Genomic DNA, 288,358 nt, shown 5'->3' with positions numbered 1-288,358 from the left:
GGTAAACAAATAATATTACCAGTGATCTTCCTAGAGTTGCTCTTTTCCTCTTAGACTGCTTTCACACTGATCAGTTTTTGTTCCGTCTTTGCCTTGCCAAAAGCAGAAGAAAAATGCATGACCATTAAATCATATGAAGCTCTACACCAGTCAGTTGCGGGTTAATTGTGTTTTTAAAAGTCCTGCATGCCACATTTTTAGTGCATGTCTTGGTAAAAAAAATGCACCTTCAAATGAAATGAATGGAAAGCGCATCAAAAACGAGGTATCAGCAGTTGCGTTTTTGGTGCATTTTTGCAGTCACGTGTCCTTTTTTCAAAGGTACAAAATGCACTGGAAACGCAGTACAAAAACGTGGCAAAAACTTGGCAAAAAAGTACATATGGTCTTAACTAATTTTTGCAATGGTGCAGCGTGAAAGCAGCCTTACCATTCTTTGTTCTGCACTGTTCCTATGTGTGGAGGCAGCTATCTTGGTAGTGGTAGGCATTTTGCATCCTCATGTAAGAGCCTCCAGCAAGGAAAAGAGTGAGCAGCACATTAGTGACATCATAATCAACATTTGTGACATCATAGCCAATCTCAGAATGTATGGTCACCGTGGAGGCTGACTTGTGTTCTGCCTGGGCACAAGGATGATAACTTAACACACTTTCTGTCCTTTTTTTAAATTCCATCAACATCTTTATTATATGAAGGATTCAGATTATTGCAGATGTCTACCGAGAACAAGTTCTCTTTAACACAGACAAACCTGAATATACTTTAATTTTCACTTGTTTAGACACCAAACCTTGAGTACTGTGAACTAGTAGTCCCATGTCCAGAACCAAGATGCTGAAATTGAGTATTTGCAAATTGTAAAATTGGGAATTTTACATATATTTTTCGGGACCATTAGGCACACTCTAGCCATTTAATTCACTTGAGAAAATCCCTCTATATTAATCCATGACATAATTTTACTTTTCTCTGGAGTTTGTAGCTTACTTGATATTAATGATGATGTTATTATTATTATGATTACTATAGGATCATCAATATCAGGGAAAATTATTATTGCCATTGTTGTTTTTACTATCAACAATCCCAGCAATAAAACAGCATAGCTTGTGTTTATTGAGAAATCTGTGGATGAGAGTTATTGCTCATCTGACATTGTAATCTGAACCTGAATTTGATCTCTTTGTCTAAATATGCTGTCAGGCCCAGCTGCAGCCTGCTGTCATAGACTGAGTATGGGTTAATCTTCAAAGGTTCCTACAGTGCAAGGCTGCTCGGATCTGAGGGAGCAATATAATTATACAGAGTAGTGCAGGGCTTGGCGGCATGGATCTCTGACTATTTATCTTCATGTCTTTGTATGAGGCCTTTATTTACCAACACAGGTCCTTTGGGGAACAAAGGACATGCTTCTTTTTGATGTGTATAAAGCACAGGATAAGACTGGGTAAAAGACAGTGTAGCAGACAGCTCCAAGCAGCCTCTCCTCCCCTTCTGCTCTTTGATAATGTCCGAGCCCCTTGATTGTTTGCTCAAACTGGTTATGCTGGCAGATGCTTAGGACATGCCCTGGACAATTTAGCCCTTTTGTTGAGAAGAAAGAATAAAACATATTGGTTGAACAGAATAAAACGTAAAGTATAAATATATATATATATATATATATATATCAATTGTGTATTGAAAGCATTTAATGTGTTAAAAGGCCTCTCAGGGCCTATTCAGGACACCTGGTCATATGACCCTTGCATAGACTGAGGTTGAAACATATGAACACTAAATTCTAGCTGGGTTATTGCAGTGTACTGAATGTTTATTACCTTCAGGGACTGCGTATAATGAAGGCCAAGATTTATATGCACACAGATGCTAAATACACCCACATGCAGATTGTCTACAATCTCTACATTTTGTGGCTGCGGACAGGAGGGGACAGTCCTCCACACATGGTAGACCTGTTACAAAGTAAAGCGGTTTTGGATCGGCACCTATAATTTTATATATTCTCCTACCCAGGTGAATCTAACCAAGACTCCACAGCAGGTCCTTCTAGGGAAGCCGGAGCAAGTTATACAGGATTATGTAAGATGCCTGACTACTTTTAAATTTACAGTTGCCAGAATTTCCATTGCACGGTCTTAGAAATCTCCTATAGTCCCCTTCGACTTTCTAAAGGCCGAATTAAAATTGATCACGGTCGATGAACGTATGGCTGCTATTCTTCATGATAGGATGGGCTATTTCGAGAAAACTTGGGATCCCTGGATAAAATAAAATATCTCTGAGAACCCTCCTAGTAGGGACTGAGGGAAATGTGTAGAGTGACTAGAGGGTGCACATCCTAAATCCTAAATTCTGCTACTTTCCCTTTTTCCCCCTCCCATGCTTATCCCCCCCTTTTTTCTTCTCTTTTCTTCTTCTTATGGTTCTCTAAGATTCAGTTAGCTAATGGCCCTGTGAGAACCCCCCCCCCTTCACCACCACCACCATGGAAGGGGAGTTGGTATGAGTCCGCCGAGCCATACAGGCCGTAGCTGTCCATAACATATGTCCTGATAAACATTATTTTCTTGTTGATTGTAGTAAGGTAGTTTTGTTTATCATCTGTACGTTCCACATGGCTACTAATTTTGTCATTTACTCGAATAACTGATGATTACTTTAGATTGTTGTTTATTGTAACATATTTGTAACCATCATGATTAGCCTTAGTTAGCTGAGAACTGGATGCTATACTTATTTTAATCTCTTTGTAAAATCTTCTTCTTTGACAAAACCAATAAAAAATATTGGAAAAGAAAATCTCTATATTTAAAAGGATCAGATGGTGGAAACTATCTGGGGCACCACTGACCCAAGTTCATAACTGTGCAAAATTGGACTGGCTATCTCCTAAAACAAGTCCTAATATTGGTTCATTGTAGATATTGTATTAGTTAAAACATAAACTAGAAGGCAGTCTAGCCAAAGTAAGAGTGCCCATGGATGGGCAGCTATGGCAGATAGGAAGAAATCTGCTCCTGAATACTTGGAACCTGACAGTAGGGCACACATGGTTCTTTGACATAGAGGAAAAGGCTCGGACACTTGTAAGTGTTAACAAGCATTTTTGACTGCTTGACTTCATTATCACAGTTTAGAGCAGTAGAAAAGGCCCAACTATCACAAGCAATGGATTATGGACATGATGTAATTTTTACTGGTGAATTGTTGATATTTAACACTTTCAGCAGCGCTGTATTCACTTACCTGGTCAAATGTCTTTTTGTTTAAAGATAGAGAGAGATATGAAGTAATATAATAAAACAGGGTGTTCATAGAGGATCAGATAGATTCTTGGTAACATGTACCTTAGGCACCAGGACCCACTGCCATATTCACCTGATAGTGTTGACAGCACATGCAAGCCAAAGAAAAGGACATGGACCATTCTTAGTGAGTTTTATCAAAAAGTTGTAAAATTTCCCTACAGAATATCACAACTCTGATTGGTACTGATGCTCATTATTGCCTCTTAGAACTTGAGAAATGATTCAATAACTGCAAGTGATGCTTGAAATCAGGAACATCATTTGTAATCATCAGGCCATCCTTATTCTTCACGGAATACATTATTTGGGTCTCTGATTCTTTTATTTTAGCCCGACTAGAAACCCCTTTGATTGTACATGACATTATTTCTTTTAGCACAGGTGTTAATTTAAAACTCTTTTATAGACTACTAAGTAAGCATAGTAATATGTTCTCCTTTGAACAACTTTTTCTATATGTAAACTCCTAAGTAAAGTGCCAAAATCCATGAGTTACTCTCATACTTTTGTAACAAGTTCCATGATGAACAGTACATACTGTTCCTCTGAAAACACAATGACTAGTCCAAATGTACTCTTCTTCTCTGCACACAAACTCACCTTTTTGTCCAGACATAAACTAAACTCACATTAGCTAGGTCAGAAATGCTTGTATTGCTTTGCTGGTAAAAAAGGGATCACCTCCAGACTGTTCCTCTTCTTATTAGCCACACTCAAATGTAAGGAGATACAAACATAAGTGTAAGGCTTCATGTACATGAGCAGCTGCTAAACTCGAGTTTAGGAGCTTTTGGCATTTTGTTGCCAAAGTTCCTAAACACAACTCCATAAAAGCTTACGTGTCCATGTACGCATAGGCTTTAAGCAGAGTTTAGGAGCTGCCGTATTTAGTTGAGGTTAAACCTCCCTCTCCTGAAAGCCAAATAATTGGTTTCAGGATAGGAACGTTTTGACTGCCAACAGCGGACAAATGCAAAATGTGGTAAAAACGCGGCAAAATGTGCGTTTTTGCTGTGATATGCATTTCCCAGTGACCGGCAGTCAGAGTAAGCTCATGTACATGAAGCCTAAAAGTGTCCAACTAGTTTATTTTTTAAAAAAATCAATAAAATTGGCTTTTACAAATAAATTGCACTACAGTCTATGCATACAGAAAGACAGCTTAATAGAAAGACTCAATGCAGACTATGAGATGGCCACATCCAGCCATGGACGCTATAGCTCTGCTTCTGAGTTTTGACAATTGTGATGTCAGTATCTGCCTTGCACATTATGTTTTTCTGACTTCCTCAGAGGAATGGAGATTGATGGTGCACCACTCTTTTGACATTTAAGATGTTTACCATTGTCAAGACAACCTTATAATTCCGGAAATCATCACTGAATGATTCTTCCTCCAGTTTTATTAACCCTGCTTGCCTTATTATGCCAAAGCATAATGCTGAAAACAACCTTAAAAAGGTTACTTGCACTGGGAAAACCTCAGGCTCTCCGCCACGTAGATACCCACATATAATAAGTAGAGCAGAAAAACCTGCCACATGTACTCCTCACGAATGCCAACTATGCCTGCCCTTTCTGCCCCCTTCTTCTATTCATAGAAGCTGAACTAAAGCCTACATGAATGAAAAGCACTCTATGAATGGAGGAGGCGAATCTTTCATTCATTCATCCATCCACCATTTATAGAGGACATGGGGCAGGGGGCAAAGAATTTAAACTAGCCACCAGCATAAGGACACTTTGGATTAAATGTAAGTACTATCCCTTGGGCTGATTTTTTAAAATAGAAGTTTAACCTAAACTTATACCATAGGTTTATAGAAGTTGAGAGTGAAAAGACCGGAAGAATTTGGGCAACAGGCAAATCTAAGATCTAACGAAGGGCACCATGGTGGTAAGTGTAAGTTACTAATTATGCCAAATGTAGACCAGTTACAAGAGAAATTAACTAGCTGCCATTGCCAACCTTCATCTGGAAATGCTGGTTGCCTGGCTTCAATACTTACTGAATCACTAACCTGAATTAATATGCAAATCAGACATATCAAAACCAAGGCAAATGGTTTAATTGACACAATTGTTTCATGTCAGTTACTCAAAGTATTAAAGCAAAAGGGTCAGAGTGTCAGCTAGAGAGGTAGCATGTTCAGAGGAGAAGGTCAGTTATGGCCCCCTATGTATTTTTCTCATGCCAGGTTTTCCTTTACTTTCCTAAAGGAACTGTACCGGAACTAATTTGTACAATGTATGGAACGTATTATAGGTACAACCACCACATATTCTCCTCATAACTGAGAAGAGTGTTTTTCCTCAGTATTAAAAAATACAGACAAAAACAATGAAAGGCCCCATGCACATGGCTGTATGGGGACCATACAACACACATAGCCTGGATAATGATATTCTTGGGACACACTGCCACTCTTTACAACCACCCATTGAGATGCATTAGAACGGGTGGCTGTGCATAGTGGTATGCGAGGGTTGCTTAAAAGAGAAGTGGGGACTTTTTTTTCCCCCATTTATACTTACCTAGATGGATGCAGCATCAGTGCGATGCTGCATGTGTCCCCCACCAGCTGGAAGTGTGAGAACTCAGTGATCACATCACTGCTGATCGCTGAGTTTTCACAGCCACTCTGAACAGAGAGCAGTAACTGTCAGTCACTGCTGTCTGCTCTGCCACCTCCCCACGCTCACTGGGGCACTGGACTGTGGAGGGAGCAGCTGGCTCAGGCTTCCAGTTGACTTTGCCGCTCCAGACTCTGGGGTGGATCCTGACATTTTAGTCGGGATCTTTCTCCAGCCTGATCTGTCTCCGGCCTGTCTTTCAGCCCACTGTCAGCTGAAAACGCATCACAGGAGTGCAGAACGAACTGAACTCCTGTGATCCACAGGAGAAGTTCAGCCAAAAGAGCTTTGGCTGTACTTCTTTAAAGCTCTGCATGCCGATGTATGGTCATATGCATATAGAATTTATATCACAAAACAGTACTATACATTCTAACTACATCTCATAATCCTTGCTCCATGCAGGAGGCTTTTTGAGTCTTTGATAATGTCTGAGCAGCTCTGGTTTCTGGTTCCCAGCTTGGTTGTTATCATTAGGGGAAAATGTCCTTTGTCAAATAAAACCTCTAACAGTCAAAATATGACTAGCATCCCACATATGTCCATCAGACAGTTCAAAGGTTTAAGGTCCTCCTTGACTTGTCACTCCCATCATATTGGAACACCTGCTTCAATAACCCAGGTATTCCAACTCTAACTAGAGATGCAGGCTAAAAGTGTACTTCTCTCACATCATGTTTCTTATTAGTATATGCCTTTTATCATGTTACATAGTTAGTCTGGCTGAAAAAAGACAAAAATGTATCCAGTTCAACCATTAAACAAAGAAAAAAATTATAATCCTACACCCACAGTTGATACAGAGGAAGGCAAAAAAACCCAGCAAAGCGTGACCCAATTTGCTCCTGCAGGGAAACAAAATTCCTTCCTGATCCCTCGAGAGGCAATCGGATATTCCCTGGATCAACTTTACCTATAAATGTTAGTATCCAGTTATCCAGGTTGATCTTTAACAGTCTTTGCAACTGATGTTTTCTAGTTACTTTGTGGCTGTTGTATGTCTACAACACGTGTTTTAGTGGGAATGTTTCTGCCATGGAAGAGTTCAGCTTGTGATGCCTGTGTAGTTGCATGTCTAGTTAATGAGCAGACATGTAAAAACTCCACTATTTCAAAGTGAGATTTGCTGTTTGAAGAGCTTCTTTAGGCAAGGTTCACACCAGATGCAGTGGGACTGTGTTATTCGGCTATTCCAGAGCAGTTCCACCACATGACAAGACAAAATACCTTGTCTTCCTATCTGCCCGGTTAACACCACCAAGTTGCAGTGGTGTGTGGGTAGTGTGTGCTAAAAAACTACATGCAGTACTTTTTTGCAGTGCAGCTCAGTGCGAGGTAATCTGCTGCTTCACACTGCTGGCAGTTAATGAGATGTCTGTGTGAAGATGTCATTTAAAAAAGAAAACATCACTGCATTGATCTCAGCCACACTGCCATGCACACCAGCCGCTGCGTTACAATGCAGTGTAATTATGCATATGCCATACTTGGCCAAAGCCTGCAGAAGCTGAAAACCAATGAAGTAGACACTGCTATTCCTGTGATCACTACTTGCTTCTGGGCTCCTTCATGGCTGGCCTGCTGCATTCTGAACACAGGCGGTTGACCACTCTGCTTGGGCACCATTCAGAAGCAATGCTAAGCATTCTCTGATTGGATGAGGTTTAGAATGTGACTTCACTGTTTGCCTCTCCACCTTGTCCAATCAGAGAATATTTTTCATCCATTCAGAAAATGCAAAGCATTCTTTGAATGGTGCCTATGCCAAGCAGAAGATTTCCTGTTTTCGGGATGCAGCAGGTCAACCACTCAGCATAGGATCCGGAAGCAAGTGGATATAACTGGAGTAACGGTGTATACCTTAGTGACTTCCGAGGTGAGCATCGGCCAGGTATGGCATATATATATACTATATACACTGCTCAAAATAATGAAAGGAACATTTTGAAAACACATCAGATCTCAATGGGGAAAAATATCATGCTGGATATCTATACTGAAATGGCCTGGGTAATGTGTTAGGAATGTAAGGATGCCCCATCGTTTGATGGAAATACAAAACGATGTAGCAGGCTAGTCCATTTTGCTAAAATTTCATTTCAACAACTCAAAATGGTACTCAGTAGTTTGTTTGGCCCTCATGTGCTTGTATGTATGGCTGCCAATGTTGGGGCATGCTCCTAATGAGATGATGGATGGTGCCCTGTTGTATTTACTCCCAGATCTGGACCAGAACATCACTGAGCTCCTAGACAGTCTGAGGTGCAAGCTGGTGGTGTAAGATGGACCGAAACATGATATCCCAGAGGTGTTATATTGGATTTAGGTTAGGTGAGTATGGGGGGCTATTCAATGGTATCAATTCCTTCATCCTCCAGGGACTGCCTGCATACTCTTGCCACATGAGACCAGGTATTGTCGTGCACCAGGAGGAACCTAGGATCCACTGCACCAGGAGGAAACCAGGATCCACTGCACCAGCGTAGGATCTGACAATTCTTCCAAGGATTTCATCCAAATATCTAATGGCAGTCAGGGTGCCATTGTCTAGCCTGTAGAGGTCTGTGCGTCCCTCCATGGATATGCCTGAATAGACCATCATTAACCCACCACCAAAATGGTCATGCTGAACGACGTTACAGGCAGCATAATGTTCTCTACAGCTTCTCCAGACCCTTTCACGTCTGTCACATGTGCTCAGGGTGAACCTGCTCTCATGTGTGAAAAGCACAGGGCGCCAGTGGCGGACCTTCCAATTCTGGTGTTCAATGGAAGATGCTAATAGAGCTCTATGGTGCTGGGCAGTGAGCACAGGGCCCACAAGAGGACGTTGGGCCCTCAGGCCACCCTCATGAAGTCTGTTTCTGATTGTTTGGTCAGAGACATTAACACCAGTGGCCTGCTGGAGGTCATTTTGTATGGCTCTGGCAGTGCTCATCCTGTTTCTGCTTGCACAAAGGAGCAGGTACTGGTCCGACTGATGGGTCAAGAACCTTCTATGGCCCTGTCCAGCTCTCATAGAGTAAGTAACTGCCTCTTGGAATCTCCTCCATGCTCTTGAGACTGTGCTGGGAGACACAGCAAACCTTCTGGCAATGGCATGTATTGATGTGCCATTCTGGAGGAGCTGGATTGCCTGTGCAACCTCTGTAGGGTCCAGGTATCACCTCATGCTACCAGTAGTGACACTGACCCTAACCAAATGCAAAACTAGTGAAAAACAGTCAGAAAAGATGAGTAGGGAAAAAATGCCAGTGGCCTCCACCTGTAAAACCACCTGTAAAACCATTCTCATTGTTGCCCATCTAGTGCACCTGCTATTAATTTCATTAACACCAAAGCAGCTAAAACTGATTAACAACCCCCTCTGCCACTTAACTGACCAGATCAATATTCCAGAAGTTTAATTGTCTTTATGGACCTTGCTTTGTGCACTGGTGCACAGTCATGTTGGAACAGGAAGGGGCCATCCCCAAACTCTTCCCACAAAGTTGGGAGCATGAAATTGTCCAAAATGTCTTGGTATGCTGATGCCTTAAGAGTTTCCTTCACCTGGAACTAAGGGGCCAAGCCCAACCCCTGAAAAAACCCCACACCATAATCCCCCCCACCAAAATTTACACTTGGCACAATGCAGTCAGGCAAGCACAATTCTCATGGCAACTGCCAAACTCAGACACGTTCATCGGATTGCCAGACAGAGAAGCATGATTCATCACTCCAGAGAAAATGTCTCCACTGCTCTAGAGTCCAGTGACGGTGTGCTTTACAGCAATGCACCTGACGCTTTGCATTGCACTTAGGGATGTAAGGCTGGGATGCAACTGCTCAACCATGAAGCTCTCTTGAAGGTCACATGAAGTTTGGAGGTCTTTAGCTATTGACTCTGCAGACAGTTGGCGACTTCTGCGCACTGTGCACTTCAGCATGCACTGACCCCGCTCTGTCATTTTACATGGCCTACCACTTTGTGGCAGAGTTGCTGTTGTTCCCATTTGCTTCCACTTTGTTATAATCTCACTAACAATTGACCATAGAATATTTAGTAGCAAGGAAATTTCACAGATGGACTTATTGCACAGGTGGCAACCTATCACGGTACCACAGCTGAATTTATTGAGCTCCTAAGAGCGACCCATTCTTTCACAAATGTATGTAGAAGCAGTCTGCATGCCTAGGTGCTTGATTTTATACACCTGTGGCCAGGGAGGTGACTGGGAGACCTGAATCCAATGATTTGGAGGGCTGTCCCAATACTTCTGGCAATATAGTGTATATATATATATATATATAAATATATATATATATATATATATATATATAAATATATATATATATATATATATATAGTTACAAACTGGAGGCCAATGTAACAATGTATAAATTATCCATACCTGGAATCTTTAAAGTGTTACTAAACCCACAACAGTAAAATCAGTCTGTATATGCAATAAAGCATGCTTGTTATACTCACTGTAGAATCTAAGGGGTTAATCCTCTGCATTGTGTAAAAACACTGTTTGATCCCTACTTCTCTGATCATCCCCTTCTTCCAGTGTCCCCCTCTTATCTCCTGTGGAGTCACTCTGCAAATGCTCAGTTTGAGGTGTATTGCTAGAGAGGTTTTTTTTTCTTGGGAGAGTGCATGTGATCAGCACAGGGCCAATCAGCACTATCTAGACAGCACTATCTATCTGCAGCCTCCTAGAGCAGAACGAAAACTCCTCCTACAAGCTTTAACATATGCTCGGCTGGACACTGATTGAAGTCACAAGACTGCTATATACTGCTGATGCTGAAGGTATTTAGCAGTTTATATTTACTAAAATAATTGCATTTCCATGTTCTGTGTACTGTACTAGTGAGTGCAGGGTCCTGGGTTTAGTAACACTCTAAGGCTTCTGTTGAATCTCTCAATTTCTTCTTTTGCTTGGGGGATAAACTGAGGATTTCCTATGCAAATTTCTCTCTCAGGAAGGATTAAAATTAAAACAAATTGTGGTACTTTGTCAGATATTAGTTCCTTTTGGGTTATTTCCCCGCTGAAGACTGTGGAGAGAAATGTAATTATAGTCGCCAATGTTGTTTCAGACAAATGCAATTTCTGGCCATTTACTGTAATAATCCATTTTTGGTATGACAAATTGGCAGTCCACAGGTGCCTCTGCGAAAGGACCTACAATAGCAATAGCAAGCTTCTTCCAGGTGGAATCAGAAATCTGCACTGGCTGAAGTGGTGGAGGTTGTGTGACAGCAGGTTTGTCATGACTCTGACAAGTAAAGCAACATTTAATGACGTCCCTTGTTAGCAGAAGCAGTAGTAATAGTTACAATGCACAAAAGTTTATTTGGAATAGAAGTGTCATATTTGTCTACACAGTAACCTCTGGGGCAGTAACTTCACAAACCTGTCTAGCAGTAGACACATGGAACATTTATTTCTTCAATGCCGTTTTCTTGAAATTATAGCACCATGCATCTTTTTCAGGAGACACAGCCAGGGCCACAGTTAGGATTCATGGGACCCTGCACAGCCTATCTGACAGCCCTCCTCTTCCCCACTGGGCACACACAGGAGAGGAGACTCATGCAGCTGCGAACTGCGGGTGTGGAAAAATTGCACAGTAGGAGGGGATTAAAATAAAAGCCTATGTACAGAGTACAGGAATAAAAAGTATGCAATGCTGAGAGTGCAGGGATCAAAAGTATGTAATGTACAGACTGAGTGCAGTGGTCAGGAGTGGGTGAAATACAGAGTGGCAAATGTACAAACTGCAGGGAGCAGCAGGGGGTATCAAACAAAGTGCAGTTGTCAGAAGTAAATAACGTACAGAGTACAGGGGTCAGGAGTGGGAAACAGAGAGAGTATGTGGATCAGGAGTGAGTAATGCATAGAGTACAGGGGTCAGGAGCTGGAAACAGAGAGAATGTGGATCAGGAGTGAGTAACGTACAGAGTACAGGGGTCAGGAGCCGGAAACAGAGAGAGTATGTGGATCAGGAGTGAGTAACGTACAGAGTACAGGGGTCAGGAGTTGGAAACAGAGAGAGTAAGTGGATCAGGAGTGAATAACTTACAGTCCGCAGACCTCAGGACTGGGTAACATACAGAGTGTTGCAATGCTCTGCAGGCTCCATTGAAAAAAACTGATTAAATGCATACTTTTTTTTAAATAATGTTGGTGCATTTATTATATTTTTTTGCAAAATGTGGAATTAATTTTACAGCCAGAGCTTTACAGTCCAGTCCAGTCCAGTGGTCAGGAGTTTGTGGGTGTAGTTTCCCAAACAGTGTTCAGAGGTCAGAATTGCTTAAAGTGGAACTGTAGTTGCCTGGCACTTGCCATAATGTACAGAATCTACAGAAAGTGCAGACCCACTTGCCTGTTTACTTTCCTCCAGCAATGACAGGCGTTAGCTGTGCCTTGCTGTCCCTTGTCACACCTATATCTTTTTCACCACTTCTTCCAGGTTTCACATCACTCATTGTATGGCACATATGCCAGAAGCATTGTGCACTAATTAAATCTTGCTAGAGGAGAGGGGGGCTCATTTTTTTTTTAGCAGAAACATAGAAACTATCTCCCCTTAATGTTTTAAAGATCAATTACAGTTTCACTTTAACACATTACACAGAATTCTAGTAGTTGTACAAACATCTCCCCCACTCCCCTCAACCCCAACCAACAAGCACAATTTTCTCTATCAAAAATATACCCATCAAAGCAAATATTTCCTCTCTCCCCAAGCAAAAATCTCTGCCACTAACCCCCCTACATCAAGCAAATATCATTGCCAAAATTAAACCCTGCACTTCTGTCAACCAAGTTTCCAAGACAAAACTCTCCCCTCCAATCAAAAATCCCCCCCCCACCAAGAAAAAACTCCTCTCCCAAACCAAACCCAACCTTATCTCAGGCAACCTCTCAAAGCACAATTTCCTTCTCTAGCCCCTAGGCAATACACCCCAAAAACATTCTCCCTCCTATAAGCAATGCCTCCCACCCCACTCAAAAGCAAAAATCTCCCCAATCTCCAAAATCCCCTTTCCCCCAGCAAAAATTCCACCCCAAAGAAACCCCCTTTCCCTAGCAACATTTTTTCTAAATTAAATATTTATAACATGTACTTATATAGCGCCATCAATTTTACACAGCACTTCACATATATATTGCACATTTACGTCAGTCTCTGCCCTGAAGGAGTTTACAATCCATGGTCCCTAACTCATCAAACATATATCCTGTCCCAGCAAAAATATCCCCCCCTTAGCAACCCCAACTTCCCCACAGCAAACTACCTCCCTTCCCCGAAAATATCCCCTAAAAGCAAACCCCAGTCTCTACACACTGTACAAACGTATATAAATCCTGCACAATACTGTTAGTAACAAATCTCTTAAGCAATCCCCATCATCAAAAATATCACACTCAACCTCCCCCCCACAAAGATTCCTATCCCTGAAGCAAACCTCCTTTCGCTTAATCAAGCCCCCTTCCCTTTTTCCAACCTCTCAGTAAACTCCCCCCAATAAAAATACCCCCTATTTTATTAAGCAACTCCCAGCAAATAGCTTCCCATTGACAAGAAATTATTCCATGCAGGATTTCTCAACCCCCCATCTCCCTCCTCCAGCATACTATCTGTACCTCCTTTCTAGGTCTCCTCTTGGCTGTGTCATATGACAAGTCGGGGCCAAGGAGAAGTCTTATTCTTCACTTGGCTCTGCACAGAATTGCCACAGTATTTGAGGTCTGTTTGCAGAAGCTCTTGCAGTGTTAGGATCTGGGGGCACTCCGCAGAAGATGCAGGGCTGCTGAACCTATAGGTAGAGCCTGGTACAGGAGGACTGGCTATAACCTGCTGGTAGAGCTGTGCAGCTCTTCTTTGCAGTTTAGGAGAATCTCTTGCTGTACCCTTGTATTGGGCCTGAATATGTGCCAGAATATATATGAAACTACATTTACTTAGGTAAAAATAAGTTCTTGAATGCAGCGAGAGCTGCATCATAAGAGTCATCTGCTACTGGTAGAGTAATGAAAATACATGGTCCTTCCTCTCCCGGGCAGTGAATAAGTAAAGCTTTCTTTCTAGTCATAGGTAAGTCCTCCTAAATGGCAGCAAATATGTGATTTTCATCCTAACAAAAACAGTAAAATGCATTGCAGGCTCACTAGGGAGTGGAAGAAAAGATGCACACTGCTGTAGAGGTAGAAGAGAAATCCTTGTAGCCAGTCTTGCTGTGTCTTGTAGTCTGGGAGTTATTAGAGAGTTATTTATTACCAAGTTCAGGCATCCATAATACACATGCAGGCTTTTGAGTCTCCCATAACAGGAACAGGACTGGAGCTAAGATGCACAGAGAATAAAAAATAATATACACTCACCGGCCATTTTATCATGTACATCTTATTAGTACAAAGTTGGACTGCCTTTTGCCTTCAGAACTGCCTTAACCATTTCAGGTCCAGACACTTTCACCCCCTTCCAGTCCAGGCCAATTTTCAGCTTTCAGTGCTATCACACTTTGAATGACAATTGCGCGGTCATGCAACACTGTACCCATATGAGTATTAAGCATTTTTTTGAGACAGATAAATCTTTATTTTGGTGGTATTTATTCACCACTGCGATTTTTATTTTCTTTTGCTATATAAATGAGAAAGACCAAAAATTTTGAAAAATGTTTTTCTTATAAAATTTTGCAAGTAAATAATCTTTCCTCATAAATCTTGGCCAAAATGTATTCATCTATCTTTTTAGTAAAAAAAAAATAACCCAAATTAGTTTATAAGCAAAAATTATAATTTAAATTTTTTGTTTTACATTTTTATTTTATTTTTATATTATTATTCATGGTTTTTTTTTGCATACTGTCACCCTAGCAGTACAGTGTCACCATGGTGACACTGTACTACTTGTGGGGGGTGATAAAGATTTTTTTCTCTTTTTTTACACTGATTGCTTTTATACCCATAAAGGCTATAAAAGCAATAATTTCTCCTTCTCTCTGGCTGCATTCTTGCAGCCATTGAGAAATACTGTGCAAGTTGTGATTGGTCACAGCTTGTCACATGGTACAAGGCTGTTGTGAATAGCCTTGTACCATGTGACCTCTGTGATCATTCACAGATTTCACAAGTAGTAAGCAATGATGTCAGGAAGTGACATCTTGTTTACTACTATTCATGTGATCACTGATTGGCCAATCAGTGATCACATGAATCGGGACAAACACAGAGGTCCCATACAGCGATCTGTGCCACGTGCTCCCAGGGCAATGGATGCTGGGGGACATTTAGAAACGTCCACCCGCATCGGCAGCGCTCTCATCCGTCAGTTTATTGGCAATGAGCTGGATCGGAAGAGGTTAATTCTTCATGGCATAGATTCAACAACGTGTTGGAAACATTCCTCAGAGATTTTATTCCATATTGTCAAGAGTTAATGTTGATCTCTACCCATTCTTCTCTGTCCTCTGACATCAACAAGGCATTTTCATCCACACAACTGCCGCTCACTGGATATTTTCTCTGTTTTGAACCATTCTCTGTAAACCCTAGAGATGGTTGTGTGTGAAAATCCCATCAGATCAGCAGTTTTTGAAATACTCAGACCAGCCTGCCTGCCACCAACAACCATGTCACATTCAAAGTCACTTAAATCCCCTTCCTTCCTCATTCTGATGCTCGGTTTGAACTTCAGCAAGTTGTCTTCACCACGTCTAGATGCCTAAATGCATTGAGTTGCTGCCATGTGATTGGATGATTAGCAATCTGTGTTACCAAGCAATTGAACAGGTGTACCTAATAAAGTGGTCGGTGAGTATATACAGTGACCCCAGCTATTTGGAGGAATACGGACCCAACCATAAGAATGCATGAGGCATTCTGAGGGTTTCGAAGGAATGGGTTGAAGGTATGAATTCTACTATGCGGGTGATACTAATGAGGGAGGAAAGAAGCAATAAATGACAACTTTAGTAAAAGTTCGGTTGTGCTACGGCAGGGGTGTCAAACTCAGTTTCATCAGAATCATGGTTGCCCTCAAAGAGCTGGCTGTATCTGTAAGACTATGTATGTAGAGTTCAGAAGTGTGCTATGTACTGAGTGCAGAGTTAAGAGGTGCGCTTGGTACAGAATACAGGGTTGAGGAGTGTGCTACATACAGAGTGCAGGGTTCAGCTCTCTCTCAAAGGCTGTCCACATCTCACTTCCAACCCTCCTCTGCAGCTCTGATCTCTGTACCATTCTCCCCATCCCCCACCTCAGCACGACTCCTTCTACAGCACTCATCTCTCCATATCTCCTCCCCTTTCACCTTATCCCCAAAAGCTTCCTCAAATCTCACCTACCCGACCCAGCTCTAGTACCTCCTGGCAGTGTAGGCAGCTCTGCCTCTTTCTCTTACTTTCAGGTAGATCATTGGTTGGCATCTGCCTCTGCTGTGCCCTGCTGTGAGTGTGTGCAGCGTAGGCAGGGATCTGTGAGAGCTGTGAGCTGCTGGGAGGAAAGCTGTTCTTGGAAAAACAGAAGGCTTCTGTGTTTACAACTGACAAATTTCAGCTGAAAAAAAGCCATGGGTGTAAGTAATGCTGGATTTATAAGGGGGCAAAAGGGGCAACCTTCTATACAGAAATACAGGTGTACCTCGGTTTACGAATGCCTTGGTTAACGTAATTTTCGGTTTACGAATGAAAAACCATTGAAAATAATGCCTCGGTTTACAAATTTTTTTCGCAATACGAACGGAATAATTGGTTTTCAATGCATTTACAAATTTTGTTATAATCATGTTCCTGAACAGTACTATGCCTTTAAAGTGCACTTTATAAAGAGTTTTGAACAGATATGAGTTTTTTTCGACTTTTTTCTGACCTCCGGAACGAATTAATTGGTTTTCAATGCATTTATGAATTTTTTTTAATCATGTCCCTTTATGCCTTTAACTTTAACAAAGAGTTTTGAACAGATAAAACTTTTTTGACTTTTTTCTGACCTCCGGAATGGATTAATTGGTTTTCAATGCATTTACAAAATAATTTTTAATCATGTCCCTGTATAGTATTTAAGCCTTTAAAGTGCACTTTATAAAGAGTTTTGAGCAGAAAAAATACTTTGTTTTTACTTTTTTCTAACCTCCGGAATGGATTAATTGGTTTTCAATGCATTCCTATGGGAAACCGCATTTCGGTTTACATATTTTGCGCAATACGAAAAATCCTGCAGAACTAATTAAATTCGTAAACCGAGGTACGCCTGTAATATATATATAAACTAATAGAAAAAAAAATAATTATAAAATAAAATATATAATAATAATAAATCACTTTCTTTTATTAAATGTGTCTTGGGAATTAATATTTTGTCTGCCATCATCTGTAAAAGATTTTAATCTGGACTGGTACAGTATATTGTATCGCTTTTAAAAACAAATTTTGGCGGCTCAAGCAAATTACACATACAGCAATTATGCTAGGGAATGTATCCAATGGCTGCATATGTGTGTGAATCATTCTGACCTCAGAATGATGTTGTGTCATCCATTTTGAAAATGTGTTACTGTCATTGAGACTGTACACCAACTCTATCTATGAGGGGCCCCTGAAACTGAAGTGTCCAAGCCCCCCAAGGTCTAAAACTGGCCCTAGATGTGAGGGCCACACTAAATGGCCTAGTGGGCTGGATGGGACCCATGGGCCTTGTGTTTGATACATGTATCCTAAGACATTTGTAAATAACCTGTTCTATTTGTTCATACTCTAGAAAATCAAGGTATACAGTATGTGTACTTGAGTGAACGTTGATAGCTACATCATGGAACTAAATAATGTGGTTGGAATAGTAGACTTAAAGAGAAAGGATAGCTCATTTGGTAAACAATTTTGGTTCTGTTATCAGCTGGACATGAATTGGTGTACAGAACCTTCCCCTCCAGAAATGGGTTTTTCTGCTGTTTCTGTTCTTGCTGGAAAGATTTTTCCTACACAGTACTACCAAATTAGATGATCACTGTTGCTAGGACAAGAAGTAGGGTAAATCCTCTCCCTTTTTTCTCATTCCTAAATCTTTCAAATCCATACCTATTTTACCCTTGTAGAATATTAAACCATCCAGTGCTGGGATTGGAGCCAAAACCTGGTCTTTGGTTCAAAAACATGCATTGAAACTAACTGATTAGTCCATATTCCACTGATGCTGCAATGTTTATAGAAAAAGTGGAATAGGAGTTTTATGGTTAGGTAGATTGTTCTTAGGAAAGTTTCTGAAGAGTGAAGGTCACACTGACCACTTACCCATAAAGCTGTACAGTAATACTAACTTTAATGGAAGGGAAGCCTGGACCTGAGCCAAACTACTGCTGCTTTTAAGAGAGATTGGAGGAGGATTCTGGAAATTAGAGACTTGAGACGCCACTTTAGAGGTAGAGAAGGTGTGGGTCTGTAATCATGGAAAAGGATAATGGGACATTTCACAAGATATATGCCGACAAGACAAATACAGGTTCTTCAACTGCTTCTAGCTACAGTCTCTGCCTTATTAGACAGAAAAGTAGTAAAGACATACACAAGTGTACATTTGGTTGTTTTTTAGAGCAGTCAGTTTTCCAGTAAAATCTGAACTATCATTATTGTTTTCAGACATGATTTATATAGCGCCAACAGGTTCCACAGCACTTTACAACAAGAGGGTAGACAGGACAGCTACAATACAATTCAATTGCAGCACTACCCGTCAAAAACCATAATAATGCTAAACTGTGTGAGTATGTAAAAGCCATTCAAAATAGTAAATCATACTTGAAAAACAGATCACATAAAAAAAATCATAGAAAGCACAAACATTTTTGTATATAGTATATCTTTCTAAACAGTGCTCTTAAGTGCATAACGTTCATGCAAATATAAACCAGTGTTTAAAAATCCACAAATGTATCCTTCAACTGTGTATTAGTCCCTATCCTCATAAACTGTGCTCTTCCACCAAAATCTTCCAAATCTTGTGTGTAGTGCAATATTAAATTCACCACCTCCAAAAATGACACCATATGCAAACATACAGTATTATGCACTCAGATAATTATAACTTACAACTACAAGTAAGTCACTAAAGGTATCAGAATAGCTCAACCTCCAATTGCCTTCCAGACCTCCAGCCTTCCAGATCCTTCAAGTGATCTCTCTCTGCTCCTATCTCCTCCATTCACTCATTGACTATAAGCAGGAAAGGAGTACCATAGTGTAGTAATCTTTATTAAAATTCAATTAAAATCATCCTCTCAAGTGGGCACTTACATTCATTACATTATGCCAACATAAAACATGGTAATGATTACCACCGATACACAACATCCAAGATGGCACTTGGTTCCTCTGACTTCCTGTGACGTTGGGGGAAATGACATCACAATGTGAAACCCCGACCATGCAATGAAGGCAGATTATGGCTGCTGGGAGAAGCTGGCAGGGTGCTGTACATAGTTTCCTGAAAACATCACAGGACCCTGCCTCAATAGTTGTCTCAAAGGCCCTTAGCCCTGATGTACGCAATGGATGGTTGTTGAGATGAATTATGCAAATATCAAAATGCCTTGATGGGAAGATACATTCTTGGAAAGGCTGCATCTACATGTGATGCTGAGCCTCCATGATTAAAAGAAGTGAATCCAGGAAGAGTAAGCCTGAAGAGGAAAGGGCTAGGTCAGGCATCACTAAATGGCAGACTGAGGTCTAGACCCAGACTGAGTAACAGTCCATGCCACTTGGCAGCCTGGGTCTCCTGTCCCTCCCACCCACCTAGCAGCCCACTTGCCTGCCGCCACCACTGCCATTTTCACAGTAGGGCAGGAGATCCAGCAGGTCTGCATTGAAGTTGAGACTTTTCAAGGTACTTAGCACATAATTTGTTGTTAGGACATACGGCAGTCATCCATTTGTTAATATGAAAAGTTGAGCAGCTCCCACCCTCAGTCTAGATGTGCCATACCTCCCGCCCTCTGCCCTGTTGTGAAAGGTTGGACATTGAAGGGTAGGAAGCTGTGATTTGAAGGGGGGACTTTGATGTAAGGTGGGAAAATGTAATGTAAGGGGGAGAGGCATTGATATGAAGGGAGGTCTATAATGTATTTTTGGTGGGGGAGGTACTGTGATATAAAGGGGACAGTGATGTAAGGGGGTTGGGACTGTGATATGAAGGAGACTGTGGTGTAAGGGGGTGGGGGCTGTGATGTGAAGGGAGGACTGAGTATATTAATGTAAAAGGGGGGCTGTGATGTAAAGGGGGAGTTGTAATGTAAACGGGGCTGTGCGGTAAAAGGGGGGCTAAGGATACTGATGTTCACTGATTGGCTTGTTTACACTTGTGCAGAGACCTGCATCAGAGACTCAGGTGTCTTCAAGGCTACAGAGAAAACAATTGTTTTCTATGTGCTGGTTCACACTACAATGGAACTGGGTGTTGAGCAGTGTGGAAAAATGAAAACATTCACACAGCTATACAGTGAGGGGGGGGGGGGGCTGTGTTGTGAAGGGGTAGGGGGTTCCGATGTGAAGGATCTGAGTCATAACATAAGATTTAGACCTTTGATGGAAGAAAATTTTACCAAGCAGATCATCCAGCTAGATGATGCTGGTAGTCCTGTCAGAAAATGAGGTGAGCTGTATCCAACTTGCTTCAGCTTATAATGCACCCTGTCGAAACCTCACAGTGTACAGTAAAATCAGAGGAGGTAAGTTCAGCTGTTGTTCCCAGTATTGGCAGTGCTTGGCTGCTCTCCTGTAGGGCTGAGTTGGGTTTGATCTGTCAGTCCCAGCCCAATCAGTTGCAACCAGGACACCCTCCTCCCCATAGCTGCACATAAAAAAATGACTAGGGGTGGACTGACCATTTGGAAACTCGGGCAGTGCCCAGGGTCAATAGGGAGCCCCATGAGATGCCCCTGGTACCTTTTTCATAGGCTTTTTTGAGTTTGGGCAAGGACACAGGGGCCCCATGATCCCCTATTGCCCGAGGGCCCCATGAGTTGTCAGTCCACCCCTGCAAATGACATCATTGACCTAATATGGTCAAAAGGCCATATTAGGTCAATGGCATTGTGGCTAAAATTAGGCATTTTAGGCCAAATGCCCCAGCCGCAGCTGACGCTGACAGCTTCCTTCTAGGTTCGTACTGAGCTCAAACTCATCCCCTCTCATTCCTACTCTCCTGCTATTCCTCTCAATATGTCTATCATGCAGTGTGCTTTTCCATGTAGAGATGTAAACAGAGCTATGATTGTCAAGGACTTAGACACAATCTACACTCTTTATCAGACTCCAGACCCTTCTAACATAACATTCTTCGTGAATTAAATACAGATCCTGAGCTCTTGAAGTCTACTTTATGTCTCTAAGCTTTTTATTTTTGTCTGCTCTGAATACAAAATGGGTCCACTCACACAACAGTGGGAAGAAAATAATCTCCTGGCCTCCTCTTCTTGAGTCAGGATTGTTTGTTCCTTTCACTTGATCATATTTACTTTCCTGGACATTGCACATTCCAGGATCAGCTTGTTATACTCGGAATAAGTGGCCTCTCTGTTGATTAAGGAATGTGCTCCCATTTAGACAAAATGTCCTCTGGCTAACTCTGTATTACAGCTTCAGCAAGCATTACCTATTCATATTTAGCCCCAGTTCTCACACAGCTGGTTTGATACAGATGTCCCTGGGAGCAAGTATGTGTGTATTAGAAATTTCAGCTCTTTAATAACAGCCAAGGTACCGCACATCTAGCTATGCATGATGCAACATTCAGCCAGCGGCAAACATTACCAGCAGTAGTATGTTTAAATATAATTAGGGAAGGTGAGTTTGGAAAAAATCAGAGTAGCAGCTTTGAGTTTTTCGCTAAAGATGTTATACAAGTTTGCAGATGGCATCCTATTAAAACAAAACCCCATGTTCAGTCGTGACTCTTTCAGAAGACTACACCTATCACAACATTAGATTATTTCATTAAAGCAAATATTAAAAAATAATAATATATACCAGTAATTCAATTCAATTCAATTTAAAGATATTTATTTTTCTTAAAATAGCCAATAAAGCTGGCATAAGTACCTGAATCTGACTTAAAGTGCTACTAAACCCACAACAGTAAAATCTGTCTGTAGATGCAGTAAAGCATGCTTGTTATACTCACTGTGGAACCTAATGGGTTAATCTTCTGCATTGTGTAAAAAGGCTGTTTGATCCTGACTTCTCTGATCCTTCCCTTTTTCCAGTGCCTCCCTCTTATCTCCTGATAAGACATATTGTGTGGAGTCACTCTGCACATGCGCAGTTTGGTGTTAATTCCTAGAGAGGTTTACTTTCTTGGGAGAGTGCATGTGATCAGCACAGGGCCAATCAGCACTGTCCAGACAGAGGTCAGGGGTTCTGCATCCAATTAGAGCAGAATGAAAACTCCTTTTACAAGCTTTAACATGTGCTCTGCTGGACACTGATATAAGTCATAAGACTGCTCTAACTGCTGATGAGAAAAGGTATTTGGCAGTTTATATTTACTAAAATAATTGCACTTTCATGTTCTGTGTACTGTGGGAGACCAGATATAATGAATGCAGGGTCTTGGGTTTAGTAAGACTTTAAAGTGGACCTTCACCCTTTCTAAGTACTGTGAATAGTTCTCCTCCTCCCTTTCCTGTAAAACAATCAGATATCGATTTTCCCCCCCCAAAAATACCTTTTCAGTGGGTCCTGAACTTCCAGCTTTTATTACCTAGGGAAGAATAATGTCACCCCTATATCAGGAGGCTTCAGGGAAAACCCAAGCACACTGCAAATGTGCCTCACAATCTCAGGCATATTCATATGTGCAGTAGTGAATCATCAGGGGGCTGGACAGGACTGTCTTAAGGTATGGGCACCGCTAGGCACTGGCCAGGGGCTGCAGGTGCATAGGGGCCCTATGGTAACCTTTCATTGCATCATGCTTGCAAACTGTCCCGGATTTTCTGGGACAGTTACACTTCTTACTAAGCTGTCCTGGGATTGCCAAGGCAGCATCCCAGAACCTGTACTGTGCCCTCCTGATCCCAGTATTGCTCCCTTCTGACTCCCCCTACTGTGCCCTTCTGTCTCCCTCCCCCTGTGCTGTGCCCTTTGAGTTGATTAGTTTTTGATTTATGGCATATTTTCTTATTGTTTCAAATCAATTTGATTGCAAGTACTGATAAATATATGTTTAACTCTATCCACTATATATACTTTAATTCTTGAAAGTAGGTGTGTAAATTGGGAAAGGCTGGTAGGGGCCCCAGAGCGTTACTTTGTCCAGGGGCCCATGATGCTATTAAGATGGCCCTGGTGCTGGATGCAATAATCTAGGAGAGACACTTGCCCCCTGATGACGTCAGTATAAAAGAGGTTTCACCAGACAACGATGGATTTGTTGAGCATGGGAGAGTGTTTTTTAGGACTAGTGGTACAGAAAAAACCTAAATGGGAGACAAAGTTCCTCCCTATGTAGATGTATAGCCACATTTCTTTTTTGTTTTAGATAGCGTAGTGAAATATTAAAACTCCTCTCAGGTGGATTTATTTGCTATCTGTGTCCCGCTGGATAAAGTTTCACTTCACTTTCTCTCATGGACATACATCAGGATATGAGAGGAAATCATCCCAAAGGGAGAGGTATTTCTGTGTTGGTCACAAGAACAGGTGCCCACTGGATGATTTACCCCCACTCTAAAAATATGGATTTCCTCGAACTTTCTAACTTTTTGTCTCACTGACAATGGTCACTAGAAGAAACAAAGGGATGAACGTGCTCAGCAGGAACACAGACAAAAGTAAAAACTTGACAAAGGGTCTAAGTCTTCTCCCTAATAATGAACTTTGGGTTGACAGATAGTTTCGACCCAAACTCTAGATGTTCAAAGTTAACCAAACAGAACTAAATTGCCAGATTTTGCCTGTCCGCACAAAATACTGGCTGCTGCTGTGATTAATTTCTTGGTAGCATCACTACCTCCCAAAATGTCAGCTTCCCAATCCGCACCCAGTAAACAAGCCAGTGGGTAAATTGGGTGGCATCACTAGTCATAGCTATATTTGGTCAATGTCATCAGCCAACATCCTGGCTAGACTGTTGATGTTCAATTGCTGGCTGGGTAGCTGTCAATCACTGTGAAAGTCTGGCGGAAGAGGATTTTCACGTTTTGTGTCATTGTTCATTGTGATTGACGATGGATCTACATCACTGGATGACATGATTGCTGATAAATTTACAGCGTAGGTCTTTTTTATTTTTTAATAAAGGACTTTGTCACATTGTGGAATATATACATTTTCCTTTTTTTTGTGAATGAGTAACATGGGGAAATACCTTTTTTTTAATGTATTTTACAAACTCAGAAACATCAAACCTAAGCTATAGGGTTGATTTAATGAATGGAGAAAGACTTATACAAATCCTACTGTCAGGTACTGCTTCACACAATTAAGAGGAATCTTTTTTTATTTTTACCCTTAATCTGATTATGGTTTTCCAGTAAACACAGAAAAAGCTTGTTCCTTGTATTAATTCACTCAGCTAGGACTCATGTGCAGAGACCCTTTATTTGCACTTGTAAACCATTAGAGTCAAATTTTGTTTCAAGAAAGGAGCTCAGTATGCACAGCAATTAGGAGTCATGGAAACCTGTTGTGGAAATACCAAAGTGTGCATGGCTTAAAGACTTTAAGGAGGACTGCAAAAGCTAGTTGCCTAGACCTATACCCATTGGCCTCCATCCTTTGAGTCAAAGACATAGAACAAGCATGCAGATAAAGACTTCTGACTTCACTCTGACTTTCTTGATCTTAAAACTTGCTTCAGATCAGTGATTCATATAGTAAGTGGGTGAGCATAATGGCTAAGCAACTAGTTTTCAGAATTGGATCAGCAGTAGTAGCCCCTCTCTTTCTCTCAGGAAATGTTCCCATAAACCAGGGTTTCTCAACTCCAGTCCTCATGGACCCCCAACAGGTCATGTTTTCAGGATTTCCCTCAGATGAAACAGCTGTGGTAATTACTAAGGCAGTGAAACTGATCAAATCACCTGTGCAAAATAATGGAAATCCTGAAAACATGACCTGTTGGGGGTCCATGAGGACTGGAGTTGAGAAACACTGCCATAAACCAAAAAGAAAACCTTTATTAAATTGCAGATATAAAAATTTTTTAGATGTGACTGCTGCATTAGTTTTTTTTTAAGCTCTATTTCTTTTATGTTTACCCAGTGATTCTATCAGTAGGTCTACTAGTTTTCAATAGAACAATCTGTCCTGCAGATATAGCAGTTGGAGGGTGAGACAAAAGCATTTGCCACTGACAGGGGTACGTACAATAATTAACTTTTGTTTATGTATGTAAAACCTTTATCCCAAAAGGAACACACCTGTTGCTGTAACTTCTTAAAAAGTGTTAGCTTGAATTTGGTTTCAATTCCTTAGTACAGGGGCGGGCAACTGTGGCCCTCCAGCTGTTGTAGAACTACAAGTCCCATGAGGCATTGCAAAACTGGCAGTAACAAGCATGACTCCCAAAGGCAGAGGCATGATGGGACTTGTAGTTCACCAACAGCTGGAGGGCCACAGTTGCCCACCCCTGCCTTAGTATATAAAGTGCATTTAACACTCCCCCTAGACCAGTGGTTCTTAACTTCTTTGGAGGTACTGAACCCCACCAGTTTCATATGCGCATTCACCGAACCCTTCTTAATTGGAAAAATAAAATATGATTTTTAAAATTCAAAACATAGGTATATATTTATACATAGGTGCACAAAATGAACAAAACCATTAAGAACAAAGAACAAAACCATTAAAACATGATTTTCACACAAAAACAAAATAATGAATATTTACCGCAAATCAGTGTGACTTCTGCTGTTGTCTTTCAGAGGCCAGTTCAGAAATGCGCGGCATTACCTTGGCAAGTGCTACTCTCATGTCATTTTCGCAACAAAGTCTGTTCCTTTTCTTCGTCTTTATGTCCAGCATCCTCGAAAAGGATTGCTCGCAAAGATATGTTGTAACAAACGGTATGAAAATTCATCCCCCATAGTAATTCATCCCCCATATAGTAATTCATCCCCCATATAGTAATTCATCCCCCATATAGTAATTCATCCCCCATAGTAATTCATCCCCCATATAGTAATTCATCCCCCATATAGTAATTCATCCCCCATAGTAATTCATCCCTCATAGTAATTCATCCCCCATATAGTAATTCATCCCCCATATAGTAATTCATCCCCCCTATAGTAATTCCTTCCCCATATAGAAATTCATCCCCCAGATAGTAATTCATCCCCCATAGTAATTCATCCCCCATATAGTAATTCATCCCCCATAGTAATACATCCCCCATATAGTAATTCATCCCCCATATAGTAATTCATCCCCCATATAGTAATTCATCCCCCATATAGTAATACATCCCCCATATAGTAATTCATCCCCCATATAATAATTCATCCCCCATATAGTAATTCATCCCCCATAGTAATACATCCCCCATATAGTAATTCATCCCCCCTATAGTAATTCATCCCCCCTATAGTAATTCATCCCCCATATAGTAATACATCCCCCCTATAGTAATACATCCCCCATATAGTAATTCATCCCCCATATAGTAATTCATCCCCCCTATAGTAATTCATTCCCCATATTAATTCATCCCCCATATTAAGTCCCCAAGTCCCCCCTGTGTCAATTCACTTACCTTTGCTCCGCGCGTTCCTCTCGCTGTATTCCCGCGCCGTTCCGGTCTTCAGGGCGGACTGTGAGAGGAGCCTAGCTCCTCTCACGTTCGTCACGCTGCCCCGCCTACACACATCCTGACAGCCAATCACTGGCTATCAGGATGTGAGTGGCAGCGAGACTGGCCAATCATTGCATTTGAGTCCCTGCCGCCCGAGAGGAGGGAGGGGAGCGGGCGCCCGGCACACAAGAGCCGCGGCTTGCCGACCACTGGGCATGTCATCACAAATCATATGAGTCGGGTGTGGGTCACCTCCGCCGAACCCCCGAGACTGACTCACCGAACCCCTGGGGTTCGATCGAACCCAGGTTAAGAACCACTGCCCTAGACTTACAGTGCTGCTGTCCAAAGGTGTACCAGAGTGTAGGCATTCTAATTCAGGAGATGTGTTGATGGCAAGACCACCAGGTGATAATAGAAGGGAAACGAATGCAGCCACCACATGACTGACAAACTGCATTAAATTATGTTTTTGTTTTGGTTTTAATAACACTTTAAAATGGAAAAGCCCATGTAATCCCTTCTATTTAGAGCTTGTTTTCACATTAGAGCACTCTTTCTAAAAATTGCATGAAGCCATCTGAAGTGACCAAAAGAAAGAAGACGTAACAAAGCTTTGACTCATTTATTTGTGTGTTTGTGTAAATCTCAGGTTTTGAACATAGTAAATACCAACCTTATTTCAAAAGAACAGCTAAGGAAATCCTGGAAAATGTAAAAAGGACTTGAGAACTTCAGTTAAAGGCTATACAGGAATATAAAAAATATTCAGATGCAATATTTTATATTTTATTAACAAAAAAAATATTTTTAAATTCTAATATTTAGTGATAATCATTAAAAAGATAAATATAATATATACAAAACAACGTGAATTATACAAGCTGATCACCAAATATTTGGTTAAAGTGCAACTTCACTCTCTCAATCAACATTGACTATTTTTAATCTTTATGCTGCTAGAATTAGTAAATAGTTAGGAAATTATATCATATTTATTTGTTTTAAACTGTTTTTTTCCCCTCAGTTACTTCCTCGTTTCTATGTCTAGGTGAATGATGTTATACATTCCAGGAGTCTTCAGGAAGGGTTTTCTCAGCAAAACACACCCTTCTGCCTGTATGCCTGAGCTACGGGCAGATGGATTCCTGGAACCAAATGTTACACGAATCATCTGTCCTTACTTAAGACGGCCACGACCAGAAATGCTAGGGGGTGTTTTTCAAAGTGATTTCTCTGCAAAATAAAGCATGGGGACATAAAAGGATGGGGGAGTTTGCTTTGAATATTAAAAATGTATTAAACTGTGTTTTTGGTTTGTGGTGCTCACATGCAGTGTAGGTCCACTTTAAGTAGTGTACATGTAATTGTACTTTTTTGGTTCTATGTTCTTCTTTTCATTCTATGATTTCTTCCAGGTGGAGAAAAGGGAAGGTGAGAGTCAACAGCTAAAAAAGGGCCAGTTTGAATGAATGAAAGATATTTTAGCCTTGGACCTCACAGTGGTAATGTGCTGGCAGCAATATAAATCATTAGAGATTTTGAACCACAGGATTGGAAAACATTGATCACATATAGGATTGTAATTTTGTGGATCGAGCCTTGTTATTCCCAAAAAGGACTGTATTAACTATAAACCATTTGTTGGCCTGTGCCAAGGGCATTAGTGTTAAAGGAGCAGCATCAAAATACATCACAATGTTGACAATTTGCATTTATTTTGATACTATAGAGCAGGGGTCTCCAAACTTTCTAAGCCAAGGGCTAGTTTACTGTCCTTCAGGCTTTGTTGGGGGCCAGATTGTGGCCAGTGGGTTTAGAAAATGATGCCCCAGCATCAGTGGGCATAAACAATGCCCCAAAATTGGTTTTAATAGAAGGAATAGTAAAAACACATACAAGAGGGCGCAGACTCCTCGTGCATTACTTTCATAAACTTTATTCAAATGCCAAGAGGCAAAAACATACTCACAAACACATGAAAACAGCAGGCATATATGAAAAAAGGCCCGTCTCATCTCGGAGCCGTCTGGCAGGAAACTAATGCATTTCAGGAGTAAAGCTCCCTTCCTTAGAGCTGAACCTGACAGGTGGCCTGTTTGCCCTTAAATGACCAGGGGACACCTTAGCCCTCCCCTCCAAGCATGGGTCGGTGGGCGGGTACGCCCTTATGAGTCTGGGATTCAGGACACCATGGCATGCATAGAACATAAAGAATAAAAAACAAGATAAATATATGTGACCATATATGATATAATATGATAAAATAAATAAATTATATGCCAATAATATATATGTATGTACCCAAATGATAGCTAAATCTATATATACAGTGTATATATATATATATATATATATATATATGTATATATATATATATATATGTCAAAGATACTGTCAGGGTCCGCCGCGGCGTCTCGTCCGGCGCATGCGCAGTCTCGGCGGCTCGCGCCGGGATACGGGCACTAGGTCCTGGCCGACCGCGGCTGAGGGAGACTCGGGCATGCGCAGTAGGCGCCGCAAGTACACGCTCGCCGGCCAATGACAGCGCAGGGCACGGTATTTAAAGATGCCCTGCGCTGTCGCAAATCGCCGCAAGGTCTGATCCTGTTACCTGAGTTCCTGTACCCCTGTGAGTGTGTTATTTTGACCTGGATTGCCCTGACTACGCTGCCTTCTCCTGCTTTTGACCCGGATTGCTCTGACTACGTTGCCTTCTCCTGTCCTGACCCCCGGCTTGTTTGACCTCTCTGCGGACAGACCTTTCCTATACTGACCCTGCGTGTGACCTGACTATTCTTTACCTGCCAATTCTGTACCTCGCTGCCCCACGGTGACAACTGGCTAGTTTGACTACGATGCGTCCATCCATCCATCCATCCATCCTGCCTGGGCCTGCCGGCCTCCTCACATCTGGCTCTCCTCCTGTATCCATCCCCGGAGGTTCCCTCTGCCACGGGTGGGATTGCTCGGAGGTCGTGACCTGGTCCTGGTCTGCTTCAAGTCCATCCCCACCATCAGGGGCCCTGGTGAACACGCAGACCGGGACTTAGACTCCACGCTCTGGGTATTCCTGTCCAGTGGGCTGCCAGAGGCACCACCTGGCGGATCCATAACAGTACCTTGCGGCCCTGCATTGATTACTGTCAACCGATCTGAATAGGATCACGATAAAAAATCGCTATCCGTTACCCCTGGTTCCCGAACTCCTCCAGAGATTAAAATCTGCGGTGGTTTTTACTAAGTTAGATTTGCGGGGGGCCTACAATCTGGTTCGTATCAGGGAAGGTGACGAATGGAAAACGGCTTTTCGAACGCGATTCGGTCACTTCGAATATTTGGTTATGCCTTTCGGGCTCTGCAACGCCCCGGCCACCTTCCAGCATTTTATTAATGATGTCTTTCGTGATTTACTTGATGTTTTCATGGTCGTCTATTTGGGCGACATCTTAATTTTCTCCTCCTCACTCGAGGTTCATCGGAATCATGTGGTGAGGGTGTTGGAACACTTACGCCAACATGGGCTGTATGCTAAGGCTGACAAATGCTGTTTCGAACAGCATAGTATCACGTTCCTGGGACTGGTCATCTCTCCCGCGGGGGTCGCAATGGACCCTCAGAAAGTCACGGCAATTTTAGATTGGCCGATACCCGCAGATAAGAAGGGCGTACAGCGTTTTATCGGGTTTTCGAACTTCTACAGAAAATTTATCAGAAACTTCTCTGGTCTGGTCTCCCCAATCACGCAAATGACGAAACAGGGGACCCGCTTTAAGTGGACTCCTGACGCACAAGCTGCCTTTGAGACTCTCAAAAGACTATTCACCTCCGCTCCTATTCTCAGCCACCCTGATTCATCTCTACCATATGTCTTGGAAGTGGATGCCTCCGAAAACGCGGTAGGAGCGGTTCTGTCCCAAAGGAAAGGTACCAAGGAGCTCCTGCATCCTGTAGCATTCTTTTCTAGAAAACTGACACCTGCAGAACGAAATTACGACATTGGAGATCGGGAGCTCCTGGCTATAAAGACCACTCTAGAAGAATGGAGGTATCTGCTAGAAGGAGCCACACACCCAATCCTAATATTTACCGACCACAAGAACCTCGAGTACTTGAGAACAGCAAGACGACTGAGACCTCGCCTGGCGAGATGGGCACTCTTCTTTTCCCGATTTTCTTTTCATATCACTTACCGACCTGGCTCTAAGAACACAAAACCAGACGCCCTGTCTCGCATGTTTGAAGACCCCGAAGACACGCCAAAACCAGACACGATATTGCCCTCTGGGAATTTTCTCGTTCTTCAGACGGAGTTGCGCTCCAAGCTTCTTGACGCATCCGTGGGGATGCCAGCTCCGCCTGAGACGTCCCTCCAGAGCCGCAAGGGTTTGTTTTGGAAGGAAGGACGGATCGTAGTACCGGAAGGAGTCCGAACTTTGGTCCTGGGCCACTGCCATGACCATCTGATGGCGGGCCATTTCGGAATAACGAAAACTCTGGAGCTACTGCAGTGCTCGTTTTGGTGGCCAAACATGATCAAAGACTGCAAGCTCTACGTCCAGACTTGTGCTACCTGCCAAAGAAATAAACCCTCCAGAAACAAGGCTTGGGGATTGTTGCGCCCTTTGCCAATACCCAATCGGGCCTGGCAAATGATTGCCATGGACTTTATTGTTGAACTCCCACCATCTCAAGGCTACACAGCAATATTTGTGATCGTGGATCGCTTTTCTAAGATGGCCCACTTCGTACCTCTAAAGAATACGCCATCAGCGCAAGAAACTGCACAGATCTTCATAAAAGAAGTGGTAAGGTTACATGGGGTTCCCGAAGATATTATGTCTGATCGTGGGGTCCAGTTCACGTCAAGATTTTGGAAGGCTTTGTGTGAGGCATTGGGAATCAAATTGTCACCTTCGTCCGCTTACCATCCCCAGACAAACGGGCAGACGGAAAGGACCAACCAAACATTGGAGCAGTACCTAAGATGTTACACCTACCTACAGGACGACTGGCTGACGCTGTTACCGTCAGCAGAATTTGCGTATAACAACTCGAACCACTCAGCTACGGGGCAATCCCCGTTTTTTGCTAATTACGGATTTCATCCTACATTTCTTCCCGATCTGACGCCCGAAAGTACAGTACCTGCATCTCAAAGTACTTTGAATTTTTTTTCTGTCAATAACAAGGCACTTCAGGAAGCCATTGCAAAAGCCCAGGAAGTTAACAAAAGGGCTTTTGATAAGAAGAGAAGGGGGGAGCTGTTGCTACAACCTGTGAATCAGGTTTGGCTGGCAACAACCAACTTGAAGATAATAAGTGAACAGTGCAGCGCTCTAAAAAACTACAATTCAATATAAAAAACTACAATTCAATAAAAAATGACAATAGTGATATAAATAAAAAATTAGTGCCAACCCATATTAAAAATAAGAAATTAGGTGCAAAACCATGACCATAAAAATAATGTGCCCACCATTCAGTATGATATTTGACACTCCAAACATCATCCAATTAAAAACTTTAACAGTGCTCACACAGTGCCACAAAAATAAATAAACATAATATATGTAACAAAAAAACAATTCCTATTAGTGTAATACCAAACAGATCATGCGATGTGCAGCAGTGATATAAATCAGCATATATATCACCAAAATGAATCAACATAAATATAAACAATATTATGAACAATGTCCTTTAGGTGAAAAATAAAGCAAATCATGCGATGTGCAACAGTGATAATGGATGAAAAAACGTGACTGTGCAAAAATCCTCTTTCGTTAATGGCTAGATTGCCTCCTCACCTCCTCCTACTGACCCCTAAGGGCCAACAGGCTTGCAGGATCACCCTGGATCCTTAGTATGTAATGACCAGCAGCTTCCTTCCTTCCCTGGAGCTCCTTTGCAGGGTTCCAAATACCCTTATTCAGTCAGGGCGGTCCTGAAGAGTAATAGCTCACCAATCCAGTGAGCCAAAAAAACTCTCTAAGTGCAGTATTGAGTCAACTTCATTTATTAAATATAGAGTAAAAAGGTTTAACACTCACATTGCAGTCAAACTTCCCTCCTCACTAATGTGTGGGTGTACTGCATGCGAGTGGGACCTCTCGGGTATAGCAAGGTGGCGTCTCACGCCGGAAGTGCGTCACCACGCACCGGAACTACGGACTCGCGTACCTACGCGTTACGTCACCGTCTACTCGTGACTTCATCTGGGGTGACCCAGATGAAGTCACGAGTAGACGGTGACATAACGCGTAGGTACGCGAGTCCGTAGTTCCGGTGCGTGGTGACGCACTTCCGGCGTGAGACGCCACCTTGCTATACCCGAGAGGTCCCACTCGCATGCAGTACACCCACACATTAGTGAGGAGGGAAGTTTGACTGCAATGTGAGTGTTAAACCTTTTTACTCTATATTTAATAAATGAAGTTGACTCAATACTGCACTTAGAGAGTTTTTTTGGCTCACTGGATTGGTGAGCTATTACTCTTCAGGACCGCCCTGACTGAATAAGGGTATTTGGAACCCTGCAAAGGAGCTCCAGGGAAGGAAGGAAGCTGCTGGCCATTACATACTAAGGATCCAGGGTGATCCTGCAAGCCTGTTGGCCCTTAGGGGTCAGTAGGAGGAGGTGAGGAGGCAATCTAGCCATTAACGAAAGAGGATTTTTGCACAGTCACGTTTTTTCATCCATTATCACTGTTGCACATCGCATGATTTGCTTTATTTTTCACCTAAAGGACATTGTTCATAATATTGTTTATATTTATGTTGATTCATTTTGGTGATATATATGCTGATTTATATCACTGCTGCACATCGCATGATCTGTTTGGTATTACACTAATAGGAATTGTTTTTTTGTTACATATATTATGTTTATTTATTTTTGTGGCACTGTGTGAGCACTGTTAAAGTTTTTAATTGGATGATGTTTGGAGTGTCAAATATCATACTGAATGGTGGGCACATTATTTTTATGGTCATGGTTTTGCACCTAATTTCTTATTTTTAATATGGGTTGGCACAAATTTTTTATTTATATCACTATTGTCATTTTTTATTGAATTGTAGTTTTTTATATTGAATTGTAGTTTTTTAGAGCGCTGCACTGTTCACTTATTATTCATTGACACTGTTATTTGGTATCAGTTTTTGAGTGCTGGCAGCTTAAGGAATAGGTTTAGGAGTTCCATTTTTAAAGCGCAGGAGGATTTTGATTATTTGCAACCAACTTGAAGATGCTGTGCCCATCGAGGAAACTGGGACTGAAGTTTATTGGCCCGTTTCGGATTAAGCGAGTAATCAACAAGGTGGCTTATGAACTCGAGCTTCCGGAAACCTTCAAGATTCACCCGGTGTTCCATGTGTCACTTCTGAAGCCAGCCAGACCAGATCCCTTTCCGGATCGAGAATCCAGACTAGAGATGAGCGAATCGAACATGACGAAGTGGAATTCGTTCCGAAGATTTGGAAAAATTCTATTCGCGACGAATCCGAAGATTAGCAAACTTCGGATGCACGAATCGAATTTTCCCAAAAATGGCGGCGACATGTGTGGCGACAGGAGAAAATGGACAGAGAAGATGGGGCGGGGATCTCTGGGAAGGCGCGCAGACAAGGCGCGCTGACCCATAATGCATTCATGAGTCATGAATCATGACATGTGATCGCATTACCCAATCAGCAGCCAGCCAGCCAGCACTGTGTAATGGTGGAGCTATAAATCGCGGCCATCTTAGAATTCTCCATTAGTCTCCGGTCATTCAAGAGAGACAGACCTCTGAGTATTGAGGGACAGAGTTAGGGCCACAGAGACTTTAGGGCCACAGAATCGTTACTCAGGGACACAGAATTGTTACTCAGGGACACAGAATCGTTACTCAGGGACACAGAATCGTTACTCAGGGACACAGAATGGTTACTTAGGGCCACAGCTATCAAAGAATCGAAAATTTAAAGTGACATACACCATTTTTTTTTTTGGTGGCTGTCGTGCACAGTTGGTGCTGCAGTTTGCCGATTGTGCTAAATAAACTGACTTTCTGCTTCACAACCACTATTGTACGTTCAAAGAGTTAGATCCATTTACACGCCGGGTGGCGGTAATATTTTTTGGGTGATTAGTGCATTCCAGTGACATAAACGTACAGTTTCCAGCCAACGGCAAGCTGCAATTGACCGATTGTGTACAATAAACTGACTTTCTGCTTCACAACCACTATTGTACGTTCAAAGAGTTAGATCCATTTACACGCCGGGTGGCGGTAATATTTTTTGGGTGATTAGTGCATTCCAGTGACATAAACGTACAGTTTCCAGCCAACGGCAAGCTGCAATTGACCGATTGTGCTAAATAAACTGACTTTCTGCTTCACAACCAATATTGTACGTTCAAAGAGTTAAATCCATATACACGCCGGGTGGCGGTAATATTTTTTGGGTGATTAGTGCATTCCAGTGACATAAACGTACAGTTTCCAGCCAACGGCAAGCTGCAATTGACCGATTGTGCTAAATAAACTGACTTTCTGCTTCACAACCACTATTGTATGTTCAAAGAGTTAGATCCATTTACACGCCGGGTGGCGGTAATATTTTTTGGGTGATTAGTGCATTCCAGTGACATAAACGTACAGTTTCCAGCCAACGGCAAGCTGCAATTGACCGATTGTGCTAAATAAACTGACTTTCTGCTTCACAACCACTATTGTACATTCAAAGAGTTAAATCCATTTACACGCCGGCTGGCGGTAATATTTTTTGGGTGATTAGTGCATTCCAGTGACAGAAACGTACAGTTTCCAGCCAACGGCAAGCTGCAATTGACCGATTGTGCTAAATAAACTGACTTTCTGCTTCACAACCACTATTGTACGTTCAAAGAGTTAAATCCATATACACGCCGGGTGGCGGTAATATTTTTTGGGTGATTAGTGCATTCCAGTGACATAAACGTACAGTTTCCAGCCAACGGCAAGCTGAAATTGACCGATTGTGCTAAATAAACTGACTTTCTGCTTCACAACCACTATTGTACGTTCAAAGAGTTAGATCCATTTACACGCCGGGTGGCGGTAATATTTTTTGGGTGATTAGTGCATTCCAGTGACATAAACGTACAGTTTCCAGCCAACGGCAAGCTGCAATTGACCGATTGTGCTAAATAAACTGACTTTCTGCTTCACAACCACTATTGTACATTCAAAGAGTTAAATCCATTTACACGCCGGCTGGCGGTAATATTTTTTGGGTGATTAGTGCATTCCAGTGACAGAAACGTACAGTTTCCAGCCAACGGCAAGCTGCAATTGACCGATTGTGTACAATAAACTGACTTTCTGCTTCACAACCGCTATTGTACGTTCAAAGAGTTAGATCCATTTACACGCCGGGTGGCGGTAATATTTTTTGGGTGATTAGTGCATTCCAGTGACATAAACGTACAGTTTCCAGCCAACGGCAAGCTGCAATTGACCGATTGTGCTAAATAAACTGACTTTCTGCTTCACAACCACTATTGTACGTTCAAAGAGTTAGATCCATTTACACGCCGGGTGGCGGTAATATTTTTTGGGTGATTAGTGCATTCCAGTGACATAAACGTACAGTTTCCAGCCAACGGCAAGCTGCAATTGACCGATTGTGCTAAATAAACTGACTTTCTGCTTCACAACCACTATTGTACGTTCAAAGAGTTAAATCCATATACACGCCGGGTGGCGGTAATATTTTTTGGGTGATTAGTGCATTCCAGTGACATAAACGTACAGTTTCCAGCCAACGGCAAGCTGCAATTGACCGATTGTGTACAATAAACTGACTTTCTGCTTCACAACCACTATTGTACGTTCAAAGAGTTAAATCCATATACACGCCGGGTGGCGGTAATATTTTTTGGGTGATTAGTGCATTCCAGTGACATAAACGTACAGTTTCCAGCCAACGGCAAGCTGCAATTGACCGATTGTGCTAAATAAACTGACTTTCTGCTTCACAACCACTATTGTACGTTCAAAGAGTTAAATCCATATACACACCGGGTGGCGGTAATATTTTTTGGGTGATTAGTGCATTCCAGTGACATAAACGTACAGTTTCCAGCCAACGACAAGCTGCAATTGACCGATTGTGCTAAATAAACTGACTTTCTGCTTCACAACCACTATTGTACGTTCAAAGAGTTAGATCCATTTACACGCCGGCTGGCGGTAATATTTTTTGGGTGATTAGTGCATTCCAGTGACAGAAACGTACAGTTTCCAGCCAACGGCAAGCTGCAATTGACCGATTGTGTACAATAAACTGACTTTCTGCTTCACAACCACCATTGTACGTTCAAAGAGTTAGATCCATTTACACGCCGGGTGGCGGTAATATTTTTTGGGTGATTAGTGCATTCCAGTGACATAAACGTACAGTTTCCAGCCAACGGCAAGCTGCAATTGACCGATTGTGCTAAATAAACTGACTTTCTGCTTCACAACCACTATTGTACGTTCAAAGAGTTAAATCCGGTTTTATTTTTGGGGTGCTTATTGAATTAAAGAGTATGTCAGACAACATGCAGAGGAGTGGCAGAGGAGGCAATGTTTCAGGAACGAGCAGACGTGGCAGCAGAGGAAGGGGTCGAGGCAGCACTAGTCTCAGCCAGAGGCCAGTGCTCCCGATGTCATCCAGCGGTCGTGTCTCCACCGACAACCCTGCCATCATCGATTGGTTGACTCGGTCGTCTTCCTCTTCCCAGGTCACCTCTGACACCTACAGCCAACGGTCGGTGGGTACGTCAGACACAACCGTTAGTTGGCATGGCCCGGGAGCAAGCCCACTGAAATCACGTGTCCTCGACCTGCCCCTGTCCTTTGGTGTTCCCTCACCAAGCGAAGTATCGCATGCTGTGGGCTCAGCCCCACTGTACAGTGAGGAAGAGCTAACAGAGGGCGGTCAGGAACGGGGGGAGACATCCGCCTCTTCAGCAGCCAGGCGAAGAAGTACTGGCGAGGAGAGTGGCTCGGTAGTCGGTCTAGAGACAGGTCTGTCTCCTGACCCACACGCAGCCGAGGGGGCTAGTAGTGACGCAGAGACCCTAATTGATGATGATGAGGCTGATCGCACTAGGCAGCCTCGTCGTCATCAGGCTATTGCTTCCGCATCATCAGGAGAAGAGGGTGCCAGCTTGCCAGCGAGCAAAACAGTCGGTGGGTTGCCCAGGAGGCAGCAGGGTCGCAGCAGTGTCAGTGGAGCCAAACGGCCATGGAGTAGAGCACCAGCTCCACTGCAGCCTACCACCACGGCCAGTAGTGGTGCCGGTGTGCACGGAGGAAGTAGCAGTCAGCCAGTGAGGAGTAGCGGGGGCAAAGTTTCCTACTCGGCGGTGTGGCAATTTTTCGTCAAGCCGCCCGAGGAAGTAAACGTAGCCGTATGTCGACTATGTGGCCAGAAAGTCAAGCGTGGCCAGGGGGCCAATGTTGGGACTACAGCGTTGCGTCAGCATATGCAGCGTCGCCATTCGGTGGCCTGGGAAAACCGTGATAAAGATACGGCGGTTCTGCCTGCCCCAGCCCCCGCTCCATCACCCGCTCCGTTACTTGCTCCGTCACCCGACGTCAATCTCCCTCTATCAGCCAGTCAAGGCTCCAACACCTCTGCTGAGGGGAGTTGTCGCTCGTTGGCATCTTCCGCTCGTTCAGATGCTCCTTCTCCTGCTACTCCTCTTCACGGATTCCGTCAGCAGTCTTTCTTGGAATCCGTTTCCAAGAGACAACAGTTTGCGAGCACGCACCCGACGGTGCAGAAGCTGAACGTCCTCCTGTCCAAGTTGCTGGTGCTGCAGTCCCTCCCTTTCCAAGTGGTGGACTCAGCACCTTTCCGAGAAATGATGGCTTGTGCCGAGCCGCGGTGGAGAGTGCCAAGCTGGCATTTCTTCGCCAAAAAGGCAGTGCCAGCCCTGCATTCACATGTAGAAGAGATGGTGGGCCAGTCTTTGAGCATGTCGGTCTCTGCCAAAGTGCACGGCAGCGCCGACGTGTGGAGCTGTAACTACGGTCAGGGACAGTACATGTCATTTACGGCCCACTGGGTGAACGTGGTGCCGGCACAGCCGCACCAGCAACTTGGACAGGTTACGCCGCTTTTGCCTCCACGTTTGCACGTCCTTGGTCCAGCAAAGATGTCCGCCTCTACCACCTCTTCTTCCGCCGTGTCCTCAGCCGCCACCCCCGTGCCAAGTCCCATTACCCGACCGGCATATCACATGTGCAGGGCACAACGGTGTCACGCTGTGCTGCACCTGGTATGCCTTGGCGAACGTAGTCACACAGGGGAGGAACTTCTGAGTGTAATGAACAGAGAAATCGACAGATGGCTGTCTCCGCGCAAACTGAAAATCGGAACCATGTTGACCGACAACGGAAAGAACATGGTGTCTGCTCTGCGTCAAGGAAAGTTGTGCCATGCGCCATGCATGGCTCACGTGTTCAATCTGGTTGTCAAGCGGTTCCTAAAATCCACCATCCCACTGCAAGACATCCTTAAAATGTCATGTAAACTTTGCATGCATTTCAGCCATTCCTACACCGCAAAGCACACCCTCCTTGAGCTGCAGCGGCAGAACGGAATTCCACAGCATCGCCTGATCTGCGACGTTGCAACAAGGTGGAATTCAACCCTACATATGTTAGACCGCCTTTACGAACAGCGAAAGGCCATCACCGATTTCCTGATGTTACAAGCGGATAAAGGTACTCCTCTGTGTAACTTAGATGTCAGCCATTGGCAGCTCAAGCGTGACACCTGCCGCTTGTTCAGGCCCTTTGAGGAGGCCACGCTATTCGTGAGTCAGCAGGACTATGGGATGAACGACGTCATTCCTCTGTTGCACGTCCTGGAACAAATGCTGTTAACAATGGCTGGTCAGGGTGCGGTAGACGTGGCGCACAGATCTCAACGCCACATGACCCCTGTGGGGGCAGGACAGGAAGAAGAGGAGGAGGTAGAGGAGGACATTGGTGCTCAGGAATTATTGAGTGAAATGGGTGGTTTTTCCACTCAGCGGACAGGAGTGGAGGAGCAGGAGCATCTGGTAGAGGAGGAGGAGGAGGAGACAGAGGACCCAGACGCACCGTGGCAGTATGCTGTGGAGATGGAGGCAGGGAGTCCCTCGCATTCCTTGGCACAAATGGCCCATAGCATGCTCGGTTGCTTGCGTAGCGACAGCCGAATAATAACCATCAGACAGAGGGATGACTTTTGGCTGTCCACCTTGTTGGACCCTCGCTACCGTTCAAAAATGGTGGCCTTTTTCACACCTGCTGAGAGGGAGGCCAAATTAAAGTACTATAAAAACCACCTATGTAGTCATGCAGTATATAGCCCTATCGGCCACTTTCTGGCATCCAGTTGCTGTAGCCCCCATCACCACACTGTGCCACGGGCCCCTGTACCGCCTTCTCATACTGCTGCCAGATCCATCCTCTGCCATGTGCGTCTTTGTCGTCTGCTCACGCTGCTGGGTTCCAGTTTTAAACCTAGGCCTGTGTATGGCTTCCGAATACTGCTGCCTCCACCGCCACCCTGCGCCATGTGCCTCTGTCGTCCGCTCACGCTGCTGACGGCTTCCGCTTTTTAACCGAGGCCTGTGTTTGGCTTCCGAATACTGCTGCATCCACCGCCACCCTGCGCCATGTGTCTCTGTCGTCTGCTCACGCTGCTGACGGCTTCCGCTTTTTAACCGAGGCCTGTGTTTGGCTTCCGAATACTGCTGCATCCACCGCCACCCTGCTCCATGTGTCTCTGTCGTCTGCTCACGCTGCTGACGGCTTCCGCTTTTTAACCTAGGCCTGTGTATGGCTTCCGAATACTGCTGCCTCCACCGCCACCCTGCGCCATGTGCCTCTGTCGTCTGCTCACGCTGCTGACGGCTTCCGCTTTTTAACAGAGGCCTGTGTTTGGCTTCCGAATACTGCTGCATCCACCGCCACCCTGCGCCATGTGTCTCTGTCGTCTGCTCACGCTGCTGACGGCTTCCGCTTTTTAACCTAGGCCTGTGTATGGCTTCCGAATACTGCTGCCTCCACCGCCACCCTGCGCCATGTGCCTCTGTCGTCTGCTCACGCTGCTGACGGCTTCCGCTTTTTAACCGAGGCCTGTGTTTGGCTTCCGAATACTGCTGCATCCACCGCCACCCTGCGCCATGTGTCTCTGTCGTCTGCTCACGCTGCTGACGGCTTCCGCTTTTTAACCAAGGCCTGTGTATGGCTTCCGAATACTGCTGCCTCCACCGCCACCCTGCGCCATGTGCCACTTTCTGGTCTCCTTACACTGTTGGTGGGTTCCATTTTGTGATAGGGTGCTGTATGGCCTTCCATTGCTGCTGCCTCCACCGCCACCCTGCGCCATGTGCCTCTGTCGTCTGCTCACGCTGCTGACGGCTTCCGCTTTTTAACCGAGGCCTGTGTTTGGCTTCCGAATACTGCTGCATCCACCGCCACCCTGCGCCATGTGTCTCTGTCGTCTGCTCACGCTGCTGACGGCTCCCGCTTTTTAACCGAGGCCTGTGTTTGGCTTCCGAATACTGCTGCATCCACCGCCACCCTGCGCCATGTGTCTCTGTCGTCTGCTCACGCTGCTGACGGCTTCCGCTTTTTAACAGAGGCCTGTGTATGGCTTCCGAATACTGCTGCCTCCACCGCCACCCTGCGCCATGTGCCTCTGTCGTCTGCTCACGCTGCTGACGGCTTCCGCTTTTTAACCGAGGCCTGTGTTTGGCTTCCGAATACTGCTGCATCCACCGCCACCCTGCGCCATGTGTCTCTGTCGTCTGCTCACGCTGCTGACGGCTTCCGCTTTTTAACCGAGGCCTGTGTTTGGCTTCCGAATACTGCTGCCTCCACCGCCACCCTGCGCCATGTGTCTCTGTCGTCTGCTCACGCTGCTGACGGCTTCCGCTTTTTAACCTAGGCCTGTGTATGGCTTCCGAATACTGCTGCCTCCACCGCCACCCTGCGCCATTTGCCTCTGTCGTCTGCTCACGCTGCTGACGGCTTCCGCTTTTTAACCAAGGCCTGTGTTTGGCTTCCGAATACTGCTGCATCCACCGCCACCCTGCGCCATGTGTCTCTGTCGTCTGCTCACGCTGCTGACGGCTTCCGCTTTTTAACCTAGGCCTGTGTATGGCTTCCGAATACTGCTGCCTCCACCGCCACCCTGCGCCATGTGTCTCTGTCGTCTGCTCACGCTGCTGACGGCTTCCGCTTTTTAACCTAGGCCTGTGTATGGCTTCCGAATACTGCTGCCTCCACCGCCACCCTGCGCCATGTGCCTCTGTCGTCTGCTCACGCTGCTGACGGCTTCCGCTTTTTAACCGAGGCCTGTGTTTGGCTTCCAAATACTGCTGCATCCACCGCCACCCTGCGCCATGTGTCTCTGTCGTCTGCTCACGCTGCTGACGGCTTCCGCTTTTTAACCTAGGCCTGTGTATGGCTTCCGAATACTGCTGCCTCCACCGCCACCCTGCGCCATGTGCCACTTTCTGGTCTCCTTACACTGTTGGTGGGTTCCATTTTGTGATAGGGTGCTGTATGGCCTTCCATTGCTGCTGCCTCCACCGCCACCCTGCGCCATGTGCCTCTGTCGTCTGCTCACGCTGCTGACGGCTTCCGCTTTTTAACCGAGGCCTGTGTTTGGCTTCCGAATACTGCTGCATCCACCGCCACCCTGCGCCATGTGTCTCTGTCGTCTGCTCACGCTGCTGACGGCTCCCGCTTTTTAACCGAGGCCTGTGTTTGGCTTCCGAATACTGCTGCATCCACCGCCACCCTGCGCCATGTGTCTCTGTCGTCTGCTCACGCTGCTGACGGCTTCCGCTTTTTAACCGAGGCCTGTGTTTGGCTTCCGAATACTGCTGCCTCCACCGCCACCCTGCGCCATGTGTCTCTGTCGTCTGCTCACGCTGCTGACGGCTTCCGCTTTTTAACCTAGGCCTGTGTATGGCTTCCGAATACTGCTGCCTCCACCGCCACCCTGCGCCATTTGCCTCTGTCGTCTGCTCACGCTGCTGACGGCTTCCGCTTTTTAACCAAGGCCTGTGTTTGGCTTCCGAATACTGCTGCATCCACCGCCACCCTGCGCCATGTGTCTCTGTCGTCTGCTCACGCTGCTGACGGCTTCCGCTTTTTAACCTAGGCCTGTGTATGGCTTCCGAATACTGCTGCCTCCACCGCCACCCTGCGCCATGTGCCTCTGTCGTCTGCTCACGCTGCTGACGGCTTCCGCTTTTTAACCGAGGCCTGTCTTTGGCTTCCGAATACTGCTGCCTCCACCGCCACCCTGCGCCATGTGTCTCTGTCGTCTGCTCACGCTGCTGACGGCTTCCGCTTTTTAACCTAGGACTGTGTATGGCTTCCGAATACTGCTGCATCCACCGCCACCCTGCGCCACGTGCCTCTGTCGTCTGCTCACGCTGCTGACGGCTTCCGCTTTTTAACCTAGGACTGTGTATGGCTTCCGAATACTGCTGCCTCCACCGCCACCCTGCGCCATGTGTCTCTGTCGTCTGCTCACGCTGCTGACGGCTTCCGCTTTTTAACCTAGGACTGTGTATGGCTTCCGAATACTGCTGCATCCACCGCCACCCTGCGCCACGTGCCTCTGTCGTCTGCTCACGCTGCTGACGGCTTCCGCTTTTTAACCGAGGCCTGTGTTTGGCTTCCGAATACTGCTGCATCCACCGCCACCCTGCGCCATGTGTCTCTGTCGTCTGCTCACGCTGCTGACGGCTTCCGCTTTTTAACCTAGGCCTGTGTATGGCTTCCGAATACTGCTGCCTCCACCGCCACCCTGCGCCATGTGCCACTTTCAGGTCTCCTTACACTGTTGGTGGGTTCCATTTTGTGATAGGGTGCTGTATGGCCTTCCATTGCTGCTGCCTCCACCGCCACCCTGCGCCATGTGCCTCTGTCGTCTGCTCACGCTGCTGACGGCTTCCGCTTTTTAACCGAGGCCTGTGTTTGGCTTCCGAATACTGCGGCATCCACCGCCACCCTGCGCCATGTGTCTCTGTCGTCTGCTCACGCTGCTGATGGCTTCCACTTTTTAACCTAGGCCTGTGTATGGCTTCCGAATACTGCTGCCTCCACCGCCACCCTGCGCCATGTGCCTCTGTCGTCTGCTCACGCTGCTGACGGCTTCCGCTTTTTAACCGAGGCCTGTGTTTGGCTTTCGAATACTGCTGCATCCACCGCCACCCTGCGCCATGTGTCTCTGTCGTCTGCTCATGCTGCTGACGGCTTCCGCTTTTTAACCTAGGCCTGTGTATGGCTTTTCCGAATACTGCTGCCTCCACCGCCACCCTGCGCCATGTGCCTCTGTCGTCTGCTCACGCTGCTGACGGCTTCCGCTTTTTAACCGAGGCCTGTGTTTGGCTTCCGAATACTGCTGCATCCACCGCCACCCTGCGCCATGTGTCTCTGTCGTCTGCTCACGCTGCTGACGGCTTCCTCTTTTTAACCTAGGCCTGTGTATGGCTTCCGAATACTGCTGCCTCCACCGCCACCCTGCGCCATGTGCCACTTTCTGGTCTCCTTACACTGTTGGTGGGTTCCATTTTGTGATAGGGTGCTGTATGGCCTTCCATTGCTGCTGCCTCCACCGCCACCCTGCGCCATGTGCCTCTGTCGTCTGCTCACGCTGCTGACGGCTTCCGCTTTTTAACCGAGGCCTGTGTTTGGCTTCCGAATACTGCTGCATCCACCGCCACCCTGCGCCATGTGTCTCTGTCGTCTGCTCACGCTGCTGACGGCTCCCGCTTTTTAACCGAGGCCTGTGTTTGGCTTCCGAATACTGCTGCATCCACCGCCACCCTGCGCCATGTGTCTCTGTCGTCTGCTCACGCTGCTGACGGCTTCCGCTTTTTAACAGAGGCCTGTGTATGGCTTCCGAATACTGCTGCCTCCACCGCCACCCTGCGCCATGTGCCTCTGTCGTCTGCTCACGCTGCTGACGGCTTCCGCTTTTTAACCGAGGCCTGTGTTTGGCTTCCGAATACTGCTGCATCCACCGCCACCCTGCGCCATGTGTCTCTGTCGTCTGCTCACGCTGCTGACGGCTTCCGCTTTTTAACCGAGGCCTGTGTTTGGCTTCCGAATACTGCTGCCTCCACCGCCACCCTGCGCCATGTGTCTCTGTCGTCTGCTCACGCTGCTGACGGCTTCCGCTTTTTAACCTAGGCCTGTGTATGGCTTCCGAATACTGCTGCCTCCACCGCCACCCTGCGCCATTTGCCTCTGTCGTCTGCTCACGCTGCTGACGGCTTCCGCTTTTTAACCAAGGCCTGTGTTTGGCTTCCGAATACTGCTGCATCCACCACCACCCTGCGCCATGTGTCTCTGTCGTCTGCTCACGCTGCTGACGGCTTCCGCTTTTTAACCTAGGCCTGTGTATGGCTTCCGAATACTGCTGCCTCCACCGCCACCCTGCGCCATGTGCCTCTGTCGTCTGCTCACGCTGCTGACGGCTTCCGCTTTTTAACCGAGGCCTGTGTTTGGCTTCCGAATACTGCTGCCTCCACCGCCACCCTGCGCCATGTGTCTCTGTCGTCTGCTCACGCTGCTGACGGCTTCCGCTTTTTAACCTAGGACTGTGTATGGCTTCCGAATACTGCTGCATCCACCGCCACCCTGCGCCACGTGCCTCTGTCGTCTGCTCATGCTGCTGACGGCTTCCGCTTTTTAACCGAGGCCTGTGTTTGGCTTCCGAATACTGCTGCATCCACCGCCACCCTGCGCCATGTGTCTCTGTCGTCTGCTCACGCTGCTGACGGCTTCCGCTTTTTAACCTAGGCCTGTGTATGGCTTCCGAATACTGCTGCCTCCACCGCCACCCTGCGCCATGTGCCACTTTCAGGTCTCCTTACACTGTTGGTGGGTTCCATTTTGTGATAGGGTGCTGTATGGCCTTCCATTGCTGCTGCCTCCACCGCCACCCTGCGCCATGTGCCTCTGTCGTCTGCTCACGCTGCTGACGGCTTCCGCTTTTTAACCGAGGCCTGTGTTTGGCTTCCGAATACTGCGGCATCCACCGCCACCCTGCGCCATGTGTCTCTGTCGTCTGCTCACGCTGCTGACGGCTTCCACTTTTTAACCTAGGCCTGTGTATGGCTTCCGAATACTGCTGCCTCCACCGCCACCCTGCGCCATGTGCCTCTGTCGTCTGCTCACGCTGCTGACGGCTTCCGCTTTTTAACCGAGGCCTGTGTTTGGCTTTCGAATACTGCTGCATCCACCGCCACCCTGCGCCATGTGTCTCTGTCGTCTGCTCACGCTGCTGACGGCTTCCGCTTTTTAACCTAGGCCTGTGTATGGCTTTTCCGAATACTGCTGCCTCCACCGCCACCCTGCGCCATGTGCCTCTGTCATCTGCTCACGCTGCTGACGGCTTCCGCTTTTTAACCGAGGCCTGTGTTTGGCTTCCGAATACTGCTGCATCCACCGCCACCCTGCGCCATGTGTCTCTGTCGTCTGCTCACGCTGCTGACGGCTTCCGCTTTTTAACCTAGGCCTGTGTATGGCTTCCGAATACTGCTGCCTCCACCGCCACCCTGCGCCATGTGCCTCTGTCATCTGCTCACGCTGCTGACGGCTTCCGCTTTTTAACCGAGGCCTGTGTATGGCTTCCGAATACTGCTGCCTCCACCGCCACCCTGCGCCATGTGCCACTTTCAGGTCTCCTTACACTGTTGGTGGGTTCCATTTTGTGATAGGGTGCTGTATGGCCTTCCATTGCTGCTGCCTCCACCGCCACCCTGCGCCATGTGCCTCTGTTGTCTGCTCACGCTGCTGACGGCTTCCGCTTTTTAACCGAGGCCTGTGTTTGGCTTCCGAATACTGCTGCATCCACCGCCACCCTGCGCCATGTGTCTCTGTCGTCTGCTCACGCTGCTGACGGCTTCCGCTTTTTAACCGAGGCCTGTGTATGGCTTCCGAATACTGCTGCATCCACCGCCACCCTGCGCCATGTGTCTCTGTCGTCTGCTCACGCTGCTGACGGCTTCCGCTTTTTAACCTAGGCCTGTGTATGGCTTCCGAATACTGCTGCCTCCACCGCCACCCTGCGCCATGTGCCTCTGTCGTCTGCTCACGCTGCTGACGGCTTTCGCTTTTTAACCGAGGCCTGTGTTTGGCTTGCGAATACTGCTGCATCCACCGCCACCCTGCGCCATGTGTCTCTGTCGTCTGCTCACGCTGCTGACGGCTTCCGCTTTTTAACCTAGGCCTGTGTATGGCTTCCGAATACTGCTGCCTCCACCGCCACCCTGCGCCATGTGCATCTGTCGTCTGCTCACACTGCTGACGGCTTCCGCTTTTTAACCGAGGCCTGTGTTTGGCTTCCGAATACTGCTGCATCCACCGCCACCCTGCGCCATGTATCTCTGTCGTCTGCTCACGCTGCTGACGGCTTCCGCTTTTTAACCTAGGCCTGTGTTTGGCTTCCGAATACTGCTGCATCCACCGCCACCCTGCGCCATGTGCCTCTGTCGTCTGCTCATGCTGCTGACGGCTTCCGCTTTTTAACCGAGGCCTGTGTATGGCTTCCGAATACTGCTGCCTCCACCGCCACCCTGCGCCATGTGCCACTTTCAGGTCTCCTTACACTGTTGGTGGGTTCCATTTTGTGATAGGGTGCTGTATGGCCTTCCATTGCTGCTGCCTCCACCGCCACCCTGCGCCATGTGCCTCTGTCGTCTGCTCACGCTGCTGACGGCTTCCGCTTTTTAACCGAGGCCTGTGTTTGGCTTCCGAATACTGCTGCATCCACCGCCACCCTGCGCCATGTGTCTCTGTCGTCTGCTCACGCTGCTGACGGCTTCCGCTTTTTAACCGAGGCCTGTGTATGGCTTCCGAATACTGCTGCATCCACCGCCACCCTGCGCCATGTGTCTCTGTCGTCTGCTCACGCTGCTGACGGCTTCCGCTTTTTAACCTAGGCCTGTGTATGGCTTCCGAATACTGCTGCCTCCACCGCCACCCTGCGCCATGTGCCTCTGTTGTCTGCTCACGCTGCTGACGGCTTTCACTTTTTAACCGAGGCCTGTGTTTGGCTTGCGAATACTGCTGCATCCACCGCCACCCTGCGCCATGTGTCTCTGTCGTCTGCTCACGCTGCTGACGGCTTCCGCTTTTTAACCGAGGCCTGTGTTTGGCTTCCGAATACTGCTGCATCCACCGCCACCCTGCGCCATGTGTCTCTGTCGTCTGCTCACGCTGCTGACGGCTTCCGCTTTTTAACCTAGGCCTGTGTATGGCTTCCGAATACTGCTGCCTCCACCGCCACCCTGCGCCATGTGCATCTGTCGTCTGCTCACGCTGCTGACGGCTTCCGCTTTTTAACCGAGGCCTGTGTTTGGCTTCCGAATACTGCTGCATCCACCGCCACCCTGCGCCATGTATCTCTGTCGTCTGCTCACGCTGCTGACGGCTTCCGCTTTTTAACCTAGGCCTGTGTTTGGCTTCCGAATACTGCTGCATCCACCGCCACCCTGCGCCATGTGTCTTTGTCGTCTGCTCACGCTGCTGACGGCTTCCGCTTTTTAACCTAGGCCTGTGTATGGCTTCCGAATACTGCTGCATCCACCGCCACCCTGCGCCATGTGTCTCTGTCGTCTGCTCACGCTGCTGACGGCTTCCGCTTTTTAACCTAGGCCTGTGTATGGCTTCCGAATACTGCTGCCTCCACCGCCACCCTGCGCCATGTGCCACTTTCAGGTCTCCTTACACTGTTGGTGGGTTCCATTTTGTGATAGGGTGCTGTATGGCCTTCCATTGCTGCTGCCTCCACCGCCACCCTGCGCCATGTGTCTCTGTCGTCTGCTCACGCTGCTGACGGCTTCCGCTTTTTAACCGAGGCCTGTGTTTGGCTTCCGAATACTGCTGCCTCCACCGCCACCCTGCGCCATGTGCATCTGTCGTCTGCTCACGCTGCTGACGGCTTCCGCTTTTTAACCTAGGCTTGTGTATGGCTTCCGAATACTGCTGCCTCCACCGCCACCCTGCGCCATGTGCATCTGTCGTCTGCTCACGCTGCTGACGGCTTCCGCTTTTTAACCGAGGCCTGTGTTTGGCTTCCGAATACTGCTGCATCCACCGCCACCCTGCGCCATGTATCTCTGTCGTCTGCTCACGCTGCTGACGGCTTCCGCTTTTTAACCTAGGCCTGTGTTTGGCTTCCGAATACTGCTGCATCCACCGCCACCCTGCGCCATGTGCCTCTGTCGTCTGCTCACGCTGCTGACGGCTTCCGCTTTTTAACCGAGGCCTGTGTTTGGCTTCCGAATACTGCTGCATCCACCGCCACCCTACGCCATGTGTCTTTGTCGTCTGCTCACGCTGCTGACGGCTTCCGCTTTTTAACAGAGGCCTGTGTATGGCTTCCGAATACTGCTGCCTCCACCGCCACCCTGCGCCATGTGCCACTTTCAGGTCTCCTTACACTGTTGGTGGGTTCCATTTTGTGATAGGGTGCTGTATGGCCTTCCATTGCTGCTGCCTCCACCGCCACCCTGCGCCATGTGCCTCTGTCGTCTGCTCACGCTGCTGACGGCTTCCGCTTTTTAACCGAGGCCTGTGTTTGGCTTCCGAATACTGCTGCATCCACCGCCACCCTGCGCCATGTGTCTCTGTCGTCTGCTCACGCTGCTGACGGCTTCCGCTTTTTAACCGAGGCCTGTGTATGGCTTCCGAATACTGCTGCATCCACCGCCACCCTGCGCCATGTGTCTCTGTCGTCTGCTCACGCTGCTGACGGCTTCCGCTTTTTAACCTAGGCCTGTGTATGGCTTCCGAATACTGCTGCCTCCACCGCCACCCTGCGCCATGTGCCTCTGTCGTCTGCTCACGCTGCTGACGGCTTTCACTTTTTAACCGAGGCCTGTGTTTGGCTTGCGAATACTGCTGCATCCACCGCCACCCTGCGCCATGTGTCTCTGTCGTCTGCTCAAGCTGCTGACGGCTTCCGCTTTTTAACCGAGGCCTGTGTTTGGCTTCCGAATACTGCTGCATCCACCGCCACCCTGCGCCATGTGTCTCTGTCGTCTGCTCACGCTGCTGACGGCTTCCGCTTTTTAACCTAGGCCTGTGTATGGCTTCCGAATACTGCTGCCTCCACCGCCACCCTGCGCCATGTGCATCTGTCGTCTGCTCACGCTGCTGACGGCTTCCGCTTTTTAACCGAGGCCTGTGTTTGGCTTCCGAATACTGCTGCATCCACCGCCACCCTGCGCCATGTATCTCTGTCGTCTGCTCACGCTGCTGACGGCTTCCGCTTTTTAACCTAGGCCTGTGTTTGGCTTCCGAATACTGCTGCATCCACCGCCACCCTGCGCCATGTGCCTCTGTCGTCTGCTCACGCTGCTGACGGCTTCCGCTTTTTAACCGAGGCCTGTGTTTGGCTTCCGAATACTGCTGCATCCACCGCCACCCTACGCCATGTGTCTTTGTCGTCTGCTCACGCTGCTGACGGCTTCCGCTTTTTAACCTAGGCCTGTGTATGGCTTCCGAATACTGCTGCATCCACCGCCACCCTGCGCCATGTGTCTCTGTCGTCTGCTCACGCTGCTGACGGCTTCCGCTTTTTAACCTAGGCCTGTGTATGGCTTCCGAATACTGCTGCCTCCACCGCCACCCTGAGCCATGTGCCACTTTCAGGTCTCCTTACACTGTTGGTGGGTTCCATTTTGTGATAGGGTGCTGTATGGCCTTCCATTGCTGCTGCCTCCACCGCCACCCTGCGCCATGTGTCTCTGTCGTCTGCTCACGCTGCTGACGGCTTCCGCTTTTTAACCGAGGCCTGTGTTTGGCTTCCGAATACTGCTGCCTCCACCGCCACCCTGCGCCATGTGCATCTGTCGTCTGCTCACGCTGCTGACGGCTTCCGCTTTTTAACCTAGGCCTGTGTATGGCTTCCGAATACTGCTGCCTCCACTGCCACCCTGCGCCATGTGCATCTGTCGTCTGCTCACGCTGCTGACGGCTTCCGCTTTTTAACCGAGGCCTGTGTTTGGCTTCCGAATACTGCTGCATCCACCGCCACCCTGCGCCATGTATCTCTGTCGTCTGCTCACGCTGCTGACGGCTTCCGCTTTTTAACCTAGGCCTGTGTTTGGCTTCCGAATACTGCTGCATCCACCGCCACCCTGCGCCATGTGCCTCTGTCGTCTGCTCACGCTGCTGACGGCTTCCGCTTTTTAACCGAGGCCTGTGTTTGGCTTCCGAATACTGCTGCATCCACCGCCACCCTACGCCATGTGTCTTTGTCGTCTGCTCACGCTGCTGACGGCTTCCGCTTTTTAACCTAGGCCTGTGTACGGCTTCCGAATACTGCTGCATCCACCGCCACCCTGCGCCATGTGTCTCTGTCGTATGCTCACGCTGCTGACGGCTTCCGCTTTTTAACCTAGGCCTGTGTATGGCTTCCGAATACTGCTGCCTCCACCGCCACCCTGCGCCATGTGCCACTTTCAGGTCTCCTTACACTGTTGGTGGGTTCCATTTTGTGATAGGGTGCTGTATGGCCTTCCATTGCTGCTGCCTCCACCGCCACCCTGCGCCATGTGCCTCTGTCGTCTGCTCACGCTGCTGACGGCTTCCGCTTTTTAACCGAGGCCTGTGTTTGGCTTCCGAATACTGCGGCATCCACCGCCACCCTGCGCCATGTGTCTCTGTCGTCTGCTCACGCTGCTGACGGCTTCCGCTTTTTAACCTAGGCCTGTGTATGGCTTCCGAATACTGCTGCCTCCACCGCCACCCTGCGCCATGTGCCTCTGTCGTCTGCTCACGCTGCTGACGGCTTCCGCTTTTTAACCGAGGCCTGTGTTTGGCTTCCGAATACTGCGGCATCCACCGCCACCCTGCGCCATGTGTCTCTGTCGTCTGCTCACGCTGCTGACGGCTTCCGCTTTTTAACCTAGGCCTGTGTATGGCTTCCGAATACTGCTGCCTCCACCGCCACCCTGCGCCATGTGCCTCTGTCGTCTGCTCACGCTGCTGACGGCTTCCGCTTTTTAACCGAGGCCTGTGTTTGGCTTCCGAATACTGCTGCATCCACCGCCACCCTGCGCCATGTGTCTCTGTCGTCTGCTCACGCTGCTGACGGCTTCCGCTTTTTAACCTAGGCCTGTGTATGGCTTCCGAATACTGCTGCCTCCACCGCCACCCTGCGCCATGTGTCTCTGTCGTCTGCTCACGCTGCTGACGGCTTCCGCTTTTTAACCGAGGCCTGTGTATGGCTTCCGAATACTGCTGCCTCCACCGCCACCCTGCGCCATGTGCCACTTTCAGGTCTCCTTACACTGTTGGTGGGTTCCATTTTGTGATAGGGTGCTGTATGGCCTTCCATTGCTGCTGCCTCCACCGACACCCTGCGCCATGTGCCTCTGTCGTCTGCTCACGCTGCTGACGGCTTCCGCTTTTTAACCGAGGCCTGTGTTTGGCTTCCGAATACTGCTGCATCCACCGCCACCCTGCGCCATGTGTCTCTGTCGTCTGCTCACGCTGCTGACGGCTTCCGCTTTTTAACCGAGGCCTGTGTATGGCTTCCGAATACTGCTGCATCCACCGCCACCCTGCGCCATGTGTCTCTGTCGTCTGCTCACGCTGCTGACGGCTTCCGCTTTTTAACCTAGGCCTGTGTATGGCTTCCGAATACTGCTGCCTCCACCGCCACCCTGCGCCATGTGCCTCTGTCGTCTGCTCACGCTGCTGACGGCTTTCGCTTTTTAACCGAGGCCTGTGTTTGGCTTGCGAATACTGCTGCATCCACCGCCACCCTGCGCCATGTGTCTCTGTCGTCTGCTCACGCTGCTGATGGCTTCCGCTTTTTAACCTAGGCCTGTGTATGGCCTTCAATTGAAGCTGCTTCTGCTCCGCCACTCTGCCATTGGACTCTTGATAGTCGTCTCCCCACGCTGCTGCTGGGGGGACTTTTTAACATAGGCCTCTGTATGGCCTTCAATTTTAGCTGCTTACGCTCCGCCACTCTGCCATGGGCCCCTGTACCGCCTCCTCATGCTGCTGCCAGGCCCGTAATCTGCCATGGGCCCCCGTACCGACTCCTCATGCTGCTCCCTGGCCCGTAATCTGTCATGGGCCCCTGTACCGCCTCCTCATGCTGCTGCCAGGTCCAGAGTGTGTCATGGGTCCCTGTACGGCCTCCCATTGCTGCTGTCTCCATCGCCACACTCTGTCATGTGCCACTTTCTGGTCTCCTCACACTGCTGGTGGGTTCCATTTTGTCATAGGGTGCTGTATGGCCTCCCATTGCTGCTGCCTCCACCGCCACACTGTGGCTCCACACTCTGGTTTTGGCCCCGTGACTGCCCAAATGAGTGAAGTGTGCGGTGATTCTAAGATCGACGGCACTCATCTGCATGTCATAACTGACTGACAGTATTATTTCTCTTCCCCAGCAGACTCCAAGGGCATTTAAATTAAAGGTACAGTTTTCTGCACTAATATAAAGGCTCTCTGAAGCCTAGAAACACCCTTTTTATAAGTTAAATTCGCAGCGAATATATTCGGCTCGAAGCAAATTTTTTCCGTGAATTCGGCGAATCAGCCGAACCGAATTTTTGAATAATTCGCTCATCTCTAATCCAGACCTCCAGAGGCAGTCACCATTGGCGAGCAAGAAGAGTTCGAAGTAGAAGCAATCCTCAATTGCAGAAAGAGGGGGGGCCAGACGCAGTTTCTGGTCAAATGGAAAGGTTATGGTCCTGAGGAAAACTCATGGGAACCTGTTCAAGATATTCATGCTCCCAGGCTCATCCGAGAGTTTTTTCGTGACCACCCGCGGTGGAGAGATCAGTGGGGCTCCTGGAGGGTGCCCATAAGGGGGGGGGGCAATGTCAGGGTCTGCTGCGGCGTCTCGTCCGGCGCATGCGCAGTCTCGGCGGCTCGCGCCGGTATACGGGCACTAGGTCCTGGCTGGCCGCGGCTGAGGGAGACTCGCGCATGCGCAGTAGGCACCGCAAGTACACACTGGGCGGCCAATGACAGCGCAGGGCACGGTATTTAAAGATGCCCTGCGCTGTCACAAATCGCCGCAAGGTCTGATCCTGTTACCTGAGTTCCTGTACCCCTGTGAGTGTGTTATTTTGACCTGGATTGCCCTGACTACGCTGCCTTCTCCTGCTTTTGACCCGGATTGCTCTGACTATGTTGCCTTCTCCTGTCCTGACCCCCGGCTTGTTTGAACTCTCTGCGGACTGACCTTTCCTATACTGACCCTGCGTGTGACCTGACTATTCTTTGCCTGCCGATTCTGTACCTCGCTGCCCCACGGTGACAACTGGCTAGTTTGACTACGATGCGTCCATCCATCCATCCATCCATCCTGCCTGGGCCTGCCGGCCTCCTCACATCTGGCTCTCCTCCTGTATCCATCCCCAGAGGTTCCCTCTGCCAGGGGTGGGATTGCTCGGAGGTCGTGACCTGGTCCTGGTCTGCTTCAAGTCCATCCCCACCATCAGGGGCCCTGATGAACACGCAGACCGGGACTTAGACTCCACGCTCTGGGTATTCCTGTCCAGTGGGCTGCCAGAGGCACCACCTGGCGGATCCATAACAGATACTATATATTAAACATTATAGGCAGAGTCAACACATGTTTGGTGAATGTATTTCTCTCTTTGGATAGACACCCCTCCCAACTTCCACTTACCACTGATGTAAACCTCCCATGTTGATGAAGAAGATGATACTGGGAATGTGTGCTGGGTATTGTCTGCTGGAACGCACATCTAGTTGATGAACAGCATGGTCCGGAGTGGGTGGAACACAAACTCCGGAAACCGGAACCAGGACTGTGTCAGCAGAAAGGGCGGGGCTTCAGGGCACAGGGGAGAAGCGCCGCCTGTATGCAAAGTAAAGGTCTGCAATGGGCTGAAGGGCACAGGGGAAAAGTGCCACCCGTATGCAAAGTGAAGCCCTGCAATGGGCTGAGGGGCAGACCTAATACAGCCCTACCCAGGGCTGCTGTTAGAAACCACGGGGCCCCATAAAGCCAACCTGACAGGGCCCTGCCAACAAAAAAGCACAGTTTACTATGCTTCAGTTATGAATGAACGCAGCGAGTGATTAGTAGCGATCACTCACTGTGTTCATTCAGGAAAAGAAGGGCTGGTAACTATGACATTTATTGGACCCTTCCCCCACTCTCCATCCTGAAGGATGTGTGTTTGCAGCTGCCAGTGGAAAGGAGAGATGGGAAAGCACTGCGGGGGCACACAGGGGGGCCTGGGCAGCGGGGGGAAATGTATGGTGCACAGGGGAGGAGGGGGGGGGGCAATTACTGGAGCCGATCCCCTGTATGGCTCTGTCTGCAGCAGGTAAAAGCCAGCGGGAAGTGGAAGGGAAGAAGCCAGCTTTCAGCTGCTGCAGAGAGAGCCACACAGGGGATCGGTTCCAGTAATTGCCCCTGCTGTGCTGATCACCCTCCCTGCCCACATCTGATTCATCCAGCTGCCTGGGCCCCTCTGCTGGCCTGGGCCCCGTACAGGAGGATTGTTGGTACTGCCTTATCCATGGCCCTGTCCCTACCACTTGATAAAGTGCATTTGGCAACCAAGAGGCTGGCGTCCATTGTTAGTATCAATGGGAAGAATATTGCCCCATAGATGGTGTCAGTGGGAGGCATGGTGTCCCATCATTAATGTCAGTTAGTGGAATAGTGCCATGAACCAGCAAACACAAATGCTCCTGCGCTTGGGGATGGACTCGATGCAGGCTACAACCACATTAAGAATGTCCTGGAACATGCACACCTTGCTGCCCTCAAATGGACCGGGGGAATCCAAATATACTGAATGAGGAAAGAACAAAGAGAGGGCGCACAGGCCTAGTGCATTACCATAAAAAATGTTTAATAAGAAATAAAGTAGGTGTTGTACTCACAAACGAGAATAAAGTCAAGGCACATCATAAAAGAACAGCTGGGCCAACACCGCGCTGAGTAACAGTCCACAATAGGGAGTGTAGACATCCAATAGGCTGACGCGTTTCGAGGACTTGCCTCTTCCTCAGAGCCCCGGCCTTGTGCCTTGACTTTATTCTCGTTTGTGAGTACAACATCTACTTTATTTCTTATTAAACATTTTTTATGGTAATGCACTAGGCCTGTGCGTCCTCTCTTTGTTCTTTCCTCATTCAGTGGAATAGTGTCCCAAGGGCCAGATAAAGGCAAGCAAAGGGCCACATCAGGCCCCTAGGCTGCAGTTTGGGGACTACTGCTATAGAGGGATCAGTAAAGAGCTTGTAACATGGGTCACAGGGGTACAATGTAGACATCTCTTTTTCTGCAACCTCACAGTTGGTGAGCTGCAAAGTCCAGTGCTATATTTGCATAACAATTAAACCAGCATGCTACTTTCAGTGTTCCATTTATACAATTCGTTAGAATTGTTTGATATCAAAATGAGTGCAGCCACTGGCAAAAAGAGGCATCCTTATTCACTTGAGGGGCTGTCAGGGCACTAAGATGGGTCCTGGGCAGCTTCTGTTGTTACCTTATTTTTAGTTATGATACATAGATATTAGCCTTGGAATGACCACTATCATACACATCCATATCAAGGATTATATAAAATGACAAGAAATATGAGTATTAGTACTTTTGGGTGCCACTTTAATGAGAATCCCACATCCATTTCTTTCAAATGGTAAAGACCAGCCTTTCACTTCATATATATATAAAAAAAACCATTAAAACATATCTTACAAACTTGTGCGCACTTGTTTGAGTATTAAACATTAGACAACTCACTTCCACATGAATGCTTGCCCTCTTACCCCACCAGTAAGTTACTTATAATTATCTATTTTACAGAGACCCTTCCTTTTCTGTTTCTGATAGTTGAATCGTCTGATAGAGTAGGGGCTAGATTTAACACATTTCACAGCACACATATAATACTGCTTTTTAAAGAAGTGTGGGAGCTAAATACATATACAATATGAAGTAAATTGTGCCAGGATGCACCTTGATTGCCCCACAAACCAACAGGGACCTGGAAGGTATATCAAACAGAGGTGGACCCTCAGTGCCAATCAGCTGCATTGATACCAACTGTATAATTATAACCTTTTTAGTTATGGCTTGCACCGTTATTTTGTTATGGGGTCATCACAGCTTTCATACACGGGTTACTTGATACTTTTAAGTCATTCTCCAACACTGTATTAGCAATGGTGCTCATTTTTCATTTTGAGAGACTAACGCAGCATTGTATGAAAAGCATACATTTTTCAAATACATGCAACTTGTAGAACTATCCAATCATCCTCATCTAATATCCTACTAACACAAATCACCAGCAAAGTATATCAATAATCTTAATTTTTGTCCACTATATAAAAATGTTTCTTTGATTTCTCCCGTGCATATTCCCTAGGATGTTTTCCTACCTGTGATTTAAAGGAGATCTGTACTGAGAGAAATATGTATGTTGCCATTGTTGACTTCTCTCTCTGAAATGCTAGTTGCTGGATCTTATGCACATCCATTGGCTTGAATACTTTTTAAATATGTGACGCAGAAGAAATATGCAAATCAGAAGTTCTGACTTGTGGCATGATTGTTTTGATCAGTACTTCAAAAACTTTTGAAGCTAGAAACAGCCAGTAGCATTTTTAAAAGCAGGTCAGCAATTGCAGCCTTCATATTTCACCCAAAGCAGTCTTGAGCTACACAGGCAATTAAATATTTTTTTTAATGGAAGAGTAAACCTTGTTTACAGATATCTCATACACATCACATTGATTTCGGTATGCTGCTAAGAGATGAATGCCAACAAGTAGTTAAATCTGTCAGTAGGAAAGTATCAGCCCATGTAGCCCCTAGCTCTTTAAAGTGGTTTTAAAACTTTACATATACCCAGTGAATTGATTAGCTTTAGGTGACACAGAGAAATGATACAAATCCTCCTACATAAGTTGTACATGTTTATCTGCAAACGAGAGTTATATTTGGTGCACTATATGGAAATCAGTCCAAGATACAGTATGTCTAAAGAGTATTAAAGACTGGTACACATGGGGAATGTCTATAATGATCTAGGTGGTTCAGGTGCTTGACCCAGTGGCTGCCGCTTGTAGATAGAGCTAGAAGGGACTCTGCAATAGATAAGGAAGAGAGAGGAGCAGTGCCTTCTGAGTGAAGCATAAAAGCACAGACTTTATTAATCAACAAATTGGCAACTCACAAAGTTAGAAGATAAAAGGCTCATTGAGTCCAAAACACTGCTGTGAAATACTGGTCTGGTCCCACTGTATCTGCTGTGATGGATCCCAGTAGTCCTCAGCTGTGCTGGTGGCTTCCAGCACTCCTGCATGGTCTGGCCATGGCTTGATGAAGGAGCACGCATGCATACCATTCTCACCACTTCCTCTTCCAGTGCTGATGGCACTTTCACCTTCCCAAGGGACCTGGACCATTCAGGAAGTGCTGGGAGCCACCAGCACAGCCAAGGGCTACTAAGATCCATCACAGCGAGACTAGACTGGCAGTAGACAGCGCTGTTTTGGACTTCATGAGCCTTTTATCTTCTACCTTTCTGAGTTGCCAATTTGTTGATTAATAAAGTCTGTGCTTTTACTGTATGCTACACTCAGAAGGAGCTCCTTCTCTCTTTATCTTTTACACGTTTATCTGCAACCACCTCTTCTCTAAATTTGTTTAAAGTCCAGAGGCATGGAAGAGGGATCTGATATCACCCACCGCACAGCATACAACAGGGAGCTGAGTGTATCTGAGACCTGAGTGGAGGAAGGGAGACCCCTCTCTATGCAATCTCATAGGGAAACATGCATAATTGAGGCTGTCAATCACAGGCTGTGTGCTGAAGCTCCCCTGCCCTGTCCCCTTTGATCCTTTGGAGTCTGCACAGCCTTTCAGAAGTGACTCATGCAGATAGCAGAGGAACCAGACTGCCAACAGAAATCACAAGTATACATTATAGAAGGATATGCCTGTTCATTTTTCATGTCAGAGGTACACAACTACTTTAATCTACATATTAATGGCCTTATATATGATGGCGCAGTAATCAGATAGGAAAGGGATACCTGTTGCATGCCAGCAAGTGACTTAAAAGTATGCATGGCTGACTATTTATGCATTGGTTGCAATCATGCTTTTTGAAGTGGATAAAGTCCATTTATAATGTTGAGCTACAAAGGGTTAGGTTATCAGTTTGGGTTTATACTTAAATTTTTACTGACCAAAATGACCTGCAACTCTTACATCTATGAGTAAATATAAATCTCAGGGGCTGTTAATGTTTGACTTGAGAAGTGCATGATCGGACAGCAATGGATAAGTCGGTATTTCTTAAGTTACTTACCAGTGTAGGACTTCATGGCTCAGTGGGTCAACAAACACATCTGAGCTTTTCATCTCTGAGCAGCCATCGCTTTGCTTAGTTTGATAGAGCATTAACTCTTTGACTGGCAATTGTTGCTTTCCCAGCTGCCTAAAAGTTGACATATAGTCTATACTTCTTGTGCCTAAATCTCAACTGAGCTACATAAAACATAGCTGCATAGGAATGAGAAGAAGGACCATGCAGAGCTTCATTATTATAGTCAGCTGATAATATTGTAGGATATTGCTGTTTTGAACTGGAATTTGAAATGCTTTTGTGGTTGCATGGTATTTGGCTGCAATATACAACATGAGGCTCACAGGACTCAAGTGGGCTTGTTAATGTATATCTGTGTCATGTTTTAATTAGATGTAAGTTGTGTGACTAATTCCAAAAATGTTGCTCACCAGTAATGAAGTTGGTTTCTGCACTTCAGGATCCTATTCAGTCTGTGATGTTTTAAGCACTTTACACACAAACACACACACACATGCACTTTTGTTTATCAGCTTTCATATTTGCATTTGAAATACTTGTAAAGATAAAGCAGACACCTTTTCACCTCTTTTACATAGAAATCTCTATATAAATATAAGTATCCAAGTGCCCTCTACTAATAATAACAATATTTATTCTACTGAATATTCCTAATATACTGCTGCTCACAAATGTAATACGCTGTAAGAGATATGTATGTATAACAATATAGTATAAAATACTAGCACAAGGTGACAATATAAAATGGTCATATTTCTGTGACGTTGAATTATTATTGAATATCCACAATAAAGAATTGAATTAAACCTGTACAGAATAATATGAATGATATCACCTAAGTGATGCTTACAGCATGCTTTTTTCGGTGTCACTAACTCAGAAAGAATTAAAGTCAGTGGCAGACAAGCAACCACAGTTTAGCAGTTTGTCAAAAAAAACCTGCCTTTTTTTCTCGTAAATATTTCCTTTTAAAGATAAGCCCACCTTTCTGACCATGGAAACATGTTCACTGTCCCCCTCCCCCAAACTGCCCCTACATACAGAATTATTTTCCTTATATGCTTTTGTCATTTTTTTTACTTTGGTGTGGTTGAGCAAGGCTCTGCCTACAAAACCACATCATTCATACACAGGGATTTGTGAATGAAAAACTATTATCTATGAGACTTGCCACCGGAGTACAAGCGTAAAGACATCATAACACTTGTAATCTATTAATACTACCTTTAGGAAAGAGAGAAAAAATAAAGTTCTCAATGGAGCACAAGTATGATAACGTCACTGCAATTGAAGAAAGAGAGAAAGAAAGGAAGGGAGAGAGAAAGAGAGAGAGAAAGAAACAGGAAGAAAGTTAGTTCTCAACAGAGCACAAGTGCAATAAAGTCACCACAATGGAAGAAAGAGAAAGAAACAGTGAAAGAGAGAAAAAGGGGGGGGGGGAGAGAGAGGGAGAGAGAGAGAAAGAGAGAGAGAGAGAGAGAGAGAGAGAGAGAGAGAGAGAGAGAGAGAGAGATCTTAATGGAGCACAAGTGTAATAAAGTAATCACAATGAAAGAAAGAGAGAAAGAAAGAGTAAGCAAGAGAGGGAGAGAGAGAGAGAGAGAGAGAGAGGGAGAGAGGGAGAGTTCTCAATGGTATACAAGTGTGATAATGTTACCGCAATTGAAGAAAGAGAAAAAGAAATGGAAAAAAGAGAGAAAGGAAGAGAAAAAGAGAGAGAAAGAAAGGGAAAGAAAGTTCTCAATGGAGCACAAGTGTGATAAAGTCACCACAACGGAAGAAAGAGAGAAAGAAAGAGCTAAAGAGAGAAAAAAGAGAGAAAAGAAAGAAAGCGAGAAAGAGAGCGAGAGAAAGACAGTTAGTTCTCAATGGAGCACAAGTGTGATAAAGACACCACAATGGAAAAAAGAGAGAAAGAAAGAGCGAAAGAGAGAAAAAAGAGAGAAAGAAAGCAAGAAAGAGAGAGAGAAAGAAAGTTAGTTCTCAACGGTGCACAAGTGTGATAAAGCACCACAATGGAAGAAAGAAAGAAAGAGAGAGAAAGAGAGAAAGAAAAAGAGAAAGAAAGAAAGAAAAAGAAGGAGAGAGAGAGAAAGAAAGTTAGTTCTCAATGGAGCACAAATGTGATGATGTCATTGCAAATGAAGAAAGAGAGTAAGAAACAGAAAAAAGAGAGAAGGGGGGGGGAGAGAGAGAGAGAGAGGGAGGGAGAGAGAGATAATTAGTTCTTAATGAGGCACAAGTGTGATAATGTCTGCAACTGGAGAGAGCGAGAGAAAGAGAGAGAGAAAGAGAGAAAGAAAGAAAGAGAGAGGAAGAAAGTTAGTTCTCAATGGAGCACAAATGTGATGATGTCATTGCAAATGAAGAGAGTAAGAAAGAGAAAACAAGAGAGAAGGAGAGAGAGAGAGAGAGAGAGAGAGAGAGAGAGAGAGAGAGAGAGAGAGAGAGAGTTAGTTCTCAATGGGGCACAGGTGTGATAATGTCTGCAACTGGAGAGAGCGAGAGAGAAAGAGAGAAAGAGAAAGAAAGAAAGAAAGAAAGAAAGAAAGAAAGAAAGAGATATTTAACTTTGTAAATGCATTTGCTCTGTAATCCTATTAATGAAATTCCTGGTTTGAAATGTGTTGATAAGTGAAAGATACATTCCATCCATGTACCTGAGACACTTGCACTAAGGACACACTCAGGTGCACAGCATGCTTGTGGCTCCACCTATGTTAGTAATATATTCTTTGTAAGAGCAGAGTCATTTACAGTGGGAAATTCCTTCACCTGGGGAGGGCTGGGCAAAAGATGAAAAGATCCTGAAGAGGAGAAAATGACTGGGAATGAACTCATTTGAATGTCTGGATATCTGGCTTCTCCCTGAACACTCACCTGCTCATCCCTCACACATACACAAGCTCACCTGCTGTGTCGTGAGCAAACAGCTGGCTCTGCTGCTTCTTTTACATGAGTTTGTGAACTGTTGACTTCTGAGAAAAGGAGGCTCAGACATGATATAAAAGACACTATGACTTATTTGAAATTCAGGTGGAAATGGTGGAATCGTCTGTAAATACCCATTAGCATTGCAGAGTCTTTTATACAGGATGACCAGAGACAGTGATATTTCTCAATGACCATGAGGACTTGGTGCTATTTCTTATCAAAGTGTGGGTTTAACTCACAGAAAGCAGGTTTGTAAATACTGTACATGGACCGCATGTTTAAAGTCCACTGATGTCTGCCATTCTTCTGGTCTGTGTTTGGACTATCTTGAACTGGACAACGTTGGGCCTGACCATTGGTGTGAAATCATGGACACCTTGCACAGGTAAGTAAAACTCTGACTATAGTTAGGGCAATGGACTCTCAAGCTTATGCTCTTTTACTGTTCTTGTGTTAACCTTTGACATATGTAATTGTCAATTATTTTACAGATTCCTAGCATTGCCTTTATCTGAATATAATAGTTATTTATAGGTTCTAGGTTATAGGCTAGGTGACTGATAATAACCACTTTGTAGCTGCTAAAAGCATTTCTTGCAATAAAATATGAAATGGTACATTTTATAAAAAAGACGTAGATTATCAAGTAAATGTTTTATGCATGGAGAAAAAAAAAAGGTAAATTGTGGTTATTAAAGAGTCTTTAACATTTGTGTTTATTGTTTTGGACAGGGTAGGGAATTGGTAAAATCCCCGTCTTTTTTGCCAACTGTGCTCTATTAGAGGGAAAAACTCTCCAAAGCGAGGTAAATGCCTTCTTAAAAACTTGTCCCCACTGGATGGTTTCCCTTCTATTGCAGTTCTGGTGACAACTCAAAATCTAGGATTTTTGCCCACTTTTAGTCCTGATGACAGTGGTCATGAGGAGATTATATATATATTTCCTTAAGCTGGCTATACATGTTTTTTTTTTTCATTCAGCCCACTGGCTGAACCAATTCCCCATCCATACATTTGAGGCATATGGGGGGATCCTCCCTGCTGTGCTACTGTATTAAGACAACAGTGGAGTCTCCCCTGCTGTCAGAATATGCAAATTAATACTGTTGCCATTGAACTGCTTTTATCCAACAGGGTGGCTGAACATAATTGGAATTGTGCATCAACTTCTATTGAACTGCAGCAGCCACACATGGATTGAAATTCGGATGCTCCCTGCTGGACCAGATGAATTTTGATCCATCTATGGTCACCTCTAGTGGGGACACAGACAGCAATAAAAACCTGGCAAAGGATGTGACCCATCACTACTCTATCCAGACTGAAAAAAACATCTCTGGCTTTAGATACACTTTCATGTAAAATTTGGATTTTTCAAAAGGTATTCTATTTTGCTAAAACAAAGAAAAAATAATTTTTAAGCAGCTATATAGTGCATATAGTTTCTATCTTAGAAATTATACCAATGTGTTAAATTATTCAAATGTTTTATTTTCAGAGTATTTATATCAAGAATGATATTGTATATAGAATGTGGAGTTAACTCCTGTTAGTACATGTATCAAAGTCATAAAGGACTGGCTAGTAAAATTGAACTCCAGCCATACCTTTATTCATGCACAGTTGTATGTCTGAACCCAAAAACAAAAAAATTATATATAACAGCTTACAAGTCCTTATATGTTGGGGCTGTATTTGTTTTTCTTTTCAGGCGGAATTAATTTTATAGTAGTACAGATAAAAACCTGCCAGAAATCCAGTGTCATTGTAATGCCCTGTGCGCTTACTTGAAGCTCATACAATGTTATCAACCTTATCTGCTATCTTCTTTGAACCATAGAGCACCCATTTCCTTAAGATGGAGATGAGGAGAAGTGGAGGTGCTTATAGTCCAAATCAGAAAAACAGCCTAGGGTGACAACACTGATTCTTGATAAAGTGCAGTAAGTGAGTATTGTCACTGCAGGACAGGAATTGTGTTGCTGGTAGTATCACAAGGTGAAAATAAAAGGGAAAACTAAGCAATGGAGACAAATTCAGCCACAACATGTAAGGACTGGAAAGTCAGTATATTACATTTTTGTAGGTTTAGATATTCTTTTATATACCTTCCTCACTTTGCCTTAAAAGGTTCTTTGAAAAAAAATAAAAAAAAGCATATACTGTATATATACTGTATATTAATTATGGGATACTAAATAAAGGGGACATAAATAATGGGTTATCTTCCTGACAGGGAGATATCTTCTGAGAATTGAAGAAGTGGTTCAGAGAAGCTATAAAAACGTGTTCAACACTACATTACAAGTCCAGTTGATTATGACTAACTAATTTAAATGTCCACCACCGTATTGATGCTCCAAATACCAACCTCTAGCAGCTGAAAAAACACAAACACCCCCTGGCATCAAAGTTCAATAAAAATCCAACTGTCCAGCACCTCAGCAATACATTAACTGTCAAAGGTGAGTACTCTCATGCCACTCACTTCCCAGACTCTTACCGGATTTTCTGACCCACATGTATCAAAATGAATGGAATAAAGCTTTACAACATATACACACACACACACGTGAGTACAATATCACAATTTCAAAATAACGGCACTATATAAGTTTCTATTTATTTTTTGGGGGATGTATACAGGATGAGATGAAGATTTTTGTGGAAACACTAAAGTTAAAGCACTTTTGGAAGGAACAGAGGACACAGAGATAGCGGGGTTGTAAAGCTTTATTAGACCCATTTTGGTACATGTGGGTCAGAAAATCTGAGGCAGTGAGTGGCAAGAGGTTACTCACCTTAGACAGTTAGCGTATTCCTGAGACACTGGACAGTTGGATTTTTAATGTGACTAACTGATAGCGAAACAAAGGGCCTTTCTAACTTAAAAAAAACTGGTGTGTATAACTTGCGAGCCAAACAAAAACCTTATGGATTGCTAACATTAACACATAACTTCAACTGTACAATTTTACCATAAATCTACAAATGTTGTGCTCCTAATTATCAAAATATCAAGTGTATATTGTGTGACTTCAATTAAATCTAAATTATCAAATTAATGTAAACATATATAAATACATAAAATGAACGTGATAAAAATCAAAAAAGAAAAGTCAAAAAAGATGATAGTCTCATTATTCAAATAATACTCCAATATTGGTGATGAAGTGATCAAAACATATTATAGTGACTTTCCGTGAATCCTTCAATCAATTTAGATGTACGCTCACCTCCTTCTATGCCTAATGGATAGGCTTAATGCGCTTTTGGTTCACATATCCTGGAACCTGCTAGATTTGCTGCAGTATAGGATGGATGTTGGCTACTTCTTGCGGACACCACAATGCTTTACCCTTTTAATTAACGTTGGATATCCCTGCGGGGATTTCTCCCTCCTTCAACTGCTCAAAGATCCACTGCTCACTCCTCCTTAAATGTTCCTCAGTGTCAAAGGAAAAAATTAAGACATAGTGCTTTATCCTTTAAAAAGACTTTCCTTTATTCCACCACTCTCAATCAATGCACTCACATTTGATATAACAAAAAAACACTTTGATTGTGTTAAGCCTGTATGAACCGCCAGCATATGTACTTGCCATCTGCTCTCTCTGGTGCCGAGTGACGTCGTAGCCCCACCCCTACGCGTTACGCCATGGGTCACGTGGCTTCATCAAGGGGTTGTGATAATTTTGCCAACCACCCACTACTTTGTTTATGGCCACTCTAGAAGCTAGTATTAACAAAAAACAGTGCTGTTACATCTTGCCATCCTCTGCACTGTGGAACTTGAGGAGCAGAGGGCACACATACAGGAACTTTATACACTATATTGCCAAAAGTATTGGGACGCCCCTCCAAATTATTGGATTCAGGTGTTCCAATCACCTCCATGGCTACAGGTGTATAAAATCAAGCACCTAGGCATGCAGACTGCTTCTACAAATATTTGTGAAAGAATGGGTCGTTCTCAGGAGCTCAGTGAATTCAAATGTGGTACCGTGATAGGTTGCCACTTGTACAGTAAGTCCGTGCGTGAAATTTCCTTGCTACTACATATTCCACGGTCAACTGTTAGTGGTATCATATCAAAGTGGAAGCAACTGGGAACAACAGCAACTCAGCCATGAAGTGGTAGGCCATGTAAAATGACAGAGCGGGGTCAGCGCATGCTGAAGTGCACAGTGCGCAGAAGTCACCAACTGTCTGCAGAGTCAATAGCTAAAGACCTCCAAACTTCGTGTGGCCTTCAGAACAGCACAACAGTACATAGAGAGCTTCATGGAAAGGGTTTCCACGGCTGAGCAGCTGCATCCAAGCCTTACATCACAACGCAGTGCAACGTAAAGTGTTGGATGCAGTGGTGTTTACACACCACTGGACTCTAGAGCAGTCGAGACGTGTTCTCTGGAGTGATGAATCACGCTTCTCTGTCTAGCAGTCTGATGGAAGTTTCTGGGTTTGGCTGTTGCCAGGAGAACAGTACTTGCCTGACTGCGTTGTGCCAAGTGTAAAGTTTGGTGGAGGGGGATTATGGTTTGGGGTTGTTTGTCAGGGGTTGGGTTTGGCCCCTTAGTTCTAGTGAATGGAACTCTTAAGGCGTCAGCATACCAAGACATTTTGGACAATTTTATGCTCCCAACTTTATGGGAACAGTTAGGGGATGGCCCCTTCCCATTCCAACATGACTTCGCACCAGTGCACAAAGCAAGGTCCATAAAGACATGGCTGATCGAGGTTGGGGTGGAGGGACTTGACTGGCCTGCACAGAGTCCTGACCTAAACCAGATAGAACATCTTTGGGATGAATTAGAGGGGAGACTGCAAGCCAGACCTTCTCATCCGACATCAGTGCCTGACCTCAAAAATGCACTTCTAGAAGAATGGTCAAACATTCCCATAGACACACTCCTAAACCTTGTGGATAGCCTTTCCAGAAGAGTTGAAGCTGTTATAGCTGCAAAGTTGGACCAACTCAATGTTGAACCCTATGGACTAAGACTGGGATGTCATTAAAGTTCATGTGCATGTAAAAGGAAGGCATCCCAATACTTTTGCAATATAGTGTACATATAAATATGAATCAGAAATGGTGTAAATCTAGTTCCTATAGGATTTTATTGCTACTTTCCTGCCTAATCTTACAATAATTATTACTTAAAAAGGTCACTGAAGGTGGACTGTATATCCCAAATGTCTTCCTTTAGGTAAGATATATAATCAGAAGGATTTGGTAAGTGCAGTTGAGGTCAGAGTAGCTTTTTCCCTTCAATGGTGAAAAAAAAAGTACAGTTAGATTAATTAATATTATAATATCAACAATAGGTGAAGGCCAAAATATCCATTTTGTTTGCCTATTATTTTCCTAATGGTATATTTACTTAATTCTTTTGATTAAAGATAATCTTCACATTGTAAACAAAAAAATTAAAAGTCAGCAGCTAAAAATACTGTAGCTGCTGAATTTTAAAAAACACACTTACCTGTTCCAGAATCCAGCAATATTCTCACCCACCCTGACTCTTTGCCAGTCTTCAGCTCCAGGAGTTGGCATCTTAACTGTGGGCAGCCAACTGTGACTCCTTGCAGCTGCACAGCTAGCTGCCCACTGAGCATGCGTGAGCTGCACTGCTCCCCATGAATAATCCTGCAGTCTCCTGGGACCTGTGAAGTGTCACAAGAGGCTGCGCGGGAAGAAGGGGGGGAAAACTTCTGCTCAGATTGCCACAGCAGCCAGAATTCACACTCTCTAACTTCTATTCCCCTTCTTCTCATAACCAGCCCCCCTTCTAATGTAAATTCTGGAACACCTGCTCAGAATGTAACATGCTCATCTCTGTCCATGATCTTTTATTCTCTGACTCATTTAACCTACTTACTTTTAACCCGGCTTTAGGAATCTGATTCTGCTTCTCCAGCTGCCCTCTCTCATGGTGACCTCCATTATACTCACTAACTCAGATCCAGTGGATGAAAGGCAGGTGGAACTGGAATCCTTTCCACATAAAGCACGTTTCACGTTCTTCCCTCACCCCCCTTTTCTGCCTCTGAGGATTGCTGTGCTCTATTGGCCTCCTGGACCAATATAAATCTTCCTTGATGAATTCTCTGTCTGGGTACCCTACTTTCTCTTCTCTAAAATACCCACTAGCATTCTTGGCAATCTTATCTTCCCTGTTATGTTAACATTTTCGCTACCTGTCAACTCTTTAGCGTAACCTTCTTTTTTTTACATAAGACAATAGATACAAACTTTTACTTACTCTAATAGAAACTCTCTTGACCTTGTATTCTCCTACCTCTGCACTCACTGCAATCTATCCAACAGTTCTTTTCTTCTCTATGACCCCTATCCCTCCAACCAGCAAACAGTTATTCATAGAAATGCTTGCACTTTAACCCTTCTCTTGTCTACTCTGCAACAGACTACCTCTATAACAAAATCTAACACCTGTCCTGTCCTAACCTGGCTGCTTCTGTCTATGAGAGATTGCTCTTATCCTACATGGACAAATTTGCTCTCCTTGGCAAAACAGATGACACCAAAAGTCTCAAAAGATATAGCCCTATTCTAGAGTAAATGTGGCGTAAAACATAATCCCAAAAAATTTTCAACCTGTAACAAATACCTTCAAAAATACAAATCAGGCCTCCATACTGCTAAACAGATCTATTTAATCACTTTCATTAACACTCTGTTATCCAGTCCTCCTCATTTCTTTCCTACTTTTAACTCTCTGTTTTGTCCTCCACTGCCTTCACCCACTAACTTACTCACTGTTCAGGAGATTGCCAATCATTTCAAAAGCAAATAAAATGCTTTTGAAATTGAAGCAAATTGTGATGAGATGTCTACTGTCGCCCCACCTAATATGCCATGTCTTCCACCACTTTCAATAATTTCCTCTTTTGACCCTATTACCACAGAAGAGGTTGCACCTAACCACCTCCCCTAGATCCCATGCCCTCACAACTACCAAGGTCACATTCTTGCTCTTCTCTACACTCTCTAACTCCCATTTTTAGTTTCTCTCTCTGCTGGAATCTTCCCAACCGTCTAAAACATGCAGTGGCCACCCCCATACTCCATACCTCACTGGACCCCACCAGTGTGACAAATGTACTACTCAGTTTCTTGTTCCTGCCTACCAAACTTCTAGAACACATAGTTATCAACTATCTAAACTACCACCTCAAGCCAATGGTCCCTACTCTGTACTCTTACTTTTAGACTAATCTGCTGTCTTTTATACAGTTAAACGCCTCAAAAATGTACTCCCTTTGCTTTTGAGACTCTCACTGCACTTTCACTGTTATCTACAAATCTACCTCCTCTTCTTCTTCCTCTTTCTGTGGGGGTTCCTCAGGACTCTGTCCTTTTTCTTTAGGGGGTCTCTAAAGACTGTTCTCAGACTCCATTTATTCTCTATCTACACCTCCCTGCCACAGCTTCCCATACCATCTCTATGCAGGTAAAACCCAAATATATCTCTCTACTTCCCTGGTCATCCAGTCAGTTTCCTTGAATATCACTAAATCATTAAATGATATATCAGTATGGATGTCACACCACCTCAAACTCAATCTTTTCAAAATTGAGCTTAGAATATTACCTCCGTCTATGCCCCTTCTCCTGACTTTTCCATCATGTTCAATGGCACTATCACTCCCTCCACTGAAGCAAGGGTACTAGGTCTGACCTTTCATTTTGGCCCCACATCCAATCGATGTCCAAATCTTGATGCCAATGCAAAAAAAGCTACCAATTCACATGCTTGTTATATTTCACCTCAACAATTGCTTTTTCTGCAGGCTATATCCATTTTAATATGTCGTGTATGCTTTTGCCAGACTCATCAACCTTAGCAATCATTCGGTGTCCGCCATCCCCTCCAATGGCTACCAATAGCCCAAGAAATAAAACTAGAAATACTAGCAACATACAAATCCATCCACAACTCTGCCCTGAGTGATATCACCAACCTCATCTCAAAATATCAGCTAAACTGTTCTCTTTGCTCCTCCCAAAACTTCATGCTCTCTAGCTCCCTCACCACCTCCTCTTATGTTCACCTCAAGAACATCTCCAGAGCCTATTTCATGCCTTGGAACTCCCTACCCTAATCTGTCTGCTCATCTTCTACTCTGTCCACCTTTAGGCAATCAAAACTCATTGCTTCAGGGAGGCCTATCCCACCTCCTTCTAATATATTGTACTTTTATCTTCTTCATCAGCTCATTATTGTTTCATTTGACCATCTAAGATTGTAAACTGTCATGAGCAGGGCTCTCTGAATCCTCTGTATCGAATCATATTCTAACTGTGCTGTCTTCCTTTAATTTGTAAAGCACTATGTACTGGTTCTATTTAAATCCTGTATAATAATATTAGACATATCATGGGTGTCAAATTACTGTGGCTGAAAGCTGACAAAGCCAGTCCTGAAAAATATCAGGCTATTTCAGTTACTTTCAACCAGTTTCCTTTTGAAAAACTGCTATAATAGCCTGCAAGCAATACTTTCTATTGAAACTATGAAACTATTGCTGTTGTGTTCCCTTTATCTCTTTGGTCATTGCTATTGTTGACAGTTAATTGAAGATTTTTGGAATTATCTAGTGCTGGTCATATACTATTCAATATGATTGTAAGATCTTCCTCAACTACCATAAACTATGTGATGCAGTTGCATGCCTGATCAGATACAAACTAATTGGATTAGTATAAAAGAAGTTGTGAGCGCTATGAGAACAAAGAAAGCAGCCACAGCATCAAACTGGATACCAAAGAACCTTACAGACCATATAACATAAAAGATGCGGCGCTATAGTAAAAATGTCCAAAATATCAATATGGCGGTTAAGTGATTAATGTGATCATAAAAATTATATCACAAGCAAAGTGACATGCGGTGCAAAACCAGTCCTTGTGACAGTAATATTTCTTCAAAGTGCTCCTTCCATGCAGTAAACGTGAAAAGGATAAGGCTGTGCACTCACCAGATGCACAGTGTAACTGCGCATTTAGAGATATATTATCTCCACTAGATCCACAAGTAGCTTCAAGAGGTCAGGTCAGGCCAGATATTCCTCCACCCGCTGGATGTTGCTAGAAATCCACAGTCTCTCTCTTAGGTGGCTCTATAGGTGATGAGTGACTCACCAAGGGCCACAAAGAAAGAAGACCAATAGCATATTACCGTTTTAAAAGATGTTTATTTCATATGCAGTATGGTATAGGTGAGGAAAACAAACAATCACTGACCATGAGGTGAATGGAAAGATGGCAGCCGGGACCTCCGTGGTGCCGGCGGCAAAACAATAGTGACGCTGTAGCTCCTACGCTGACGCGTTTCGTGCTAACCGCACATCATCAAAGGGGATAAGCTTCAGCGTCTGCTCCTGACTGTATCCATTAAATAACGTAAATGGCGCATGCGCATTACGAACGCGCCATTTTCCATAGGAGATATGTCTCCATATCGGGCGCCATTTTGCCGGAGACCAACCTGATCTCACATGCGCGGGCGCCATTTTTAAGACCACAGTTATGTGTCACTAAATCACCAGGGAAACCGAATATATAAATGTAAAATATTATAAATCCAGGTGAGCAGTGTCAGGACTTAATCCATAATAAAGCCCACGCCTAAGAATGGGATTGACAAATGCCGTCAAAACGGACCACTGCGCATGTGCAGGATAATGCTGGGATATATATAGAAAACTGATGATTCCTTACTCAAATATAAAATCATGATAAAATCCGGTGATACCAGTGACACACACATTACAATAAGACAAATGCAATCCAAACATGGATATAAATAAATTCATGAATGTAAATAAAAACGATAATATCTGTAAAACACATATTGTAATGCATATAATCATATACATATATTGTCCCTAAATTTTTTAATACAAAATACCACCCGCAATACATTAAATATCATAAAAACACACAAATCTTAAAACTCTAAAAATCGCAATGACCCAAAACCACATAGTATATATATTTATATATATATATATATATATACTCTATGTATATGCATAAAAAATTGATTAAACCACTTGGGGCAAATATATAAAAAAGGCACAGAGATAGAATGTAAGGACATATAGGTCCATAAAAATTTGTACATGGAAACCGATAAAGGTAAAATTAGGGAATAAAACCTGAAATCAAAACCGTAATTCAGAAGTTTCAACTGTTGTCTATAAAGCAGTTGATATCTGCTTTATAGACAACAGTTGAAACTTCTGAATTACGGTTTTGATTTCAGGTTTTATTCCCTAATTTTACCTTTATCGGTTTCCATGTACAAATTTTTATGGACCTATATGTCCTTACATTCTATCTCTGTGCCTTTTTTATATATTTGCCCCAAGTGGTTTAATCAATTTTTTATGCATATACATAGAGTATATATATATATATATATATATATATAAATATATATACTATGTGGTTTTGGGTCATTGCGATTTTTAGAGTTTTAAGATTTGTGTGCTTTTATGATATTTAATGTATTGCGGTGGTATTTTGTATTAAAAAATTTAGGGACAATATATGTATATGATTATATGCATTACAATATGTGTTTTACAGATATTATCGTTTTTATTTACATTCATGAATTTATTTATATCCATGTTTGGATTGCATTTGTCTTATTGTAATGTGTGTGTCACTGGTATCACCGGATTTTATCATGATTTTATATTTGAGTAAGGAATCATCAGTTTTCTATATATATCCCAGCATTATCCTGCACATGCGCAGTGGTCCGTTTTGACGGCATTTGTCAATCCCATTCTTAGGCGTGGGCTTTATTATGGATTAAGTCCTGACACTGCTCACCTGGATTTATAATATTTTACATTTATATATTCGGTTTCCCTGGTGATTTAGTGACACATAACTGTGGTCTTAAAAATGGCGCCCGCGCATGTGAGATCAGGTTGGTCTCCGGCAAAATGGCGCCCGATATGGAGACATATCTCCTATGGAAAATGGCGCGTTCGTAATGCGCATGCGCCATTTACGTTATTTAATGGATACAGTCAGGAGCAGACGCTGAAGCTTATCCCCTTTGATGATGTGCGGTTAGCACGAAACGCGTCAGCGTAGGAGCTACAGCGTCACTATTGTTTTGCCGCCGGCACCACGGAGGTCCTGGCGGCCATCTTTCCATTCACCTCATGGTCAGTGATTGTTTGTTTTCCTCACCTATACCATACTGCATATGAAATAAACATCTTTTAAAACGGTATTATGCTATTGGTCTTCTTTCTTTGTGGCCCTTGGTGAGTCACTCATCACCTATAGAGCCACCTAAGAGAGAGACCGTGGATTTCTAGCAACATCCAGCGGGTGGAGGAATATCTGGCCTGACCTGACCTCTTGAAGCTACTTGTGGATCTAGTGGAGATAATATATCTCTAAATGCGCAGTTACACTGTGCATCTGGTGAGTGCACAGCCTTATCCTTTTTACGTTTACTGCATGGAAGCAGCACTCTGAAGAAATATTACTGTCACAAGGACTGAAACTAATTGGATTGTTTAGGTTTGTCTTTGTGTTACATAATTTAGTAAATGCAATTGTGGCGCTACCCCCCAATGGAGCTACTAATAGTTTTCGGGTCCTTTGCTCTTTCTCTGGCCCTAGATGGATTCCACTCCTGCTGACACCACCCAAATACTCTGGCTGAGGTTTCCCAGCAGTCACACAATAAGGGTACACGCCACCTGTGATAAAATTAACAGGTTGTATTGACAAAACTAGAATGGTAAGGAAATACAGCAGTTTAAAGATTCAAGAAGTTGAACATAATGAGAAAACACAATGACAACACAGTGCAGTTAGCTTAGATACTCCTTTAACCACTTCAATATCAGACACTTTTGCCCCCTTCCTGCCCAGGCCAATTTTCAACTTACTGCACTATATGAGCACTTTCTTCTCTGGCTCATTTATTTTGAGCCCCTAAGGTGGATCCTTTTAAGTGCTTAACATTGTAAGAGTGGAATGGATCCTTCCGGTTGATCCAGAGAGTGCGAGTGGAGAAGAGGCTGTGGGCAGAAGTTTTTTTCCAGATGTACCCTGTTTGGCCTTAGATGGATGATGACCAGGAGTGGTCTTGATTACTCAAAAGCACTATAATTTGCGCTATCTGGTTAGTGCAACAGCCGTGAACACAGCCGGTGACAGATCACACCACTGTGCGGCCCCGCAGCCACGTGAGTGGCTCGTTTTGACAGGACGTCCTATGAAGCCCAATCACAACGAGGAGTGTCCCACCCAGCCGTCAATCTGCTATAGGCCGGGAGGGAAAATGTTAAAGCAAGATCTCTCATGTCCTGCAGGACTGAGAGCATAAACGATAGCTCACTGACTGAGAGGATAACAAAAGAACGACAGGCTAGCTCACTTGAGGGCTCTCAGTCAGGGGAGTCTAGGCTTAGGCCTGAAAGTCTGGTAAATCACCTTCACACCAGTGCTGCTACCAGATGGACCCTTTGGGTCTAAATAGTTCTATGATATAGACTTCTGGCTTAGTTGGGGCCCTTTATGTTGGCACGCAAGTAGTGTGATGTCATTCTAAGATGTGGAGCCAATTGGGATAGTTCACTTTAAGAGGTGGAGTTATTGAGGCAGTTCACTTTAAGAGGTAAAGTGAATGAGGAAGTTCCATAAAGGAAGGTTGAACTTAGTTTGTGGGAGTCCCCCTTTTTTCTGCCAGGCCCTGCACTTCATTTTTTAACTCAGGTGGCCATTTTTTTCCCCCTTACAGCTTTCATAGTTTGTGAAAGTTTTCTGTTACGGTTTTGGGGTTGTATGCGATATGTGCAAAGAGAGATCACACAAATACTTATAAATATAACATTTATTACAAGTAATGACAGATACAGATAAAGATAAAGAAAAGTTTACAAGGATACTTAACTAAAGATGCTGCTTCCACCATGGGTCCCTCCTTTATATAGCGTGGCCGATGATCAACACATGCTTAACACAAGCCCTGAGTCAACACAAATATTTCTAGCTGTGTTTTATATACTGGACTTGTGTAAGGAATTGACAACCTACCCCCTTTGCAAACAACATATACATTCCTGGAAAAATAGTGGGCTGGCTTGTCCATATAGTCACATTCCTTTGTTATTTTAGGTAATCAGATTTTGTTCTCATATGGCCCTTTAACCAAGGCTTGGAGGCATTCTTAAACATTTGTAAGGCCACCAATAATAAGGAAATATGTAATTTGCAATTTCCCATCACGCAACCCCCTGCCTCACAAATATCATATAGTAATGCCTCCAACTGTACATAAAGGCTACATGTTCACAGTGGAAAGAAAGCACATAGTTATAGTAAACAAGAGAGTTCTACATCCTACCATCCCCCAGGTAAATTTATCTTAAATGAGAAATGGGGAATTTAAAGTGCTCAAGTGTGTCTATCTAACATGTAGATACCTACTTTCCCTGTCTGATTTTACCTACACAGAAAATATAAGTTGGCCATGTTAGGGCTGAAAAATATAAAAATATCCAAAATTCAAAAAACATTAAAAAAAAAACAAGCTACAAGTTGGACTAACAAAAGAACATCAAACTTTTCCTTTGAAGAAACACAGGATTACATATGAACATCAGACTTTCTTTTCCAAAAGTTTAGAAGTGTAGAAGCTTGTCAACGTCCTCCATATCTGGACAGCAGAGTCTTAGACATTCGATGATCAGGTCATAGCTGCAGTACAGCAATTGCAATGCTGTATAATGCAAAGAACTGTAGAATACAAAGTCCATTTCATCCTCTGGACTATTACAGTTCACAGGTCATAGACGTGCAGATACTTGAGCACCATGGTAGATGGAACTGTTGACTTGACCATCATGACAGATAGAACAGTTCAGGTAACTGGCCATCATAGCAGGTGGATTTTGCACAAACAGTTCAGCTGCTGATAAGTGGCAAAGTTTTTAATGGTAGTTGCTGCTGTCAAAAGCATTTGTCTTCTTCCTCCAACATGCTTCTGGTTGATGCCAAAGCATGTGTTACCAAGCCTGTCAGTCCAACATTCCATAACTAACAACAATGCCCATATAGCCTATTAGAGATTTCTGAACAGGTAAATCCATGATCCCTAGTGACCTGACCAAACACTAAAAGAGAAGCTCAGCTTTTTTTTTTATTAAGGGTGAAATACTGTTACAGGAACACCCCCATCTACCACCTGAACGCTACACTACTACTATTAATGTATCTAAACTAAACTGTCAAACTATAGGCCCAAACTTCAAATGTATGTGTTTTCTCTGTGTACTCCGGTCTCCTCCCATACTCTGAAGACATTGTGGAAGGCTAACTGGCTCATGTCTACACTGACCCAAGTATGTGCATACAAATTATCCATACATGTGTCATCATATTTTGCATGCCAGTCCCATACCCAGGAAAAACCTAACCTGGCACCCTTTTTCATTTTGATTTACCAAGAAAAAATTTGAAAAACTCAATATCAAATGTGGTGGCCAAAGGATCTCTGAGTGTCAGATATAACAATGTATACATCAGTATTTAGAACACCTTATTTTTAAGGACTTAAAATTTTCATTCATTGCAATAAACCAAAATGATATGATTAGCGTAAGTTCAAGCTGTCATACATGTAGTAAAATGTACTTTAAAGCAGATAGCAGTTGTACCACCCTTTCTCTCCCTGAACTGTGCACATCCTGTGGATTCTGTTTGTGGTTCTGCTTTACAGTTCCACTACAATGATTGTGGTAGAATATACCAAATTACATACCACCATAATCTAGCTTGAATGCACACAGACAGGGAACAGGAACAGTACAGGAGGATATACAACCACATTTTTTATGTGTATACGTTTGGATATTCTTTACCCTTCAAAACACGAAAAACAAGTAAATCATCCCAGATGTGAAAACTATATTGCTAATAATAAAACACTAAGTTTTTCTCTATTGTTGTTTCATATTCAATTTAACCAGAGAAAACTCCTAAATAGCCATCATGCTGCATCAAAATTATTAGCTGTTCAATTTACAATTGACTCTAGCAAAAACTTTCATTATTATTATAGAGGATTTATATAGCGCCAACAGTTTGCTCAGTGCTTTACAATATAATGGGGGACAATACAGCAACAATACAGTTCAATGGGGATAGGAGGGCCCTGCTCCTTGGAGTTTACAATCTAGGAGATTACATTTTACATATTTCACAGAAACATAAAAAACAATAATAAAACAATGCAAATTGTCCAGGCTGTGATCTTCTTCTTTAATTCTTTATAATCAGCCATATACTATATCAATGCTGTTTGAGTTTAACAAAATAAAAGGAGCTAAACAAAATAAAAGGTGTTAGGTGTCCTTTTTCATGCAGAGGTAAATGACCGCTGCTCAGTTCTCCGGCATTCTCAGAGGAGACAGTTCTCCTCTGAATGTCTGTTCAAGAAGCAGTGTAGATTGCTTCTCCTAATGAGGAGAGAAGCGATCTACAAACGCTTTGAAAGCTAGAAAACGGCTGCTGTTAATGTAATCTCACGAGATTACAGTAAGAGATCAGTCAAACACACAGTTTACTAAGCAGCGGTAAATTACTGCTGCTTCGTTTGCTGCTCCCCCAATTCTCCACCTCTAGGCTGGAGAATCTGGAGGGAGAGTTGTCACACAGATCGAACCCTACTTCTGGTACCATGTGTTTTCTTTTGGTTTTGTGGTTGTATTTGATATGTGCAAAGAGAGATCATACAAATACTTATGAATATAACATTTATTACAAGTAATGACAGATGCAGATAAAGGTAAAGAAAATATAACAAGAACACTTAACTAAAGATGCTGTTTCAGCCACAGGTCCCTCCTTTATATGGCGTGACCTATGATTAGAACATATGCATACTTAATGCAATCTTTGGATCAAGACAAATATTCCAGTCTACCTGTGTGTTATATACTGGATTTATGTGTAAGGAATCAACAACCCAACCCCCTTGCAAACAACATTATTGCTATTATTATTATACAGGATTTATATAGCGCCAACATTTTGCACAGAACTTTACAATATAAGGAAGCTAGTACAATTACAATATGTTTACAGAAGGAATAGGAGGACCCTGCTCATGGAGCTTACAATCTAAAGGTACACATTCCTGAAAAGAGAGTGGGCTGGCTTGTCCATATAGTCACAATCCTTTTTTACTTAAGGCAGCCTTTCTCAACAAGGGTGCCCAGGCACCCTGGGGTGCCTTGAGGTTTCTTCAGGGGTGCCTTCAAAATGTCTAAAAATTTCCCAAAACTTGTTAACAAGCCAGCGGGGGGAACAATCCTGCCATTTCATTACACAAAGCCACATGTTTTCATTGTGCATCATTATGACCTTCTAGCCGCCGGCATCCTGATAACCAATGATATCATCAGTTGATAAGGAGGATGTCAGCTGCTTGCACAGCATCCTAGTTTGATCCTTCCCTGCCCCTCTTTATCAGTGCTGGGGTCACATTAGCTCAGTGATGGAGAAAAACTGAAGAAGAAGAGAAACCATGGAATACTAGTCAGTACCAGTGTGCAAAAGTGTATTTGCTTTGGAAGATTAAATCACCTCCATCGTTGGGTGTCCTACATATGTGGATTTCGCTGCGTTATATAAAACTATTAAAAAAGCTTTTCACAATTTAGAAAGGGGTGCCTCAAGACTGTCCATAGTTTTAAAGGGTGCCTCGAGATTGTCCATAATTTTAAAGGGTGCCTCAATGCTGTCTATAATATTGAAGGGTGCCTCGAGATTGTCCATAATTTTAAAGGGTGCCTCAATGCTGTCTATAATATTGAAGGGTGCCTCGAGATTGTCCATAATTTTAAAGGGTGCCTCAATGCTGTCCATAATTTTGAAGGGTGCCTTGAGACTGTCCATAATTTTAAAGGGTGCCTTGACTGAAAAAAAGGTTGAGAAACCCTGATTTTAAGGTAATCATACTTTGTCTTCGTATAGCCCTTTAACCAAGGCTTGGAGACATTCTTAAACATTTGTAAGGCCAAAATTAATAAGGAAATATGTAATTTGCTATTTGACATCACAACCCCCCCCCCCCCAAGCCATACATAGCATAGGACCAGTAGAATAAAAGGAAGGTGCTACTCATTTTTTAGGCCCTGTGATATTCGTGCAAATGTTTGCTAAAAATACACTAAAATCATTTTTAGTGGATACATACATGGCAGAATTTACAAAATTCCTGCTAAATTCCTACTAAATATAAAATTTAAAACTGTATTGAGTACATGACCTGTAGCATATAAAAACTGCTACTGATTTGTAGGCCCTGCAGTAGTTGTGCAAAAGTTCATCAAATCGCAGTTTTCTCTAAAAATACACTAAAATTATTATTAGTGAACACAAACACAATATAGCATACAAAATTCTTGCTAAATTGCTACTATGGCCTTGTTCACATGGGGTGCACTAAAGTGCATGCTCGTGGAAGGCCATGTGTACCAGCACAAGGATACCTAGGTGTTCCATTCATCCTCGTGTAGGCAGTTCCATAAATGTCAATTAGGATGCAACGGCTGCACAGGCATAGCCGCTGTTCCCATTCTGACATTCATCCGGTTGTGGGTGCATGACCCCAAATGCAGACAGTGTGAGCTCAGGGACATGCACTTGGACCCACATGGACATCAGATTGGGAGCAACGGCATGTTCGTGCAGTTTTTACATCCCAAATGACATCAATGGGACTGCCTGCACAGGGATGCATGGAACACCTGCCTTGCAGGGGTATACACTGTGTATGCCCTGTGTGAACAATGCCTTACTATTTAAAAAACATTTTTTTTAAATTTGTTTTAATTAATTTATTTTTTTACAATTTTATTTTTTTTTTGGGGGGGAGAGGAGGGCATTGGTGAGACAGTCCCTTTCTCTGCATCCTAAGCTGCACGTTACATGAATGAATAAGGAATCTGTATAGAGACTCCCTTTCATTTATAAACTGACACAAAGTAAACACAGTTTACTATGCACAGTTATCAATGGATACAGAAGCGATCAGTGGTGATCACTGAATGTATCCATTGAAGGATAGGGACAGGGCTGGTAAATACATGTTTACCAAGCCCCCTCTTCCACCGCTCTCTATCCTCACAGCTTGTGTCCTGACTCCAAGCAGCAGATGCAGCCGGCAGGACAGGGAGGAGGGAATGTCGGCCAGCAGCATGACGGGACCGGTTCTGGAGGATCGGTGAGAAGGGGGGGCATTGCGGGGGGGAGCTCGTAGCAACAGGGGGGGTGCATGTATGTACTTTTAAAGCCCCTGAAGCCGGTGGGAGAGGTGGGAAGCAGGTGACTTTAGGGTTGCTACAGGGGATTGGGGTTGTGAGGGGAGGATCAGTTCGGGAAGGGGGTGATCGGTGCTGGGGAGTGAATCGGAAGGGGCCAACAAAGTGAAGGGGAGCACAGAGCAATGGTGAGAGGTGGAGAGTCAGACACCGGTATTGGCTGAAGGTTACATGTTAAGTGAATAGCTCTGATCAGCGGATTGTCATCTGCTGATCAGAGTTATTGCTTTATTCAGCAGAGTCTACTGAACATTTCTGCTTTAAGCTCATGGTCACTGAAATGACCATGAGCTGATAGTAGAGAGGAATGCAAGTCTTGGCCAGCAGGAAGCAGTCCTGTAGGTCCGTACACTGTACGGACCTGTCAGTGAAAGGATTTGGTTGCCTAAGCCAAAGTGAATGCAGTTAAGCAATCTGGGTGCAGCAGCCACATTCATTGAGAAGCTGGTGGCTTGCAGCAATAGGTGGTAGCCAAGTATTTAGCTTTGGTAGAGGTCAGTGTCAGGTAGTGTCTATCCTTCAGAAAGGCCTAAACTGGCAACAAGAATGAACTGCAAAGAAATGTGGGTCAGCGACCCTCTCACCTAATCTGGAGGAGCATAAGTTTATGTGTGGTGGGGGGTCCACTTAAATGGAGTTGCAGCTGTGGTGTTTGGGACACATGGACTGCTGCAACAGCTCCAGAAGCCCAGAAGCTGAAGGGTCTCCTCAGAACGGCCCTCTCGGCTCAGCATTCAGCACAGCAGTCTCTTCCTCAGTTCACCAGCAATTCTGTGTAGAGCAGTCTAGCCTGACTCTTTCCGAAATGGCCCGAATTCTTCCTGGGCTTTTTCTTTTCTAGTGTCCCTCCCCTTGGCTTATGCTTGTGGGCTTTGTAGTTTGACTTCAGCTTTACTGTATAGAAAGTCCTGCTTCCAGCCCACATCTCCCAGAATGCTCTGAGTACTTGTATTTGGGCTATGACAAAGTGAAAGCGCTGAATACTGCCATCTTGTGAAAAAATAGAGTTCTGCATTCTCAGTTAAAATGCACAATGTTATATAAAGGAGACTGTACAATGAGAATGCACTGTACAAATTAATGGACAGCTTTTTAATACACTTTTTGAATACATGACTGGGTAGAAAAAGTCACCATTGATCATCAGTCTGCTTTAGAACACATTACAATAGTAGGAGCTACTAGGACAATTTTTGTGTGATTATATTAATGGTCGTCTATAGTAGCGCTGTGCATTGCATCACAGGAATTAGATTTTTTTTTTTTACCTACTGTTTAACTGATCACAAGTTATTAATTACACATAGTCGCTTGCACATTAGATCATAAAAGATTTTAAGAACAGGAAAATCTTTTGAGCTCTACAATCCCCTTCTACTGAAGCAATTGACCATGTATAACAGATATCTAGAGGGGTATACTAAGATAAATTACTGGAGTGCTGAACCAACGTCTACAGCACAGTAGAGTGCATTGGACAGTGGATTATTTCCTTGTAGGAAGAGTGCCTATGAAGGTCAGAAGGAGCCTAGTGAGACTTTGAGGTTGATTTACTAAAACTGCATGGTGCAAAATCTGGTACAGCTCTAGTGCAACCAATCATCTTCCAGGTTTTATTGTCAAAGCTTAATTTAACAAGCTGAAGTTAGAAGCTGATTGGCGACCATGCACAGCTGCACAAAATTTTGCACTCTCCAGTATAAGTAACGTAAATCCCTTAAACTGCACAGGAAATGCTGTCTACTCTAAAAAAAAATAGAACAGTCTAAAAGACAAATTGTACTATTTTTTGAAGTAGGTAAAGATGAAACAGTTTGTTGAAGTTGTAGCTACTGTAAATGCTATGGAATGCACAAATTGTGTGTTCTGTACCTTAATGTAGAATGGACAAATAATTACACCTTATTGTTAAATATAGTAAGTTAGTAGTTTGCAAATGACAGATCAATAAAAGACTGTTGACTACTTAGTGGTACTAGCCCTGTAAATTGTAAATTGCCAACAAGTACAGATAATTACAATGAAAATACTATACATTTTGGATCTCTGATTTCTCATTTACTAACACTCCATTCTCCCCTCACCCCCACCCCCAAAGCTTTTCACCTTGCTTTTGTGCTGCTCTTTGATAAACGTAACTGCAGTAGTGTGATGGGAACACCATTTTCTGCTGCCCTCTGTGTTGTACTGACTTTTGGTTGTATTATCTCTTTTAAATGTCATGTCTTCTTTTTGGAAAATTATGCCATTTTGAAGTACTTTTGTAAAGTTGCCCCAAACTTCTGACTGTTTTTATAAATATTTTGGATATCTCTCTTTAAAGGAAATGTAGAGATGGTTATGTATATATTTCTTTCTTGTTCGGCACTAAAAAAATATAAAACATTTACATAGTTACATAGTTAATCTGGCTGAAAAAAGACAAAATTCCATATAGTTCAACCGTAAAAAAAAAAAAAGTTATAATCCTACACCAACAATTGAGCCAGATAAAGGCAAAAAGCCCAGCAAAGCATGGTCCAATTTGCTCCTTCAGGGTAAAAAATTCCTTCCTGATCCCCCAAGAGGCAATCGGATATTCCCTAGATCAACTTTACCAATAAATGTTAGTATCCAGTTATATTCTGTGTATCTAAGAAAGAATCCAGGCTTTTTTTAAAGTAATCCACTGAGCTAGCCAGAACCAACTCTTGAGGGAGTCTATTCCACATTTTCACAGCTCTTACTGTGAAGAAACCTTTCCGTATTTGGAGATTAAATCTCTTTTCCTCCAGACGTAAAGAGTGTCCATTTGTCCTCTGTGATGACCTCAAGGTGAATAACTGTACACCAAGTTCACTATATGAACCACTGATGTATTTGTACATGTTGATCATATCCCCCCTTAATCTCCTCTTCTCAAGAGAGAATAAATTCAGTTCCTCTAATCTTTCCTCATAGCTGATCTCCTCCATGCCTCTTATCAGTTTGGTTGCCCTTCTCTGCACTTCCCCAGTTCTCCAATATACTGTTTGTGAATTGGTGCCCAAAACTGAACTACATATTCCAGTTGAGGTCTTACTAATGATTTGTAGAGGGGTAATATGATATCTCTCTCTCTGGATTCTATACCTCTTTCAATACAAGAGAGGATTTTGCTCGCTTTAGAAACTGCAGCTTGGCATTGCATGCCATTATTAAGCTTTTGATCTACCAGAACCCCCAGATCCTTCTCCACCATTGATTCCCCCAGTTGTACCCCCCTAGTATGTATGATGCATGCATATTCTTAGCCCCCAAGTGCATAACCTTACATTTATCCACGTTAAACCTCATTTGCCACATAGTTGCCCAATTAAACAGTGCACTGAGGTCGGCTTTTAAGTTGGAGACATCCTATAAGGACGTTATTCCACTGCACAGCTTGGTGTCATCTGCAAAGACTGAAATGGTATTTTTGATCCCAGACCCTATATCGTTTATAAATATATTAAAAAGTAAGGGTCCCAAAACTGAACCTTGGGGTACACCACTGACAACCCTAGACCATTCAGAGTATGAATCATTAACCACTACTCTCTGAATACGATCTTTTAAATGTTTTTCTTTTAAATGAGTAAATATAACATTGCATATAACTTTTGTCGACTTGTTTTGAGACATCAAGTAGAAATGTAGGGCCATGTCACATTAGTAAGTTTATGCCAGCAACACTAAAGACAGCACTCATTGGCTACTATGAAGTTGCTCCCTCACTGCAGAGGCAGCAGCCATGGAGGACACCTCATTGATTCTACACTTCTAGCAGTGATCATGTCACTGGTGAGCTGTCACTAGTAATAGGATTACTAAGGGGTTACTAAATGTAACTTGGTTTTATGTCTCCCATTGAAGACAATGCTGAGCTCTTTTGTGGTAAAAAAAAACATATTGTTTAAACAGCTTAATAGCTCAAGCTGAAATCTACAAGCATGTTTGAGTAAATCAGAACAGAGACACCTTATTAAACAGCTTTGTCCAAGGTTTTAATCAGAAAAATCCAGCCTCGAGGTAGTTGACTACTGCTGTGCTGTTTATTTACATAATCCACAGTGCTCTGAGGATTCTTTTTGATGCATTAAATCAAAGATTGTATGCATATAGGGGTTATTTTTTTCACTTAGGATTCACCTAATGTTCTTCCAGAATGCACACATTTTTCCAATTTAATCCAATTAGAAAAATGTATAAATCTTGAATGAAGGTTGTAAAAAAAAATAATCATAAATAGAACCCAAAATAAAAAGAGATATAAAATATCAGTTTGAAAGTCAATAAAACTAAACTTATAAATAATATTGACTCAAAAGAATTATAGTTTCTGAAGTAAAGCTGAATTTCTAGACTAGGAGTCTCCCAACGTTCTAATCAAAGGGCCACTGTATTGTCTTTCCATCTTTAGGGGTGCAGGGCTGTGACCAGTGAGAAGAGAAAATGCCCATAATCTATAGGAGTAACAATATCTCAGTCTTGGTGGTCAGTAGGAGCAAAGAAATCACATAGGAGAAATAGTGTTCCATCATTAGTATTATTTGGAGGAATTGTGCCCCATTATTGGTGTCAGGGGAGGAACAGTGCCCACTGTACCTACAGTATCAGTGAGAGGAATAGTTCCCCATTGTTGGTATCAGTGAAAGGAATGGTGCTTCATTGTTGGTGTCAGTGGAAGGAAGAGTGACTCGTATCAGTGGAAGGATTTGTGGCCCAGTGCCTGCAAAATTCAAGCAAAGGGCCATATCTGGCCCGTGGGCTGCAACTTGGAGACCACTGCTCTAGACCAAAAAGATAGATACACCAATAAAATACATGTATGGGAGCTATTCTACATGCTAAAGGAATTGTGTTTCTGTCCATTCCGTCCGAAGATTTCCACAGGTTTGCAACACAGCACAGCCCTATCTGGGATAGCAGGAGACCTGATTTTGCTCTGTTGCAGTTAGGTAACACTTACAGGTCTTGTCCCTCTCCCAGCCTGCTATTAAGCAGTGAAAGAACACTGATGAGCTCCTCTCTCTTTCATCCCTATCCTGCTACCAGCTTGACGTCTGTTGGCACATGAACACTGCAGAACACCAAACTAGCTCCATGAACATCCCTGTCAGCTTTGGGTAAGCATGCATTTGGGGACTTTAACAGGTTAGTGCGGGGGTATACAAGAGTAACTGTTTTTGAAAATCACACTTAAAGGAAAACTCCACCTTTGTTTAAAAAAATAATATAGCACATGAAACAGCTACAAAGGCCATTTTGTACTTCAATGTTCTTAAAAATGACCTTTCCACTTTAATGTGGAGCCTCTAAAACTGCCACAAAATAGATGCAAATTGGCAACCTGAAGGTGTTCTGTATACCACTGGTGTAGGGAAAGCCTCCAGGGATGTTGTTTCCTTCCTCTGTGATTGGCTCATTAATTTTCTCAGGAGTTTGCACTAAGATACAAGTGACATTTTAAGCATACCTTAGAATAAAGAATTTCATTTTGGTGAGATACTTCCCAAGGCTTGTCTACTAAAGAGATGTAGATATTGCAGCTTTCCCGATTAGAACACTGATATTTACTCAGTTGGTTATAATGAACCAGCCCCTCTGTTTAGGAATCAGTCTGCAAAGGACAAGGTGAGACAAATACAATTTTTTTTAGAAAAAAAGGTAGAAATCTGCAACAGTTTGTTAACATCCTTGCAATGTACATAACTCACCCAGGGATTGTTTTTTCCCCCAAAAGTGGAGTTACATATTAAAGCTCATGTAGGTATTTGTTTTCCTGTGTTTAACCCACAAAACTAATGCAAGTAAGTAGATTCCCATTGACTGTGAGTTGTTTATATGACAAGTTAGACCTGCTTTGCACTGCATTGCTTTTCTTCAGACGCAACATGTGTGCTTACATTGCAGTTGAAGCAGGTCAAATGCAGCCTTTTCTTGTCACATGCTGTGTTTTGCATTTAAACATGTATTTAAATGGAAAAAAAAGATGGGTTTGACAAAAATATCTGGCTACATGAGCCCAGTGTACAACAATGGAAAAATACCATTCTGTTTTCTGTCTTTGCTATAGCTGCAATTGTAATTTGCAGATGCAGTAAAGATCCCTCCAGTTCTTGTAATGTGGAAGGAGTTTGGGTGTCAGTCTAATGGGGGGGGGGAAGGGGGGCAGGCGCCTGTTTCCTGGGGGAGGAGGAATGTGATTATCCACTGTTAAGGCCAATCAAAGTCCTGCTAGCCTTGCCTACCAGATCCAAGGAAAGGAAAAAAAAAAATGGAACCAATTCATGGTAGCAAGGGCTGATGGTAAGCTGTGCAGGGTAGGGATGTGTGGGATAGAGGGTTACTGACTTCTGAACTCTGCATTCCCTCCTACTGACCCCTGAACTCTGCTCCACTTACTACTGACATTTGAACTCTGCATCCCTATTGACTGACCCTCAACTCTTTGCCACTTTCTACTGACCTTTGAACTCTTCATCACTTACTACCGACCTTTAGACTCTGCATCACTCTGCATCATTGCCCCTGGAATCTAAGTCACTTACTAATTATCTCTGTACTCTGTGACACCTACTACTGATATCTGAACTCTTAGTCGCCTACTCCTGACCCCTGAACTCTGCTTTACCCAATCACAACCCCTGAATTCTGCTTCATCTACTACTGATTTTTGAACTCTGCATCACTTACTTCTGACCCCTATACTCTCCATCACTTACTACCAGGGGCGGACTGATCATTTGGAAACTCGGGCACTGCCCAAGGGCCCGGGGTCAGTAGGGGGCCCCATAAGATGCCCCTGGTACTTTTTTCATAGGCTTTTTTGAGTTTGGGCAAGGACACAGGGGCCCCATGATCCCCTTTTGCCCGGGGGCCCCATGAGTTGTCAGTCCGCCCCTGCTTACTACTGACCTTTGAACTCTGTGTCACTTGCTGCTGACCCTGAACTTTGCATCACTTACTCCTCACCTCTGAATTCTGCCTCACTTACTACTGACCCCTGAACTCTGCCTCACATACTAGTGACCTCTGAACTCTGCCTCACATACTAGTGACCTCTGAACTCTGCCTCACATACTAGTGACCTCTGAAATCTTCCTCAGGTACTCCTTACCCCTGAACACTGCTTATGTACTACTGACTTTTGAACTCTGCGTCAATTAATACTGAACCCCATGCACTTTGAGTTCCTTTAAGCCACGACTAATAGTGAGATGTAAATCACACCCACATTTTTGCCACAGTGTGCTGCACAGGCCACACTTTCTTTTTCTCAGGCAGCAGGGCCCAAATTATGTTCTAGCACACAGACCACTGCTTTCAGAAAATGCCCCTGCATAAACCCTTACCAGGGGCGGTCCCAGCTTTTGGTTGCCAGGAACCTGGCTTGACATTTTCGGCAAATAATGATGGCAAAATATATAAACAGTTGAGGGGAGCCTAGACAGGAGGGTGCGGCCCATGGAGTGAGTGGAAGAGGGATCCCTGTCAGCAGGCAGAAATTGGACTGGTCAAAATTGTATAAGTGCCCAGATTGGAGGTTACTTCTTACAGAACGTTAGCGCTTCACTCTAGAGAAAGACTGGTTTGGAAAAGAGAGCTCATCTTGGGCGAGATACAGACTAAATTGTTTTACTCCATGGGAAACTATTTAGTTTTTTTTTTTTACAGATCTGAATGCAGGTGTTTGCAATGGCCCCATGCACACAGCTATGTACTGATCAGTAAGCTGCCTTCAGATCCATAAAATAAAAATATTAAAAAAGAAAAATATTAAAAAGTGCAAATGTACCCTATTAGAGTACAAGAGCCACCAGCTTCTTTACAGCAAAGAACGCTAGGTGGCAGAAGCAATATCTTAGCAAGGAAAGGACACTAGATGGCAATAGCTGCTTGTGTCCTAGCAACAAAAGAGGCTAAGTGACAGTAGCTGTCTACATCCTAACAACAAATATAGGCTGCATGACCGCTGTATGTTTGTATACACGAATACATCCTGTGGACAATCTAAAATGAAGGATCTTGTTGCCAGCAAGATCCTGTACTTTGCATTGTAAAACTCAGTTTGCCCATGTGCATAAGCACTTCTGAGCATTGAAGATTTCTTTATTTCTGTTGTGAACTTTGAAGATCCTTTTTTTACAATGCCTATAGCTATAGAGGTGAATGAGGGCGTGTTTTGAAGTGTTTTTACTGCATGTCCAGAATATGTAAATACTTAATTACATAGTCTGGGAGAATTTAAACACAGATCCTAATAGCAGTTCTGACAGTCATTTTACAGTGTACCAAACGCCAAAAGCAAAAATGTAATACATTGCAGTTTACCAGTACCAAGATGTGGTGGCCGCATTAGTTTTGACTTTTTTATTTATTTATTTATTTTTTTTTACTTTTCAAGAATGTAGGCAAGTGCAGTCTACTTTCTCCACTGCAGGTGGAGATCAAAACACAGCTGCATTGCAGAGGGAAAGGAAGTGAAGAGGTACAATGCTCATCTACGGTTTCTTGGGCCACTGGGGAGGCTATATGGTTGGGTGCAACCACCCCTATGTGACTCTGGTGGCCATCTTAGTTCAGGCAGAGTCAATTTAAGACCCTGGATCCTGGGTTTGGGGAGCATTTTGTGAATGGGTAGCTTAGGGACTGGTCATCCATCTGTCAGGGAAAGTGAATAGCGGTAGGGAAAGGTTCCAGTGAGTAGTGACAGGACAGGGACACACCATCCTTCCTGCAATCCTCCCACTTGGGTGCAAACCAGCCAAGCCGCATTCTGCCCTCTGAGACAAACAGTGTTGGCACGCTTAAGACCTGCTGCGTTCTCCATTGTCATTATATCCTGTGAGATTTCCCGGTTGGGTGCCTTCCCACTGGGCTCTTTGTAAACTGAACTTTGACCTTAATACAAATTTTGTTCTTGCAACTGGATAGCATTTACTGCTGCTGCACCGCACTGCACCTCCCCACAAGAAAATATCTTGCAAGTGCAGAGAATACCTGTTAACTTTTTCAGAAATGCAATGTCCTTGTCACTTCCTGTAAGATAAAAAGAAACATAAAGAACCTTATTGATAATGTGTAAACTACTAATTCCATCAGTCCACAATGTAACTGAGATAAACAAAAACAGAATATAGTAGAGGAGTGTGTGTGTAGCCGCCCAAGGATAAGAAGTGTGTTATTTGCAGGTTTACCAGGTGAAAATATAGGAGAAAAACCTGAAAAAGAAAAGTAATGTAGCCACTAAATCTAAGGACTGGTAAGCTGCAAGATATTATATTTTTGTTTTCGAGTTTAGATACACGTAAACAAGCATTTACCAGGCTTTAGTAAGCTTTAGCACTACGTGAAGCTTATAAAGACCTGCTGTAGCCTCATCTTATGGACTCACATGCACAGCACATGTTTGGCAGGTACGTAGGGATGGTTGGATGGACCTGAACGTAGAGCCTGTGCATCCAGGTTCCTATACTTTTACCTGTGAAATGTGACTTTGTGGATGAGTCTGTACAGCTGATACATGTCTATTCATTTATATGGGCTATCTGCATGCAGCTCAGTGCTAAAAAAGTGAACAAATGAATCTTCATGCTCTTTGCCTTATCATGAACTTCCCATAAAAGCTGCCCATACAGTAATATTGACAAAAGAAATCTAATTCTTTGGAATCAGACTTGAGATGATTGTAGCCTTATCAGTGCACATACAACAAAAAAATTGAGTACTGTTGTGATACGTTTTTTTATTTGCACTAACATTTAAAGTTTTCAGGACACACTTTCAAGGTGTATACCCTTTAGTTAAGGTCCAAGAAGTACTCCATGCACCTTGAAAGCTCAGCCTAAAAATTTTATTGTTAGGACAAATAAAAGTATCACAGACTGTACTCAACTGTCTCTGAATGAGAACAAAACAGTGCACAGCCAACTTAAGATATGTATTTAACCTCCCTCCCTATCCTCTAGCTTTAAAGGCTTCAACAATTCTAATCAAAACTTTTCATCCATCTCAAGGGGTGGTCTTGTGGGAGAGACCTGATCCCTCCTATCAACTGCCTTGTGGGAAAAGTGACTCTTACAGGCTACAAGACCATGATGTTATGGCAAATAGCCCTCCCAAAACAGGATATTGTGCTAAACCTATAGGTATAGGTAACTAAATGAACCAGAATATTCTCTAAGTGGAAGAGTAGATTTAATAATAAAAGTTGGCAGTGCCTCCATCCAGGACAGGGCCTGAGGATGATTGCAATGTGGCATCCATCTTTGTGTTGCAGACCTGAATACAAGATCAGTGGTGATGGGTAGATCCTCCAACTGTTGCCCAGCCAACCTGGAATGCAGCTTCACACATGCAGAAACTGTGGTGTGGCACTGGATCTCAGTCAGTCTATCTACTCTGTGCTTTAGTCCCTCCCTAGTAGTATCTAATCTGACAAAAAGCTGGACCTCTAACTACCAAAAGTGGCCATCAGATGCCTAACTTGCCTCTAGCCTATTCTGGTTATTGAGCCCTCAGCTAAAACTAGCTATAGAGTCCCAAACCAGACAGGACAGGGATAACTAAAATAATAGTAGTTGCATATAAATTAAATTGCAATAAACAGGTTCACCTAATAATATACTGGAAGGTGACTACTACACACATACAGTAGCACAGACCTAGCTATCTGGCACTGTGCATGTGAGATAACAATAGGACAGATATATTCTGTCACAAGGATGCAGATACTCACTCAAGATGCTATGGGCAGCTGCAGTTTAAATTTTAGAGTAGGAATCCATGCATAATAGTCTCTGCTTCTGTTCTGGGTGACACAAAAGCAAAACCTCTCCTGGACAGGAAATGTGACATTCTCTCTCTTCACTCTTCTCTCTTCACTTTCTCCTTCTGGGTTTTTTTACCCAACAGCCCAAAGACAGGAAATGCATACTTAATATATTGACATGTATTTACAAATACGGACAGTAGAGGGCAGCAGATCCTTACATAATGTTATAGAGAGCTGTGGGACACTTTTCAGATAACTCCAGGAAGGTGGTTGGATTGCTCCCTCACAAATTTCTGGGTAGTTCAAGAATCTGTCAGTACAGAATAAGAAATACCTCTGACGACCTACTCTGAAAGTTGCATGCTCCAGGGTTACTGTGCTTGCTTCACTCCTTAGTATTTCACTGAGCTGGAATGAGCATATTAAGTGTCCCAAGGTTTAGTATAGGCATACCTGTTTTAGTTTAGAAACTCACCAATTGCCGCAGGAAAGAGAAGGATGTCAACTCCAGAACATATCATTTCCAGAACAGTCAAGCAAGGTTCCATCTAAGTCTCTTACCATTGGTGACCACACAACTAAATATCTGTAATATACACCTTTTAGTTTGTCTTTTCTATATTTGATGTGTTTGCATAGTTGTGTTAGTATCTTTTTAAAATAATACTAATTATTTCACTTGTGATTGTGGTAAGACAGTTGGAGAAAGCTTCGAGACAGGGTAGGGGAATACTGAGTCAGAGCAATATATTTCAGACATAATTAGCACAGAATGAGATGTTATTATTTAATGAGGTTTCTACATTACTGCACAGTGACACTGCTACAGTTTGTTTCCAGATTAAATCAGTTAATTTTTCAATGGTATATTACCCCTATCCTCAAAATTTGCCAAGGTAAATTAAAAAAAAACAAACCTCACAACAGGGTGTTTACTGTGCCTACACCCTTCTGAGAGTTTTAAATGTCTTTGAGACTTGTATTATCCATATATGCCACATACAGTATTTACAATGCAAGAGTAAGTCTACGCAGTTATTATATTAAAAAAAAAAACATTGAAATAATTGTAAAATGGCCCTTTATTATAAAAAATTAAACACTGTTCTGATAAAAGAAACACATAGAAATGTTATTTGTGCCTAAGCAACAACCTGAAAATTTACCTTGCATTCCTCCAGAAAAATGGCAGTATATGAGTGTGCCTATACAATAATGTGCAAATAATTTAGGCAGGTGTGAAGAATTACTGTAAAGTAAGAATGCTTTCAAAAATATAGATTTTAATTGTTTATTTTTTATCAATGTACAAAATGCAAAGTGAGTGAACAGAAGAAAAATTTAAATCAAATTAATATTTGGTGCGACTATCCTTTGGCTTCAAACCAGCATCAGTTCTTCAAGGTACATACAGTGCTTGTGCACAGTTTTTGAAGGAACTCCGCAGGGAGGTTGTTTCAAAAATCTTGAAGAACTAGCCACAGATCTGTGGATGTAGGCTGCCTCATGTCCCTCTATTTCTTAATGTAATCCCAGACAGACTCAATAAAGTTGAGATCAGGGCTCTGTGGGGCCAAACCATCACTTACAGGACTACTTGTCTTTATATATGTTGAAGATAGTTGTTAATAACATTGGCTGTGTGTTTGGGGTCGTTCTCCTACTGCAGAATATGTTTGGGGCCAATCACATGCCTCATGCCTAATGGTATGGCAAGACTTTCATAGGGATATTGTATAAAAATGCTGATGAAATGGCAGGATCATAGACAAACATATTATCAGCAACCTACTGTACTTGAATGGTGTCACAATCCCCACCCATCCAAAGTCAGCAGGAGGAGAGATGGGAATTGCAATTGTATTATGCAATTGCAAAGAATATTTGGGAAAGGTAGTCTTGGTACCACAGTTGGTGAAAGATTGGATCACGTTACTTGAACCAAGTTGTCATTTTTGGGCATAGAAACCACCTATGACTTAGCCCCATTAGCAGTGTACCTGGGATGTTCTAAAGATTATGTGTGATGGGAGTTCATAAATATGCCCCATGTAAACATCCAGCTTCTTGCAGCTTTAACTTTAACTGCAGTCTCAATCTCAACACACCTATCTGGGGCTGGTCGGCTCTCAACAAATTTCCCTAATCTATGGCTGGGGTGAGCCAATCAATCCCCAATCAAAAAAAAAGTCTTGGCTAGAGATATACTTCAATGTTTTTAAAAACAGCGTGTTTTATTTTTTTTTCCTATGCTTACGGTCTTTTTTCATTCTTACCTGTTTACTAATAACATAGTCACATATTCTTTCATAACACAAGAGAAGTTATTTGGTATGAGAAAAATGAAAGCATATGATCAGTGTGCACAGCAATCTTTTGTAGCATTTTCGACAAAGCATTTGCTAGCCATTGGATTTTAAGAATTGTAAACGGAAAAAAAAATAGTGTGAAGTATAGTTTATATTTACAATAAAAATGTATTATTCAGTGGTAGCCACTTTGGTCCCAGGGCTTTATTTAATGGCTCCTTAGACTTCTAGGAGTTTTTACTCTACAAACTGAGTACTCTAGAAAAAATTGTGCTTACATTGTCATAAAAATACCACAGGTATCATCCAATATGGATTCTAAATAATTAATAGTTACTCTATGTACCCATGTGATCTTTTAATATGAATTAGGGGTAGCATAATAAAAAGAAAATCTAGCAAAAAACTGAAAAAAAATGAAAATCCATTAAACATGCCTATAGCAAGATCAAAACTTCCTTTACATGCTTTATACGCATTATGGGAAAATGTAAATGTGAATATGGTTGCATATGACCAAAACCTGTTATTACCTGACACTTGTTAAAAAAAACAGAAATTGGGCTTACACTGCCAATAAATTACTTACATAGTTTATAAGGTTGAAAAAAAAAAGCACAGGTCCATTCAGTCAACCTATATGTGTATGTGTGTATGTGATTTTTATTCTTTAACAATTCCCATAGCCCTGTATATTCTGTTTCTGGAGGAAGACATCTAATAGTTTTTGTAAGTTGCTGCCATTTTCAGATGGTACTACTTCCTGGGGGAGGGAGTTCCATATATTTAGTGCTCTAACAGGAAAAATTCCTTTCTGCAATCTAGGGTTGAACCTCCTTTCTTCTAATTGTGGCCATGTGTAGGGATGTTAGAGTAAACAGTTTATTACACCTACTGAAATCTCCCTTGATATACTGTATGTGTACATTGTAATCATATGTTCGCTTATGCTCCTCTTCTCTAGTATTTCTTAGAATTGACATTCGGTATTCCAGTAACTCTGGAATAGTTCTGCACAGGCTATACTCTAAGTAGCACACCGAGAGCACAACATGAAGAGGTTATATAAAGCCATCTTCATGTCTGAAAAATGTTACAATCCTATCCTCAGGCAAGGAGATGCTGTGATTGGCTCCTCTGTAACCGTTAGACCTTGGAAGGCTCTGGGTGAACAGGAGTGACCCATGAAGATCAGCAGCATGAATATGGATGCAGTTCCAGCCAATTACAGGGAGTGGTGCCCTTGAGAATGCTGGGTACTAGTATTTATATGTGAACATGTGATCTGGGTTCTTCCTCTTCCTTTTCCTGGGAGAAAGGAGTTCTAGCCAGGGGAGGTGGCTGCCTCCCTAACTCATGCTGCCAGGAGGCCTCGGATGGGTGACCCGAAGGCCAGAATACTGAAACCAAGGGTGCTTCTGAGAGCTAACTGAGGGGGAAGTCTACAGATCCTGTCTGGTATAACAGAGGAAGGCAACCTGCAGCAAGGACCTTGTGAGTACAGACTGTTCTACATGGATTTTGGGACTTGTGCTGTTTTTTCAGGTGGATCTCCGATTTAATCTATTGATACGAGTTAGAATAAATGGCACTTGAACTTGCATAAGGTAAATCAGGACACAATCTGCTTAGACAGAGTAATGGTTTTGCCCATGTAAAATAAAAACAACAAATCAGGTTTTTTACCAATACCTAGAATCAATAAATGGATTAATAAATTCCACAATGGGCAATGAACTGGGCTCCTCATAGTGCAGTAGGGTTAAATTTATTAAAAATTCTCTAATGCAAAGAGTGCACTCGCATATGGTAAAAGGACTATTCACCCTCAAACAGCATTGACAAAGATAAACAAAGATGGTGTCGATCGTCACCATATTGGAAATGACTGCCTGTGAGGATGTCGATTGAATGACGAAATGCGTTAGAAGGATATGATGTCAGACGCAACCGGAAGTACCATGGTGGCCATTTTGGAGATTGTTCAATCAAGCTGTTTGTACCTCAAACTTATGTAAGCGCAGTTTTATATTATTAAATTGATCTTTGAAGTAATACTGCACTATGGGAGCATGTTTATCTTTTATGATCACTGAGAATTCATAAAGAAGCAGGGAGGAGATTGAGCATGTTGATTGCATGATTTTCAAAAGGCTATTCACAAGACATGCAGGGTAAAGTGCATGCCTGAAGGGGAAGGGATTGAGCACGTTTGATTTGCTTCGCACAAAGGTGGTGGACGGAGCATGGTCACGTGTATTTTGGATGTTATTCACAGCAAAAAAGTTAAATGCACATTTTCACCCTAAGAGGGTAAGAGAATTTAGGGGAAGAGTGGTGGACACTTTTGTATTATGTATATTACTCATTGCACACAGGTGCACATGAAGTACATTTGTATAAGAAATACTACACTATATCAGGTTTTTTTTTTGTTGAAGATTTGGATCAGTACACTGGAAGATCAAAGGGGATAGAGATATTCTATGGTATACAACATATTCTGGTTAAAGAGATCTTGGTGAAAAGACAGGAAGATTGGAATACGAAGTGGTGTACTGTTGTTTGCATATAAAAATAAATAATTAATTTACATGTATTGGAATTTTTTTTAGCAAAGACATGTAGCAGAATACCTTTTTGGCCTAAATTTATGATGAAATTTGATTTTTAAAATTTTTTTACTGAACATGTTTAATAGCAAAAAAGTCAAAAAAATAGTTTATTTCTAAAAATTGTCGGCCTTTTTTTTTTAAAGTCCAAAAAATAAAAAACTGCACAGGCAATCAAATACCACAGAAAGAAAGCTCAATTTGTGGGAAAAAAGAATGTAAATTTCATTTGGGTGCAGTGTTGCATGACCGCACAATTGTAAGTTAAAGTAACGCAGCGCCGTAACGCAAAAATTGGCTTGGTCAGGAAAGGGGATCCTCAGGAGGGCAAGTAGTTAATATCACATTTGTCACGTGCTTAGTGCTTCATTTGTAGTGGTTTATATACTCCCTGGTAGGGGGACAGCTGGGTGTTTACCTTATTTTCTTTTGTATCACTTTATTTACTTTATTTTATTATTTACAGTTTTTTAAAATTGTGTGTCACTTCACACTATGGTTAGTAGTACGTCTTATCCTTTATTAGGATAGGGTTTCGAATTACTCATTGATGTCCTGAAAGTTATTCATCTTATAGTTTGAGGCTCTGTTGGATGTTTACTTTTTTGCTGATTTATATTTCTCTTACACAGTGAGTTAGGGGTTAGTTATAGCGCGGCACTATTTTTACATTTTATTTAACCTTTGTGTAGTGGTGGAACACTTTGCGTTGTTTGCTGCTTTTTAGTTTAGTTTGATTCACTTTTTTGCAGCGCATAAGATCCTCCTTATTATATTGGGGGCTGTAGTTTGCTCCCTCTCAGTCAAAATGGGGCCACCAGTCTTCTGGGACTACATATCCCATGATACTCTTGTCCTCCTCTTGATTGGCCCTTTGCTACTGCCAGGAGGGAGAAGGGGGAAAGAAGCAGAGCGGGCGGTGAACCGGTGCGATCACCAGTAACCCACTGCTGCTTCTAGTATCTTGCTCCAGTTTTCACAATTTTCTCTGGCTTCTCGCGCTGATAGGAGGAAGGAGGGGGTGAGAAGGCAGGGACAAAGACAGCTGCTCCATCCATATACAATGGCGGCGGCGGCAGACTCAGCAGGGGGGAAGAAGAGAAAATTGAACAGTCCTTTTTTGAGCCCGCTCGCTCCTCTCGCTTTCCGCCGACAACACTCTGCCCGGTGGGAAGACCAAGGAGAGGTGGGGGGAAATCGCTGTACCAGCTACATTTGCTTCCCACACTTCTCCTTTAATGCATGAGAGTATTTTGCTAGCATTGCATGCTATTGCTAGGTCTATGATCTGGAAGCACCCTCAGATCCTTCTCTATCACTGATTCTTCCAGGGGAGCCCCTCCTAATGTGAACAGGTAAAACTCAAAAAATTAGAATATCGTGCAAAAGTTCATTTATTTCAGTAATGCAACTTAAAAGGTGAAACTAATATATGAGATAGACTCATTACATGCAAAGCAAGATAGATCAAGCCGTGATTTGTCATAATTGTGAAGATTATGGCTTACAGTTCATGAAAACCCCAAATCCACAATCTCAGAAAATTAGAATATTACATGCAATCAATAAAACAAGGATTGTACAATAAAAAATATCGGACCTCTGAAAAGTATAAGCATGCATGTGTACTCAGTACTTGGTTTGGGCCCCTTTTGCAGCAATTACTGCCTCAATGCGGCGTGGCATGGAAGATATCAGCCTGTGGCACTGCTGAGGTGTTATGGAAGACCAGGATGCTTCAATAGCGGCCTTCAGCTCTTCTGCATTGTTTGGTCTCATGTCTTTCATCTTTCTCTTGGCAATGCCCCTAGATTGTCTATGGGGTTCAGGTCAGGCGAGTTTGCTGGCCAATCAAGCACAGTAATCCCACGGTCATTGGACCAGGTTTTGGCGCTTTTGGCAGTGTGGGCAGGTGCCAAGTCCTGCTGGAAAATGAAGTCAGCATCACCATAAACCTCGTCTGCGGAAGGAAGCATGGAGTGCTCCAAAATCTCCTGGTAGATGGCTGCATTGACCCTGGACTTAATGAAGCACAGTGGACCAACACCAGCAGATGACATGGCTCCCCAAATCAACACAGACTGTGGAAACTTCACACTGGACTTCAAGCATCTTGCAGAGTGTGCCTCTCCATTCTTCCTTCATACTCTGGGTCCTTGGTTTCCAAATGAGATGCAAAAGTTGCTCTCATCAGAAAAGGTCTGTTTTTCTTTAGCCCAGATAAGACGCTTCTGACATTGTTTGTTGTTCAGGAGCAGCTTGACTAGAGGAATACAATATTTGAAGCCCATGTCCAGGTGGCTCTTGATGCACTGACTCCAGCCTCAGTCCACTCCTTGTGAAAGTCCCCAACACTTTTGAATGGCCTTTTCCTGACAATCCTCTCCAGGCTGCGGTCATCCCTGCTGCTTGTGCACCTTTTTCTTTCACACTTTTCCCTTCCACATAACTTTCTATTAATGTGCTTTGATACAGCACTTTGGGAACAATCCAACTTCTTTTGCAATTACCTTATGGGGCTTTCCCTCCTTATGGAGGGTGTCAATGATGGTTTTCTGCACAACTGTCATGTCAGCAGTCTTTCCCATGATTGTGATTCCTACTGAACCAGACTGAGAGACCATTTAAAGGCTCAGGAACCCTTTGCAGGTGTTGTGGCTTAATTAGCTGATTAGAGTGGGACACTTTGAGCCTAGAATATTGCACCTTTTCACAATATTCTAATTTTCTGAGATTGTGGATTTGGGGTTTTCATGAGCTGTAAGCCATAATCATCACAATTATGACAAATCACGGCTTGAACTATCTTGCTTTGCATGTAATGAATCTATCTCATATATTAGTTTCATCTTTTAAGTTGCATTATTGAAATAAATGAACTTTTGCACGATATTCAAATTTTTTGAGTTTCACCTGTATTTTTGGCACCCAAGTGTAGAACTTTATATTTCTCAATATTGAACCTTATCTGCCTTGTAGCTCCCCCACCCCTCATTTTGTCAAATCTTACTTCTTGTAATGAATTACTGCATTTTGTTCTATTCTGCAGTACTGTTTTCTGTGAAATAGAATAGGAAACTCTTTCTAAAATGTACCTGACTGCATATCAAATACAGCTCTTTCCCATTTGTCGCTCATGTTGTGTTTTGCAGTGAATCCCAGCAGGATCCTCAGACAAACGCCAACATTTATTGTTCCCCGCAGACAGCCAGGATCAGTAAATTATAGCAAATTACCAGCAATACATCAAACAAAGCTGAATACTAGTGCTGTACTCTTTCAGCTGTGCTTCAAAATATAAAAAGCAACCAGTTGAAGTTTGTTTACCTTCTGCATATGACTACAAATCTGTTCCCTCTCAGCCTGCACACTGTCCAGTCTCACCTTGTCGCAAGATACAGCCAAGACAGTCAATCTTTATGTTGGAGAAATGCCTATATATATATATATATATATTTCATTTGCTGCATACCATTAGGCTCCATGTACACTTCAGCTGATAAACTCACGTTCAGGAGCTTTTCTGCGTTTTTTCAGCAGCCCCTGAACTCTCTCTAATGTTTTCCTGTGTCTATGTACACATCGTCATTTACAGGCAATTCAGTTTACAGTTGTTTTTTTTAATGCAACAAACTTGCATTCAGGAGTAGATTTTATCAGCGTTTCAAACGCCAAATGCTTTTAAACGCGGCTAACTGCATTTATAAGTGTTTGCGTTTGGAAAATTTTTTTAACTCTTCCATTTCCAGATGCTGTCCAGAGCCTTTGTTCATCATGAAAAATGCATGCAAAGCATTTTCCCGGTACTCAAATGGACCTGGTACACTATACTTTGAGGTTTTGCATGAAAGAAAATATGTTAGACACTGCTGCAATAATTAGAGATGAGCGAATTATTCAAAAATTCGATTCGGCTGATTCGCCGAATTTGCGGAATAAATTCGATTTGATGCGAATTTATTCGCTGCGAATTTAACTTATTAAAAGGGTTTCTAGGCTTCAGAGAGCCTTTATATTAGTGCAGAACACTGTACCTTTAATTTAAATGCCCTTGGAGTCTGCTGGGGAAGAGAAATATTACTGTCAGTCAGTATGACATGCAGATGAGTGCCGTCGATCTTAGAATCACCGCACACTTCACTCATTTGGGCAGTCACGGGGCCAAAACCAGAGTGTGGAGCCACAGTGTGGCGGTGGAGGCAGCAGCAATGGGAGGCCATACAGCACCCTATGACAAAAATGGAAACCACCAGCAGTGTGAGGAGACCTGAAAGTGGCACATGGCAGAGTGTGGCGATGGAGACAGCAGCAATGGGAGGCCGTACAGGGACCCATGACACACTCTGGACCTGGCAGCAGCATGAGGAGGCGGTACAGGGGCCCATGACAGATTACGGGCCTGGCAGCAGCATGAGGAGGCGGTACAGGGGCCCATAGCAGAGTGGCGAAGCGTAAGCAGCTTAAATTGAAGGCCATACAGAGGCCTATGTTAAAAAGTCCCCCCAGCAGCAGCGTGGGGAGACGACTATCAAGAGTCCAATGGCAGAGTGGCGGAGCAGAAGCAGCTTCAATTGAAGAAGAAGAGGATGAGGATGAAGAAGAAGAAGAAGAGGATGAGGATGAAGAAGAAGAAGAAGATGAGGATGAAGAAGAAGAAGAAGAGGATGAGGATGAGGATGAAGAAGAAGAAGAAGAAGAGGATGAGGATGAGGAAGAAGAAGAGGATGAGGAAGAAGAAGAAGAAGAAGAAGAGGATGAGGATGAAGAAGAAGAAGAAGATGAGGATGAAGAAGAAGAAGAGGATGAGGATGAAGAAGAAGAAGAAGAAGAAGAAGAGGATGAGGATGAGGAAGAAGAAGAAGAAGAGGATGAGGATGAAGAAGAAGAAGATGAGGAAGAAGAAGAAGAAGAGGATGAGGATGAAGAAGAAGAGGATGAGGATGATGAAGAAGAAGAAGAAGAAGAAGAGGATGAGGATGATGAAGAAGAAGAATATGAGGATGATGAAGAAGAAGAGGATGAGGATGATGATGAAGAAGAAGAAGAAGAGGATGAGGATGAGGAAGAAGAAGAAGAAGCAGAAGCAGAAGAGGATGAGGATGAAGAAGAAGAAGAAGAAGAGGATGAGGATGAAGAAGAAGAAGATGAGGATGAAGAAGAAGAAGAAGAAGAAGAGGATGAGGATGAAGAAGAATAAGAATAAGAAGAAGAGGATGAGGATGAGGATGAAGAAGAAGAAGAAGAAGAAGAAGAGGATGAGGACGAAGAAGAAGAAGAAGAAGAGGATGAGGATGAAGAAGAAGAAGAAGAAGAAGAAGAAGAGGATGAAGAAGAAGAAGAAGAGGATGAGGATGAGGAAGAAGAAGAAGAAGAAGAAGAAGAAGAGGATGATGATGAGGAAGAAGAAGAAGAAGAAGAAGAGGATGAGGATGAAGAAGAAGAAGAGGATGAGGATGAGGAAGAAGAAGAAGAGGATGAGGATGATGAAGAAGAAGATGAGGATGAAGAAGAAGAAGAAGAAGAGGATGAGGATGAAGAAGAAGAAGAAGAAGAGGATGAGGATGAAGAAGAAGAAGAAGATGATGAGGATGAGGATGAGGATGAAGAAGAAGAAGAAGAGGATGAGGATGAGGAAGAGGAAGAAGAAGAAGAGGATGAGGAAGAAGAAGAAGAAGAAGAAGAAGGAGAGGATGAGGATGAAGAAGAAGAAGAGGATGAAGATGAAGAGGATGAGGATGAAGAAGAGGAAGAAGAAGAAGAAGAGGATGAGGAAGAAGAAGAAGAAGAGGATGAGGATGAAGAAGAAGAAGAAGAAGAAGAGGATGAGGATGAAGAAGAAGAAGAGTATGAGGATGAGGAAGAAGAAGAGGATGAGGATGAAGAAGAAGAAGAAGAAGAAGAAGAAGAAGAAGAGGATGAGGAAGAAGAAGAAGAAGAAGAAGAAGAAGAAGAAGAAGAAGAAGAAGAGGATGAGGATGAAGAAGAAGAAGAGGATGAGGATGAAGAAGAGGATGAGGATAATGAAGAAGAAGAGGATGATGGTGAGGAAGAAGAAGAAGAGGATGAGGATGAAGAAGAAGAGGATGAGGATGATGAAGAAGAGGATGAGGATGAAGAAGAAGAAGAAGAGGATGAGGGTGAAGAAGAGGATGAGGATGATGAAGAAGAAGAGGATGATGGTGAGGAAGAAGAAGAAGAAGAAGAAGAAGAAGAAGAAGAGGATGAGGATGAAGAAGAAGAAGAAGAAGAAGAAGAAGAAGAAGAGGATGATGAAGAAGAAGAGGATGAGGATGATGAAGAAGAGGAGGATGAGGATGAAGAAGAAGAGAATGAGGATGAAGAAGAGGATGAGGATGAAGAAGAAGAAGAAGAAGAAGAAGAGGATGAGGATGAAGAAGAAGAATAATAATAATAATAAGAAGAAGAAGAGGATGAGGATGAAGAAGAAGAAGAAGAAGAAGAAGAGGATGAGGATGAGGATGAAGAGGAAGAAGAAGAAGAAGAAGAAGAAGAAGTAGGATGAAAATAAGAAGAATTCCAGTACAGCAAAAAGTGTATCTGCAGAGAGCTCCGCTATTTCTGACAGTTCTCTGACAGTTCCTTCACATTTACAGCGGTTGAAACGTTGTATCTATTTGTTTCCGAATAAAAACATCTGTATCCTAAATGGAAACAAATAGATACAATGTTTCAACCGCTGTAAATGTGAAGGAACTGTCAGAGAACTGTCAGAAATAGCGGAGCTCTCTGCAGGGACACTTTTTGCCGGCTGTAGAAGGGATGAAAATCGGCCGATCGGGGAAAATTCGATTCGTGCATCCGAAGTTTGCTAAATTTTGGATTCGGCGCGAATCGAATTTTTCCTAATATTCAAAACGAATTCCACTTCGCCAAGTTCGATTCGCTCATCTCTAGCAATAATGTCTGCACAGAAATGAGCTGGAACACATTCAAACACCACAAAAAAAAAATACAGCTAACCTCAACAAATATTGCTCTCTCTGCTTCTGCTCTCTCTATTTCTCTCAAAATGTCTGAAATAGTAATTTTTTTTACTGTTTTTCAGTGCATTCTGGGCATTTGGGAAGGTCTCCTGAGGTTATCTTTAAAAAACGCTTCTAAACGCAAATGATCATAAACGTGCATAAACGCGGTATGCAAATGCGGCTAAACAGACGTTTTTTTAACCTATGGTTTCCAGCAGTCAGTTTCCATCGTGTCCCGTGACAGAGGTGTCCCATGACAGAGGTGTCCCGTGACAGAGGTGTCCCGTGTACATGGAGCCTAAAACTGGTTGCAAAGACTGAAGATTTTTTACCTTAATGCTTTCTATGCATGACGATAAAGAGCCTTCAGTGTGTAGCTTCCCCCCCGAATATCTACCTGAGCCCGATCCTGATCCAACACTGTGCAGGAGTGCAGAGGTTTTTCTTGGTCTCTCTCTCTTCTCTGGCTTAGACACAGCAGTGGGAGCCATTGGCTCCCACTGCTGTCAATCACAGCCAGGTAGGAGGGAGCAGGAGGTGGGACTGAGCCACGCTCTGTATGTCCCATAGCCACACAGAGGTGGTTTGGGAGCAAGCTTTCATGAGTGCTCCCAGAGCAAGCAGCTTGCTCTGGTGGCACTCGGCATGCGGGAGGGGCAAGAAGCACTGGAGAGGGACCCCAGAAGAGGAGGAACAGAGCTTCTCTGTGCAAAACCATTACATAGAGCAGGTAAGAATGATGTGTTTTTTATTTTAATGAAGAAAAATTCAAGCCTCTTGAGCCACTTTAAGCTGGGCATAGACAGATTGAAATTTGAATGGTTCAGCAGGGACCGAATTTCGATCTGTGTGTGGCCCTCCCTGTTTGTATACAAATTGTTTAACCATTATATATGCTTTATATATAAAATGTATATATTTATTTCTTAGAATTGACATTCGGTATTCTAGTAACTCTGGAATAGTTCTGAACAGGCTGTACTGTAAGAAACACACCGAGAAGAGGTTATATAAAGCCATTTTCATGTCTGAAAAATGTTACAATCCTATCCTCGGGCTTGAGGTTTTGGGGTAAATCTCAGGATTTATGGCCCAAATCTCAAGGATCAATCAGTGAACTTGGTAGAACATTTTTATCTGCTTTATTTCTGTGTTCAAATTACTGGATGCCTCTAGAGCAGGTTATTTCCCTTGTGGCATACAATATTTATTTAAACTCTGTGCTAAATGTTTCTATTTAGTCCTCATGCACACTGGCCGTTTTGATAACGCTAGCTGTGTAAAGTCACGTTAAAAACGTGAGTTTTTCAGGTTTTTTTTAGCATTTTTGCATTAGCATTTAACAGCGTTTTTCAGCGTTCAGCAAGTTTTTCCACGTTTGTGGTTTTTAGCATTTTTGTAGTTTTTTTTTTACCAAACACATATTTTTTTTAGGTCAGAAAAAGTCCCAAAACACCGGTTTATGGCGTTTTACCGCGTTTTGCCACATTTGCAGCGTTTTTCAGAGTTTTTCAGTCTTAGAGCGTTTTTACAGCTAAAAAACTCCTCTAGAAACCAGCCAAAAAATGTCCCAGCCAAAAAACTTGATTACAGTCTATGTGTGCATGGACACATAGGATAACATGCTGGGAGGTTAACTAGCTGTAGAAAAAAACATCAAAAGACAGCTGCTGTAAAAACATTTTTTTTTAATGGTTGAACTGGATGGACTTTTGTCTTTTGTCAGCCAGATTAACTATGTAACTATGTAATTACAGTAGATCTACAATCTAATTGACATTTGCCTTGTTAAGGCACTGTGAAGGAGATTTACAAAAACTGGTGCACTCAGAATCTGGTGCAGCTGTGCACAGTAGCCAATCGGCTTCTAACTTCACCTTGTTCAGTTAAACTCCGGCAATAAAACCTGGAAGCTGATTGGTTTCTAAGCAGAGTTGCACCAGATTTTGCACTCTCCAATTTTAGTAAATAACCCCCTGTATATAATAGACTAGTGCCTTTTTAATCCATGACATGCTGTTTTTCCATTTTTTATTCATTTTTTAAATTAGGATTTTAGTCCTGATGATCTCCTCCAGCTTATATCAGTCACTACCTGTGCATATGCAGTCATTCCCGTGTGCAGTGCATATCATTGCTCTAGACTGGTTTACTGACAGTGATGGGTCATGCCTTCACAATACTTTGGCACACTGTTTGTAGTTTATATTAGCAGCATGCTTGACAGGCTGGGAAAATTGGGAGATAGTTGTCACTCCACATTGGGAGAAGTTGTCACAGGAAGTGCCTTACCCCTTTAAGACTGACCAACAGATATGTGTGGCAGCAAAATGGTGGACCTTAACCATTTCCCACCCACAAGATGTGCCAGTATGTCTTTAGATTGAGGTGGTTATACTAGGCCATGCAGTCATCACCCCAGTATCTTTTTTTTCTGGTTATGCTTTTTCATGTAAAAGCAATGCTAGTGGCTAAACAGCTGCTAGATTGCTTTTACATGCGGCAATAGGGGGTCCCCTGCCTCCTTCCCAGGCTATCCCGTTAAACCAGGGTTCCATTGACTTACCACAGAAATGACCAAGGACCAGGACATCCCTGATCATCTCTATGGTCTAAGAAACAAGAAGCGATGAGTATTTTGTCACTTTAGGTTTTGGTGTAATGTATACAGGCTGTTACCGGCCTGTGAAAGCATCTCATCAAACCGATCTCAATTTGATCATATACTTTCAAGAGCAGAGGAGAGATCTGAGGTCTAATAGACCCCAGATGTTTCAGTAAAGAGGACCTGGCACTGCCCATGCTATCACAAGGGATGTTGTTCATCACTTGTGATAGCAATAAAAGTGATAAAAAAAAAATAAAAGAGAGAGTGCAAAAAAAATGTAAATAGAATAAATTAAAAAAAAGATTGCTTTTACATGCGGCAATAGGGGGTCCCCTGCCTCCTTCCCAGGCTATCCCGTTAAACCAGGGTTCCATTGACTTACCACAGAAATGACCAAGGACCAGGACATCCCTGATCATCTCTATGGTCTAAGAAACAAGAAGCGACGAGTATTTTGTCACTTTAGGTTTTGGTGTAATGTATACAGGCTGTTACCGGCCTGTGAAAGCATCTCATCAAACCGATCTCAATTTGATCATATACTTTCAAGAGCAGAGGAGAGATCTGAGGTCTAATAGACCCCAGATGTTTCAGTAAAGAGGACCTGGCACTGCCCATGCTATCACAAGGGATGTTGTTCATCACTTGTGATAGCAATAAAAGTGATAAAAAAAAAATAAAAGAGAGAGTGCAAAAAAAATGTAAATAGAATAAATTAAAAAAAAGTTGTGCACCCCGTCTCTCCGTGCTCGCGTGCAAAGGCTAACGCATACGTAGTTTTTGCATGCATATGTAAACGGTGTTCGCACCGCATATGCTGGGAATTGCTGCAAAGGTTATAGCAAGAGCAATAATTTTAGCACCACACCTTCTGTGTAACTCTAAACTGGTAATCTTTGAAGGCTTTTTGAGCATCAACTATGGAGATTTTTAAGTACTGTAGTATGTCACCAATTTTAAAGTGTGACATTTTAGGTGTCTATTTGCTCGGCGTAACATAATTTTTTATATCTTAACAAACAATTGGGTACTATATTGTGTTTTGTACATTAAAATTCATTCTAAATTCATTGTGTTTGTAAAACCATGTGACAAAAAAAATACCATGTGGCAAGAAAAAAAATTGCAAAACCCACCATTTTATTCCCTAGGGTCTCTGCTTAAAATTTAAATTTGGGGGTTCTAATTAATTTTCTAGCACTGGTAAGACTTGGCATGTGACTTGCAACACAGAGTTGCATGACATGCGAAAACATACTCATTTCAATGCGATTCAAGTAGCAGCAACGTTTAAAAAGGTTTCTGCAGTACTTTGAAACTACTTCATTGCGACTTTTATCCTATAAACTCTAATGTCACAAGACATGTAAGATTTACTGCATAGGCGCCTAAACATCACACAACAACCGAGACTAATTCCTGGTACAAACATTCATTTTTTTTTTCATTCAACCCAGCTGGCTGAATGAAAAAAAAACTTGAAAGATCGCTGTATTAACTAACTAACTAACTAAGTTAGTGCATAGTAACATAGTTACATAGTTAGTCTGGCTGAAGTTGATCCAGAGGAAGGCAAAACAAAAAAAAAACCCCCAGCAAAGCATAATGCAGAGAGCTTTCCTGCTGTTTCTTTGCGTTCTGATAGGGCAGGGGTCTGCAACCTTTAAGACATAAAGAGCCACTTGGACCCGTTTCCGAGAGGGAAAAAAAGACTGGGAGCCGCAAAACCACTGCAACATTTAAAACAAATCCGACACTGCATATATTGCAAAAAGCGCTCTGGTCATGAAGGGGGTTTAAGGGCCCAGTAAGCAGAGGGTTAATCAGGGCCACAGTGTATCGTCATAATCACAATCATAGCCTTAGGTCAGTGGTGGGCAACCTTTTTTTTCAACTGAGCCAAATCTTGCCAAAACCATGACTGAAATTTATTTTGAGAGCCACATTTTTAAAACTGAAAATACATCCCCCATATAGTAATTCATCCCCCATATAGTAATTCATCCCCCATAGTAATTCATCCCCCATATAGTAATTCATCCCCCATAGTAATTCATCCCCCATATAGTAATTCATCCCCCATATAGTAATTCATCCCCCATAGTAATTCATCCCCCATATAGTAATTCATCCCCCATATAGTAATTCATCCCCCATAGTAATTAATCCCCCATATAGTAATTCATCCCCCATATAGTAATTCATCCCCCATATAGTAATTCATCCCCCATAGTAATTCATCCCCATATAGTAATTCATCCCCCATAGTAATTAATCCCCATGTAGTAATTCATCCCCCATATTGTAATTCATCCCCCCTATAGTAATTCATCCCCCATATAGTAATTCATCCCCCCTATAGTAATTCATCCCCCATATAGTAATTCATCCCCCATATAGTAATTCATCCCCCATAGTAATTCATCCCCCTATAGTAATTCATCCCCCATAGTAATTAATCCCCCATATAGTAATTCATCCGCCATAGTAATTCATCCCCCATATAGTAATTCATCCCCCATATAGTAATTCATCCCCCCTATAGTAATTCATCCCCCATATAGTAATTCATCCCCCATATTAATTCATCCCCCATATTAATTCATCCCCCATATTAAGTCCCCAAGTCCCCCCTGTGTCAATTCACTTACCTTTGCTCCGCGCGTTCCTCTCGCCGTGTTCCCGCGCCGTTCCGGTGTAGCATGAAAATCTGTCTCCTATGAGGATCTGTCCCCCTCGACGTATCTGCGCATGTGCCAGTTTCAGGCATTAGCAGCCGATCGGCGATCTCCGGCACATGCGCAGATACGTCGAGGGGGACAGATCCTCATAGGAGACAGATTTTCATGCTACACCGGTCTTCAGGGCGGACTGTGAGAGGAGCCTAGCGGGAGCCTAGCTCCGCGGGCCGGATTAAAAGGTCCGACGGGCCGTATACGGCCCGCGGGCCGTAGGTTGCCCATTGCTGCCCTATTGCCTGTCACCTGGTGGGCAGTGTGCTCCGGAGCCGCAGCCAAGGTAAAAAAGAGCCGCATGCGGCTCTGGAGCCGCGGGTTGCCGACACCCGTGATAGGGGGACCCTCCCTGCCAGAACACACTAATCAGCACTTGCAGCCATTGACTGAGAAGACTTATCAGATGCTGGTTTTCCAACATGTCCCTTTGACAAAAGCTGGTCCTTAGACCAGCTTCTGTCGGAAGGACAAATGTACACATGGTCCGAATGTACCTGCTGAACTGACTAATATTTGGGCGGTGTGTACCTAGCTTTAGTGGTTTGAGGGCAGCACTGATTTAAACAATACTATAATTTGGTCACATTGTGCATGCAGCTTGTTAATTTTTAGACTTTTGTGCAAAAGTATTTATTCACATTACGTGGTGAGAGCATGCTCACAACACAAAGGCATGCTCACAACACAAATGCTGATGCCACATGGAGGAGCTTAGCAGCAGCCATTTTTTATTAATGGCAAGAAGGAGATACTTACTGAATCTATATAATACTGTGATTGTAATACTTAATATGCAGGATACATTTTAAAGCAGGATACATTTTTAACCCAAAAACAAAAATGTGTTATTTTGCAGCTTACCTATTCTTAGATGTGGAGGCTGCATTAGTTTTATATTCTTAGGCTTTTTCTCCCCCTTAATTTTCACCTGATGATCTGGCCTATAATTCTTATTTTTTAATTTTCTGTAACAGACCAAGCTTTTCAACAAAAGTAACAGTTAGATGGTTGCAGACAAACTGTTTAGCACTCACAGAGATGCTTACAGTGGTCAGCTCATATTAATTTATATACAATAAAACCCTTGTTTTAATAAGAAAAAAGCTGTTGCTGTAACTGCTTACAAATGTTAGTGTTAACACAACCCTCTCCTAGAATTGACAATGCTGTTTTCCAAAGTTGTCTCTGTTGCTCCTCCATTCCTCCATCCAGAGTGGAGACACCCTAAGATAGGAGGAGCATTACTGGTCAATAGGTGAAATTAAAGGAAAAAGAGGCTTAAAAAGAAAACAATTGCAGCCACCATGATTGGTAAGCTTCAATATATTACATTTTTGTTTTTGGGTTCAACGGAGTGGACATCATTTATGCATTTAAGTTGTTATTGGGTACATTACATCAATACAGTGTTTTCTCTATACAGCCTTTAACCACTTGCCTACAGGGCACTTATACCCCCTTCCTGCCGGGGCCAATTTTCAGCTTTCAGTGCTATCACACTTTGAATGACAATTGCACGGTCATGCAACACTGTACCTATATGAAATTTTTTATCATTTTTTTTGAGACAGATAGAGCTTTCTTTTGGTGGTATTTAATCATCTCTGGGTTTTTAATTTTTTTGCTAAACAAACCAAAAACAACTGAAAATTTAAAAAAAAAATGTTTTTTCTTAATTTCTGTTATAAAATTTTGTAAATAAATTATTTCTCTCCTTCACTGATATGCGCTAATGAGGCTGTAGTGATGGGCACTGATAGGCTGCACTGATGGGCACTGATAGGCGGCACTGATGGGCACTGATGAGGAGGCACTGGCAGGTGGCACTGATGGGCATTGACAGGCATCTCTGATGGGCACTGAAAGGCAGCACTCATATATGGCACTGATAGGCAGCAATGATAGGTGTCACTGATAGGCGGCCCTGACTGGCACTGATAGGTGGCACTGACTGACACTGTTAGGAGGCACTAACTGCCACTGTTAGGAGGCACTGATAGGGAGCACTGACAGGCACTGATAGGTGGCACTGATGTGCAGCACTGACTGGCACTGATAGGTGGCACTGATTGGCAGCAGTGATAGGTGGCACTGACTGGCATTGATAGGTGGCACTGATTGGCAGCAGTGATAGGTGGCACTGACTGGCACTGATAGGTGGCACTGACTGGCACTGATAGGTGGCACTGAAAGGCAGCTCAGATGGGCACTGATATGTGGCATTGATGTGCACTGGTAGGCACTGATATGTGGCATTGATGTGGCACTGATGGGCACTGGCAGGTGGCATTGATGAGCACTGACAGCTGGCACTGATGGGGCTACACTAATCATCAGGGCACACTGATCATCAGTGCCCTGATGATTAGTGTACATGTCCCCTCTGAGGAATGCCGATTACCGGCTCTCCTTTCCTCGCAAGGTGTCAGCGTGACAGCTCGTGAAGAAAGAAATTATGATAACCAGCATTTCCTTATTTACAGTGGGGATCGAAAGTTTGGGCACCCCAGCTAAAAATTTGTATTAATGTGCATAAAGAAGCCAAGGAAAGATGGAAAAATCTCCAAAAGGCATCAAATTACAGATTAGATATTCTTATAATATATCAACAAAAGTTAGATTTTATTTCCATCATTTACACTTTCAAAATAACAGAAAACAAAAAAATGGCGTCTGCAAAAGTTTGGGCACCCTGCAGAATTTATAGCATGCACTGCCCCCTTTGCAAAGCTGAGACCTGCCAGTGTCATGGATTGTTCTCAATCATCGTCTGGGAAGACCAGGCGATGTCAATCTCAAAGGTTTTAAATGCCCAGACTCATCTGACCTTGCCCCAACAATCAGCACCATGGGTTCTTCTATGCAGTTGTCTAGAAAACTGAAACTGAAAATAGTTGACGCTCACAAAGCTGGAGAAAGCTATAAGAAGATAGCAAAGCGTTTTCAGATGTCAATATCCTCTGTTCGGAATGTAATTAAGAAATGGCAGTCATCAGGAACAGTGGAAGTTAAAGCAAGATCTGGAAGACCAAGAAAAATATCAGACAGAACAGCTCGCAGGATTGTGAGAAAAACAATTCAAAACCCACGTTTGACTGCACGATCCCTCCAGAAAGATCTGGCAGACACTGGAGTTGTGGTACACTATTCCACTATAAAGAGATACTTGTACAAATATGGTCTTCATGGAAGAGTCATCAGAAGAAAACCTCTTCTACGTTCTCACCACAAAAATCATCGTTTGAACTTTGCAAATGAACATATAGACAAGCCTGATGCATTTTGGAAACAAGTTCTGTGGACCGATGAGGTTAAAATTGAACTTTTTGGCCGGAATGAGCAAAGGTACGTTTGGAGAAGAAGGGCCACAGAATTTAATGAAAAGAACCTCTGTCCAACTGTTAAGCATGGGGTTGGATCAATCATGCTTTGGGGTTGTGTTGCAGCCAGTGGCACAGGGAACATCTCACGAGTAGAAGGAAAAATGGATTCAATACAATTTCAGCAAATTTTGGATGGTAACTTGATGCCATCTGTGAAAAAGCTGAAGTTAAAGAGAGGATGGCTTCTACAAATGGATAATGATCCTAAACACACCTCGAAATCCACGGGGGATTACATCAAGAGGCGTAAACTGAAGGTTTTGCCATGGCCTTCACAATCTTCTGACCTCAACATAATTGAAAATCTATGGATAGACCTTAAAAGAGCAGTGCGTGACAGACAGCCCAGAAATTTCAAAGAACTGGAAGACTTTTGTAAGGAAGAATGGGCAAAGATACCTCAAACAAGAATTGAAAGACTCTTGGCTGGCTACAAAAAGCGTTTACAAGCTGTGATACTTGCCAAAGGGGGCAGTACAAGATATTAACTCTGCAGGGTGCCCAAACTTTTGCAGACGCCATTTTTTTGTTTTCTGTTATTTTGAAAGTGTAAATGATGGAAATAAAATCTAACTTTTGTTGACATATTATAAGAATGTCTAATCTGTAATTTGATGCCTTTTGGAGATTTTTCCATCTTTCCTTGGCTTCTTTATGCACATTAATACAAATTTTTAGCTGGGGTGCCCAAACTTTCGATCCCCACTGTACATGCGATCAGCTGTGCTTGGACACAGCTGATCACATGACAGAGCTGACGGCTTCGGCTCTTTCCAGTGATCAGAGATCCACTGTGTCAGAGGGACACAGCGCACCACGATCACCACACTGCGTGCCTCCAGAGCCACGCATGCGAGGTTAGAGTGGGAGGATGTCATATGATGTCCTCCCAGAACGAGAGAACTGCCTTGCACCTGTCATTTCCCTATATGGCGGGCAAGAGGCAGTTAAAGCACTTTTGGCCATACTTCTCCTGTGGGTTGAGAAGTGCACTTAGTTCTGCACTCCTGTGACCTATATTCAGCCAACAGTGGGCTAAAGTCCGCTGCCAGCTGCATTCAGTGAGTCAGTCCAAACTATGGAGAGATCCCATCAGAACCCAGCCCTCCAGTGAGCGCTGGAGGAGCAGAACAGATAGCTCTCTGCTCACTGAAGACCGAGAACTGAGCGATCAGCGGTTTTTGATGGCTTGGTTCTCGGTCTCAGAGGCGGCGAGGAGATAGATACAGCTTTGGACTAATTCTGCACCCACCTAGGTGAATATGAATGTTTTTTCTTTCAATTCTCTTTAAACAGCTTTAAAGATAGCTCCATTTAACATTGGTAACAGATCTGCTCCAAAAAAGCAGCATACAGTATCATTCTGGAAATCTCCACACAAAGACAACGGTCTACAAAAGTAGACACAGGTTGATGTTCTCAGGTCACCTTAATAAATGGAACACTGGATATAAGGATTTTTAAGCAACCCAGCTGTTTTTGGCTTCCTCTGATAACCTGGGGATTAAAGGATTAGTTGACAGTATTTTATATGATAGCTTTAACTTAGATGAGCTGAGTAAGGTCTCCTGAGAACTGTTTTGACTGCCACAGTGCCTGAGAAATCATTGCAATTGCAAGGTAATAACCTTCATGCCTTTCCTTTAATGGGGCAAATGTGACTGATCTGTATTGCTCAAGGTCCTAAGGCCATGAAATTAAACCTAGGAAAGACATTTGCAGTCTCTAAGGTCATACATTAGGCTTTTGCACTAACATCAATATGAAAACACGAACACGACAGCATTCCTGCTACATTCTGTATCACCATTTAGGGCTTAACTCATAAGTTACATGTCTTAAAGACATGAGCAAGCAAATTACCTGATGCTTTATTGTTAAGTCATAGATGGTTATTTTATTAATTTCAGTGTTGCACATACAGCTTATAATTATAGTGTATATGGCAAAATAAAAAAAACATATAGAGTGCATCTCTGCAATACATGCACATTGTCCAGTTTTTAATCCTATAACCACTTAAGCCCAGGAAGATTTTACCCCCTTCATGACCAGGCCATTTTAGCTATTTACTACTACTGCATTACTTTAACTGGCAATTGCGCGGTCATGCAATGCTGTACCAAAATCAAATTTATATAATTTTTTTACACAAATAGAGCTTTGTTTTGGTGGTATTTTATCCCCACTGGGTTTTTCATTTTTCTGTTATAAAAAATGAAAAAAGACCATTTAAAAAATGTTGTTTACTTTCTGCTATAAAACATATATAAAAAAAAAATCTAATTTCTTCATATCTTTGGTAAAAAAAAAATCCCAATAAGCATGTATTAATTGGTTTGTGTGAAATTTATAGCATCTACAAATGACGGTTTATATACTGGAATTTTTATTTACTTTTTATACTAGTAATGGTGCCAATGAATGCTTTATAGTGGGACTGTGATATTGCTGAGGGCAATCTGTCACTAACTGACACTTTGTAGGAACATTATCAGTGACACTAATACAGGGATCAGTGTTAATACTTTACACTGTCACTGGACTAATGACACTGGCTGGGAAAGGGTTAACATCTAGAGGCAATCAAAGGGTTTACTGTGTGTCTAACAAGTGTAAACTGTGTAATGTGTGTTATTTTTACTAATGGATGTGACTGTTTTTTATTATCTGATTTCCAGGGAGTAAAAAAACAGCCACATCGCTGCATTGGTAGAGAGCCCTGCTTTGTTTTCCAGTACAAGGCTCTCTTCTGTCATTCACTCATCATGTCCCTTCCATAAATCATTGGCCTAGACCAGGGGTGTCCAAACTGTGGCCCTCCAGCTGTTGAAGTACTACAAGTCATATCATGCCTTTGCCTCTGGGCAGGAGCGGACTGACAACTCATGGGGCCCCCGGGAAATAGGGGATCATGGGGCCCCTGTGTCCTTTCCCAAACTCAAAAAAGCCTATGAAAAAGGTACCAGGGGCATCTCTTGGGGCCCCCTACTGACCCCGGGCCCTCAGGCAGTGCCCAAGGTTCCAAATGGTCAGTCCGCCCCTGCCTCTGGGTGTCTTGCCTGTAGATGTCTTGCAAGGCCTCATGGGACTTGCAGTTTCTCCACACCTGGAGGGCCATAGATTGGACACCCCTGGCCTAAAACACTGATCAGCTTATGCTGTGGTTTATGACAGCACTGCCAGGGTGGCGTGCACGCCCCCTACCCACAAATGCTGGATCACATGCATGTATGTGATGCAGCGCAGCTAGACCGCCCTGCAGCCATACATCTACAGTAAGCGGTCTGGAAGCAGTTAAAGACCTGGTGATCTTCCAGAAGAACCCGCTCCTATCCTGTTCACTATAACATGGGACTAATCATTCTGCAGTACCTAGATAATCGCTAGGCGGGCTAATTAGACCTAAGGGTATCAAATGAGAAAGGGCCATTGTTAGGGGTTGCCATCACAGGTGTCAAACTGGCGGCCCTCCAGCTGTTGCCAAACTACAAGTCCCATGAGGCATTGCAAGACTGACAGTTACAAGCAGGACCCCCAAGGGCAGAGGCATGATGGGACTTGTAGTTTTGCAACAGCTGGAGGGCTGCCAGTTTGACACCCCGATACACTTTCTATCCCTATCACTACTAAAGTTCCCAAGGTTCTAAAGATTTTCCCCTAAAAACTTTTTTTTCTTACAATGGTCAAATCTTTTATATAAAAGCAAATTGCTGTGTAGCCTGTGTATGCAACTCATGGAGGCTAAGTAGGCAACACAAAGACAGTTGGAAGTTTCCTTTATTGAATTACTGGATTGGAAGATAGGTAATTGGAAAATTTCCCTCTCACCACACACAACCCCAACTTTCTTTTAAACCTCCTAAAGTGATAATCTTCTGAAACCATTGCACAAACACCTGTGATTGCTATTAAAACCTTGTTTACATAAACCTCTTTATGAAAATGATGCAATCTAGATATAGTGGCTGTTTGACTGATCAATGATCATCTTTTAAAACGAAACTACAGGGGGATGCCCTACATAGTAAACAATCTCTAAGGAAAAGGACATGAAAGGACCTTTGGACGTCATTGTTTGACCTAGAAATAGTGATATGGAATAATTGGTGTAAGTTTGTATTCATACCTCCAACTTCACATTGTCTTGAAGAAGAAAAAGGGAGCTTTGAGAAGACAAAACGTATTATCACACTCTACCTTATTCTTCTGGCTAAATAAGGGCTCTGGAGGCAGCAGCTAAAGATATTTCTCAGAAGTTCCATCCAGCCCTCATGAACCCTCCGAGAAAAAGCAGACATTTCCATGCTAGCCTTGCTGGAGCTGATTCTTTTCAAAGGATCCTGCTTTTTAAGAGGTACGTTCTCTTGATGTCTAGATATACCAGCCGCCTCCAGAAATAGAACTGAGAAGGACCCCTGGGGAACCTGACAAAATGAGCAGGAAAAGCTTAAAAAAGTAGAAACTAGAAAGGAATTAGCTGTAATAAGGCATCACGGAATAAACACTTGAACACTGCAACACACAGAGCCATCAAGGCACAGTATTTCAGCTTTACCGAGGTGACATGCGGCAAAACTGAGATAGGTGATTGACCTCTGTTTCTGAAATTTCTCAACATCATGGCTGGTAAATAAAGCACAGCAAGCTACAGGTTTCACATTGGGGCATGATTATAAAGTAGTGAAAGTGAGTTTCACCAAACATTCACTGGTAATGAATTATTCAGTGTCATTTAAAACACATGTACCTGGAAAAATCACCTGCAGTGAATATTTGGTGAATGTCAGATTCCTGCTTTTTAAATATAATTAATTGTTCTAGAGCAGACACCAAGGATAAAAACATGTTTTCAAACTTTTATATTGACCACTGTCTACTTGTGATGTTTATCAATGTGCTTTGTAAAATATAGGAAGCCTCAGCTCTTTCTCCTAATATATTTCTGAATTCTGTCGAACCTTTATTGTCTAAAGATTAGACCCACAACTACACATTATGTATTATGACTTTATCATAGCTGCAGGTAGGAGACATTACACATTTCCAGTTTATCAGTCTTTTCTGCTGTGCACCTACTCAAGTTTTTAACAGCCAATGCAAGAATAAAAACAGCAAAAAAAGCTGGACAGAGCATGTGACTTTAGCACTCTCAGCTTCATTTTGTGCAGAGATTTTACAACTTGCAGGGCAACAATCTAAGTCTCAGAATGACTGAAAGTAATCCTCACTGGTGTGTTTAAAGTGTTACTAAACCCACAACAGTAAAATCAGTCTGTATATGCAGTAAAGCATGCGTCTTATACTCACTGTGGAACCTAAGGGGTTAATCCCCTGTATTGTGTAAAAAGGCAGTTTGATCATTTCTTTTCTGTTCCTCCCCTTTTTCAAGTGACCACCTATCTCCTGATAAGATAGACTGCACGTGCTCACTTTGTGTATTGCCAGAGAGGGTTTTTTTTCTTGGGAGAGTGCATGTGACCAGCACAGGGCCAATCAGCTCTGGTCAGACAGAGGTCAGAGGTTTTGCATCCTCCTAGACCAGAAAGAAAACTCCTCCTACAAGCTCTAGCATTTGCTCGGCTGAAACCTGACAGAAGTCACAAGACCGTTCTAACTTCTGATAAGAAAAGGTATTTGACAGTTTATATTTACTAAAATAAGTGCATTTCCATGTTCTGTGTATTGTGGGAGACCAGATATAGTGAACGCAGGGTCCTGGGTTTTGTAGCACTTTAACTACACAGTTGGCCATTTACACAAAAAAAGTAGCTGCCACCACATGTTTTAACTGAAACACGCATTTACAGCATCTATTCTAGCAATTTTGATCTTTAAGAAATGTTTGTGACACTTGATGCCACACCAGACAGGGATATAACAAGTTTAAATATGGTAGCTGCCTTTAAAGAGGCAATGATTCTTTAATTTCTGATTAGTGCATTTAGAGAGTTAGCTTAATGATTTTAAAATATTGTTTTAAAATGTTGCTAAACCCACAACAGTAATATCAGTCTGTATATGCAGTAAAGCATGTTTTTTTATACTCACTATGGAACCTAAGGGGTTAATCCTCTGCAGTGTGTAAAAATGCTGCTTGATCCTGACTTCTTCAATCCTCCCCTTCTTCTCTGTTACCAATCCAACTGCTGATAGAACATAACCTTGGGGGCAAGCTGCACGTGCTCAGTTTGTTGTGTATTGCTAGAGAGTTTTTTTCTTGGGAGAGTGCATGATAGGGATCACATCATAGGGCCAATCAGCACTGTCCAGACAGAGGTTCAGGCGTTATGCGGCCACATAGGCTAATCAGGGGAGAATGAAAGCTCCTCCTACAAGCTTTAACTAGTGCTCTGCTGGACACTGATAGAAGTCACAAGATTGCTCTAACTGCTGATAAGAAAAGGTATTTAGCAGTCTATATTTACTAAACTAATTGCATTTCCATGTCCTGTGTACTATGGAAGACCGGATACAGTGAATGCATTGTCCTGGGTTTAGTAACACTTTAAAAAAAAAGAAGAGAAAAAACAGTGTAAGCCAACAGATACAGAAAACGAATTACAGACACAGACAATAGCAACAGTATAATAATGAGTATTAAAAGGATGTTCTGGTCTTGGTTCCTGTGCAGAGTCAAATTTACTCAAAGTAAATCCAATCTGGCAGAGTCACTGGCTGTCTCATAAATGAATCATCCAGTATCCTTACCAGTTTAGATGTCAGAAGAGAGCTCCTGAGTTGCAGATGCAACCATAGATCCTGAGCCCTGAAAAGGGCAGTTACAGAAATGATATAACCACCCAAAGGGTCTGAGAAGTGTGCTGAGGGGGTGCTGAAATGTTTATGATGGTTCAGCAGACGTTCCCTCAATGCCAGTTTTCCAAATATATCAATAATTCCAGATGACCATGTTTTACAGTCCCACAACCAACAGATTAACGTGTCTCACCTGCCTTCTGTACATAATAGTTTAGGCATATTTTGTACCCGTTTGGTTGTTATTTTGTTATACATTTGGGTAGACACTTGTTATAAATGTAATTTTATCATAATTTGGACTTATTATGGACTATCTGCAGAATCTGCAGATAGGTATTATGGACTATCTGCAGAATCTGAGAGGTGGAGATGCATGAAAGGGGTATTTTCAGGTCAAGAAGTGCCAGATATCAAATCTGCACTGCTTCTAAATGGTTTTACAACAGATAGCAATGAATCTCTGGCTTAATGGATATTTACAAAAGCATTTAGCACTCTGGTTTGCCAGACTCATTGTTTATGATGGGGATTAGTTAGAAGTCTTTCAGGGCTGTGCAGACTTTAGCTAAGCAGGATTTATAATGACCAGTTGCTCTAGGTGGAGCTGTTCTAACGGGATTTATGATATCTGCTTGAATTCAGAACCGACTATTCAAGCTGATTGTTTTGCCCCTGAATTTATGTATAAATGATTTATTTCCTGTGTTCATCAGCTCCATCTAGTGGCCATAATATGAAATGCTTGGTTAGTATTCCATTAGCTGTAAAGCTGATTTCCAAAAATTCAGCAACTTTGTAAAACGTGATGGCACTCTATAAATTCAAATAAGTCCAATGAGGTGCCTGCCACCTCCTGGGCATATCTCTATTATTTATATCTGACAGGCTTATCATGCTCCAGCAGCATAACTCTTGGAGCTCTGAAGCTGGACTCAGCTGGTGTCAGCCCTTTAAGTGTAGAGTCGGTGCAGCTACTATGTCTGCCTCCAATCCTCTTGCCAAATCACATAAGCCTTTGTTTTGTGTGAATTAATTCACAAAATACAAAAGCTTCTGTGAATGGAAAGCATAGGGGAGGGGAGGGGCGTGCGTAGGTGCTCTCTGTGCTTCTCTCCTATTTCACAGACTTCAGTGTGAAGTGTATCCTCTGGCAGAGCCATAAACCCACGGGATAAAAATAATAGACCAATATAAGACCAATGTACATGTGGCAGGCAGCTATGAGGACTTAACTCATGGTGTGGAGATGTATGAAAGGGGTATTTTCAGGTCAAGAAGTGCCAAATATCAAATCTGCACTGCTTCTAAATGGTTTTACAACAGATAGCAATGAATCTCTGGCTTAATAGATGTTTACAAAAGCATTTAGCACTCTGGTTCGCCAGACTCATTGTTTATAATGGGTGTGTCTGCACAAAATTGCAGAATTTTTTGGAATTTAGCTTTATAGTACAAATAAAGGCAAATAGTCAAAATAGAAAGTGAGAGAATCCCTGATTATCATCCCCTTCCCCAGAACTAGTGTCTCCATTGGAAGATTTGCCCGCTTTACCTGTTCTAGTGTCGACCAAAAATTTGGGATTTTCTTTTACTTTCACTTTTCGATGATAATAGTAAACAAGACAATTAGAGAGGATGAATCTCCCTAAGACTCTGGTCGCACTGGGTGCGACTTGGCATGCGATTTGTATGCCACGCGACTTGCAATTCGCATGCCAAGTTGTACCCTATTGTCCGCATTTACAGAAGTCATATCGATGCGGTTCCGACTTGATTTCTAAAGTAGTACATGTACTACTTTTGGTGCGATTTGCATAGACATCTGTGTCAGATATCTTGCAAATCGCACCTGAAATCATCATGTCTCCTGACTTTGAAATCGTGCAACGTCACTGTAAGTCACACAATTTCAAAGTCGGGCTTGATGTGATGTGTGTAATGGGGACACAGAGATCAATAAAAACTGACAGGTGTTCAAATCCCTCTTCACTCGATCCAAAAGCTTTGCCTTTAGTTATACTTTCAGGAACACCGATGAGAAGTGTGTAGGTTAGAAAAGGCAGAAGTCCTTACATGCACCCCAGATAATATCAACATGCTAATTGGTTGCTTCAGTATTTTAATGTACTAAAGTAGCCAGCAACTCGCATTTTTAGAAGGAGAACTCAGAAATGTCTCAGAACAAATGTCTTTAGGGGCCTGTTCACACTAGAAATCAGTACTGGAAACCCGTATTCCTGTGTGGTTCTAATCGTGCTGCCGATCTGATCTGCAGTGGGTGTCAACAACATCACAAATGCAGTGCGTTTTCCTGCTCTGGCCCGTTTCAGATCGCATGGTACTAAAGTACCATGTCATCTGGTTTCAGTGTGTTTCAAAATGTAGTTTCACTAATTTTGGTGTGGTGTGATGCAGTGCTATTTAAAGCGGAGTTCCAGTCACGCTGTCAAAAAATAAAAGTCAGCCGCTACAAAAACTGTAGCGGCTGACTTTTAAAAAACAGCCACTTACCTGTCCCTCAGTCCCATGGTGTGTCCCCCACAGCCCGTTTCACCGGCCATCCTGTATTTCAGGAGGCCGGCATCTTCAGTGTGGGCACCCGGCTGTGATAGCTTGCGGCTTCACAGCCGGGTACCCACTGCGCATGCGCAAGTAGCGCTGCACTTCATGAATGGGCCTGTAGTCTTCTGGGACCTGTCACGTGTCCCAAAAGACTACAGGGAGTGATGAGAGAGGGAGGACACCTTCTGATTCCGATCGCCTAGGCGATCGGACCGGAAGTGGGAGCAGGTACCTGTCAAATTCGGGTACCCGCTTCCCCCCGCTCCCCAAAGGTGCCAATACTTAATGGGGAGCAGTCCTTAAAGTGGAAATTCCTTTTGGGTGGAGCTCCGCTTTAAGCCTGTTTAAAATGAATTGCACAGGACTGCGTGTAAATCACACAGAAGTAACACAGCATTCACATGCGATTCCAATGCAGTTCCTAGTGTGATAAGGCCCTAAAAGAACAGATGTACCTATTCTACATCTGTAAGAAATACTATTTTTCCTAAATCCATCCTCACTTAGCTAAACTATTTTAACACCCTTCTCTCCCCATACTTACCTTAGTTGCAGAACTGTGCCTTTCTGCAGTGTTCCCAGACTGTAGGATGAACATCTCTTCAGCCTGGATAAGGTCCTACTGACTTACACAGGGTAGTATACAGAGGATTTCCACTCTCAATATGTCCATTCAAGTCCAAGGGGAGCTAGTGCGCAGGTGTGGTCTAGTGCTGAAGACATCAATGTCCAACAAGCTGGAGCAAACTAGAGGAGGAGACCATAGGCCTGTAACAAAGTGAGTAAGAGTGAAAGTAGTAGGAAAAGTACAGCTGTCCTTTAAGTCCACTCTACAACACTGTGATCTTGCTTCCCATGTAGCACATGAATTTTAAAGTTTGTAAAAAATAAAAACTTTTTAGGCTTACAGAATCCAAGCTAAATACTGCCAATTTTTTTCAAATTCTGAGCATGAGCTGATGCTTTTAATTGCAAGGATTGCAAAGATTAACATGTAGAAGTGCATGCGAGGTGTGAATCAATGCTTTATTGATGAAGCACTTTGCTGTGGACAGACTGCTTGTACATAATTGATTATGTGATTGATATTACAAGCAAATCAGTCTGATGAGAGTAGACACTCTGTTTCTCCTTTACTTTTATCTCATTTCGAAATGTCAGGACGTGTAAATAATATTGATTTATTTAGATACTTTAAAATAATGAACACAAATATTTATAGGATTTTCATTATACCCCATATACAGGATTAGCTGTAATGAATAAAAATCAAACAGAATCAATGATAGCAGAAATACATTCATTTTAAAATTGAAACTGTAACTGTAAGTTATATAGTTTTGGATAGGGTGGGGAAGAGTGAGATTGCTGTCCTGTTTCAGAGACAATGGTACCATTGTGATTGCTACTAACAGGCAGTAAGCTTACTGCCCTCTAAAACAGCTGTCTGTGTTGGATTGCTTTTCAGAAGGATGTTACAGCAATGGCTGACAATTTTACATTGTGGGACTGTGCTCCAATTGAGAGCCAAGCAGTGCAGCACCTTTGAGCTCAATGGATGGGTTTAACAGGCGGTGTCTCCCATCGAATTCGATAGCATCAAAACAAAGCATTGTGGAGATATCATGTGGAAGAAAGCAGAGGGGCGCCAGACTAAGTGCAGCATTAATAGTAGAGTTTATTAAAAACATACAATTGGCAAATCACTGAAAAGTCAACAAAGACAAGCATGTCAATGTTATGTCCGGATCTCCTATGGGGATTTGTCTACTTTTCAGTGAGTTGACAATTGTATGTTTTTTAAATAAACTCCACTATTAATGCTGCACTTAGTCTGGCGCCCCTCTGCTTGTTTCTACTTACAGAGTTCTGCATTTCTCTAAGGGTGATGCTGCCAATTGTGCTCCCTCTTGGATTTTCACATGGTCTCCCATATTGACTAATATATGGACTTTAAATATAACTAACACCCCTCCAGCGCCAATTATTATTCTCTTTGGACATATCATGTGTACAGTCCTGTCAAGTTGTTATGTTATTGTAATACCCTCTAGTGTACATAGGTTTTTTTGTGTATAGTTAGAGGCTTGGTAGAAACCTTCATATGAGAAGAAACTGGTCAGCACGAGAGTCGGGTGGAAGAAGGAGTGAGGAAGTGCAGCTGGTGTGGAGCCTACGAGGGGGCCCCAGAGGAGGGGGTCTGTCTAAATCCACAACACTGCTCATCCACCTGCTTTTATCACCTTTCATCCTGCAGCGTGAAAGATCCCTTTAGCTTTGGTCACATGTGCAGATAGTGGATGGAAAAACCAGGCAGTTGAGCCATGGTTTTACTGCCTCCCAACTGCCCCCCTGAACCTGTGCATGCAGCCTTTCAGAAATGTATACATGCAGTGATTGTGATGCTGTGTTTCATGGAAAGCAAATGGAAGAAGATGCATCTAAGTGCAATAAGTCCAGTGACTTTTAATGGAATCGGTTACAGCAAAGGTACAGGCTCATCAATATGCCATCGTAGCAGTGCTCATGTCACTGTAAAACAACCCCTAAAACCCTGCTCAGTTGCAGGAAAGAGAAGAGTTGAAGGGAGAATTCGGGTGGAGGATGTGAGGCTGAAGGAAGGAGGCTGCGAGGAGGCCCAGTGGTATGGGGCCTACCTGCAGGCCTAGAGCTGGAAAGGGGGAAAGCTCAGAGCCCCCTGAGAGAGGACCACCTGTATGGCAGGGAAGTAGCGGTCCAGCTGGTAGGCCTGGTAGCAGCCACCAACCCACAAGCGGTATAGGAGAGGATCTGAGTGAGTACACCTACACCCCCCTGAGTGAGTAGGGGAAGGAGCACTCTGGTGGAAAACTAGATTAGCCACCCACCACTGACTGTTTATCACTTAAAGTGACAGGAATCAGATCCCCTGTTCAGGGATACCTTCAGATTGATGGGTGAAGAGGAGAAATTCATCTAGGGTCTGGGGTGGTACACTAAGGAGACACTAGCTCTACTGTGCTGTAGAGAAGGCTTTTAAATAGTTTCAGGAAGTTGTCCTCTAAAATCTCCTAAATAAAACAACAAAAGCAAAGCAAAAGGACTGCTTTCTAACTCTGGATGCAAGCTTTTGTGAAGATGTGTAATGCCTGGCTGTGCAAGACTATAAGGGGACCCAAATCTTCTTGCGGCTTCTAAGGGGGTAGTGCTATATATATAAATGCAGAGGTTGCATTGTTGATCCAAATCTGTTGAGTTAAAAAAAAAAAAAAGATTGGTCTGGAATTGGACTTTAATGCTGATCAAATTGAGCTCCTGCTTTTGTGTGGTTGAACAGTCCAATGCTGTGTTGAGCTGATAAGCAGCTTCAGTCAGGTGTAGAGAAGCACAGTGGGATAACTGTGAATCTGCAGCCTCTAGCTTATGCACTCAGTTTTTGTTTGGCTGCTGTGCAGCTGTCATATCTTTGCCTGAAAGCAGCTTATTTGATCAGCTGAAGACACCTTTCATTTGCTGCTGATGATTGACAGGCAACATAATAATTTCTATGCTTAACTTTTATCTGGAGCATGTTAGTGTTCAACTATGATAACATTATTCCCAGTGATGTGTTCAAATTTGTGTGCCGGTGCAGATGAATGTACTTCAAGGCTGTCTAAGGACTCCTAGTTTATCATGTAGTCTGAGATGCTTTAATCATTTCATCTGTACTGTACAATGTATGAACAAAGCAGACATCCGTCTCTTACTTAAGGTAAGTTCATGGTAGAATTCTCCAGTTAAACGTGGCGACTTTTAAATGCAATACACAGGAGTCAAAATCACACTCTCATATTTATAATATTAGACATGCTGTAAATAAGAAGCTCAGGGTGGTTTGATGGCACTGAGAGGAAAGCAAACAATGAGGCCAAGAGGAGAGAATTGGGTGCTTCATGGGGAAGCATATTTTTGAACACTACGCAAACCAGTCTTCCATCCTTCCCCACCACCCATTCCAAATTAAAATACCTCTAGCATTGGTTTTATTCTTACTTTGATCTGCCATATGTCTCCCTCACTGGTGCCTCTTCTAGGTGTGAAGATCACTGATCCAATGCTGTAGTCTGTGCCTGCACCAACCCCTGTGGAGTCTGGGAGGATCTACTGGCTAGCCAAAAGTCCAAGTGTATGACAAGGCCAAATAATTAGTTTGGACACATCTATATGGTATGCCTTATATACCTACCAGGCCACCTGTTTTAGATACATACAAGTGGCACAGTGTAACTAGAAATATAGATACCTCTTTGCTCTTTGGTTTAGTTACATATCTGTTGCCTTATGCCACACCATGGTGTGTGCCCAAGACAGCCTGGGCTCACAGGAAGCAGGTTGGATGATGCTGGCCATCATTTAACTTCAGTACCGTAAGGAGTGGCACTAACATTGGGATGTCAGTACTGCTCTTTGCAGTATTGTACTGTGCGTCCAGGATGACATGATGATGTACCCTCAGGAGATGTACCCAAGACATCCTGGGCTAACAGGAAGCAGATTGGATGATCTTAGCCATCATTCAACTTCAGTACTTCAGGGAGTGGCACCAACATTGTAGAATAGACACTACACTATGCAGTATTGTACTGCATGCCCAAGCTAATGTGGTGATGCACCCTCAGGAGATGTGCCTGTGACAGCCTGGGCTCAAAGGAAGCAGGCTACATTTAGAAGGGGAACAGCAATTTGTGGCAAAGTGGGAGAAAGCCCTGGAGAGAAGATGAGAATAGTAGCAAGAGCTATGTTTTATTTGTTAATTGCTCGTGATTTTTTATTTTTTTTTGTAATTTGTAAAAGTGGAGATTTGCTTTAATGTGGTCCATAAAGTCTCTGAACAAAATACTGATTCATAAAAAAATTTTGTTGTTCCTGCATTTGAATTGTAACGAATTATAATGTTTATGTGACATCTAATTTGATGTACAGCTTAAAATGTACTTGGTGGTAGCCTGCCAAATGGTCTGCAGCTCTTTATGTGATACATCACTCCTCAATGTGACACCAGGCTGCCCAGTCATTGCCACATACGATTTACTAGCTATCAGTTTGTTTGTCAGTGTTCGGTGTAAGAGACCAGATTGATAGATTGCAGGTGACCTCAGACCCCATGGTACAATTTAAAATGTCAGATTCAGGCAGTGTGAGTTAAAGTATATGTAAACCTTCACTTTGTAAAACAACCCAAACAGTTTAAAAAAGAAAAGAAATGTAAACATTTCTGTATAGATAAAAAAAAAATTATGAATACCTTTTGTTTCCCCTTTTTTTTTATAAGTGATCACATAGACATGTACCCTCTATTCTTAGCTACATAAAGAGCTAGGGGTGGAGAAACATCACCACACTGATCTTCCCAGTAAACGGCTGTGCAGGGGGGCACAAACTTGATATTTCTAGGAGAGAACACTAAGTTCCCAGCACAGCTGGAAAACTGGCCACGCTACGCTCTCATGCCTAGCGTGGTCAGTTTTTCATAGGAAAGCAAAGGGACTGGTAGGAATACCAGGTATTTCACATAAAGGAAGCAATACAAAGAGAACAGGATACTTTTCATACAAGACCATTGTACAGCAGGCACATATCAGAAATAGGAAATGTTGCAGTAACATATTCTTTAAGTTAAATGTAGCACCCTCCCAGTCAGCTAGGGGGAGCTAGACTCCAATTGTTAGCAAGGACGGCTGAGTAGCAGCCTGGGTGTGATAGCTAGCAGGTGTCAAATCACAGTCAGAGCTGAGGGGCTTTATAGACCAGTCCTCTAGAATTTCCCCCCTGCTCTAGAACTTTAGAGAAAGGTCTAGAAGCAGTGGGTGGATCTGAGGAGTAGTTAGTCTGTACTCCTAGAGGATCCTGGCCAATCCTCAACAGGAAGCTTGGAAATCCAGGACAACCTTTAAGAGTAACTGAGCCTGCTCAGCAGGACAGAGCAGGAAGGGAGTTAGAGTGGAAGGTTTGAGATGAAGTGAGGCTGGAGAGAAGAGCCTGCGAGGCAGCCCAGATGGAGAGGGGCTCACCTACAGGCAGTGGAACTAGGAAGATGGAAAGCTCAAACCTTCACTGGCTCCATGAGAGAGGACCATCTGTGAGGCAGGGAAGGAGTGGCCCAGCTAAAAGGCCTGGTAGCAGCCACCGACCCACCAGTAGCACAGGAGAAGGACTGAGTGAGTAGACCTGCATCCATTCTAGTGGGAGGCTGGATTAGCCTGCCACCCAGGACTGTTTCACTACTTATGTGGCAGACACTGGATTCCTTCCTCAGGGATTCCTCTAGATGGCTGGGTAAAGAAGAGGATTTATCTAGGGTCTGGGGTGGTACTGCAGAAGATGCTTGCTAGCTCTTCAAAAGAGACTGTTTACTGTAACCACTGTATATAGTTCTGGAAGTTGTCCTCGGTTTTCCAGGTCCATTGGGCATCCCGTACACCCCTTATCCTATCCTAGTTGAAATCCCCTAATAAAATCTAAAAAACAAGCTTAAAGACAGGTTACTGACTCCTGAATGCAAGTAGGTGATGAAATATCTGCTGTGCAGGACTATAAGGGGACCCAAATACTCAGCAACTCCTAAGGGGGTAGTGCTACATAAATAAGGAACCAAATATACAGTATGTCTTTCTATAAGTAATAGAAAATATGGTAGTGTGACAAGAGCAACACCACCCAGAAGGGAAAGTGGTTACTTACATATCCACGCGGAGTAATGTAAGCTAGGTAATTACAGAAAATACTTTATTTTGATCACATAGATCATAGGGAGGTTGAACACGAGCACAGTGAACATATCAAACAAAATAAAATCATTTAAAAGCACTTAGCGTCCTCATTTCTGGGTAGTTTGGGCACATAGGGAACCATATAAGGCAATGGAATTATCTAGCAATATTCTCTTAAGTTTACATATAGTCCAGTCTTGTATTAGAATTGACCATGTAGTCTTCAGACATATTCTTGGTATCTGCCAGGGTATGTAGAGTAACTTCCTGGTGAGTAGAGACTATAACACAAAAAGATGGTAGTCAAGAACTATAAGTAACGTATATATCACACCAACTCTACCCCATATTTCTATAAGTAAGCTGGTCCAGTTATCATAGTTTTTCAGCCTAGTCTTGGTTGTTTTCTTAAATGTTATTTAATGTAATAATCAGGAGCCAAAAGAAGATTGTACTGTGTTAACCAGAAGTAAATACATACGTTGAAATGAACTGCCAAATTGATATCTTTTAATTAAATCCTTCCCCCCCCAAAAAAATTAAAAAACATTTAGAACATCAGGGCTGGTTTGCCAGGATGAAATGACAAAAAATATTATACACATTATGAAAAAACACAAAGGGGCCAGTAAATGTATACTGAATTAAAGTGATATTAAAGATTATTTTTTTTGTTTAAAAATAACAAACATGTTATACTTACCTGCTCCGTGCAATGGTTTTTCACAGAACAGCCCTGATCCCCCTCTTCTCAGGTCTCTCGCTGACGCTTCTGACCCCTACCTCTAGCCTAGTGCTCCCAGAGCAAGCAGCTTGCTATGGGGGCACCTGAACAGGCTTGCTCTTGAGCTGCTGCACTGTGTGTCCATTCACACACAAAGCCACAGCTTGGAGCCGCCCAGCCCCCCTCTCTCCTCAATGCCTCAATGGCAATTGCTATGTGTGCCCATTCACAAGATTCACGATTCAGCCCCATCCCTGCTTTCTCCTCATAGGCTTACTGGCTGTAACTGACAGTAGGGGGAGCCAATGGCTACTGCTGCTGTTTCAGCAATCAGGAGGGAGAGACTGGGGAGCGGAGAGGCACGGCTCTCATGCACATCGCTGGATCAATATGGGGCTCAGGTAAGTCTTAGGGGGGCTGTTGGGAGGACTGCACACAGAATGCTTTTTACCTTCATGCATAGAATGCAGGTAAAAAATCTTGAGCCTTTACAACCACTTTAATTCTTGGGTTTCTAACTAAACTTGCACACCATATTAAAAGGTATTTCTATGGCTATAATTTAAAAGCTGACCAACTAGGAATATTAAGGGGCAGAAGATTTAGAACTAAAGTGACGATCTTTTGGATAGTCATTGTGCTAGAGCAGTTAGACAACCTTTCACAAACCCAGCCATGTAGTGGTACATATGAAAGTATCAATGGTAAACAGAAACTTCAAAAATGAATACGATAGAATAATCTGGGACCACAAACACATATATATAAATGCAATCTAACAAGTGTTGACTTGTAGTGAAGACTTGTGACACCAGAGGAAATAGGCTGCTTTGAAGTAAATTACATAGACCAGATATTTAATATGATACAGGTAATGAGCATGTATTACCTTTAAATGTTATCTGTTTGAAACAAATGTGTTTATATGTAGCCTCTCAATTATATATAATGTGACTGATGGTGAATCACTGAAAATTTAGGATTATAATTATTTTATTTAGCCAATAAATGCTATTGCTTTAGAAATAGTAGGCTGATAAAATATGTATGTAAGAAAAAAAACTATACTACTTCTATTTATTGTATATGAGACAGTGTATCATTTATCAGTTTGTGTGTTGCTGTCTTTTTATAGACCTCCAACCACTGGACATGTTGTCTGAAATGATCGCGCCAAACAAATCCTTGCCTGGGTTAAAGATGGTTCAGTCTCAAGGAGTTCGTGGGTTTCATCTTTCAGGATCACCCCACACATTGAGCTTCCCATCATCCCGTCTATTCCGCAACTGTAATCTCTTTCCAGAGGAGTTTTCTATTGTTATTACAGTGAAAATCCCCAGTCTTCCACCAAAGGTAACCATCTTATTTTATACCAAATACTGCTGCTAGAGCTGGACTGGAGATTGTCTTAAACCTATCCACCTTCCCGAGTCTGGCCTAGTCTAATACGGTTTCTAACACTAACTTGTTAAGAAGATGTACTATACCTGTCTATTATATTAGACCTCCACTCATAACTATTAATCGGTGCTGACTAGAGGGTGGTGAGCAGGGCCGGATCTAGCCTGTCTGATGTGGGGGTGCAGTAAAAGATGTTAGGGGGGCAGAGGACAGGGGTCATTACTGGCAGAGTAGAAGACAGGGGAACAGCTCCTTCTCCCATCCCTGCACTGCCCACAGGCAACAGAACTCCTCCTCGTCACACAACGCATAACTGAGATCAGTAGAGTGTCAGTCAAGGACAGTATAGTGTCAGGATAAGGCAGTATAGTTTCAAACTAGGGCAGTAAAGTATCCGATTAGGGTGGTATAGTGTCAGATTAGCACAGCATACTGGCAGGTCAGGGTAATATAGTGCCATGTTAGGGCAGTATAATGGCAGGTTAAGGTAGTACAGTGGCAGTATAGTGGCAGGTTAGGGTTGGCTTTGAGGGGGGCACAACTAAAATCTGGGGGGGCATAGCCCACCTCAGCACCCCCCTAGATCCAGCCATGGTGGTGAGGGAAACAGGTGGACATGGGTGGATAAAACTGAGGAGACATAGTGCATATCTGGGACTAATTCAAAAAGAGATCTTGACATAGAACCAGGTATTAGAAACTAGCAGAGGAGAGGATACCTGTGGTCTACCTTACAATGAAGGATATGTAGGGGGAAACATTTATTTTGGGGAACATTTTATATAGGGGGCATTTACTTTCAATGCCTCCTGTGTCCTAGATCTGTTTTGTCAAAATGCCTGTCCTGACCTCTTCTCAGGCCTCATGTGAAGTGGTGGGAAAATCATGAGGCAAATGCTCTTGGGGAGAACACATGCTGCTGGGGAGAGGAGAGCTAAGTGACCCTTTCTTTTACTGTTTTTTTTTTATACCTTTTCTCAGTTTCTTTCTGGTTTATGTCCTAGGCCAAAATGATCTCATGTATTCCAGGAGTATTCATGGGCATTTTATTAACTTCATCTGGAGGTGGGCTTTCTCAGTCAAGGACACCTCCCTGCCTGCATGCAGGAGCTAAGGGTAGATGGATTCCAGTAAGTAAAAGCTACATGGATCATCTGCCCTTACTCAAGATGGCCACAACTAGAAATGTTAGGGAGTGTTTTTCAAAGTAATTTCTCAACAAAATGAAGCATGGAGACATAGATTGATGGGTGAATTTGCTTTGAATAATAAAAATAGATTAAATAGCATTTTTAGTTTGTGGAACGTAAATACAGTTAAGTTTAATTCTGCATTAAATAATTTCAGCAAGGATGCATTGCAACAACTGATTGTTTATAATATGTTGTAAGCTTTCTCCTTGTTAGGTAAAGCATTGCTACTTACACAGATATGAATGTTTATTATAACATTAAATGGTAAAGTGCAGCCTTACGCAAAAAAATATTTAGTTAGGTATTTATTCATTGAAAAAAAGACCAAATTTATTTTTAGAATAAATAGTTGATTTTCATATAGTCTTGTAATCTAATTCCTATTTTCAACATTTTATGACGGTCTCTTCTTAGTGATATGCAAACAGATCTGTTTTATAATTTTGTACCCTGAAAATGACATTATTTTGGACTGTATTGTCAATAAAACATCTTTATTTTAATGTAATGTTACCCTAAATATATTACTTTAGAAAAAAAATATTGGAATAGAAATATGTTTTGTAATACAGCTAGTATAGTTGTGGGAAATGTATCTTTATATTAACTTACCATTTTCCCCTGCATAGTAGATATAAGACAAAACACAAGTGCTTACAGAATATTAGTCAACAAGCTCTACTGATTGCTGCTGAACACTTCTGTCAATTTACCATGTTTCAGGCACTGGGAGCTTAAGGGGAGAGGATTAAGCAATTTACAGAAAGAGTACACTGCAGTATGGAGGAAGCTGTAGAGTTGCAGTAATAAATTGTGAGGTATTGTACAAATGTTCAGTGTGAATGAGGAAAAAAAATGAATGTTATTAAGCTATTTCCAATGTTGGACAAATATTTTTTCACAGTTTTAAAACAAATTATTACCACATATGGCCAGTAGATGGCCATAGCATATTGTACAGGAGAAATGTACTTTACATTAAATTCCAATGGTTGAATTGCTATGTGATTTTTTATTATATATAATTACACACTTATCCTAAAGATATCATCTTGCAGCTTGAACCTTGTCTTCTAAGGCTAACCCTAGGCCTTCTAATTTTATTTCCTCTGCTAAGGTGGGTTATTTAAATCTATGTAAGACACAGAGCTAAGCTGCCTTGTAAAAGTAGAAACTTTTAGTAATAGAAAATATGTTAAGCAATAATAATACCAGTAAGAAATGTACTCAAATGAATTGATTAGTAGACAGACAGCTGTAATTGGGAAGAGTTCTTCCTGAGGAAACTTCCACTTTTGCTGAATGTTTTGTTCTTCTTCATACCTTAAATCTTTTATATATAATCTAAAAAAGAATTCTAGAGCTTAAAATTGATAACATCAATTTGTAAAGGGGAACTGGTTTCTCATTGGTTGCCTCTGCATGCTGTACGGTAAAGGTGAACTATTTTTTTATTCGACGGCACCAGTGCCGGAGTACCAAATAGGCAGAGTAGACACCGACCTATGGGCCCCATGCCATTTAAGGGCCCCACAAAAACTGATCAAAATAATATTGTTACGATCTTGAAAGAAAATTACAATGAAACTTTCTTAAATTGTTTACAAAAGATAGAAAAAATTAATCAACTCAAAGAAATGAAAACTTTACATTATAAGAGAAGTTCGGGATTCTAAAAAAAACAAAACATTCACACTCATCTAGGTGGATGCAGCATCAGTCCAATGCTGTATCTGTCTCCCGCCATGTCTAAGACTGAGAACTGAGCGATCAAACATTGCTGCTCACTCAGGTCTCTGTCTTCAGTGAGCAGAGAGCCGGTGACAGACAGTCATTGGCTCTCTGGTCTGACCTTCCAGCACTCCCAGGTAGGAGGTTATTGAGAAAGGGGGTTTTTGGATCCCCAAATGTTGTTTTTTTTTTACTTCCTCCTCTCTCTTTTCACCAGGGTCTGGCTCAGCTTTCCTTTTTTACTCTATTCTGGGTATTGCATTCCTATGTGTATCTCTTAACATCAGCACTTATAGATTTTAAGTGTAGCTTATTGCACCTATATGCATTCATGTGTTTTACTGTTATTCAACAATGAAGTGTACATCTTTGTTGTATTTTGCTCAATGTTAGATGATATACTTGGTTTTCTGTACCTGCTGGGTGATTGTATGTATTGTATATGCCTAATACAGACCTATTGTTAAAGCAGTTTGGTTATGTGGTGTGTTTACAGGCTTAGGCTTGAGCACCCTAAATAATAATATATGATTGGTTATTGTGTAGTTAGTAGTGGTGTGCAGACCTATTAGCAATACATTGCTAATTACATCTGACCCTCCAGCACTCCCTGGAGCACTGGGCTGTGGAGGGTGTGGGAGCAGCTAGCTCATGCTCTTAGCGGCAGTAAAGTCGGGATCTTTCCAGAGCCTGGACTGGCCCTGTGACATCAGCCAACAGCAGGCTTTAGCCCGCTGTCAGCTGAAAACGGGGCACAGGAGTTCAGAACGAAGTGCACTCCTGTGACGAAATAGGACCAAAAGAGCTTTGGTTTTACGTCTCCTTGAAAGGCTCTATAGAGCAAATACTGTATTTATGTATGTACCCAATAACAACTTACAGTACATAAACCATAGACATCAGATTCACATTACGGTTTGTCTCTTAAAAGATCATCTTCTTTCAGTTGTCAGTTTGGAAAACATTTTGGTGCAACCTTTGTATATGTAATGTACAATAGTGATGTCATCTCCATCTGGTGGCCAATGTGCACACTACTTAGTTCAATGTTGTCCCACTAGAGAGCATGCCTGATAAACCTCCAAAAACCTGTGAGAGGGGCCCCAAGGTTTCAACTTCCTAGGGGCCTCCACTGAGTTTAATCTGGCACTAGATGGCATGCTGTATGGTAAAGTTGAACTGTTTTCTCATTGGATGGCACTGCATGCTGTATGATAAAGTTGAACTGTTTTCTCATTGGATGGCACTGCATGCTGTATGATAAAGGTGGACTGCTTTCTCATTGGTTGGCACTGCATGCTGTATGGTAAATGTGAACTGTTTTCTCATTGGATGGCACTGCATGCTATATGGTAAAGGTGAACTCTTTTCTCATTGGATGGGACTGCATGCTGTATGGTAAAGGTGAACTGTTTTTTCATTGGATGGCACTGCATGCTGTATGGTAAAGGTGAACTGTTTTCTCATTGGATGGACCTGCATGCTATATGGTAAAGGTAACCTGTTTTCTCATTGAGGGGACTGCATGCTGTATGATAAAGGTGAACTGTTTTCTCATTGGATGGCACTGCATGCTGTATGGTATTATTTATTTATTTATTTCAGGTACTTATATAGTGCTGTCAGTTTACGCAGCAGTGCTTTACATATGTATTGTACATTCACACCAGTCCCTAACCTTCAAGGGGCGTACAATCTAAGGTCCATAACTCACATTCATATACAAAGACCAATTTAGACAGGATCCAATTAACCTACCAGCATGTCTTTGGAGTGTAGGAGGAAACCAGAGTACCCAGAGGAAACCCACGCAGGCACAGGGAAAACATGCAAACTCAAGGCAGGAGGTGCTGTGGCTGGGATTCGAACCAACGACCCTAGTACTGCCAGGCAGAAGTGCTAACCATTTAGCCACTATGCTGCCCCATGGTAAAGGTAACCTTTTTTCTCATTGGTTGCCACTGAATGCTGTTCAGTCATGACCAATAACATACTAAAATTCTTGATGCTTAGATCTATGAAAACATACAGTAAACATTTAGAAATAGAACCAGAAAAGGATGTATATATTTACAGGGTTCTAAATGCAGGTTGTATTTTGTAACAGAAAAATGAATACTTGTTTACCATGATCACTGAAGACAGCAGACATGTTCTTCTTGGACTGCGCTACTCTGAAAATAAGCTACATTTCCTGTTCTGGAATACAGAACGTCCTGAAGAATGGCAAACCAAAGTTACTTTCCGAAGCATCACATTGGCTGATGATCGATGGCACACATTGGTCCTAGCTGTGTCTGGAACTTCTATCACCCTTACCATCGATTGCAATATACCAACAGAAATGTAAGTTAAGTGTTATATTACCATGTATGCTCTAAAGGATATTTGACTGGTACTCTAATAGGATTATATTAAAGTGTTACTAAACCCACAACAGTAAAATCAGTCTGTATATGCAGTAAAGCATGCTTGTTAATTCTCCGCATTGTGCAAAAAGGATGTTTGATCCTGTCTTCTCTGATCCGCCACTTCTTCTACTGTCCCCAATCCATCTGTTGATTGAACAGAACCTTGGGGCCAAGCTGCACGTGCTCAGTTTGGATTGTGTTGTAAGAGAGTTTTTATTTTTTTTCTTGGGAGCGTGCATGTGATCAGCACAGGGCCAATCAGTATTGTCCTAAGAGAGGGTCAGAGGTCCTGCAGCCTCACAGGACAATCAGGGGAGAATGAAAACTCCTCCCAGAAACTATAACCAGTGCTCTGCTGAATGCTGCTAGGAGTCACAAGACTGCTCTTACTGCTGATGAGAAAAGGTATTTAGCAGTTTATATTTACTAAAATTATTGCATTTCTATGTTCTGTGTACTGTGGGAGACCAGATATAGTAAATGAAGTTCATGGGTTTAGAAACACTTTAAGGTAGTATATTGACAATAAATGTGTTTGAATCAATTACTATCCATCTGTCATTCTGTAGGACTTAAAAGAAACACGATAAACCCAGACAAATGGACACTCTATCACAGTTTGCTGATATCTCTGGTTGTTTAGCAAAACCAAACAGTGTGGAAAATGACATTTATATTAATTTTCTCAAACTTTCTCAAATTTTTGCTAACAATCAGCATAAACAGGGATCTGTTCTGTGTACAGCCCTTACCACCAAAACCCAAGTCCAAGAAAGAAACATTAGTAAAGATTTGTGTCCCCAAACTGCTAACAAATTGCTATTATTGGTACAGCAAGATGAGATATACGTATCAGCTCATGTGCTTTCTGCTAGTTCTCAGACTGAAGAGGTTGATTGGCCAGTCTACAAAATCAACCGTCAATGCATTTGATGTGCTCATGATCTGTTCCTAAACCTGACAAGACAATTCTCCAGCAGGTAACGATCTCCTGCCCATGGGTCTTTTCTGATGCCATTGGCTATTTGCTGTTGCGGGAACAGATAATTGGTCAACTCTCTCATCCCCTCTTTCCTTGGCATTGGCATAAACTGCTAGGCAGCTACACATCAGAGATGGCTGGGGTGAACACCAGGGCTATTCTGACACTTTGGGGTTTATTTACTAAAGCTGGAGAGTCCAAAATCAGACTCCCTTCTGCATAGAAACCAATCAGCTTCCAGGTTTCATTGCCAAAGCTTCATTGAACAAGCTGAGGTTAGAAGCTGATTGGTTTCTATGAAGAAGGGAGTCTGATTTTGGACTCTCCAGCTTTAGTAAATAAACCCCTTTTTGTTTAAAACTGTGTAAAAATCATTCTTTTGCTAGAAAGTTACTTAGAACCCCCTAACATTAAATATTTTTTTAAGCAGAGACCCTAGAGAACAAAATGTTGGTTTTGCAATTTTTATGTCACCCACTTTTTGCACAGTGGGTTTTCAATTGCAATAATTTTGGAAAAAATAACACTCTACTGAACTTTATTGCACAAAAACACATTATAATGTCGACTTTTTTGGTAAAATATAAAAGATGATGTTATGCCAAGTAATTAGATACCTAACAATATGTCGAACTTTAAAATTGTGCACGTTCGTGGAATGGTGCCAAATTTCCATAGGAGACACTTTAAACGCTTTATAGTTTCACAGCTCTGTTGCTAGAATTATTGCTCTCGCTCTAACTTTTGTTGCCATACACATCGTGATATATCACCTTTTATATATATATGCCAGTGGGACTGACAAGTGTGTTCGTCTTTGCATGTGAGCACAGTGGGGCAGGAGTGCTTTTATTTTTTCTTTATTATATTATTTATTTTATCTGAATTTTTTTACACTCAATATTTGTTGCTTCCAAATACTAATACCATATTGCCGATCGGGGATGTTCTGGTCCCCAATCACCTCTACAGTAAGCCGGGCTCCTCGGTGGTACTGGAGACCATGGAGAGGTGCCAGAGGGTGGCAGGAATTGGGGGGGGCTCCTTCTGTCCCCTGTAAAAGCAATCCAGCAGCTATTTAGAGCATCATCGTCTCTAAAAAAACACTGAGATCTGGTGCTGTACATGTATGTTACCTGGTCTTCAAGTGGATAAAAAAAACCCTGTGAGTGTTCTTGATGTAATACTGCTTCTGCCCTGGACACCAGAATTGTAATATTTCCTTCTACCTAATGTTCTGGTGACAACTGTAAGATTTTAGATTATCTATCACATAGGACTTGTTTACACTTGGGGCTGCCATTGCTGCCCCTCTGAAAAGTGATCTATGGTGGACACTTGACAGGTAGTTGGAAAGGAATATGTCGTCTCCCCACCGCCTGTTTGAACCCTTGAATGCCTGCAGCACTGTGCTTCAACTGCATGTATTACACGCAGTTGCAGTGCTGCCCCATTCACTTGAATAGGTAGCATTTGGTGATGGCACTGCCTGCGGAATACGACCTGTAGTATAAGCTTCATACATGTACTACCCCCTTCAGCCACCATGTTAGGGTAAGGTGGGCCGTGGGGGACTGGAAAAACCACAGTGTATCCGTCTATTTTTTCCGAAAATGAGGCCTTTCTGTTCCAGTGATGATGGACAAATGCAGAGGGTAAATCTTCCTAGTGGGAAAATGGTGAATCTCAATAGTGGGGACCTGGTGAATCTGCCTAGAGGGGACATGGTGAATCACCTTAGTGGGGCCATGGTACGCATCCCTAGTGTAGACATGGTGAATATCCCTAGTGGGACACATTGTCCCTAGTTGGAACACTGTGAATCTCCCTAGCAGGGTCACAGACAGCAATAACAACTTGACAGGGTTTCCAAAACTTCCACACTTTTCAAAATATGCAAAAAGCTTTTGCTTTACAAATACTTAAATGTGTTTGGCCTTCCTCTAACTGAGCTAAAATAAAGCAGATCATACATTGGACTGTACACCACATGATATTTATTTTATACTTGCAAGAAACAAATAAAATAGACCTATCACAAACTTACACACCACCTGACTAGTTTCACCAAACCTGAATTTATTTCATTAACCCCTTATTTACAGTACTTTTTTAGTGACCATAATCTAAGCAGAAATCCAATACAGAACAGTTTACAACAAAAATAGCATGATAACTACCAGATTATACTTGATTTTTTAAAAAGATTTCTTAAAAATGTAAAACAAATTTTACAAATGTAGATATTACTAAAATCTATTGCCATATAATATTTAAAAACTAATCATTGTATGCATCCTGTATTATATACTGTATATTGCAATTACAATGTTATAATCAACTACATTTAAACATACAGATTACCTATCTTGAATAATACAATTTAGATCGATTTGTTTGCTGAAATCATCAGAAATGAATGTATTTAATTTGATTAAATGTTTCTTTTTTTTTTCTTTCCTGGATACATTGACAGCATTACAATATTTTAATTTCAATGCCAGTATTACAATCTTATTAATAACATTCACCTAAAATCTGAGCAGTAATAACTTTCCATTATGAAAGTCTGAAAAACCAGCAGATAAAATATGTATAATCCAGCCTTTAAATACTTTTTTTTTACTAAAGCAATAAGACCGTGGATAACAGATATAGTATGGATCCTGTAATTACTTTCCATGTGGTCTACTGCCTCTCTGTTTGCCTGATGTTTTGTTTTTTTTGTTAATATCTTTTATTACATTTTATTTCAAGACATATTACAACAGCATACAATTTATCAAAACACGAACAGTCCAACTAAATATCTTTAACCCGCAATCCATCCCCCTTTGTCCCTCCCTACCCAATAATTACCTCTATCCAGATAGCTCTTTCAATTTCTTTCTTAACCTGTCTGCTAATCACAGTCAAAACCTTATATTCTCTCTTCACATTCCAACTTTCTATTTATTCAGTTTAGTTCTCCATCTCTACCACTGGGGCACCCATTATTTTGAGATATTTTTCAGATGTTTTAAAAACATACCACCTGCTCCATTCTTTTCTAAGTTTTTCCTTTCTATCTTCATCTATGTGGTATAACTCCTCCATCTTATTTATATACTCAATCCTCTCTATCCAATCTCTCGTTGTCCTGTGCCTGACAAAATTTGGGGATTGAGCCTTTTGCAGCACTGATTAAATGGTATAATAGACTATCTTTATATTGTTTTAATGAAACCTCTGTCCTATAAAATGTTATAGGACATATGTAGTTATCCCCAATGCCTGCTGTAACCCCCCCCCCCGTAAAGTCTGACCTACACTGGGTAGGAGCTTGAACGGAGTGTAGGATTCCCTCATGCTCCTGCGTGATAGCACTATGGCAATTGGGTCCTTAGGCAATAAACACTGCATTGTAAGAACTATGGAAACGAGTCATAGGGCCCCTTTTATCCAGAGACATCAGGTTTTTGGGGCTTCGGTGTGACCAGGTTGTCGGCTATTCAAAGAACTGTTACTTTGTCCTGAATGGGGCACATACTGGTTTACTTTAAGAATATTCTTAATATGAGCCAGAATCCTAGTCATTAATATACAGCAGGACCTCCCAATGTTCTCCAATACACAAAGACATTCAATGCCATAAATAGAACATCTTCTATCACGACAAACATTGCTATTAATTAGAAAGCATTCACCCTTTTTGAAGTAAATGTTCTTTGATGCATATTTAATAGCTATGCAAGCTTTACATCATACACTTAATCCCATCATAGAACCTAGCAAGAAACTATTGTTGCCACATTTTTTGAATTTATTATTAGCAGAAGAAAACATTTTTGATTTTAAAATTTGTGTCTTTATATACATTATTCTTATGCTGCAGAATAAAAATATCCATGTCACCACTCAAGGTGATGATCAGTACTAACTAGGAAACAAGACTTGGAAACAGGGGATGCAGGTACTACACGTCACACTCAGAAACAATAAGGAACCTTTTAAATTTGTATGGAATTTTTAATTGGAGCATGGCCAAGCTATAACAAGATCAGATTAATGAAAAGGGTAAAATGTGTTGATGCCGTGACTATATTAAAATAATATAAACGGAACAAGTGAGCGCTTTTCCTGTAAGCAGCTGTACACTCAAGGCAACCAACAGAAATCCTTATTCACATAAAAGATAAAACAGTGCAGCGCTGATAAAGATAAATAAAAATGCTAAAAATGAAAAACAAATGCATATAGATGTCAAATAGGTGCAAATAATCACATGTGGAATGATTAGTAAATAGTAATGAGTATAATACATCAAAATAACCGCATAGGTAATTATGTAGAAAAAGTCCCACAGCTTCAAAACCGGTGCCAGTGCTTGGTATTAATATGAGAAATGCGCACTCACCGGACGTGCACTAAATTCGTGCATTGTGTAAAACATCCTGGTATCAATGAGTGGTCATCTGGGTCACCGTATGGAGCAGGCTCCCTCTCAGGATGGTTAGGGTCCAGGGACTTTAATGTAGATATTCAGGAGTGTCCAGAGTTCCCCTTTAGGGATGAATGGGTGCAGCTCTCTCAGGATAGACAGGAGGCTCCCTCTCTGGTCACACAGGGTACTGGGCATCTAAGGAAAATGATACTCCCCGCATGGGGTTAGAACAGAGGGATGCCCATAGTGTAGTACAATTAAATATAGATTTATTAATAAAATATATAGGATGCATCCAGGGAAATCATAAGCATGTGCAGTAAAAAACAAAAGGACTGACCGTCCCTATAGAGAAATGGCCGCCAGAGCTCCACGATGCTCCAACGGCGTGACGTCACTATGGTCATCCCTCTGTTCTAACCCCATGCGGGGAGTATCATTTTCCTTAGACGCCCAGTACCCTGTGTGACCTGAGATGGATCCTCCTGTCTATCCTGAGGGAGCTGCACCCATCCATCCCTAAAGGGGAACTCTGGACACTCCTGAATATCTACATTAAAGTCCCTGGACCCTAACCATCCTGAGAGGGAGCCTGCTCCATACGGTGACCCAGATGACCACTTATTGATACCAGGATGTTTTACACAATGCACGAATTTAGTGCACGTCCGGTGAGTGCGCATTTCTCATATTAATACCAAGCACTGGCACCGGTTTTGAAGCTGTGGGACTTTTTCTACATAATTACCTATGCGGTTATTTTGATCTATTATACTCAATATTATTTACTAATCACTCCACGTGTGATTATTTGCACCTATTTGACATCTATATGCATTTGTTTTTCATGTTTATCATTTTTATTTATCTTTATCAGCGTTGCACTGTTTTATCTTTTATATATTAAAATAATATATTTGGATTATATAATATTAATTTGACAAGAGCCTTTTTGGAAGCAGACCTTTTAGGCCTGGATTACACTAGCACAATTTCAGATGCGACTTGAGTAGCACAGAATCGCATGACAAGGGGAATCACATTGCTTTCAATGGTGCCTGTTCACATCAATTCGACTCAGCCTGGTGCAATTTTGGAAAAGGTTCCTGTACTACTTTGGTGCAATTTGGGTATGATTGTGGCCCCATAGAATATATAAACCTTATTTAAGCTACATCCAAATAGCAGTACATTCACACTAAAATCGGATCAAAATTGTATCACAGACGAGTGAACCTAGACTTGGCAGGTTTCAAGTCTGCATGATATTATATATATATAGATATACTGTATATATTCCTGACATGCACATATACAGCAGAAGAATACATTCAAAAAAGCTCTACCTTTTCTGTTTAATCTGTTTTTATTGTTTTGTATGAAAGTGAGAGTAACACATATGAGATATTTGGTGCAAGAATACACAGTTCATCAAAGATGAAGAGGAAGAGTATATAAAAAGGAAGGCATGACCAGTGCCAGGACAAGGTCATCTAGCTCCCAGGGCGAAGGTGCCAAATGGCGCCCCCACCCCCCCAAAAAAAAAATGGATGAGCATTGTTTATCAGCTAAAAACCCCTCCCTCCACCCTCCAAAAAAAAATTCAAGAACTAATCTTCACACTTACCCCCTAAGAAAAAAATCCCTTTGCAAGTCAACATTCTCCCTAAACAAAAAATGTACCCTCTCCCAGCACAAAACCACTTCCTCCCAAAATCTCCCTTCCTAGCATAAATCCTCTACCCCTCAAATTTCCCCTCTGAGCATAAATCCTCTCCCCTCTCCAAATCCCCCTCTCCTGGCACAAATCCTCCCAAATCCCCTCTCCTAGCACTAATCCTCCCCCCAATTTCTCCTCCTAGCACAAATCCCTCCAATTATTCCTACTAGCACAAATCCCTCCCCCCCCCAATCCTTTTTCCTACCACAAATCCACAGTCCAAGTACAAATCCCCCTCCAAATCACCACTTCTAGCACAACTCTCCAAATCTTCAACTGTGCCCAGGGACGCCACTCCTCGTGCCCACCTCTTGTCCCAGCCCTGGGTATAACATATAAATAACCCATATTGAAAATCGAGTTAAGATCTACCTTTTAAAAAGCAGTTGTTAAGCTCCAGACAAACAACTTTGCCTAGAATCAGATTTTGTCATCGGTCTCCTGTAGGCAACAGGAAGGAATTCTTCAGTCTCCCCATTGAACAAAATGCAACATTGTAATTTTGTAGTGAGTCACTAGTGAGAGGTTTCAGCAGAGGGTTGATGTTTGGAAGTACAGTCAAGAAATGCCCAGACACCAATATTTCCAGTGTCTCAGTCTAAGAAGTAGATTCTGACTCTGGAAAGTTACTGAACAAATATGGCTCCAAATACCACCCAAAACGCACTCTCCGCTCCTCACAAGACCTCCTTCTCTCTAGTTCCCTGGTCTCCTCCTCCCATGCCCGCCTCCAGGACTTCTCCAGGGCATCACCCATCCTCTGGAACTCCCTACCCCAATCCATCAGACTATCACCTACTCTCCTCTCCTTTAGGCGCACCCTGAAAATCCACCTCTTCAGTGAAGCCTACCCAGCCCCCTGCTAATTGCCGATCTCCTCCACTCTTCCTACCACTCCATCCCCCATAGCTTTTCCTCCTGTACCACTATCCCCTCCCTCCTAGACTGTAAGCTCGAAGGAGCAGGGCCCTCGAACCCCTCATGTATTGCATTGTATTATTATTGTACTGTCTCATGTATTGTCTCCCATTGTAATGTACAGTGCTGAGCGAACTGTTGGCGCTTTATAAATACTGTATAATAATAATAATTCTTTTGGCAAAAAAAGCAAACAAAAGCATTATCAGGGACAGCACTGTTGATCTCTGTGAGAAGTAAAAATAAATACCTGTAAGTGTTATACTTACATATTACTTAGCATTCATATTGTGATGCTGAGTCCACTTTAAGTTGCTGGTTAAATGAGGACATGTTAATTTACCGCAGACGTTTATACAGCACTGACCATTTACGTAGTACTTCACATATTATACATTCACATCAGATCCTACCCTTAAGGAGCTTATAATCTATGGTTCCTTATACACATGCATAGGCACACATACCAGGGCCAAATATCCTACCAGCATATTTTTGGAAAGTGGGAGGAAACTGGAGTACCTGGAGGAAAGTCCACACATGTACAAGGGGAACATGCAAATTCCATGCAGATAGCAACTTAGTCGGGATTTGAACCTGCAAGTCGGAATAGCTGTGATTAAGCCACTGTGTCAACCTCCACCAATCAATGTTACCCCCTTTTATATAGACGTATATAGAGCTTAATTGGTTGGTAGAGGATGCCACTGTCTGTCAGAAACTTTCTGCTAATCATACGAACATCTCTTTTGGGAATATGAAAATATTAATTAAGAGAATCAAAATGAGACTAAGATGCCACACAAATAAGGCTTTTATTTAAGTTTTTAAATGTAAAATCTTTGATATATTTGATTTTCTGAAACTATTAAAAATTCAATTACCTCTCTTTTGGAGGAGAAATATTCTATGGACTGTATTCTTTGTTCGGTTTGTTAGTGAATATGTGAATGTTTATTCCTAGCAAACAGACAGCAGAGATAAAAGTAATGTAACTAGGTGATCTAAGCACCATGACACAATTGGAACTTGTAATTTGTAGGTAAAACTGACTGCGTTCAAATTATTTTAATATAAAATATACTTCTTGTTTGACAAGAGTCTTTTATACAGTTTATAGGAATTAGCATAGGTGCTAAACCCAGTTTTGAAAATGTATATCTATGTGCAAGGGTCTACTTGTCTATGAAAAGTGGGTCAGAAGTTGAGGATGAATTAGACGGCATCATGGAAAGATAATTCCCTGGGATAGTATAAGTAAGAAGTTGATATTTTTTAAGTTCTAATAAAGTAAGTATTCAGTTTGGTGCTCATGTTTGCTCCACCATTTTTTGGAGGGAGAAAACTGAAAACTCCTCCATTTTGAAAGTCCATAGACAGAAATAGTTATGTGGAAGTAAAGAGCCATCATTGTGAGCGTTAGTGTAATGGTATTGCACAGAGCAGCCTGGATCCTCTTCTACTTAGTTTGGTGCTCATGTTTGCTCCACCATTTTTTGGAGGGAGAAAACTGAAAACTCCTCCATTTTGAAAGTCCATAGACAGAAATAGTTATGTGGAAGTAAAGAGCCATCATTGTGAGCGTTAGTGTAATGGTATTGCACAGAGCAGCCTGGATCCTCTTCTACTTAGGTCCTCTGCTGGCGCTCCTGGCTCCTCTTCCCCCTCAGAGTACCCCCATAGCAAGTTGCTTGCTATGGGGGCACATGTGTGGGCTCACTCCTGAGCTGTCTCTGTCCACTGACATACAGTGTGTAGCTTGGCCCTGCCCCCCGCTCCCTCAAGACTATCTGTTGTGATTGGCAGCAGCAGGAGATAATGTCTCTCTCTGCTGCCTCTCTATCCAATGAGGAGAGAGAGAGAGCAGAGAGAGCCACTGCTGTTGTGCACATCACTGGATCGAGATTGGGCTCGAGTAGGTATAGGGGGGTTGGGGGGAACTGCTTGCCAAATGTATGCATTAAGGTAAAAAAAACACAAACCTTTAGAACCACTTTAATAAAAAACCTAATAGGAATAAATATATATATTATATTTGCTATTAAAGTGGAAGTAAACACAATATTGTGTCTTTTACCTACAGGTAAGCCTTTAATAAGGCTTACCTGTAGGTACTGTAAATATCTCCTAAACGTGACGTCCATTGAGAGCGCCATGCTGAGGCCGAAAGTCCTGCACACATGCGTGGGAGTGATGACGACATCGCAGCTTGGCCAATCAGATGGCCGCAGCTTGCAAACACGGAAAAGTCTGGGTGAAGATGGAAGCCTCGGGGAGCCGTGACAGCACTCTGCTTGAGGGCTTCATTTTCAGGTAAGTCTTTCATAATGTGCTAGTATGCGATGCATACTAGCACATCAAGCGCTTAAGATTTTTTAAAAATTTGTTTTGCAGTTTACTACCTCTTTAATAGAAAAATATTAAAATTGTCCTGTATTAAAAAGCACAAATCAAATAGAGCAAAAATACGTACGATATTACTTTTATAACAATTGTGAATGGAAATGTTTTATAGTTAAAAAAAAAACTATACTAAATTTGGGTTAGTTTTATGCCACTATAAAAAAAACTGTCCATGCATGTAAGCAGGTGTGTCCTCAAAAAACCCCAAAATAAATAAAATACAAAGGGGTTATAGCACAGACAGCATAATTTATTTATCCTATTAAATCAAAACCCAGCATAACCAGGTATCCCTTCCCTTTTAATCACGGACCTACAGTATAAATAGAGATATATAGTATATGTGCTCAGGTCCTAAATGACTTCCATATATACAACACATGAGATACTAAAGATGTTTAGTTATATAAGTACCTGTAATTAATTAGTTAATTAATTAAAGTTTAATCCCTCCTTTTTTCCTATGTGACAGTGATGGTGGTTGGAGATTGGCCCAACACTCTCACATGGGGGCAGAGAGTCTCTAGCCTTGCGTTAGCTTGACAGGCTTTCTCTCTTACAATGGCTGAACAGGGAGGTGGGAATGTGAAGGAAAAGCAAGTATGTGCTAATGGAGGAGGGGGAAGAAAATTAAAGGAATATTGCTCTGCCCTGTATACATGAAAGAACAGATGTGCTTTGCTACATGAAAAAATGCTAGAGCACTATGATTTAGCCAAAGAGATAGCACATCAGACACTGCTTGATTTGAAGCACTATTTGTTTGATTAAAACTTCAGACTGAGCAGTCTATTATGTAAAGAGTCTTTGTTGATAGGTCATTCACTTGCATGTATGAATTTTAGCTTGAGGTGTTAAGTTTTGTAAACAATAGACTAATTTCTTTAAAGAAACAACCTGAGATCCTGTAAAATGCCTAAAGCTCTACCTGCTAGTTCAATAGCATATTGTAAAATGTTAATATGCTATAATTAGTGCCTGACAATTTTTTTTAAACTGATTTTTTAGTTGTGACATAACAAATATCACTATACAATGCCTTTATGAGCAATACATAGAATTTGGAAGCTGAAAATTTAAATGTGACCTTGTAATGGCCTCAATAATTCTTCATATATTATGAGCAGTGTTCTGAAGTGTGTCCAGTCTAAAGGATGGCTGATTAAAAAATACGGTTGTTTAAAGAGATCCTTTGCTGATTTTATGATGAAATGGTATGTATGCACAACATACAATACAAAGCTTACAAAGTACTAAATGCTAACTAAGGACTACGGAAATATATTAAAGTGTTCACCTCCAAAAATGAAAAGGTTTTCAAAGCTAATACATATATTTGTTCTGATTTATTTTTAATGGTGCTGAATATTATTTTTAGCTAAGTACAGCTGTAAATTTTAAATGTACAAAAGACTGGATAAAACAAGCATCTTTTTATAAAAGGGTGAGCTCACGGCAGCCATATTGTCTGTGAGTTGGCTCTTTTAGAATGGGCTGACAATTCTCCAGAGGGAGATGTATTTATTTATTTATTAATTGATTAATCTTTGGTACATGATAAAAATGTGCACTCACCAGAAAAAAAGTGAATAAGAACGTTGTATACAATTCCTCATCAGAGGTCTGGTCAGAGGTCTGGTCACCTTGGGCAATCCTCCCTTCTACGTGATGACAGGACTCAGTAAAGATAAATAAGATCCAGGTAACCAGAGGTTTCCTCAAAGGGGCTGGCTGGAAGGAACTGCATGTTAACAGGGGATCTTCCACCTCTTGGTATGATGCCTGGATCCTGGCCCAGGGTTTCTGAAAATAAGTACTCCTCTGTCTCATTGGATATTTCCCCCCCTGGACACTGAACACACTCAAAGAAACAGAGATGAATCCCGCTCTTCATCAATCTTCTGAAACCTAGAGGACAGTCTTCAGAGCACGTAGACACATGAAAATCATGATTCCTCTTTAAAAATGATAAAGGCTATTTTAAAGAGGAATCATGATGTTCCTGTGTCTACGTGCTCTGAAGACTGTCCTCTAGGTTTCAGAAGAGTGATGAAGAGCGGGATTCATCGCTGTTGCTTTGAGTGTGTTCAGTGTCCAGAGGGGGAAATATCCAATGAGACAGAGGAGTACTTATTTTCAGAAACCCTGTGCCAGGATCCAGGCATCATACCAAGAGGTGGAAGATCCCCTGTTAACAGGCAGTTCCTTCCAGCCAGCCCTGTTGAGGAAACCTCTGGTTACCTGGATCTTATTCATCTTTACTGAGTCCTGTCATCACGTAGAAGTGAGGATTGCCCAAGGTGACCAGACCTCTGACCAGACCTCTGATGAGGTATTTTATACAACGCTCTTATTCACTTTATTTCTGGTGAGTGCGCATTTTTATCATTTCCCACGGAGCACCACCATTATCCAGTATATTCACCAGCCACAATTCATAGACTTTATGGATGTTTTTCTGAATTTATTTGATCTAATATTTAATTTTTTAGCGCTGCATTAGTTTTTATCATTTGATTTATTGCATATATTGGTTGCTTTGAGTGCATAGCTGCTTATGGATTAAGCGCTCACTATATACCTTTTCTGTTTGTTAAATCTTTGGTACACGCCATCCATGTCGACCATAGTAGTGTCCAGCCTCTTGTTCCTTTTGTTTGACAATAGCTTACTTGTTAGCCCCACAAATGGCCAGAAATGATTGACAAGATTTGCCTCTGTAGTTACCATTGGGGTTTGCTGAAGAGTTCACAAACTTCAGGCAAGATTTATGAAACTTTTCTCAAACTGGATCTGGGAAGATTCATTCAACCCCTAGTTATATGTAATTTTATATTTAGGCTGTTTTGTCTTTTGCAGTTGCGTAATATACTTTTATCTGAAGGAGCCAACATTGTTGTGCAGACACTGCTCGTATTTTAGTTAACCACTTGCCTACCGGGCACTTTTACCCCCTTCCTGCCCAGGTCAATTTTCACTTTTCAGTACTGTTGTTAAATGACAATTGCATGGTCATGTAACACTGTACCCATATGAAATGTTTATAATTTTTTTTCACCCAAATAGAGATTTCGTTTGGTGGTATTTAATCAATACTGGGTTTTTTATTGTTTTCACTATAAAAAAAAAAAAAGACAGAAAGTTTTGAAATGTTATTTCTGTTATAACATTTTGCAAATAAATAATCTTTCTACACAAATTTAGGCCAAAATTTATTCTGCTACATGTCTTTGGTGAAAATAACCCAAATCAAAGTGTATTATTTAGTTGGTAGGAAAGTTAGAGAATCCACAAACTATATCTGAAAATTGATAAATCCTGATGTACTGACTGCTGATTTCATTTCCTGAGGCCATAAGTGCCAGGACACTACGAATACCCAAAAAATTACCACTTTTAAGATAGTAGACAGTCTGAGACATATAGTAAGAGGCTAGGCGAGTGTTTTGAAGTTGTCATTTGTTGTCATAATTTTGTGGAAAATTAAGAAGTGAAAATAAATTTTTTACAATTTTGTTTTAATTTTACATACTGTCGTCAATGCAGTACAGCATCATCATATAACTAGCGCAGCAGTGATCAGGGACACTGACTAGTGGCAACAGTATGTAAAAAAAATTAATACTTTTTAAAATTTAAAAAAACATTTTTAAAATTTTTTATTACATTTTAATAATGCTTTTATTATTTTTTTTCCTACTCCTCTGACTAGAGCAATACAATGTGACCATAGTAACATTGTACTACTCTGGGCATGGGGCCCCTGTGTCCTTCCCCAAACTCAAAAAAGCCTATGAAAAAGGTACCAGGGGCATCTCATGGGGCCCCCTACTGACCCCGGACCCTCGGGCAGTGCCCGAGTTTCCAAATGGTCAGTCCGCTCCTGCGCATACAGGTAGGTCCAGTATGATATATCACTACAAGGAAGGGTCAGACCCCCAAGGGATGTCCAGGATTGAAGTGTAACAGCAGGGAACCAATGCAGTTATGTACAAGCACGTTAAACCTAGCAGCTTTTTACCCCCTTAGTAAAAGGCTAATGCATATAGAATCCATTGAGGATTGTGCTGATTTCTGATTTATCAAACTAATTCAGCCAGTGTCCTGGCAGTATGTTTGAAGAACCAAAACATCCACAGAGATTAGAAAAGACTCGGGGACAAAAATGTTTAACTTTTGTTTCTTTGAACTTGCATTTGGTGGTGGGTAACGTGCATGTCAATTCCTACGTTTAACCTATTTGTGGCACTGCTATCAAATTGACTATTGACTTATAATCAGTCAACCTGGTTCTCACTCGAACTACTTCCAGCAATGCCGATGACAGTTGGATAGTGTAGTGATCAAGCAACAATACAAGTAGTAGTATAATAATAGTATGCAACAATGATAAAAGTGCTTATTATATTTAACAAGCCTCTGTCAGCTCGAAACTCTTGTCAGAAATGTCCTCCTTTTTCTATTAAAAAGAGATCGACCCTTCCACTGCTCATTTAATAAAAATAAAAGTTTTTAGGTTTCATGACAGGTTTGAGATAACAAGCTTCAAGAGGATTGGTAGATTTGTTATGTCTTCCAGATGTGTGTCTTACTATTAGCCTGGCTGTGGGCCATTGTCAGGCCCAGTGCTTATTCTTCAGTTTTGGTCTTCTTAGCTTCCTTGCTCTTGTATTTATTGTATTTCTATCTTGTTACCTTGTGTCCTGTGCTCTGTTTCCTCACACCTTTACTTTATTGGAGTTTTGGTGTGCTTTCCCTTCTGCTGAGTCTTATTGTTTTTCTACCCTCATCAAGGGCACTGTCTGGGCAGTGAAATGTTACAGTCCTTGCTCTTGGTGAGCTAACATGCTTACCCAGTTTCATTAGTCACTCTCCATGCCCCTTATCTTTGTACGTTAGCTACTGTATTTATTCACCCTTAGTTATGAGCTTGTCTTAGATAGTAAAGCTAACCTAAGGGTCACAGTCAGGGAATTCTTGGCAGTTTAATGCCACCATTGATATTAGAGGACCTGCTAAAGATTAGACTTTCTGTGGTTCTGTCCCTAACACACCAGTGTTTTTTACATCAGATGGCAACATAATATTTATAACATTTTTGTTTTTGTTGTTTCTAGTTACTAACCCAATTTTTGGTATGCAGTTTAACTTGTACCTATTCTAGAAGTTTACTCTCTTCATAAACCTGACTAGCAGGCCCCTGATGGCCCTGACAATTCAACATATACAGTATTCCATACATACCTGTGGTTGGGGGGGGGGCACAATGATATCTTTACATTAAAAATCTTCAGACGATATGTAAATCAAGAGAATTAGGCACTTTAAATGCAAATTTTAACCTTTCCTGTAATCGTTGATCTTGAGCCTGACTTACACTTTGCTCAGGTTTGTAAATGTTTTCTTTTTCAAGGGTCCATGCAAATTAGTGTTTCAGTAAAAATATAGTAACTATGTAAATTGGAAAAATTTTTTTGCACAGTTGAATTTGCCTGAAATATTTCAAGTCCCCTTTTTTATGAGTTCAGAAACTTGTCAGTAGGTGTCCCAATTACAATTTAAGCTATCTCAGGAAGATTGTTGAGCGTAGGACACAAAGTACATATACAGTTCATAGGCAACCTTTGTTTCAGTATGGTTCATTTGTTTCTATTACAGGGCAACCCATCTCTTATGTAATCCTATGTTGTATATGTTAGATTATGAAGTTTAGTTTTAGTAATGTTTACACTGCTGTGTAACAGTGTAAAGAAACTTTCATAATACATTTAAATGTATAAAATGACTAAAAGGATAAAATTAAAGCCCATTATTTTTGCTTCTGTGCAGTGTTCTCGAAAAACCATTTCCAGCATCATTAAACACCACCAAATCATGGATTTATGTTGGAAACAGAAGACGACGAAAAGGATTTTTCTCTGTAGGTATTGATCTAAATTTGGCAAGTTAGGGTAAATAAAGGTTGTTGGTAGAACTATGGGCCACAAAGTTAAAGAGGTGTAATTCTGTAATACACACTAAACCCATCAGCAACAAAAATGTAAAATGCAACTGGATATTTTAGATGACCCTCCAGGATGTTTTGGTGGTCACTTAAAGCTTCAGATTTTATAGTAGCAAAGTGCACACGTTCCTAGTGCTTTACTGCACTATGTTTGCAAAAGTTTGTGGTCACCTTACCATCACCTCTACAGTAATATATATCTATGCCGAAAAGTATGTGGATAACCCTCCTAAAATTAAGTTCAAGTGTTTCCAGTGATGGGTACTGGTAATGTTAATGTTACAGCATACCAAGACATTTTAGAGAACTCTGTACTTCCAACCTTATGGCAACAGCTTAGTAAAGGACATTTTCTGTCCCAGCATGACTGTGCTCTTGTACACAAAACCAGGCCCTGACTTCAGCACTGTTGAACACCTTTTGAAGGAAATGGATTGCTGATTGTGAGATGAGCCTTCTCAACTAATATCAGTACCTGACCTCTCAAATGCTCTTTTGGCTGAATAGCCATTCCCAGAAGAGAGGAGACTATTATAGATTGAAGGAGCCAACTACATATTTTTTTTAGGATGCTCAACAAGCTTGTGAAATGATCATGTGTCCACAAACATTTGCCAATATATTGTATGCCATTGCTATCCATCCCAGGTGATGACATGAACATTTTTGGGCTTGCTGATGGTACCCCTTTATCAGGCTGTTAGATTATCATTTTTTAAGTAATGTGCAATATTTAGGGAATTATATTCTATCATATCAGAAGGCAAATGAAGGCGCCTAGCTCTTTATTTTTTTTCTTATCTAGGTAACCATTATGAAAGAACATTCAATGTACAACATTAGCCAAACTTCAGCCAAATCATTTTTAAAAATGTAGGATTGAATGAAGGAGGGTTAGAACCCTTTTTTAGGTTTTTATTGTAATCTAAAACTATGTATTTATTGATGTCTATGTCCCCATTTGGAAAGCTTTTCCTTGTATAGTGCCTTGGTAATATTTCATAGAAATATTTAAGCAATTGTGTTCATATTTGAGTTGTCCAGAAAAACAAACAATATTCATATCTAAATGTGACTTTCTTTCGTTTTTACAGATACTACTTTGGAAGGAATTTTTATGGTTTTATCTAGTCTAGTTAAATGCTACCTGCAGACTCAGCTTTTAAGCCCTGTGAAGATGTAATTTTAAAATACCTTCAGATTACCACAAAGGTTCATTGAACATAAAACAGGGTCAAAGATTGAATCAGATCTATAGTTTCAGATCCAAATTAGGTGGCAAGCCAGGAAGGCTGTGCAGTTCTATTGCATTATACGTCTATTTTTAAACTTTGTGAAGACTCTTTGTGAAGTTTGAATGTATTCCCAGCTAGTGAATATAACTGTACTTTTAAAGAACATGATGATGTAGGGACTGTATTTTTATTTCCAGGGCTTGTTGAGACAGCTTGTCCTTCTGCCAGGGTCTGATGCAACATCTACGATATGCCCTAATGCCAAACCGAGGATATCAGAGCTGTCCATTCCAGGAGTGCTGAAAGAGCTGCCACTTAGGACTGGTGATGACAATGGACTACAGCTAATGTACCCTTATGGTTAGTGGTAATATATACAGGAATTAGTTAGGTAAAATACAAATGAATAGTAATTAGGAAGAAGAACATTGGCAGCTATCCCATATCTCATAATATTTACACAACTGCAGTTATTAAAAAAGCCCCTGGTGATGCATTATTAAGGAAAGAACATACATTTAAAGGTTAGAGATAAATTCATAATTTTACCATGAAAGTAGTCAGAATATAATTTAAAGAGTTGATTTATAAATATTAAATCAAAATTGTACCTATTGCGTGCATCAACCAATTGTATTCCACCTTTGAAAAGAAATAAGAACTGGTTACAACAAGCAGCATCTCCGATTTTGTTCTAGCTTTTAAATTCAGCCTCTTCATGAAATCTAACATCTCTATTTTTGCAGGCATAGTGTCATCTTTAGCTTTAACATTCCATTAATGTGCTTTTTTATTGCTTCCAGAAGCTGATATGAAAGTAACGTTAGGCCCTCAGCCTCCCTGTTCCAGCAGTGAAATATCCCAGTTCTGGATGGATACATCTCTGAAAGGTCTCTTCCTCTGTAATGGTCTCAAGTGGATTCCAGTGCTTGAAAGTAAGAATTTTGGCTGGTAAATGTATGTGATTCCTTTTATCAAGCTACTTTTCTGGGACCACAGGAAAAATATTATACAACAGCAGAAAAGAAAACTCATTGGAACTTAAATGAGCTTGTCATTTCCACCAACATGGACATTACCGTGTTGCTAAAATTACTTTGTTGCTTTAATTGATTCCTTTGTGCCTGGGAAGGATGCTGAATCCTGCGTCCAGGTTGTATTTAAAGGCATAGTGCACCTTTACAAAAAACAAAACAAAAACTGTATACAGGGGTCTGTGCACCTTTGATCAAAGTTGAATAATGGCCTTGCTATAAGTGTAGTCCATTTACTACTATTTATTTCTTGAAGCCTGGCTGAAAAACTCAGATTGCATCATCCCATTCTGCCTATCTGCCCAGGACATTGCTAAGAGACACCTAGCTGTTACTGATCGCCCCACCATCACAAGAAGGAGCTATCAAAGGCTGAGTTTAGAGCTACTGTGTCAGGCTAGAGGGGGGTTTGAATAAGAGAAAAAAACTTGCTCCTGTGATGGTGGGAGTGAACAGTAAAAGCTACTCAACAGTAAAAACAACATCCTAGAAAGAAGGCAGAATGTTATCTCTGGGCATTTTTCAGTCAGGCTTCATAGTTATGTAAATACCCTACACCTATCACAAAGGCATAATTAAATTGTGGTCAAAGCTCCACAATTTGTTTTAATCCACAGGCTCCCTTACCTGCAAAGGCAGTTTTATTTATAAAAATGAACTATGTCTTTAAGCTTTGAGTTCTCCACATGACCAGCTTAACCTGGCAGCTTCCTCATCAATAACTCACTAGCCTTGCCACAAACCTGGATTCGATTCAAGAAGGGTTTGGTAAACTTTACTAAAGTTTTGGTGACAAATTCAAAGCCTATTGAAGTCAATGTGAGCTCAATGTTACAAAAAAAAAATAATGGTCATGATGGCCAAAGTATTGTCAAACAAATGGCATGAGGAGCTGGGTACCACACTGCTAAACGTGTTAAAGCAAAAAAAAAACTTCTATAAGTTCAGTTTGTCAGGAAGAAGCAATTTTAATAATGCTTTAAGTGAAACATTCGAGATATAAAATCCCTTTAACCACAAGCCTACAGGGCACTTATACCCCCTTCCTGCCCAGGCCAATTTCCAGCTTTCAGCGCTGTTGCACTTTGAATGACAATTGCGTGGTCATACAACACTGTAACCATATGAAATTTTTATCATTTTTTTTTGACAGATAGAGCTTTATTTTGGTGGTATTTAATCACCTCTGGATTTTTTCTTTTTTCTTAAACAAACCAAAAACAACTGAAAATTTTGAAAAAAAAAAGTTTTTTCTTAGTTTTTGTTATAAAATTTTGTAAATAAGTGATTTTTCTCCTTTACTGATGTGCGCTAATGAAGCTGCAGTGATGGGCACTGATAGGCTGCACTGATGGACACTGATAGGTGGCACTGATGGGCACTGATGAGGAGGCACTGGTAGGTGGCACTGATGGGCATTGACAGGCATCATTGATGGGCACTGAAAGGCAGCACTGATATATGGCACTGATAGGCGGCACTGATAGGTGGCACTGACTGGCACTGTTAGGTGCCACTGGTGTGCACTGTTAGGCGCCACTGATGCACACTGATAGGCGGCACTGACTGGCAGTGATAGGCGGCACTGATTGGCAGCACTGATAGATGGCATTGATTGGCATTGATAGGTGGCACTGACTGGCACTGATGGGTGACACTGAAAGGCAGCTCAGATGGGCACTGATATGTTGCATTGATGTGCACTGGTAAGCACTGATATGTGGCATTGATGTGGCACTGATGGGCACTGGCATGTGGCACTGATGAGCACTGACAGCTGACACTGATGGACACTGATAGGTGGCACTGCTGGGGCTACACTGATCATCAGGGCACACTGATTATTAGTGCTCTGATGATCAGTGTACATGTCCCCTCCGCGGAATGCTGATTACCGGCTCTCCTCTTCCCATGAGCTGTCAGCGTGACAGCTCGAGAGGAGAGAAATGCCGATAACTGCCATTTCTCTGTTTACATGTGATCAGCTGTGATTGGACACAGCTGATCACATGACCGAGCCGACATCTTTGGCTCTTCCCATGGATCGGTGATCTGCTGTGTCCAAGGGACGATCGCCGCGCTGCACGCTACGGGAGCCGCGCATGTGTGGTTAGAATGGGAGGACGCCATATGAACGAGAGAACCACCTTGCGTCTGTCATATTACTATATGGTGGGCGGGAGGTGGTTAAATAACATGTCTGAGGGATACCTGAACTTTCCTGTGAAATAGAACCTCTGTACCATGTACCATACAATCTACTATAGCAAAAAATAAATAGCAGAACTTTATTTATGCTGACAGTGTGGCATGCCCCCTCCCCCCCCCCATAAAAAAAAAAGCATAGGGTTCTACCAAATACCATACCCTCCAACTTTGGTGTGAATTTTAAGGGGTAAAACTACTCAAAAACAAGGAAAAAATTGTGAACTCAGCCTTCATACCAGATCCTGATCAGAGCATGCAGACTGTCACTTTTTGACATGTCCTTAAAAAAAATGCCACAATGTAAATTCATCATCAGTCACCTTGTCTATCAATGCAGATCCACGTCAGACCTGAAGAATGATACTGAAAAAAAAAATCCCACCAACTCCCAATCCCCTCACTTACTCATGCTAAATCACAGCTAAAAGGGCAGTGTTTCCTGGGTGATGTCATTGAACCCATATAGATAGCACAATAACTGGTCAGTGATGTCATGAAGACATTGAATGGATTTACATACGCGATGCATACTAGTACATTATGACCTAAACCTGTAGGGGGGGACATTATTTTGTTTTTGGGTGGTTTTCTACTGCTTTAATGATTACATTTTTATGGATGAGTATTTTGTACCCCCTTACGCATTTACATTGCAAGAGCCAGTATCTGGGAGCCCTTTGTTGTTAATGGGGGCTTCCTCCTGGGTAAATGCTCCTTTCTCCTACCTCCACTCTTAACTCCAAAACGCATTGACTCCTGCTGCCCTCCTCCTGGGTAAATGCTCCTTTCTCCTACCTCCACTCTTAACTCCAAAACGCATTGACTCCTGCTGCCTTCCTCCTGGGTAAATGCTCCTTTCTCCTACCTCCACTCTTAACTCCAAAACGCATTGACTCTTGCTATATTCAGAACAAATGGTGTATTTATATTTTTGTATATGTTGACCAGCACTCACCTTTAGCTGCACCCATTTTACGACTGGTGGTAGGAGAAAGGAGCATTTACCTGTGAAAGTAGAGAAGGCATAATTAGATTGCTGCGTTTAACTGCTTCTTCTATGCACTCGTTCGAAGCCGCACTCAATCTGAAGCAGCACCCCATCAGAGACTGTGCCCCCCATCAGAGATCTCCCCCATGAGCTGATCTAAATTTATAGGGAGATGCTCCAATTTTATATATCCCCCCTTATGTATTATACATGGAGATCATATCCCCCCTTATGTATTATACATGGAGATCAAACTCCAAAACGCATTGACTCTTGCTATATTCAGAACAAATGGTGTATTTATATTTTTGTATATGTTGACCAGCACTCACCTTTAGCTGCACCCGTTTTACGACTGGTGCCTGTTTCCTGAGAGAATCATCCCCCACTCCTCATGTGATCTTTATCAGCTTCTAATTGGGGTGGAGTTGAATGCTCATTTGAGCATCTCCCTATAAATTTAGATCAGCTCATGGGGGAGATCTCTGATGGGGGGCACAGTCTCTGATGGGGTGCTGCTTCAGATTGAGTGCGACTTCGAACGAGTGCATAGAAGAAGCAGTTAAACGCAGCAGTTGAACTAAAGCAGGAGAACCCAAGCAGCAGGAAGACACAACAACAGTAAGAAGCTCTACTGCATGCTGGAAGACTGCAAGCAAACACCCTGGGAAACCTCTTACATGCCTGTGACCCACTCTATGTGCCTTTATATAATACGCCCCTCTTCTCATCATATTACTACCCTCTGTTCCCAAATCTCATTTCTCTACCCCTCTGCTCCACCCCACAACCTGTACATCTCCCCCTCACTGCTATCATCTCCCTACTACTGCTCTCTTCACCTCCCCACAATGTCTCTTCCACTCCTCCTTCTCATTTTCCTCTCCTCCGTTTCCAAATTCCATTCACTATATCCCTCTGCCCCTCCCAAACATTTGTATATCGTGTCCTCACTGCTTCCCTCACCCCTCTATGGCACCCACCACCTCCTCCTATTACTCCACTCTCCCACTGACCCCAACACCTCCACTAGGAGTTTCTCATGCTCCTGCACATCCCGCTCCCATGCCACCTTTCTCACCCTACTCCTCCTCCTAGCCGCGGGGGACATCTCCCCAAATCCTGGCCCTCCACCTCCCTCACCCGCTCAACACCCTCCCACTTCCACGTCCTACTGCAACCCCCGCAACTTAGTATCTGTCTCCCTGCTCCCTAAAATCTCCCCCCCGTTTTCATGTGCACTCCTGAACGCCCGTTCGGTGTGCAACAAGCTTACTGCCATCCACGACCTCTTTGTTTCCCGCTCCCTCAACCTCCTAGCGATCACGGAAACCTGGATCCAGCCCACTGACTCTACCTCCCCTGCTGCACTCTCCTATGGAGGTCTCACCTGGACCCACTCACCCAGGCCTAACGGTCGTAAAGGTGGTGGGGTTGGTCTGCTCCTGTCACCGCAGAGCACCTTCCGAGTCCTCCCAAACCCCCCCTCCCTATCCTTCTCCTCCTTCGAGGCCCACTGCGTCCGACTATTCTCCCCAACCCCCCTGAAGATTGCTGTGATATACCGGCCTCCTGGATCCATACCCCGCTTCCTGGATGACTTCTCCTCCTGGCTACCCTTCTTCCTCTCCTCTGAGCTACCCACCATAATTCTTGGGGATTTTAACATCCCTGTCAACCTCGACAACCCGGACACAGCCCGTCTCCTCCACCTAACCTCCTCCTTTGCACTTGCACAGTGCATACAATCCACCACCCACTCCGACGGAAATATCCTTGATCTGGTCTTCTCCAACCGATGCGCTCCCCACAACCTCACTAATACCCCCTTCCCTCTCTCTGACCACAACCTGATCACCTTCTCTATCTCCTCGTCCTCCAACGCCTACCCCTCCAAATGTCACACTACTACCAGCCGTAACCTTCGCAACCTTAACCCTGCCTCCCTCCACTCTGCAGCTGATCAACTCCACGACCGCATCCTCCCCCTGTCCTGCCCCGAGTTGGCTTTGACCGCCTACAACAATGCGCTCTCAACAGCCCTTGACTCACTAGCGCCTTTAACCACACGCAACACCAGACCCCGACCGCTCCAGCCCTGGCAGACTGATCACACCAAAACCCTCAAACGACAAAGTCGTGCCCTAGAGCGACTATGGCGCAAAACCAAATCCAAACAAGCCTTCACCCGCTACAAATCTGCCTTCCGCACCTACACCTCCTCCCTCCATGCTGCCAAACAGGCCTACTTCTTGACCCTCATCAAGGCCCTCTCCTCCAATCCTCGCCGACTCTTCTCTGCCTTCAACTCTCTACTCTCTCCACCCCCACCTCCACCCAGCACCTCACTCACTGCCCTTGAGATTGCCAATCACTTCAAAAACAAAATTGACACAATTCGCAAGGACATTGCCGCAACTCACACGCCCTCTCAACCTGTCCCCTCTCACACAGCTACCCCCTTATCCCCCCTCCCCCTCGACATAACCCGCAGGGACTTCGTCGCTGCTCAAACTCCCTCCAACCCCCTTCACCCTCACTCAGCTACCCCCTCATCACCCCTCTCCCACGGCCCCACCACTGCTCTGACCTCCTCTTCCACCCCACCCTACATTCCTCATACTGAAGCTCCCCCAACACTCCACACCTTTGACCTTACTACCATCGAGGAAGTCTCCAAGACCCTCTCTGATGCCCGCCTCACCACCTGCCCCCTCGACCCTATCCCCTCACAACTCCTACGACCTTCCTCCTCCTCCATCCTACGCTCCCTCACCCACATCTTCAATCTCTCCCTCTCCTCAGGCACTTTCCCCTCCCCTCTGAAACATGCACACATCACCCCCATACTTAAAAAGCCCTCCCTGGACCCCAATGACCCGAGCAACCTCAGACCCATCTCCCTGCTCCCATTTACATCTAAACTCCTCGAGCGCCTAGTCTACACCCGCCTATGCTCTCACCTCAACGACAACAACCTCCTCGATCCCCTACAGTCCGGCTTCCGTCCCCTACACTCCACCGAAACTGCCTTACTCAAACTCTCCAACGACCTGCTAACCGCCAAAGCTAATGGACACTATTCAGTGCTCCTACTCCTTGACCTCTCTGCGGCCTTCGACACAGTCGACCACCCCCTCCTCCTCAAAAAACTACACTCCCTCGGCCTCAGAGATTCTGCTCTCTCCTGGATCTCATCCTACCTGTCACAACGCTCTTTCAGCGTTACCTATAATGCTACCACCTCCCCCTCACTCCCCCTCTCTGTTGGGGTCCCTCAAGGCTCTGTCCTCGGGCCCCTTCTCTTCTCCATCTATACCTCCTCCCTTGGCCAACTCATACACTCTCACGGCTTCAACTACCACCTCTATGCCGACGACACACAAATCTATCTCTCAACCCCCCACCTCACCCCCTTGGTCTCAGCCCGAATCACACACCTACTGAGCGACATATCAGACTGGATGTCGCTCCACTTCCTTAAATTGAACCTCTCCAAAACCGAGTTTCTTGTCTTCCCCCCAGCCCGGACACCACCCCCCATTGATTTCTCCGTCACATCCAACAACGCTACCATCAAACCCGCCCTGCAGGCCAGAGTACTGGGTGTCATTCTGGACTCCAACCTATCCTTCCAGCCCCAAGTCCAATCTTTAACAAACTCGTGCAGACTCCACCTCCGCAACATCGCCAAAATCCGCACGTTCCTAACCCCAGAAACCACTAAACAGCTCATCCACTCCCTCATCATATCACGACTCGACTACTGCAACTCCCTCCTCACTGGCCTGCCTCGCCGCTGGCTATCCCCTCTTCAGTCCATCCTGAACACGGCTGCCAGACTCATTCACCTTTCCAACCGCTCTGTCTCCGCCACCCCCCTCTGCCAATCCCTCCACTGGCTTCCGATTGCGCAACGGATCAAATTCAAAATCCTAACGCTGACGTACAAAGCTGTCCACCATACTGCCCCGAACTACATCACTGACCTAATATCCAAGTACCGCCCAGCACGCACACTCCGCTCCTCACAGGACCTCCTTCTCTCTAGTTCCCTGGTCTCCTCCTCCCATGCCCGCCTCCAGGACTTCTCCAGGGTGTCACCCATCCTCTGGAACTCCCTGCCCCAACCCATCAGATTATCACCTACTCTCCTCTCCTTTAGGCGCACCCTGAAAACCCATCTCTTCAGGGAAGCCTACCCCACCCCCTGCTAACTTGCCTCCCTCCTCCACTCTTCCTACCACTCCATCCCCCACAGCTATCTCCTCCTGTGCCACCACCCCCTCCCTCCCAGATTGTAGGCTCGAAAGAGCAGGGCCCTTGATCCCCTCATGTTTTGCATTGTATTGGTATTGTTCTGTCACATGTTCTGTCTCCCTTTGTAATGTACAGCGCTGAGCGAACTATTGGCGCTTTATAAATACTGTATAATAATAATAATAATAATAATATTCCTGCCTGCAGAATTCCACAACCACCTTGCCAGGACTGTGGGAAGAGGCTCTTATCCTCATCAACATGGGGACAGGGTGCTTTACCAGAGGGGTCAGGTTGAACCAGCATCCTATCCCAACCAGGACCAAAGGAAATTATTTAAATTTGTAAACTTGTTACTTTTTACATTTAGAAACCACTCTTTGAATAAAATATAAAAGTTGATGCAGCGCTAAAAAAACTATACCTAAATAAAATACATAACCAGAATGTATATATAGGTATTTAAATGATCCAAAACCACCTAGGGATAAGCAGAAAACAGTGGCCCTTTATAGGCTGATAACAGTGGTTAAGTGCAGGGTAAAGTGTCCAAAGTTCATATATCTACAGGGGTGCAGGTGAATCACAGCACACTTCAAAAACGTGATCCCAGGCAGTCTTGCTGCAATGGCCTCTCACCTCCACTCTATGACCCTACAGGGCCACAAAGCGTACTGTAGATCACCTCGGAATCCTCCAATTCAGGGACTCTTTTGATAGGTTGGTATCACATGAACAAGGTTGGTATCACATGCACAATTCCTCCAGACCAGTAGGTAAACGGAAAACACTCTCCTCCGATGTTACAACCGCTCATAGGCTCATAAATGAGGAGATAAACACAGTCCTCATAGTGTATTACCGCTTTATTTGTAAATAGGCAGCAAATATCCAAACAAGGAAAAAGGTAATCCACTTACATGGCAAACAGCTTGTATGGAGATGGCAATACAATGCTGGGTGTACAGCAGGATCAAAAAGGTGCACCAAGATGGCGTCACGCCGGAAGTGCGTCACCACGCTATTGCCGTGGACGCGTTGCGTCACGTAACTCGTGACTTCATCAGGACTTTGAATGTCCTTATTATCTCAGATACACTCTGCAACCCAGAGTTTGGCTTCTCCTACAAAAAGGCTTAGTCCAACCTCCCGAGCTAAATCCTATCCAATTGCAGCCCCACTATCCAATAAGAACACCTCAGTGGCTTATAAGTCTTCTAACTAGAACTTTTACTCTTAAATGCTGGGTTATAAACACAGAGGGAATTAGTATTGTGCTTAGTGCAATAAGAGGTAATGCAGCAACCTATATTCTGGACACAAAGAAAATACAAAAATATTTATTGTAAAAGGTGCGCAAAACCATTATCTCTGTAGTGATCAATACAAAAATATGTGTGTAAAAATAAGGTTAACTCATATTAAACCATAATAAACAATGTGCATCAAATAAATGATAAAATAGCAGTCTTATAGCATATAATTCACTTATGCATAACAAAGAAGTATGCAAAAAAAAAAAGAAAAGAAAGTTCCCAGCTCAACTTGCCAGCCGAATTAACCTGTCTAACAGTATGCGTTAAAAACGGGTTTAGTTAGCACACATTTGCAAATACATACGTAAGCCACAGAGCTATGTCACGGTACCCCGATATTCTGTGGTCCTAACTCTACAAATTTTGAGAGCCCCCATAGTAGAGGCACATGTATTTAATGGATAGACAAACAAAGAAATAACCTTTAAAGAAAAATGTATGAAAGTCCAAATGTGAAATCTTGAAAATGGGGTTTTTTGCCTTCCTCTGGATCAACTGTGAGTATGGGATAGTGTATATAGAGGTTTTCTATTTGTGTGTGTGTGTGTGTTTTTTTCCTCTGTTGGTTGAACTGGATGGACTTCAATCAGATTAGCTATGTAACTTGTCTGTGATGTGGCTTGGGATTCTTACGTGGACTTTCATCATTTTCAAGATTTTACATTTGGACTTTTATATATTTTTCTTTGAAGTTTACTTCTAAGATATGCATAAGTGAATTATATGTTATGGGACTGCTATTTTATCATTTATTTGATGCACATTGTTTATTATGGTTTTATATGAGTTTTCACACACATATTTTTGTATTGATCACTACAGAGATAATGTTTTTACACATCTTTTAGAGTAATTATAAAAAAATTGGTTGCATTTAACATAACCAATTAATGCATAACTGTTTTCTATAATATAACAATATAATTTAAAATATATCATACTACAGGAACTGTGGGTGATAAACTGAGAGTGAAGACTGCAACAGATTCACAATGCTATGTTTTTCAAATGGGTAATCCATTGAAATCTAATGATTTTTTAAAATATACAACTGTCAGTGTTAAATAACTGTAAAGCCAGCCATAGGTTGTTCGAATCTCAGCTGGTTCAGCAGGCTGATTGTACCCAATTTGATTGCTGTACGATTTGGGTATAACCAGTCTGTCGGATGTTTCATGCAATTATTGAAAGAGGCTATAGCTTACGTTTGGAAGTGGTAAAAAAATCTTGTAGATTGAGGCCTTTGTAAGCCCCATTTTTTGATTGTTCACAGAGGACTTGAGACCTTCTCTTTTTTAAGTGTTATGAGGTTGATTACTTCAATTTACAAACATGACTTCTGTCTCTACATCAAAATGTTCGAAGGGCTGGGCCATCTGATCTCACTGTTCAAATTAATTATTTTAATATAATTTAAATAATTTCTTAATTTCTAAATAATGCCAGACAAATCAATGCCAGAATGCCAGTAAGCATTCTGCAGCTGACCTTTTTGCCTTAGCACACTTTGTGGTCCATTGCAGGACACTGTACAGTATAGCTGTGAGGCTAATGGAGGTTCAAGTTATCACCAGGCTAGGCTATATTTTGGATTTTAAGCTTAGGTTTGCATTACCTTAGCCCATAGAGTACAAATGCAATGTACTTTAGGCCACTGCATCATATCCAATAGGCTGCAGATTAAATGCATTTTTTAGTGTGTTGAGCTACAGCAGCGACCTTCCATAATTTCTCACCATTGCCATTATATGTGTCTGTATTTGCAACAAGGCAAAGGCTCATGTCAATGGGTTATTTGCTGGCTTCAAACTGTTTCTACATTCATATACAAGTCAATATGTGTGCAATCCCACTTGAAGCAGTCAAGTGCAGGTCATATTGGGATGAGCTGCAGGTCGAATGCACCTGTCGACATACTGTAGGTCCTATACTATGCATCCTGGATGCTCATTTTATATTACAGTTATTTTGTAAGCTGCATACTGCAAAAACTGTACTAACCGGTAAGAAGTGTCTGTATAATTTAAGACGCATACATTGTTGCTATCAGTCTTAAGGAAAATCATATTATGTTCAGAAGCTTACTTGCTATTGCAAAGAAAAAGAATTGAAAGATTTCTTTATTACTTACAGAACTGCTTAACTTAATCATACTATGGAACATCTAAAGGTTAATGTTTTTGTAACAACGACCAGGAGAAAAGAAGATTAGAGCTTTTGTCTAAAACAGCTTGTCATACTTTTAGTAAAGCTGAAACAATCTGAATTTTTGAGGGAAAACATTTTGTTCTGACAGTAGATAAACACTGATAGACCTGATTATGCTCTGCAAAATAGCATTGGCCAAGATGAAAATAAAAGGCAAGAGGACTATATATCATTATTATAATAATTCTAGAACTGAAAATAATTCTCCCTTATTTTTTTTGTTCATTTTTGGTTTATAATGTGATTGAAATGGGGCTATTTTAAATGCAGACTTGCCTCGGCCAGAGATAGAAAATACTATTGTAGCTTTACTTTCATCTATAACCCCTGGTATGGATGGCTACCTAAACAAATGTATAGGGTTACCCCTTCCACAGCTGGGGCCCTGATGAACATCTATGTAGATCAGCAGTAAGGGCTTCAGAGATGGCAGCTTTCCCAGCTGGGGAATTGCCTAGGCCACATGTGTAGGATTGTATATACCCAGCACATTCTAGGTCCCTAACAGGCTCCTGGGCCTATCAGCATACAAAGTCCAGCAGCAACTTCCCAGGCTTCAGTCTGAGGCAAGAGAACTAGCACATGGCTTTCCAAAATATTTATACCCTTCCCCATCATGACCCAGTCGCCTGAACTTTCTATTGGGATGGCTGGGGAAAATATGAATATGGCAGGGAAACCTCATACTATAGCCAGTGAGGCAATTGAACAACTGAAACCTAATGGCAATGGTGAGAGATAACCACCCCACTGAGCTTAGAGAGCAACCAGGTGCACAACTATACAAATGAAAACTGGGCTGACTACCACCCAGCCAGAAACTAAATTTTCCTATCAACTAGCAACCTAGGAGGGTGCTAGTTGATAGGAAATGTGATGTTTTTCACATTTGTACCAGAGGTCCATCTAATAATATTTCCCAATAAAAAGGTAAGGACCCATTGAATAGGTAGCCTCTATGGGTCAATTCTGTTCCTAAACTTCAAAATTTATACTCGGGTGCAGGGGCGGACTGACCATTTGGAAACTCGGGCACTGCCCGTGGGCCCGGGGTCAGTAGGGGGCCCCATGAGATGCCCCTGGTACCTTTTTCATAGGCTTTTTTGAGTTTGGGCAAGGACACAGGGGCCCCATGATCCCCTATTGCCCGGGGGCCCCATGAGCTGTCAGTCCGCCCCTGCTCAGGTGTTAGTTCATTGACTCATTAATGTGTGCAATAAACAATTTTACCTGATTTAATAAATCGAAAAATCTGATTATAAACTTGGTACAGATAAAGTTAGTATCCTGAGTTAAAGCAGCAATCTTCAACTAATATCTGGTGACTGTATGCCAGTTTTTCTTGCTAGCAGGCCAGTAGTGTTTGTTTCTTGGTATCATTACCAATAATGAATAACATCTCTGTGATGAAAGCATCCATTCTAGAGTCAGGTAATTTTGTAACTTTAAATTGGCAAATATAGAATAACTCTTCCAGCATGGTAAATAAAACTCGAGAAAAAGTATTATGGGCATTTAACATCTTTGTATGGTCTCCATATACACCTCTTTGGCACAAGGATATTTCTGAGAAGTTCCCAGAGAAGTAATTCCTGGACATGCATGTGAAATGACGCTGAACCAGTATGTAGTTTGATCTCCCTGGAGGTGGTCTGGGATGTGTTGTCCTTTAAGGGGATGCATGGACTGATGAAGGTATTACGTGGTTTAGCCTAGTTAGGGTCTCAGCTGCTACCTCTCTGGTAGCTCTACAAGATAGATTTGGATCAGTGTAGAGGGGCAATCAGTATGAAAAGTTGTCACACTTGTTATTTTTAAGAATATTTATTGAAATTTACCATTCACAGGTGATGAGTAGAGCCAATGCATTTTGGGGAAAATGCCTTCCCCTTCTTCAGGGCTAGTATACATAAAAGCATTAAAAACAAATCATAGACTTTGTATAAAGAAAATGCAAAGCACTTAAATGATCAGTAAAAAATATCAATAGAAGTGGGTACAGTACAACAATAAGAGTGTAAGATACTAGATAAAACTGAGCAGGTTTTAGATGGCATTATGATTGAACTGGATGATTGGGTAGCTGTACATGTATTGACTGATAAGAAGTTAAAAATAAAATATATCAAGTTTAAACAACATTGGTAACAAATTCAGCACTGTTAACGAATACTATAATATAACGAAGCATATAGGTACAGATATAGGGTCTTGTATTTACTTCTAGAAACATGAGCCTGAAACTGGGACTAACCTGTAGTGGCATGTGTGGTTGGGACTGACCAGGAACTGGAGGTAAAATGTGGCATAGGCCCTTGCTTATAAGCTGTGGCAGGGGTGTATTTACCACAAGGTGAACAAGGCATCTCCTAGGGCGGCATTTTTCAGCGCTGCCCCCCAGAAGAAGGCTCACATGTGGCATGGGGACCAGGTGGGATCCAAGAGAGACTGCAGGCTGTGTGACGATGTATGCAGAGCCCCAACTCTCGTTCCCGGGGATGTGCGGATCTGTGCAGATCAGTGTCTTACTCTCTCTCCACAGGGAAGGGCTGGCTTTCGCTGGCTGGTGTATGGGGGGCGATAGTGGAAGGCTCTCTTGGGTGGGGGGGAAGGGGTGTTGTTGGTAAATGTCAGACTCTGTCTGTGGGGGGGGTTTGTTGGTGTCAGGCTCTCTCTGGGGGGGGGGGGGGGAAGCGCCAATTTTTGTGTTGCCTAGAGCAGCACAAAACCTAAATACACCACTCAGCTGTGAGTGATAGAACAGTGGTTAAACAAAGGGAAGGAAAAAACAAAGGGGGTAAAGGAAAAAAAGTATGGAAAATAGAAAAAAGAAGAGACGTGAGTAAAGGAAGGGGAGGGGGAAAGGGGAGAGGAGCGGGGGGAGGGGTTTAATTCAGGGTAGGGGTGGGGGTGTGGGTTGGGGTAAGAAAAGGAGGATTGGGTGAGGAGGGGGAGGAATGGGGGGGGCAATAGGCTGGGGGAATAGGTGTGTGTGTGTGGGGGGGGGTTGTATTGCAAGAATGGGAAGTGTTGAGGTGGGGGGCGAAGGTTGGAGAGTAATAAGTCATTCCCAGACAAGTCCTACTAGCTTCATAAAGGTATCGAATACTTAAAAGGTCTGTTTATTCAGGCCAAATTTATATCTTATGATCTGGTGTATGTAAATTATGACTTTTCTACATTTGGTAAGATTTCAGTAGGTTCAATCAACCAACTTTGGTCAGAGTTTGTAAATTACTCCTAACACACTGACTTGTCAATATTGGCATCACATTTGCAATATTCCACTACTATGAAAAACAAGATTCAGCCTATATGATTTTACATTGTAAGTTTCTCCAACAAAAATGTATTAGAGGAATTATTTAGTCAATGGGAGCTGTATGTTGATCCGTTGCAGAAAGAAATGTAATATTTGCTTATTAATATTCCTCCTATAAAAATTTCTATCAAAATAAATAGCTCAGTTATAGATTCTTTCATATAGCATATTATATTCCAAGCAGACTGTACTGAATGAGAAATTATGACTGCGCAATATGTCACAGCATTTATAGGGTCATATTTAAAACGCATATTTCTAAGCTAGCTCTGGCATTCTTCAAACGAGTGAAACAATATTGTTCTTTCTTCTTCTTACCTTTGGAAGGACATGTTGGTTCCGTGGAAACAGACCAATCCTTTCAGTACTGTGCCGCAGGTAGTTTTTACATGGAGCTCCTGTTATTTAGTTTTAGCACCCAACAGTTCTGAAAAAACTAAGGAATAGGAAAATGTTAAAGCAGTTATCCATTTAACTCAAGCCTTCCAAAGGTTACAAAATGTCATTTATGTAAGCTTTGAAAGTGTAAAAGCAGATTAATAACAACATTCAAACATTGCTAGGTCTTACAGATACTGAAATAGGCCTAGTGCTGTTAGGATGAACCCTTATGGAGAATGAGCTAATTAGAAATAATTTCATTTTTAAATAAAGGTCAGTAAAGAACTCTCTAGAGCGCTATTACAGCATGGCAAACAGGTAGACATGAAAAGTATTTGTGCTTACAATGATTAACACTTCTTTTTGTGGTTAGGGAAAGAGAAACTGGATTATGTGGAAGAATATCAGAACCTGGCCACTGCTTCAGAAACCATGGGACTGGAAATCTTCCTCATCCAGGATGTGGGGTATTTCGCTGTGATGGCCAACAGGAACAATCAGCCTGGCTCAGCTCTCTATAGGTGGAGTGATGGAAGATTTATCATTCATCAATACTTCCTTACCTATCAAGCCCAAGCCTGGAAGCACTTCACTATAGAAAAAAGGGTGAGAATATTTTGCAAGTCTCTTTTTGGAGTATAAAAGTCACAGTTGCATGTATTATAAATTATATATGACAAATACTGCAAGGCAAAATAAAAACAAAAGAGTTGTTTAAGGTGTGACTTGAAACATTCAGTCTAATGATGATTGGTAAGAATAATCAAATCAATGGAATCACTGATTCAGGACTTTCTCCTGAATGTTTCTCTGGTCTAAAGAAAACCATGTCATTTTGGAAATTAGGCAGTAAAGATTCATGAACTGGTTGACACTCTACAGATTAAAGAAATATTTATGCATACTGCATATCTATGGGAAACAAAATAATCTGCAATTTGTCCATTGGGCTGGTTTCCAGACCCCAATGACTCATCATTGATGACTGACCCAGAGAAATGTTTATCATGTTTTTCACTCCTGAATATTTATCTAGACCTGTTTAATTTACATGCAATTAATGAAATGTATGATTTCTTGTAGATTGTACAATTCAGCATACATACTGTATATTCAGGGTAAAACTGTTTGCTGATCTGCTGTTACAAGTGTCTCCGTTGGCAGGTGACGCTGGCACCCCTAAGTTTCAGAGTCTATGGGCTTGATTTACTAAAGGAAAATAAGCTGTTCACTTTGCAAGGGAAGTTGCACTTTCCAAGGGAATGTTCCCTAGAACTCAGTGCAATTTCACTTTGCAACGAATACCCAATCAAGGAAAATACAATTTACAGCACTTTATGATGGGAGTCTGCAGAATTTCACTTCATTCACTAACCTCTTCACTTGCAGCTTGGTGTCAGCTTGGTTTTCATTGGAGCTAATAATGGCAGAGAGGGGCTGGAGCAGTAGTGGTCCAAGGTTGCTTTGCTGGTTGGCTACATCAAGGTGATGGCAAGTAAGTGTCTGGCAAAGGTGTAGACAACTGACAAGCTAGAGAGTAGTCCATGTCCAAACTGGATTCAAACCGCATTAGGCAAGAGAACGGTCTATGCTCAGGCAAAGGGTCAAGGCTGGCAGCAAGCAAAAGGATGGTTTGGGTCCAAGCAGATGTGAAGGCAGGCAGCAGGTAATAAAGAAATAAAGACAATCCGATCAACAAAGGTCAAGCAATCTCGCAGGTTAGTGTCATAGCTCTTTATGACATGGGGAAGCTGGTGAGAAGGCACATCACCAGTCATGCCGAATGCTTGTTCTTAAAAGCTAAGTTCACTTTTTTTTTTCTAAAACCCAGCTCCCCTATGCACCAATATACCATTAATGTGCCTCAGTTGCAAAAATACACAAGCTCTCTTTAATCTGGAGAACAAGGCCTTACCTTAGCTTTTGGTAAATTTCTTAGAGAGCTTTTTCAATTCCTGGAATGTAGACAGAGCACAGAGGAGCCAGTAAGACCTGGAAGCAGATTACCAGCTGATCTCAGTAGCACACAAATCCTGCACTGACCTCAATAAACACACACCCTTCACCCATCAACTATTTTTTCACAGCATCTCAGGGATCTCTCCCCACATGCATTTTCCTGGCTACCCCAGCTTCTCTAAAGACGGGCTCAGGCCGCATGCTAAACTGGGCCCCAAATGCAGCCCACAGGACACCTCTGATGTAATGTAAGGCCTGCTTGATTGGATACAGAGTGATTGGATAGATGGTGTGTCCTCCTTTTATAAAATGTTGGTAACTCTAAAGATCGTACAGAGATTGTACAATCAGATTGTATAGTGTATGGCTACCTTTGTACACCTAAAATTAACTAGTTGCACTTTCAGTGTCATTAATTGTTAAGAGCACACCAAACACAAAAACAAACACACATTTTGCCACATGAAAAAATGGGTGACAAATGCAGAAAACATGCAGTAAAAAATGTGCAACCTGCTAAAATGTCCCATGAGCTACTTGTAGTGCAGTCCATTAAAATAAACGAGCTGCGCTATGTGTGTCACTGGAAAAACGAGCCAAAAACATGCACTCCCTCTACTCTCTCTGTGAATGGGGCCTGAAAGTGAAATGGGTTTGTTTACACAAGAATAATGAGGCTCCAGTCACATCTGTTTGTTTCCAAATGTATGGCAAACTGCACAGAAAACACGTGATTTGCCATGAGTTTCAGAAACACGTTGCAAATGTGCATCGTGTTTGTGTTGTCTGTACATATTAAAGGCACCTTAATTTCGGCAAATGCACCAAAAACTGTGGTAACACAATGTGTTCCACTCCAAAAAATGTTGTGGAGCTTTTCAGGGGCGATTGTTGTGTGTAGGGCAGACCGTTCAAGTGAATGGGCTGCCCAATGCGCGATGAGTGAAAACTCTCCAAAACACTCAAAACAAACGTGGAGATGTGAACAGGGCCTGACAGCTGAGAGTCTCCATCCACTCCATTCTATGTACTTGTATAAAGATGGCCATACACTATGCAATCTGATTGAACAATCTCTGTACAATTTCCTTTGGATTTACCAGAACTATGGAATAAGAAGACATGCATGAACGGTCTGTTCAATTTGTATCAAATCAGACAGGCCCTTGTACTACATAGCTGATGGGAGGAAGGTAGTATTATAATGAGGGAGGTGTGATCCAGAATGGTGAACACACGCTATCACACCCTCTCCTGTGATGCAACAAGGAAGTGAAGGCTTCTGGGAGGTGGCCAACAGGAAGTGAATGCTGAGATATCATGGACAGGAACTGATGCAATCTGAAAATCTGTTGGAAATCTCACATAAACTGACATAAATTAAATGTCCTGTGGATTAGGTAAGTGAGAGAAAAGCAAATTGGGATGGCTGGGCCAAAAATGGCTTTGGAAAATGCTTCTATTTATTATGAAAAGTGAAATTCTGCCCGAAAAAGTGAACTTATCCTTTAAATCCCAAAGACATACCGGTAGGTTAATTGGATCCTGTCTAAATTGGCCCTAATATGTATGTGTGTATGTATGAATGTAAGTTAGGGACCTTAGATTGTATGCCCCTTGAGGGTTAGAGACTGATGTGAATGTACAATATATATGTAAAGCACTGTGTATATTGATGGTGCTATATAAGTACCTGAAATAAATAAAATAAAAAAAAATAAAAAATAAATCCCCTTCCTGGTCAGAGGACACATTCAGCATTGTTTCAGGGAGCTCTTGATGTCTTGGCAAGGATTCTGCCACTGCTAATAAACGTTCTGGCAGGGATTCTTTGACTACTGTTGGAAGTCCCATCAGGGATCCTGAGAGTAGGAGTTAGGGAAGTCCTGGAAGCAATTCTGCAAACCCAGAGATTCTGTGATTTGGTATTCTGGAAGTCTTGGCAGGGATTCTGTGAATCCTAACAGGGTTTCTGAGAGGACAGTAACATCAGCTTAGTTTTCAAACTGATTCAGTCTTTCCTGAGCCTTCTGCTTCAGATCTCAACCAATGGTTCACAAGTGAAGTTAAAATGGAACTGAAAATACAACTTACATTACTGTAAATCCACTTCCCTCTTCCCAAAAGAGTAGACTTCAGATCAAATCTCCCTTTAAAGAGGTTACAGACCTAATGTGCTTCTGCATTGTGCTAGCCCTCTGCATAAACGTCTATGATCTGTTTGATAGTTTATGAGCTAAAGTACGACCAGCCCACAGACATCTATGTAGCTGAGTATTGCAGAAACATTACTGGTAGGTGGCTAGAGAAACATCACTCTCACGAGCGCTTGCACAGAATGAGGATTCTGTAGCCACTCACCAACCAGGTAAGTATTCAGCCTTTTGTTTTACTGGGTGTCTCTCGCTGAGTCTGCTTGATAGTGATTGGAATGCTTTAAAAAAAAATTTGTAATGGTATAATGAAGCTATGGGACCTAGACGTGCACATTAGAAATTTTCATTTAGTTTCAGATGCATTTGTTAATTGAAGAATTTAGTTCTGTCATATTTGTTATGTTAACCAGATTTGTTTTTGGAATTTGTTTCAAACGTACGGCATTAATTTTGTATATTTGTTGGTCCCGGTGGATTCAAAAGAATTGGCAGTTTTTGCAGGAGATTTATTTATTTCAGGTACTTATATAGCGCCATCAATTTACACAGCGCTTTACATATATATTGTACATTCACATCAGTCCCTAACCCTCAAGGGGCGTACAATCTAAGGTCCCTAACTCACATTCATATACAAGGGCCAATTTAGACAGGATCCAATTAACCTATCAGCATGTCTTTGGAGTGTGGGAGGAATCCAGAGTACCTGGAGGAAACACATGCAGGCACAGGGAGAACATGCAAACTCCAGGCAGGAGGTGCCGTGGCTGGTATTAGAAACAATGACCCTACTACTGACAGGCGGAAGTGCTAACCATTTAGCCACTGTGGAGATTGATATATATTCGATATATCATCAAATCAGATGGATTCGAATTGAACGGATTCAATATTTTTGGACCCTAGTCCAACCCACCAAAAAAAATGGCATAAGTTGATTGGACACTATTGAATGGTGTCCTTGCATTCGAATTAATGAATGGAATGAAATTTGGATCCATCTGTTATCCAAACCCGAATTATCGAACAAAATTTTAAAATTGAATTCCCTATGGACCTGAACTACTATCTCATCATATGATGTCATCCAAATGAAACACATGCATTTGTTCAATTTGTTATAAAATTTTTTTCTAATTCATTGCCATTGTTTCTATTTCCATTTGGAGATTCAGATACATCTGAACCTTTGAAAATGAATTTTTGTCTGAAAAACGAATCATAATGAAATGAATTGCACATGTCTATCGGGACCATTAGCTGATTTACTATACACAGGACACAAACAGGTGCCATACTTACCACTGTGCCTTTAGCAAACCTAGTGTGGATGCAAACCATGGAGCTACTGTTGGGATTTATTGGTTTAAAATGATTGCAGGCGGCTGCATCTAATTCATGCATACTAGGAAAATGAAATATATATATATATATATATACTATTTCATTTCTGTTCTCGCACTGGCATCCATTAGGCTCCAAAGTAACATAAGCATGGGCTTGGATTTCAGTTCAATCAAGAAAAGGAAGGCATTAAGGTAAAAATGTTTAGGTTTTACAACCAGTCTTGCCCAGTTATTCAGATCCTCTAACTTCTCAAGGATTGATAAATACCTGACTTTCTAGGGGTTATGTAAACTTCACTGCAGAGAAAATTTGCAGTGCTGTCTAGAGTTCCCTAATATGCAACATATTTTCCATATCCTGCATTAAGCTTTTTCTTCCTAAGATTGGCAAAATGTATTAAGCAATACAGACAAATAGCTCATACAGAAGTTACTTATTAAAAATAAAATATACTTGTTTTTTACCAAACACTGCAAAGAGCTGTGAAAGTACACAACGCTAGTAAGCCATACTAAGAAATGTAATCCATTTTTTGCTGCCAGTTATTGGTGAGCTGACATTTAGATTGGTTGATGTCATTTACTACATAATACATATTTTTTTTTACCTTATTGAATAAATCTGACAGTGTGACTTACATTATGGATTTAATCTGTTTTACTGAGGTCTTACAACTTCAAAGCTCATTGTGGTTCAACAGTGAAGAGCAAACTAATTTGGCAGACTTAGGTTAACATGTATGTAACAACCCCTTCTTAAAGCGGTAGTAAATCACAGGGTAAAAAAAAAGCTCCTGCAAGGTAATGTCGTAATGTGCTAGTTTGCATCGCATACTAGCACATTATGTAAGACTTACATAGTTACATAGTTAGTCTGGCTGAAAAAAGACAAAAGTCCATCCAGTTCAACCATAAAAAAAAAAAAGTGATAATCCTACACCCACAGTTGATCCAGAGGAAGGAAAAAAAACCCAGCAAAGCAAGATCCAATTTTCTCCTGCTGGGAAAAAAAATCCTTCCTGATCCCCCGAGAGGCAATCAGATATTTCCTGAATTAACTTTACCTATAAATGTTAGTATCCAGTTATATTCTGTGTACCTAAGAAAGAATCCAGGCCTTTTTTGAAACAAGCTGAAGTTAAAAGCTGATTGGCTGCCATGCACAGCTGCACCAAATTTTGCACTTTCCAGTTTTAGCAAATAAATCCCTATGAGTCTAGCTTGCAGTTGCAAAGGGCTATGAGACTTGGACATGAAAATAACTTAACCACTTGCCAGGGGCGGACTGACAACTCATGGGGCCCCCGGGCAATAGGGGATCATGGGGCCCCTGTGCCCTTGCCCAAACTCAAAAAAGCCTATGAAAAAGGTACCAGGGGCATCCCAGTGCCCGAGTTTCCAAATGGTCAGTCCGCCCCAGCCACTTGCCTACCGGGTACTTATACCCCCTTCTTTACCTGGCCAATTTTCAGCTTACAGCGCTGTCGAACTTTGAATGACAATTGTGTGATCATGCAACATTGTACTCATATGAAATTTTTATCATTTTTTTCTCACAAATAGAGCTTTCCTTTGGTGGTATTTACTCACCACTGGGGGTTTTACTTTTTGCACTTTAAACAAAAAAAGAGCAAAAATTTGAAAAAAAAAAGTTTCTTTGTGTCTATTATAAAATTTTGCAAACAGGTAATTTTTCTCCTTCACTGATGTGTGTTGATGAGGCTGCAGTGATAGGCAGCACTGATGGGCACTGATAGGCAGCACTGAAGGGCACTGATAGGCAGCACTGATAGGCAGCACTAATGAGGTGGCAAGGATAGGTGGCACTGATGATGGGTACTGATAGTCAGTGCTGATAGGCGGCACTGCTGGGCATTGACTGGCGCAACTGCTGTGCACTGACTGGTGCAACTGCTGGGCACTGACTGGCGGCACAGACTGGCAGCACTGCTGGGCTTCACTGATGGGTGGCACCAGTGGGCACTGATGGGCACAGGTGGGTGGCACTGCTGGGCACAGGTGGGTGTCACTGGTGGGTGGCACTGCTGGGCACAGGTGGGTGGCACTGATGGGCACAGGGGGGTAGCACTGCTGGACACAGGGGGGTGGAACAGGTGGGTGGCACTGCTGGGCACAGGTGGGTGGCACTGTTGGGCACTGATGGGTGGCACTGCTAGGCACATGTGGGCAGAACTGGTAGGTGGCACTGCTGGGCACCGATCATCAGAGCACTGGTCATCAGTGCCCTGATGATCGGTGCAGTTCCCTGCTCTGACAACTGCCGGTTCTCGACAGTACTTTCTTCACGCTCTGACAGCGTGAGGAAAGTGCAGCCGAGAACCAGCAATTGCATTCCCCTGTGGTCAGCATGTCATTAGGCACGGCTGATCACGTGGTAAAAGGCCGCTGTGATTGGCCTTTTACCACATCACGTTATCAGCTGTGTCCGTAGGGTGCGCTCCCCTGGGGGCTCGCAGGAGAGCGTGTTCTGGGAGGACGTCATATGACACCCTCCCAGAACTGACCGGCCGCAGTGCAGCCATCATTCGACTATCTGCGGTCGGCAACTAGTTAAAGGAGTTTATTTAATAAAGTTGGAGAGTTCAGACTCTCTTCTGTATTTAAAGTTTCCAGGTTTTATTGCCGACGCTTAATTGAACAAGCTGAGGTTAAATGCTGATTGGTTTCTATGCAGAAGTGAGCCTGCTTTTGCACTCTCCAGCTTTAGTAAATAAACCCCAAAGTATTACTAAACCCAGGACCCTGCATACACTATATCTGGTCTCCCACAGTACACAGAACCTGGAAGTGCAATTATTTTAGTAAATATAAACTGCTAAATATCTTTTCACATCAGCAGCTAGAGCAATCTTGTGACTTTTAGTGTTCAGCAGAGCACATGTTAAAGTCTGTAGGAAGAGGAGTTTTCGTTCTGCTGTAGAAGGATGCAGGACACCTGACCTCTGTCTGGACAGTGCTGATTGGCCCTGTGCTGATCACTTGCACTCTCACAAGAAAAAAACAAACCTCACTAGCAATACACACCAAACTGAGCATGTGCAGAATGACTCCACACGATATGTCTTATCAGGAGATAAGAGGGGGACACTGGAAGAAGAGCAGTATCAGAGAAGTCAGGATCAAACAGCATTTTTACACAATGCAGAGGATTAACCCCTTAGGTTCCACAGTAAATATAACAAGCATGCTTTACTGCATATACAGACTAATTTTGCTGTTGTGGGTTTAGTAACACTTTTAAAAAATGTTTCCGCTTCCTAAAATGAATACAATCGCTATTGGTGCAGGAGAATAAGTGCAAAAGGCTTCAGCACATTACACAATAACATTCTCAAACCCAAAATCTAATTGGCTTCAACTCTTAAAGTGGAACTTCACTCTCTCAATCAGAAGTTGTCAAACAAATCTGATTTCTTTTAATGAGGAGGTGAGCAAAACCTTGGACAGAGGGGTGGTGGTGGACGTGGTATACTTGGATTTTGCAAAATCATTTGACACAGTTCCCCACACATGACTAATGTGTAAGGTAAAGTCTAAAGGCTTGGAAAAATCCATATGTAAATGGATAGAAAACTGGCTAAAAGATCATATTCAGAGAGTGGTGGTTAATGATTCATACTCTGAATGGTCTAGGGTTGTCAGTGGTGTACCCCAGGGTTCAGTGTTGGGACCCTTACTTTTTAATATATTTATAAACAATATAGGGTCTGGGATTAAAAATCCCATTTCACTCTTTGCAGATGACACCAAGCTGTGCAGTGGAATAATGTCCTTACAGGATGTCTCCAATTTACAATCCAACCTCAATGCACGGTTTAATTGGGCAACTATGTGGCAAATGAGGTTTAATGTTGATAAATGGAAGGTTATGCACTTGGGGGCTAAGAATATGCATGCATCATACATACTAGGGGAGTACAACTGGGGGAATCAATGGTGGAGAAGGATCTGGGGGTTCTGGTAGATCACAAGCTTAATAATGGCATGCAATGCCAAGTTGCGGTTTCTAAAGCGAGCAAAATCCTCTCTTGTATTAAAAGAGGTATAGAATCCAGAGAGAGAGATATCATATTACCCCTCTACAAATCATTAGTAAGACCTCATCTGGTATGCAGTTCAGAGAAGGGCAACCAAACTGATAAGAGGCATGGAGGAGCTCAGCTATGAGGGAAGATTAGAGGAACTGAATTTATTCTCTCTTGAGAAGAGGAAATTAAGGGGAGATATGATCAACATGTATAAATACATCAGTGGGTCATATAGTGAACTCAGTGTAGTTATTCACCCTGAGGTCATTACAGAGGACAAGGGGGCACTCTTGATGGCTGGAGGAAACAAGATTTCATCTCCAAATACAGAAAAGGTTTCTTCACAGTGAGAGCTGTGAAAATGTTGAATAGACTCCCTCAAGAGTTGGTTCTGGCCAGCTCAGTGGATTGCTTTAAAAAAGTCCTGGATTCTTTCTTAGATACACAGAATATAACTGGATACTAACATTTATACATAAGGTTGATCCAGGGAATATTGCTTCTCGGGGGATAAGGAAGGAATATTTTCCCCTGAAGGAGAAAATTAGATCACACTTTGCTGGGTTTTTTGCCTTTCTCTGGATCAACTGTGGGTGTAGGATTATAATTTTTTATGATTGAACATGATGGGCTTTTGTCTTTTTTTTAGCCAGACTAACTATGTAATTATGTAAACAATATTAATCCTTATATTGATAGCATCAGTAACTACATAGAAAAGTATATCATAGTTACATCGTTTAAACTTTTTTTTTACATTTCTTTAGTTACTTTGTGGTTTCCAGGCCTGGGCAAATGATATCTTACATCCCAGAAGTCTTCAGGAGGGGAGGAGGAGTTTTACCAACTAAGCACACTCTCTTGCATACATGCCTGAGCTAAGGGCAGTTGGATTCTGGGAAGTAAATGCTACATGAATCATCTGCCCTTACTCAAGGTGTCCACTGCCAGAAATGCTAGAATGTGTTTTTTAAGGCAATTTCTCGCCAAAATAAAGAATGGAGACATGGATGGATAGGGGAATTCGCTTTGAATATTAAAAATGAATAAATTGTGTTTTCAGTTTGTGATGCTAAGATGCAGTGTAGTTCTGCTTTATAGTGTATGCAATATTTTAGGACAGTAACAGTTGGGGAGGATCCATTTGATATGCATGACTGGCATGTTTACCAGTGATCAACCAGTCCTCAAGTACACCAATAAAAATGTCCAAAAGACAATGGGGTTGATTTACTAAAACTGGAAAGTGCTAAATCTGGTGCAGCTCTACATGGTAACCAATCAGCTTCTATCTTCAGCTTGTTAAATTAGGCTTTGGCAATAAAGCTTGGCAGTTGATTGGCTTCTATGCAGAGCTGCACCAGATTTTGCACTTTGCAACTTTAGTAAATCAACACCAATGCATCCATTCAATATTTACTTGAACCTTACAGACTGCATACTGGTTCCTAGATTGGAAACTGTAAATCTCTCTCTCTGATTGAAAAGGGATATGTGGCACTGGTTTCCAGCAAAGCTCAACTCAGCATTACCTAGGTAGCTACTATTTCTCTCAAGGGTTAAAAGAATAGAAAGGGCTAACTGAAAGCCTAGTAACTGACATTTTCAGAGTCACATAGGAGCTCTGAGCTGAAGTAACTCTCTTACATGCCCTCTGCAATTAAAGCAACTCTGTTACTAAAAATTGTGAAAAAGTGTGAACTAAAGCCTCTCCCTGTAAAGAAGTTAGTAAATAATTATATCTCCTGCTGCTCACCCTACCAAAGGCTCTGATGATAAGCTATCACTGACTGAAGTCTTTGTAATTAACCCACACTTTTTCATATTGATGTCCTGGTCCCCTTGTGTGCTCAGTGGATCATCTTGCAGACTTGGAGGGCAGGAAGAATTTCTGAGTGCAACTTGGAATCAGGAGATTAGCAATCCCAAAAGTGTGAGTTTCTGAAGAAAACTGTAGTTGGTGATTTCTCATCACTAGGGTGGTGTTGGTGGCCCTGCCAGCAGGAGAGATATTTACTTGCCTTTTTACAGGGAGCACTTTAATTCATGCTCTATTTTTAACAACAGAGTTGCTTTAAGGGACCACTATTGTGAAAATGGTATTGTAAAATATATGTGGAGTTGTTAAATATATTTATTGAATTTAGTACAAATTTTATAACACAGTTGTGTGGATATATATATATTATAGTGTACATACAGTGAAGGAAATAAGTATTTGATCCCCTGCTGATTTTGAATGTTTGCCCACTCGCAAAGAAATGATCAGTCTAAAAATCGAATGGTAGGTGTATTGTAACACCAAGAGACAGAATAGCAACAAAACATTCAAAAGAAACGCATGTCTAACAAATTATGCGCTGATTTGCAAGTTCATGAGGGACATAAGTATTTAATCCCCTTCACAAAACGTGAGTAAGTACTTGGTGGCAAATCCCTTGTTGACAATCACAGAGGTCAGACGTTTCCTGTAGTTGGCCACCAGGTTTGCACACATCTCAGGAGGGATTTTGGCCTACTCCTCTTGGCAGATCCTCTCCAAGTCATTAAGGTTTGGTGGCTGATGTTTGGCAACTCGAACTTTCAGCTCCCTCCACAGATTTTCAATTGGATTAAGGTCTGGAGACTGGCTAGGCCACTACAGGACCTTAATGTTCTTCTTGAGCCACTCCTTTGTTGCCTTGGCAGTGTGTCTTGCGTCATTGTCATGCTGGAACACCCATCCACAACCCATTTTCAATGCCCTGGCTGAGGGAAGAAGGTTCTCACCCAAGATTTGACGGCACATCCCTTTGATGTGTTGCAGTTTTCCTGTCCCCTTAGCAGAAAAACACCCCTAAAGCAGAATGTTTCCACCACCATGTTTGACAGTTGGGATGGTGTTCTTGGGGTCATAGGCAGCATTCCTCCTACTCCAAACACGACGAGTTGAGCTCGATTTTGGTATCATCTAAGCACAACACTTTCAACCAGTCCTCCTCTGCATTATTCAGTGGCAAACTTCAGATGGGCCTGGACATGTGCTTTCTTGAGCAGAGGGACCTTGAGGGCACTGCAGGATTTCAATCCTTGTTGGCGTAGTGTGTTACCAATTGTTTTCTTGGTGACTGTGGTCCCAGCTGCCTGGAGATCATTGACGAGATCCTCACGTGTAGTTCTGGGATGATTCCTCACTGTTCTCATGATCATTGACACTCCATGAGGTGAGATCTTGCATGGTGCACTAGACCTAGGGAGACTGACAGTTGTTTTGTGTTTCTTCCATTTGCGAATGATTGCACCAACTGTTGTCACCTTCTCTTCAAGCTGCTTGGCGATAGTTTGGTAGCCCAGTCCAGCCTTGTGTAGGTCTAAAATCTTGTCCCTGACATCCTTAGACAGCTCTCTGGTCTTTGTCATGGTGGAGAGTTTAGAATCTGATTGATTGCTCCTGTGGACAGCTGTCTTTTATACAGGTAACACATTAGAATAGCAGCACTCCCTTTAAGAGACTGCTTCTAATCTCAGCTTGTTACCTGTATGCAAGATACCTGGAAGCCAAAAATCCTGCTAAATGATAGGGGATCAAATACTTATTTCTCTCATGAACATGCAAATCAGTGCATAATTGGTTAGACATGCATTTCTTTTGAATTTTTTGTTGCTATTCTGTCTCTCAGTGTTACAATACACCTACCATTGGATTTTTAGACTGATCATCTCTTTGTGAGTGGGCAAACATTCAAAATCAGCAGAGGCTCAAATACTTATTTTCTTCACTGTGTGTGTATATATATATATATATATAGTGTGTGCATGCATATATACACTACATTGCCAAAAGTATTGGGATACCCCTCCAAATCCAGATTCAGGTGTTCCAATCACCTCAAAGGTGTATAAAATCAAGCACCTAGGCAGACTGCTTCTACAAACATTTGAGAAAGAATGGGTCGCTCTCAGGAGCTCAGTGAATTCAAGCATGATAGGTTGCCACCTGTGGAATAAGTCCATCTGTGAAATTTCCTTGCTACTAAATGCATAGTTGCAAACATTTCCAACATTTTTTTAGGGAAATTTTTTTTTCTGTATGTCCATAAAGGCGGTGTGGGTGGAGTATCATTTCAATTAGGGGCAGGGCATTAAATTGTTGGTGTGGCCCATCATGAATAGAAAAAAAATGTGGTGCACTGGGTGTGATTAAAGTCTGAGATGACTTACATAGTGGTATGTAGGTTGTTGTCCAGAGATCTGTAATATATAAGGCAGTGTCTAGATGTCCGTAGTATGAAGGCATCAGCAGGGAATCAGCTCAGAGAAGCCCTGCTGATTGGAACAGAGCAAGTGGATGCAGTGGTGTATTTAGATTTTGTGCTGCCCTAGGAAATACAGAAATGTTGTGCCCCCCCCCCCCCCCATGAGAGAGCGAGAGAGTTAAATAAGTGTATGTATGTATATGATTCTATGATTCTCTCTTTCTCCCTCTCTTTCTCTTATCTCTCTCTTCCCTCTCTCCCTCTTTTTCTCTCTCTCTCTTCCATCTCTCTTCCCTCTTTCTCTTCCCTCTCTTTCTTTCTCTCTTCCATCTCACTCTTCTCTCCCCCCCCCCTCTCTCTTTCTTTCTTCCCTTTCTCTCTTCCCCCTCTCTCTTGTCCCTCTCTCTTACTTCCCTCTCTCTCCCCTCTCTCTCTTCTCTCTCTCTCAGATCGTATGGGACCACACACACACACACACACACACACACACACACACACACACACACAGTATGATTAACCCCCCCACCAACTCCAAAGTCTGGCCGGGGGTGGTAATCATACTGTGTGTGTACAGTTCCTTATGATCTGTCAGTGATTGTGTATCATGTGCTGCATGGATGACAGGAGGGAGAGCCCAGAGAACACAAAGCAGCTCACCTCCTCCGGGCTCTTTCCTCTCCGCCACTTCTCCTCTCCCTGCTCCAGGCATTCCCCTTATCCTGGCTCTGAGTGTGAGCGGGGGAAGAAGCTCAGCAGACAGCGGCCACTCAGGAACACAAGAACACCCCTTCCATCCCACCAGGTCTGTTTCTCCCTCCAGCAGCAGAAAACCGGTGGGAGGGATAGGGGGAGAAACCTCAAGCTGGCTTTCAGCTGCTGGAGGGAGAGATACACAGTGCATCCTTCTGCAACTGCTCTCCCCCACCACACCGATCCTTAGGCTGTCAGGGCCACTTACAGGAGTACTGGTGGTATCCTCTACCTTGGGAATGCCAGGGATGCCGAAGTTCTCAATGACAGCACCTGGACTAAGCTGCTGGGGAAGAAGGTGGGGGGGATGGGTCTCCAACACCTTCTGTGTCACTCGGCTCCTTGCCTGGCAGCTCAACAATGTGTGCAATGCATGTGAAAAAAAACACAGTGAGCTGAGTTGTTGCATCAGCCGCCCACAGGTAGCCCAGAGTGACAGAACCCACTGGCTGTGTTGTCTGGCTGGGACCTGGTGTAATTTCCAGGACGAATGCCGGGACAAAGATATTTAGGGGCTTTAAAATCGTGACTGTCCTGGATAATTCGCGACAGTTGGCAACTATGCTAAATATTCCACGGTCAACTATTAGTGGTATTATAACAAAGTGGAAGCAACTGGGAACAACAGCAACTCAGCCACAAAGTGGACAAAAAAACAAAAAACACCGCTCCAGGTTGGTTCCCTCTTCCACTACCATACACACACTAAATCCCAGGTGCTGGATGTGTCCGAAGCGGAATCCAATATACAAACAAACATCCAATGGCCGCACATCCAGTAAAATCACCTTTATTTCTTCTTATAGCATATTCCACAAATATGACAGGGATACAGGATTCAAGCTACCGCATTTCACACTCCACTAGCGCTTAGTCATAGCTCTCACGAAGTGGTAGACCACGTAAAATGACAGAGTGGGGTCAGCAAATGCTGAAGAGCACAGTGCGCAGAAGTCAACAATTATATGCAAAGTCAATGGCTAAAAACCTCCAAAATCCTCGGTCATCCCTCCGGGCTGAGCCGGCAAGATGGTGGAAACCCGGAAGTGAGGACTGGGATGCACATGGAACACATGCCAGCATAATGACAACACTGGGCATCGTAGGTGACGCATTTCTTGAGCATGTGCTCTGGAGATAGCAACACAGGCGCGCTCCTTTGTAAAGCTCTTTTGAAATAACAGCTTTGACAGCTACACTTTGGCGACCCCCCCCCCACCTGAACTTACTCTACCATGATGAGTCAATAAGAAAATACTGTAAGTATAGTGTTTTATATATATATATACACACACACACACACATACACTTCCTAAAGTCAAATGCAAACTTTGAAATCTGCTAATGAACAAACTTCTGTATTTCTGAAGGTGATTTCAAAGGCATTCCAAATCTACAGAGTCCCATATGGGATTCAAAACCTTTGTACCCCCTGAGTACCTGCTTCGTGCATTGAATTATCCTAGGCAAATATCTTTGCTTTTAAATTACAAAAGAATTTAGTCCCAGTTGGTTTGAGACAAGATCTTGTCCCAGATACAATCAATATGATTTCACAAAGTAGTGGCATGTAATGGGGAAGTTGGCGTTCATTAATGTCTGATTTTCCTTTCTAGCTCTTCGCAGATGTGGCTGTTTCATGTCCGGCCTTATCTTTTCCAGGAAACATGTTTTGATAAAGCAGAGTGCAGAGCAGAACTGCCACCGTACAGTTTGTTTTATGTTGTTTGAACACAAAGCAAGGGAAATGATGAAAAGATTTTGGTGCGATTATGAAACACCCCAGGAGGTATGAAGTACAGGCCAGGACATGCTGTGAATACATTAAGACTTAATATATAAACAGCTGTGTCATGGGCTTCTGTTCCACCAGCTGGGAAGTTGTTGGTGGAAAAGTGGTAAAAAAAATGCAGAAAAGTAAATTACTACGGACTCTTATAAACAAGAGGTTGAAGAAGTCTATAGCTTCTTCAGTTACTAAGACGTTTACATTCCTAGCTTTTTGAACCTTGTAGTTCTTCAACAGCTGCAGAAGCGCAGATCGCTTACCTTTGGTATACAGTATAGAGAAAAAGGATTCTACCTTATATTTCCATAAACATATGATAAAACAACAGGTTACCAATGTGCAATTTTCTGTTTATTTTACGTCCTATGTACCGTATTTTTCGCTCCATAAGACGCACCTGACCATAAGACGCACCTAGGTTTTAGAGGCAGAAAACAGGAAAAAAAATTCTGAACTAATGGACTGCAGACATAGTACAGGAGATGACCAGAGACTGCGGACACAGTACAGGAGATGACCAGAGACTGCGGACACAGTACAGGGATGACCAGAGACTGCGGACACAGTACAGGAGATGACCAGAGACTGCGGACACAGTACAGGAGATGACCAGAGACTGCGGACACAGTACAGGGATGACCAGAGACTGCGGACACCGTACAGGGATGACCAGAGACTGCGGACACAGTACAGGGATGACCAGAGACTGCGGACACAGTACAGGGATGACCAGAGACTGCGGACACGGTACAGGGATGACCAGAGACTGCAGACACGGTACAGGAAATGACCAGAGACTGCGGACACGGTACAGGAAATGACCAGAGACTGCAGACACGGTACAGGGACTACCAGAGACTGCGGACACTGTACAGGGATGACCAGAGACTGTGGACACGGTACAGGGACGACCAGAGACTGCGGACACGGTACAGGGACGACCAGAGACTGCGGACACGGTACAGGGATGACCAGAGACTGCGGACACGGTACAGGGATGACCAGAGACTGCGGACACGGTACAGGGATGACCAGAGACTGCGGACACGGTATAGGGATGACCAGAGACTGCGGACACGGTACAGGAGATGACCAGAGACTGCGGACACGGTACAGGAGATGACCAGAGACTGCGGACACGGTACAGGAGATGACCAGAGACTGCGGACACGGTACAGGAGATGACCAGAGACTGCGGGCACGGTACAGGAGATGACCAGAGACTGCGGACACAGTACAGGAGATGACCAGAGACTGCGGACACGGTACAGGAGATGACCAGAGACTGCGGACACTGTACAGGAGATGACCAGAGACTGCGGACACGGTACAGGAGATGACCAGAGACTGCGGACACGGTACAGGAGATGACCAGAGACTGCGGACACGGTACAGGAGATGACCAGAGACTGCGGACACGGTACAGGGATGACCAGAAACTGCGGACAGCACAGGGATGACCAGAGACTGCGGACAGCACAGGGATGACCAGAGACTGCGGACAGTACAAGAGATGACCAGAGACTGCGGACACGGTACAGGAGATGACCAGAGACTGCGGACACGGTACAGGGATGACCAGAGACTGCGGACATAGTACAGGAGATGACCAGAGACTGCGGACAGCACAGGGATGACCAGAGACTGCGGACACGGTACAGGGATGACCAGAGACTGCGGACAGCACAGGGATGACCAGAGACTGCGGACAGCACAGGGATGACCAGAGACTGCGGACAGCACAGGGATGACCAGAGACTGTGGATAGTACAGGGGATGACTGCTGACCTTTGGGGAGGTGGGGAGCGGGTACCTGAATTTGACAGATACCCGCTCCCACTTCCGCGGAGTTGTTCTTTCATCTTACCTGTTCCTCTATCCAGCCGCGCGCTGTCTTCCCGGCTTCTGTAATGGCGCTCGGCATGACAGCCGGGTGCCCAGTGCGCATGAGCGAGAAGCAGTTGCGCTTTGTGATTGGTCCGGCGGCTTCTGGGATCTGTCATGTGTCCCAGGTGCCGCCTTACCATTCACAAAAAGCACCGCTTCTTGCGCATGCGCACTTGGCACCCGGCTGTCATGCCCACACTACAGAAGCCGGGAAGACCGCGCCGCTGGATAGAGGAACGGGTAAGATGAAAGAACAACTCCACGGAAGTGGGAGCGGGTATCTGTCAAATTCAGGTACCCGCTCCCCCTCCCTCCCCAAAGGTCAGCAGTCATCTCCATAAGGTCCCGCTGCAGAGCTGAGTGGCCGGCCCGGTATTCTGACACGGCGGCAGTGGAAATACCGGACCGGCCGCTCCATATTCGCTCCATAAGACGCACTGACATTTTCCCCCCTTTTTTGGGGGGGAAAAAGTGCGTCTTATGGAGCGAAAAATACGGTAATTTAACACTTTTAAAAAAAATTTAAACTTGGAAACAAATGTATTTGGTTGGCATACAACTATTTACATAAAGTAGTCAGCAAAACAATAATTGCAACAGACATTCAATGACTAGAAAACGCAAATATAAAAAGAAATTGCAAGGAATTAAAGTCTAGCTAAAAGTGTTTTTTATTTTACATTTTTGAAATGAACAGAGAAGGGTTATGGCTTCTGATAGGGCTATACAAAAGCTGTGTGCCCCTATCCGAGAGGACTTTCTTTGTTCCTTTCCCTTCTGACACCTGTCAATTTTACAGGAAGTGAAGGAATTTCCTTTGCGAAGATACTGGCAGGAATAAAATCTTGAATGTGTTTCCAAACCTTATTTGCTCTACTAGGCAGGGCCGTGTTTCCACTGGGCAAACTAGGCAGCTGCCTAGGGCACAGTGCCACCTAGGGGTGCCTGGGTGCAGCACAGGCTGGCATTCTTTCTGTGTGGGACACCGCCATGTCATGAATAATCCTTCCGCTGAGGGGAAGGGCTGCAGAGGGGAGGAAGAAAGGACAGAGGAAGATGCTGGATGTCTGGGGCCAGTGTAGCAACTGAGCTGCCGCTCCTGTGTTCCTCTCAGACTCAGTCCCTTACTGCAAGCCGGCTGGCAGCTGTTGATCACTGTAGAGTTAGAGGCCCTTCTCTTCTTTTTCTGCAGCAGAGGCTGAGCTGTGCCTGTGGAGGAAGGTAATGTCTGATTCTGATGTCTTGTGTCTGTGTGAGTGTTACCTGGCCAGCCATCCATCACATGTGCAATATGTCAGTGAGTGATGACATCATCCCGATCCCATAGCCTGCTCTTCTAGTGCCTGCTGGAACTAGTGCCTCTCTGTGTGTGTGTGGGCTGGGCTGGACTGGCCTGCCTGCTGTGACAGCATTTTATCTCCCCCTATTGCCTGGGGAATTCAAGCCTGGGATCTGTCAGAGTGTAGATCCATCATCCTTCACTCACTGAAACTGTCACCCTGCCACTGCCAGCCACAGATACAGTCTGTTTGTGACACTGATTTTGTCGTTAATATAGGTGCTGGTTGCATATTATGGAACTTATTTTTGCAAATTAAAAGAAATGTTGCATGTTTTGATGATTTAATATTTTCTACTGTTTTTAAAAATGTTTATTTATTTATGGGGGGGGGGGGTGGGGCTCAAGTAGCTGGTCTTGCCTAGGACGCAAAATAGTCCGGCCCTGCTACTAGGTAATGTGTTTTTATTGATGCCAGTGCCCCACATGGAAAGTGTGTGTATGGGGGGGGGGGTGTTTTCCTTCACTTCCTGCTCTGTCATCCCTTTGCATCTACATAATGTAGATTAACAATCCCTTGCATGGTGCCCCATACACTTTCTGGGGTTTCTATGCTCACTTCTGCATAAAAACCAATCAACTTCCATGTTTTATTGCCAAAGCTTAATTGAACAAGCTGAGGTTAGAAGCTGATTTATTTCTTTTTTTTTGTTTACAAACGATTTTATTGTACAAGAGTAGACAGTAGAACAACAGCACATTTTAAAAGTGATATTGTCAGCAAAAACAAGGCACTTTTGAAAAGTACAATACATAAAGGTATATTAACATAACAAAGAAGATAAGAAAAAAAAAAGAGGAAGTTACAAGTGCATGAAGTACATAAACGACAAAATAGGTTAGGTGATACACCTGTCAATAGTACATGCCAGCCAACTTTTACTGGGGATGTTATTAAGCATGTAATAAGTGTCTGCAATCTCTCCATGACTCCCATTTTTTATCGTATAAGTGCAGCTTATCCAGTAGGGTATAATGAATGCGTTCCATAAGCATTATAGTGTCAATTCTGTGTAAAACGGAGTCTAAGGGTACAACATTGGACCTCCAATGTAGGGCAATAGACCATAAAGTGGCAATACATAATGTGTGTATCAATCTCAGATTGGCATCAGAGACCCCTGGGATATGGGCCCCCAACAAACAGGTCTGCATGGACAATCGTATCGGGGCGCCCGACAATAAGGTAGCGACCTCAGAAATCCTACGCCAGATCAAAGATATGGTCGGGCAATCCCAAAATATATGAACCAAAGTACCCGTGCAGTCACAGCCCCGAAAACATAGAGGGGACGTTTGTGGAAACAGTACATGTAGTCTTGACGGGGTATAATACCATCTGGTTAGAACTTTAAGGGCCGTCTCACGAACCGAAAGAGATCTAGAGCTCTTGCATATATTATCCACCATGGAATCCCAATCCTCATCCGAAAAAGTGACGCCACAATCCTCCTCCCATTTTCGTCTGTACAAAGGGGGAGCATGAAAAAGACAGATCAAAAATTGGTGATAAAGATTTGAGATAAGACCCCTACCCCTGGTAGAGTCACGGCTGACACGTTCAAAAAAGGAAATCGGAGAGGATGGGGCAAGGCCAAAGTGCGCTTTAAAAAAGTGCCTAATCTGTCTGTAACGAAGGTACTCGCGAAGAGGAACATCAAACAACACGCGCAGCATATCAAAGGTAATATAAGATCCTCCTCTTTGGAAATCAGACAATCTGATAAAAGATCGATCATACCACCAACGAAACATATGAGGGGAAGAAAAGGCTACAACAAAAGTAGGATCCCCAAAAAATGACACACCTGGGGGAATAGAAGAGACTAAACCCAATTTAGATTTGTGTTTGGACCAAAGCGTCAGTGAGTGAGTCACTATGGAGTTATAAAAAACAGTCGATCGGGGGGAGATGTTAGACCATAAAATTCCCGGTAAATAAAAAGGGCGTATCGACTGAGACTCAAACTTGATCCACGGGATTTGAGAGTTAATAGTAGCCCATTGTGACAATTGCGCAAAGCGAGCCGAGAGATAATATAGCCAAAAGTTAGGAAGACCGAGACCTCCCGACCGTTGCGAGCGATACAAAATGGATGAGGCAAAACGTGGATGCTTATTTCCCCAAATAAAATTATTAATAGTCCGCTGAAAATGATCCAAAAAGGTTTTTGAGACCAGAACTGGAAGTGCTCTAAAAAGATAAAGCAATTTGGGCAAAATATTCATTTTAACCGCCGTGACTCTACCCAGAAAGGAGATATGATAACCGTGCCAGATCTTCAGTAGAGTAGAGAGACGCGATACACATGGTGGATAATTAGCCGCAAATATATCCGAGTATCTGGGAGTGAGGTTAATCCCCAGATAGGATATCCTGTCCTTGACCCAGCGAAATGGGAAAGAACTACGGAGAGATGCACTTAGGGAGTCAGGAACATTAACAGGCATGACCACATATTTGGTAAAATTAACGGTGAGACCTGACACTTTGGCAAAATCGTTCAATACAGCACACAAGTTAGGTAAAGAAGTCAACGGGTTAGTAATAAAAAGCATAACATCATCAGCATACATGCTCAATTTAAAATGTGAAACTAATAATGAATAGCCAGAAATATCCGAATGTGATTTAATCGCCAATGCCAAAGGTTCCAACACCAGCGCAAATAAAAGGGGTGAAAGAGGACAGCCCTGGCGGGTACCTCTACCCAATGTAAAGAAGTCAGAGTTACAGCCAGGAAGCCTAATTCTCGTTTTAGGAGAGTCATACAGGGCATGTATGCCTGCCAAAAACCCCTCACTAAAGCCCATTTTCTGTAGCAAGGAGAACAAGTAGGGCCAAAGAACACTATCAAAGGCCTTGTTTATATCCAAACTCATCAACAGAACCTCTTTGGAATGTAAATTGGCGTCTTGAATAACATTTAGAGTGAGACGAATGTTATCTGTAATAAATCTGTCGGGAATAAAACCCGACTGGTCTGGAGAGACCAAAGAGGAGATAATAGGGGCCAACCGGTCCGCCAAAATACGGCTAAATATCTTTAGATCATTATTCATGACTGAGATTGGTCTATAGTTTTGTGGCAAACAGTGGTCCTTCTGTGGCTTGGGTATTAGAGACATGTTAGCCAATAACATCTCCTCAGGGAACTTACCCCCCTGCAAAACATCATTAAATAAAGTTATCAAGTATGGAGCCAATGTAGAGGCAAAATGTTTATAATAGCTAGCGGTAAATCCGTCAGGACCCGGCGCAGTAGAGCGCTTGAGCGCGCCTATCGCACATGTTATTTCCTCTAAAGTACAGGGGGCATTAAGAGTGACAATCTGAGAGGGTGTAAGGGCAGGGAGGGGTATAGAGTCCAGCCAAGAGTCCGACAGAGGGACAGAATCCGACTGCGGAGGAGCTAGTAGTTTTGAATAAAAATGTTCGAAAATACCCAAGACTTCCTGAGGTAGAGATGAGATAGCACCCGAATTTGTGCGTAATTTATACACATGTGGGGGGCGCAGAGAGTGGTTCAACTTCCTTGCGAACATGGTAGATGCCGAGTTACTATGTAATAGGAATGAGGCCTTCGACCAGCGAAGGGCCTTTTCAGTTTTTTGGGAAAGCAGGGCATTCAGTTCCAAGCGCTTTTGGGACAGTAGCTGTTTATTAAGCAGAGATGGATTAGCGACATGGCTTCTATAGTGTGCTTCTAATTCTCGGGTTAGAAGTAGTATTTGCTGCCAACGTTTTCTATTTCTGGATGAGGCCATGGAGATAAGTCGGCCTCGTAGGACCGCCTTGTGGGCTACCCAGAGTGTGGCTGGGGAAATATCAGGGGTTAAATTAGATTGAAAATATTCCTGAATAGATGTAACCACTTCCTGGCGAGAGTCGATATCGGTTAGCATAGAATCATTAAGTCTCCAAGAGAAAGGAGTAGGTGCCAATCCCACAAATGTGATAGATAAGGCCACAATACTGTGATCCGACCAGGGGCTCAAATGAATGCAAGCTACCTTAGAATTAGCTAGTAAAATTGGGGTACAATATATATAGTCTAATCTAGCATAAGAGTCATGTGGATGGGAATAAAATGTGTAATCCCTGGCTCCGGTGTTGTGCGCTCTCCAGGCATCCACCAACTGGAGGGTATCTAATTTCTTAGTAAGGGATTTTGGGAAAGCCTGGGAAGAATGCGAGGGGGAACTACGGTCCAAAAGAGGATTTGCCACCAGATTAAAATCCCCACCCACCAAGAGATGAGGGGACAAAAACCTATCCAGAGTATCAAAAAATTTTGAAAAAAAGGTAGCTTGAGCTGAATTCGGTGCATATACATTAGCAATAGTAAGTTCTCGACCTGAGAGGGTGCCTTTAAGAATGATAAACCTACTGTCCGGATCACGATACACATGTTGAACCTCAAAGGGGAATGAATTATGTAGAAAGATGGCTACGCCCCTACTCTTGGAGGAATGCAGGGTATAATACCCCTGCCTATAAGATCTATGAAAATATGTCGGGTGTTTTGCAGCTGCAAAATGTGTTTCCTGTAATAAGATAATCTTGGCTCCCAGTCGTTTATATTGAAGAAAGGCCGTTTTGCGCTTGTTTGGCGAATTGAAACCCTGGACATTATGCGAAATACATTGAATTACCATAGTAAACAGAGCTTATTACTATCATCATAAAAGTATACATTACAAAGATATCCCCTAAAATTAATTGGCTAGACATAGAGATCCGCAGGTCTATAGCAAACAGACGTACAGGTGGCAGAACCAACCCAGGGGACCCCCCGGCCCCAAGATGGGGGCCATGATGTCCATAGACCGACACAACACAATCCTCATGCACTAAAGTGTTGAAAAAAGAGAAGATAAAAAACAATAGAGAGGAGATTTGAAGAGCTCCTACAAATAAGGTAACTAAAGAACATGGATCAGGCTGAAAATTTGTCATACCTGATAAAACAAAAAGTTCAAATATTAAGGGGCCAAATGGGCCCAAACCCTGTCTCCCTAAAACATGGAAAACGGAACTGCCACCCCTCAATCGGGCAGCGACACTTCCGGCCATGTCAGGAGGCAGGGTGGGGTAACGTGTCAAAGAGTTGTGGAACCATAAACCAATGGGCGCAATTAAGAGGGACCAAAGACCCTTGTTATACCTTAACTCGTCCAGCTATCAATGCAAGGCACACATATATTACTCAGTATTATAAAATTAACATAGCAGTAACCATAGAAATACACATCCTGACAGCGTAAGATGTAAGAAACAAAATCCCTGTGTCTCAATTCTCGGTAAAGTCATAAAAGACAATAGGCAAGACCAAGGACTGTCAAACAATAGGTAATAGGCAAGTGAGAATGGACCTATCAACCCGGATCCTGTCTGACTCTCCTTCTATCTCTCCGTGGAGATGGGGTATGCCAAATGGGAGAGACACGAGGGGTGGAGGGTGGACGTTGAGGTGATGGGGCATCCGCTAGGCCCAGTTTGGCCAAGATTGCTCTACCTTCAGAAGGAGATGTAGCTATATATGTGCTCCCATTATGTGGAACAATCAACTTAAAGGGAAAGCCCCATTTGTAGCGAATACGAGCTGAGAACAGGACCGTTGTGACTTCTTTCATTTTTCTACGCTTCTCCAACGTGGCCGGGGAAACATCCGGAAAGATTTGTAAGACCGAGCCTTCAAAGGAGATCGTAGGGGTATTGCGAGCAGCTCTGAGTATTTCCTCTTTGGTCAAAAAGTCCCTCATGCACAGGACAATATCCCTAGGTGGCTTGTCAGTAGGAGGTTTAGGGCGCAGGGCTCTATGGATGCGGTCACAGGCAAAAGACCCAGGGTCACGATCCGGGAGGAGTGATTGAAATAATTTGGTCACGATTAAGGAGAGGTCAGACATAGACTCCGGGATTCCCCTGATTCGCAGATTATTCCTGCGATTGCGATTATCAAGGTCCTCCACCTGCGCCTGTAGTTGAAAAAAGGCCGTTTGTAAATGATCATGCTCTCTGGAAAGTTCACCATAGGCCAGGCTAAGTTCATCGTGTTTGGTTTCTAAGCGGTCTGTCCTGGAGCCCAATGTGGCTATTTCCTGAGAGAGAACATTAGTGCTTTTATGCAATTCTGATTGAAATTTGGCGGCTAGTTTGGCGTACATAGATTCCAAGCAGGACTCCAAGTCCCCTTTTGTAAGTTGCTGTGTATTTTCACTGACCAAGGCCGATAAGGGAGCGGTGGTATCCTGCGTGGGATCGGACAGGGATGCTCGCTCTGTAGTGACTGGAGACATGTTACAAAGCTCGTGTGCCTTAAGTAGGTATGTTGTGAGGGACTTCTGGGCTTGTCCCTTTTTTTTCTTTGTGGACGGCATACAGGGAGTCTCCTGGGGGTGATCAACTGAAAATAGGATAATGAATGGAGATTATAACCCCAGGGGACCTATAACGCCCAAAATAGGTTCAGGGTTGTAGTTACATGAATGCGGTTAGATTCATCTGCGAGAACATTATATTGTAAAGATAATTAGCAAGTCATGGAAGGGTAGAGAGGACATAGATCACAGTAACACGCAGATATAGCACACCGGAGCAGGATGATGGCACTAGATCCCAATCTAGGACACAAGAGGGACAAGTGGGAGGCAGAGGACCCCCAACACCAAGCACAGGGCCCTCCAGGGAGACACTCCACGGGGCAATATCAAGGCCCCAGTAGGCCTCTGAGCCCAGCAGGGGCTGTGGTTACAGGAGATGGCAGGCTCCGGGGTCAGCAACGTGAGGCCCACTCCCAGGTCACTGCGGGGGGAGCTAATAATAAGAGGGCATCTGCATCCCCCACTCACTGTGACCAGATGGAGGCTCCAGACCGGTGATGTAGGCCGCCGCCACCGCGGGAAGCAGCAAGGCTCAGTGGCGTCTCTCCCCCAGTCCCAGCAATGCAGAGGGCGCCGCGGATGTTCCCAGGCAATCTCCCACAGCCCGGATGGCAGCAGGTGTGGATGGGAGAGCTGATGGGTGGTGCCGGAGCCCCGGCCCGCGCGGCCGCACCAGGCCGCGGATGTCAGCCGCCACGAGGGGCGGAAATATCACCCGGGCCCCGACTCCCCGGGATCAGGGATACTACCCGGGTCCTCCGCCGGCACTCTGTGATCCGCTGCCGCACGGATGGCAGCGGACTTAAAAGTTCGGCACCGGATGGCAGCAGGTGCGGATGGGAGAGCTGATGGGCGGCGCCGGAGCCCCGGCCCGCGCGACCGCACCAGGCCGCGGACGTCAGCCGCCACGAGGGGCGGAAATATCACCTGGGCTCCGACTCCCCGGGATCAGGGATGCCACCCGGGTCCTCCGCCGGCACTCCGTGACCCGCCGCCGCACGGATGGCAGCGGATCTAAAAGCTCGGCACCGGAGCTCCGGATTATGCGGCCGCTCCGGTCGCCATCTTGGACACGCCCCCAAGCTGATTTATTTCTATGCAGAAGTGATCCTGATTTTCGCACTCTCCAGCTTTAGTAAATAAACCCCTGTGTGTTGCAGTGACCTGTCAGACCAGGCTATCACTGACACCTTTGGTGCCCACTTATTGAACCAGAGTATTCTACACAACAGTGCAGCCTGCAGATAGCAATGTGAATTTGTTTAATTCTGTAATTGTAAGATACAGTTACAGTATTAAAAATAAACCAAAAAAATTGCTATTTTACATTTTTGTGAATTTGTCAGTTTATATAAAATCAAAAGCATAGAATCTATTTAAATGGTGTACAAAGGAAACCCCTTATTTGTCCATAAAAAAATGTTTTAAATAGGCAAATTAGTCATATATTTATGGTGATTTTTTTTATTGGCCAACTAACTGCCAATGATGGGACTTCATTAAACCATACAGTTAAGGAAGTTTTTCCTTAGGCATCATGTAGACTGCTATTCCTAAACATGAGTTTAGGAGCTTTTGGCGTTTTTTTTACCAAAGCCCCTGAACTCAACTCAATAAAAGCCTATGTGTCCATGTACCCATAGCCATTTACCAGAGTTTAGGAACAGCAAAGTTTAGGGGCAGTTAAATGTTCTGATCTGAATGCAGAAGAATTGTGTTCAGGAGAGGAACGTTTTTCCAAAAATTCTAAAACGCGTGTAAATGCTTTTAAAAGCTAGCTGTGTTTGGGAGTGTTTGGCAGTTTATTCATGTCAATGGAAAATACTCTGGCCAATCAAATGAATGAACATTCAAGTGCTAAACACGTCTAAATGCGTGTAAACATGTCTAAATGTGGTACCGCATTTACATGCGTTTTTGTTGCGTTTAACGTTTTTCTGTTGCCAGGAGAAATAAACGTCTAGGGGAGTTCATGTGTACATGAAGCCTTAATCTCACTGCCCTATATTGCAAATTGCCAAAAAAAGTTAAACATTAGAATTTTGAAGGCTCTTTTAGTGCAGAATGGTAAAAATCACTTCTGTTGCAGGAGCAAACATTGCATAGCATAGCTGAAGTAAGATAGTAGAGGTCACGTATCCACTGGAAAGAAATAGAATGTGTAATGCCAATTTGTGTGCCAGTGTCTCTAGTCAAGGGTTTTCTGAAATCCAGAGAATCATCTTTTCAGTTTGTAAAAATGCCTTTTGATATACATCAAGAGCACTGCTATTCCCTTCTTCCTGGTTGATGCATGATGAAATGTATAATAAAATCTTTGACAACATTATCTCAAAAATGCATTTTTCAATAATGCCACGTTTAGTTAAACTTTTCCAATTTCTACATGAAGCACTGCTGGGGTATTCTTCCCATAGTCATTATAAAACAGATATTTTCAATAATCTGGCAGCCTTGGCATTGTGAAGTGCCATGTCAAACCCCTAATCTCTAACACTTCAATACGATTAGGCAGATTGTCATCCCATAGATACATTTTTCAAACTAAACTCTGTGCACTCACCAATAATTAAAGTAAACTGTATGTAAACCCAATCACTAGAATCTCATTATTTTAAAATGCAGGATTAAATATAAAAAAATGCAAATGTTGTGGCTATACCAATGCTTTCTCTGCCTCTGTACAGTGCTCTTGGCACTGTCCTCTTCCTAACACTGCTCTTTTGGATTGAATGTTGCCCATCATCACGAAATCCACTTCCTATGAGCCCAGGGCATCATTGACATACCCCTTGGGGGTGCATCATCATGTGTGCACTCGCAGTACTGCTGTATATCACATGTCAATACATATCATGGCATATAGACTGCTGACTGCAGAAGGAAAGAAGAGGAGGTAAGGGACCTCATTCATCATGTGACTGGACCAAAGACACCAGAAAAAAAGTTATGTAGACTAAAATATATTTGAAAAGGGACAGAGGATGGTGATGGTGATGGTGGTTGTGGGGGAAGGGGATTGGGGTCAAAATGTAGGTGGTCTTTAAAGTAAATCCAAAGACAGAGATCTTTCATTTTAGATACAACTCTGTTTTATCACGTGTGTACCATTTTTGATAGATGAAACCTAATTAGGTCTACTGGCTACTTCTCATCTTCTGCTTATGTCATCCCTACTATTTGTAATGCTCTTTGTATCTCTGTATGTTTTCCACAATTATTTATATCCATCTGTACCTGTGTGCATCTGCTGTATATTACAGTTACTTTAAAAATAGTATTTAGTAAGTCTATCTAATTTTTCATTCAGGGACATCCACCAGAACTCATAGTGCCCCATAGCAAGCTTTTAATGGGGACCCCTTGGCAGAGAGACAAAAAAACACCATTGGACAGCACCCTAATTATCACAGTCATGTGGCACAGGCCCTGAGATACAATATATATTATGTTTTACCATTATAAACTGTGATCTTAATGCCCCCTTAAACTGGTGGCCAGTAGAACATGGACAGTGTGAGGGAGAATGATCCTCCATATTGGCAGTCAATAGAATGAGTAAGGCTCCCTTACATTGGTGGTCAGTAGAAGGAAAAATGCCCCCATATGTTGGTGGTCAGCAGGAGGAAGAATTCTCCCTTGCATTGGTTGTTAGAAAAAGGATGTTCCCTTATGTGTGTGGTCATTAAGGAGAAGAATGCCCTCTTAATTGGTCAATAGAATGGTCAATAGAATTAATAATTCCCTCTTTAATTGGTGGTCAGTGGAAGGAAGAATTCTCCCTTTTGTTGATGGTCAGTAGAAGGATGAATGGCCTTTTACATGGCTCTCTAGGTGGAAAAAACAGTGGCTGCTTTCCTTGGATTCTAGCAGTCACTGTGAGTTTTAAGTGAACTGGCCAAAGAAGCCGTGGAACTACTGCATACCAACTGCCATGGACAGGACAAACTGCTTACAATCCTTATTCCCCACCAGGCCTCCTCAACACTGGACTGCTATGGTGGTAGTCAATGTCATTGACTACTAGTGTAGCTGCCATATTTCCTTCTTTCTGGGAATTTGCAACTATAAAATATAACTGATAATAAAAACCTAAAACTGTACCTAGGTTTTTAAAATAATGAAACTAAATATATTTTAATCTGCAGCAGTATTATGTGCTATCAGCCTGTTCTCACAGCTGTGTTTTAGTTTATAGTGCTTAGCTGCATAAACCAAATCAAGAAAAACCTGTGCTCGCGGTCTGATTTTGACCATATTTTACATTGTATGCTTTTAAACATTTGTGCAAGCATTTACATGTGTGAAAGTGCTCAATATCTTCCCCAGGAAAGCCATAAACAATCCTCGCCAATGTGGCATATCTGATGTCAGATCATAGGCACTATTCAGTTGTTCATAGTCACCCTAAAGAAGTGCTCATATGATCTGGCAATGTCAGAGGCTTGTGTGTCCAGGTTTCATGAAACAAAATAAACTACAGTGGTACAAGGCAAATATCTGGCTGGTTACTGCAAAATATAATACAATATATTGCCAAAAGTATTGGGACATGCACATGAACTTTAATGGCATCCCAGTCTTAGTCTGTAGGGTTCAATATTGAGTTGGCCCACCCTTTGCAGCTATAACAGCTTCAACTCTTCTGGGAAGGCTGTTCACAAGGTTTAGGAGTGTGTCTATGGGAATGTTTGACCATTCTTCCAGAAGCACATTTGTGACTTCAGGCACTGATCATGGATGAAAAGCCCTGGCTCGCAGTCTCCACTCTAATTTATACCATCAGGTTCTGTCGGGTTGAGATCTGGATTCTGTGCAGGCCAGTCAAGTTCCTCCACCCCAAACTCGCTCATCCATGTCTTTATGGACCTTGCTTTGTGCACTGGTGCGCAGCCATGCTGGAACAGGAAGGGGCCATCTCCAAACTGTTCCAACAAAGTTGGAAGCATGAAATTGTCCAAAATGTCTTGGTATGCTGACGCCTTAAGAGTTCCCTTCACTGGAACTAAGAGGCTAAGCCCAACCCCGGAAAAACAACCCCACAGCATAACCCCCCTCTACCAAACGTTACACTTGGCACAATGCAGTTAGGCAAGTACTATACTCCTGGCAACCGCCAAACCCAGAAACGTCCATCAGATTGCCAGACAGAGAAGCGCGATTCGTCACTCCAGAGTCCAGTGGCAGCTTGCTTTACACCACTGCATCCAACGTTTTGCATTGCACTTGGTGATGTAAGGCTTGGATGCAGCTGTTCGGCCATTGAAACCCATTCCATGAAGCTCTCTATGCACTGTTGTTGTGCTAATCTGAAGGCCACATGAAGTTTGGAGGTCTTTAACTATTGACTCTGCAGACAATTATCGACTTCTTCACACTGTGCACTTCAGCATGTGCTGATCCTGCTCTGTCATTTTACGTGGCCTACCACCTTTTGGCTGAGTTGCTGTTGTTCCCAGTTGCTTCCACTTTGGTATAATACCACTAACAATTGACTGTGGAATATTTAGTAGCAAGGAAATTTCATGGATGGACTTATTGCACAAGTGGCAAGCTATCACGGTACCATGCTTGAATTCACTGAGCCCCTGAGACGACCCATTCTTTCAAAAATGTTTGTAGAAGCAGTCTGCATGTCTAAGTGGTTGATTTTGTACACCTGTGGCCATGGAGGTGATTGGAACACCTGCATCAAATGATTTGGAGGGGTGTTTTAATACCTTTGGCAATAAAGTATATGTCATTCATAATTGTAAATAATAATTCCTTTTTAGATTTTTTATTTTGGGATTCAGATATTTTTATTTTTAGATTGTTTGTCCCTACTGTCACTGTCTGAAAAAAAGCACATTTTTTTAAATGAATATAAAACGAAAATTCAGCATAAAGAGCCAATCAGTTTATATGCTGACAAACCACATGATGATAGGAGGTGAAAGCAGAGTGACATGGAGATGTTATCACTGTGCCTCTTCTTGTTTCTCTGTTCACTCACAAGTTAGAGTGGATCCATGACAGCCTGGGCTCAGAGGAAGTGAGCTGAATGATGCTAGTCCTCAGATTGAGGACATTTATTGTTGAAAAGAAGTACTGTGGGAGGCAGCTCCAGATCAAAGTTGAACAATGATGCAAAATATAGTCTTTTTACTTTAACTTTAATTTTTACCTCATTTTTTGCTGGAGTTCTGCTTTAATGTCATCCCAAACTTTGACTTTAAGGAGATCCTGTCATCTGGCCCATTTAAGGCTATGTTAGAGGGCTATGAAAAGCCCACCCCCTGGTCTCTTTATACTCCCATGCCCAGTTCTCCGTTGCCAATTCTTCCTCAGTGTCTTACAAAAATACTAAAAAATACCTGGTGCTTTCTGGCATAGGGGAGCATGAAAATATCTGGTTATTCTGGGCATAGGGGAGCAGGTGACTTTTACCATGATGAGAAGATTGGACCTAGCCACCATTTGCTACATTTGAGCACTGTCACATGATGGAGAAGGTGAAGACACTGCTTCCTCTGAGATCTGACACCAGGTATTTTGGTGACAGCTGCGATGGAGAAAGGAATGGCGGCAAAGAGCTGCAGAGGTAAGTACTAAATCAGGAGTGGTTTTTACTCTGTCCCTTTCATTTTGCTTTGAATGGGCCAGATGATAACGTTTCCTTAAGCTAACTCTAAAATGAACTCTTAAAGTGGTAGTAAACTTTCAGAATAAAAAAATTTCCTTCTGCAACGTAATGGCATAAGGCATACTAGCACATTATGAAAGACTTTCTTTAAAATTAAGCCCTCCAGCGGTGCGCTGTCAGGGCTTCCATCTTCACCCGGTGTGCCTTCTGGGTTTGTGGGTTTTGGTTATTTGAATGGCTAAGCTGCAATGGCGTCACTCCCGCACAGGAGCTACAGCACAGAGCTCTGAAGGGATGACATGCTGTTTCCTTGAAGCTCAGTGTGCATGGTCATGCGGTGCAAGTGGTGTCTACTACCACTTTAAAGAATATGTAAACCCAGCATTTCATATTCTTGATATGTTCTCACTGTACCATGTGCTTGTAAAAACAATATCCTATTGTCTTTGTATTGCTTACTTTGTGTGAAATCCCTTGCTGACAGTCCTTCTGCTTTTCTATTAACAAGTGCCCACACTAGGCATAAGAGCACAATGAGGTCAGTTCTATGGCTGTGCTAGGTGCTAATCCAGTGATCAGGCTTGTGCTGACATGCCCCCCCCCACACACACACACAGCCATTCACTGGGGAGGCCAGTGTTCTGCTGTTTCTCCTCCCCTAGTTCCTTATGCAGCTGAGAACAGAGGGTATGTGATCCCTTTTTAAAAAAGGAAAAAATAGTATTTATAATTTTTTTTTTCATATGTATACACAAATGTTGTGCCTTTCATTTCTATTTGAAACCGACTGGGGTTTATACTTTAACCTAAAAGGCTATCACCAAGTTCCTTAAATGTATCACACACGTTACCCTGATCCTATCCTTAGCCTAACTCCTAACCCTAAGCCCAGCATTAATCAGTATTTACCTTTTTCTTAGATTAGTATTGGGTGACCCTACTTCAGAAACACTTTTCAACCCAAAACGAAAAGCAAAACTGAGATACCAAAAGCAATGATTCTGTCCATGTTTTAGTATGCATGCTGAACTAGTTATTTGAGTTTCAGAACATAATTATTTGTCCTAGGATTATACAAAAATACATGCTCTGCAATGGATAGCTTTGTCTGCAAAACACAGTCTAGTCTAAAGAGATAGATTAGTCTTACAAAAAAGTAGGTGAGTTATTACCTTTTTTGACCAACAGTGTATCCAAAGACAATACACAGACACAAAATAAACTTAGTTGTTACAGAAGTTTTATTGTTTCTACAGCTTTCCTTTAAGAATTATTCAGTCATATACAAATGTTAACTAAGGCCAAAAGAAAGTATTTTTACTAAATTCTGTAACACAGTATTCACAGGTGGTGAATGAGCCCTTTATAAGATAGCCTGATATTTTTTTTTTATTAATTGGCTGAACTGTTCTACTTGACACAAAAACGACGAGACCCATGTTTCTGCTTTTCAGTCCAATTTTATACGCAGTAAGTGAACAGAACAAATTAAATTGTATCTTTGGTACAAGGTTCAAATAGTGCTTTGTCTGTCTTAGAGGTGATAATATTGAGCGTACTAATGGCCAGAGGTAAAAGTCTATATTTTCAGACAATTTAAATACATCTCTAATATAATTAGTCTTTTAGTCTTTCTGGGGGATCAATCAGCATATTATGGATTTTTCCTGGAAGAGGACCATTTTAGAAGAACATGGAATATCCAGTAACCTAATGAACTCGTTTTAAGGCTTCAGAGCGTCTAACGAGGATTTGTGTTAACCCAGCACTGTGGACACCTTAAAGTAGAAATAAAGCGTGGTGGGGATGACTAGCATTTGCCATAATGTACAAGATTGCAGTGTATACTTTCACATTATAACACACCTTGGACCTTTGGGTGTGCTCACCTCTAGCGCTATAAGGTCCGAACATCCCACATCCATTTGTTCCCTACTAGTGCCGTGTCCTTTTTACTCTTTTTCCAGTACACTGTCTTCTTGCTTCACTAATTTGACAGGCATTGATGATGTAACTCCCATGCATGTGTCCCTCAAACCGTCAAGTGTGGTAATGCCATAGCACTTGTAGTCCATTGATACTTCTTCTGGCTCCTTAACTGAAGGTCCATATCTTGAGTTGGAGAAAGAGTCTGCAGGAGGCAGAGCACTGTTCCCACAATCCACTAATCATGGTTGCAATGCTTTGCAGGCTTTCATTTAAAAAAATGTGTTTTTGTTTTTTGCAATATGGGTGCAATTGTTAGTTTTTTGCTAAAAGTGGAAATAGCCTTTAGGTTGATCTCCTCACTCTTATCTTGTTATTGCTCATATTTGACCACCAGTGTTTCTGTTGCATCATAAACTTATCCCAATACTGCAAATCTGCCTTCCTAGCAGCAGTAATAAATATAAGTATTATACAGTGTCTATGTACTCAGGTGAACCAAATTAGCAAAGTCTATGGCATGCTGTTTCGCAGTGTGGTCGACATGGAAGGCAAGCTAAGTGCGTCTCCTTTGTGGAATGCTTTTGCTAAAACATAATCGCTCTTGAGAATAAGCCTTTTGAGAACACATGTAAGAATGCCTATGAATAACTGTGAGTGATGGATTGAGAAAGTTGGGTTTTGTTGTGGTATGGGATCACACATTTCCATAGTATAGCTGTGTTACCGGCCTTTATGATTAACGTTTATTTCAGCAAAACTTCATGTGGTTGTTTTGCTCCCACCTTTTCCTGTGAAGTTGTTGTGACTGTTTTATCAGTAATGTGTGGAAACAGTACTTAAAAGGGAAATTATAACTATACAATGTAATCCTGCCTTCTAATTCTCAATTTTGTAGAAGAAACCTACTACACAAGTGTGTTGCTAATGTTGCTGTTATTTACAACAGATTCATATCCCTTTTAATTTTCTGTATAAAGCAGAGAAAAATATCAAATGAGCAATTTTTGAACTCTAGTTTAATTTATCAAGGTATCTGAAATGAAAACTGTCTGTTAACACCCATTCAAGTTCTAACTTCCCCTGGAAAATGAGAGTTGTAGAATGAAAGTTTAAACAGTTTTTTTTCTTTTCTGCATTTGATGATTTGATAAATAAGGGCAGATGCTGTACAGAAAGTATTAAGAGGGATATAGTGTAATCTGTTATGACTAGAAATGTCTCTGACATCCTCTATCCCACAACTCGCATGATCTATTTTAAAGAATGGTCCATTGTGGGTTTTATTCCATTGAATACCGATCAGGTCCATTGTGGTGTGTTCAACACATGCGTGTTGGCATGCATCGCATTAAAACCTAACACACTACTTAAAGTGGTAGCAACTGTTGCGTAAAAAAAAAAAAAATCTCTTTCCAAGTTAATGTAATATTAAAATGTACAAAACCAAAGGTGTTATCCTGTGCTAAGTGCCTAAATAAAATTAATAAACAAATTAATTGAATAAACAGCTGAACTGTGTCCTCCCATTAAACCATACATAAACTAATAAATAAATCCAAATGCGTTGCGTTGTTACATACATAAATAATAAAATTCAATAAAGTGCATAAAGTGCAAAACACAAAATAAAAAAAAATATTATTACATCAAAATACATAAATCCAACAGTAATTCGTTATAATAATCCATATGACTTAATCGTGAGCAAAGGTCACCCACTGAATTTATAAACAATCGTGCTAAATCTGTGTTTCAAATAAACGGGAAATAATATTTTGCTTCCAATCCACACTGTTGTGAGTGTCACCCTGTGCAAAAAAGCCTCTTACCAGAAACCAAGATCTCACAGACAAGGTCTAACAGTGCTGTGGGAGAATTCCAATCAGAGATGGATGGGTCAACACTCAGATTCCAATGGCCCTTGTTGTAAAATAATATGACCCCACTCACATACCGCCATAAAGTTTCCATTGCGGCTCAGGGGCAAAACGATCAGCATACCCACATTTGAAAAGGAAGGGGATCGCTCATGGTACAATATTTAAAACCAATGTATTTTAAAAAAAGGACTTATACGAACAAACAAATAAAATTATAAGACACATCAATTTCAAAGTGTCCTGCGCCCTGGCAGTAGACAAGTAGTTAGATTGCTCTGTATGTGAATAGTTCCTGTTCCAGAAGAAACATGCAGTCAGTGAAGTAGGAACCTTTCTTCTGCATACCCAATTACCCAATCTGTTCTGGAAGAGGTATCTTGTGATAGGATGGTCAGAGAAGTAACAATTAGGAATGAAGAGGTGAGTCATTCCTCTTAACTTTTTATACAACTTTGTATTTTTCACTGCTTCCAGAAAAACTTAGATAATGTTTGCTGTTTGAATGTGTAAAATTGTTAAAAGTAACCACTTCAGGATCAGCGTTTTTCAGTTTTTAGTGCTTGCTCAGTCATGCAACATTGTATCTAAATAAAAAAAAATATATATATATATAAAGAGAGAGAGAGAGAGAGAGAGAGAGACAGATCGACCTTTCCTTTGATTGTTGATAATAACCACTGGGTATATTATTTTTTTATAATATAACGTTAAGAAATCCAAAAATTTTGAAAAGCAAACCCTTGTCCCTTATGTTTTGGTATAAAGAAAATGCCTGGATAGTATTAACACTTCCAAAATGACCCCTTTTTTGAAAGTAGACACCCCAAGGTCATCTCACGTTTGCCACATTTTTTAGAAATGAAGAAACTGCCCAGAAGATTTATGGAATTAATTAATTCAATAAATCCTCCTTTCCCATTTCTCTGTTGTCAGCAATGTACATCAGTGATCACTTTGATTGGTCATCACAGTAATCACATGGCACAGAGCCTCTCCATTAGCCAATGCTCTCTGCTACAGGTGCGTCCACCCACCCTAGTAAGTCCAGTCTTTCAGACTTTCAGTGAGAAGCTTTTGGAAGAACAATGTGTTTACTGTGTCTACAATCCCAAACAGCAGACTTCCACAGCTTTAAAATATTTGTGATGATTTATCAAATATACATAAATACTTTTGCATATCCTTTGCTAAAAAAGGGATTGTTGATTTTCACTAGAGAGATGCTTGATTATGTTAATAATTTTATTGATAAATTCCCTTCTGTGTGTGCAACAAATTAATTTTGAAAGTCTTTCTTTGAGGGTTTAAGTTTTTAAGAAAACTAATTTTCACAAGTATCTCTCTAAATCTCTAAACATATTGGTATCTGTACAAAACTTGATTAAGAAAGTGGAGTCATGACCTACAGTCCAGTCTTTAAGAAGCTTGATGTTTAATATTTCTCTGATTAGGAGGATTTAATTAATCTGCTCGTTAGCTCTGAGTAATAATAAACTAAAAATGATGGAGAGGAAAGAAAGAAATCTCACATTAATATAAGGTTGGTTTTCTGCCTGCAGAACAAAGGACTGTAAAGAGGGCCTGGGTTTATTCTGCATAATAGTCTATTGTCTCCATCTTATTCAGAAATGCTGTTTTGTGTTTTTTCCCAATAAGATATTCTTAGCCTTGGCTAACTTTGAGAAGAATGACTATGGGGAGGAGCTGTCAGTCATTTATAAATGGAATCCGAAGAAAAGGAAGTTCTTTCCGTATCAGAGTATACAAACTTACAGTGCCCGTGACTGGGAAGCCTTCCACATAGATGGAGAGACTTTTCTGGCTGTTGCCAACCACAGAGAAGGTACTGTACTCACCATTTTCACAAAATGAATACCAGCTAGTCTCATTGCAAACTAAAAGCAAACATATCCAAAGCCAATTTCTATTTTTTATATATATATATATATATATATATATATGTCTTTTTTTTGCTGAGTGTGATCTGTTTTGGCGATTCCCCTCTTTCTCTCATGTCCTGTAGGGTCTTCCACAGAAGAAGTTACATATTTAGTTACATAGTTGATCACATTGAAAAAAAGTCCATTGATTTGAACCAATAGAAAAATTGAATAAATAAATAGAACACATCCCTATACAGAACACTATACACACAGCTGATAAGGTGAAAAAGGCCTTACAAAGCTCCAACAGGGAAAAATACTTCTTAATTCCCTAGGCCGGGTGTCGGCAACCCGCGGCTCCAGAGCCGCATGCGGCTCATTTTCAACTTGGCTGCGGCTGCGGAGCACACTGCCCACCAGGTGACAGGCAGTAGGGCAGCAATGGGCAAACTACGGCCCGGCGGACCTTTTAATCCGGCCCGCGGAGCTAGGCTCCCGCTAGGCTCCTCTCACAGTCCGCCCTGAAGACCGGTGTAGCATGAAAATCTGTCTCCTATGAGGATCTGTCCCCCTCGACGTATCTGCGCATGTGCCGGAGATCGCCGATCGGCTGCTAATGCCTGAAACTGGCACATGCGCAGATACGTCGAGGGGGACAGATCCTCATAGGAGACAGATTTTCATGCTACACCGGAACAGCGCGGGAACACGGCGAGAGGAACGCGTGGAGCAAAGGTAAGTGAATTGACACAGGCGGGACTTGGGGACTTAATATGGGGGATGAATTAATATGGGGGATGAATTACTATAGGGGGGATGAATTACTATATGGGGATGAATTACTATGGGGGATGAATTACTATATGGGGGATGAATTACTATGGGGGATTAATTACTATATGGGGGATTAATTACTTTGGGGGATGAATTACTATGGGGGATGAATTACTATATGGGGGATGAATTACTATATAGGGGATGAATTACTATGGGGGATGAATTACTATATGGGGGATGAATTACTATGGGGGATTAATTACTATATGGGGGATTAATTACTTTGGGGGATGAATTACTATGGGGGATGAATTACTATATGGGGGATGAATTACTATATGGGGGATGAATTACTATGGGGGATGAATTACTATATGGGGGATGAATTACTATGGGGGATGAATTACTATATGGGGGATGTATTTTCAGTTTTAAAAATGTGGCTCTCAAAATAAATTTCAATCGTGGTTTTGGCGAGATTTGGCTCAGATGAAAAAAAAAGGTTGCCCACCACTGACCTAAGGCTATGATTGTGATTATGACGATACACTGTGGCCCTGATTAACCCTTTGCTTACTGGGCCCTTAAACCCCCTTCATGACCAGAGCGCTTTTTGCAATATATGCAGTGTCGGATTTGTTTTAAATGTTGCAATGGTTTTGCGGCTCCCAGTCTTTTTTTCCCTCTCGGAAACGGGTCCAAGTGGCTCTTTATGTCTTAAAGGTTGCAGACCCCTGCCCTAGGCCAATCAGATATTCCCTAGATCAACAATTCCTGGTATTAATATGTAAATGGAAAGTTATATTTTGTGCATTTAGCAACCAGCTTTTTCTAACACAATTAAATGACCTGGCTAGAGCTAGTTTCTGAGGTAGTCTGTGTCACATTTTTACAGCTTTGAAGAACTTTCTCCAGTCTCAGAGGTTAAACCTCTTTTCTTTTAGATACAACAAATTGCCCTTTGCACTTTTCAATGACTTTAATGTTAATAGCGTTGCACCAAGTTCACCATTTATGTTTTTATACTTGATGATCACATGCCCCCTTAAAGGCCTCTTCTCAAGGGAGAGCTCCCTGATAAGGCTTTACTGTTTTCTGCTCTATCCAAAACTAAAAGAAATCATTTGGCTTGTTCAATTTTTGATTGATGCTGGAGAATTAACTTGTACCTAAAAATCAGTGTGGCATTTCCATTCCCTAATTCCTCTTGGCTGCTCAATATCTAAAAGTGAAAGTAAGATCCCCAAATATGTAACGAAAAAATGTGGGTACATTTAATGCTTCAGTAGTGAGTCCAGCTACTGGCTCTGGTTTAGAGACCTGTGCATCAAATTAATGAAAAAAACAAGTGTAGTGGACTGCTGCACTATAGCAATAAGGGGATTAAAGACCAAAGCCCTTAGCAAGTAGGATTCACTCTCTGTATTCATCAAAAAATGTAATTAGCAATTTTTAGTGAGGTTTACAGAATATTTCATGGGCCTTTAAACATTGTAAACAACAGACCAGTTAACTGTCCATCAGACTGTTGGAGGGTCAGACAGTGGCCAGTGGGTGTTAAAAATGTCTGTGTTGGTAATCAGTGGTAGTAAAAAATGTCACAGCATAGATAGTCAGTGGAGGTAAAAAATGCTGGTGGTAAATTAAATTGGGGTAAAAAATGGACTGGTGGTCAGTGGGAGGTGGAATAGTTCCTTGCTATTGGTGTCAGTGGAAGTAATAGTGCACAACTCGTATAAATAAGAGGAATAGTATCAAATCCTTTGTATCAGCTGTAGGAATAATGTTATATCTTTGCTGTAAAATGGAATAGGAAAGCCAGCTTTGGAGTTCAGTATTCACTTACCTTGGCATATGCTCCATATCCTGCACTGTTCCTCTACCGGTTGGAACTATGCAGTCACCTTTAAGCAGGAGATCACTCTGTAAGAGGGTGCCTGCTAAGGTATATTGAAGGATGCTGTAACACTTTGTGTTTTATCATCCCTTCCAATCTGCACACTACAGCTCTGTATTCAATGAGAAGCCAAGTAGTCATAATGGGTATATTTTGATCAAATATCAAACACATTGGAATATTCTGGCCCATTTAATAAATGTTTTTATTTGACAAGCCCCAGAGATTAATGCGCAGTACCAGAATGTGTTAGGTAAAATGAAAATCACTTGATTTAGACCTGTCCATGTGGTCACACAGAAGGGTCACCATCAACCAGAGCCCCTTTGAAAATAGGAAATACCATTCCACTGTTAAAGGCACCAGTCGTCTTTGAAAAATTTGTCTTTGTCTATTGCTGCTGTGTAAAGATTTAGAATTGTATTTTATCAACCATACAAAATCACTGTTGCATTATAGTTTTTGAGTATATATTTCATTTAAAATTGATTAATTTTTGACTACAGGTAATAACCACAACATCAACAGTGTTATTTACAAATGGAACTCAAGCAATGGGTTATTTGAGATCAACCAAACCATTCCTACCTCAGGTGCCTACGACTGGGAATTCTTTAGTATTGGACCATATTCTTTTCTGGTTGCAGCAAACACGTTTAATGGAACATCAACCAATGTCCAGTCCCACATCTATATTTGGCTGGGAAGTGCATTCCGGTCCTTTCAGTCTATAATGGTAAGTGATGCACTTGATTAAAACACCTATTTTCACAATCTATCTGCTTTTCATTTTCAGTCATTTATTATGCTTCTTAAATTATTGTTGTAATTATACCTGATAAAGTGCTATCTTCCACACTGCCACACCTCTTAAATGAAAACATGAAATTTCACATATGTGAAAATAATGGAAACATACTTGATTTAATAAATGTTGATACATTTTCATGCAGCAAAGGTACCCATAAGACATGAGGTGACAGCTGACAATATTATATCACTGGGCAATTGCTTTTGAAGAAAACTTAATTCACAGCATGGTACAATTAATATATTCTATTGGAAGCAAGTTGGCACGTAAAGGATCTGCTTGAACTATTGTCATTGCTGCCCTAAGACATGCCACAATTCTTAGTAACTAGATTCAAACTGACCAACAGGTTGGAGGTCAGCAGGTGGAAGTGAGATTGACTTCACCCCACTATCCCTCCAACTTTTGTCCCAGCTGCCAGCATCCCGTCTCTATTATTTTGTAAATCTTAAAAACATCTGATCATGGTAATTTTAGGGAAAAGCGTAAAGATACAAAACACAGAAATTTCTGGGATTTTTATGCTACAGCAGATTTGTGCCTAAAACCATCTGTGTGAATGAGGCCCAACAATTTCTTCTCTTTCAGTTTAGTGTTTAGTTAATGGCCTATTACCAGTTTTCAGTGGGTAATAGTGGGTTGAATAAAACATCATCTTCTGATCTATCTCTGATATTTCAATAGCAAAATTTGTATACAGTAATTTTACTGTATTTTGTCTCCCACAATGCTGTAAGAAAGCCATCACTTGTATATTTTTAATTATTTTTTATTTTTATTTTTGAAACCTCTATTGGGAGAATGTGATGCCATCATTTGACTATGACATTGGTTTTTCCAGTTGGGTTGGGCTGAGAAGTCTAATGGGGATAACATTTAAAGTTGAACTACAGGTATGGATTTTATTGTAAAGTTACACTGATCCAGCTTAGACCAATGTAAGTATGCATATACCATACCTGTGAAACCACTGGAAGCAGAGAATTACTGTAGTAATCTTCACTACTAAAGTGTTCGCCACTGTATTCTGGCTCCCATGCCGAGTGGCAGCAGGGTTGGGCAGTGGTGCCATGATCTGTTCTATGTACATTCAAAGAACGCCTTGCATTCATTAAGAATAATGCAAACTGTTCTGTAAATGGTGCCCATGTTGAATGATCAACCTCCTGCAGTCAGTGTGCAGCAGGGCAGCATCTCAGCATGGGACCCTAAAGACAACAGCAGTCACTGTAGAAATGGTGATTGGTACAGTGATTCTCTGCTTCCCCAGTAAACTCACAGGTATTGCATATGCATATTTACATTGTTCCAAGCTGGACCAATGTAGGTATGCAATAAAATCCGTACCTGGAATTCAGCTTTAAGGAATGCTAAATTTATCTAATCACATAATCATGTCGCTTGAAAGGGCACTTTAGCATGACATAAGTGTCATCACAGTAGGCCCAATGTTATTGTCGTTATTGCAATTATCTTTAATGTTACTAAAGCTGAATACATTGTTCCACACAAATTCAGATTCTACCTGAATAAGTCAACATATTTTATGAAAATATCAGTGGACATATTTGGCAGCTGATCTCTCAATTTGATTCATTAGTCTCTATTTCTAAAATACTGATTTCCACATCATTTGTCTCTCTGGATTGATAGTTCTTGTCTCTCTCCTTCTTTCTCACTTTAGAAGGCAGTCAGTCATATCAACCCAGCCTCACCTTCAGTTGCCACATGACTCATACTCCAATAACAAGAACCAGGTTGCAGGACCATAGTGTGAGGACTAATGCAATATGTTAAATGGATAGGCTAGATAACAATATACATCATTTATTGTTTTGCTTTAGGGCTGGAATAATTTTACAGTAGCAAGGGAGTCCAAATAGACAGGTGAATAAATTTACATACATTTATATGATACTGTTTCTGCTTTTTTGCTGTCAATCATCAAGACAAAACTTTAATAAGCACATGCACACTACTCTTTACATTTTTAATTTTTTTTATGGTTCACTCGAAGTTGGAAGAATAGCATAAAAATATATAGAGAACTGCCTTTCTAGGTCTTCTATTCATTATTACACTAATGTACCCCATTGTTCATGTGGTTGGTTGTTTAGTTGCCTGGCACAGAATTAGTGGCAGAAGGCTGCAGTACTGCTATAAAAGTAGCAGTTGATGAGAACACAAGAGATTTGCAAAGTTGTGCAAACTTTTGAATCGAGTAAACTGAATGAAATCCCAGACTTTAGCACAACTGTAGTGTCTGTTCTGCACTATAGGTTTGCTGAAAGTTTTTACTTACTGCTTGCCTCTTTATAGCTAAACTCCAGGGTAACAACTAAATGCACAAATGAACAACCTAAGGAAGTCAAAGAATTTGTATTTCTGCAAAATAATCCTAAAATATGGATAGCTCCTCAGTGTTAGGCGTGACAAGGGATCTATTTTTATTTTGCTGTAGTCATGCTACACACAGGTCTTGTCCTTCCCCTAGCCTGAGACTAGGCAGTGAAAAGAGAAGCAGTCAGCTCATGGCTCGATCACGCTGCTCTCTCTTCATATCAATATGCTTCTTGCACTGCAGCACAAATGATTGAGTCCTTATGATTTTCTCTCTCCCAGTCTAAGTGCTGTTGTACATGTATTGTAAGGCTGATACCTTATACCTTATCTATACCCAGTGAAGTGACCAGCCTCAGGTGATACACAAAGATTGAACAAATCCTCCTACATATGTTTTACCTGTTTATCTACAGTCATCTGTCCTGAACATCCATTCAAACTGCAGAATTTACACAGGATCTCTCAGCTCTGAAAATCAGGGGGCAGAGAGCTGAAGTTACATCAATGAAGAGAGCTCTGAGAGCTTATTGGAGGGGAGACACACTCCCCCTTCACACAGCACACAGGAACAGAGCTGAGGCTTTCAGTCACAGGCTGTGAGCTCCCCGTCACCATTTTCTCTTGGTGTCAGGAAAACTCACCAGAAATGACTAATGCTTTTAGCAGAGGAACAAGGCAATGGACAGAAAGGACACTTAGTGATCTGAATTAAGACATGTACACACTGTGGAGGGATATGCTTTGTTCATATTTCATGTCTGAGGTTTACAACCACTTTAATTCTTGGCTCCAGGCATTTTTTGTGGAGATAGTAATGGGTTTAGAATCTCTGTCAGGTTTTATAGCTGTATATTTCATCAATGGTAAGGCTTTTCCTCACTTATGTTCTACAGTATATTGTCACTGGGACAGTAGGTGATTGGAATTGTACCTCTGGGATGCAGACAATGGTAGTAGCACTTTTTGCTAGTTAAATAGTTACTAAATGCAGGACTCTGCATCCACTATATCTGGTCTCCCACAATGCACAAAACATGAAAAATAAATAATTTTAGTAAATATAAACTGCTAAATACCTTTTCTCCTCAGCAGTACATAGCAGTCTTGTGACTTCTATCAGTGTCCAGCCGAGCACTGGTTAAAGCTTGTAGAAGTTTTCATTCTCCTCTGACTGTCCTATGAGGCTGCATGACCCCTGACCCTCTGGACAGTGCTGATTGGCCCTCTGATAATCACATGCTCCCCCCCAAAAAAGACCCCAACTCTCTTGCAATACACAACAAACTGAGCACATGCAGAGTGCCTCCTAGAGCTCTGTACTATCAGCAGATGGATTGGGGACCCTGGAAGAAGGGGAGGATTAGAGAAGACAGGATTAAACAGCCTTTTTAAACAATGCGGAGGATTAACCCCTTAGGTTTCACAATGAGTATTTTAAGCTGGCTTTACTGCATATACAGCCTGATTTTACTGCTCTGGGTTTAGAGAAGAACATTTAGAACAACTGTCAGGTTTTTATTGCCTTGTAATTGTTGGGGAAGTACTCCCTATTTCTTTTGCCATCACCAGAACTGGAAAGTTAGGAAAACCTCCCCAATGGGGACATAGACAGCAGTAAAAACCTGACAGAGATTTAAACCATTCGCTAAATCACCAAAAGCTAAAAGAAAAGTTGTTGCTTACGTTGACGTAGTATGCTGAAGGAACATTTTAGAATAAAAAGTTGGATGTTATATGTGCAGTAGATACTATAGCTGAACTTGAGGATAAGCAAACATTGTCTAAATACTAGAGTCATGTGTATTCTTACTTGACTTGTGATGTGCTTTCTTGAATTCTCCTAGAACTTTGCGGTAATCCAGGGTGAAACCTTTCCCTTGTACAGGAGCTTCTTCCAATAAAGACAGGTCACTGCTTCTCCTTTGTGGCTACACTAAGGTTTTTGTGCCTGGAGCTCAGCTTTAAGTACAGTACAGTTGCTAACAGAAAATGGGATCATGTAGACATAGATATTTAAAACGTTTATTTCACAGGCTTATTGCTATAGGCATTTTCTGCAGCTCCAACACTTAAAGTGGTGCTTGACAGCTAATAGATCCTATTATAGGACCTAATTTTATGTTTGGATGAATGGAAATATTAGGGTTCAAGTGACTGTAAGTGCTCTATAGGATCCCATAACTGTTATAAATTCACAGTGCCCTTCTTTTCATGAGAGATTATTTCTAAAAGTATAGATCTTACATATGTAAAGGAGACATAAATGTCAGCACTACACTAGAGGCCAAGAATGGCATGTTCTTCTGCCACTAATCTTAAGGAAATGGATTGTCATGCAGTGCTAGAAGCTATTGTTTGTAATTTTGTATTAGCTTTGAAGGGTACTGTATGCAGGTCAGGCTGCTGAGGTGGAAAATTGTTGTTCCATTAACCCTTTGTAGTATTCCACAGTGATACACTTTAAGAGGAAATGCCATGGGTCCCTTCACTCTTTAAAATATGAAATGTTGTGAAATGTACTGGATGGCAGTCTTCAGCACATTTTGTCTACAAATATTAAGAAGTGTTTGTCTGACATAGCTATTTACTGTGATCATATTATAAGTTCAAAAGAGCAGTGCTACCACGATTACTAGTGATTCTTCAAACAATAAAGTGTAACTATGATATAATAAATGTATCAATCAACATAATACTTCAGTAAACATGAGAACCAAATCACATATAAAATATCCATAAAGTGCCTTTCAAACGTGCTAACTGTGCAATCAAAAAGTGCATAAAGTGCTGTAAACAGTCCATAAAGTGCCTTGTAATCAAGTGATCCTTCAACACCACCTGTGATCCAATAAACTCTTATGGTACCTCATGTGCCCCGTAGCGGGGGGGCTCACTCACTAGCAGTTGTTGACATCTTATCTATCATAAGAAGGTCAATATGAGCCAATGAATAACTTTCCACTTGTAACTGCCATTCTCCACTGCTTAATTACCCACCAGGAATCACACAGACAATGGTTTGCCCAACTCTTCCACATGCAGTATGTTATTTAGACGGAAGACAGACCACGGAAATTTTGACAGTGCACCCTGTTTATTAGTTAAAACTGCCCAAAACAAAAAGTAATGCACTGGCTTATTAAGTGCCCCCTGGCACACAGAATAACAAGGCAATACTTTGGAGACAGTCTGCACTCCAAATGGTGGAAGTGACATGACAACCAAAATCCCATCTCTTTGTGTTTTGTCACATCCAAAACATCAAGAAGCCACCAAATCCAGGACATCATCAGCGTCGGTGTTTTTCTGCTTACAATCTTTAGTATTTACCATGATGTCAGGGACTGCATCCCTGAGGTCCATGCTTGCAAAGGGAAAAATCAAATGGCCAGAATAGATATTTCCAATGGATCACTATTCGTTTAGCCATGACAGGATAATCCCATCATTGTTTGCTTCATGCAATTTAGCATATTAGTACAATGATTATTTATAGTCACAATTGTGCAGTGGATGGGCTGTGCATGCACAACCAGTTGCTATCTGGAGTCTGTAGTCAACACTAGTCATTTTACTAGTAAAAATAAGCTCAACTCATGTTGAATATTAATCAATGAAACACAATGGTGCATGTAGAGAACCATTGAATTTAATAGTTCTGCTGAAATATTGAATTTGATCCACAATTGTAATATTTGGGCTTGTGGAGACAAATTGCTGCTACATTCAACAGAGTAGCATTAGGACAGTAGAGAAAAGAGATAGAAAAGGTAAGTATAGAAAAGAAGAACACGCAAAACACACAAAACACACAAAGAGGTATTAATTTGTATTTTAGCCAAATATATTTAACCTCTTATCGTCCATGTAATGCATTTGTGTGGCTGCAAAAAGGGTGGCAGAGTTTTCTATGCTGAGAGAGTGCTCACTGTGCGTTCCCAGCACAGAGGCCGAGCTGTCACAGATAGCTCCTTGTCTCTAGTGATCATCGGGAGCTGGCAGACCGGCTCTCAATCATGTGACTACTGTGACAGCCAATCACAGTGGTCACATGATCAGGCAGACCTTCCCACCTCCTGGGCATATTAGCCCAGTTAAAGAGAAGCTAGGCCTGGGTGGGAAGGGGTTAAGCAGCTCACCATCACCCATGAGTCCTGGTGAGCCTTACACTAATACTTCACAGAGTTACCTGATCTCGTTCCTAGGTACAAGGAACAAGGTCAACTAGAAGGGATACATAGGAGGTAACTCTTTGAAGGTTACCTCCATCCATGCCTGAACACAATGGGGTTTATTTACTAAAGCTAGAGAGTCCAAAATCAGACTCCCTTCTGCATAGAAACCAATCAGCTTCCAGGTTTCATTGCCAAAGCTTCATTGAACAAGCTGAGGTTAGAAGCTGATTGGTTTCTATGCAGAAGGGAGTCTGATTTTGGACTCTCCAGCTTTAGTAAATAAACCCCAATGTGTCACAGCACATTGCTATACAAAAGCAACACTGTGTTCTAGACATGCATTAGGGTGGCATTTAGGATGAACGGCACTGCAAAGCAGTAATGCATTAATGGTGACCTGCTGCGTGTCGTGTTAATGCATGTGTTGTACTGTACTTTACAACAACATCTTTTTGCCTGTACACATTAGAAGCAGCCATATTTAATTGATTTCCTAAAAAAAAAAAAAATTCACCTTGAGAATAAAGACATAAAGACTGGTGCGGACAGATTTTGTAAAAGTGTCTTAGGTGCATTCTAAAAGTGGTGCAGTGTGCGTCAACCTAATTTACCTCTCTAGAACTTGTACTCCACTTTGGCACATGCTGCGCCACTTTTAGAACACATGCAAGACACTTTCGCAAAATCTGTCTGTGCCAGGGTCTTTCTCTGTACTCAAAAAGAGAGTTGGTCCTAATTAGCTCCACTTTCTTAAGATACAAATTTTGGTGCATTTTAGAACTGTCTGCATTTGGCGCACAAGTCACTGGCAGAACAAAAAACGTCTTGGATGCTTCATGAATTTGGTGCAACACATTAACAAAGACACATTTTTGGAGGCACTACCTGTTTTGAATAGTTTAATTGCATAGGATTTATATGGTATAAATCCTATGCAATTAAAGAATGCAAAACTCTTTCAATACTTTATTTATCCAGTCTTATACTGTAGGCATGCTAAGTAAAAAAAAAAACTTCATCAAAGTACACAGGGCATTTAAAGCACACCCTATGTTGCTTTTATCAGCAATTGCCAGCTGTCATTTCACAACTGTGGTAGCTCTAGTCACTGCTGTCAAAAACTTATCTTCTGGTCAGTGTTTGCAAACTCTGCACAGATCTGATTCAGAGTTACAAATTAACATTGTTACTGTGTTCATGCGTGGTTTCACCCATCTGCAGATGAAAGGGAGGAGTTTCAATGTGATACCAGTTAAAGTAACCGAACGAGTAATAAAAAAGGTTCTTATTTAACCCCTTATTAATCCTAAATTAAGGCTAATCAGCCCTAATTAACTCCTTCTTCCCCCCATAACTAGCCTCTTTTTCTAATTTTTTTTTCTATTTCTTTTAAACCAATAATATTTTAACTTTTTTTGTTTTTATTTATTTGTGCATTTTGAATTTGAAATAAAGCCTTTTTTGCATTTGATTGTATTTTTGTAATCCTTGGTACCAGAAATGTTGGTGAAGTTCCATTTTGCAAGGGACAAATTATAGAACTACAAAAATATAAATTTGTGTGGTAAAACTATTTTTTTTAATGAAAATGAGCAAAGTAGAAACATTTTTAAAGGTTTTCTTCCAATTTTTGTCAATAGAATGAGTCAAAAATAAATAAATGGAGACAAAAAAAAAATAAAGTCAGCATCGCCAAAAGACTTATTTGTCCTGAAAAAAAAAATATTACTTTGTTATCATGAGTAATGACATAGTAGGTAGTAACAAATAAACAAATCACTCTGGTCTACATATATATATATAGTCATGGCCACAAATATTGATACACCTACATTTCTGTCAGATAATGCACCACTTCACCCAGAAAACTGTTGCAGTTACAAATGTGTAGGCATTCTCATGTTTATTTCTTTTGTTTGTATTGATATGACACAAAAAAGTGGAGAAACAAAAACCCAAATATGACACATTCCACGCAAAACCCCAAAATGGACTGGACAAAATTATTGGCACCCTCAATTTAATATTTGGTAGCACACCTCTTGGAAAAAATAACTGAAATCAATTGCTTCCTGTAACTATCAATAAGTTTTTTTACACCTCTCTACTGGATTTTTGGACCACTCTCCTTTCACCAACTGCTCCAGGTCTCTCAGATTGGAAGGGTTCCTTTTCCCAACTGTTCTGAGATTTCTCCACAAGTGCTCTATGGGATGTAGATCTGTGTTCATTGCTGGCCAGTTCACTCCTCTCCAGCACTTTGTCTGAAACCATTTCTGGGTACTTTGTGACGTGTGCTTTGGGTCATTGTCCTACTGTAAGACCCATGACCTCTGACGGAGATCCATTTTTCTGACACTGGACCCTGCATTGCACCCCAGCATTCTTTGGTAATCTTCAGATTTCATAATGCCATGTACACAGTCAAGACCTCCAGTGCCTGAAGCAACAAAGCAACCCCAAAACATCAGTTAACCTCCACCATGTTTGACTATAGGGACTGTATTCTCTTCTTTAAAAGCCTCATTGCTTTTTCTGAAAATAGTAGAATGATGGGCTTTACCAAGCTGTAATTTTGTTTCATCTGTCCACAGCACATTCTCCCACAAGGATTTTGGCTTCCTCAGGTACGTTTTGGCAAACTCCAATCTGGTGGTTTTTTGTTTCTGTTTCAGCAGTGGGGTCCTCCTGGGTCTCCTATCATAGTATCCCTTTTCATTCAGATGGTGACATATAGTGTGAGATGACACAGTTGTACCCTGTGCCTGAAGGTTGAATTTGTCTGGAAGTTGATTGAGGTTCTTTAACCATTCCAACAATCCTCTTTCTTTTGTCCAAGTCCAGGGAGATTAGCTACAGTGCCATGGGCTATAAACTTCTTGACAATGTTTCTCACAGTAGACACAGGAACATTAAGATCTCTGGAGATGGACTTGTAACCTTGGAATTGTCCATGCTTGTCCACAATTTTTGTTCTCAAATCCTCAGACAATTCTTTGCTGTTCTTTCTCTTTTCCATCTTCCATGTGGCACACAGGGACACACAACAGAAAAGATAAGTCAATTTTTTACCATTTTAACTGGTTGCTGGTGCAATTTCTGTATTATCAGCACCTGTTAGATGACAATAATTTTGTCCAGTCCATTTTTGGGGATGTTTTTGTGTCATACCAATACAAACAAAAGAAATAAACATGAGAATGCCTAAAAATATTTGTCATTGCAACAATTTTCTGGGTGAAGTGGTGCATTATCTGACAGAAATGAGGGGGTGACAAGATTTTTCCAATGATGGTATATATATATATATATATATATAGATATATCTGAAGTAGTTAAAAGATCAAGAGGGGCCAGAAAAGTGTCCAAAATAAAATAAATATGTAGGAGAAATTGTTAAGGTTTATATACCCTTTAAGAGTAAGGCTTCATGTTCTCGAGCCTACTCTGACCGCTGGTTGAGGGAAACCGCAAATCGCAACAAACCGTGGCAAAATGCGGCAACCGTTGTACCGCATTTTTGTCGCAGTTTGCTTTTTCCCGTGGGCGGCTGTCAAAATGTTCCTATCCTGAATGAGATTCTTCCGTGTTCAGGAGAGGGAAGTTTAACCTCAGCTAAACGCGGCAGCTCCTAAACTCTGCTAAAAGCCTTCATGTACATGGACACATAGGGTTTTATGGAGTTCAATTTAGGAGCTTTGGCAAAAAAATGCCTAAAGTTTCTAAACTCGAGTTTAGGAGCTGCTCGTGTACATGAAGCCAGGCTATATCATACCCCTAGTTTCTTTCTTTTTTCATTTTGTGCTGTGTCTTTTGCAGCACACTCATCCCTATGTGTTTGTGATACACATGGTTTTATTGGCCTTGCTCACATGAATGCTAATTACAGAAGCACATTTAGCAGTTTGAATGGGCTTTGGGCATTGATCTGCCTGGTAGGTAGGTCCTCAAAGAAAAGCAATAAATGTCAATAAACCAGCAGAATCTGACAGGCTATGTAGTGCAATAGTCAACCTGAATGGTTATAAATGGAATAGATTTTAATCAGAACTTTAGTTGACTGTAAATGTAAAGTAGATCATATTGGGGCTACAGAACTGAACAATAATGTGTATGGACAGCTAAAAGCAGAAGCCATAGCCCAGGTATATTTTATGTAAAGCTCCATCCATTCAGCAAGCCATGTGGTTTTCTCATAGTACTAAACCATAGCAGATCGGGCTCTGGTAAAGAAGTATAGCTGCTGGAATCAAGCTCCCTCCACTGGCTGAAGAAAGAAGGTTCTACAGAAGGAAATGCAGAGGAAATGTGCTATTTTGATGTCTGTTCTATTTGGCTGTTATGAAGCAAGACGTTAGTGTACACGGGAATAGGAGTGCCCCCTATTTTTGGGTTGGAGTACGGGAAAGTGTTTTGTTATACCTGGTACGGGGTTTCAGCACTAGAATTTTACATATTTGTATACGATATTTCATCTTCCCATCTCACACTTTTTTACAGGCAGTCAATATTTAGAACAGAAATTGAGCAAATGGCTGTGAAAAGAAAAGCAGATATTATTGCCATCTGTATACACAGGCCTTAGTACATACAATAATGGAAGAAATACAAAGTTTGAGTCTAAATGCTGTATTTTCATTTCTCCACATTTCCTTTGATTTTAGAGCTCATTTTGTTCAGCATTAATAAACAGTTTACAGAGATGATTCTGTGTTCATTCAACACTAGATGTCTATAAAAGGATTTGTATATTGACAAGTACCTGACTAACTCCCTGGTGTACAATACCATAAGCACTTGACACTGAGCTGTCTGTATGCAAGGATTAACAAAACACTGCATCTCTATATCTGATCGAACAGCTGGACTTTCTAGAATATTAAGTGCATTGATTTACACAGGCGTTTGCAGTTTTTCAATATTAAAGGGCAGTTAAACTAAAATATTCCTTGGTGGGATAGAACAGCTTTATTTGCCCAGGAAATTATTAAAGAATGGCAGTGGTATAGATGTCATGCACTGGGCCTGACCAATCCGAGGCTGAGAGGGCACAACGGTCCTTTTAATGTCATTGAGGTTCATGTGCTGGGATGTTACTGTGTCACTTTTTGTGGTTCACTGTTATTACAATTGCATCAATTTAATGTGTTCCCCTCTAAAATAATTCTTAAAATAAATTCATTTTTTATAGATACTAAAGTACCTTTTGCAGTACTTTTTGAACATTAATTGTTGTAATATTTTTAAATGAACATATTAGAATGCTGACAACTCTGCTACTACACTTAAAAATTTACTAATGGGGCCAAAGAGCAAAATATTTTGCATATTATCTATTCCCTGTTTTTTCTTTAATTATTTTAAAACCATACACAAATTAAAATACGTAGAGTTCTCATTATTATTCATGATGCTATATTCTCTGCACATGAATTGGCATGAAAACAGCTAAATTGTATTTTTCAAAGTCTCGTCTCTCATTGCACATGCAGAAATCTAAGGGATAGGCAGCGAACTGTGGCGGACCAAAGCAGACCTCTTAATCAGTAACCATAAAATGCATGTAAAAGAATTTCATGGGCTAACTGATTATTCCTATTATAAACTAAACATTGTATAAGATTGGCAGAAAGTATGTGTTGAACTTGAATGCAATCGAGCATCATAATACCAGTAGAGACCAGTTGCTAGTATTTGTTGCCAGGAAGCCTTAGAGCTTTGTAAATTAGGCCCCTGACCTCTACTTCTTATAATGAGGAGTTGTGACTCTTGATGCATGGTGTTTTGCAGCATGACAAAAATATCTAGAACATATTGTGAAAGTAGAATTCAAGTTTTTTTTTTGAATTTTGGAAAAGTGAGAAACAGTTACAACCTCTGTCAGTGTGTATTTGGTGTTTGCATGACAACACAGACAAGAAGTGAGAAGTGTTTCTTCCTAAAGGGGATACATATGCTGTCCTTCCCAGTGTAGAAGTTCACTCTAAAGTGTATTTAACCCTAAAAACTAAATGTTTTTATATTGTAGCTTAACAATCCTTAAATGTGGTGGTTACGGGCCCTTTTTTTTTTAGATGTTTTATATTTCAGTCATTTTTTTTTACATTTTTCAAATAGTCAAAATTAACAGTACAAAGATTAGAACAGTCTGTCAATTATGTAAGATAATGAGATACATGAGTCATCCACAGTAAGTATAGTGGGCATCGAACATCCAATAAAAAAGGGAAAAAAACATATATACCAGTGGATTTGCCAAATAAAACTGTTGACACAATGAGCGCATGGACAGCAAAAATATTTGTTGCAGTAGTGACAGAGTGGTTCAAGGGCAGAACAAGCCATTACATCCACACTAGTGGGAAAAATGGGAGTGTTGCATCATAATGATATCTCAGTTAGGCACAAACAATAAACATGACAGGGGAAGGGAGAAAAGGGAGAAGGGGGGTGGGAGGGTAAAGCCTAAGGCTAGGTTCACAGCTGCCTGGCCAAAAATTGGAATACAGCTAGCTCAGGGGACCTATGAACATTTACGTCCGTCGCCAAACAAATAAGGTTAAACATTCTGATCCAAAATCTGGATACTTTAGGACACCACCACCAGATATGATACATGGTACTCAGTTGACCACAGTGGCAGAAGCAGGCCAGTAATCCTGAGGGATGCATTTTTGCATTCCTTGTGCGGACCAGGTACCATCTCAGTAGCATTTTATAATTGGATTCTATTAATGTAGTATTAATAGGTATTTTAGATAAGGCATGGGCAGTGTCCTTTTTCAGGCTTTTAACCTTTATTTTCACCTGGTGATCCAGCAAGTAACACACTTCCCATCTTAGAGTGGCTTCATTCTATAGAGAAGCAATGGAGTCATTCTTGGACAGCAGCATGGTCAACATGTGGAGACGATAATGTTAGATGCACTAGAACATGTCTAACAAATTAAAGTCGAACTCCTTCTAACACTTTTTAAGCAGTTACAGCAAAAAAAAATCTTAATTTTTGTATAAGCATTTACATAAATGAATAAAAGCTGACCATTGTAAGCCTCCTGTCAGTGTAAAATGGTATATCTCGGTCCCATAACTGCCACTTTTGTTGGACAGCTAAATCTGTTAATGGAAGTTGAAAAATCACAGACATACTGGCAGGACTGCCAAGTAAATATAAGGAAAAACAAGACTTACAAAACCAATGCAGTCTCCATATTTAAAGATTGGTAAGCTGCAATATATACACTATATTGCCAAAAGTATTGGGACGCCTGCCTTTACATGCACATGCACTTTAATGGCATCCTCGTCTTAGCCCATAGGGTTCAGTATTGATTTGGCCCACCCTTTGCAGCTATAACAGCTTCAACTCTTCAGGGAAGGCTGTCCACAAGGTTTAGGAGTGTGTCTATGGGAATGTTTGACCATTGAAGGGGCCATCCTCAAAGTGTTCCCAAAAAGTTGGGAGCATGAAATTGTCCAAAATGTCTTGGTATGCTGACACCTTAAGAGTTCCCTTCACTAGAGCTAAGGGGCCAAGCCCAACCCCTGACAAACAACCCCACACCATAATACCCCCTCCACCAAACTTTACACTTGGCACAATGCAGTCAGGCAAGTACCGTTCTCCTGGCAACCGCCAAACCTAGACACATCCATTGGATTGCCAGACAGAGAAGTGTGATTTGTCACTCCATGGAACACATCTCCACTGCTCTAGAGTCCAGTGGCTGCATGCTTTATACCACTGTATCTGACGCTTTGCATTTCACTTGGTGTTGTAAGGCTTGGATGCAGCTGCTTGGCCATGGGAACCCATTCCATGAAGATCTCTACGCACTGTTGTTGTGCTAATATGAAGGTCACACAAACTTTGGAGGAATTTAGCTATTGACTCTGCAGACAGTTGGCGACTTCTGCACACTCTGCGCTTCAGCATCTGCTGACCCCGCTTTATCATTTTATGTGGCCTACCACTTTGTGGCTGAGTTGCTGTTGTTCCCAGTTGCTTCCACTTTGTTATAATACCACTAACAGTTGACCATGGAATATTTAGTAGCAAGGCAATTGCATGGATGGACTTATTGCACCGGTGGCAACCTATCTCGGTACTGGGTTTGAATTCACTGAGCTCCTGAGAGCAACCCATTCTTTCACAAATGTTTGTAGAAGCAGTCTGCATGCCTAAGTGCTTGATTTTATACACCTGTGGCCATGATGGTGATTGGAACACCTGAATCCAATTATTTGGAGGGGTGCCCCTGCTTTTGACAATATAGTTTATATATATATATATATATTAGGTCTGGACTTTGGCTGGGCCATTCTAACATATGAATTTGCTTTGATCTAAACTTTTCCATTGCAGTTCTGGCTGTATGTTTAGGGTCATTGTTCTGCTGGAAGGTGAACCTCCGCCCCAGTCTCAAGTCTTTTGCAGACTCTAACAGGTTTTCTTCTAAGATTGCCCTGTATTTGGCTCCATCCATCTTCCCATCAACTCTAACCAGCTTCCTTGTCCCTGCTGAAGAAAAGCATCCCCACAACATGATGCTGCCACCACCATGTTTCTTTGTGGCCCACCTACTGTCGCAATTGCCAACGTGTTACCCAAATATTGCTATTAATGCCAGTGTGATGGCCAAGTTCTTCTGGAATTTTTAGTGTATTTCCTAAGTATTGTTACATCTACCTATGTATTATACAGTTCTGTGCTATGGTGCTGTCTATGTGAGTAATTGACCAAGTCAGCTTTGTTTTTTGGGGGACCATATTACTTTAACTGAACCCCCATTCACTGTCAAACCATGACTAAAAGTGATATTTTGACCATCCCCCAATTTATGCAGAATCTGATGCTGAATGCTCTGTTTTTTACTAACAGCACAAAGAATTTTCAGTTTTTCAAAGTGGAATTTACAGGCTTCTTGGGTACATGAAATAAAACTAGAGAAAACTAAAAAAGTGTGTTTGTTTACAGTGCAAATGGAAAATTAACATAATAACAGTAAAATACACTTACATTTGTGGGCAGGTGCAATCTGCTTTCTCCACTGCAGGAGGCACTCGACCAGAGCGGTACCGCAACTGGGGAGGAAGTCAGGAGAAACTTGGTTTCTCTATGGTTTCCTGTTCTCCTGAGACAGCGTTCTGGTTGGCTACGCTGCATCCAGGTGACCTCGGGCAGCCATCTTGGTTCAAAAGAGCCTTTTTAGGTCTCTGTCCCCATGTTTTGGCATGCATTCTGCAAAGTGGATAGTGAAGAGAAAGAGCACCTGTCTGATAGGGAATATGATGAGCGGCAATGAGAGGTTCCAGATGAGTAGGGACAGGTGAGGGACATGCCATGCCTACATCAGAATCCTCCTCATTGGGAACGGACCTGCCAGGCCATATTCCACCCTCTGACACAGATGCTGGCAGTGCATCAGAACCTGCTGTATTCTCAGGTTGCACGGAAATGTGAGTGTTTCCTGGTGTGGTGCTCTCCCGCTGGGTCATTTGTTAAGTGGACCTATCTCTTAATACACGTTTTTGGCTATCTGCAACCAGACTCTGTGTGTTTACTGCCACAGCACCATGCCACACTTCCCATAAATTAATGTATAACGAAAGGTCAGTTAAGTAGCAAGCCTCCAGGATATCATTCATGATCTTAGCTCACCTCATTACAGGAGTTAATTCAGCTAACAATGCTAGCATCCTACTTTGCAAATAAAACAAAAAAAATCTTACAGTATTTATCCAGTTGGGGTTTTCTGAATGGTTATCTAATGAAGGCACTATGGTCAGAAAAAAGTTCATGTGTCTTTTTAAACTTTGGTAAGATTATACAGGTATGTTTTGTTTCATTACAAATCGATTTTCGAAGATTCGGATGTGTACAAATCTCTGAATGGACATAGTAACGATTATCAACTAATATGAAAAAAGTATAACAAAATTAACAAATGCATTAGTTTCTTTGACGTCACATAGTGAGATAGTAGTTTGGGCCCATAAGGCAATTAATTCAATTTTCAAATTAATTCAATAATTGGTTTCGAGTAAATTTGTGATTTAAATTGAATTTGTAATTGTCACAGTCAGTCAGTTCAGTTCCACAGTCTAATGCAATTCTTAGGTTTGAAAAATTCAGGGCCACCAAATTTTGCACTATTTATTCCGTTGCATTCAAAAATTTTGAATCCTTCTGAACCGTTTTGATATATGAATATTGAATTCACCCAAAATATCAAAACGAAAAACAAATATATAGCAATCTTCTAAAAAAATAGCAAAATTTTTCGAAACCACCCAGACCAATGAATATACAAAACGAATGCCAATGATACAGAACAAATTTCGAAAGCGAATCAGTTCAGCATAATGAATACAACAAAACAAAATTCTTCAATGAACTAATGCATCCAAAACAAAACAAAAAAGCTGCTAGACCATTAATTTTGAATGGGTTGCCTTAACACAACACTCGTTAACGCACAGCATAACACATGGTAATGCACTTGCGTTAGGGCATCGCAAAACAAACAGGCCCTTAGAGGCTGCATATAATTCAGCTCGGTTTAACTGATCTACAAAGAGATTAACTGTAAAGGAAAGAAAGCATACCCATCATTTCTAGTTCATCCTTACATTTTGATTCAAACCATACACCCTATTAAGTAGGGCAACTACCAAAAACATTAGTAAAAAAAAATGGCAGTTTGGAGATTTCAGTATAATTGCACTCAAGGGATGCCATGTCTTCAATGTAAAACAGAGGAATATTTTAATGGATGACCAGGTAATGAAATAGTAAACTGTAAACAAGACTTTAGAACACATGAATAATGAATGCAGATATATTCATAGTTGGTGAGAATAATGGATCCACTTGTAATTGCAGCATATGTGGGAAAGGTTAACATAGGCAAAATGCTTCTTTACAAGAGTCCCTAATTGGAAGCAAATAAATTACAACACAGTTTTACATTTTGACAAAAGCTTAGTCTTTGGTGGAAATCCAAAGTATGTTTGCTAAAGCCGTGGTATGAAAAGCTAATAGTTGTAATGGCACCCACGGAATCCGTATTTGTTTAACATGTCATTTTAATAATGGGGAAATGTGAACTAGATTAGAATAAAACCGTAGATTTGTGAATCCTAAGCCTTTCTCTGTTGGGCAAATCTAGTTAAAATCTTCTTTTGGAAATTGGGGCTTCTTCTTATTTCAAGTAAATGAAAACATATCTGACTGATATCTTAAAACCCATTTCCAGCCAAGTTGGTATCTTGACCTAGTTTATTTTTAACAGCTTCAAGATCTGTATGTTTAAAAACCCCCTTCCTGTCCAGGCCATTTGTCAGTTTTTAGCATTGTAATACCTTGACTGACAGTTACTCATCCATGCAAAACTGTACCCAAATACATTTCATATCATTTTTTGAGACAGGTAGAGCTTTCTTTGGTGGTGTTTATTCACCACTGGTTTTATTTTTTTTCCTAAAGAAAAAAGACTACAAATGTTAAAAGGAAACATTTTCCCTTAGTTTTTGTTATAAAATTTAAATATATTTACATTTCTTTGGTTAAAAAAAAAAAAAAAAAAAAAATATATATATATATATATATATATATACATATACACAATACCTTGGGGTGTTTGCCTTGAGGCTAGGCTCTGAAAAAGTCTCACATGTGCCATGTCCCCATACTAAGGAGGAGTATAAGAATATGTTTTGGAGTGTAATAGTAAGTATGTTTGAATTTGCATTTATTGCACATTGCACTTTAACATTTGCAAGTGAGATATATGAGAAAGAATGTTAGACTGGGTTGGTGTGCAGATAGCGCTCTTCTGTATCTATTGCTGTAAAAAAAAAAGTATATTATTAGACTGTGTAAAAGGTATTTCTGAAGTTACAGAACATATGCATACTTACTATTACACTCCAAAACACATTCTTCTACTCCTCCTGAGTATGGGCACATGCCACATGTGAGACTTTTTCAGAGCCTAACCTCAAGTCAAGCATCCCAAGGTATTTTCTAAGAGACATAATGGGGGGGATTTACTAAAACTGGTGCACTCAAAATCTGGTGCAGCTGTGCACGGTAGCTAATCAGCTTCTAACTTCAGCTTGTTCAGTTAAGCTTTGGCAATAAAACCTGGAAGCTGATTGATTTCTATGCAGAGTTGCACCAAATAGTCTTTTGAAGATTTAATTTCTTGCAACAAGTAAATTAATTTATTTTTTATACAAAGTTGTCAATTTAAGATCTTTCCAACAAACAGCATGGGTATACATAGAATTACACCCCAAAACATATTCTGTCACTCCACTCGAGTATGGGGATACTATATGTGTGAGACTTTTTCAGTGTTTGTACTGATTATGTACCAAACATTACTCTTTCAGTGTCTTATCTAAAACCGTATACTATAATGATCCACTGGGTACATAGCTTAGTGCAGCTTCACCTACTGTATAGTAGTTCCCATTCCCTTAAACTAAGCAGACCTATCCTACTGGCATGTGGCTGCTCCCAAAAATTATATACAATGCTATGTTCACTGGCAAAGAAGTATAGGAATATAGGAGGCTGAGTAAAGGGTGAACAAATAAATGCCTGTGGTTCCAGGAGTGCAGTTGCACACAGAGGATGGGTGGGACTGGTGTCACAAGGTCAATAGGACATGCAGATGGGTCAGTACTGGTGGCAGGCAGAGATGGGAAGCAAGCAGACAAAAGATCAGTTCAGGTGGCAGGCAAAAAATAAACAGACCAGGGTCAGTACAAGTGACAGCAGAGATATGGTAAGCAAACAGGCAAAGGATCAATCCAGGCAGCAGGAAGAAACATGCCCAATAAAAAAGCCAGGGTCAGTTCAGGTGGCAGACAGGGACGTGGTCAGTATGTATGAAAAATGGATCAGTCCAGGCAGCAGGCAGAAACCTGGTTACTAAATAGACCAGGGTCAATTCAGGCAGCAGGTAGAGATGTGGTCAGTATGCAGGCAAAGAATCAGTCCAGATGGCAGGCAGAAATGTGGTTGCTAAACAGGTCACAGTTCAGGCTGCAAGCAGAGTCAGAGTCACTGTGCAGGCAAAGGATCAGTCCAGGTGGCAGGCAAACACATTAATAAGCTGGCCAGTGTTAGTTTTGGTAGCAGTGGATAGTATGCAGGCAAAGGATCAGTCCAGATGGCAGGCAAAAAGTTGGTTGTTAAATACGGCAGAGTTGGTTCAGGCTGCATGCAGATGTGTGGTTGCTAAGCAGGCAGAGGATCAGTCCAGGTGGCAGACAAACACGTTGATGAACAGGAGACGTGCATTGCCAAAATATTCATTTTGTTTAATTTGTTAATTGAAGAATTTTGCTTTGTTAAATTTGTTATGTCGAACAGATTTGTTTAATAAATTCTGCATTGATTTCATATATTCATTCTTATCTGAAGTATTCAATATTTTCAAATCTGATCCAAATTCATTGGGAAGAATAGCTGGTTGTGAAGGAGCAGCCGGCTGATGGCGATGTTCTTAAAAACTGTGACTCATCTGCTGTCAGGATTCACTGACAACAAAATGGAAACAAACAAGTGTCAGGTCTGGTATGGATTTCAAGGGGAACCTCATGCCAATTTTTTTTTTTTAAATGGTGTAGGGTCTTTCCCCCCAAAATCCATACCAGATAAACAAAGGGTGGGGGGTGGGGGTCACCTGATGACAGGTAACCCTGTCCCTTTGTTTACTTACTGTTGGCACTGGGAACATGAGCTGCCAGTCATCGGGTACTTAGCATTGCTAAATAAACAAAGGGACGGGGTCATCTGCTGTCACTGGCGACCCCACAGCCTTCTTAATTTATTCTTGGTGGGAACTGGAGCTATCAGTCGCTGACAGGCAAGCATCATATATGGACCTATTTTTTTTGTTTTTTTGGGTAGGAGGCCAGTATTCATAGTCATTGAAGCTGGATTTACTTTGAGGACATTGTATTTTTTTGGACTTGTCAAAAACTGTCTACTGTTCTATATGCACCCTAATTCAACTTCATTTCAACTGGGCCCCAACACATGTGCAGAAGACTATATACAGTATCCTTAAAGGGGCATTGATCAATTATAAATGAGAGCTCTTCCCAGGTCACAATTAATCCCTGTCATCTAGTCCTGAGGACCCGAAGTGAGCTGACCTGTTTGATAGTTGTTCTTGCTCACTGGGGATTCAATAGTCTTCTCAGATTGCAGGCATTGGATGATATCTGAAAGCAGGCCTGCTAACAGTTGCGGGTATTTCACTGTGAATGCTGTTACATTTACTTAAAATTTACAAGAGTGATTACCTTTGCTACATATACCCATGTTATTCTGTTCTTTTTTTGACCAAGTTACATTCAATACCAATGTAAACTTCATATTGGTTTATATTACCCTGTATGTGAGTCCATTTTACAGTTGTGGTATATTGTGGTCACAAGAGTATGGTGGTGTCAGCAGAGGCTGGGCTTTCAGAAAGAGGTCCAGATTGACAGGGAGACCAAAAATTACTAAGCAACCCTTAAGGAGGTTAGTGCTATACTTCATTTTTTATGTGATTCTCATGTTTAGAGTAAGGCTGAGAGAGGTTTTAAATTTGGAAACAGTCATAGGTTTCCATGTAAATGGTTGGGCATTAAAGGAATTGGGATTACTGGCAATGAACTATTGGCCATACAGATTACATTTCTCCACAATTAAATTGAATAATTCTTTGGTGAAAAACAAAGGTAAAAAATTGAATGGGTATAACATTTTCTATTTCCTCCTGAATACCTGGTTGGGTTGTGAATGGGGGAGATAACAAGTGCTGCTAAAGTAAAGTCTAGCCACAAAGGATTCTAAAGTGCCTCTGGGACACCCCACTGCTTCACCAGCTTGAACTTAATTGATGGTACTTCCCTGTTGCTATTCAGTAGGATGTTCAGTGATGGGTGACATAGTATGCATGACTCTTTTAGCAGAGACTCCTTCATCCTTTGAATCAGAGGATGTTTTCCACAGGTTCATACACTGCATTTGAATCTGTCTGTGATGTGTCTTCCCCACTGCTCTCATCAGTAATAGAATGTGAAAGGCCTCCTTGGTAGTGTATAATTTATGGACATTTTGTCAGTGGCTATACTAGTACCTGGTGACCCTGGTAGTGGTGCTGACTTACATTGAGGACACCAGTTCCAGCTATCATTGGTACTAGTGACACTGTACTGATGTGGCTAACAATAAGAAACACTGCTGCTGACTGCTGTGGTTGATGATACTGGCACTTGTGTGGTGGATATGAGAAACACTGTTGCTGGCTGCATTGGTCTGATGGCACTGGTTTAGCTATCAACAAGAAATACTGTTGCTAGCTGCACTGGCTCTTGTGACTCTGGCACTGGTGTGGCTAACGATCTGAAACACTGTTACTGTGTGCTCTGGTGACATTGGCACTGATGTGGCGGTGATCAAGAACACAGTTGCTGGTTGCACCGGTTTGGTGACACTAGGACTGGTGTGACTAGTGATTAGGGACATTGGGGGAGATTTACGAAAACTCGAGCACTCAGAATCTGGTGCAGCTGTGCATGGTAGCCAATCAGCTTCTAACTTCAGCTTGTGTAAGTTAGTTTTAGCAATAAAACCTGTAATTTGATTTCTATAATTGTAAAGTATATGGCGAGTGCTGATATCTAGAAGTTGCTAGCCCAAAGGGTAAAGGCAACAAATCCCATAAAAATTGTATAATAAAGTGCAGCGCTAAACATTAAATGTCATCATTAAGTGCAATAAAAATGCATGAACAAATTACTCAATAAAAGTATGTGAACAATGACATAAAAATAATGAAACAAAAATAATTAAGTGGGTGTTTGTAACACGTCATGCTATCATTCCGCTTGGATTGCTTTTCTCTTTATAATACATACTACTCTATATGCTGAATCCTGGGCTCCTGTGGTGAGCTTTTCTCTTTAGGAGGATTCCCCCTTTGTTTTGATCTGAGGTTTACCAGTATTCATTGGAGAGGTTCGGTTTACACATGGATCCTTGAGGTTTTCTCCTATGTGATCAACATTAATGTTACTTTACCATTAGCTTTCTGGTGAGTGCACAGCCATTAGCGGTAGTGGATTTCTTCACTGGATTTAGAGCACCTTTTTGAATGTCCAGCACACTGGTATTGCTGTGACTTGTAGTACCATGGACACTTTTGTCATTAGTGTCTCCGCACTCTATTTCATCACTGAATGGACATATATGTACCACTTATTTTTGTGTCATTATTTTTATGCCATTGTTCACATACTTTTATTCTGTAATTTGTTCATGCATTTTTATTGCACTTAATGATTGATTTCTATGCAGAGTAGCACCAGATTTTGCACTCTCCAGTTTTAGTAAATAACCCCACTGTGTCTGGCTCTGGTGACACTGTAAAAACTGATCCGTGAGAAGAAGCAGAGCTGCAAAGTGAAGGCTTTTGTTTACATTTGTGATTGGGCACGTGGTACAGGACCAATTTCATTGGTCTGTACCCTCACTTTGTGATCACGTGTACCATCAAGGGCAAGCTGTTTTAAGACCCCCCCTCCCATTCTCAGGAAGCAGCCATCCAGCTGTTTTAATACACCAGCCAGACCCAGACATCAAGTGGTTAAATTGTGAAACCTTAAAGATATCTTGTACTCAAACAATTTTTGTGTTCAGTTTTATTTCTAAATAAATATATATTGTTTCTGCTAAGGAAATAGAAAAATGCAATCTAAATAGATGTTAAGCGGCTGGCATATATGTAGGCAATCCTTCAGTTTTAATTGCCTCAATGTGCATGCCTGAAGTGTGTGAAAATGACTAGCAAAATGAATATGTTTGAATGTGAAATATGAGGCTTTATGATAATCAACAAAATAGACACAGCATACATTGCTCTTATTAACATTTTTTTGTACATATGCAATACTAGTAACACTTGTGGGTTCCTATCTTAATAGCTGGGGGCTCCATTATGAATACATAACTTATTAGGAGAAAGAGTTCAGAGAATTTCAAAACAATAGATGGATAAAAGCTGGAGGAGATGAGTAGGGAGCCTTTAGAGCTGTAAGTAAAGGATCTCTGATGCAAGGTTGCTTAAAGTATTACTAAACCCACAACAGTAAAATCCCTCTGTATATGCAGTAAAGCATGCTTGTTATACTCACTGTGGAACCCAAGGGGTTAATCCTCTCATTGTGTAAAATGGCTGTTTGATCCTTTCTTCTCTGTTCCTCCCCATTTTCAATTGAACCGTAGGCATGCACATGCTCAGTTTGGTGTATATTGCTAGAGAGGTTTTTTTTTCTTGGGAGAGTGAATGTGATCAGCACAGGGCCAATCAGCACTTTCCAGAAAGAGGTCAGGGGATTTCCATCCTCCTAGAGCAGACAGAAAACTCCTCCTACAAGCTTTAGCTAGTGCTGGGCTGGTGTCATGTACCTGGTTGGGGAGCCTGAAGTGGAGAGAGGGCGTCCTCTTACAACTCCCGCTGGGAGCCCCTGGAAGTGGGAACAGGGGCACAGAGCTAGGAGGGGCAGGAGTGCCGTGTAGGTCTTGCAGCTGTCGGCAGGTAGTTGGGGGCCCAGGAGATCCGGACACAAGCCAGGTGTAGGTGCAGGAACGTAGGTGCAGCAGCGAGCAAGTGAGGCGGCAGTCCGAATGCGGGTCTTGGGACCGAGCACTGGTGTGTGGATGCGGTAGCTGACAGGTATGGCAGTGATCCGGATGTAGGCCAGATGCAGAGTCGTGGGTGTAGTGGAAGGTGGATATGGTAACTGACAAGATGCCGGTCAGGTGCAGGTGCAGGCAGGATAATACAGCAGAGTCAGGCAGGGCGGGTTGATATCAAGCGGTCAGATAAGTACAAAGGAGCAGGCAAAAGAATGGTCAGGGATAGCCAGGGTCGGTGCAGGCAGAGTTCTCTCTTAGTCAGATAATGCAGAATACAGGTATCAGGATCAGGAAATGTATGCAGGAACGTATAAGACCAGAAGGCATTTGATTTACTACCTTGCAGGTTTAAATAGCCCGCCTGGCGTGACGTGTATGCTCACTGCGCATGCGCGAGTCTTCCGCCCGAGGGGATCTGTCTCCGTCGCGCTGCTGCACGGCGGTGAGATCCTTGACAGCTGGACACTGATAGAAGCCACAAGACTGCTCTAACTGCTGATGCGAAAAGGTATTTAGCACTTTATATTTACTAAAATAATTGCACTTCCATGTTCTGTGGACTGTGGGAGACCAGATATAGTGGATGCAGGGTCCTGGGTTTAGTATCACTTTAAGGTGGTTCTAAAGGCTCAAGGTTTTTTACATTCATACATTCTATTCATGAAGGTAAGAAACCTTTTGGGTGGAACTTCCCCTTAGCCCCCCTTATACTTACCTGGGCCCCGTCTTGATCCAGCGTTGTGCACAAGAGCAGCAGCTCTCCCGAGTTTCTCTCTCTTCACTGGCTCACACAGCTGCGGGAGCCACCGACTCTTGTCGCTGTCAATCACAGCCAGTGAGGAGAGAGGTGGGGCCGAACTGTTCTGTGTGTGACAATGGACACACAGAGGACGGCTCAGGAGTGAGCCTGCTTGAGTGTCCCCATAGAGAGACTTGCTATTGGGGGCACTTGGTAGGGAGGAGAAGCCAGGACCGCTAACAGGGGACCCAAAAAGGAGAGGATTGGGTCTGCAAACCCATTGCACAGAGCAGATAGCTATAACATGTTTTTTTTTTGTTTTTTTTATTATTTTCTTTAGAATCACTTTAATTAAATTGAATAAATACAACCATTCAATGTTGAGGTTAAAGCTGAATTTCAGCCTTACCTTCAGTCTTGCACAGTTGTACAGGCTTCTTTCCTGTGCTGAAATTGCTTATTCTGATTTCACAGCACACTGTTAGATTTTAATCATGTGTATTAGAAGCTGCAGCAAGTCAGATAGAGTCCCCTCATTTCCTGGTTGGAGGCCAGTCAGCATTACCTGCTCCTCAAACTTACTGTTCCTGGCCTGTTTATTTAATTGCTTGGATTGCAGTTCTTTCAGCCTTGGAGTTATAGCACCATATGTGGATGTTACCAAGAGCAATATGCATGCAAATACAGCCTGCCTAGGCATGCATTCCCCTTTAAACTGACATCCACCCATTATGTCTTATTGATATTTGCATACCCCCCCCCCCCAAGAACAAGCTCACTTCTTGCATCCGGAGCGAGGGTTCTTGAAGGGACTGAGACAGCATGCTGTAATGTTTTCAGGGAGATAAGTACAGCACCCTGCTGTACTCCTGCGCTTCGGGATGGATTCAGCTAGGGTTTTGGTAGCATCACAAATATTCTGGAAAATGCACTCCTTGCTGCCCTCAACAGACCGGGGTAGTCCAATGCCACTGGATACAAAGAAAAAGAAACAGAGGGTGCACCGGCCTAGTGCATTATCATAAAAAATTTATTGGAAGGATAAAAAGTAAGTATTGTACTCACAATAGGCAAACAGGTCCAATGCACATCACACCAAGTGGCTTTGAGGAAGAGGTTGAGACCTAAAAAATGCCTGTTGGAAGTCCAGGGTTCCATTTTTTTTACTTATATGCTATGTGGACTAGATACCACTGTTTAGTGTGATGTGCCTTTGACCTGTTTGCCTATTGTGAGTACAATACATACTTTTTATCCTTCCAATACATTTTGTACGATAATGCACTAGGCCCGTGTGCCCTTGTTGCACATACGGTAAATAATTCAACTATGCGAAGGATGGGTCGGGTGAAACCAGAAGTGCTTTCTTAGGAATGGCTGTAACAAACACAGAAAACCCTTAATTACATGTGACTGGATATGTTCACTGTAATCACTGTCCTGTAGGAAACAAAGTGCTAGATTTTCAGTTCCCACTTCTGTGTCTTCCTATTATCACAGGAAGTAGTTCTGCCCTCTTGTGATGGTACAATAAAAATGCAATCACTAGTATCTTCTATTGACAAAGATAGATTACTGTTATATTAGGTATTAGGCTTTGGATTTAAATTTTATGGGGCTGCCTATTTTCTACACCTCTTACACCCTCTGTTTGTTTTTATTTGTATCCAGGAGGGGGGCAGCTACCTGATTTTGACAGGAACATGCTCTCACTTCCTCTTCCACCCGAGCAATCGGAAGCAGAAGTTGTCCTCCCACCTCTCAGTCTTCTGGGCCTACGGGACCATTCACAAGGTGCATCGATACTCGTGCATGCGCAGTGGGCACCCGGGTGTGAAGCCACAAGCTTTCACAGCCAGATGCCCACACTTAAGATGCTGGTGCCAGGGAGAGAGGACAGCCAGTGAACCCAGGTGATGTGAACACACCGCTGGATCATAGGACAGGTGAGTGGCTCGTTTTTAAAAGTCAGCAGCTATAGTTTTTGTAGCTGCTGACTTTTATTTTTTTTTCAGATTCGACTGGAGCTCCACTTTAAGCCTGGTAGCTATATTTTTTTCAGATTTTGAAACCAATCCTTTTAAGAAGCACCATGAATAATAAGATATGCATAGAACTTATTTAAAAATAAAATACAGCTCTAAAACCCATCAGGTTTTGAGACATGGTAACGAGAAAGTATTGGGGGGGGGGGGGGCCTGTTCTGGTGCTGGAAATATAAGTGGGGGAGCTAAGCCCCTGAGTCTGAAATCCATGTTATAATAAAAGAATTTGTGTTCAGTGGCCAGAATGATTCTGTGCAGCATCTAGGGCTGGCATCAAGGCATCAATCCATCAAGGACAGTCCTAAGCCCTAGACTGGCAGGTGCCAAAATGATAGTTTATTGTTGGGAGCTGCAGCAGCAGGGATTTGTGGGATTACTCTGCAGACCGAAGTAAATGAAGTGCTCCCTGGTGTCTCTGCCATTTCTGTAGCTGAAAGTAGGATCTGCTAGGTTAAATATATATATATAATATTATATTATTGTTGGTGACAATGGTGGCAGTTGCTGCTGATGGGATGGGGGTGCTATCAGAATGTTTGGGGGTGCTGTAGCACACCCAAGCACCCTCATGGTGTTGCCACCACCCAGGGATTTCTTTTAGCAGTACCGATATCAGTTTAAATAGAAAAAGGCCGATCCTTTTTCAAAGTTGCCTTTGAAGCCTCCAAACAAATTAACAAAATTACATCCTTTGTTTTCATATAAATAAAATTTGTATTTACCATGCAGTTACTTTCTGTGTCTGCTAATTGCCAAGAGGCGTAATGTTTTTCTAAAAAATCTGATCAGTAAGATTAGAAGTAGAAGTAATTTCAGAGTCTGACCTTGTTTTCTTTTTTAATGTGCCATTTTATGTACAGTGCTTTGCATAAGTATTTACTCTTTGTATTTTCCACATATTTAGTAGTAGAATTACACACTGGAATAAATTGGATTCAACTGGTATTTATGTCACTGATTTACATAAAATAGTCCTTAATGTCAAAGATGAAAATATTTACATAATTTCTAAATTGTTTACCAATTTTAAAAAAGAGAAAGCGTAATAATAAAATAAGCCCTAGTGCATAATTACTTTCAGAAGTCACAGAATTTATTGACTGTGGTTCATCTGTTTCTGAAAGGCCTCAAAATTTAGTAAAGTGTTTGTAATGGTTTATTTATTTTTAATTAAAATATCAAACATGCCATACTTACCTGCTCTGTGCAATGGTTTTGTACAGAGCAGCCCTGATCCTCCTCTTCGGGGGGTCCCCTGCCTTTGCTCCTCTCTAATCCCACCCCCCACTCAGTCAAGTGCCCCCATAACAAGCTGCTTAGTATGGGGGTACTTGTGTGTGCTCACTCTCGAGCCAGCTCTGTGTGTTAATAAGACACACAGAGCATGGCTCTGCTCCGCCTCCCCCTCTGCTCCCTCCTCACTGGCTTGGAATTGAGAGCAGTGGGAGCCAATGACTCCTGCTGCTGTATCTGAGCCAATGAGGATGGAGAGAGCTGGGAGAGCCGCTGCTTTTGTGTACATCACTGGATCGAGATCAGGCTCAGGTAAGTATTGAGGGTGGCTAGGGTGTATATATGCATACTGAAGGTTGTTTTTACATTCATGCAAAGAATGCATTAAGGTAAACAACCTTCAGCATCTAGAACCACTTTAAATAACATAACTAAACAAACACATTATGAAGATGAAGTAGCCATTGAATACACTATAGTTCTGGAGTAGCACCAGTCAGAATTGGTTTTGAAAAAAAATCAGACTTTGAATATTTCATAAATAACCATTAAATATATTTTCATAAATTGTAAAGACTGTAGTATAATTATGACTCTCACTAAAGGAGGCCTTTTTTGTGATCCGGTAAGAAAGACATTAATCAGATGAACAACTAAATACCAATGGTAAATCAGAAGAAGCTGCAAAAATCCCCAGCTGTGATAAGAAAAGACATCGATGTGACAATTATAACCTGAATCCTCCACAAGGCTAAGCTTTATTTAACATTGGCAAGGAGAAAGCTATTGCAGGAAAAAAAAAAACACAGTGCTCATATTCCTGAGATTACCATCTCCATGGTTAATTGAGGTGCTGAAATAATTGCTGTGTGTACATTTTTAATCATCAGGAAAATTGGTCTGTTTTGAGGACAACATAGAGGCAGTCATATATGGGGAAATTTTAGAGAAAAATCTGTTTCAGTCTACAGTATACATACTGATGTAAAGGTTGTTATGAGACAGTGACCCTAAACACAGAGCTAAAGCTATACTGGATTGGTTTAAAACCAGGAACCTGAATGCAGAGCTACCCTCTTGAGGGCAGATGTTTCTAGGTCCCCCTAAGCTTCGGACAGCCAGGCAACACGCATTTTCCACACTTGCCTCCACAGTCAGTGAACAGTCCATGACCTTGGTTTTTGTTATTTTATTAGGGGATATAACTTGGATGGGGTAATAGGGATTGTGGGATGCCAAACGTGGCTTAATCAATGCACAGGGAAAACTTCCTTCCTATTTACAGAAAAAGATCTTAGACTGTTCTTCTCCTTGAATGCGGTCAGTCTTTACAGTAGCAAAAGCTCCTTTTGGGCTAGGGACTCTTAGCCCCTCTGAAAGTTAGCACAGATTGTTGCAAACTACATGTAGAAGTATCTCCTCTCCCCTGTAGAACTGCTCCATAGCCTGCAGACACTACCAGCCCTCTTGGCTGCTCTGAAAATCTCCCAGGACAAGGATAAAGGATTAAGCACAGCGCTACATCTGGCAGTCTCTCACCTTGTGAATCCTTGGGTGTGCTGATACACTCACTCTGTCCTCCTTGCTCCCACTGCTCCAAGGCAATGATCCTGTTCATACCGTGACGCTGAATGAATCTTCCTGAGCCAACCCGAGCCCAGCCTGGAGGCCAAGACCTCCTAGACCCTCCCAGGCCAACAAAAGACTACTCAGCACTCCGTATTCCACTCGACTCTACTGCTAGCATGGTTCTCTCATATTTTTGGGTTAGCCTTACCACATTACCAGGGCCTCCAAACATGGGATTGGCCAGACTCCCGTAAACATGTAGATTTAACTCTCCACCCCTCCCACCCACTGTCTTCTGCAAACTTCCGTGGTCCTCCAGAACCAGGTGGAAGCGATAGAGTCATCCAGCCTGACCTGCAGTAACCCGACCTAATTACAGACTCACAGTTACCATGAGTCATAAAATAATAAATTTACCTATACTAACACTAGTAGCACACTAAAGGATGCTGCATAACAATGGCCCAATCAAAGCCTAGACCTCAGTCCAAATAAGGATTGATGACAAGATCCTCACAAATTGTTGTTCCCTAGCATTGACATATGTCATAAGTATAAAATGTTGAGGTAACATGTACTTTAACTATTTTTAATTTACTTTCATGTCTAAATTTACCTTAATTATACAACCCTGTATTAATTTACATGTGACATTTACATCCTTTTCATTTCAATTTTCAGATTGAGCTTCCCAATTTAATATTTGTCTCTTTTTTTTTTAAAAAAATGAAGATCATGTGCACCTGCCAATATAAAACTCCTAAACAACACAGTACACCTTTACAAATATTGCATGCCCATTATCAGAGAAGACTCCCAACTTTTGATTTCCGTACAGCTGTTTTAATCTGGTGTACTTTTTCAGCCTTGTTAATATGGTCATGCTACAGTGTACACCCATGCAAGGGCCTTGTTTATCCCCATGCAGGCAGTCCCATTATGTCAGTTGAGGTGCAGCAACTGCATGGATACAACCACTGCCCCAAATTTGACATCCAAATGGGTGTAGGTGCACGGATGTCAAATTGGAAGCAGTGGCTGTGTCCATGCAGCTGCTGCATCCCAAATGACATGAATGGGACTACCTGCATGGGGATGCATGGAACATATGTGCATCCCCACATGGGCAACTTAGTCAACATAGGCAAATAAGTCACTTAGCCCTGTTTCCATGTTGTGTGGTATGGCTTTTAGGCTCCATGAAAACCACTTCTGGCCAGATTTTTCCAGACAGTAGATGGGTGTACCTGGGTCAGTTCTGTGGTGATGGCACTCCTGGACATCTTCTGAGGTCGAAGGGAAGTAAGCCTGATGTGTCTTTCATCTGCTGCATTAAGATTCCTTGGCCGATGACTGCATCTACGGTCCTCTATGCTGCCCGTTACTTTCTGCTTCTTTAAAAGAGCTTGATGAATTCAATTGATGGTGGTTTGAAGCCACGTGTGACTTGGGTAGTCACACCAATATTGATTGGATTTACATTTTTCTTCTGTTCTCTCACTTTGCATTTTATAAATTGATAAAAATAAACAATTAAAATATATATTTTTTAAAGCATTCTTATTTTACAGCATTTCTTAACACCTGCCTAAAACTTTTGCATGGTACTGTGTGCGTTTGTTAATTTCCCCTAATGTATCAACATGGCTACTTGTAGTCTCCTCCAGGGTGTTTGTGACAGGGTGACAATGAAGGAATATATCATAGAGAAAGTTGTCATCTTTTAACAGGAAGTCCCTTATGGCTGCTTGACCAGGCATCCTTTTAATGAAAGTTCCAGATTTAAAATACTAATAACAGCTTTTAAAATTACTTTAAAGCTGAGGTTTTAGTGGGTTGGTTTAGACCTACTTTAAGTATATGATGCTTTAACATATATTAAATAAATGCTTTTAATGCATTTGTGCTTAACTTTTCATTTCTGATTTAATTCTAATATTACCTAGATGAGCTTATGTTATTTTCTAAAATGTTGGCTTCTGCTTTGAAAATGCAAATGAAATTATAATCTCTTTCCATCTCAATTATGAGCTAGACTGAACACATACAGTAATAAAAAGAAATAGGACAACCAGGCGCTTTAATTTCAAAACTAAAATCTATGTTTTTTATGGGTGTGTAATTAGAGAATTACCATGGCTCGCATTAATACCACTTATTATAAAGCTGTACGTGTGTGTTGTGCATGCATTAGAAGGACTTGAATCTTCTGGAAAGGTTTACAAAATGAACATCCTGAGCTCCATATATCCTGCTTCTACACAGCTCACATTATTGATTGGCTATCAGCGAGGTTATTGGTGCAGTGAGCCCTTTCAGTTACACATTGTTTACTTATGATGGCTCATTTTAAACCATGTTGTGAGCTTTCTAGATCATTGTTTTAAAGAAACAGTAAAAAAGAGTGCCATTAAGAGAAACTTTTTTTTATCAACTCCTATTCTCAAAAATAATTTAAAGAGAATAGATGTGTTTCAGTAGCAGGGTCATCTCATGTTTTTCCCTTTGCATCCTGAAAATACAACACATTTGCATACATTTATGCATAAAACAGACTTGCTGTGAACTGAGAGAGAACTGCAGAGATGGACAAAAGAAACACCCATTATAAATTCAGTTTAGTAAATGTAGCCCTTCAAGAACACCATTCTGCTTACTCATTCACCAGAATATAACAGGGTGATTGACAGCCCAGGCTCTGCTGGGGAGTACGGAGTAATTCTATTAGTGTAACGTATCTAAATTTTAGCCAGCTTGTAGTTTGTTTCACTAATTATACGGAACACAAAATGTCAGATACAGAGTTAGACAAGTTCCACTAGTCTCCAGCTACCCTCTTGGGTTTTTTGAATTACTGTACAAGTTCCTGAACGTCCAGCGTCCATTTGTAATTAATAGAAAGCTGGAGGGCCAGAAACTTGCATTTTATGTCTAAGGACTTCAGAAGAAAGTTGCATATGTTATACTTTTGCTTTGCTTTGACCCCAGTTTGAGTTGCTATAACTTGATTTGAATATCTTCTAAGGTGTTTAGGATTATCTACAGTATATGTTTCTTCAGGCTGTTTCTGAGTTGCTTTGAACTACTTCTGAAGCACCCTAAAGTGTTTTTGCTTTGGTTGGCATGAGGAGAGAGCATTTCATAAACAGGAAAAAGGACACTAACCCTAATGCCACTTAATTTGATAACCTTCAATACCCCTTAGGCAACCATTCACATTTTAGTTTACTGTAGTCAGCTCAGTGAAATATGAATACTGGTCAGTAAATTGATCAGTTTATTTATTTCAGTAATTCAGTTCAAACAGTGAAACTCATATATTATATAGATTCATTACACACAGAGTGATATATTTCAAGCATTTCTTTCTTTTAATTTTGATGATTATGGCTTACATCTAGTGAAAACCCAAAATTTGGTATCTCAAAAAAATAGAATATTGTGAAAAAATTAAATATTGTAGACTCACGATGTCACACTCTAATCAGATAATTAACTCAAAACACCTGTAAAGGTTTCCTGAGCCTTTAAATGGTCTCTCAGTCTGGTTCAGTAGGTTACACAATCATGGGGAAAACTACTGACTTGACAGTTGTCCAGAAGACAGTCATTGACACCCTCCACAAGGACGGCAAGTCACAAAAGGTCATTGCTAAAGAAGCTGGCGGTTCCAAGCATATTAATGGAAAGTTGAGTGGAAGGAAAAAGTGTGGTAGAAAAAGGTGCACAAGTAACAGGGATAACCACAGCCTTGACAGGATTGTGAAGCAAAAGGTCATTCAAGAATTTGGGGGAGATTCACAAGAAGTGGACTACAGCTGGTGCCAGTGCTTGAAGAGCCACTACACAAAGGCGAATCCAGGACATGGGCTACAACTAACGCATTCCTTGTGTCAAGCCACTCCTGAACCAGAGACAATGTTAGAAGCTTGCCTGGGCTAAGGAGAAAAAGAACTAGACTATTGCTCAGTAGTCCAAAGTCCTCTTTTTGGATGATAGTAAAATTTGCATTTCTTTTGGAAATCAAGGTCCAAGGGTCTGGAGGAAGAGTGGAGAGGCACAAAATCCAAGTGTGAAGTTTCCAGTCATCTGCATGTGTTGGTCCACTGTGTTTTAGCAAGTCCAAAGTCAGCACAGCAATCTACAAGGAAATTCTAGAGCACTTCATGCTTCCCTCTGCTGACCAGCTTTATGGAGTTGCTGATTTCATTTTCCAGCAGGACTTGGCACCTGCCCATACTGCCAAAATGACCAATACCTGGTTTAATGATCATGGAAACACTGTGCTAGATTGGCCAGCAAAGTCATCTGACCTAAACCGCATAGAGAATCTGTGGGGTATTGTCAAGAAGAAGATGAGAGACACCAGACTGAACAATGCAGAAGAGCTGAATGCCACGCTGCACTGATGCACTAATTCGTGCAAAAGGAGCCAATGGCCAAGTATTGAGTGCATACTATACTGTACATGGATATACTTTTCAGCAAGCCAACATTTCTGTATTAAAAATCCTTTTTTTTTATTGGTCTTATGTAATATTCTAATTTTCTGAGTTACGGAATTTTGGGTTTTCACTAGCTGTAAGCCATAATCATCAAATTAAAATAAGGAAATGCTTGAAATATATCACTCTGCATAATGAATATATGTAATATATGAGTTTCACTTTTTGAATTGAATTACTGAAATAAATGACCTTTTTGGTGATATTCTAATTTATCGAGATGCATCTGTATAAAAAACACCACCATGCTAGATAACAGTGTAAAAAAAGTCTATTTTACAAACCACAAAGATCCCATTATATAAAATGTCCAAAAAATTACAGAGTCCACTTGAAGGCAATAAAGTGTACCACACACCAGTGAGTCAACCTCCACAATAGATATTTCATGTGAGGCTTACCAGAACTTCATGACCTTCAGGTTATATAATGGCATGGCATGTGTTATTATGCAGATCTACTGCAATGGCACTCTTCACGAACTACCCACTGATTGCAGGCTAGACACAGGTTCACTTTGCTGTATACAAACGTGGCCCAAAAATCACTCCCAAATTCCTCACATATGGCACTGCTAGTAATCTAGTCTCTCCCCAAATCCCCTGCACAACCATATTATCATAAAAAAAGAGGAGACCCATGCTCCACATAGTGTAAATCTGCCAGGAATTTTATGAAAAAAATAAAAATTGCACTCCCATGAGCAGGAGATACAACAGTGCTGTATACACAAGTCGACCAAATTCCACCTCTGGGGCCACTTCCAGTGTGTGACAATGTCAGCCTAGCTCCTCCCTGACTAGTTTCGGCAAACATGATGTTCTCAAAGTTTACTGATCAGTATTCTATAGTAAATATCACCTAGCATGCTTGCAGCTAATGTTCACATAACATTTGTTGCACCATTAGCGTGGTTTCTCAATTTCAGTTTTTGATTTAATATGAATACTTATTTATTGATTGTTGTTACAGTATGTTATTTATTACTTTAAACTTGTCCAATTGTATCAAGATTTTAAAAGATACTATTGTCCCTGGTGTCTAGTGGGTTCTTGCAGTTCTAGCTGCTTCTATAAGAATAGTCACCTTAGTAATAGCTGAAAATGCCAATGCTGATCTGTCTTTTTTTGGAAGCCCTTAGGAGCCTCTGGGCAGCGGTTTATGCAGTTTTTGATGTTGAGATTGCACACCCAGCCTTGCCAGTGCGAGGGTAGTCATCCCTACAGCAGGGTGTAGTTCTTTAAAGTTCTTAATTATGGTGATCACTTATTGTTGGGAACATGTTCATTCAAGGAGCACCCCCTTCCCCCTAAGTTATATTGATTTCCCTTCTTGTAAGTTATCTCACCAATAAGCTGTGATCACTTTCATTAGAAAGGGACTGTGAATTTATCACCAAGAGCAAAATGGTAACAGGCAGCACATGATAGGGTCTAAGAGCAGTGGGGGTTCACAACAGCATTTGGTAGAATTTATGAGCATGTTCAATTTTATTTTTTAAACCTTTAATCCATCTTGCACTTACATGATGGGGATAGATTGATGACAAAAAAAAAACATGAATAAAAGGTGAAGTGAAATAATATAAAACAATTATAGAAGGCATACACTTAAGCTGTCATCTCCACCTGTGGTTGGAGATATGGAGATGGCAGCCTCAGTATAAAATTCAGATAATTGCACTTCATCAGCATACTCCCACCCACAAGCCCAGGACAGTACTGTAGAATGATATATTGCTGTAAAAGGAAATTGTAAAGCTTTGTTTTGATATACATGTGTGACGTTACCGCCCCTGCCTGCCTTGCTCCAGTGATGGCCCGCTCTGCTCCTGGACTCAAGTATCACTGATGTACCTGAAAATGTTTCAGTGGACTTTAAGAGGAGAAGCCCTGTAAAAAGAAAGGGTTAGTTAAACAAAAAGAATAGCAGTACAGCAAATACAGTTTAACATGTGACACCAATTGTCAAAATGATGCTGTTCGTGCTCCATAGCCACTTGGGAAATGACCCAGCCAGAATGCACTAAGCCAGTGTAAAGGAACAGCTTTACCACAAAATTAAAAGAGGTACTATAAGTGACAAGACAACAGCAATACCAACAGTGCAGCCTAACTACTGCAGACAGGCCCTGTCTAACCACTGGCCTGAGGAGCATAAACTACAGTCCTGCTGGCTCTGGGGCCCTTTTCCTCACTGTGGGGTGTGGGCTGCAACAATAGAAACAACAGTCAAATTAACCATCAGAATGGCCAACAGACCTTTCATCATTTCCACAGATCTTGCAGCATCTTCTGAAATCACAATGCCTTTGGAACAGCAGGATACCCAAACAATTGGAACACTGGAACTGCAGAAAACTGAAACACAATTGCAACTTGGGGGAACAACAGGATACAGGAAAAGTAGGTGGTAACAGCCTCCATGTGGTCCTGGGCTACCAGCAGCAGCACCAGCAGCCACGTGGTCTCAGTAGAATGTGAGTGTCTCCCTGCACCAGACAGTCTCTGGCAGCACATGCAACTCACTGCATTTTTCCTCTACCCTGTGCACAGTACGACCTGCACTGCACCACATGGCTCTGGAATCCCAGCAGCAGATTCCAACCCTTAGTCCTAAACCCTTACACAGATAGGCTCCTGGCTGCAGCAGTCTAAGCCCTTTTCCTGGGCTCCACACTGTTCCCTGCATAGCCTGCTGTGCAATGGGTAACTTCTCCCAGGCAACATGCTCTCCAACCGGATCCTGGAAGGCTCCATGAACCCCACCTGGGTCCTTGCACTCTTCTATCAGATGGAGTTTAACCAAATTTGCCAATCAGAAGCCAATCTAGGCCAGCTTCAGCTGCAGCAGCAGCCAATCAGGATCAGTCCAGTCTCCTCTCTCCCTGGGATGTCCATCAAAGGGAAGAAAAGAAAAAAGGAATGCCATTGCTGCTGTTTATTTAGAGAGCTGCTGGGCAGGATTTAAAGGACCCAGTCAGTGCTTCACAAAAAAAAGTGATCAGCTTAAAGTAGAACTATCACCTCCCATTAAAAGAAAATATGTTCTGCCAGTGAAGTCTACCTAATGCAGCTTCCTGTGATGGTGTCATAACAAGCTGCACTGCTCCTGAATTCAGAGAAACGTTGCCACTCTTATGTAGGCCATGTCTGCTTGTAATGCTGTGGGATGAAAAAATGTTGCAGGGGGGTATTAGCATTCACTCACAAGCTGATAATTTGTCCACCAATACCTGGCCACATATAGTCCTGACCATTGCTTTTTGGATTGACAGAACTGCCCTATTTGCTAAACACTTTCCCACTCTGAGCTACAGTGTCCAGGAGGGGAGTGTGTGAGACATAAACAGAAAAGGATACGGCTCAGTCAGAATTGGTAAAACGTTTTTTGTTTTTCTTTTAAACTTTACAAGACTTCTGCACAGGGGCGGACTGACAACTCATGGGGCCCCCGGGCAATAGGGGATCATGGGGCCCCTATATCCTTGCCCAAACTCAAAAAAGCCTATGAAAAAGGTACCAGGGGCATCTCATGGGGCCCCCTACGGAATATGAGGTGATCAGGGTGCTGGTATGGGGTATGGCGGTGATCCGGACACTGATATGAGGTATGGCGGGGATAAGGATGCTGGTATGGCCGTGATCAGGATGCTGGTATGGTTTGGTGCATTGGCACTGCTCCATTGTCTCCTGTATTTGCCAATTGTGTCAATAAGGGCTCTTCCAAACTCTCTGGGTAATGTGGTGCCTTCAGAGTGATCTGCATTCAGATTGCTTTTCACAGGGCAATTGAAAGGAGGTGTTGTATCACCTCCTCAGCTCCTGATTTAACCCTATAATGCTGCACTACTGAGCCATGTTCATTGTATGTGTATGCGGCGCAGCCCCATTGAACTTAATGGGTGATTTTGACAGATGGTGCCACCCCCGCTACAAACGCCCATTCGAAAGAGACCTAGGGCTGGTTCTTGGTGCTTAAACCTTACATACAGGTAAGCCATTGGTGTATACATTATTATTCCATCCAATACTGAACTGTCATTATAGAATGGAATTAGCTTTTAAGAACTACTGAGTAAGACTCTAACTTGTGCTTAAAGGATTTGTTCAGTGAGGCATGACATGCTAACAGCTAGAGCGTAGAAACATTGGGTATAAAACAGGCTGGATCAAGGCACATTGTTGGGTTTAACATAAGGTGTGCATGGCAATAATTTTAAAATATTTCCATCTATGTATGATATGAGTATTTTAACTATTTACCTAAACTATTTTAAAGGTAATGCTTTTTGTGGACTAGTATAGTTTTGTCTGCCTTTCAGATGCCTTGCATCTGTTCATTTGTTATTAGTTTTCAATGTGAATTAGTTTCACAAATCCTTCATAAATAGATTAATACCCACCTCTAAAATTAATTAAAAAAAACAGCTGGTGGATTTACAATTAAATGAATGGCATAAGGGCAAAATGACAACACCCTGTTGCTAACTATTTTCACCCCCTGTAGAATCTTGCATGTTGCTTTGACAGTGTGCTTGGTGCTTTATAGGACAGGTATCCTGTTTGTTTAAAATTAATCGAAGCATCATTAATAGTCTGACTACTTGTTGTCAGGTTATTCTTCTCCTGTAGACTACCAATATATGAAAATGATTTTAAAGCACATCATTCTGTTTAACCCCCTTCCACCTAGTTAGGTTTTTTTTTTTAACCCACTCTAACAAGGATTTCTTCTCACTCAAGTCCACTGTTATGTCCTCTTTTGGGAATGAACTATAATTCACTACTGCAGTCTGGCAGGGGCTGCTCCTCATTGTGACATGACCATGTTACTGCTGGCTTCTTCAGGACCTGTTAGGACCCCAGTGATAGAAAGCCAATGGGGTGTTTCCATGTCATTAGGAAACTATTTTGACAAGCTTCCCCCCATTGCAGTTATGAAGACCTGGGAATCAGCGCATTACAATATCAATTTTTAAAAGAATTGCTGAGGCAATTATCGGGGTGAGGGGAGGCAACTGGTCAGACTTAAAAAGGTGACCCTCTATTAGCCATAGCAACTTTTATTACTAAACCACAGTCCTGGTTTATGCTCCGTTAGGCATATATGTGGCTATTGGAGACTTGTGTAGGCCCTTAGTTAGGGTTCCTCCGCTGATATTTATTATTTACTGTACATTTTGTCCCTGGTATACAATGTACTATGTTTGTAATCTGCATTTGTTCTCTTGGGGCACTTTGGGGGACATGGTCCTGCTCGGGTATTGGTTGGTTAACATCTATGGTATCATGTAATGGCTGGCCTATGGTGACGTCATGTCTCCGCTGTTCTGCTTTGTTATAATTTTAAATGTATAAATATTAAAAAAATAAATTAATTAATTAAGGTCCAGTGGTTAAATATTGCATGATGTTTCATATTTATCACAGCGGAGCAGGTTCTCAACTTTGTTGTAAAGAGAGTTTAATTTGATCCCCACTGTTCAGTTTATTGAAACACTCATACAGCTGAGTCAGAGCTCATACCCTTGCTCTCAGCTGTATGGAACATCAAATAAAAAACACAGGTCAGGAATGAGTTACCTCAATTTCTTTGTGAACAAAATGGTATGAAAGGACTGTATTAAAGTATATATCCAAAATGAAGATTGAATATACTGTAAGTAATGAACATTAAAAAATGTATTAACCTGTAACATTGTCAAAAGGAAAATGGTATTATGATTTTTGCTCGTCTTTAATAAAAACCTCTGTAAGTCCATCACCCAAGAGTTATTTGACATATGACTCTATTAGGAATCATTTTATTGAAAATGGTAATGGAAAATAAAATCGAGCAGGTAATTTATTTGGAATTGTGCACTAAATATAAAAATAAATACTGTGCAACCTAAAAAAAATGCAGAGTTTTATTTAAATTAATTTTTAGAAATCCATTACAAACAGATGTTTGTTATCCACATTTTTTGATTGGCAACAGAAGAGAGAGAGGGAGAGAGAGAAAGGAAGGAGATAAACAGGAGACAGGGAAAGGAAGGAAGAAAGAAAGAAAGAAAGGAAAGAAAGAAAGAGAGAAAGAAAGAAAAAGAAAGAAAGAAAGAAAGAAAGAAAGAGAAAGAAACAGGAGACAGAGCAAGAGAGAGAGAGAAAGAAAGAAAGGAGGGAGGAGAGAATACACAAGGCTGCCAAGGAGTGTGGGCGGAGCAACGGCGACAAACTACGGTACATTAAATTATCCATCGGCGACACTTTAAAAGCCTTTACAGGTTACCACTTTATGTTTACACAGGGGTCTAGTGCTAGAATTATTGCCCTCACTCTGCCGTTCGTGGTGATACTTCCCATATGTGGTGTGATAGCTGTTTACATATGCGTGTGGCGGGACCAAAGTGTACGTTCATCTTTGCGTGTGAGCATGGGGGGGTGGGGGCACTTAATTTTTATTATTTATTTATTTTATTATTTATTTCTTTTTTTACACTGTACCTTTACATTTTTTTCACTTTTATTGCTATCACAATGGATGAACAACATCCCTTGTGATAGCATGGGCCATGACAGGTCCTCTTTATGAGGAGATATGGCATCTATGAGACCCCAGATCTCTCCAGTGGCCTCCAAAACAGCAAATAAAACTGAGATTGGTTTGATCTGTTGCTACACAAACCGACCATAGCTTGTAAACAAAGGAACTACAAGCGTAAGTGACAAAATCCTTGTTGCTTCCAGTTTGTGACATCACATAGTTGGAGGAACAATGTCAGTTCCTCTCATTGTGTTCAGGAGTAGCGGAATGCCACAACAGGCATCCTTATCAGGCTACCGATCGCTTGGCAGAGCCCGGTAAAGGTGGGAGGGGGTGGGACCCTCTTCTGCCCCCTGTAAAAGTAATGCAGATGCTTCTTAACTACTAGGATTACTTTTGCAGTTAAGGGAATTGCCAGCAGAATAAAATGATTTCTCAATCATTGCTGCAGCACCCTTCTAATCTAGTAATGTACTGGTACATTGCTGGTTGCCAAGTGGTTAAAAAATGCAAATCAAATATTTAAAATGTTTACTTGCAGTGTTTTTCTTGGAGTGTCCATTTATTTTCTGTTCTGCTGTAAAGTGTATCCAAACTTAAAAACAAAAATGTTAAATATTTCAGCTTACCAGTCCTTAAATGTGATGCCTGCATTAGTTTTCTAGTTTTAGCCTTTTTCCTTTATTTTCAGCTGGTGATGTGGCCAGTAACACACTTTCTGTTTTAGGATGGCTCCTCTATCTCTGTAGGAGCAATGGAGACTTTATTGGAAAGTATCACTGTCTGGAGAGCTTAGCGTTAGATGGACTAGTAGATATAGATGGACTTTACATAAGTGGCACACAAACTAAAGCCAAAACAAAACAGACAATACTTTTTTTCAGCAGTTACAGAAAAATGTTACATAAATGAATAAAAGGTGATCATTGTAAACCCCCCTTGTCAGTGTTAAATGGTTTGCCTCAACCTTCCAACTTCCATACTAGCTGGATAACTTGTTTAGGTAAAGGAAGTTGAAAAAAATAGACTTGACTTATTGGCAGGATCACTAAGTTAAAGTAAAGGAAAAAATGCCTAAAAAATAAACTAACGCAGCCACCTAATGTAAGCATTGGTAAGCTGCAATATATATTCTTGCTTTGATTTTAAATATACTTTAACTCCTCCACCCCTCCTCTCACCTCTCTATATACCCTTATGTAGCTGCTGGGAGATAATCAAAGAGGAATACAATAGGGTGTCACCTGAGTGATGAGGATGCAGACATCACATCCAAGTTGATTATGTCCACAAGTATTTTGTTGATGGCAGCCAAGCCTTTTCTACACACAGTCGCCGGGAATGTGTGTGTATGTGTACTGATTCAGCCAATTGCTGGCTTTCTTGAGATGATGAAATGAGAGCGGCAATGTGTTGCATCCCCCGTCCTATGTTAAAGAGATCCTCTATATGTTAATGTTGAAATATCCCCTTAGGAGTCACTGAGAATTTTTCTCCCCCAATAGTCCTGCACAGCCAAGCAACACACATTTTCCACAGACTTGCATTCCAGAGACAGTAAACAGTTCTTGAGCTTGGTTTTTTTTTTAGTTTTATTAGGTAAATTGAACATGGATGGGGTAAGGGGTGAATGGGATGCCAAAGGAATAGTAAACTGAGGATAACTTTCTGACAACTATGCACGAGTCTTTGCACAACAAAACTGTTTTGGGAGACCTCTCCAGCCTTTCCTTGTGTAGCACGTCAGACCCCAGATAAATCCTCTTCTTTACCCAGCTGTCTGGAGCAATCCTTGGGCAAGGGGATCCAGTGCCTGCCACTTCAAGATGAATAGTCCCAGGTAAGGAGATAGTCAGGTTTCCCACAGAATGGCCCAGGGGGTGTAGAATTACTCACTCAGTCTTTGTCTTTGAGCTGGTTTAAGTAGGTGGCTGCCTTCAGGTCTTCTGCTGGGCTGGCTCTTTCCCTGGCTCCACAGGTGGTCTTCCCTCTGGGGACTGGTGAGGCTGAGTGATCCTCCTGTCCAGGTCCCAAGCTGTAGGTAGGCCCCGTCCCACTGGGCCCCCTCCCAGGCTCTTGCATCTCAGCTTTCTTCACATCTTCACCTGAACTCTCTTGCTGCTGAGCAGGCTTAGTCATACTTAAGGGCTGTCCTGACCCTATGCCAAGCCTCCTGCCTGGAGATCACTCAGGATCCCCTAAGCATGCAGATCAGCCCCTCCTCACCCCTGCCCGATGCTTCTAGAATCTTCTCCAAGATTCTAGAGCAGGGGGAGGAATCAAGGAACTGATCTGCACAGCCTCAAAGCCCTGACCCAGATCTGATCCTGCTGACTATTCTCAGGCTGCTGATCAGCCTTTCTAACTAAAAATTAGCAACTAGCTCCCCCTGGCTATCTAGAGGGGCTCTAATATTAATATTATTATTAATGGGTGTTCAAGTTTCAATAGGATCCATAGGAATCTAGATTGAGGAGAGCTAATGCTAAGTGTCACAGCAAGGAAGGTGACATTTCTCCACTGAAGGGCCCCAAAGTGACTGTGCTTGGGGGCCACAAAGTAGAACAGGGTAGGCATGAGGTGAGTGTGAGAACCCCAGGGGCAATTGTGCTCAGGGGCCCCAGTGATTGAATAGAAGGTAAGGGGTTAATGAAGCAACTCTGCAGCAGTCCCCTGTTCTTCTACAATGCATTCAGCAGGCAACTCAAACACTTCTGTGGCTGTTGCTTGATTGCAGGGGAGTTGTTAGCTTTTTCACTCTCCTAATAATGAATGAAAGATCAAAGTAACACTAGTGGTCTGAATTTAAAAATTAAGGTTTGGTTGCTGTAATCCAGCACTGGAATCTACTGGTCAAATTTCACCCACCAGCATACCATCATTAATTTATACATCACTGAGAGAGAGAGGACGCTCACTCCCTGTATGTGCAAATTCGGAAACTGCTGGGTATGCTGTGATCCCGGCTCACAGCCCTGGACACAGCCTTCACAGGACAAGTAACTAAAAAGTGTGACTATCCAGACAAAATCAGAACAGTTGGTAAGTATGGTAATGACAATAATATCTAATAGTGATGTAAGCCATCCAGGTTTTTTTCTTTTACCTTGTACATTTTTTGCCTAAAGTGAACTGTCTGTTATACTAGAAGTAAAAAGTGTACCTTTTGACACTTTCATTGTTATATTTCAGACATTTGGAGCTTCTGACTGGGAATTTTTCCGAATACAAGATCGCTTCTTCCTTGCTGTAGCCAACAGCCACAATTACACTGTAGGAATAAAGACACAAAAACCAGAGGAATATGCCATTAATTCTGTCATATACGAGCTGAATATCACCGCACAGCAGTTTTTAAAGTTCCAGGATGTTCTCACCTACAGGTAATTCTCTATTATGTAGCTGCTATTGTACCCATAGGCATCAAAGCCTTGTCAGTATTGAGACATTTCTGCATTATTTTTCTGAGATGCCTGGGATGATCTTTTCACTAATGCTCTCATAATCACTGTGTTGTATCAGAACAGAGCACCTCCTGAAGAAAAGAGTTTTTATTATATTTCCTCTATTTGCTTACCCCAATGATCATGTAAGCAGGATGCTTGTGGTGTCACAGTGTAGCTGAAGTGTCATGCAGTGTGCTCATTATGGCTAGCCTCCTATGATATATCCCCTCATTGCTGATAACAAGGAGAGATTACTAATATAGCATGAAGGTTTCTAGGTGAGGACCAGTGGTGTATTTAGGTTTTGTGCTGCCCTAAGCAACACAAAAATCAGACCCCCCCCACGAAGAGTGCCTGATATTGACCAAAACCCCCCCACCCCCACCCAAGGGAGCCTTCCACTAACACACATCCCCCATCCCCACCAAGAGAGAGACTTACTATCACAGCTCCAGACCTCCCTGGAAACGAGAGGCGGGCTCTGCATACACCATCAAGCAGCCCATAGCCTCTCTCAGATCCCACCTGGTCTCCATGCTGCACGTGTCCCTTCTTCTGTCCCTTTTTCTGGGGGGGCAGTGCTGCCCCCCTGAAAAATGCCTCCCTAGGCAAATGCCTTGTTTGCCTTGTGGTAAATTTGCCTCTGGTGAGGACAATGTTATTGCATGCACCTACTAATCGGCAAAATTTGCCTGAGCAGACAAACTACACTTTTGACTTTCCCCATACATAAGACCTAATCTAAATGTAATTTTAATGGCTCAGTCACCTACGAATGTTGTAGGGCAATTAAAGTGCATGAAAACCCTAAAGTTTGGCAGTACATGGCACTGTTCCTCAGAGTCAGAAAACTGGTTACTTTTATTAATAAAAGAAGATGAAACCCCACTAATGCCTGGTGATCCTGCCATTATGATGTTCTTTCATGACCTAGCATGGAAGCCTGCATCCTTTAATGGGACCTACAGGATGCCATGCTGATGCATGCCGTTCCTGTAGTCAACCTGTGACATCACAGACTGACAAGCCCCCTACCCAGCTTGATTGATAGCAGCCACACTTTGGAGTCCCCACTCCCGCATTTGAAACTTTGGAGGAAGCAGGTCTACACTGGTTATGTGACCTCAAAATTGTAAAAAAAACTATTTTGGAAGGTTATTACAAAATTTGTTTACAGGACATAACTAAGGAAGCTTTCAGCGATGACATTTATCCATTAATGATTTACATATACTTTAATTGCCAAGAGCCATGACCAGGGGTGGACTGACCATTTGGAAACTCGGGCACTGTCCGAGGGCCCGGGGTCAGTAGGGGGCCCCATGAGATGCCCCTGGTACATTTTACATAGGCTTTTTTGAGTTTGGGTAAGGACATAGGGGCCCCATGATCCCCTATTGCCCGGGGGCCCCATGAGTTGTCAGTCCGCCCCTGTGCAGAAGCCTTGGCCCCTGGCCATGACTTATTATGAAACAGATGGAATAAATGGTTCGATATAGGATAATAAACAAGAGGACTGTCCTCATCTGTCCTCATCTGGAACCCCTCTTTAAGAATTGGTAACTTCTTTAACCACTTGCCTACAGAGCAATTATACCCCCTTCCTGCCCAGGCCAATTTTCAGCTTTCAGTGCTGTCACACCTTGAATGACAATTGCGCGGTCATGCAACACTGTACCCATATGAAATTTTTATCATTTTTTGAGACAGATATAGCTTTCTTTTGGTGGTATCACCTCTGGGTTTTTTTTATTTTTTGCTACACAAGCCAAAAACCACTGAAAATTTTGAAAAAAAAATGTTTTTTCTTAGCTTTTGTTATAAAATGTTGTAAATAAGTAATTTTTTTCCTTCACTGATGTGCACTAATGAGGCTGCAGTGAAGGGCACTGATAGGCTGCACTGATGGACACTGATAGGTGGCACTGATGAGGAGGCACTGGTAGGTGGTGCTGATGGGCATTGACAGGCATCACTGATGGGCATTGAAAGGCAGCACTCATATATGGCACTGATAGGCAGCACTGATAGGTGGCACTGATAGGCGGCACTGACTGGCACTGTTAGGTGGAACTGACTGGCACTGTTAGGCGGCACTGACTGGCATTGATAGGCAGCACTGACGGGCGCTGATAGGTGGCACTGATGCACACTGATAGGCGGCACTGACTGGCATTGATAGGTGGCACTGACTGGCACTGATAGGTAACACTGAAAGGCATCTTAGATGGGCACTGATATGTGGCATTGATGTGCACTGGTAGGCACTGATATGTGGCATTGATGTGGCACTGATGGGCGCTGGCAGGTCGCAATGATGAGCACTGACAGCTGGCACTGATGGACACTGACAGGTGGCACTGCTGGGGCTACACAGATCATCAGGGCACACTGATCATCAGCGCCCTGATGATCAGTGCACATGTCCCCTCTGAGTAAAGCCGATTACCGGCTCTCCTCTCCTCTTGAGCTGTCAGCATGACAGCTCGTGTGAAGAGAAATGTCGATAACCAGCATCTCCCTATTTACATGTGATCAGCTGTGATTGGACACAACTGATCACATGACCGAGCCGACATCTTTGGCTCTTTCCGTTAATCGGTGATCCCAGCGCACCACCGATCGCCGCGCTGCGCTCTCCCGGAGCCGCACATGCGTGGTTAGAACGGGTGGAGGTCATCTGACGTCCTCCCACAACGAGACAACCGCCTTGCGCCCATCATTACCTTATATGGCGGGTGGGAGGCAGTTAAAGAAAATAATAAAATAGCGTACAGAATTGCAACACATATAAGTCATATTTTAACTGAATATTATTAAAAAATACCTTTCCTTTTCAATCTGCAGTGATACTATTTTCTGTAAAATCCAATGCAATATGGCAAACTGGAGGTGTTTTGATGGTGCATAGAACACCCCCCCCCCCCAAATATAATTTCCTGCCTGTGTAATTGGCTAACTGATTTTCCCAGAAGTCTGCACTAAGATACAAGGCAGATTTTGCACATTCCCTGCAACAAAAATCCATGTTGGGTCCCCTGGAGCACCTGGAAGTGGTCACCTGTTTATCTGTTACTAATGGCACTAGCACCTGCTCACTCATCTTTTGGTTTTTAAGTAACTATTAGCTGATTAATTAGTTGTATTTTCTGGTTGCGTTCATTTATTTATTTTCTGCATTTTTACATGTGGCAAACTGTTTAATAACCTTAATTCACAGTTTAGGCTGTGCGATCTATATTTACCTTTATACTTTTCTTATCATTGCTTAGCAGAGATGACACATGCTGCAGCTCTTGATGATGTCAGATTTTAGTGCAGTGAACGTCCTTACCCCTGGGCAGTGTGTGATGACTTCCAATCAGGTCTGAGGGCTAGAATTTTAACATCTCAGAGTCTGCATTTTGCTTTCAGTGGAGAAAACATGCAGTTGGGTGCAGTCTTTTTAGTTGATTGGTATTTTATTTGCTTAATAAACCTGTGGAGAGAGGGTTAAGGGTTCAGGTTACCCAAAAACTGCAGGTCTTCTTATATCAGCAAAAGCAAGGATGATGGCTCTGCTTTCCTTAGTAGTAGCGTCCCAGTAATGGTATAGTTTCTGGTGGCTTTAACTTTTCGGTGGCAGCCTTCTGGTTACAATTAATTCTTTCAGAGCAACTAATATTTTAGTAGCAGTCTCCCTATAAGAGTAGTATCAGGTACCTTAAACAGTTAATGATAATTAGTTCTCCTTACCATGTCCATCCAGTAGCAGTTACACCCAAGTCATTCTGGATACTCTTCAGCATAGCATACTTCTCCAAACATGCTTCAGACAGGCAGCTATCTTCTTGATTCTCCAAGTCCTAACACAGGCTGGCTTAGATTCCTTGGGTGAATTAAGCCCCAGGCCATGACCAGACCTTGAGAAAAGACCTCCTCACACTAGTATCCTCACCAGGCCAAGGCTACAGTGAAATCCTCTCTAGGCAAAAGTGTGAAGAGAAGACCCATTTGCTGTTGCTCCAAAATGTTTATTCTCTCTCTTTAAATCACATCACTGGAATAAAATCCTTAATGATTGACCAAGGCAGATAATTATTTATAGCTTAATACAGTGTTGCTTGTCACACTAACTACCTGAGGCAATTCAGCAGCAGCAGGCAAAAATATTCATTGTCCTGACCTAAGGAGAAACCCAACAAACATGGAAAGCATATAAATAAAAGCTAACTGTAGAGAAAACTAATTTTAACTAGGGACATTGCAGCCTAAGGCAGGGTTTCTGCAGTAGGATGCACAAATAACATCATATATCACTAGGGTTTCCATCTGGCCGATAATAATGGTACTTGTTACCTATATATTAATAGGAAAGAGACCATAAGGCTAATATTTTTTCCAAGAAAAGGTGGCAAACCTATATGTCGTGAGTGCGCACATGAATCTAAATGACTTGTGATTATATACAGTATATCTCTGTATGGCTTGCTATTAGGAATTCCTTTGGATATGGGAATGCTTATGTAGCACTACCCCCTTACAGACTGCTGATGACATTGGGTCCCCCCTATAGTCCTGCACAGCCAGTCAGTTAGCATTTTCCACACAGCTTTCATCCACAGACAGAAATCAGGCCTTGAGCATTGGTTTTGTTATTTTATTGAGGGGATTGAACTTGCATAGGGTAAAAGGGTGTATAGGATGCCCAAGGGAACTGAAATCTGAGGACAACGTCCTGAACTATTCACAGCCTCTCTTCTCTCACACAGTCTCTGTTGGAGTGCTAGCCAGCAGCTCCAGTTGTACTACCCCAGACCCTAGATGAACTCCTCTTCACCCAGCAATCTGGAGACTTTTTTTATGAGCAGGGGATCTGGCTCCTGTTCCTTTAAGTAAGGTGTACAGTCATTAGGAGAGGGCTAATCTGGTTTCCAACCACAGTGTTCCTTTCCCTATCCGCTCAGGGGGTGCATGTGTACTTTCCTTTCCTGTACTGCTTACAGAATGGCTGCTGCTACCAGGTCTATCAGCTGCGCTGCTCCTTCCCTGCCATACAAGTGGTCCTCTCTCCTGAGCTTTGCTCCTTTCCTGCTCCAGGCTCGCTGGCAGGACCCATCCCATCAGGCCTCCTGGCAGCTTTCTACCTCAACCTCACATCTTCCTCTCTCCTTCTTCCACCCAACTTTCCTGCCAATGAGCAGCCTACAAGACTTTTAAGGGAGTCTAGCCCCTTGCCAAACCTCCTGTTAGGGATTGGATAAGGTTTCTTAAAAGTGCAGCCAACCACTGCCTCCAAGACCCTCCTCCAAAAGTCTCAGAGCAGGGGGAAATTCCAGAGGGGCAGGCCTTCAGAGTCTCTCAGTCCTGACCAAAATTTGATCCCTCTATCTCAACTGAGCTGCTACTCAGCTCCTCACTAGCCTCAGGGTCTAGCTCCCCCTAGCTAAACTGAGAGGGTACTATACTTATAACTTGAAGTTTTGTACTTATTAGCGATGTATTAATAGGAAAGAGACCATAAGGCCGGTATTTTTTCTATGAAAAGGTGGTAAACCTATATGTCATGATTGCACACATGAATCTAAATGGCTGGTGACTATATACAGTATATCTCTGTATGGCATGTTATTAGCAACTCCCTTGGATATTGGAATGTTTATACCTTGAAATATTGGACTCTCATCTTATCTAAATCTGTTTTATTTTGCAATGGGGTCCAAGCAATCCTGCTGGCACTCTTTCCACCTTTCTGACTATTTCTAAGCTGGTCATTATAAAACAGGCTTTATTGGAGATTATGAAATAGCTGCTTTGATATAGGTATTGCTCATCTGTAATCCAAGGATTTCAGTTTGCTCCTTTATTGGTAAAAATTGTAATGTGTATGAGGTATCTTGGATGGTTAATCGATTATCTACGGGGATTTCTAAGGTGAAAAACATTGTTTTATGCGGCATGAATCTGCTAATTTGTTTTCCTCAGGCATGTAACATCTTTATGAGGAGGATTTTTATGTGACTGTGACAGTAAAATTCAATCATTCTCCTCTGTGATAGATGTCTTCTGTAGCCTGGTGGAAGTCAGCTTCTTCACTATCTCCCAGAGCTCTAAAACAACATAATTTAGCCTTGTATACAAGGGACTGTGCAGTTGTACTCTGATTAATCAACTCATCAAAGACTGCACCGAGATGTGCTGAACAATGCAGCATCTGTTACTGTCAGACAAATGAATTACCTTGTATAAATCCTGTATTGGTCGGTAACATAAGACAGATACTATTAGGGTCTGTATAACTGCAGATCTATAAAATAGTTTGACTTCTGAATAAGAGGAAAGTAATTAATGATGTTGTCCATAGTACCAAATCAGGTGACCTAAAACATTTTCCAATTTGCACTTAAAAAATGATATCCGTTGTATGGGTGTTCTTAATCAAATCCTTAAATGTTGTTTCTTTATCCAGTGCTGTGGATTGGGAGTTCTTCACAGTTGGAGAAGATTATTTTCTAGTCGTGGCAAATTCATATGATGGCAATTCATTTTCTGTAAACAGTGTTATTTACAGGTGAGTCTCCTGCCTAATTACACCTATAAAACTGCTGATAAACACTATAAAGAATCCTGACATCCATTGTTTTATAATACAGAGGTCTCAAGAAAATTCTCAAATAAATATGTAAGACTTTCACTAACAAGCGAAAAAAGCAGCAGCTTAGTCTGAGGCAGGGCTGCAAGCCAACTGTGGTAATTTGGTGGATTGGAAATTTCGATTTTACATTCCTCCCAAACACTGCTCTCCAAATGCTATGATGCCAACCTGTCCGTGTACTGTTCCTGTCACACAAAAGGCTCCAATCACTAAGCTATAATGTACTGTATGTTTTATTTGATGTAACAGCAAATTATTTCAGCCATGTGATTTCTTTTTTCAATTCACGTTGGCACACATTGATACAAAATAAATTTTTTTTGGTAAATTTATATAGTTTAGTGAATTGAGCCTAAAAGTATTATTAAGCCCTGCATTTTCCAATGTAACACATTGTGAACAGTAAAATAAACATTCCCTAGTAAGCACATTGTTAAAATTCTTACCCCAACACTTTCAGTTTACAACTTTCAGTGATCCTGGATCCATCTTTAGTACTGCTTCCCTGAACTTCCGGTCTTCACAGGAAAGAGTGAAGCTGTTTAGATTCTTGCAGCTGGGATTGACAGCTGTGTGCCCAGCTGCTGAGCCCTTTACAGTACAATAACAGGCTGCAGCTATTCAAGACTGTTCATACAGCCAGCCATTAAGTATGGCAATTGTGGCTGGATGCACTTGGCTGCATTGTACATGATGATAGCAGGCAAGCACCCATAGACAGGAGCTTTGGGAAGAAGAGGACAGTGCCAGAGTGGCCTGAGTGGCATGTAAGGAAAGTAATATTTCATACAGCCAGCTATTAAGTATGGCAAATGTGGGTGGACGCACTTGGCTGCATTGTGCATTGTACATGATGATAGCAAGCAAGCACACAGACAGGAGCTTTGGGAAGAAGAGGACAGCACCAGAGCTGGCCAGAGCGGCATATAAGGAAAGTAATATTTCATACAGCTAGCCAGTAAGTATGGCAATTGTGGGTGGATGCACTTGGCTGAATTGTACATGATGATAGCAATCACGCACACATAGACAGGAGCTTTGGGAAGACGAGGACAGCGTCAGAGCTGGCTGGAGTGGCATGTAAGGAAAGTAATATTTTGTACAGCCAGCCAGTAAGTATGGCAATTGTGGGTGGACACCCTTGGCTGCATTGTACATGATGATAGCAATCAAGCACACATAGACAGGAGCTTTGGGAAGAAGAGGACAGCGCCGGAGCTGGCCAGAGTGGCATGTAAGGAAAGTAATATTTCATACAGCCAGCCATTAAGTATGGCAATTGTGGCTGGATGCACTTGGCTGCATTGTACGTGATAATAGCAAGCAAGCACCCATAGATAGGAGCTTTGGGAAGAAGAGGACAGCGCCAGAGCTGGCTGGAGTGGCAGGTAAGGAAAGTAATATTGCCTCTTCATCTCCTCTCTAGACTTAAAGTGGAACTTCACCTAAAAGGGGAAGTTCTGCTTGTTTGTATCTTCCCCCCTCCACTGCCACATTTGACACTTTCTGGAGAAGGGGGGAGCTGGTACCTGTTTTTGACAGGTACTGGGTCTAACTTTCAGCCCCGCAGCCTTCCCCCCGCAGCCTTCTGGGACACATCACAGGTCTCAGAAGACAACAGGACCATTCACAAAGCGCAGCGTGACTTGCTCATGCACAGTATGAAATCGGCTGTAAAGCCGGAAGGCTTCACTTCTGGTTTCTCGTACATAAGATGCCGGTGCCTGCATCAGAAGCCGATTGAATAATCAGCTCAGGTGAGGACAGCACTGGATTCCTGGACAGGTAAGTGTCCTTATATTAAAAGTCAGCAGCTACAGTATTTTTTCATTTTCTGGGGGGGAGACTGGAGCTCTTTAAGGAGAACGTAACCCATGCAGTGTGTGGGGGCCCCACCCAAAGGGTAGATTTTTCCTAACTGCTGGAGTTGGGTTTTGAAACACAGATTTTGCAAAGCAAGTGGTTATTTCTAGTTACTGCATTAAAGTGGCATTAAACTCAAAAGTAAACATTTATTATGTTACAGCTTACCAATTCTTAGATGTGAGGGCTGCATTAGTTTTCTTTTTAGGCTTTCTTTTATTTTCACTTGGTGCTCTGGCCAGTAAGTCTGTTGTTTTTCAACAGAACAAACTCTCCTGAAAATGTATCAGTTAAGAGTGTTGAGAAAAGTCATTTAGCACTGACAGGGGTGCTTACAATGATCCGCTTTTACTTATGTATAACCTTTATCCCAAAAGAAAAAATAACTGTTGCTCATGGGCGGACTGACAACTCATGGGGCCCCCGGGCAATAGGGGATCATGGGGCCCCTGTGTCCTTGCCCAAACTCAAAATAGCTTATGAAAAAAACACATGGGGCATCTCATGGGGCCCCCTACTGACCGCGGGCCCTCGGGCAGTGCCCGAGTTTCCAAGTGGTCAGTCCGCCCCTGCTGTTGCTGTAACTGCAGTGTGAGCTGGGATTTGGCTTCAATTTGTTTGTGTATCTAAATCTGCAAGTATATCTAACACTCCCCTCCCTTCAAACTGACAATGCTGTGCTCCTTCATGCAAAGTGGGGGCACTCTAGTACATGAGCTGTGTTACTGGCCAGATCACCAGGTGAAAACTGAAAGGAAAACTAAAGCAGCTACCGCATCTAATGGTTAGTAAGCTGCAATATATTACATTTTTGGGTTTATTACTGCTTTAAGTCTAATGCCATCTGACATTCAAGTATTAGCTCAGGTGAACAAAACCACAATAAACATTGTAGACCAATAGAATTGATATGATATACTAAGACATTTGCATCTTTCTTTCAGGTGGCAGGGCTATGAAGGTTTTGTGGCTGTGCATTACTTACCTACATATGGCTGTCGGGACTGGGAAGCATTTAAAACCAGCAATGGCTCTTACATCATGTATTCCAGTGCTAAGGAACCTACATCAAGGGTGCTAAAACTGAAGACTTTCTGAATATCTGAAACACGTGATTCATTAGGAAGACAATCCTTTGAAAAGAGCATTTGTACTTGACTATGATGAGGGAAGTGAAGAGCTTTGATCAATGCAATAACTGAGGTCTCTATGTACCACAGCGACCTTACACTGTACTATAATGTAGCATGGGTGGTCTGGGATGAAACCATGGATAGGGACAGCATGTCTGCTGTAAGATCAACATATATTTTAACTCTTCGTTACGTAGTAACAGTTGGAAGTGAAATCTCAAAGATGGTAGCAGTAAGTTATTGCCTTCGTTTGAGTTGAACTGCTTTTACCTAATACAGTTCACAGCCTTCCATTCACCTAAATTCAACCTGCACATAAAAGACTTCTTAAACCTTTCTGTGACTACTAGTGGCCAGGGTGACATTAACAATGAAGATGAGGTCTTGGCTGTTGAAGTTTTGCCAAAGGTCACAATTTGCATATCAGTGGTTAATTTGCTTAGGTTGCATGAAAGGCCTCTTTCAGATGGGGTGGATCTATCAGCATGATCTGGCCTGCTCAGCGGGGGATCTCTCCACTGATCCCTACTGAGCAGGCGGATGTCAGGTCTTGGTCTCTGCAGCAGCAAAGCAAACACAGACACTGCCTGCTGATTTCAATGGGACAGCTGGATGGAAACGGACCGCCTGTCTGTTTCCACCTGATTGTCATCCGATCCGATTTACTGGCTGTTTTTGGCGTACAGGATCGGATTGGATCAGATGCCGGAGGGTGTCAGCGGACTATTATCTGCTGACACCCGCCGGTCCATAGAAGTCTATGGATGGAATGATCGGGTCTGACTGAAAAATGAACAGGCGGACCCCATAGCTCTCCTCGTGTGAAAGGGGCCAAAAAGTGTAGTGAAGAAGGAAGCGGATTATGAAAACACAACTAACTTTGTATGCTTAGGAAATGGAAAGGTTTACTTAAAAGTGCTGAAGGGTACACTTAGGCTGGGTGCACAGATTTAGGCTTCAGTGTGTTGTGCTCAATTGTGTGTGTCTGCAGCCCACATTAATATATGTTATGTATATTAATGCATTTCGGTGCCATTCATATACAGATCCAATGCACATGCTGTGCTGCACACCATACATGCACGCACCATACTATTTGTTGTGGTGTAATGTGTTGGCAAAAATGGTGAAAGTCCCTTTTGGTGTATTGCCAACCCATTCATTTGAATGGGCTGCTCCCATGTTCCACTACTGTTCCACATTTCAGTAAAATTTCAATATCTGGGATTTATTTACAGCATATCATCTCAGCCAGGCTCCATCATTACACACAATGATAATGTTATTAAAGTCATATGTTTTTGTTTAATTGCTAGCTCTTAAAGTGCACCTGTGCCCAGACCATGGACATTAAAAAAAATCTAACTGCTAAAGAGAAAATGTATTTAGCAGTATATGTTTACTTCACTAATTGCATTTCCATGTTGTGTGTACTGTGGGAGACCAGTTATAGTGAATGCAGGGTCCTGGGTTTAGTAACACTTTAGAAAATAGTAAAATAACTATACAACAAGTCATTCCGGGCCTTTCTAGCTGCTTTTAATGTGAAGTTATTATTTCTCAAAATCCTCAACGAACTACATATTTTAGAGTTGGATTATATTTGGTTTCTAACAGCTTTACTGTGGTACAAACTGTAGTGTCCATGTAGCAAATGGTGCCCTTTGCTTGCCTTTATCATTGATGAGGCATCATTCCTTCTACTGACATGAATGATGGGGCACCATTCCTCCCACTGACACCAACAATGGGGCACTTTCCTCCCATTAATACCAGTGATGGGGCACTATGTAATTTTTTAACTCCACTGACAATCAAGCCTGAGACATTGTCTATTCTCATTAATGCTGGGGCTCTACTCCCACTGAACACAGTCCAGCCTCCCTAGAGTCTGAAGGACAGTAAACTGTCCCTTTGTTTAGAAAGTTTGGAACTCCCTGCTTTAGAGGGATGGCAGTGTACCAATATTCAGTTGTAAGCCCCTATTCACATTTGAGTGTAGCGTATGTAGATGACCTTGAGGCTTTTTTTGTGCAAATTTTTAAGCATGAAGTTCCATAAGGAATTGCCTTGGGGCATAATTGTGAGTTTATGACCCCACTGACTGTTATGGGAGCCCCTGAAAAACAAGCATTTTTTTAATGCACTCAAATTGAAGTCAGTGGGGCCAAGAACTTCCCATTCTTCAAAGTAGCTCATGTACCTTTTTGAGCTTCAGGTGTTGAGCTACAGGTACCTGAACACTAAAATATGAAACAATTAAAAAGCATGGAATTTTGATTGTAGAGCATTTTGGAGCTTTGAGCTACAAAATGCTCTGGTTTGAATAGGAGCCAATAGAAAAATAGCTAGGATTTCAGTGAATTTGAAAAACAAATTATCTTCTTTATGCCTATAGATACAGAGGTGAATGAAGGTACATTCTAATATACTTTTACTTCTGGTTCAGAATATGTAAATACTTTGGTATGTATAGTCTCAGCACAGGTTCATTTTATGGCATAATTATAGTGACTGGGATTAAACTTTTGATGATTTTTTTTTTCTGCATAAAAACAAAACACTTCCCTACACCACACTTCTGTTACTATTCTGTTACTAAGTGTCAACTTCCAACCATGTCTCTGCTGGATAACTATTGAAATGACTTAATACCCAATGGTGCTATATAAGTATGCAAATTTATACAAGGACAGCATTCTCTTCAAGCTGCATGTTAATCTATTTATTTAAAAAAGGTATATTGGTTTCTTATATCATGCTTGCTCACCAACCCGCTAAATACTTTAATTTATTGTGCTTTTGGATAAACTAATTTTATTTTCTTCTAGTTGAAGGTTGTAGAATAATGAATTTAACTGAATACCGTGATAATCAATATATAATTAAGGTAGTCATTAAAGCAGACCCCTTGCCTAATAAACCTGACAACCTTAATGCAATCTATCTAGTAAAACTTATAAAGTATTATTTACTTGCCATCTTCTTGCACTATTTCCTTGGTTTTAGCCTTCATTGTCCCCATGGGTCAAAAACCCGCAGCGCCATGTTAAAAAAAAATGTCATCGGCAGCTGGCAGCCTTTTTTTTATTCTTCTCCCAGCCCACCGATGACATTTATGCCTTATCATGTACATTACACTCATCTGTTTGCAAAAAGCCTTTCTCTCTTGAGAGCTCACAAAATATGTGAGATTCCAGGAGAAGGGAGGGGAAAGGATTTTGTTTTTTAACAGAGGAGATTTTAGCTGTATTAGTGCACTTGCGACCAGTGGCGGACTGACAACTCATGGGGTCCCTGGGCAATAGGGGATCATGGGGCCCTTGTGTCCTTGCCCAAACTCAAAAAAGCCTATGAAAAAGGTACCAGGGGCATCTCATGGGGGCCCCTACTTACCCCGGGCCCTCGGGCATTGACCGAGTTTCCATATGGTCAGTCCGCCCCTGCTTGCGACAGAAACAATTGAGTACCGTCCATGATACTTTTTTATTTTCACTAACATACAATTTTCAGGACATTTTGTTCTGAAAAATTGTATGTTAGTGGAAATAAAAAAAAAGTATCATGGACGGTACTCAATTGTTTCTGTTTTTTAACAGATAAGTGTAATGTATGGGGTATGCACAAGATCAGGCACAGACGTTATGCACCGCACGACATTACATGTAATCCCTTTTTTTCCTGCCGAGGTCTCGCAGTTTAGAAACAACATCTCCCTTGAAGGCACTGGTGACCTAGCCTACCCAGGAGGACTCTCTGAGGGAAAGACTACATCATCAGTGCCTGAAGAAACCAATAATCACAAACACAATAAATGTTTAATTTAAAAACTGATGTTTTTGGAACAGCATATTCAGATGCATGCAGATACCAAAACTCAATGAATGTTGTCATTTGTCACATAGCATATTCTGGCAGTAGCTTTTACTGACAATCACATGACACAAAGTGCAGAGCTGTCATAATTCAGGAGTGCCTAAATGGAAGCTGCCATGCCGGGGTTTTTTTTGCCTTCCTCTGGATCAACTGTGGGTATAGGATTATAACTTCTTTTTTTTTCTATGGTTGAACTGGATGGACTTTTGTCTTTTTTTCAGCCAGACTAACTATGTAACTATAGTCAGCAGTTACTATGTAACTAAGCTGTTTCCACCAATTTATCAGACAAAAATTTACTGCAGTTAGCCTGGGTTCACACTGATGCGGTGCGGAATTTGCACCGTTTCCTGTGTGAATTCCGCACCGCATCACTATCGCACCACGTTCATGCGAACCTCTGCGGGTGTGTATGTTAACTTAACAACACCCTGAAATCGGTCCGCAAAACATGGTGCGATGTGCAGAATTGAATCACATAGGTGCAAATACCCATGCTATCCGATTCTAGTGCAGGCCAAAAAAAAGGGTCCTGCACCTTTTTGGTGTGGGTGCAGTGCAATTGGAGCCATACAAAATATGTGGCTCCAATCGCAATGCAAACAATTCACATGTGATTTGCGCAAGAATTTGGTGCAGTTCTGGGTGAATCACATGCGATATACTAGCGTGTACCCGGCTTTAAAAGATAAACAATCAGTAAAATGTAACAATTTTATCCTGATGAAGTGTGATTCCATGAAGTGAATAAAAGCTATTTTTTCAGATAAACTCCTCTGGGGTGAAGAACAAAGCTTGATCAATAACATCTTCCCGGAGTGTTGAATGTTGGCATTCCCAACTGCACTACTTGGTTTTCTGGTTTGTCACTACAAGACAGGCAAGGCGGAAGGAACCACAGAACACTGCAGGGGGAGGCAGGCATCTGACACACCTGGAAGTTTGTTGAGTGCTCAAAATGGAGAAGGCCCAATTTTTAAGTTTTAATAATAGTGACAAAGTCACTTCTAAGCCCAACTCCTCCCAACCCCTGGAACACACACCCACCAATGGGTGCGCAAAAGCAATAAAAACAAGGGAGCTTTACAATCTGTCTCTGGGTTTTAGTTTTGTTTTTGCCCCCAGGAGTGAGTGTCATTTAACCCACTTCCTGTGATCCCAGTTTGTTAGGGACCCATGCCTTATGGGTGCATCATTACTCCTACTTGACCTCACAGAGAATTCCAATGTCATGTCATAACATGGCACCACTCTCTGCGGCATTCAAAATCCACCGAACGCTGAAGGAAGATGAGAAGCGAGAGGAACCCTGATGTCTTGTGACCAGATCAAAGACACTTAAAAAAGGTATGTGTATTGAAAAAAAAATAGAGTGCTTTGGGGGGAAACATGTGTCTGGCAGGTTACTAATGCTACACTTCAGCTTTAAATAAAACCATTTTGACTGAATTATATCTATTATCGGAATTCAAATTTATACTGAAGACTTAATTGATTATAGAGCTGATCAACAATATGCAAGTGGAAAGCCACATGTGAATGAATCACATCCTTTGCCATATCTGGGCTTGCTGGAGGTAATTATATCATCAGTTATGTTTGTTTTATATATATAAAAATATACATATGCTATTTATAATATATAAATTAGTAGACATTTGATAAAATGTCTTTAATATAATCATCAATATATTTATTTTCTGATTGTGACAGATTATAGTTGGAATTCCTAGATTTTATGACTATTTAACAATAAAATTTTATATGAATTGCCAAACGTGTATTTTTTTTTGTTAATCCGTGTACATGAAAATATTTTCTATCTCTATATAGAGCTTACACCTGAAGGAAACAAAGTGTTGGGTCCCCTTTTCCTGTGCCCTTGATTCTGTGAACAGCACCACACACGGACACACCTAGCTAGGCATGGAATGTTTACTGCAGATATCTGTATATACACCCAAATGGTTTATGGTGCATAGAAATCAGCAATGATACAGCAATTGGTCAAGTAATACCAAGATGTACATTTCAACAGAGTAAACAAAAAAGAAATATACTGTAATGGATAAACCGTAAGAGAATTATACTGCAACAGTTAGTAAGAGAAATATACTGCAATATTAAGCAATAGAAGTAATACGCTGAAGAAATAATAATTGTTATATAACGCAATCCCTCCTGAGCCCTATACTGGCCAACCTTAATTAAGGGGAGAAGTACATACTGTATATTTGAGTGTATGTGTATACACAATAACAGTTCAGCAGTCAGTAAATTGCTACCCTATTTCTTCTGCTGACCAGCTCATTGGGGCCCAACTGATATGGTGGCGTGCTCATGGTACGGGTGAAGAACCCTTTAAAAACTGATGCAGGCACTGCCACTGTGTTTCTGGCCGACAACTTTGTCCCTCTTTTATCAAGGTGTAGTGCAGGGTTGGCCAGTGGCCTCTCACCACTCAGTGTCAGCAGGAGATCTCCTTCTGCTTACTGGGCAAAGTATTCCCTGATCAGTGTCCTCCGCATCAAGCTTCTCAATTAGACAGCAGGCTCAACCAACATCTTAGCTGGCACTGTGTCTCTCATTCACTCAAGTGCAGCGGTCCCTTCGCAGCCTCAGTTACTCTGCAGAGTGTCTCCCCTTCCTCTCCTCAGCCTGGGAAATTTACAACTCTCCTCCTCCTCTCTACCATAGTGCCAGTGGGAGTTGAAGTCTTCTCCTCTGGAGTCTGAAGCTAACACAGCCTGTAGAAACTACACCTCCCATAATACTCCACATTTCTTCCCAGAGTCTCTAGCTGTCCACATCCTCAATTCGTCCCCTAGTGGATGGAGGGCGGCTTAACACTGCCTGCCTCTTTTTTACCAGCAGTCTTTCCTGCAGTTATGTATTGTACAGACAATTATCCAATCCAGAGGTTGAAAAATAAAATTGTTTATAATTTCATAATTCGGTAGAGCTTTAATGTAAGCTCTACCAAAAAACTTCTCTTATTTGCTCCATTTTGGTCTGTTAAAGAGTAGCTCCACTTTTCTTGAAAAAAAACCATTCCCCTCTGGGTGATCTATTTACATTTCAGGGATTTTAACAAACTTTGTTGCAGATTCCTACATTTTGTTGTTCTGATAGTTGTTTGTGACCTTGCGCAGAGTGAATATGTATGGGAGCGACTCCATAATTATCAATCAGCTGCTGCACCTGCAGGGCTCTAATGAAGAAACTGGCAAGGTCTCAATCCCTTTAGACGTAATTTCCCTTTGGGGGTATCTCACCAAAAATGATATTTTTGTTGCAGGGGATGCTCAAAATTTATATCTTGTGCAGATTTATGGGAAAATCGATAAGCCAATCATATAAGCATCTGTGTACAGAACACCTCCAGGTAGCCATATTGCATTGCATTTTACAGAAAATGATAATAAAACGATAATGTATTGTAGCAGAAGATCTCAGAGGGAGCGGAGAAAAGTCCTGTTCGGGGTTTACACATCTCCCAGTCTCCTCCCATATACATTTAGAGATCTCTGATCCTCAGTCCAGTTGGGGTTTTACTCCTTCCCCCTGGGGCAATTTAGACTCACCTGGAACCTGCAGTCAGTGCTCTCAGTCCTGTCTGAGAGAGCTGCAAGGTTGGTGTAAACTGCAAAACGTCATTAGGCTAGGTTCACACCTATGCAGTTTGCGTTTGATCTGTTTCTGCAGTGCTTTTTGCAGTGCATTTTGCGTTTTTGTACATGTATTTTTGATGCGTTTTGCTTTTTTTCCCCTTGTTGCTAGGCAGATTAAACCGCAAAATGCAGCAAAAACATACTACATGCTTTTTTGCATTGAAGTCTATAGAATAAAAAACTTTACTTTTTGCGTTTAAAAAAAATTGCTGACCCTTTCCAAAAAAGACACCGGGTGAAAATGCGGAGATATCAATGTGTCCCGTGGGAAATCATGTTAAATGGACTGTAGTGCGTTTCTGCAAAACGCAAAATGCTACGGAAAATGCTTAGGTGTGAACCTAGGGTTAGTGGAGACTGCCAAGCCTGTTATTCAGAATTTGTGTTGTGTAGTGAGTGCCGGAACATGGCTAAGATTTGGTTATGTAAGGTTTGCCTTGTTTATTTTCTGGACCATTGTACAGCACCTGTAAACAGCACCAATAAACACTGCACTGATTGTCACTATCTCAGTGGACTGGTTCCTGTACCTACGTGGGCTCACCCCAGGGAGCTTTTGTACCTGCTACCTATCCCCAGCTCACAGAGAGATTTATCATATCAGCTAGGAAGATATTGTTCATTGGTAACACTAGTTACGTATTTGTTTAGCCAGATGAACAGGAAAGTGGTAATAATGTCCAACTACCCAGGATCTGTTAGCAATGAAAGTGCTAGGCTCCATGCACACGGGGCGTTTTAATAATACTGGTAATGTTAGCTGTGTAAAGTCAAGTTAAAAAAGTGAGTTTTTCAGCATTTTTGCATTAGCGTTTAGCTGCGTTTTGCACATTTGCGTTTTTTAGCGGGTTTATGACAAAAAAAAAATTTTTTTGGTAAAAAAAATCCCCAAATACCAGTTTGCCATGATTTACCACGTTTTACTGCTTTTTTCAACATTAGAGCGTTTTTACAGCTAAAAAACTCCTCTAGAAACCCACTAGTCCTGGGGTTTTTTTTCCAGCCAAAAGACGTCCCTGCCAAAAAACGTTGATCACAGTCTATGTGTGCATAGACACATAGGATAACATGCTGGGGGGTTTACTGGCTGTACAAAAAAACGTCAAAAGCCAAAAACAGCAGCTGTAAAAACATCCAGTGTGCATGAGGACTAAATGGTTAAGCACTTCCACAAGGACTTGCTCGCTATGAAAGGGTTAGGCCGGCCATACATGGTTCGAAAATCGGACCTAAGAATAATCAGCCGATTTGCACTCTGTTAGTGGGTCAATGTTGGAAATTTGTGAAAAAACTACCGATTTTCGACTCGATGATCAAAACGTATTATCATTTTATGCGCATGAGCCGTGACCTGGGAGGAACAGAAGTTTTGCCTGTTATATGGGGTGAACTTTATGCCTTGGTCAGCCGGTTTTCAAAATCTTTGATGGCACCATCGGATTACCAAGTGAACAACGTTTTCGGACGAAAAATCATTCGGAATTCGAACCATGTATGGCCTGCATTAATCATGCACTTCTAAATGGAATTTGCTAGCAATGAAAGGGTTAAAAATGCCCAGCCATTAGGAAACTGCTAGCAAAAGAAAGGGTAATCGTGTTTTTCCAAAAAAGATCTGCTAGCAATGAAAGGGTTAGTCATGTCCAGCCACCAGGGATCTGCTAGCCAAGAAAAGGTTAATTTTGTGTTAACATCAGAGATCTGACAGCAATGAAATAGTTAATCATGTTCAGTCAGTAATGAAAGGGTTAATTATGTACAGCCAGCAAGAATCTTCTAGCAATAAAATGGCTAATCATGTCTCTAGCCACCAGGGATCATAGGCTAGTCAGATCTCTGGTGGTTAGAGACTGTGATTAACCCTTTTATTTCTAGTTGATCCTTGCTGGCTGTACATTCCTTTCAGTTGGCAAGTACGCATGGATGGACAGAATTTTCTGACCAATATAGCTGGATTGCTATCACTGTAGAACTCTGAGCTGCACAGTGCCGTCCACATTCATCCTGTCAACAGGAGCCTTGTCCTTCCTATAGAATGGGCCCCCACAGTCTTACCTCTGTCTGCAGAATAACTGACCCTCACGTGTGCACCTCACCACGGGCCGGCACAATCACTGGAGGTGCCACACCCCCTCCTCTTGTCACTCCCAAATACCGCAAACCTCACAGCAGGCTCCACTTTGAGATGTCATCACAGGAGTGAGTCCCCAATAGTTGTCTGATCAGAGGAGGTAGGGAAAGGGATCTGTGCCTTGCATGGATTTGATTACTGTGACCCTATCTGGCAGCACTGACTGCAGTGAGCAAACAGAGCTTCTGGGCAAGCCAAATGTCTCTGATCTTGATTGTTTGTGACCGGCCTTGATTTCTGGGATGGAGCCCGGGACAAGGTCATGTCGGGACAGGCTTTAAAAATCTTTGAGTGGGTGCTGTTTGGGATGCAGCTAAAGCATTCCTACTGGGACGGTTTATAAAAATTATTTCCAATATTAAAACCAAGACTACAACTTGGGAAACATTTATCATTACAGAGGCTCGGAAGGCATATGTTTCCAACCCTTTGGATGCCACTAAAAACATGGTTGGAAGCTTAAGCTATGTACGGACAATCAGAACTACAATTAACGCAGAAGAAATGCTCCTTTTTACAACAGAAGCATTTTGAGGAGGGAGAAACTATGGCAACATTGGTGATGTTAGTGTGCACCCAACAGGCTTCATCCTATATTCCTGCCATAAAAGATACTCAGGCTTCCCTTCACTGCTCTACCTCTCACAACCTTCATGTGTTTTGCACCTTTTATATTGATTTGTACTCTACTAAAGCACAGCCAACTATGTTGGGCATTGTTAGTTTCCTCTATGTTTTTCCATTGCCTTACCTGTCAGCTTTGGATGCTCGGAAGCTTAACGCTCTGTTGACTGAGGAGTAACTCCTCCTGGCTCTGACACACTTGTCTGGTGGGAAATCACATGGGGCTGATGGTCTTCCTTCCGAGGTTTTCAGGCAGTATGCTGAGCATTGGCTACCTGTCCTGTTAAACGTTTATAATAATGCTCTTCTGTTAGGGACTTTACCTACATCCATGAATGAAGCAATTATTGTTCTATTACTGAAACCTAGGAAGGATGCTCTGTTGCCTGATTCATATCAGTCTATTCCACTCCTAAGGTCCAATGTTAAGGTTTTAGCCAGAGTGTTGGCATCTAGATTAGGGAAGGTTATACATAACCTGTTGATAACCCAGGAAATAGGGCAATTTTCTCCCTAGATGCAACCAAGGCCTTTGACAGTGTAAAATGGCCCTACCTTTGGGAGGTCTTGAAATGTTTTAGCCTGGGCAGCACTTTTATTAAGTGAATACCGTGTACTTTTATGCAGCTCCCTCTGCTAGGATTCAGGTGAATGGGGAACGCTCTGAACCTTTTGCCCTGCACTCGGCAGGGGTGCCCATTGTCACTCCTGCTGCTTGCCTTTGCTCTGGAGCCCCTGGCTGAATGTGTTCGTACTTTTGTTGATGTCACTGGGTTTCTCTGAGGTCCACAGACTGATGTCATATCACTGTTAGACCCCTTGTCTATCCTTCCTGCCCAACTGTGCTAGCTCAGTGCAGATAGTTTCCATTTTCCAAACTCACATCATCGATGGTTCGGAGGGTCAACCTTATAAAAATGGTGTGAGTCCCTCAGTTGTACATATTTAATAACCCCCCAATTTGGATACCCCGTAAGTAGTTCCTTGGCATAGATTCCCAGTTTAGAGATCTAATCTGGTGTAAAAAAATGCAACAATTAACTTTGCAACTTGGAAAGGAACAAGGAGTTTGGCTGTCCCTTATTCTAGGTCATATTATATTGCCTCCCAATTACAGTAGATAGGGGGGTTGGGGACACACAGACCCGTGAGATTATATCCAGGCCTTCTTCTACCCTGGTATTCTAGTTGTCCCACCCTTACATATCTGAAAGCGGAGTTCACTCAGTTGGATCGCGCCACAATAGCCTTCGTTAGAACATAGAAATTTACTCTATGTGGCAGCCTTGGTTAGACGTTCCTGGTCTAGCACTACATTACTTGTTATTTATAGTGGCTGACTTATTTAATACCTTGAATAGTACACTGTATGCCCCTTTTTTTTTCTTTTGCGTTTAGGTTTTTGTTTGAGCTGCTGAGGGATCTTACTGGTTCTCTCTTTATTGGTTCATTTTGAATAACAAATAAGACTAGTTTGTATATCTCATTTGACACTGCCTTACAACCACAGTACTGTATGTGTCTCCAAAATCGCTTATGCTGGTAAAAAGTGCCTTATTTGGAGTTTGTATACCTGCTGAGATGTATCTGTTGTTTTTTTCTACAATAACATATTTTTCTGATTAAAAAAACTGCCCCAAAAACACGTCATGAGAGATAAAAATCCGTGAGTTGTGGGCATGAGGAGAGGAGGAAGTGTTTTTTCCTAGGATGACAAAGCCGTTCCTCTAAAATACAATAAGTGGGCCTTGTCAGCCTAGGACACAGTGTTACTGTTAGGATCACCATGTAAAAATATAGGAAAAAAGCCTGAAAAAAGGAGAGTTAAGGCTTATGCAGGCCATACATGGGTCAAATTCCGAACTAATTTTCTTTAGAAAATTGGAAATTTTGTGCATTTTGTAATCCGATGGTGCCACCATTGATTTCAAAATTCAACCAACCAAGCCTACAATTTCTCCTCATGTTGCTACAGAAAATAATTTTTGTGGCCAAGAATTTTCTTTCCAGGTCACAGCTTTATATTTCTTGCACGATTCTCCCATTGATTTGAAATTTGTTCGTTTTTCAAACAATTTCCATGTCTGATCACTCAAATTTGATGGTCACACAAAAATCGGCCATTTCTGTGACCCACTAATGGTGTGAAATTCAAATGAAAATTCTTAGAAAAGATTTTCGAAAAAAAATATTTCGGAATTCGATCCTTGTATGGCTTAAGTTCACACAGGTGGGGCATAATATCAGGTGTCTGATTCACTTTTTTACCACCTCCTCTGACCATCCACCTATAATGTGACATGGTGGCAGGTTGGGTCTGTTGCCATGGTCACGATGCTTCGCTGCAATTTTAACTTGGCATGTTGAGTTTGCCAAGGGGTGCGTATGTTAAACTCACCCACTTAAATCAAATAGCTCCTCAATTGCCTTTGAAAAAGTGATCCACCATGAAATACTTTTAAGAGGGGTGGTAAAGTCTGCCGCCCTTGTGAAACAGTCCTATTGCAATCACTACATCTAAGGACTTGTTCTGTTTCCACATCTAAGCACTGCAAGTGTGATCTCTATAACTAGTCCAGTGTGATGAGATGATTTGCTCACAGCCTCAGTAGCTTGGCAGGTAATGACTCGATCCAAATGACAAGCTGCAGATTGTAAAAAGCTTCTACTCCAAAACTTGTGAAGATCATACAGATGAACATCAGATAGCTAAAAAAATCATGGTAGCTTCATTTGAACACAGTACATGTGGAGAACAAAAATCGAGAGGAAGCGTGAAGAAGGGAGGGACGAACTACATAGGTCATGCCCTAGCTACAGAGTGAGGAAGGGACAAAATTATTTAAATGCAAACACACAGCCAATGTATGTGTAACATGATAGTGTAACTAAGTAAAAGTGTAACTAAACACAAAATCAAAGGTTTAATAAATTGCAGCTTGCTAGTCCTTGGTGAATTAGTTGTATTTGTTTTCTTTTTAAAGTGTTACTAAACCCAGGACCCTGCTTTCACTATATTCACCCACAGTACAGAGAACATGGAAATGCAATTATTTTAATAAATATAAACTGCTAAATACCTTTTCTCATCAGCAGCTAGAGCAGTCTTGTGGCTTCTATCAGTGTCCAGCCCAGCACTAGCTAAAGCTTGTAGGAGGAGTTTCTTTCTGCTCTAGGAGGATGCAGAACCCCTGGCCCTCTGTCTGACCAGTGCTGATTGTCCCTGTGCTGATCCCATACATTCTCCCAAGAAAAAAAAAAACTCTCTAGCAATAAACACCAAACTGAGAATGTGCAAATGCCTATGGTTCAGTCTGTCTTATCAGGAGATAAGAGGTGGTCATTTGAAAAAGGGGAGGAACAGAGCAGTCAGGATGAAATGGCCTTTTTACACAATGCAGAGGATTAACCCTTTAAGTTCCACAGTGAATAGAGCATGCTTTACTGCAGGGGTGTCAAACTGGCGGCCCTCCAGCTGCTGCAAAACAGCAAGTCCCATCATGCCTTTGGGAGTCATGCTTGTAACTGTCAATCTTGCAATGCCTCATGGGACTTGTAGTTTGGCAACAGCTGGAGGGCTGCCAGTTTGACACCTGCGCTTTACTGCATATATAGACTGATTTTAATGTTGTGGGTTTGCCTGATAATCCTGCAAATAACACATACTTGTCCTTGCGTGTCTACATCACTCCTCCACTGTATCTATGGAGACAGCCGTGTTTGGCATTCTAGGGTACTCCCCTTATATGGACTACAAATATTTCTTCATCTCTCTTACATGGGGGGAGGTCATTAGGTAGATTACAGAAGACAGAAAGGCAGATATTCTGTGCACCTCACAGAAGGTGACAAGGGCATTGCCTTTCTGAAAAGATAAACAGGTATTTCTGTATTTGCAGAAAAAAAGAAGAAAACAAAGGCAGCCTGCACAACTAAGAACTGTAAGCTGCAATATGTTGCATTTTTGTTTCTGGTAATCCTTTAACTGTTTGTTCTTGGATTTAACTGACATTTCTAAATGTCAGTGTAACTGATACACAGAAAATGTAGGAACATCTAGGTCCCCTACATAGCACAGGGGACCCCAAAACCCAGAAAGGGGATCTGTTACATGAAGAACAACCAGTTTTAATTGTCAATGACTCTGGCGCCCCCTTCTGTACCCATTGTGAGGTGTAAGTGGAATAAGGGGGCGTGGCAGAACTGATGAACACAGGGACAGAAGCTGGTTGCTATTACCATGACAGTATGATTTGCTTTTCAGAGCTCAAACAGCTCTACAGAGAATATAAACTGACATGCAGGTGTCAGTTTTAACCTTTTGTAAGCTGACCGGCACATCATTATGATGGTTGACCACATTTGTGCTGCAGAACAATAGAATAGGAATTAATAACTGAGTGAGAACTGGTAAATTTGCAAACATACTCAACCTATATTGTATAAACAAATTTTAGAAATGCATAATTTATATCTGTTGTCAGAATGAACGCACTGATCACTGTAGAAATAAATTATGGAAGAAATGGCTTGTCTGTCTTTACAGAATTCTGTGCATGGTTTCCATGGGACTACCATTGCCTGTCACTTCAGGATAAAGTGTATGCTTTATCTGTGGTCATTTTAGGTGATTAAGTCTATATGTATAGGAAAACTCCGTCACTATACTCCATAAGCTTTAATATGTTAAAATGTGGGGTCTAGTGAGCTACTATGGTATAAATAACTATTCAAGTGTATTAAATCAATAAAATATGGATGCTGATACACAATAAATAAAATAAAAATGAAATTAAAATTATAATATGTGGGTCACCTACACTCTACACATACTCATATCAATGTGTTGTAGGGATCCAAAAAAACATAAACAGTGTCATGCTCCACTGATAATGCAATCATAAGTGAAAAAATAGTGAATAAAGTGAAATGAAATAAATTGAAATAAATAAGTTGAATAGTACAACAACATATTAAATGTGATATTGCAATCACACTTGTGCCACAAAAGAGTCCTTAATCAATCTGTGACTTTGACATTTCTTCTAATGATGTGATCAAATATAATTTTCCGTGCAATCCACCAATCATAATTTTAGGTGATTAATGCCCCATATACACGTAAAGAAAATCATACGAAAAATGTTGCGGAACCACTGATCGAACTATTTTCTCTTCGTTGACGAGCAGGATGTTTTAACCGATTAACGATTATTGTGAAGGAAAAAATCCGGTTGAACAACAGTGAAAAATGTTGTCGTTTTGCATACAAACGACCGATTTTCTATGCAGTGGTATGATGGTCGTATGAAAAAAATCTATCAAGCGCTATCACGCATGAGCGGAAACAGAAGATGACCCAGATGTTTATGTCCAAGGAATCTTCGTAAACACGAACGAAAAATCCAGATGTTAAAAGTAGATTGGCCTAATGAGATAATGAAACCAGAATTCTGCATATTATATTTTATGTATCACTATTTATGTATATAGATAATGTAATAAACTATATTATACTCATTGCTGTTAATTGTGTATATCGCTCGTTCTGGCCGGCAGGGTGTGGTTACAAGGTCACACGCACACCGCATCACTTCCACTTGTATGGAAGACGTCAACACTATGCATTGCCCAACAAACTATTTTTTTAGATTGGTTAATGTGGGCCATGATTTCAACCAACGAACGAACGAACGCCTCTCAGTCGTCAGATGACTGATCGGTCAATTTTCTAATTGTGTATTCTCATCTTAAGTCTATATGTATATGAATACGCTGTCACTATGCCCCATAAGCTTTAATATGTTAATGTCATTTCAAAAAAAAATTTTTGTATGTTTAAATCTGCCGCTTTTCCACTCACTTTCTCAGACCTATACTAACTACCTGGTAGAAAAAAGATGCATCTATTCTCAGGCTGCTCTGGTCTTCTCAGGTCTTCTCATGTGACATTCCCTAGTTGTGCTCCTTTGGTGTCACCTTGTCACACAGGCTTCCAATGGAGACTACAAGTGTCTGGTTCAAAACACATGGGAATGGTCCACTGTTGTCACCATTAGTAAACCTGCCTCGAGAAATGCCATGCAGCCATTGCTGGAGTGTATGCATGTAGACAGGAAGAACCTACAGGAAATCAGCAGAACTGAGGTGTAACAAAAGATAAAAAAGGGAAAACAAGGGAAAAAAAGGGCAATTGTTTATGATGCATAGGGGTTGATTTACTAATCCTAGGTTCACACCTAAGCATTTTCTGCAGTGTTTTGCAGAAACGCCGTACAGTCCATTTAACATGATTTCCGATGGGACATTTTTTGGAAAGGGTCAGGGACTTTTTTGCACGCAAAAAATTGCGTTTTTTGGTTCTATAGACCTCAATGGAAACTCTGCAGAACAACATGTATATATTTTTGCTGCGTTTTTGCCGTGATTTTGATGTGTTTTGTGTTTTAAATCTGCCTAGCAACAAGGAAAAAAAATGCAAAAAAAAACAGGTACAAAAATGCAACGCAAAACGCAATGCAGAAAAGGGTCAAACACAACCTACATAGGTGTGAACCTAGCCTAAAACTGGAGAGTGCATAATTCAGAGAAGCTGTGCATGGTAGCCAATTCACTTCTAACTTCAGCTTGTTCAATTAAGGTTTGTTACAAAAAAAAAAAAAAATTAAAGCTGATTGCTTTCTATGCAGAGCTACACCAGATATTGCACTCTCCAGTTTTAATAAATCAACCCCATAGTGCTTTAGCAAACTAAATGTCATTTGGAAAGGGCTGACATACACATGCTCCGTAGTGGATTGCATTTTAGATGGCATTTCAGTTGATGAGAAGGTGTTATGTCACTTTCTCACCACCTGTTTTAACCCCTAAAAGCTTGCACCACCAGTCCTGAATGCAATGTATGTGACTGTGGGACAGTTGCGATGTGGTCCTCATCACTTGAATGGGTTCTGCCTGTACTCGGTACTGCCTGCTGAATGCAACAGCGGGGATCATTTTTGCCGTGCCATTGTACAAAGCCTGTATAGCTGCTTTTTCAGCGTAGGAGGAACAGTTAGGGTTAGTAAAAACACAGCTCAACTGTATGTTTTTACTGCCCTCCAATCACAAGTGTAGAATAAGCCTTAGAGTTTACACAAACATTAAAGTGAAGGTTTGCTTTCTTCCCTGAATCCCGTAGCAGATGCTCACCATGTCTTCATTTACCCACTGCTCCATTCAGTTACCTTCTGGTGAACAGAGAAAATCCTATGTAAGTTGTAGTTTATCTGTACTTTAGATGGTGTCTGTGTTTTTTTTCTCTGACTTCTATTTGACTTGACAATGGAAAGGCTGTATATTGCCCCGAGACTTCTAGCATTTGGGTTGATGCTATTTACTAAAGTGTTACAATCTGTGGGTTGAGTAGCTAGAAGAGGTCTCTTCTTTATGTACTGCATGATGTACACAGATCTGAGCGCGATTTTTCAAAACTGGCACAAAGGCCTGGTTCACATGCAATTTCAGATGCAACGTGGATTGCACTAAATTGCATGACAATGGAAATAATGACAATGCTTCTTTGGTGTAATGTACAGTGGGATTTGGACCCATATGTAACAGCTTCCAAGTTAGCTAGATAGGCTGTTTGTTGTTTTATTTTTTTAGACAGAGGCTGAGTAGCAGCCTGGGATGAGTCAGCCTGTGAGAGGCTGAAGTTCACCTCAGGGCAGGCTAGGAGGCTCTATCAGGTCAGGGCTTCTAGAACCCTCCCACCTCTCCAGAAACCTGAGAGCTTTCTAGAGGAGGGGTGGAGGAGGCCCAGGTCTGGTTCTTTGAAGGACCTTGGCCAACCCCCTGGCAGGAGGTTGGGCATGGTGACCAGAACAATATTCAAATGTGGTGGAGCATGGGGAGCTAGGCAGAGTGTTGGGTGGAAGATGGAGTGAGGAGCTGGATTTTTGAGCCTGGGTGGGGGCCCCAGGGAGCGGGCCTACCTATGGGCAGTTGCTGAAAAAGATGACCTCTACTGCACCTCCATCTTCTAGGAAGGACATCTTAAGCAGCAGCTCAGCAAAAGGCCTGAAGGCAGCCACCAACCCACCAAGTTGACAGAAAAGGAGAGTGTGAGTACTTTTGCACCCTCTAGGCTGGATAAGGGGAGAGGGTAGACATGTGGGAAAACCCAACTAGCGTCTCATCAAGGACTGCTGCTTTAAATTGCCAGTTTCTGGGCCCCCTTGCCTAGGGATACCTTCAAGGCAGCTGGGTGAAGAGGAGGAATCATCCAGGGTCTGTGGAGGTACATGGAAGGGGCTTTAGCACCCCTAAAGAGAGACTGTTGCTATTCATATTTCTGTGCATAGTTGCTAAGGAAAGTGTCCTCAAGTTCTACAGTGCCTCGGGCATCCCATATACCCCTAGACCCCATCCAAGTTTTTAACCCCTCAATAAAATCACAAAACAAAGCAAAAGGACTGTTCTTTGACTCCAATGTAAAAAATGTGAAAAATGCATGTTGCCTGGCTGTGGAGAGCTGAAGGGAGACCTAAAAACTCAGTAATTCCTAAGGGGGTAGTACTACATACAGAATAGGCAAACCACATCCAAAAAGCAACCAAAGTCAATTCAAAGTTGCACTGCTTATCAAGACAAAATTATATCACAGTAGCTTGAACTGAGCCTAAATCCTAATGGTCATTCCTCTGCTTGTAGTCACTGAGAAACAGTAAATCGTTTCAGACGTGGCAGAATAATGGTACTGTTTACCCATTGGCCAAAGTAGCAGGAGGCAGATGTGGTCCAAAAGACAAGTTCTGAGTCCTAGGACTGGGATTTCACCAGAAATGTATACAGTATCTCCCAGAGGTGAATACACCCCTCACATTTTTGTAAATATTTTATCATATCTTTTCATGTGACAACACTGAAGAAATAACACTTTGCTACAATGTGACATAGTGAGTGTACAGCTTATATAACAGTGTAAATTTACTGTCCATTCAAAATAACTCAACACACAGCCATTCATGTCTAAACTGCTGGCAACAAAAGTGAGTACACCCCTAAGTTTAAATGTCCAAATTGGGCCCAAAGTGTCAATATTTTGTGTGGCCACCATTATTTTCCAGCACTGCCTTAACCCTTTTGGGCATGGAGTTCACCAGAGCTTCACAGGTTGCCACTGGAGTCCTCTTCCACTCCTCCATGACAACATCACGGAGCTGGTGGATGTTAGAGACCTTGCGCTCTTCCACCTTCCGTTTGAGGATGCCCCACAGATGCTCAATAGGGTTTAGGTCTGGAGTCATGCTTGGCCAGACCATCACCTTTACCCTCAGCTTCTTTAGCAAGGCAGTGGTCGTCTTAGAGGTGTGTTTGTGGTCGTTATCATGTTGTAATACTGCCCTGCGGCCCAGTTTCCGAAGGGAGGGGATCATGCTCTGCTTCAGTATGTTGTAGTATATGTTGGCATTCATGGTTCCCTCAATGAACTGTATCTCCCCAGTGCCGGCACCACTCATGCAGCCCCAGACCATGACACTCCCACCACCATGCTTGACTGTAGACAAGACACACTTGTCTTTGTACTCCTCACCTGGTTGCCGCCACACACGCTTGACACCATCTGAACCAAATCAGTTTACCTTGGTCTCATCAGACCACAGGACATGGTTCCAGTAATCCATATCCTTAGTCTGTTTGTCTTCAGCAAACTGTTTGCAGGCTTTCTTGTGCATCATCTTTAGAAGAGGCTTCCTTCTGGGATGACAGCCATGCGGACCAATTTGATACAGTGTGCAGCGTATGGTCTGAGCACTGACAGGCTGACCCCCCCACCCCTTCCACCTCTTCAGCAATGCTGGCAGCACTCATATGTCTATTTCCCAAAGATATCAAAAAAATATAGTAAACTTGATTACCCTCTAATCAGTATTAGTGTATAAACATAAAGTCCAAAACCCAAAAAATGAAACAAAAACCATCCAAAAGAAAAAACAAAAAAGTCCAAAATAGAGTCCCAAATTATTATTTCAAAAATCTTTATCTGTAATATCTTAATTCTTCATATCTTCCAAAATCTTTGTGATATACTTCAAACCAGATCTTCATATACCTCAAAGAAAAGAACTCAACATCTGTAATATCTTCAAAGAAAGGGGTATATAAAAAACGTGCCACACGTGTTTCATGCACATAAAAAATTAACGTGCCACCACAACCGTGAGAAAAGGAAAATCCCTCAGCCTTAGGAGTCAATCCACTGCATACCACTAGAGGAAGTGCATAGTTACCCTCAGAATGGTATCAAGGGTCTGAATACTTCTTTCCAACCTTTAAATATTCCTTCAGCCTTTCCAGCCACTTCCCACAGACCTCATAAACAGACCATGGATCAGTATGTATCATAAAACTTATAGCACTTTATTGTAGCAACTTACATTCAAATACGATGACATCAGCTTCAACATCACAAACGATATGTTCACAATCCTGCCTCTCCTCATAAGTGTATAAATTCCACACTATCTCACTCACGAGGGGGAACCGATTGCCTGTGGTAAGTCCCCAGTACCTCAAAGCCCCATGAGGATTCCAGGAAGCCACAGCCGCATGTACCAGGATCAAAAATGGCCGTCGCCGCACTTCCGGAAGAGCGTCACTACGTCACCACGTCACGTGCCCCGGACGCGTTTCATCACATCCGGACTTTGTCAACAGGGATACGGACGTGTCTCCTCATTCCCCTTAAGTACCAACCAGGGCGGGGAAATAATTGCCGCGGCCATCTTACATCCTGGAACACTGGATATCCTCACTCACTTATATAAGGCATATCAGGGCCAGTGAGACGGAACACAGAGAAGCCATTATCCAAAACGGCAAAAATGTCACCAGCACACCCTCTAATATATAGACCGCATTTTCCACCAAAACATCATAATACTTCATAGAACTTATGTCAACAGTAAGGGTCCGATGATAAACCCATATACAAACAATTATTATAAAATATCTGGATTAAAAATTATTATATAAATTAAAATATGTTCCCTCCCAACCCCAATATGCATGTAAACAAATATATCCTCTTTTAAAATATATTCCACCCCCTAAAATTCATCTAAATTAATAAAAATATTAATACTAAGTAATCCTAAATAATACAAAGATAATCTGAATAAAATAAACTAAAAAAAAAATAAATAAATAATTTCCCCCCCCCCCCCCCCCCTTATATCGAGCATTCAATTACTGGTCAGAAATAAAACAATTTAGGTCTAATTCAATATTAAGACCCTTGGGTTTTAGAGTATTCAGCCTATAAATCCAAAAGGTTTCATTTTTGGATATCTCCTGTACCCTATTGCACCCCCTCCAATGGGATTCCAGGACATCGATACCACAAAATTTTATAAGGCTCGGATCCGAACCATGAAACTCACAAAAATGTTTGGATACACTGTGTTCTTTCTTCCCTTTTTTTACATTCTCAACATGTTCCTTCAATCTGATTTTTAGAGCTCTTTTAGTTCTACCAACATATTGAATTTGGCAGGGGCATTCTAATAGATAAGTCACATATTTCATATTGCAAGTAATAAATTTATTAATTACAAAAGATTCTCTTGTTTTATCTATAGAAAAAGTGAGAATCTGCGAAATTTATTGGTAAAAGGGGTGATCTCTCCCCCTAGGAAGCCGAAGATGTTCGGACTCCAAGGTTTTTTTCCTTGTAAAAAGTGTAAAATTTGTAAAATCACAGGTATAAAAGAGAGGAAAATCACAACATTTACATCTTGCGTGACGGGAGAATCTTTTGTAATTAATAAATATATTACTTGCAATATGAACAAGAAAATCTACAATTTCTGGGGAAATTGTGTAAAGTGTTCTTGCCGCAACCTTTACCAAATGATTGATGAAATGTAAGCAGTGCACATTGCAAGCCTGATAGTGAGAAATGCATTTCAGCTTGTATTTTGAAGCTCACAGTCCAGCCTGGTGAGTCATCTGCCTCTTGAGTGACCTTTGGTTGCTGCACCTGGAGTGGGCGGAGTAGGCTCACTGTGCTGAGACAGCTGGGTTGCTATGACAACTCACTCTGAGAGGAATGTCAGCATGTCTGTTCTAAACAGGCTTTTTAAACTTGCCAAGTTCACTGGCGATTGCCATTTTCACACGCTTGTAGTTTTAAAAGTATAAATGCTACCATGAAAAGGTTTATATTGTGACAATCACAAGAAACGGACCTAAATTTTGATGTATAGTATGCCTCTGAAAGATAAAAAATGAAGGCACAGTCGCAGTTTAAAAACGTCCCTTAAAATTTCTGGTGTCTAGAGTGGAGTTTCAATGAAAGTCAATGGGAGGGGTGAGGTGCAAACAAATGGTCATATTGTGAAAACTATCAGGAGTATGTCCTAGCCGTGAACATTTTTATAAAAAGTTGGATAGTTACTTGTGAGCCACTAGGAGTTTTCTTTCTATATATAAACTCTATTGTTAATTGATATCATACTTAAGAAATATAAAAAAATATATGTGAAAAATATATAAATAATAAAATATTACAAATTAATTACGAATTAATTAATTAATTGCGTGCTGAAATTAGTATTAATTAAATATTAGATCGCCAGGTACTAATCGCACCCTCTCTAGGTGTATAAATATTAATCATAAATGCCAGTAGTGTACCGCGCTCCAATATATTCTACCTTATGTGATATAATGAATTCATAAGTGTACCACCGATAATCAAATAATTACATCAATTAATTATACTTAAATATATGATTTGTGTAAATATATAAAATAAATTAATTTATCAATGTGAAAAAACAAAAACTATGAATGAAAAATATAAATAAAAAATAAAAAATATTTGCAGTGGGAATGACAGTTCCTTCTGTATAAATGAGATGGTGTTATTATTCAGTCTGGATAGTGTGATGAGTCTGTGTCCACTGCGTGAACCTCTCTCTCCTCTCTCCTCTCTCCTCAGCACAGCCTTCTCAGTGAGACTTTCTCCACTGGCTGCTTGGCTTAGTCCTCCATATATGGAACATACAGAGAAGGGAAAAGAAACATAGTGTCTTATCCGGGATATCAATTATTTATTTTTATTTTTATTTTCTTTTTAATTTTAATTTTATTTTAACTTTATTTTTATTTTTAATTTTAATATTATTTTTATTTTTAATTTTATTTTTAATTTTATTTTTATTTTTATTTTATGTTTATGTTTATTTTATTTTTATTTTATTTTATTTTTATGTTTATGTTTATTTTTATTTTATTTTTATTTTTATTTATTTTATTTTATTTTATTTATTTATTTATTTTTTATTTATTTATTTATTTATTTTATATTTATTTTTATTTTCATTTTATTTTTATGTTTATTTTTATTTTTATTTTATTTTTATTTTATTTTTATTTTAATTTTAATTTTATTTTTATGTTTATTTTTATTTTTATTTTAATTTTATGTTTATGTTTATGTTTATTTTTATTTTTATTTTATTTTTAATTTTATTTTAATTTTATTTTTATTTTTATTTTATTTTTATGTTTATGTTTATTTTTATTTTTATTTTAATTTTATTTTATTTTTATGTTTATGTTTATTTTTATTTTAT

The 288,358-nt window shown here is 42.0% G+C and overlaps 1 protein-coding gene across 1 annotated transcript; it reads left to right on the top strand.

Annotated features, from left to right (window-relative positions):
- The first annotated feature begins 62,051 nt into the window (after nt 1–62,051).
- Nucleotides 62,052–270,084, top strand: TSPEAR (thrombospondin type laminin G domain and EAR repeats). Its single transcript, XM_089671851.1, has 12 exons — nt 62,052–62,474; nt 129,807–130,024; nt 135,104–135,342; nt 151,683–151,773; nt 153,290–153,452; nt 153,896–154,027; nt 169,183–169,415; nt 206,797–206,983; nt 210,204–210,433; nt 254,548–254,738; nt 261,250–261,351; nt 264,243–270,084. Exons 1-12 carry the CDS (start codon nt 62,381–62,383, stop codon nt 264,394–264,396), a joined length of 2,034 nt encoding a protein of 677 aa, XP_089527977.1. The 5' UTR covers nt 62,052–62,380; the 3' UTR covers nt 264,397–270,084.
- The last annotated feature ends 18,274 nt before the right edge of the window (nt 270,085–288,358 follow it).

This window comes from Staurois parvus, unplaced genomic scaffold (assembly GCF_062004578.1).
Source record: "Staurois parvus isolate SC_StPar_1 unplaced genomic scaffold, SC_StPar_1.0 ptg000011l, whole genome shotgun sequence".
Lineage (NCBI taxonomy): Eukaryota > Metazoa > Chordata > Amphibia > Anura > Ranidae > Staurois > Staurois parvus.
The sequence above is the reverse complement of the archived record's forward strand: the minus strand, read 5'-3'. Positions and strand labels throughout refer to the sequence as shown.

Excerpts from the sequence above, each read along its gene's own strand:
- TSPEAR (XM_089671851.1), top strand. The coding sequence starts at position 62,381 with ATGTCTGCCATTCTTCTGGTCTGTGTTTGGACTATCTTGAACTGGACA. Across the intron at positions 153,453-153,895 it reads ACAGCTAATGTACCCTTATG|AAGCTGATATGAAAGTAACG; the intron begins GTTAGTGGTAAT and ends TATTGCTTCCAG. Across the intron at positions 154,028-169,182 it reads GTGGATTCCAGTGCTTGAAA|GGAAAGAGAAACTGGATTAT; the intron begins GTAAGAATTTTG and ends TTTTGTGGTTAG.